Consider the following 288,358-nt stretch of genomic DNA (forward strand, 5'->3'; position numbering starts at 1 on the left):
GGTTAGGGGTCATATGATGTCATTTCCTGTGATGTAATTAAGGTCAAAGGGTATGTGATGTCACTTTCGCAACCCCATTCATTTTGGCTACTTGACGACCATGCCTATCAAGCAGCAAATAGAGTTCAAGATCCTTCACACAGTTCAAAAAGTGTTACTGAAACTAGCCTGACTTTTTTTGAAGAACTGCGGGGCATAACCGGTGTTAAAATTATAAAATGGCGATAATGGGCTTGATAATACGCTCTTGTTAATTCCCATGGAAGCCCATGTTAACATCAGAACATGGGCTTCTATGGGAATTAACAAGGGCGTATTATCAAGCCCATTATCGCCGTCAAGCTGGCTTTGAATGAGTTCCCGCCGCAGCGAAGGGGTTAAAAGGCGAATCAAGTGGGCGACACAATCAGTACTGCAGACCCTCTAGCAGTATTTAATTTACAGGCCCTGGGTACATGTACTACTACTTTACTAGGGGCTTACATATAAATTAAGTGTGCCTATTCGGTGTAAACCAATGTTACCATATTTTAGAAAGTGAGCACAAGCACTTTAGCACTAGTTTGCAGAAGTAAAGGGCTCAGAGTCCTAAGGCCAACAAAAACAAGATCAGGAGTAAGGCAAAATTTTTGGGGGAAGGCCACCCTGAGGCTAACAGGTGTGACTGGGGACAATATATTTTAATGTCTCGCTAAGGCTTCCATTGCCATACTTCAGTACTATACATTGACTTGGGCCTACAGGGGCAAAACAGCAAAGTTGTCCGGCAGTACATGTGTGTTCTAAAGGAGAGGTTAGACAAAAACACTGAATACACCTTATTCATCATGATCACAACATGGAATCTGTCTTGTAAGGGGGCTCTGTGTTTTTGAGATTTAGAGAGCCATGGGTAACAGGGCTACCACAGGTTTGACTGGGCATGGGCTGGAAGTGGGGAACAAGGTGCATAGGGAGAACAGAAGCATGGAGCGTGGCTGCCATGTATGACTGAAAGTGGAAGAAATGCAAAGAGGAGAGTAGCAAAAGACTGAGATGGGCAGGAGGTTGATAGAGCACAGTTGTGCGCCTTGGAGAACCACAGGGAGTAGGGCTGCTGCAGGACAAATACATCTAGCAGGCCGGGGTGGGGGGGTTAAAAGCTGCTGCCAAAAGTAGGTGCACCACAAGAATAAAGCACACCGCAGGGAGCTGGACTGTAGAGCCAAGCAGACTACAGCACTGTTTTGAATCTTCCTCAATGATAGTAAAGGTGGGAGTGATTCGGTTTCAGGAGCCTTCATGGTGTAAGTAAAGAGTTCCTAGTCAGCATATCTCCTGCTGTGCCTTTTATCATTTTAACCATCTATACCCATTCCAGTCTATCTGTCCAGTATTGGGTCAACTACATTCCTGCCACATCTGATCTACACTTGCATTCCTCTAACTTGTACTCTGGACAAAGCTAAAAAAACTCTGTTGACTAACATTAAATGCACTGAAAGTCTCAACGACAAGAATTGGCATTTTATATCCAATATAGACAACTGGCTATACTTCCATTTGAGTCTAGTACACTCAAAGACTTGTTACTGGGTATGAGTTCCGCCACGCCATATTTTTGTCCCACTGTCGCATTCGATCGAGGATAGCAATTGACTATTTTGTCCAACAGCAGCTCACCGCTTCTGTCATCCTACCCCCTTCAACTTCTCATTTTATTTGAATTAATGAATCAATCAATGTATTTGATAACGCACGCAAATCACCCCCACCGGGGTATCTCAATGCAGGGTGAGAATAGCAAGATGAAACTGGGTTAAAACAGAGCCGTTTTTAGTGCTTTCCTGAATTATTTGTAGTCAGGGCTGGGTCTGACATGAAATGTCAGTTTGTTCCAAAGGGTAGGAACCAGATAGGAGAAAAAAATGTTATTTAGCTGAGTTTAGCATGTGAAACCTACATTTCATGGCTCTTAGGCTACTTGATATAGTACCCATCTCCTTTTCATACAGTGATTAAAGTACTATTGTCAAGCAATGTCATATTGAGATCTTCCATGCTCCATTAGTTCATAAATGTCAATATATAGTTAACAGTTTATTACTCAGCCCCCTTTCTTGTAAGTAATAGATACAGATGTTTCTGCAGTTTTTGTTGACTTAAAAGGAAATTAACCCTGCTTGTTATGATGTAAAACCCCAGCAGGATGGTGCCTCGCCAATGGTATCGGATGTCTCTTGGAGATGCATGGCTTGGCAAGCATCTCACTCAACATGCTCTGCACCTAAGTTATTGTTCAGAGTTACCGAGCTTTCTCTGGCATGTGTGCATTCTTTGGGCCGATTCACAGAACTAACTTAAGACAAAATCCTAAACTTACTACTTTTGGTATTCACAGATGTTAGGATTTTGTCTTAAGTTTGTCTTAAGACAGACTTAAGTTAGGATTTTGTCTTAAGTCTGTCTTAAGACAAACCTAAGATAAAATCCTAACTTCTGTGAATACCAAAAGTAGTAAGTTTAGGATTTTTTCTTAAGTTAGTTCTGTGAATCGGGCCCTTTGCTTTTTGCCCCACTTTAAGTGTTCAGCATGTGCATCCTTCCATCCTACAGTTTCAGTTCAGTTTTTAATGTTATTTATTATCCTTTTATTGGTTTTTTAAACAGGTGCTCTTCAAAACATCATCTTACAATGACATTAATAATTGTATCCAGATATATTTTCGTTATGTGCAGTTAAGCAACTAACATTACGAAAGAAGCCAAACAAAAAGAAAAAGAATGTATCTAACAACTAGGCAAGGATGTATAAGTTTCAGGCAAAACGTAGCTTAGCATCCTAAAATTGGTCACTTGTGGGCCTATGAAGTGATTATGAATACAGTGTTGGGTAGTGGGGTATTATGATCGTTTGTGGCTAGACAATGTTCAGTCTACAGTATTGTATTTGCTCAGTGGCGGCTCCACTGCTAAGGCAGAGGAGCGCCCCCCACAGCTCAAACAGAAAAATAAAATTATAATAACGTATCGTTATCATTTTATTTTCATATTGAAGTTAGTGGCTCTCTGGCGGGGCGGGGCTGGGCAGAGCAGGGGGAGGAGTGGTTTGCACTCTTTAAGCGCGCATCACTGCTTGGCCGGCCCTCTCAGGCACTTTGCATCTTCCCCACCATGCTTGCTTTATACAGCCTGGGGAGGAACATGCAAAGCCTCCTAGTCCCCTGTCTGAGCGCCGAACCACGGCACTCAGACCAATCACTACCCTGCATTGCAGTGTTGTGATTGGTTATGGTGAGCCTGGGAGCCCGGGAGCCCCGGTGCTTCCTGCTGCCGGCCGAGACAGGAAGAAGTGGACGTAGGAGAGTCGGCGGCCGGCCCGGGTGTTTTTTTTTTCATTTCATTCCCTCACCCCCACCTTCTGCCCATGCCTCACCATTCCCGATCGGTAGCAGCCGCTACTGTATTTGGTATCGTCAAATTATCGGGGTTGTCATCAGATTTATGGGTCAACAGCACCAATAATGTGTCCAAATGTGACTTATCCGTGGACCTCTTCGCTTTGTAATTAAGACATCTTCCCTTAGCCTTTCATCTTGTGCCCACTTTTAGACTACTGATTCTCATTTCGAAACCTCACTTATTTAGTTTGATTAGTGCTATTCGGGATACTTTGTATCAACTCCTGCACAATAAATAGTGTTAAGCTTACATGTCTAATATCCCAATGGGATTGATCCAAATGCACTGATCACATTGATTTTCATAGGAACCCCCTCCACTTACCCATTAAATACAAGGGCCTTCTTCTATATAGGGCAATATCTGTCCATGTATTGGCCCTTATTTTTCGGGAGAGACCTAGCTTTTTCATAGTCTAGCTTCTTCAGAGTTTCCTCTCACTACTGTAGAATCCTGTGTGCTCATGCCCTGCTTAGCAGATCTCCCATGGCTATTGTGAAATCCAGCCTTGTTGTTGAGAAGCTACCCTTATTACTGAGTGGTTGTGATGTGCCTATATTAGTTTACTCCAGTATTTCCAGGTGCGTTCTTAGGCCATCGGAGTAATGGAATTGTTTCAAACTTACATGATGTTTTTTTTTTTTCCCTCTTTATTTTTTTTTTTTTTTTTAATCCTCATTTGCGTGCATAGCTCCAATCTATCCAATCCAGGAATATGCCACAGAGATGGGAAGAACCGGCTGTGCTTTAATACTGTCTCAGCGTAAGCTGGGAGGGAAGTCTAGTTGGAGGGGGAGTGAATAGTCCCATCAGTACATACACACAGGCCTGGAAATTCCCACATAGGGCTGTTCGTTGGAAGATAGTGCCCGTGACACCGTAGCCCCATTTGTTCCTTAAAAAAAAAAAAAAAAGAAACCAATGGCGGGAATGCTCGCATTAATCATAGGACTCCTGGGGAAAAAAAAAAAAACCCCAGGCTCAACATGACCGTGCCAACTGTAACCAAAAGGATCTTCGACTTGCATTTCCACCTCTAGCTAGATCTAGTTTAGAGATCTGAAGCACCGAGATTCGCCACTCGTGGATTGTAGGAGGCTGGGCCTCTTTCCAATGCCTACAGATTTCCCTCCGGGCTGCCAAGATGGAATAGAAAATGAGGTTTGAAGCTGCGTTCCGTACTTTGTTCTTCAGGCCAAAAATGACAAGAGCAAGATCTATAGAGAGATGATAACCCAAAGCCAGAGATAGATCATTTCCTATTGACTCCCAGTATAATGTGATTTCTGGGCATTCATAAAACATATGAGTATCAGATGCATCGACCATCTGACATCTTGGGCATGATACCGGGCCTGTCGATGAAAATTTTGATAGTCTCAAAGGGGAATAATAAGCCCTATGAATAGTGAAGATATGATTACGACGCAGCCAAGCTGGCTTCACCAAGTCCCACAGTGCTTCACATGAAGCTAACCAAAGCTCCTCCAAGTCGACTTCCGGCAATGCATCGGCCCATAATGTCACTGGGAGGCAAAAGTTACCATCTATTTCCTCCATTATCTTCTTGTACCACAATGAAACTTCTTTTTTAGCAAGGGGGCTGTCTAGCAGACAAGTTACTAATTCACTGATGGCTCCTATAGGTAAACTGCTATTTCGAGATGTCTGAGTATTATATGTTTGGGACCAACTTGAAATTTGTATATATTTAAATCTGGAGAAATTTGGCCCCACCTTATTTATTAAGTAGTCCCAAGGCAGTAGTATACCGTCCCTAAATAAATCACCCCAGGTATTAATGCCTGCTACTCTTAGTGGTTGGGTTAATGTGTCTTCTGCCCAGGCTGGGGGAGATGGTAAATCCCATATTGGAGTTCTCTCTGAATAATAACCTAGTTTAATTGCCTGCCTCATTCTGTACCATGTAGTAGCTATCCCCTTTAAGGTCTTTAGTTTTATTTTTAAAAAAAATTTTGGGTCTCCAAATTTAAACAAGAAACTGCTCTGTCCAATACCCTCAGAGTTCAATAACATAGAGAACATTTGGCCAACCCCTGTTGCTGCTGGCACTTTTAGTAACATACGAGCGTGTGTAAGTTGAAAAGCCCATGCGTAGATCTGAAGATCCGGTCCTGCTAGCCCTCCCTTCTCTCTGCGGCGTCGTATTTTCTTCCAGGAAATTCTTGGGTTTTTACTATTCCAAATGAAAGTAGAAATCGCACTTTGTAGTTTAGAAATTAATTTAGGATCAAAGAAAAGTGGGATTGAATTAAATAAAAAGGAGACCTTAGGTAGGATACACATTTTTACTAGATTAACTTTACCAAGAATAGTAAGCGGAAGATGCGACCAATCCCTCATATTTTTACGACACTGTGCTGCTATTGTAGAAAAGTTTAATGAAGCGATACGATCAATGTCTTTAACTATATTTACCCCTAAGTAACGTAATTGAGGTCTAGATGTCCCGTTATCCGTATCCAAGACTTCATTCCATGACATGGATTCCGTCTTAGAAGCGTTGACTTCGTATCCAGAAACTTTCCCAAATTTAAGAGCAAGATTTATTGCTTCTGGATAAGCTGTATTAATGTCTGACGTAAAAATCATTATGTCATCGGCATAAAGTGCCACCTTTTTTTCCCACTCACCAAAAATAAAAGGTTTAATAAGTGTACTGTCTCTTAGGGTTTGTGCAAAAGGTTCTATGTATAAATCAAAAAGGAGAGGAGACAGGGGACAACCCTGCCGGGTTCCTCTGGTTATATCGAATGGCGCTGTAAGGTCCCCGTTGATCAAAATTGAAGCTGAAGGACTTCTATATAACAGATCTATTGCCCTTCGAAATTTTTCACCGACGTTGAACCCCCTCAAGGCCTCCGACAGGTATAACCAATTTACCCTGTCGAAGGCCTTGGTGGCGTCCAACGTCAGAACAGACAAGGGGAGAGTCTCCTTTATCGCCACATCAATAGATCCAATTAGCTCATACGTAAGCTCATTTAGTTGTCTCCCTTTTATAAACCCTTTTTGGTTCAAGTGAAGTATATTAGGGGCTACCTGGCCAAGCCGTTTGGCTAATATAGTGGCAAAGATTTTGTAGTCGGCATTTAAGATGGAGATAGGCCGATATGAGCCACAATCAGAAGGGGGCTTCCCTGGCTTTAGAATGAGCGTTATAGTGGCTTTATCCCAGGAGGCTGGCGGTGCTACCCCTTCCCTCAATATTTGATTAAACAAAGCTGTTAAAATTGGGGATATCTCTGAGATAAGATGTTTGTATACCTCGCTCGGTAACCCATCAGTTCCTGCCGCCTTTCCCCCTTTAGAACCTTTAATGGCCTGTTCTACCTCGACAAGACTTATTTCCTCTTCTAAAAATTGGCTCTGTTCTTTTGATAGAGAGGGAAGAGAGATACCCTCAAACCAGTTACTAATATCGTTTGTATTGATATTAAGATTTTCCTGATATATTGACTGAAATAATGATTTAAACTTACATGATTGAGAGTTCAATTTGGGCACACATTTACAAAGCCTATCCTTGCGTTGTGCAAGCGAACACAAGGACAACGCAAAGGCTTCAGTAAGATTTAAAAACCTGCGCAAGTGGTGATTTACACCGCCGGGGTTGACTTCGTAAAGGAATTTAATGCAACGCAGTGATTTGCGCTAGGTTACATTATATTTTGAGCTAGGAGGTGTTTCATGAGTGGAGCATGGACGCTCCTGGGCATCCCCTATAGATATGACTCAGTTTAGATTGACAGAGGTTTGTAAACCTGGGATTGCGTCAGATCAGTACACCTCCCAGAGGATGGCGTTCTTCTCCTCGTTATTTCCTATTTCCCATTCTGCATCTCACATAGAAAGAGGAAAGGGCCTCTTTGGATTGCTTTTGTGCAGGAAAGTATCACTTCCTGAATAAAAACAATCTTGTCCATAATACAGGCACCCTTGCACTATGGTAAAAGAGTGCCTGCGTTGGTGCTAGGCATCACATTGTGCACCAGTGCAAGGAGATAGCAGAAATGCTCAATATCTTTGTAAAATAAGGAGCATTTCCCCTCTCCCTCTTTCATGCAACACAGTTCAGCAAGTACCCTTGCTGCACTAATTTGCTTGAAATAGTTAATACGCCCCTTTGTTTGTGCTGTAAAAACCCCACCACTAGAATTTGTTTCCTCTTCGTATGCTTTTCTGTCGACTGATTGGTATCTTGCGCCCTTTTAAGTGATTGTGGAGTCACGCTTATTTGCTGTTCATATTTGTGGGACTCAGTAAGTCTCTCTTGACTAGTATAAGGCATGACACTCTCTGTGCCCATTGTTCTTTGGAGGGGAGGTCGATTATCATGTTTAGGAGACCAGAGAATGAATTAAACAAAAAATACTCAGAGGAAACTAGAAAATAGAGATTGTGGGACCTCTCTTTGCTTGGATTTCAATTGATGCATTCTATTGCTGCCTCTCATGATCCATATCAGATGGTGCCATGGTCATTCTCACAGATTAATCAGGTTTAAGGGTGTAGAGCTCTCTTTCACTACTAGGTGGTAGGCTTCATCAAAGATCCTCCTCTTTGCTTGTGTGGGATTGAATACAAGCGGGTTCACCCTTCGATGGGAAGTTCTAAAATCCCGAGTATTGATGTGGGGTAAAAGAGACCACACTGTTCCAAAGTTTCCTGATGCCATTTAATTAGGACTGAAGAAAAAGACACCATCACTTTGACCCGACAGGTCGGGTGCAAAGTGTGGAGGATTCGTCTCTAGTGGCAGAGGGACTGTAGGCTTGGGTCGGCCTTCTGGGACAAGGCATCAGTGATTGGTTTGAATATATCCAACAAGAAAAATGGTCAAACACTTCCAGGGCAGTTTGAGTAGAGCCAACGGGAAGAAAGAGATTACGCAATTTTCTATAGTTGTTGGTTCAAGCTACTATTCGCATTTTGCTTACTGTTTAGTGTCCCTTGCAGTTGGTTGGGGTTTTCCTTTTTCCAGTTCCTATCACTTTTTAAGCTTCTGATGACTTTTACCTGACCATCATTTCCAGTGCTTGTTTGGAGAGACGTGCTGTGATTCTTTGATACTCACCAGTCCTGGAGCAGGATTCCTGGTCCGACCTGGAACTTGTCAACGGCCCCTTCTGTGGAGTATTGTGTGAGAAGCTCTCCGAATGTTCTTTGGCTTGGCATCACTGAAGTAATAATCCACATTGTGTTTCATAATTCATTTGGTGATTTATCAAGAACACCTCAGCGGGGATTCAACTATTCACTGCTACCCTCATTGATGTATAGTTTACAATAATGCTGTCACACCAGGCATTATGAGGCCGGGTGATGAAAACTGCAGTGAATCTCCAAAGATGCCCAAGAGAAGACGTACACACTGAGGCTTTGGGAGCTGAGCTGAGACCAGTGTGTTCTTCTCTTCTCTGGCGCTGATCTTCGTTTTCCCTAGGGGAACATTTCATGGCTTGCATTGACTCCAGAGAATTGGTGACTTATATCTGAACTCCTGCCTCAAATTTTTACCACCTCAAGAATTCAGACAACCATGCCTGAACTTTGCACACTGACCATAGGGACACATGCATAGCAAAAGGTAGAAAAGAGATGTAGTATAGACCGATGGAGGTCGGTTCTGACAAAATACCTGGACCCATGTTTGGGCATTTCAGTGTGGACACATGTTGACCGCATAGCAGGGTTGGATTATTGCCCGGTAAATATAATTTGAATCCTACAAACTAGTGAAAAGAATAAAATTGTAGATACCAGCTAGGTGGTCATGTTTGTGACCCCTAACATCTCTTTTCTCTCTGTTCCCATGCACCAAACAACAACAGGACCCCTTAAAACAGTGTGGTCTCATTCAGCATGGATAGATACTAAGGGCATAAAATCTTCTCCATAGCCTGGGGTGCATGTGTTGGAACAATCCCACTCGAGCAAGGAGATGTGCCCCCTCTTGATGGATAAGGGTCCCTGGTCCTCAAAACTGATTGGACCATGACAATGGCAGTAGTTCCACCCAATATGGAACACAAGGGACAGCAGTAAAGTTCATCAATTGAAATGACAGCACTGAGAAGTCTGGTTCTCTAGGGTTTTCCACAGTGTTTGCTTTCGCTAAGTAATGTTAGGAGGGTGAAGTCTAGACTGTGGTTCCCTCTGTTCTCCCCTTTGAAGACTTATTTAGAAAGGCATCTACCCCTGAGATAAAAAATAAGTCAGGCGATCTCTTACCTGGTTAAGTAGTTCCCTCCTTGGGTGCACCATGTATGGCACATATACTGTGTGTTTAAAAGTACATCCTCATTGTGTTTCTGGTTGTACTCCATATGACATATTCTCTGAGGCCTTCACTCCATACAAGCAATGCACTCTATGACTGTCCCAATGTTAGGTAGGCATGGATGCCTCTGTAACCATATTCGCATAGTATCTCATGCTTATGCACAGCGACTTATGCTCCACTACGTATAAAGCACATCTCTGATCCTCACACATCTCAGTCAACACCTTTCTTACAGGTCATACTTAATTCACCTACCAATTAACTCTACACTCCAAAAGGTCACAAGCATGTTTTTGTATCCCTCCACAGCAGCAGCCAGCCATGGCCAGTCATTTCTGAAGCTAGATAACTTGGTAGACAAATGTGCACGTTTATGGGATGTTTAGTAGGTGTACAAAAATTATTATTGGCACTCTTCATTAATAGTTGATTTGATATGATGATTGTAGATGGCTCTGCCTGTTTCTCTCAATTATAACTGGATTTTTTTTAAGTAAAGGTTTCGCACCCATATTATTTTTAAATGTATTTACCATGTGCTGTTCATGTTAAAGTTAACCATAGCTAATGTAGGCCTCAATTTAAAATGGCTGATATACAGTTGCCATATTCCTTTCTTGTCATGTATTTTTCCTTCTTCTTGTTACTGCAGAAAGTCTGCTGTACCCGCAAATGTTAAATGATGTATATTTTGTTACATTTCTTATGTGTGGGACTAGGAATGTCAGTACTGCATTTAGAATTTTATGAAGCAATACCAGTCAATACATTGTGTTTCCTGTCTCTCGATTTTTTATGTATATGTGGAGGCTTGGACAGGACAATTTTTCAAGCTAATGGTCTAAGTTTTACTTTGATTTGCCTCTTTTTAACAGTCTTTTTTAGCTTAATACTGTTTTTTAATATGTTAACTTAGCTTTGTATGAAATGTTCTTTAGTTTGATTGTCTTGAGAGTTTTTACGAACTGAAGTATGTGAAGCACTATGGGCCCTATTTATGAGAAATTAATGCAGCGCGGTGCCGCAAGTCATTTTGCTGCGATGCGCTGCGATAGTTCAGAAGCACAGGGATGCGGCATATTTACAACAATATGTCACATCTCTGTGCTCTTCCCTGCACTGGTGAACAAACTGCTGTCATGCGCAGGAGCAGGCACCCTTGCACCATGGTGCAAGGATGCCTGCATAGTGGGGAGATTGTTTTTGTGCAAGAAGGTGCACCTTCCTGCACAAAAACAATCAATTGAGGTGATTTCCTCTTCCAATGTGTGCTGTAGAATGCATCACGCACATTGAAAGAGGAAAAAACGAAGAAAAAGGAAATTATTTTTGCTCTTCGAGCCTCGCTACGTCACCCCTAGGGTGGCGTAGCATTCTGGCGCGGTTGTATGTCAGTACAACGCATGCTTTTACCCCGCATGCCATTACAATGCGGGGATTACAACGCAAGTCGTTACAACGACTCGCGTTGGAGGGGACCGATAGTGGAATAGTTTAATTTTCTATTCCAACTCCAGTCCCCGTGGATAGTAGGGAAGGTGTTGGATAGAAAATTAAACTATTCCCTATCCAACAGCGCCCTCCAGCGAAAGTCGATGTAACGACTTTCGTTGTAATCCCCGCGCTGTAATGGTAGTGCGGGGTAATAGTTGCGTCGTAAAGGATGTTCCCCTCTGGCGCATCTCCAGGTTTACGATTGCTCGTACATCTAGAAATGCATCACTAGGCATGGGTGTTGTGTGGGAACACCCACAACAACACCCATGTCACGCCCTTACACGCAAAGTGTTGCGTGAAAAGGGCCGATATTTACAAGCACGCGTAAAGCCATGCAGGGTGACTTTACGCATGCTTGTAAATATCACAAAGCAGATCGCGCGGCCATTGCGTCACGCAACGTGACGCACCAGCGACGCAAGGGACTTGTAAATAAGCGCCTAAGTTATGATCAGCTTGACTGTTCTATGAAATTGATCTTTTGTACCATTGCTTTTATTGTTTTATTTTTAATATTCATGTGTTGTGTTCTCAATCTGTTCTTCTATGGCCATTGTGCCGAAATAAAGATTTATTGATTAGAATGTGTATCTTTGTGTATAGTTCATAGAGCGAAATAATGAGCAAACACCTGGGAATGAGAACATCCTGGAACATCCTGGAACGAGTGTATCATCTTGGAGATATGGAGCTGAAAATCGGTTAGCAGAAACTCCATGGTGTGTTAGTCAGGGAAAATAAAGAAGCTCACATTATCAGAAATGTACTAAACGTGATTGAAAAACAGCTTTGCCCCTGCACTTAGACATTTATGTGATGACAGGTAGTGATTGTTATAGAAGTATTTCACAATTGACAGTTATTGTTTTTATACAAATCCAAACATGTAATACATCTTCGAGAAAGAGTTCATAATCCTGAGTGTGGGTAATATCAGTAGAAACACAGTTCGTTCTTAGTGTGGGTACTTCAGTTTATTGTTCCAATTCGTAAGCCAACACGTGTTTCATCGCAGGGAACAAGCTGCGAATCTTCAGGGCTGGATAAAAACATAAGGATACATTTTTCGGAGACATGTTCTTTCTATAACACATTGAGGTAGGGACTTGGTGATGTCAACCCAATGTGAGCAAAGCATGCCATGTTATATGTGACTTTGAACAATCTTGATTATTACCATAGTAATGACTATGGGTAAGAGATATGTTAAATGGTCATAGAGACAGAAAAAAGCCGAATTTATGGGTGAAGTGGTGATGTGCAAAATTCATTCGTATAGTCAACGTGTGACCCCAAGTGACTTGTAATAAGTGCCTTCTTTTATACAAATTAGAAAAGGGAATAAATATGGACAAGTCATCGCAAATTCGAAAATAAGCAGTCTTAAAAGTTTTCAATCTATTTATTGTATAGATCTATCGTGCAGAAACCTGTAAACTAAACGTGATTGATTCCCTTCATGGGAATCATGTGTAGCTCAAGTGAGTTTATGAAAATGGGTTCTTTAAGTAATGCAATGTAGACTTTTAGTAGATGCCTTTTCTGCACCCTTAGCGGATAATAAGGAGTTTGATTCTTGGGCACTCACCTTCCCTATTTGCTCTATTTGATTCATAGACACTACCTTTAGAAACTATTCATGCTGACACCTTTTGCCTGACTTTTCCCAACTTCTTCCTTAGCTTAGCTGAGTGGGGGATTCCCTTCGTGCGACACTGAGTCTGTTCTGATTTATATTTTCAGACACCTTTATGATATTTTGCCTTTGCATTTATGATTTTGTATGGCTTTGGAATATATTTAGTAATGCATTCATGTATTACCCACTGATTTAAGACTAATTTGATGTTAAATGTGTAACTTTGCTACTCCTTTAATAAACCTTCATAGTTTGCAAATCTAAACTCTGTCATTTTTGTTGGGCCAAATGGGCTTCACTTTATTGAAATATATTGGTCTGTAGGGCTAGCCTGAGTCGAAACTAAAGGTCTATCTACTTGATTGTAGCTGGTGACCAAAGTAATAAAATACTGTTGTTAGATTCAAGATGATGCTACATTTAAAGGGTTCTACATCAGACAGGCATCTTGCTACCATGGGCATGCCCTTCAAGTGGAAGAAAGAAAAACTCTACCAGAAACAATGTAAACAATGTATATTTGGCCCGGAGCACACTGTTGAGTAACAATAAATACATGCAAATCAAACAATGAACAATTAAACCCCGAGGTCTTATTTTATTACCAAATGTGAAAGACAAGGTTCGTAGACAAATTTATAATAAAACAATATTGCTGTTCGTTTTTGCAATGACAGAATCCATAGAAAGAGTATTATGTAAGGTGTTGGATGCAATCTCAGACATTACAACATGTGATCCGAGTAATAGTTCACATTCATGGCCTGATGAGATTTATCTGGGGGTGCCCAGGAGTGGACGCCTCACAGGGAAAGCCAGGACGGGTTCCACAGCAGTATTCGTACAAGCGCCTTGAGACCCTTGCGGGTGAGTAGTGCGCTATACAAGTATCAATTTACATTTATCTTGTCTTGTCGCATTGTTTAAATAACAAACAAGAAGTGATCCAAGAAAGATTCTAAATTCATGGCCCGATGAGATTTAGCTTGAGATGTCGCAAAAGTTTCTTGACAAAAGGAAAAGTCAGCCGACATGTGTTTCGCCGATTTGCCTTTATCAAGGCTTAACTACAGTAACATAGAACTGCCTTAATCCAAAAATTAAAGAAAGGGAAATCTCCAGTAGGAAAGTCTCAAGTGCCAGTGATAAAGCTGTACTGGTAACTTGGTATAATCTATATCAAGATTCTCTGTCATAAAACCAAAGCTCCATCAGTAGATGCCCACACATCTACAGACCAAGCATGTCCTTCCGTTACTATGGGTGACTGACATGCCCTGACATCTTTGATATTTTGGAATTACACTTCTCATTGCTTTTGTTGTCCCTGTTCCTGCCTTTCAGCAGAGACAATCCTCATTCCAGATGCAGAGTTCCTCTTCTCAGAGGCTTTCTACTCATGGTGCATCTTGAGACTTCTTCTGCAGCATCACTGCCAAGCGCTTCCTCGTATCCTTTAAACTCTTTTTCCTCTTCGACTGCTGTCTTCGGAGGTCTCAGGTTAGTTATTAGCTAGGGAGAGTTACATTTTTTGTTTGGATTGTGAAAGTACTGTTGGATTCTTGAACAGCCTTGCCTTGTACGTTGTGCTGTAACAACAGTATCTTGAGCTTTGTCTTGCAAATCTTGAGTGAAGCTTTAATTGTTTTAAGCCTCAAAATTTAGAGCTTTAACAACAGCACATACAACTTTGCAACAGGACCAGTCTCATGACAATTACTTTGGCTCTAGCAAGATAAAGGTGATGTGCCATTGATACGTTAAGTATTTACCATAACTGTTTAGTACAAAAAAGACACTAGGGAGAGAGCACAGAACACCTGTGAAAGTCTACATTTGACAAGATGAGCTTTGTGACTACTATCCGGTGATATCTCTGGTGTGCCTATCCCTCGCTATCCCTTGTACCCCTTCTTTACCATCAATATTGAGCACAATCTAGGCATGTTTGGCACTCTTCAACGGGGAAGAGATTGTCTGGTTCCACGTCATACCTTCATCAACATTCAAACCCACAGGTTTGTGGGATCTTGACTTTGACTATAGGAACAGAGAACACCTTGGGCCGGTCTTTAAACAAGCATAACTACAAAAAGTTGAAATTGAACCAATGCCGGTGCACTGCTACACCCTTGAACGGGTAGCACATCACATGGTTAAATTGAGTTCTCCATTTATATTGAGCCCTAGGCTTTGGTATGTGATCACATTGTTGCATGGCATGTTTGTTGCATGTTAGCCGTGTTTGTTCGATAGACAGTGGCTTTGTAGGGTTCCATGATCAAGTTGCATGCGACCTATGATCACTTTTGATCCACGGAGATACTGTCCAGTGCTTTCTTAATTATCAGGGTATAATTCGTTATAAGTATGGTTACTGGTGAACTCCTTTGATGAAGCAGGTGCTTAATATGGTGTATTTTTACTCCATATGATGTTGAGATTGATGTAGACATCCTACAGGTGTGGCAGCATAGCATTGTTTCTGTTGACACACCACGGTTTGTACTCATTTATCTTGAGCTCTGAAAACATTTTGCCTCGACAACTAAAACAGCAATTGACATTTAGGTATGGCCGTCTCAGACTGATGAATGATCTGGACTTCTGTCTACCCACACATGCAGATATTAAACCAGGTGACTTGGTCCTGAGCAGACCCTTACACTCAGAAGGGGTCAAAATGTTGACATTGCGCTGCAATGTACGGACATGTATACTAAGAAAGTTCTTGACAAACCAGGAGGTTCCTATGGTGGCTTTTGTATATATTTCTGTAGTTTCTACGCTCAATTTAGCATTGCGTCGTTTGCACTTTGTTGATATTAGTTGTACCGTCATTTCCATATATATATTGTAGGAGAGAATATATATAACTGCAATAAGAAGCTTCTTTGTCTGAGGATTTATTTTTGTGTAAGCAATCAAAGTGAAAACTACCACTGGTTTATTGAAATAACTAATTAGTTGGTGGTTTCTCCAAATGAATGTTAGAGGTGGACCCGCTTGTTTAAAAAGAGACCCGCGGTGTACTCTGTTCATGAAGCTAATACTGACCCTGGTCCCCGTGGGCATATAGGGTGGTCCTTGTGACATAATACATCTTGACTTTGACAGCATTATCCAGTTCAGCCTAGTTGACAGCTTCAAGGGATTTTTTGGCCTCTCTGGTTTGATTGAGGAGAACATACAATGTACAGAGAATGCACAGACTTATCACAAGTTGGCCCAAAGCTCTTCTGCCTTCATGACACACAGGTCACTATTTCAGCCTCACCTGTGTCATCAACTCAGCACTTTGAAATCTGATCTTCATTTAGTTTCTACCCAAAACCCCTGTGACATCTTATGGTGCAGGAGCTGTTGAGATATGGGCCTTTTTAGAAAATTACATGTGATAGAGGGACAATCTGAAAGGCTTAATTTCTAAGTCTGCTCACTCATCCACTAAACACACGGGGGCATATAATCTAGGAAGTGGCGGTGAGAGGCATTAGCCTCCTTGGTTTAACGCCTCTCATCGCCACTTTGGAAGCGCCAGGCTGCACCATATTACCAAGGATATGGTGCAGCCTGGCGTTTCTCCCTGCGATGGCGTTAAGTCTAACGACTTAACGCCAACACAGGCACCCTTGCACCAGAGTGCAAGCAGCACTCATGTAAGTTACAAAATGGCATTAAAAAAATGTTTAATTATGTACAGGAAGGGACACCTTCCTGTACATAAACAAACCTTGGCATTTTACTTAAGACGAGGATTTTTCTGGTCTTAAGTTCGGTGCTGCCACCTATTATCACTTCTATTGATAATAGGTGGCAGCGTCAAAGTGAATGGGTGTTGCGGTGGAACGCCCACCACAACACTGCACCCCCCTTTCACACTAATTTTAGCGTGCAAGGGACCCTATTACCAAGGCAGCGTTAAGCCACTTAACATGCCTTTTAGCCACGTTATGTGGTTTAACGCTGCCTTGGTAATATGGCGCTGACCTTATCGCCACCACAATGTCATAAAAAGTGACGTTGTGGTGGAGATAGGGCCCTGTAATATGCCCCACAGTTTCTTCACTCTGTTGTGAATAAAGGAATTTCAGAATGCCCTCTCTGGACATAGAAAACATGACCTGGATGCAGTTTAATAATGTCACCTGGAAAGATAGCTCATCCCAGCACTACAGGATTTATAAAAGTACCATATTATGAAAAATGCATCTTACCTCGACCTCTCCAGGCACCTAGAGCTATAAAAATACATTTTAATTACATTCAGGTGAAACATGTCAAGCAAGTTTCTAAAGAGTATGTCCTAGTTTCAGGAAAAGGCCATCTCAAAGTTAAGGGGCCAGAAGTGCAGCACATCTGTTGGTTTGTTGTGACTTAGAGATTGTTTAGTATGTGTGTGAACAGTTAGCTTTCTTATGTTCATTGACTGCCCTCCAAATACGCAGATCAGATGCAAACCAGATTGGGACAGAATATTGCATTCCTGCTTTCTGCAGTCACATTATGATGACCACAAGCCGTGAATTGACCCAAATGATAGTAATATTGCTCCACCGCAGACATGTTTTACTTTTTTCCATTTTGTTAAGCGCATGAGAAACTGCTTGAGCTGGTGTGCGATGCGCATGAACACTGGGATATGACCATACTATTACATGGAATTAGGTGCGAAGAACAAATATTTAACCAAAGAAACCACGGGGCATATCAACAATAGACGGCGATAAATATCGCAAAGTGCGCTTAGCGTTTTTTTTATTTATCCCCGTCTATACCTGGAATTTATCGCCCGGTTAGCGAGTTATTAACAGCGCGTTTCTCCAGGGCAATAACATTCAAGCGATAGGGGGGAAATGGCAAAAACATCGCTGGAAAACCAGCGTTGATCTCCTGAATACAGCGATAACCTTGCTGATACGACCCTGTGGTCGTATCACCATAATCCACCCCCAATGTAAAACATACATAACTCATGTTCTATGCAGATGTCTGGAAGCAGCGTTAAGGGCGAGTTAGCGCTGAAAAGAATATTGCTACGCCAGATCGGGCTGCGTTGTAAATATCGCGAAACCCCGTTAGCGATATTTCACAATGAAGTTTCACGAGGCACGCTCACCTTGCATCTCATTAAGGATGCGAGGCGACAAGAAACTGTGCTCTAATGCAAGGAAACACGCGCTAGCATGTCCTTGTGGATAGAGCAATAATATTATAGCCGCTTTTTGCCCGGTAATGGATGCTAAAGCGGCAATAATATTATTGCCAGCCCTGGCTAATATGCCCCCACGATCCCAAATCCATTACCAAGAAAAACATGACCATAGATGTTCTGTGGATGTGACCAGAAGAGAAATATGTAGGTATGAAGAACAGTGCACCACCCCAGCCCCGCACACCCCCCCCCCCCCCCCCTCTCGCCCCCCTAAAAGGAAAGCAGCATTGGTGATGGCACACTCAAAAACCCTATTTGTGGTTATGGTTTCTTGATTTCGAGTACTGATAATGGTTTACCCATTTACAACATTGGAAATCGTCACAATGATACAGAACTGAATCCTTTCATCACAGCTCAGGACCAGGGCTTTTTAAGTGTTGCACAAAGTTGCAAATCATAAAGTACTTTCCACACTGCTATTGTTTCTCCCTCAACCTGTTTTTGTGTATTCCTATATTCCTTCTTCACTAGGTCCTTAAAAACAGCTACAGTTGTCACTTGAGAAGTCTAAAATATTCAATACGTCAGAGCCAAGGTATCGAAAAAATCTCTTTTATTACTGCACAATAACCGGAAGCAAAATTTCATACAAATAAATTATTTTAAAAAAAAGTTTATAATTTGGAATTGTGAACCAGACCTTAACTTGGGAGGAACAGCTCTAAGGGCAACTTCTGTTAGCCTAATGAGACAACCCAAACCTGCCGTGCAAAGCATTGTGGGTGCTAATATACAAATTACTTAAATACGATACATATGATGCTACGGGGAATGCTACAAAAAGTCCTGTCGTGCGCAAAGGAATCACGGCATGGGCTTACCCATAATGCTTTGCAAGAGGAAGGGTGACTCCACTTGAAGGAAAGTGATGAAGAGAATACCTTTGTATATATGTCACAAATGTGAGTGTAACAAAAAGAGCAAGTGTGTTATGACATGAAAGATGGAAACATATCACTCTCGATGGGGGGCGTATGGCGATAAATGGGGAGTCAGAATGCCCACCACCATATGCAAAAAAGGGAACGGTCACATGAGGGGAACAGTGCAAGCCATTACCAGTGTGTACTAGAAGGAGCTCTTGGGTTTAGATTGACATGCCCCTGTTCGATCAAGGAAGGAAAACAACTCTCTCCAATTCTGGAATGCAAGGAAATCTGGAGTTGATATGATGAACCACTCTCTTAGTGTTTAGAGAGTTGGCCTTGCAGTGAGGGGATGGAAGCAACGCCCTCTCAGTGTTAGATAAATGCAGAGTTCAGGTTTACGGATATAGAAGGTTCATGCCTCCTCCTAGTAGTAGATAGATGGCGTTCTCTGGTGAGAGGTAGAGACATTCACTTTCATTGTTGGGATGAGGGCCTATGGTGGTGACAGGAGTCAAAACATCTCTCTTTTTACAATGACAGAAAAGTGAGGGCAAATGGAATCTATCTAGTAAGGAGGAATGCAACACTCACCTCCCACAGGACACAAAGGACAGCCCAACCAAACTGACGGGAAGGGTTTACACTCCTCTTCTGCCTGCGGGAGATCTATTGTGGGAGATGTATAACTCATCAATCACAGAGGAGTCCTGTGCCCAGACATATGGAGAACAATAAAGCTCTAATCATAAAAGGAATAATACTGGCCTCTTCCAATCTAAAGCCAAGGAATTTCTTGGAGCGAAAGGAGCTCAGACGGTCCTTGCAGTGTCAGACAGGTGACCAGGTGATGATAATGGATGGAGGGAATGAGTCAGACCCTCCCAGAGCAAGCTCTCTCAGAGACTCATCATCATTTTCTTCACAAAGAGCCAAAGATAAATTGATATGAAACACACACGCCTATCTCGGCCCTCCTCCTCTTCCTTTCCCATACCCTGCTTCCTGCATACTACAATCATATTCTCTTCTATACATTAACATTTATGCCTCCTCTCCGCGGCTCTCTACGGTCTCTGAGAAACATGTCTGTTGTGGTGGGAGGGATCTTCTGATCTTCTTCCTAGTCCTCCTCCCTCTCAGTGCTGGAAGTGTCCTCTGAAAATTACTGTATGGCTTTCTAGTCCTGAGTCGTCCTTAGAAGGCACGATCTTCAGTGTACAGTTAGGGCAAACCCTCCACTCCTCGCTGTCCCAGATCACCCTTCTCTCCACATGCTCAGTATGGTGAGAACTTCTGCCTCTCGGCTTTCTTTGTTCCGTTGGCGGCGCATATCTTCGCCATGTAGGAGGACAGACCAGCCGCAGCAGGGTTTATGGCTGAGGGGGCCATGGCCAACAGAGGATAGGGCTTGATACCCAGGAAGTTGGACAGTGGAAAGGTGTATGGCGACGCGAGGAAGGACGGAGAGTGCCCAGCTAATGTGGGCATAGTAATCGCCTGCTGCAGGTTGGGTGCTTGGGAAAAGCTCATACTGACTTCAGATGGAGATGATGTAGAGGCAGCCTGGGCAGATGATCTAGCGGTCTCTAAACTGCAGATGGAAAGAGAAAGAAGACACAAAGCAGGTGGTTAGATAGAACAATCTACATGTAGATATGTCTACTCATTAATGTAGGTATCTAGATCTGCCAAGTCTTTCACTTATAACATTGACATAAATTCGTTTGAAAGGTTAGGAAGATAGAAAAGGGCAAGGTGAAGGACAAAGGCCAGCGACCCAGTAAAATAAATAAATAAGAGAACCCGGAAAACTATAGAGTGAGGGATAAGTGCAAGCTAGAAACAAGGCTAAAAAGACCAGCGGATGGAGGACTAAAGTCACAAAACCAGAACTAAAGAGTTAACATTCCAACATCAATTTGGGTGAAATACGAAGGAGAAACAGAACCATTCACAAAAGTATATGAAAATGGGAGGGAAATAATAGGAAAGAGGAGCAAAAATCAGAGATACAGAACACTGGTTAGAGACAGTAAATAGGAGAACCAGTAATTTAGAAAAGAGCAGATATAGAAAACAAGTATTAGAAAATAGATTAAGAGCAACGGAATCTGAGCAAAAGAGTGAGAAACACATGCAAGAATCATCATTAGTAGCAGGAATGTAGGTGAGATGTTTAGAAAACATACTCCCATTAGTTGAGCACCATTAGCAAAAACTAAACAGCAAAATATTAAGTATCGTCACCCAAAGGCTTGGAAACCAGAATATAATAACATGTCTTCAAATAGCACGTGATAACACAGTTTTGCAGTTCCCAAGTGCTCCACATTCCTGTCACATTAATTCAAAATGTTTTTAATCTGATTTTTTATGTAGGTATAAGATGCACTCTGCAGCTCAATTCTCCTCTATATCATAGAACAGTTAGACAAAGAAACCGATGAGTGTGACAGATTGCATGGCAAATTGGTCTCCTCTGAAAAGAAAAAAGTTTTTAACAGTACTTTTGAACAGGGGTTTGAGCTGATTTCTTGATGGAGTGTATCCCATAATTTGGGGAGTGAAGAAGAAAATCTCCTCTCACTCCTCCATTGAAATGTGGACTTCAGGTCATGAAGACACAGCAAACTGCAACTACCCCAAATGTTAGGTTAACCCTACAGTTAGCTTTTAGCTACCTGTTATCAAAAACCTGGTGCGGACATACCAATACTTATACTGGGGCTGGGTCAGTTCATGTCCGTATTGTTTGCTTGCATCTTATTTTATGTCCATCTGCTGAAGCTGAATAGTTTCTATACCATCCTTTTGAATGGATGATTTCTGTCCTTCACATAACTTTTTTATTTTGCTTCCATCACTGCGTGGGAGTGTTTGTGTTTTTTTGCTCTGTAACTCCTGTCTCCTGCCCATATACTCTGCGTTACTTCTCCACTGCCTCCAGCTCGTCTTGCTTCCCTCTGCCGGACCTGGTTCTGCTTGCCTTTATGTAGTTTAAATGCCCCCAAAGCAGTATCTCTGTTGGCCAACCAGATGCTCTTGTCTGCTTTTACTTTCCTCCTCCTCCAGTCCGCCGCCCATCTATTGTCACTCTCCCTTCCACATCATTTTTGGTTCTTTTTTGGAGCTGGGCTGCTCCTTTGTAAGAAAACTCTGTGTGGCCCACATGTTATATGTTTTTTAATTTACCACTCCAAAATGGGCAATCGCTATCTTGGAGTGGTAAATGAAAACAATAGCACAATGTCTGGTGTATCATGCTCATCACAATGGGGCTGCTGTAGTGTCATGAAACAACTGCAAATTGAGGCAGAGATCAGGGTAACAGAACAAGACGTTGTGGAGGATGGTCAAGAAAAAGGCAGGAAAACAAGGAATCCATAATGTAGACCGAAGGCTAAAAGGCAAGAAGAACAATAAGAACAACAGCTGGGAGTAGCAGCCAAGACAAAGTCAAACTAATGAAATCACAAAATAGGAGCAGTAGAGGGAGGATTAGATAAAGTGAAGATAGGAGGTCCTAAATAAAAAAGCAGCAGGAAGGGGGCTACTCAATACAAAACATGTCAACCATAAATAAAAGCAACAGAGAGGGTGGTAGTCAAGACAAAGGAAGGACAACCTCAAATAAGAGCAATAAAAAGGGTGGGAGCCAAGAGAAAGGAACAAAGGGGCATATTAGCAAGAACCTCGTTAAAATGATCGCAGTGCCGCTAAAACGGTGATAATGGGCTTGCTAATATGCGTTATAGAACTCCAATAGAAGCCCAGGTTAGATGTCCTGCACATCTAACCTGGGCTTCTATTGGAATTCTATAACTCATATTAGCAAGCACATTATCACCATTTTAGATGCAGTTTCCTGCCGCTAAAAAGGCGATAATTTTAACGAGGTTCTTGCTAATATGCCCCAACATCTATAAAGTAGAGCAACAGAGGAGGTGGTAGTCAAGGCAAAGCAGAGGCCTCCATGAAAAAGAGCAGCAAAGGGAAGACCACTTCAAGATGGTAGCAGAATCATGAACAGCTACAGCGATAGGAGGAAAAGTGCCATGAAACATGTACAGGTCAATTACAAGAGCAGCTGAGAGATGCAAAGGGACATGACACAGTTAGTAAGGAATACAGTAACAAGATTAGAGGGAAGCCTAAGGCACTAAGATAAGAAACAGAGGGATTTAGGAGTGAGCCACAGTGTCAAGAAATAGGAATGAAATCTAGCACTGAGGTCAACAGAGTGGGGTCTAGGGACAATATTTTGGCCACAACTGCACACTCTTATAAAAAGACTAGACTAGAGCAACATGAGGCTTTTCTAACATAAGAAGTAGTGTCGGTGAGGAGAGGTTAGAATAACACATAGAGTAAAAAGAAAGTTGAGGAAGATGGAGAAAACCAAGAAGGAATAATCCCAACAGAAAGATATAGAACCGGGGTCAAAACCAGGAATATGGAGATCAAAGAAAAGGGCATTACGATCAGAGATAACAAAATTGAAACATGCAAAAAAGGATTAATCAGAACTGGAGAATCTCAAAGGACCTACTCAAAGGTAGCAATGTAGCCATCAGTTAGCTGCTAGAAAGGCGCCATGAGTTATATGCTTGCTACTGATCCCTGTGTTATCAACAGGTCACATGTTTTTAAAAACAAAATGTGTAGCCAACTTTATTGATAAGTTTTGTGGCAAGACACAGCATCGCCCGTTGCAGGGTAAGATCGACAAACTTGCGTGAAATAGCAGCAGCCAAAGCATCAATAATATATAACACTGCAGTATCAGATCGAAAGAGCGTGATAACTACAACATTTCCGTCATATAGGCTCATGGGGAAGCCAGAAGCTTCAAAGAGTGGCTTCACCTGGTGGGCACACCGATCTACCCTGCACGCCAACTCCTTAGTGTTGGCAGTTTCCGTTGTTTCCATACATAAGCCACACCCCGTTTGGCAACCAGGCAAGCCATCCCGACAAGTCACTTATTTAAATACCAAAAACTCAATATCTGCCTTTCATCACCCTACCCTTCTTAGTGTAGTTCCATTACGCTGACTGATAGAAGTGTTTTCTGGTACTTACAGTGTTGTACTATGGCAAAACTGTGGCTGCAAGTGCTATAAAGAGAGCATAACCCTTATTTCTAAACTGTGCCAGACTACTTTTCATTGACCTCAATCTGATGGGGCTAGGGGCGTTGCACATTGTGCTACGATTTTAGCGTACAAAGTAGATCACTTTTACAAAAAAAAAAATGTGCAACATCACACAACAGAGGATATAATAGAACTGGGCCATTGGGAGAAAAATGGCAACAGGAGAAACATAAGGTAAGAAGAATCCATCAAACAGTTAAAAAACCGAATTCATTTAAACTATGGACAAAGAAGCACAGCCTTGAAACAACTAAAGCCCTCATTCTTGTGCCAGGCTGTGATGGGCATAGTGGTGCAAGGTGCGCTTTGTGTATTCCTGTGCCAGATTGTGATATGAATGGAGGGTATAGATGCTCTAATGGTAACACTGGTGCTGTGGGGAGATGGCTATTGGGGTGAGAGATGCTCTGAATGTAATAATGGTACCAGGCACTAATGGGTATTGGGGTGAAAGATTATCTGTATCCACTGCTAGTGCCAAGGTGTGATAAGAATGGAGGTGAGAGATGCTCTGGACCCAATGCTGGTGCAAGGCTCTGATAGGCATGGGCAGGAGAGATGCTCATTGGGTAATTCTGGGCCTAAGCTGTGGTGGGCATGCTCCAAATGCAATCCTGGTGCCAGTTCACTATACATAACAAGTGAAAGTTGCTCTGTATGCACAGCTAGTTCCAGATTGCTAAAGGCATACAGGTAAGAGATGCTCCATAGGCATTACTCATGGCGGCTGTAATGTGAACATTTATTTTATGTAAATATTTTACTCGCCCAAGAAGATTATTTCTTAAACCTCTTTAAAAAGACTTGAGAGTCAGAGAAGCCCATGTCCCATTAATGTATTTGCAGCTTCTGCCTAATGACTGTATGCTTTTTTGTTGTAATTAACTTCTTGAGAGCTGCACTCAGATCCAGAAATTCCAGATGTGACTGAGGGCTGCTAGGGTTTTGAGATTTTGCACACATTTTTTATGAATTTTACATGAAATGTTGTGTTTTATTTGTTGTTCTTTTTACCTTTTATGGCTGTGATCAAGATGAACCACGTAGCTCTAAGTATACCAGTCCTTAAAATAGGACCTATATTCTTATAAAGATGTTGAGTTACTCTTTTAAAGTGTTGAACATTTACATTTTGAGGTCAACACATCATATCAGCAGTTGTCAACTGAAGGAATAAGAAATGGCTCCCAAGTGTAATAATTTGCTTTTTGGCTAAAAAGCAGGGCGTGTGTCATCAACATTTTTCTCCCTTTGTATACTCATTCGGATTCTCTATATTTTTCAAAATTGCTAAAAAAGGAATTCAGCTGGTTTTTAGACCTAAAATTAGATCGAGGCAGTATACATTTAACAATTGGTATGTTCAAAAATAAAGAATTGTTTATCTATTTTTAAGTGTTGGTCTCTTATTTAGCTTGTCGTGTTATGTTTACACTCCTAACAGCATCTTTTAATAAGTAAAAAGATAACTTTCCGAATTTTGACTGGGTCTGGACAGAAATATATTCAATTCTTCTTTTTCATCATCTAATGTGAATATTTTTGATGTGAGTTAATAGCCTTATTTTGAACGTTTGTTCTAAGCTGTGAATGAACATCACTGACTTATGATGTTTGAAAAAGGCTTACATGGAAAGCCGAAGGAATCTGTCTGCCTACCTAAATATTTTTCTTAGTTTTTGACATAGATGCACTCAGTTTCCTGTGGCTCAAACGCTGTATCTGGCGTTTTTTTTTCTCTTTAGTTTCATATATAAGGGATGGGAAAGGAGCAGCTATGAGTGGACGCAAAAAACGATAAACTAGAAAACCCATAAACTAGAAAAGATGTAGAATAAGCCTTAGCCAACAATGTGCCCAAGACCAGTTTTGTGGAAAATATTCTGAGTGTCCATGAGGTTGTATCTTTGGACAAACTGAGGTGGGTAACTAATCTGAAATTCCAGAAATACTCCCTCTACTTTCCCTACTGTCAATTTTCAGGGGTCTGTGGGAGAAGTATTGTCAATATTACTTGATTCAACATGTGGGAGCAGAACACCTCAATCAATCAATCAAAGACATTTATAGAGCGCACTACTTACCCGTAGGGTCTCAAGGCGCTTGGGGGGGGGGGGGGGGGTGCCGTTACTGCTCGAACAGCCAGGTCTTGAGCTTCTTCCTGAAGGAGAGGTGGTCTTGGGTCAGGCGCAGGTCGGGAGGGAGGGAGTTCCAGGTCTTGGCGGCCAGGTAGGAGAAGGACCTTCCTCCTGTTGTCGCTCTTCGGATGCGGGGGACGGCGGCGAGGGCGTGGTTGGCTGATCGGAGGTGGCGTTTGGGAGCGTAGAAGTTGACTCGGTTGTTGAGGTAGCTCGGGCCTTGATCGTGTAGGGCTTTGTGTGCGTGGGTGAGGAGACGGAAGGTGATTCTTTTGTTGACGGGGAGCCAGTGCAGGTCTCTCAGATGTCCGGAGATGTGGCTGGTTGGTGGGATGTCGAGGATGAGTCTGGCTGAGGCGTTCTGGATCCGTTGGAGTCTCTTCTGGAGTTTGGCGGTGGTACCGGCGTAGAGGGCGTTGCCGTAGTCCAGACGGCTGGTGACGAGGGCCTAGGTGACGGTCTTCCTGGTCTCGGTGGGGATTCACCAGAAGATCTTCCGTAGCATGCGTAGGATGTTGAAGCACCAGACGAGGAGACGGCGTTGTCTTGCCTGGTCATGGAGAGGGAGGAGTCCAGGATGAAACCCAGGTTCCGTGCGTGGTCCGTCGGTTTGGGTGCGGTGCCCAGGGCGGGGGGCCACAAGGAGTCGTCCCAGGTGGAGGGCGAGGAGCCCAGGATGAGGACCTCCGTCTTGTCTGAGTTCAGTTTCAGGCGGCTGGTCGTCATCCACTCCGCTACATCTTTCATCCCTTCGTGCAGATTGGCTCTGGCGGCGGCGGGGTCGTTAGTCAGGGAGAGGATCAGCTGGGTGTCGTCGGCGTAGGAGATTATGTTGAGGTTGTGTTGGCGTGCGATGGCCGCGAGGGGGCTCATGTAGACGTTGAAGAGGGTGGGGCTCAGCGAGGATCCTTGAGGGACGCCGCAGATGACTTCGGTGGCCTCTGACTTGAACGGTGGTAGGCGGACTCTCTGTGTTCTTCCGTCGAGGAAGGAGATGATCCATTCCAGTGCCTTCTCCTGGATTCCGACGTTGCTGAGGCGCTGCACTAGGGTGCGGTGGCAGACAGTGTCGAAGGCCGCGGAGAGGTCTAGGAGGATGAGGGCCGCTGTTTCTCCGTTGTCCATCAGGGCTCGGATGTCGTCGTGGCGGCGATGAGGGCGGTCTCGGTGCTGTGGTTGGCGCGGAAAACAGACTGTGAGGGGTCGAGGGATCCGTTCGTCTCGAGGAAGGCGGCAAGCTGTCTGTTGACGGTCTTCTCGATGACTTTGGCTGGAAACTGGAGGAGCGAGATGGGGCGGTAATTCTTGAGTTCGGTGGGGTCCGCTGTGGGTTTCTTGAGTAGAGCGCTGAGTTTGGCGTGCTTCCAGCTCTCAGGGAAGGTGGCGGTGTCGAAGGAGGTGTTGATAATGTCCCGCAGGTGGGGTGCGATGACAGCGTCCGCCTTGTTGAAGACGTGGTGAGGGCAGGGGTCGGTCGGAGATCCGGAGTGGACGGAGTTCATCATGCAGACGGTGTCTTCGGTGTTGACCGGAGTCCAGGCGCGGAGGGTGGTGGTGGGCGGTGATGCAGCGGTCATGGCGTGCGTCAGTTGAGTGCTGAAGCTGTTGTGTATGTCCGCGATCTTGTTGTGGAAGTAGGAGGTGAGGGAGTTGCAGAGGTCTTGCGAAGGGGTGATGTTGTTGCTTCCTGCGTTGGGGTTGGAGAGCTCTTTCACGATGTTGAAGAGTTTCTTGCAGTTGTGTGCGTTGTTGTCCAGCCGGTCTTTGAATGCAGTTTTCTTGGCGGTGCGGATCAGTTGGTGGTGCTTCCGGGTGGCGAGCTTGAGGGTGGTCATGTTGTCCGGTGTTGGTTCCCTTCTCCAGGCTTTCTCGAGGGCTCGGCAGTTCTTCTTGGAGCTCTTGAGTTCGTCGGTGAACCATGGGGCTTTCTTGCTGCCGGGTCTGCTGGTCCTCAGTGGGGCGAGTTCGTCAGCGCAGTTGCTGATCCACTTCGTGAGGTTGTCGGCGGCCTGGCTGGGGTTCGCTGAGCTGGCGGGAGGGTGCTGGCTCAGGGAAGCGGCGAGCTGGTCGGCTGTGATCTTGTTCCAGCTTCTTCGGGCAACCTGTTGCTGGTGGTGGATCGTCGTTCTTCTGAAGGTGAAGTGGACGCAGCTGTGGTCCGTCCAGTGGAGTCCTGTGGCGTGGCTGAAGGCGATGTCTTTGCTGGATGAGAAGACGGCGTCGAGTGTGTGTCCGGCGAGGTGGGTGGGGGTGCTCACCAGTTGCTTGAGTCTGAGGTTGGCGAGGTTGTCGAGCAGGGTGGTGGTGTTGTGGTCGTTGTTGTTCTCCAGGTGGAAGTTGAGGTCCCCCAGGAGGATGTAGTCAGCGGAGGGGAGGGCATGCGGGCTGACGAAGTCGGCGATGTCCTCGCTGAATTGTGTGCGTGGTCCCGGGGTTCGGTAGATCAGGGTGCCTCTGAGGGTGGTCTTCGGGTCGGTGCGGATCTGGAAGTGCAGGTGTTCACCTGTACAACATGTCCCATGCAGGAGTCTGACATCTGATGATTAAGGTAGCAGGACACTGTTAGCTGAAGTTGCTTGAGCTCTGTACCTGGAATTGATAAACAACTTGAATAATCTAAAAACAATGGCGTCCCTTGGCTACTCATGAAACTTCAGTTAGACCACAGGGGTAAAAATAATTTTTTACCCAAATGGAAACTGCTGCAACGTTAATATCTCAAGTGAAGAGGACAGACAGGAGAGGATTAATCTGAGTGATCTCTGGTGTGCAAGCCAATTAGGTAACTGGTGGGAGCAGTATTTGGGGCATAGTATCAAGCAGGGCGTAAAAAATTATCGCCGTTTTAGTGGCAGAAAACTACAGCTAAAGCGGCGATAATTGGCTTGATAATATGGCCTTGTGAATTCCAATAGAAACCCATGTTCTGGTGCTAACATGGGCTTCTATTGGAATTCTCCAGGACATATTATCAAGCCCATTATCGCCGCTTTACCATCAGTTTTCTGACGCTAAAACGGCGATAATGTTAATGCCCTGCTTGAAAATATGCCCCCTGGTGTGTTGGAGGTATATCTCTGAGGTGAGGATGGGTGCTGGGCTGGAGAAAGGTCCCTTTCAAAGCTCTGGAGAACACATGCCCATCCCTCAAATTCACGTTGGAAGCTGTAGCTTTTGACCCCTACCGTAGCACATATGACAATCGGATGTGTGCGTTCGAGGTGCCATTGTCACATGGACTGAGACACCGAGCAGGGCTCTGTTGTCTAAAGGGGCATGCCATGTGTGCCGTATCTATTGAGCGTAACTACTATCAGCCCACTTGGCTGTAGATGACTGACAGAAGTGGCAGCTATCCCATTTAAAGTGTCATAGCACCATAGGCCATGCCAAGGGAGAGTTGCTACTGGGTTCTCCCAACTTCTCAAATTAGGCTGCCTGTGTCCTGCAATAGGATCCTTCACCAATCCAATTGGGGCATCGATGTCACATGTGATCACCGTACGGCATGTTTATATGGAGCATGAATGACACCAATGGCCAGCAACACTGTGATCCATTTTGTATTTGCTGCATCCAAGTGCTACTTAAAATGGAGGATTGGAAGGAGACTCCAGCCAGCGAATGTGTATGGCAGGGCTCCACTTTTTGTGGGTCTTCTGAAGCTGATCAAAATAATAAATATTAACCCCTTCGACGCTCATGACGAGCTGGGCTCGTCATGGCGTAGCCTCCTCGCACGCTGATGACGAGCCCAGCTCGTCACGTAACATGCGCTTTTGAATATCTCAGCGCAGGAGCAGAATTCCGCTAGCGCGGATGCGGTTAAGGACACATACAAAAGGCCTGCCATGGCCCATTGTTCGCTGGAAAGGCTACCCCCCACAGATGAACAGGTAGTTAAGTGTAGCTGGCTCCCTTGCCTTAGTCCTCTTGTTTTTGGTCTCAATATGGATTTTGGAGTTCCACACCAGTTGCAACAGAGAAACCCTTTGTGCTCAAGGGTTGGATTATCCAACACCAACTCTTGCCAGTGTTGGGACCAGAAATGTTGGGACTTCGCCTAAGACTACCAGGAGAGAGTCACTCAAATGAGATAGCTGACTATTCATTTAGGAGATGGATAAGAGATGTCCTTGCATGAGAAAGATGCTACTCAAAAGAAGGGAGCCATGAAGGAGCTGAAGCATGGTGAGTTGCAGACATTCACTACCACATCAGGGAAGGACCTGCATCACTCTGCAAGGGTGAGGTCCAAGTATCCTGGAATGATCTTGCAGTCGGAGTCAAAACATGTGCACCATGCACAGAGGATAAAGAAGAACTTACAGCCTACAAGTTTCATTTCAGAACTAAAGTGTTAAGAAGCCATATGGCATTACAAATATTGGACTACAGTCAGTGGGTGCAGCAACCAAGAGTACTGGACAACCACATCTAGTGACAGGCTTGTGCCAGCCTAAGTCCTAAGTACTTACCAATAGCACCTAGGTTGTTTCAATGATAGGTTTTGTGTTCGGGCCAGAGGAAGAATCCAAGATACAAGCCATGAGCATGCTAAATCCATTTTACGAGTGAGAATAGCATACCCGACTTGAAAGATGGGGCATCCATATGGTAGATATCAGTGGTTTACAAGCGCATTTGCAGTTGCAAACTGAGCTATTACCGCAACTTCAACGGAGGTAGTAACTGATTCCTGTTTAACAATCTCATCAGGCGACCTTGGGGAAGGGGGTAGGGAGGGGTTAGGCAGTTGTCCAGAGGACCATTTCTTGCTCTCCCCGATGTCTTCCAAAACATCAAATTTTTTTTGCCACCAAGAGGAGCACCAGTATCTTTAATGGTCACAGGCTGCATTTTATTTTTTTTAAAAAGGTTTCCCGTTTGGGAATGCAAGTTTAGAGGCAGAGATCTGATGATCTTTGTAAGTTCACACCCTTGCATTGACAGCCAATCACATGGGGCCACAAATTGTGACCTCCCGAATTAGCATTCATTAGGCAGGCCATTTTGTGAATGTAGAATATGCACAGGTCACGTCGCAAATTGCATTCTCATTTGCAAGCCAGTCGGTTTGCAAATTGCAGGTGCCTAGTTTGCGAACGGGAATAGTACATCAGGTCCAAGGTGAGACAATGAATAAGCTACATTGCAAACCTGTTGGAAGCAAAGAAGGTGGAGGGAAGTAACTACAACCTAAGGGCAGGGAATCTGGAGACCCACTGACTCAACCGTTGGGCAGTAATCTCCCTAAAGACCCTATGGCAACTAAATTACAAATGCCCCTGTGAGGGCTCCCATGACGAGCCAAGTGCTATTGCACATAAATACCCTAGGAGCTTGTCCGGTGGGAGTAGTATAGGAAACCTCCCTAATAATCGTCGAGATATAGTAGTAATATATGCCAGTATAATTGTATTGTATTGTATTTGCATTTATATAGCGCTTACTACCCCTGATGAGGCGTCCAAGCTCTTTTTCGGTGTGTATCACGCTACTCCGGGACCCATAGAGGATTAGTGTTGAATTAGTATAGTGAAACATGCAAGTACATTTTAAGTGGTGGATAGGTTAGTCAGTTATTTGGATTTGGAATGATAGCAGAAGGATAGAGGAGGACAAAGGTTTGTATTTATATAGCGCTTGTTGACGCACGCTATTCAGGAAGCCTACAAAGGATTAGTGGTGAATTAATATGGTGAAATATGAAGTAATTTCAGTGGTGGATATTAGTCAGTAACTTGGAGTAAGAAGGATAGCGGAGGGATAAAAGGGGAAGAAAGATTTGCATTCATATAGCACTTGTTACCCCTGATGGGTGTTGAATCGCTTTTCTAGCGAGAAGCACGCCACTCCGGAACACATAAAGGATTAGTGTTGAAAATTAGTATAGTAAAAATACTTAGGGGCAGATCTATCAACATTTTTGCCACCGCAGAGTCATGCAAAGCGACAAAAAAAGTTGCACAACGTACAGATAGATACATTTTTTACTTGCTAAAAAGTAGCCCCTAAAGTAACAGAAATAGTCCTTTACGCAACTTTGCACTACTTGTCGTCATGGGAACATCCAATTTGTTCTATGTGGGCATTCCCACGCTACTACCATTCGTTCTTGATGCAAAGCTCTATCAACCAAAATTGCTAGACAGGGCTTTGAGCCAAGAAATAACACCTGCTTGAGGCAAGCTCCAAGTAGAAGAAATCTTTTAATTTCCCCCAACTTTCACACACTACATGTGTGCTACATTGTACAGAACACATTCAATGTGTGAAAAGTTTAAAAGTTCATTTAAGCATATAATTTGTAGTGAAAGGGTACTTTTCAAGTACAAAACATATGCTTGACATCACACACACGCCTTGCATTATGATGTAAAGTATTTATGGGGCACTAGGCAGCCTGTTTATGCACCACCACTAGGGAACTGAGCTCCAGCGCCAAATCTTAGTTGCTATGTGTCTGCAATGCTTTCTCCCCCAGCGCAATGTAGCACAGATCATTTTCTTGCTACACTGTATTGCACTAATCTATACTCCTATTATAAAGAGAGAACTCTGTCCTTTGAGCCAGGTAAACTCGAAAAGTACACCACCAATCGCAACACCCACTACAGCGTTGGAAAGGGGGGTTCCAGTAGATGGACATAGGCTATAAAAAATAAAAATAAACGTTACGTTATTTAAAATATAAACAATAAAAAAAAAGTTGTCCCTAAGAAGTAGCGTCGGCCTTGTGTGCTAACAACGTGCGTGCTGACATCATCGGAGGACAGGAACGCGAGGAGGAGCGGAAAACTTAGCCAGACCGGAGGGAATGAGGTACGTGAACCGCGGGGAAGAATGGTGAAGTAAGGCGGACTGGAGCGGAATGGAGGACAACAGCGCATGGAGGAGTGGAGAACGTAGCAAGACTGCAGCGCCATAAGGTATGTGAAACGCGGGGAGGAGCAGTGAAGTACGCGGGGAGGAGCGGTAAGTGAGGCGGAATGGAGCGGGATAGCGGACTGCAGCGGGGCGTGTAGACTGGCTTGGTGTAGTGGGGAGCGGTGAAGTGAGGCGGACTGGAGCGGGATAGCAAAATAAATGATAGGTTTTAAAACGGCTTTCACATTTGGTGCAGACATTTAAGTGAGAGTAGTGGGGGGCGGTGAAGTGAGGCGGACTGGAGCGGGGGCCTGGGTTTGTGCGACTGGGAGCAAGCGCTGAGGTAAGGTGCACGCAGGCCTGAATTGCTGCCCCCAGCCCCCTTCTGCCCCGGGCAATGCTGGGGCGGGCTGCTAGTAATTAATACATTTGCTGCTCATTCCTTTCCAAAGAACAAGCTTTGGCTGACATTAAATTATTTACTTTTGTTGGTTAACTTGTGGCAGGCTGAGTTTCTAGCCCACGCCACCTAACTTAGTTGATCTGGGACTGCTTGAGGTCTGAGAGTCAATTTCCAAAAGGGTGTGCTTGGTGCTCGGTTTTGGGTCCATTAGTAGGGATAAACCCTAGCACAGCAGTGGTAATAGCTCTGATTGACATAGTCTTAGCCCAGTAAGCTCTGACTGCCTTGAAAATCCTAAAAAAGGTTCTCAAAGTTGGAAAATTAATTTTGAATAGCAGGCTCCTTAGACAGGTGTGTTATGTGTTATGTTGACTTGATTTTGTCTTTTATCTCATCTGTATCCCCCCTTCTGCATCCAATAAAGATTCACTCATGCATCTAAGAGCTAATTATAGTTTTGTAATTTTGTTTAAGTGGTTTGCACATTTTCAAAAATTTTCATAACCAGGAGCTCTGAATAAGGATCTTAATATGGGGGTTGAAGTAACACTTTCATGGGGTCTCGTGTGTTTCTTTTGTTGTTTCACATTTGTACCTGACTGATAAATAAGATTGTAAAGACATGTTTGTTCAGCACATCATGTGTTCTCCAATACATCAAAGTTGAGAACTATCTTGCATATTTAGAATTCCTTGTGACTTTTGAATCTCCTAAGCAAGACTAACACTCAACATCAAGGGCCAGTTGGGCTCTCCGGAGACCCCTCTTTTTTCAGTTATTTTTCTGGCCAGTTTTTGCATATTTAAGCTTTCATTGTCTGTGAATTGGAACACCTGGAACTATCCTTCTTCTTTCTATACCATGCAAAATTCAGCTTCTCATTAACAGGTTTTACAGGAAAAGAGCCCTCCCTTCAAACTACTAACAGTGGAGACTAAGGGTCAGCGGGCCACAACACCATTCCACCGTTTAAGTTTGATCTGGCAGGTGAACTGGTAGAATGCACCCTTTGTCTAGACCAAACATTATCCTTACTCTATAGTTGCACAATAAAACACAATTGTTCTATGTATAATGTTGGTGACAGGTTGTGATGTGCTCAGGGGTGAGAGATCCTCTTTGTGCAATGAAGGTGCCAGTCTGTCATTCACCCTGAGGGACAGTAATGCTCCAGGTCTATCTGGATCTACTTGTCCTCCATCTCTGCCTCAATTCAGGAAGGACCTCAAGACCTGGCTCTTCGACTGAACAGCAGACTGCACCTCCTCAGCGCCTTAAGACCCTTATGGGTGAGTAACTGCACTTTACAAGAACACTGATTGATTGATTGATTGATTGATTGGTTGATAGGTAGGCTTTCTTAGGCAGTGAAAGAGAGAGTAATTCTCCATAGGTGCCCTCCAGATGTTGGTGCCTGGCTGTGATTTCACTGAGAGATATTAATTGTCTGGGCTTCTCTTGGTCCTTTTTGCATCAGGTGTACCTGAAGAGGGAGAGATTACACCAGGCTGAATCTTGCCCCTAGTGGTTATTGCCATGTTGGGCAGTGGGGTGGGAATAGGGAAGTTGCAATAATCTTGTGGTATCCTGACCCTACTGGTGCCAGGAGATGTTGGGCAGTGGGTGGGACATATGCATTTTGTTCTGCCCTGTTTTGTCCTCTTACCAGGCTGTGATGAGGTACTGAGCGACAGTGATGCTGTTGGCGGTACCCGTGATGGTGACAAGCCGTTCCGCCGCTCCCTCCTCCTGACTCCCGATTCGAATTAGCGCCCCAGACATCTGACGGATTTCCCGGATCTTACTTCCTTGTCTTCCGATCACACAACCAATGCACTGTTGGATGTAAACACATGTAGAGATGTGGTGAGAGGTGCAAGTTAAGGAAAAGAAGCAGTGGAAGATGGGAAAGGTGGGGAACTGCAAGGCTAGTGAAAACATGGTTAAAATCTAGATGATAAATATAGGGTAAGAGGTGAGTAGAACTAATACAATGAAGAACCAAGTAAAGGTACATGCTGGTAACATATAGGGATAGGAACTACAAGGGGACAGGCACATGAGAGGGCAAACATTATATGGCAAGGTAGTCTCAGTCCAAATACAATTAGATTGTCAGATGGCAAGGGAGTCAAATACAGTGGAGTCTAAACATGAGTTGTAAATACAAGAGAAGAGCTTTTAGGGGATGGAAACAGAGAAGTTCTATGGAAACAAATAACATAGACACCATTATATAGAGTAATAAATGCAAAGTCCAACTACAATAGAGAACGTTAGCGTGGAATATAGTTTGCGTACAATGCAGTGCTTCTGTGGTCTCCCCACAGCCCATCCTCATCACATTGGAGACAGGTGTTAAGTGGGAAGAAGAGCAGCACTTACGTCATTAGGGATGAGGAACTCCTGGGAGGTGGTGGGGGCACTTGATTCTAGAGCTGCAGAGAAGAAGGGGTGGAAAGGAAAGAGAAGGAGGCAAGAGTAAAGAGGAGATTGCATGGGGCAAGAGACCGAGAGGGTACAGGAAATTCGTGAAAGGGGGGTGAGGGAAAACAAGAATGCATGGATGGAGGCAGGGAACGAAAAAGGACAGAAGACAAAGAATGGAAATTGAATGGAATAAAGTATAGGAAGAAGGGGTTTAATTAAATGGGAAGAGATTAAAGTTGGCACAGTAGAGAATGAAAAGTGGTGGCAGGTGGAAGGGGATATGTGATGGAGGAGGCAACAGTGAGATGAGAACAGAAAGAATATGAAAGAAAGAATGTAAGAGTAATATAAGGAGAAGAAGAAAATCAAGATAGGGAGGCAGAAAAACGGTATGGACGAGGAAGAGGCAGGGGAGAAGGCACAAGAGAGAGGGAAGGAAAGGCATTGGATAAGGATGGGGCAAGCAGACACATGGGAATGAGATAAAAAGAGGGTAGACGAGAACAGAGTACAGGAGAGGGAGAGCAGGATATTGGGAGGTGAGGGAGTTGGTGGGGGAGACAGAAAGAGAGATCATTACTGAACAGAAGTCTCAGTACAATTACAGGCTATGAAAGTTTCTACCGTGATGGTCTATCTCGCAGGACAGACTGACATCTCATACAAACTTGGCTGGGAGGGCCTTGTAGGAAAGGGTGCTGTGTGCCCAAACTTGTATGAAATGGCGTCTGATCATACTGAGAGGCACCTCAGACCCTTCACAGATGACGTAAGATCAGAGCTTGAAAAGTCAGACTCCTCCATAGTGCAACATTTTTGGTGTTTTATTTTAAAATGGAAGAAAACAGGAGTGACTCTCAGTGAAATTTAAAATAACTTGTTTGATGGTCCTGACCTTTAAAACCATGTGTCAGCTAATAAACACGCCCCACATTATTATGTTTGGTCACGTCCCTTTAATGTCTGTTGGCCGACTTTTCATCGGAAATGTTAGCCAGGTGACACAATTTATAAACACTGGCAAATTATATTTTGACTGGGAAGTGGTTCATTTAAAGATATATCTCAGCTCTAGTCACAGCCAAGTCTACTAAGTTCAAGTTGGTGATCAGCAAAGAAAGAGTGTGTTAGAGGCAGGGGCCAGAGATTTCTAGGCCAAAGCAGCCTAGGTACTAAGGAATGTGCAATGAACACAGAATAGCACAGTTGGAGATATTACAGAGATTTGCAGGCCAAAGAACTCAAGGTATAGGGACATGTCCCACAAGCAGCGCAGAAAGGGTGTTTTTGAGGAGTCAAAGATAGGTCGGCTATATATGAGTTGATATCTAGACCTGCACCATCACTACAAAGGAGAAGGAATCAAGGAACAGGACCGCTGTGGCTGGGCCAATGCCGACTACGTATTGAAACATGTGATGATTAGAAAGTCAGAGATACTAGGGAGATGGAAGTAGCAACTAGACCAAGCTATTTTATGTACTGAGACCTGTGTCATGATCTGAGATGGTCCTCGAGGAAGTGCAAGGATAAGGAGACCAAAGGTACCTAGATTTAGAGACTCTCCTATCACCACACAATTAAGGATCCCAGTACTTAAACAAAAAAAAAAGAAAAGTTACCTACCCGTAACAATAATGGGAATATTTCACAAGTTCATAACATCACAAACATTTACCAAAAGGTGGAGAGGGTCCCAGAATAGGTTTGTATACATCAACACGTTTTAAGAAATTGCAAAATCTAGAAACCTGGTCTTTGCACCTTTAAGACTAAAAGTTCTTTGGAACACCCCCCAACGCAATACTCCAGTGCTGCTATTTAGCCCGGGAGTAGTTCAATTCTGAAGACATTACGTGAGCAATGCATACCATTCTCCCATAGGCTTTGAAGCTCCATTTGACCGAAAATTAGCATTACAAGCAAGCACCTTTCTCTTGACTATCATGGGATCTTTTTCACATCCGTAACTTATTTAATAGAGCACAGTAACTGGAAGAAGAACTTTGAGGAAATAACACCCTTCTATAAAGGCTTTAGCAAAGTCTGACTAAACTGAGGATCAGCGTGTTAACTGGAATTGAATCAGAAATGTCTATTAAGAAGTTTGAACTGATCATCTTGTTGCGACCTGATAGATCTCTATTAGGGGTATATGCCATAAATCAGCTGCCGTTGCAGTCTATTTACAAGAGGAAATAGTGCTTTGTGACCTGCTCATGAGCAATTTTCCTTCAATCATCCACGTACAATACAAGAGAAAATCTCTCTAAAAATTACACCTTCAAGACAGCCCAGTGTGGTTTATTAGCTCCATGTACAACAAAGAAGCACCTATAAAATGCTACTTCCACATGCATGCTTAAGTTGTATCTTTCTCTAGGTGTACAAATGTTGTTTTGTTGAAGGTTAGGCCTAGAAAAACAATTGATGAACATGAAAAGCAAAAAGAAAGTTTTTTGTAAAAAATGATCTGGAACTTTACACAATTAAAATGTTCTTCCATATTTGCTCATACATTTGTCATTGACTTTGCTTCTGTGAGGGTGTGCTTTTGCACGAATGTGTGCGTTTTCATGTGTGTACACTCCTAGCATTTCCTTGTATCTATCAAATCTTTTTCACAAGTAGAAACTACCGTAATTATTAAACGTAGCTGGTGTTCTCTTTTTTGGTTGAAGGCACTGTGTTGTCAAAAGTTGAGTATTTCAAAGCATCTTATACTATCTATAAAAAGGGTGCCTTTTTTAAAGAAAGGAAGTTCAGCATTAAGCCACTCAAGAAATGTTTAACCTACAGAAATTCAATAACCTACTGGCTAGACTGCCGGTAATCTAAAAAATTGTGCAGCATCATTGAGAAACTTCACGAAAGACTTCTAAAATATCTCACAGAATTGATATTGTAATATACTCTATCTAACTACCTTATGGCTTTTCTGAATCTAGATCTCAAACAAACAAGGAATGACAAGGAGCCTGTTAGTTCAAGGACGCTAAGCCCAGCATCGTAACAAGGAGCATCTGTGAAGAATAGTCCTTCATCAGGTTGCTTTCAGAGAATTCAAGGATAAATCAAACACCGGGACATAAAAACTAAAAAGAAACACAGGAAAATGTTAAGGAGCTTGAGAAAGCAAGGAATAACACTCACAGGCTTACAGGACTTCCGGTTTGTGCAAGAGATGTGGGGACATATTATCAACAACTAGCGATATTTATCGCTAAATAAGCTTAGAGAATTTGTTTTTTATCGCCGCGCATCGCCGGATTTTATCGCAGAGATAACGTGCTATTAGCAACGTTTATCTCCAAAGCGATAAAATATCTGGCGATAGCGGCGACATGCGTGAATATCGCTGGATATTCAGCGATATTCAGACATTATCGCTAATAGGGACTTAACCTGAATATCCACCTCCCATTGGATATACTGGCTAAGAAGTGGTTTTAGCAGGCTTTAGGATTTGGCGATATTCGCGCTTAGCGCGAATATTTTAATCGCTACGCCTGCATTGATAATAGACAATAGCGATGTTAGCGACTGCTTTCAGTCGCTAACAGGTTGGGTACGCCCACTTTGCATGTCATTAGCGATTAATATCGCTGACATGCAAAGCGGGCCCCAAACCGCTCGCTATCACCTAAAAGCTGTTGCTAACTGATGTTAGCGACAGCTTGCTAATAGGGCGATTAAATTATCGACGCTTTGCGGCCTAAAACGGCCGCAAAAGTGGCAATATTTTCATTTCCCCAGCCTTGGTAATATGCCCTGTGATTGTTTAACCCTAAAAAAAAATCCACGCTCACAGCAACAAAAGTGTAAAAATGGGTTACTGTAGCAATATGACACTCTTTGTTGATACCTCAGGAAAGCTTTTAGGAATCATGGTCACACTTGTCTGCTTAACACTGCAGACAACTCCTCCTGCGGCTTGGCCTGCAGGCAACACATGATTCTTGGGCTACAGAGGTCAGGTTTGGGTTTGCAACCAGACTGCACCACCACGATGCTCTGAAGTCACAGGCACATTTCTTTTGTGTAAGCTCAGAGTGCAAATTAAGAAATTAAGGAACGACTTTATATATTTAATTGTCTTTAATATGATGTTGTTCTTTAATATATTTGTTTATTGGTATAAGGAATCATTATACAGGTTACATGAAGAAAACTGTTAATTTAAATATATGTAAATAATACCCCAAAACTTACCATTTTCTGCCCCAGTGAGCCACTGCAAATCGTACGGTACAACAAGTCAAAATCACTCATGTAACCTGCATTTTCTATTATCATTACCATATACCTGTGAGAAAACCCAAGGCTTAGATACCCAATAGGGTGAAACACATGTTGCTCAGTGAAGTGAACATCATGCAGAATTCTGGTAGAAAATCTGTGGATAAGAGATTTCCTAAAGCTGATAAACAAATAAATTATAAACAAAAGCATCAAATCAAGAACAATAAAACTATGTAAAGTCAAAACTGAACCTTGTGATTTACTCCAGCTCTAGCTTACACGCCTGTATTCCTACAAATGGGGAAGCGGGTCTCATCAATTATATACAGCATAATCTAATGAATTTATCTCATCCAGAGAATATATTAAAAGTAATAAGGGCAGCATAAGGGAAGTAAGACCACCTCCTTTCTTGTTGCCATTTCTTTCGTGTCCATACTGCATGCTAAGTTCAGAGGTGAAAGCACCACCTCACATGGATGGGAAGCTGGGTGCTGCCTCCAAGTCCACAAGAACAGCAGAGAGAATAGAAGGGGCCCTTTTGGTCAGCATTTGGTATTCCTTTGTAGGAGGCTTACAAAAAGGTATTTATCTGCATCAGGTGATTCCCTCTGAAAAGGATTGTGGTAATAGCAGCCTACCTCGCCTGACTCATCCTTAGTCCTTGAGTCCCTTCCCAACCCCAACTCGCCTCAAGAGCAGCAGAGACGCCAATGCAGGCTAATTCCTAATCAGGAGGGAACAGATTCACTCAATAGTCACTCTCCTGGACACTCTAAAGATTAGATATCATCTGTTCGGAAGAAGCCTTAGAAAAATTGGTACAGAAAAATCTCAACTAAAATGACCGCCTACATGCATAGCTGTAGTGAAATATTTGTATCACTGGCCCAATATCAGAATCAACAATATCGTGAAAGCAAAATGTAGGGCCTCATTACGATGTCAATCGGTAAGCCTCCGACTGCTGGTCGGAGGCTTACCAACCGACATGGTAGGTTTAAAGTGTGACTGACGTCATTGTAATACGGCTTTAAACTGACCGGTCAATCTGATCCGGTTCTGATGGCTCAAGGAGCCCGTCGGCCAGTCGGAATGGCCTCATAAATTCTTAAGGACGGCGTTTCTACCATACGCATTATGATGTCAGTTTCCAACAGCCTTTCCATGTCGGCCTTTCAGACATGGAAAGGCGGTTGGAAAGCGACTTTGAAGGCCCCTGACAAGGCCTCCTTCCCCCCTAGCCCTCCGGTTAGGGTTCTGGGGGGGCACTTATGGCCGGCACGTGAGCTACCTGCCGCACGGTGCAGGGATTTACACAAACTGTCATTTCTCAATGGGAGCTTGTGCTGCGGGCGGTTTCTGCCTGCCGCAAAAGCTCCCATAGAGAAATGGGAGTTTGCAACCGCACCATGTGCGGTCGCATTGAAATTGCAGTTTCAGATCACCGACCCGAGGTCGGTCAATTTAGAAACTGCAGAGATGTTGGTCAGAGGAAACTTCGACCGACATCCTAATCAGCCCCTAAATAAATTACCAAACAAATAAAATAAAAAGAATTACTACACATTACTACAAATATTATGAAATCGAAAAACAAATAAAAATATAAACAAATACTATAAAATTACAAATATAAATAAGCTGTGATAATAAATATATTTAGCCAATATTAGGAAATTAATTGGAATCTGGGAATAATACATATACTATTCCCATTCCAGTTTATGCAACAGTAGACAAAGTGTACGCTTTCAGATGGTTTCAATATATTATTCCCACTCTAAGCAGCACAACCGTAAGGAAAGCGTTGGACATTGGAGGGCTTAAATGTACCATTCCCACTCCAGTCTGTGAAAAAGTAGGCAAAGTGTTGGACTATGGAGGGGTAAAATTTATTATTCTCATTCCAGTCTGTGCAAGAGTAGGGAAAGCATTGGACTTCGGAGGGGTTTAATTTACTATTATCACTCCAATCTAATTAACACTAGTTAAACTACTTCAATCAAAACACATTACCTATTTGAATAACCATATTAATTTATAAAAATATAAAAATCTTAATATAAGCATTACTACTTTACATAAATATATATATTTATATATATATATAGATATATACACTAACAAAATAAAATACAATAGACAAACTTACAAAATTCATAACTAATATAATACTTAATTTTAAATTAAAAAGTAATGATTATTTAATTAGTCCTGAATAAACTTCCTACCCTATATCCCTACAAACCTAGCAATCTTCACCTAAAATATATTTTTAAAAAGTATAACACAATTAATACAATTGGTACTTAATTGCATAACTAATAAACAATTAATAATTATGTATTAATTAATACTTAATTACCTTCCCAATAATGATTAATACGCAATTTACTTGATTAATAATCAATTAAATAATTCATAATATATATTTTTTTTAAAATTGTTAATTAATACCTAATCAGCTTCTCAACCTATACCCTAGAAACGTATCAACTCACACCTAAAATATAGGTAAAGTAAATCAGTATTACATAATATACATAATTATTATCAATCCCATGCTTAAAAATTAATTATTTAATTATTCATTATTACTTAATTAACTTCCAACCCTAGCCCCCCACAAACCCAACAACCCATTACAACACTATAAATTATTATTCACAATTAAATAAAGAAGTCTAAATCACTTAAAATTAAAAAACTAGATTTTTTTAAAATAATAACAATTATGCAAACAATCTCAATGCATAAAATGAATACATGAACTAAAACTCACCGAAATAATTCAAAAACATATTTCTTTACAACTTTATTATTGAAAATAATATCAACAACAATATACTTAACAATGATAACACTTTCCTGAGAAAAACTATATTTTTGACATCAATATTTCTGCATCACAATATTTTTGTATCACAATATTTTATTTTGATATTTTTGTCTCACAATATTTAGAACTCAATATTTTGTTTAAGTACCAACATATTTGGCTCTGATGGGCTATCAGCCTTAACCATCTGAGATCCCTGGTTTCTAAAGAAGGGTATTTGATTGCTTTAAAAAAAAAAAATGTATGTCTAAAATTGTTTTCCTAAATCTCCATTGTCCCTTATGGAAAGTGGTCTAGAGGTTTTGAATATGAGGAACATCCCATAATGAGAATAAGCTAGTTATTGAGACTTGCAAGGGCACCAAAGAGAAGATGGTGATATGCAGAGTGAAATGCAGGGGTAGCCCAAATACTAAGAAAAGCAGCTTTACAACAGGACACCCTACGGACAGGGAAGGGATGTAAAGACCAAAGTGGCCAAGGTTGTAAGACATCCACAATTTCCACACAGGAGAGGGCTATGGAACGAGGGAACAGCATAAGGCAGATTAACACAGTTGAAGCACTGAGACATGAATTGTCATAGATTTGAGAGACTCAAATGGAAAAGGAGAGGCAGGGAAAACAATCAGATCAGCAGGTTAACCATGCCTAGTTAGCCTTGTAAATGAGACCTGTGCCATCATTACAGATCGGATGATCCTACAGTGAGTATGGGTCTAGGTACATGCATGAGCCAACACGCCACAAGGGGATTGCAGATGTTGGCCAGTCCAAATCAGAGTAGGAATGGACCCTAGTAGATACAGCAAATGGCCTTGGCATATGGTGCAGAGAAATATTTACTTTTATGCCCCAATCAGCAGGCAGAGAATGTCCTTACCTGAAACCATCGTGGGCATCTGTGAGAGTGCAGAAAATGGGTTCTGATGCAGGGAATACTGCTGCAGTTTATTCACCTAGGGAATTCAAAGAGAGAGAAATGGCAACAACTTTACTGAGCTTCATCACTCATGCACAGGAACAAGAGAGCCCTTGGTAGGTGGGAGGGCAGGTCTCCCAGAAGTAAGAATTAGGAGAGGCATGAGTGAAAGGCCTAAGGAGACTTGGGCACGGCTACTGGCTGGAAGAGTCAGATTGTTCAATTAGGGAAAGGCATATCTCTTGGAGTTAGTGGATATGTACAGCAGATGTGGCAAATTGTCTGGAGAAGACAACATGGAAGGTGCTCAAGGGGTGGTGGGTGATGTTTCTGGGGAGGAAGGGAACTATAGAAGGCACCTGTGGGAGTGCAGAAAACGGATTCTGAAAGATGGCACACTGCTGCAGCTTTTTTACCTAGACAGCCAAGAAAGAAAGGGGAGACAGAGCTTCAGAACTCCACCTGAGGCAGAGAACATATTAGGAAACTACAGGCAGGACTGGGGAATGCAGGGGAATGTAGACTACAGCTGACAACTCATCCAAAGACAATGATAGTGCCAGGTCCTGAGAGGATCTACTGGGATGGTGGAACAAAGCAAAGACAGCTTAGTTGTGTAGGAGGTACAATAATGGGAATCTGGGGAGATCTTTCAGAAAAGCTTATTTGTGCAGACATACCATGGCCAGATGTATTACCTTAACATCAGAACTTGAATGATTCTCTTTTGTTAGCTTAAAATATCTTTTTGTGACAGAGATGTCACAGGCTTTGTGTATCACATATATTAGAAAAGGTCTCCCTGGATGGATCTCGGAGTGGATGGGGTGACCAAAATACGACTTCCAATCCATACATGGAACTTTCAGGTGATCTCATAATTTATCAGGAATATCGGTACAAAACACAATATGCCAAAAAGAACAAATGCAACTCTTACCTCTGCCTGTGTCACTGGGTATTGACCCTGAACTTGAAATCCCTACAAAGTAGAAACAGGCAATAAAGTCAGAACCTTTTGGACATTGCTGGTTATCTTTCACCTGGAGGGTGATGAGTTTTTTGTGCATTCCACCAGATTATGACACTTTCTGACCACCTTCACTAGACTACTGCCAACGTTCCTACTCCCAGCCAGGGATAGCTTTACGACTACTAGTACGGATGAACATTTAATGACTATGCAGTTATTGGCAGCCCCATACTATCCCAAGGAAATGTATCATACACCATGTTAAGGACAGACAGTCCCAAACCACATTAACTATGCTATAAACAGCCCATGTTATAAATACGTCATATTACACAAATCGTTACCTGATTGGCTGAGAGAAGAGCCATTCCTAGGGACATGTTTGGGCAATAGGGAATGGATGGTCCCTTTGGACTAGTCTGAAATGAAGGAGAAGAGTTGTTAACACCCACCACACACACTCAGACGTTCTACATAGTATAATGAATCACATAGATCACATTCCTGGCTACAGAGATAAAGGATTTGTAAATGTATTGATGATATTATGCAGAGCAATAAATGACCAGAGACGTATTTATCATCACAAGCAACATTCTTTATCCTAGGCTTTTACTACACCTAGAAAAATACAAATCATGAGTTCCTCCAATGCTGAACGATGATACTGACATGCTGTTCTAACTACTTTAATTATATTTCGCTCCTTACGCCTGAGCTCCTTCATGTGTATGTACAACTGAAGCGATACATGACAAACTTTCAGTACTATGGCATAGTTAATTTTTTTCATATGTGTAATGCTGTAAAATGACAAAAATGCAATAAACATATTCAAACAAAAATGAGTTCCTCCAATGCTGTGACACTCATTTGGGCTCTTCCATTGCTTTTTGTCTCTGCCCAACATTTCCCCTATGCACTGCCACCCCTCTGTCCTCCTCCGTTTCTTTCCATCTCACCATCCTCAGCTCCTCGCCATCCCCTCCCATGCCTCCTATCCTTGCTTTTTTTCTCCTTAAATTATTATTTTTTGAAGATGGCCTACATACCTACATATTGCTATTAGACGGCCTGCTGCTTTATTTTGGACTCCCAAGCTTACATTTTTGCTATTTAAAATACTGTTAAAATATGTCTGTTGGTCATCTGTTTGAATCAGAAATTGCCCTACAAAAAAAGCAAAAATTGTCACTGGTTCATTATGACACATACATGTCATGGCACATCGGTGCCCACTAATGCCTGACTTAAAAAGCATTTTCTTTCAGAACTCCTGCTTCAAGATGGCCACCCTTGCATGTAAATATGCTGTAATGTGGTATCAAGTAACAAAGAAAACGCCAGTGCTGCAACGTTATTCACGTCGTATTTGCAGTGCATTGAAAAAACACAATGGCACGCCAACCACTTTTTCCGTTAGATTTAATCCAAAAAGCTTTTCCAAACTCTACATTAACCCCTCCCCTGCTGGTGACGGAACCGCTCCGTCATCAGCTGCGGTCGTGCTGTGCGGCGCGGATTCCGCGCCTGCGCTGATCGTTCCATTGAGCGGGCGGGGCCGTGACGGAACCCCTCCGTCATGAGCACAGCGCAACCGCGGCTGGTGATGGAGCGCTTCCGTCACCAGCATGGGCGCGCCGCGTGCCCCCCCGCCCCCTTAGCGCTGCGGCGGAATAGCCGCCGCAGCTAAGGGGTTAACAAATTGTCAAAGACACAATACAAACATCTTAGAACTCAGATTTTTTAAACATAAATAACCAACCTCCCATTCTCCCTCACATACATACATACATACAACAGTGTTGTTTCCAAACTGGTTTCACTTATGTGCATTCTCAACACTCCATTCACTTTGTCAAATTCACCACTTTAACCATTCTATCATACCACACCTCTCATTACACACTACTCTATCTATCATACACAAACCAAAATAACTTTACAATATATTTCCAACCCATACATTTGATACAGAACAAAACAAGGCACAGGCCATCAACATCATGAATTTAGCCAAATTCAAGATATATATAAAATTTGTTTTAGATTGGCCTAAACGCTAAGATGTCTGTATTGTGTCTTTGACAATTTGTTAATGTAGAGTTTGGAAAAGCTTTTTGGATTAAATCCAACGGAAAAAGTGTTTGGCGTGCCATTGTGTTTTTTCAATGCACTGCAACTAGGCCGTGAATAACGTTGCAGCACTGGCGTTTTCTTTGTTACTTCATGATATATGGTTTGGCCTTGCTGTCTAAGAGCCAAACCCTTTATTGGTCTTTGGTAATGTGGTATCAGCAATCTAGAAACATATTTTTCCCATTAAGACAAAACATTAGGAGATGGCCAGCGGTAACACCCTGTCGACTACTTAGATTTTTTATTGAAGCTATCACTATGCTTTCCACACAAGCATTGGCAAAACCAATAACTTAGCTCTTGTACCTATTCCTTTTGTCAGTGCTCGCTGAACTCGAATTTGCAACCAATGGCGTCTGGAAGTGGCTAAGGTGACAAGTTAAGGGAAAACAACAAGGTATCTATGACAGACAAGCAGGTTTTTCTGAACGATAAGGGTCATTATGTTTATTTGCAATTATCACTTCCCTCCTTGGATGTCTGGATATCAGAGGCAAATAGGTGCATTAGCACTATTGTACATACGATATGTGGTAATGAAGCAGTGGCGTAATGCAAAATGATGAGCTCCCTTGAAGAACAGAAAGAGGGGTCCCTTAGTCCCCCTTATCTCACAGATATTAATTTGCCTTTGGATGACTAGGGGCTCCACAAAGGGTTGGGGGCCCCTGAAATGTTGAAGGCCCACTGCACCGCAGGGGCTTGTGTTACGCCACTGCAATGATGGTGCATCTGCATAAAAATATAGGCATATTACCAAGCAATAGCGATAATTATCGCTAATGCTTGGTTAGAGACAAAAATTTACCGCTGAGCTGCGGCGATTTTTATCGCAGATAAACCTTGGTATTACCAAGGTTTATCGCAAATCCGATAAAAATCGGCCGCAATGCATGAATATCGCTGAAAAGTCAGCGATATTCATGCATTACCGAGCTAATGCTCTTAACCATGTTATCCACTTCCCATTGGATAACATGGCTAAGAACTGCTCAGGGCAGGTGTTAGCTTTTGGGGATATTCGCGCTTAGCGCGAATATCTCCATAAGTTGGTAATGGGAGATAGCGATGTTAGCGACTGTTTCCAGTCGCTAACATCTTAGCACGCCCACTTTGCATGTCATTAGTGATAAATATCACTGACATGCAAAGTGGGGCCAATGATGGTCGCTATCTCTTACTAGCTGTCTCTAACTGGTGTTAGAGACAGCTAGGTAATAGGGAGATAATTTTATGTCCGCTTTCTTGGCTTTTAAAGCCAAAAAAGCAGAGATAAACCCCCTTGATAATATGCCCCATATTTATCTATCACAGTGTCCCAGTGTTAGGAATAGGCTGTGTATCCTCAACAGTTGCAACTCAAGCATGCAGAGCAGTGCAGGCTCTCTGAGTAGGGTTGCGCACAGGCTGTATATGTAAGGAATTTGTAGATATTTGTATTTGAAAGACGCTAAACACCTTTACAAAACCAGCAATAGCTGGTGTTTTTTTCCACCTGTAAAACAGAAACCTAAAACACAAAGGGCCCCATTACAATAGCGGGTGGACTATAATCAGTCCGCCACCCTAGCTGTGTGGACCGTCCGCCAGCAGTGCGGCGCTCCCGCACCACCAATTAGGATGCGGCCGCCACCCTGGCGGTCGCATTCCGTATTGTTAACATTCCCTCTGCGATGCCAAAAATACATGTTGTGCATTGCCATGCACAACGTGGCAGGCACTGCACTGTGCCTGCCACCTTATGCGTGGCAATGAAGGGTGGTACAATAGGTACCCCTAAGTGCAGACCCCCCCATCCCTCCACCCCCCTCGGGCCCCCACAGCAATTCCTGCAAGCCTTTCACATCACACCATCCTAATATGGATGGCTGTGCCCATATTTAGAGTCAATTCCACCCAGCCGGGAATCGTAACGATTGCCGACCAGCGTAAAAGTGGCGGGCGCAAAACCCCCACCATTGTAATATGGTGGGGGGTTTCACTCGTTACGATGTCGTGGCGTTCGCCACCGCCAGCTCGGTGGTGGCGGACGTCACAACATCCTAATGAGCCCCATAATACTAAAACAGGGGCTGCCAACCTTTTCTGTAATAAGAGCTATTTATGATCAATAAAAATCATTACCAAACCCCTGGATCGAAAACTTTTTTTCCAATTCAGATGTGGCACACTCCCTATTGGGGACTTTACCACGAAGTGGGGAAAAGCTAGTCAGGGGTTTTGTGCAAAATGTCAAGGGTTAGGGGAAAGTCTATCTCACATGTTGTTTGTGTGTCCCCAATACTCAGCCCCCAGATCTAAGTGGCTCAAACCTGTCTGTAGTCAACTAGGCACACGCTCGTCTGCTGAGGCCCTGAGACTGTTAAAAACTAATCTGGATCCGATCATTGTGGTGGGGGTAGCAAAGTTCCTAGGCTGGGCCTGGATCATTAGAAGTAGGTCTATTAATTTAAATTAGCTGAGATCATTTTATCCTGTATTATTGTGGTAACCAGTATCTGTATTTTTTTAAATTTTGTACACTTCTGCAAGAAGTTATTCGATGCCAACGATTTAATACTGATTTTACATATGTTATTGTGTTTTTTTTTGTATTTATGTCTTTTATGATGAATTAATCGAATAAAGACTTCTTGAAAGAGATCAATAAAAATCATACAGAGTTACTAATATCATTAGTGTTGTAATAGTGACCACATCATACAAGGTTATATTAGTGACCACCCTATGTAAAATTACCCGCAGTGATTACCTGAGTGCATCAGGCAGAATTGCCAAAAGTAATGTAAAAAAAGGCTTTGGAATGCGTTTCCATGGGTAATACATAACAGCAATAGCTTAAAACGCCCTTAATCCAATGTAGTTATATTAATAATAAACCTCCGCAACGCCACATGATTTATCACTCAAATATCAGTTTTAAATAGATTTTCTCAATTCAAACATCAGCTTATCAGTTCTGAAAATACACACATTTTCGTCTCTAATGCACAAACTTTTCAATTTTGTCTTACATATATTCAGTCCAGCTAAAGCTTCTCATTTAATAGGCTGGACTGGACACAGTAGAGCTACTTACAGGAAACAGGAGAGCTACCAAGCTACTTGTTGGGGAAGCCTGTACTAAACCATGTCCAGGTGCTTTTTAAAGTTATGTGCTATAGAGGGGGAACAATCTAACCAACTTTGTGCTGATTTGGGTCTAGGGTTTTGCCCCAATTTAGTACTTTGAGGGAAAAATGGACCTTTACATGTTCAAACAGATTTGCTGCCAGCCATTTTGCAACGAGAGAATACCTGCTGGTTAAATATATTGGAAAATCTGATACAGGACTATTACTATTAAATGAGACCCCTGGAGGTTTTCAAGAAGTTTAAACAGCTATGCCTACTGTGAAGGAAAGAAAGGCCTTATTTTTATGGCAAATCTAAATACATGAGAATGGAATTAACGTCAATTTGTATTAAAGTATCAGACTGGCCAGTATTTTAGCTGAGGACAACTCAGCCTTTGCTGATATGTAGCGAACAGCACCCACAGCTAAGGAAATATTATTGTTTAGTGTTTTTATGATAAATTAATTTCAGCTCAGCTGGTATAACCATGCATATGACACATAAATATTTCCCCAACTGGGAAGCCCCAAAGACATTGGAGACTCAGAATCTTCAGTTGCCTCTGAGCTGTTGATCAATGGATGACATTGAGCCATCTTAAATTGAATGCATCCAAAACTGAACTACTCACCTGTGGCAATGGAAAGATATATGACCCATTCTCCACTTGGCATGACAACATGGAGCCATCTCCTAAAGTATCCACTGAAGTAAGAAATCTCAGAATTACCATGGACTTTAAGCTATCAATGAATGCCCAAGTGGATAAGTTAGCAAGATCAAGCTTCATTATTATGAAACCTATGATGCAACTCCCCCTACCTAGCATTTCCATACAAGGTACAAGGTACTATCTCATGTGTGCTATCTAAACCGGATTACGCCAATGGCCTCTACGATGGATCACTCCTTTCAAGTCTGAAAAAGACTACCACAAATTCAAAACTCCGCTGCTAGACTAGTCTTAGATATAAAGCAGCAAGCCCACATCTCCCCTGCATTATGGACCCTACTTTGGTTACCGGTTCCCAGAAGATCCACCTTCAAGCTGCTTTGTATCTATCACCCACAAAGCAATACATTGAACAGGACTACTTTTCATCATGACAAAAATAACAAAATACATACACCAAAGAAACCTCTGCTCCAAATTGGCTCACAACTTCAAAATCCCAGCATAAAAGAAAAAAAACATGGGTGGAACATCTTTCTCTGTTCAAGCAGCCAAACTATGGAATTCATTGCCCCAAAACATAAGATCCACAGATAACCATCTTATCTTGTTAAGATGACCCAAGAGCTGGCTCTTCCCTACATGACCTCCATATTCAACATACAAATGTACAGCAATAGTATGCAGTAGACACCAATGGTGCATATATGGCTGTTTGTAAACATGTATACTTTGATTATATGTATGTATTCAGATATGAATCAATCATATGAGGGAGGAGGAAGTTCTGATCCATTCAGTTTCCTTGACTTTAATCTCAATTAATCATAGGGGGAAGGATCACTTGTCCTGCACAGTCAGGGTATGCAGGAGGTATGTGGGGTGTCTCAGGTAAAAAACCCTCATGCACGGGATGGGAAGATTGTGGGAGCAGTATATGTTGATTCTCCGCTCTTCATTCACGTGTGTGCATAATCATCGGGTCAGTATGGTTACGCAGCCTCCACCTAGAGGTTCTTACCCATGGTTAAAACAGTAGTGATCAAGTGATGTGGACAGCGCTCAAATTCGTTAAAATACACGGACAGTTGGATGCTTCCTTTATTGGGTCTGGATTCGGGTAGCCCGTCAAAGGGTATTGAAAATCGTGGGTTCCGTGAATGTATTAGGGATTCTAACGCACCCAAAGTTAGTGATTAAAAATGGCCGACATGTTTCAGCCCAAATTGCCAAGATAGGTCTTATGGGCTTTCTTCAGGACCGAGAGTGAAAGGTGAAAACGTGGATGTTTATAACAAAGGGGGTGAGCAGGGGTTATTCTAGGAGTGTACCCCCCCTTACTCTGACTAGAGGAGAAGGTCCCTATTTGTCACAAGTACCTACCTGTGCCAACTAGAGACCCCCAATACAATATATATATATATATATATATATTACCTACTGGCGATAGCCAGTAGGTATATATAGTTAGGATTTTTTCTCTATGGAACTTTTGAAAATTCTATGCCTAATAACTTTGGCGTTTGTGGACGGAATTGGCTGAAATTTTCAGGAAAATGGCACATTTTGTTTCTGAGCAGCTCCTGGAAATTTGGGGGGGGTTCGTCAAGGGGGGGCCGAGAAAAAAGGGGGGTCCCAAAACACGTTTTTCCCATGTTAATTTCCATAGGGCGGTTGGCCTCACTTTTAGCCCGAACGGCTGAATGGATTTCCACGAAACTTGGCAAAATTGTAGGGACTGTTAGCCCGATGTGCCTTTGCTAGGTCTCAATATATGTGCTTCAGTGGATTTTGAGAAATTAACGTTTAAAACAAGATATATATCTGTAACAGCGCTCCGGGCAGCGCTCCGGTTCGCGAACTTTTCGCGTATCGGAACTTTGCGAAGCGAAGCTGATTGGCTCTCCGGTGTCTGTCAACATTCTAAACAGTCCGGAGCGGCCGCCATTTTGTCTCTCGGTAGGATCGAGAGACAAGAGGAGGCCAAAACAAAGGGGGAAATGAAGGAAAGGGGGCAAGGTAGACCCCTTCTGACCCCCTAGGATTGATGAGGGGGATATTATAGAGCCACGCCGGGCCCAAAAAAAAAAAAAAAAAATCCGATTTTTTCGCCGTAGAGACGCGTCTTGGTTCGCGAACCGGGCAGCTAACCGGGCAGCTAACCGGGAAGCTAACCGGCAGTGTAACCCAAAAAAAAAAAAAAAAATCCGATTTTTTCGCCGTAGAGACGCGTCTTGGTTCGCGAACCGGGCAGCTAACCGGGCAGCTAACCGGGAAGCTAACCGGCAGTGTAACCCAAAAAAAAAAAAAAAAAATCCGATTTTTTTCGCCGTAGAGACGCGTCTTGGTACGCGAACCGGGCAGCTAACCGGGCAGCTAACCGGGAAGCTAACCGGCAGTGTAACCCCAAAAAAAAAAAAAAAAATCCGATTTTTTCTCCGTAGAGACGCGTCTTGGTACGCGAACCGGGCAGCTAACCGGGCAGCTAACCGGGAAGCTAACCGGCAGTGTAACGGGAGTCTGAGGAGTAGCTGATTGGCTGTCAATATTGTAAACAGTCCGGAGCGGCCGCCATCTTGTCTCTCGGTAGGATCGAGAGACAAGAGGAGGCCAAAACAAAGGGGGAAATGAAGGAAAGAGGGCAAGGTAGACCCCTTCTGACCCCCTAGGATTGATGAGGGGGATATTATAGAGCCACGCCGGGCCCAAAAAAAAAAAAAAAATTCCGATTTTTTCGCCGTAGAGACGCGTCTTGGTACGCGAACCAGGCAGCTAACCGGGCAGCTAACCGGGAAGCTAACCGGCAGTGTAACCCAAAAAAAAAAAAAAAAAATTCCGATTTTTTCGCCGTAGAGACGCGTCTTGGTACGCGAACCGGGCAGCTAACCGGGCAGCTAACCGGGAAGCTAACCGGCAGTGTAACGGGAGTCTGAGGAGTAGCTGATTGGCTGTCAATATTGTAAACAGTCCGGAGCGGCCGCCATCTTGTCTCTCGGTAGGATCGAGAGACAAGAGGAGGCCAAAACAAAGGGGGAAATGAAGGAAAGAGGGCAAGGTAGACTCCTTCTGACCCCCTAGGATTGATGAGGGGGATATTATAAAGCCACGCGGGGCCAAAAAAAAAAAAAAAAAAAAAAATCCGATTTTTTCGCCGTAGAGACGCGTCTTGGTACACGAACTGGGCAGCTAACCGGGCAGCTAACCGGGAAGCTAACCATCAGTGTAACGGGAGTCTGAGGAGAAGCTGATTGGCTGTTATCATTGTAAACAGTCTGGAGCGGCCGCCATCTTGTCTCTCTGTGGGATCGAGAGACAAGAGGTGGAAAAAAAAAAGGTGTAAATGAATGAAAGGGGTAAGGCAGACCCCTCCTGAACCCCTAGGATTGATGAGGGGGCTATTAAAGTTCCCTGGGGGGTGAAAAAAAAAAAATTTGCGATTTTTCGCGGTAAAGGTGCTTCCTGGTACGTTAACCGGGCAGCTAACCGGCAGCGTAACGGGAGTCCGACATATTGTGTTTTTTGAACGTTTGTGATATGTGCACGTGTGGATTTTGTCTAATTAAGGTTAAACAAATATATATATATCTTTAAGCGTGTTCTGGCGCGCTTACGTTTTGGGTTTGGTTTGCGCTGCAGAGACGATACGTCACGGTTATGCGATGCATCATGAGGCGTCTCACGGGCTACGTGATACGTCACTTAATAAAGAATATATTTAACAGCTATAGTTATTAGCTTTTAAAAAACCAATGAAATTCACAGAAAAAACCATAGGTTATAGACCATATATAGTTAGGAATTTGCATTTACAAAACCTTGAAAATTCACTGAAAAAACCATAGGTTATAGACCATATATAGTTAGGGATTAGCATTTAAAAAACCTTATTTTATTTGCACAAAACCATTGAAATTCCATATATAGTTAGTTGCACTAACTATATATCGCGGACCCGCAATCCACTGCTAATGATGTCACATATTACATCATTCATGACATGGTCAGTGACATCACTGATGACATCACTGATGACATCTCAAATGACATCACTGATGACATCACTGATGACAACACCCAGTGACTGTATGTTTCTGTAAAGTTAAAATATGTCTTACATATTGAAGAATGAGTGGATGTATAAGTGTCTGGATGAAGGATTTAGTAGGTGCATGACTGACTGTATGAGAGAATGATTAAATGTGTCTCACTGAGTGCATGGGTTAGTGATTAAAGTGTCTTAATTTGGCAATCATTATTTATGTTCTTCTGTAAACTGCTGCATGTTTAAATCAGTAGCTATATCAGTAACTATATGGGTTATTGAATGGTTGCCCAAGTATTTGTATGGGAGACTGAGTATGTGTGTGGGTGGCTGGGAGGTGTATAACTCTGTGCATAGATGTGTGAGCAGTTGATTCCCTAGGTGTATGGGTTCAAAAGTGCATGTAGAAACAGCTGTATGGACAGTTGACTGTGTGCATGAGTATATTGGTGAGTGAATGGATATCTCAGTTCTACATGTCAAAGTAAGTACATATGTAAAACACACTCCATGTGAGAGTTGACATATATAAATAACTGAACATAAGAGCCAGTGAATGTGAGAGTGGCTGTATGAATCATTGTGAACTTGTATCAAGGATTGTATAAGAGAGTAAATATGTGTTAGTATATGTTTGAATAAGTAAGGTGTGTATAACTGTATAGTTAAGGAAATGGAGATGTGATTGATTCTTTGCATGACTGACTAGGTGTGTGAGTAACTCCATGGATGTGTGACAGTCTGTGCGTGCCTGTTTACACTGAGTGTATCTAAGGTTATATTAGAGTCTGAAGATGTATTATCACATAAATGATATCATCAGTGATGTAATCAGTAATGTCAAATGAGATGTCAGTGATGTCATCAGTGATGTCATTTGAGATGTCATCAGTGATGTCATCAGTGATGTCATTTGAGATGTCATCAGTGATGTCATCAGTGATGTCACTGACCATGTCATGAATGATGTAATATGTGACATCATTAGCAGTGGATTGCGGGTCCGCGATATATAGTTAGTGCAACTAACTATATATGGAATTTCAATGGTTTTGTGCAAATAAAATAAGGTTTTTTAAATGCTAATCCCTAACTATATATGGTCTATAACCTATGGTTTTTTCAGTGAATTTTCAAGGTTTTGTAAATGCAAATTCCTAACTATATATGGTCTATAACCTATGGTTTTTTCTGTGAATATATATATATATATATTCATAATTACATCCATATATAAGTAGATCAATAAATTAATATAATACATGGTGATGAGTGTATTCCTATGGGTTTATTTACCTATAATAACATGTCTGTCACAATGTGTTCATATGATTATAGCAAATTAATCTAATGGGCCCATTACGATGGCGGAAATGGGATCGACCGACCTCCAACCTCCTAATTATGATGCGACCGTACATGGGGCAGTCTTATTCTCCCATTTCTCTATAGGAGCTTGTGTTAGAGCCGTAGACCGGCTGTAACACAAGCTCCCATAGAGAAATGGGATATTGTGTTAATACCTGCACCCTGTGGCAGGCACAACAAGGTGCAGGGATTAACAGGGGCCACCATAGGTGCCATAAGTGCACCCTCAGCACAAACAACGCCAAGATTCTAACCTGATTCCCCTGTTCCAAAGTCGGCAGCACTGTCTATAACACCATATTCTCACTCTGATTGTACTGAACATCTACATTTCCCTACTTAGGACATGCTAAGTGCTTCATGTGTTTGGTTTTGAGGTACATGCTGGCGACTCACAACTCTTTGTAAGCCATCTAGGGTCTTTCAACAATTGTGTCCCAAATTTCTGAGTTGGAACTCCATCCCAGCCTGGATGAACTCAAATATGTTGGTGTGTTCTTTCTCAGTGTCCTTAAACAGAGCTTAAAACAGAGTTCTTTACTGTCGGACTTCTCTGTGCAGTAACTGCCCTCCGATTCTAAGAAACCTGTTCAGTCATCTTGGCTCACAACAACTTTCATACTAAGAAACCTAAAAGTTGTGCAGTTATCCTGGACCCCTGCCTCTCCTTTGAGTCCCACATTAGCATCCAGATATCTGGCCTAGAACTGGATCTATAACATGAAACACAATTCCAGCTCCAGCGTTAGAACTGTCACTGAAATGTTATTCAATCCAACTTTGCACGACTGAAGAGACATCTGAGAAATCTGTAACACTACCTTATTATCAAGAAACTGAGAGTTCTTCAAAATTCATCTGCAAAATTACGCCAACAGGACCATATAAAGCCAGCTTAAGACATTTCCACCGATCTATCAAACAGAGATACCAGTTTTAATTCTTAGAGGCCGATTTCGATGTCGAATGGACCTGAGTCCGTCCAACATCGATTGGGTACTGGAACCGACCCACCTCCTGTCGGCGGTCCCAACCCAGCAATTAGGATGCGCCCGAACAGTATTCAGTCGCAGTCCTATTCTTTTCAATGGGAGCAGGCATTCTGACTGGCATGGATGCTCTCATTTTAAACAGAAGAGGTGTAGTTCATCCGTGCACCCCGTAGCAGGAACATCAAGGTGCCTGCCACAAGGTGCTGGGATCAACAGGTGCCCCCTCAGCCGCCATCTGGAGGCCTTGCACCCATGGTTGCCTTGCTGGGGGCCCCTAAAGTCAACTTCCAATCTAGGAACTGCACAGTATTTCTGCATTGCGTACAACCACATGTATTGTAAATTAGACAAATTATGCAAAGCTTTCTCAGTTGCATTACGTTAGCAAGAAAGGTAACAACTCAATATCATTAATATTCAGGGAGGGGATATTCTTGCTTCCAAACTATCTCTGACTCCAGTTTTAATGGTGCTTGCTGACTCTACAACATACCACAGAGCCCTGTACCATGCAAACATTCCATGCCAAAAACAGGCCTGCAGTTGGAAGCTCTACTAGAAATGTTTAAGTGCGACTACACACAGCCTTAGCTGTCATGGACAGCTTTTACCACCAACACACAGAATAGGATCACCAGAGCAACTCCTCTCTGCCATTAAGTATCCTTCTCGTATTGATCATCCAGCATTACAGCCAATGGTGGTTGTAATTGACATTCTTTATGTTTGAAGTATTGTCTGTTATGGCCATATCATTAGTATTGTAGGTGTATGACAAATGTTTTTGGTTTGTACTTTGTAGCAGGGGGGGTCCACCAGTCCAGAACTTCTCTGGAAGGTATGACATTTGTGAGTTATCATTATTTATTATTATCATTTATAAACTTGTAAAGCACACAGCTACCCAGAAAAGGGTTTTCCTGAGCAGAGTATGGGAGATAAAGAGCTTAAAACAGCCAGGTCTTTAGGCCTTTACGGAATGCAAGTAAGGAAGTGCAGTTGTTTGGGGGCTCAGGAAGGTAGTTACATAGTTTCGGACCCAGAACAGAGAAGAGAACCCTCCAATGCGAGCCAAGTGAAACCTTGGCAAGTGCATAGGGCCAGGTTCTAATATCTCAGCGTGCTTGGGGAATCATCCAGATGATCTTTTTCAACCACTTATGCACAGCGAAACAGGTGGAAGTAACCTTGATCACTTGGAAAGATTCTTAATCAATACAAAACACAAATTCTTAACCTTTGGGGGCAGGGCAGGCAGAGACCCTAATGATTCCGGCCAATGCTGAGGGCACCAGAGTTGGGGATTCATGACCTCCGTTTTATCGCCATTTAGCTTGAAGGAGTAATCATTCATCTAAGAAGCGAAGCGACACAGAGTGAAACCATTGTCCGCAATGCCTTTATTTAAGGGTGACTTTGGTTCATTAATTATGGCGTGGAGACTCTTTACCATGACCTTTGTTAGATTCTGTGTCTACCACAGCAGCTTCAAGGGTGCTTTCTTGGACCAGTGCTACCCAACTTACAATTAATTAATTTGTGTGGAATAATGCATTTCACAATTTAGCATTGCATCAGGGCTTCATATCACTGCAAAGCACTGGGCCCTGATCCACACAAATGAATTAAGAAACAAAGGGCTGATTACGATGTGTTAGGAAATGATTCCCAACGCATCTTAATCAGTCGGTCGGATTCTTTTCCTACTGATCCATTTCGACAGTGTCATCAGAAAGGAACCCGACCAGTCATTCTGACTGGTTTCTGATGGGCTTTGAGAGCCCGTCCACCAGTCAGAATGACTTCAGTAATCCCAAGGGCGGCTCTTTCCGCCCAAGGGATTACAATGTCGGATCCCGACAGCCTTTCTGTGCTGGCCTTTCCGACATAGAAAGGCTGTTGGAAGTCGTCTTTGGGGGCCCCCAGCAGGGCCCCCATGGGTGCACAGCCTCCGGTTGGTGGCCGAGGGGGAGCCTATAGTGCCCCCCGGTTGATCCCTGCACCCTGTGGCAGGGACCTTAAGGTGCCTGCCACAGGGTGCACGGTTGAACTGCACCTCTTCATTTTACAATGAGAGCACACATTCCGATTGGAATGCATGCTCCCATTGTAAAGAATAGGAGTGAATCGAACACTGTTCGCTCGCATCCTAATTGGTCAGTCAGACTGTCCCGAAACGATGTCAGGCGGACTTAAGCTCGCCCAACATCGAAATTAGGCCCTAAGTGTTTATTGAAGTGCAAATTACATTGGACCTATGGTTCTTTCAAAAAGACTATTTTCCTGACTACTTTGTTGGCTTCGTAACTAGCTGCCATCATAAGAGCAAGGTGGAATCTGGACAAATTTCCAGATCACTAACCACAAAAGTGATACATTTCCTAATATGACATCCCTCTTCGACTTACAGTAGATTATTCTAAGACCATGAGTTTGCAAAAACAATTCTATGACTATTGGAGAAAATACCAATGCTTTGTACATTTGTATCTATCATCTTATACTTTAAACACACTGATGAGGAGCATGACCTATCAGATTGATGTCTAAAAATAGGGTGATTACATTTTCAAAACCTAAAGCCAAGACATTCCACAAACATAGATGTAGGAATACAATTCTCCATCAACCAACAGGCACAGGATGAGTGAATTTACAATGCTTACTAATATAGAAAACACAGACAGCAGGACACTAATTAAATGCAACTGTTACACACAATATCATCTCTGTTAATCCATTTCTGATAAGGGCTAATTAATTCTGGGCTGGTACACATGGAAAAGTGGATCACACTGTGTTCAGTCGACCCTCTCTGAGAACTTGTGCTAAATTTACTGATATCAGCTTTGAAAGATGCTGAAAAAATGGGACTGTCTTGGCAATTCCAATATTCCTAATCAATCAATATTCTGGTTCATGTAGCCACATTTTAAAATTTGTCTAAAAGAATCACTGTGCCTGTTGTCTTTTGTATTCACTGAAGTGTGAGGACTGGAGTGTAGCGCCGGCTGGAGGCAGTAACCAAAATATCACCAGTTACTCTGGCCTGGCTGAAGAGCAGCACCAAACACAATACATACACTGTGGTGGAATTGATGAATATTTCAAAAGGTCACCGGCAAGCATCTACCATATTTATGTACCATATGTGTGTCATAATCCTATATACTTTTGATTTACACCAGCAATATAAGTGATATAGCAGACAGTTTTATTTTATTTCCTATTACATTTTACAGTAAGGGAATGTGATAGAGAGCAGTTTTGCTCTGTCGGTTTTAGGGGTTCATCGTAATCATGAGTAGTCTGCACCCTCATATAACCTTTATTGTGTTAACAATTATGCCAATAGATTGTGCAATGTAATAACGTTTAAGTGAAGTGATAGGCGTTTTGTATAACATGCAGAAATCAACCTTTCAATTTTGTGTGGTTAGATGAAAACCTTAATGTGTAGAATTGTACATGTGACTAATGGAGCTTGATAATGTGTGTGCTTATGTAATGCATTGATTTAAATATGTTCAGTAACGATGATCATGTATATGTGTGTTTCATGAATTTACATGCTGTTTCTTAGGTTTGACGAACACTGTAGGCCTAACGTGTATTTCTCCCTGACGCTCTCATGTAAGGTGCTAGTAGAATTCATGTGTATGTTGAACTTGTTCTGTCTCACATTTTCTGTTGCAGGTGGAGAAATGCATCTTTGTTAGTTAGAATAATGTCTTTGTTTTAGAAGTTAGGCTTAGGGAGGAGAAGATGCATTGAACAGTGATGCTGATAATATGGGATGGTGTTCTTTCTCACCCAAGGGAGCCTGGGAATCAAGGTCATCGAGCCAAAGTCTCAGAGCATCGCTGCCACATGGAAAGTTACCTACAAGGAGGTGTCTTGCGTGGATGAGGTGATGCTGTATGGCATTGTGGGAAGTCTCATACCCGTTCTTGTATTGGAGTTGGGGACAGAGTCCGGGGACTTCTGCCTTGCCTTGAGAGAAGAGAGCATCTTAGAACTAGCTCAGTAGCTTTACGCTACTTGACCCGTCCGACGTGAATGGTCTTCTAAGGAAGCCTTCACATGCTGACACCTTTTCAGAACTTGCCTTGGGAAACTGCTAAGCAGGGATGTCACGTTAGCGATACTGTAGGGACTGATTAATGCTTTTTACCTACTAACCTCCAATGAAGAGGACACTCGATATTGGAGCAGTTATCATTGCATTTTGATCCTTGAAGTAGTCATTCTTTGTATGCTGCATTGTCTTAACTTCATCCATGGGTTTCACTTTGTATTAGTTTCAATGTATATCTATACCCTCGTCTTGAGGTGTTTGTATGTCCAACTGTTCTTGGCTTTGTAATAAAACAACTAACTCTGGATTGAGAGTCTGTGATTCTTCGGAGCCATGGCTCTTTGGAACAATGATGAATAGATTGGCTAACAACTTTTTCTCCCCTCCACACTTTCATGCAGACAAAAATAGACATAGGCCAAGGGTTCCAGAGTACGTTTAGAACGTGGAACCAGGCTCCATCAGTTGGTAGCAGTGTAGGATGGTTGTCTCATGAAGTGAGGGGAGAATCTTGAAAACTCTAGAAAAGATTTAGACCTGTAGAGCCCCAAAATAGAGCCCAATGATCGAGAACGGAGAGCGACGGACTTTGGCGGAAACCGACGGAGATTGATGGTGCGGAGAGAACAGCGGAGAAAGGTGGAGTGAATATCAATAGAGATGCGTTGTGTGCTACATTGCGGTGATGATTTGATTGTGTAATGTTTTGCGGAGTTGAAATGAAAGTCGAGTGAATGTGGTTTTCGAGCCGGATGGGGTCCAAGAATTTCGTCATGCCTGGTTATCGGGCTCAAGAGTAACTAGATCCTGGGATATATTTGTGGTGTAGAAAACACCGACTTGTTGTAATTGTCTGACCATTGGTAAGTTGGGAAGTCATAAGGTGCTATCAGCAACCCGCTTGAGACTGGGAACTTTGTGTGAGTGGACTTGTTAGGATCGTTTGGAAAGCTTTGTGCGCAGGGGTAGACTCTATTGATTCCAGTGACCACCGCAGGTTGAGGATCACTTGTGTGGATGTTCTTGAGTGATTGAATCCCATCGATCTTTTAGAAAGGTAGACAATTACATGTTTTGATGATTGCGAGAGTGAATGTGAACAGTGAGATTGGGAAGGAGGAGGAACCGCAGTGAGGAGGAAAGGGTGATGTCTGAGTTTGCTGCGCTGCAATAGGCCGGTTGGTGTAACACCACGCTGGGATTGGTTGGTGATCATCAGGAAAGTTAAAGTGAGAAATCTTGTTGGTTGAAAGAAATTATTTTCAATCATGTGATGTTTTAAAATATTACGTGATCTCTGTAAGGGAGATAGGGGGGTGGTGAATCAAGTGGGTGAGGAAGCACCGCCTGAGGAAACTCCAGCACATTACATGGCAACGAATATAGGACTCTATACTATAGATTGGCTCCAAAATGGCATAAGATTACTGAAAAAGTTCATTTTGATTAGAGGTATTGTACCAGCTGAGGGGAATGATGTCTTCACTATGGCCTCCACCTAGACCATCACAGTTTGATGCACTAGATGCTTGGATGCGAGCAGCTCAGGCAAAGAACAGGGAAAGGTGTCAGGAAAGGATGAAGAAGGCAATGAAAGCATATCAGGATGCATGAAGGGATGCGCAGTTGAAGAAGTGGAGAGTAGATACAATTGAGGGAGAGAGATTGTACCCACTATTAGTGAAAGAGGGAGGCGGTCAGAGTGGGAATGGATATGGAGATGATAAGAGTGATACCGATAACAGCTTGTTAGCCAGACTATTAGCAGAGCGTCCGCCACCATACAACCCACATTCAGAAGAAGGAAGGCAAGAACTGGCAAATGCAGCGAGTATGGAAGGAATGGTAATGCCACAGACAGATCATAGTGCAGGAGTAATGCGAAAGATTTCAACAGGAGTAGAAGGGACAGGGATGCCAGTATTCAGAGGTGGAGAGTCAAGTAGAGTCAATGCTGCTATAAGGTTACTGGAAGCCCTTACGGTACCGGTCACCATTGGACCTGTAGTCTCTGTGTATGATTCGGGTTTAGGAGGAAAGGTACAACAGTTGGGGTTGGAGGAAAGGATCAACCCAAGAGGAAATGTGACAATGAATGGAAACTGTCCATTTTTGGTGCCTGTTAGAAGCTAGTACCCCATTGCCAGCAACCGCGGACTCCTCAAAAAGGTGCATGTTGGGTCTAGTACAATACGATCAGTGTCATTGGCAAATTCAATTTCAGAATTGAGAATGTGGGAAGCACCAGTTAGAGGACCCTTGAGAAGGACATCAGAGGTAGCAACTCTGATGTCATAGCACCTCTGATGTCAGAGGTAGATCAGGAAACTTCTGGAAATCAGCATGTCTTACAGACTACAGCATCAGAAATTCGACAAAGGGAGCAGAGTGGTGAGAAGGAAGGACAGAGTAGTGTGTCAAGTATGGGGCAGTGAAAGCGAAATTGATAGATGTAGTGAGGCTCAAAGCAGAAGTGAATGAGATAATCAGTGGAAGTTTAACTTTGGAAGGGATAGAACTTTATGAAAAGGATAATTTGTTGTTTGTAGCAAAGGATGTCACTCGTAAATCAAGGCCAGGACATGAGAAGTTTACAGAATTAGCGCAAAAATATGATGTGGACTTGTCTAAGATGAAAATGCTACAGGGAAACCATGGGTTGACTTATACTGATCATGAAGTGGAAGAGAAGATAGTCATAGGGTTGAAAACACACATTTGAGAACTGTTTATAAGGATACGCACATGGAGCAAGCTCGATAAATGGGCGGAGAGATAGTCAAAGAAGAAGAGCGTTAGGAAGGTGGTGAGAGATACGCCTTTGCCAGGAGGGGTCATTTCAGGAGTAGAGGCATACCAATTGCAAGAGGTACCGAGAGAGGGGCATGTGCAGGGGTGATTTGGCAGGATTCACAAATGACTTTACTCGGCTGAGGGAGAAACCTGCTAAATGGTATAAGCAAGTCGATTGCTTTGTAAAGATCTCAAGGGTGCTGTGGATTGATTTGTACACCGTGTTTGACATTGTGGTTCCTAGCTACTTGTGGCTGCTTGTAAAATTGCTATTGATTGGCCTTCTACTGAAACAGATAGGGACCCGATAACTCATGGTCCTTCACCTTTAGTCAAGAAAAAGTTTGAACAGGTAATCATATGGTTACAGTCTAAGATTGCCCACAAGATACTGATTGGGTCAAAATAGACTGAACCACTCAAGTGCCCAAGGAATCGGTACATGACTACTAAGAAAAGCTTTTGCAAGCCTTCAAGCAGTACAGTGGATTGGATACTCTAGTTCCAAAGGATATGAAACAATTTGTGTCTATGTTTGTGCTAGGATTGAGACCAGAGATTAGTGTCATGGTTCAGCAAGATTTGATTTGCTGGCAAAATAAATCAGTGGATGAGATCTTACGGTATGCCAAATATTGTAGCGACGAGGGGGGCTCTAAGCACAGGAAAATGAAGGACAAGCTAATGTTAGTCCAGATGAGGAATGCGAATAGGGTAGAGCAGGTGCAGACAAATGGGGGAACTTTAGGTTGGAATCATTGGAATAACCAAGGAGGGTTTCAGAATGCACCGATGAACACAGGACGAGCAAAAGGGAAAGGAACAGATTCCAAGGTAGGGGTAGACATTGGTATATTAAAGAAGACCACTGCTTGACGCTATTGTCCCAAAATCGGGCATTGGAAGAGTGAGTGTTGAGCAAATCCAGCAAATCAGTTACAGGATGTGGAAGGTATACAGGTACCTGGTGCTATAAATAGTGTAACGAGACCAAGATCCGTAAATGGGGGGGGGGGGGTCCGAATCAGTTAGTGCAAGAATCCCAACTTCAGAGAATTTCACAGAACAACTAGGTGTGTCATCAAATGCTCTCCATTGAGACTCTGGACGGATTCGATCCAGACCTGTTGAAATGACGGTGCCTCAGGGGGAGGAAGACTGTACCCTTGGAGCAGCCTTTGGGGTAGACCAGCGTGGACCGTATGTGGAGGCAGATGTAGGCAGTCATAGCATTATGTTCTTGATTGATACTGGTGCAATGCGTTTTACTGTAAGATCCGCAGTAGTACCAAACCTACCCCTCTCGGGACAATCAATCCAAGTTGTGGTAGTTGCCAATAGGAGAATGACAAACCCGTTAACAGACGAGATACCTCTGAGAATAGGAAAATTCCTGAATTGGCACTAGTTTGTGTTGTGTGCGATTGGAGTCCGGTCTGTTTGTTGGGAGGTGACGACCTATGTAAGTTGAACTGTACTATCTATTGTACGCCCAACGGAGTGGAATTACAGACTAATGATGACAACATTGCAATCAAACTGTTGAATCAGAATCACTGTGTTTTCGTGCTAACAGTGGATGATATGCCATATGACCTGAGAGACACTATCTCCCCCGTGGGGTGTGATTTTACAGAAGAGATAGGACTGATTCCAGGGGTTGAGCTGGTCCGCATACAGATCAAGCCAGATGCCGAATTTCCAAGAAGGCTGCAGCACAACCTGACCCCGGAAACAGTGGCAGGAATTACTTCAGTGATTGAGTCTATGATTGCGCAGGGCATCCTAAAGGAGATCATGGGAAGTCGTGCTATTCACCTATAATGGGGTTACAGAAACTGACCGGCAGGTACAGGATTTTTCAGGACCTGGGAAAGGTCAATTCGATTGTGACTCCACGTTGTCCTCTGGTACCAAATCCTTCTGTGATCATATTTCAAATTCCTTGCGAGGCCGAGTGGTTCACTGTGATTGACTTGTGTCAAGCATTCATTTTGACGCCCTTAGATGAGGAGAGCCAATTTTTATTTGCTTTCCTCCTCGAGAACCATGTGTTAACATGGTGTCGTAATCCACATTCCACAAGGGTACACTGAGAGTCCCTCCATCTTCAACCAAATCTTGAAAAAAAATGTTGAGGGTTTGGTATTGCCAAAAAGTTCAGTGCTTGTGCAATACATCAACGGCCTCCAGATTGCTTCGGAGATGGAGGAAGCTTGTATAGATGACACCATTGCTTTCTTAAACCACTTGGCAGCGAAGGGACACAAGATGATCATGAGCAAACTTCAGCATTGCTTGCCTGAAGTTCAGTATTTGGGTCATCGCTTTGAGAAAGGCAAGAGAAAGGTGTCACCAGACCGCATTGAGGCGGTCATGAAAATAAATCCGCCTACCACACAGAAGGAAGATGTTCTTGGGAATGGTTGGTTATTGGCGACAGTGAATTCCCAACTTCTCGCTGATGGGGAAGCCTTTACAGAGGTTGGCGCACAGGATGGAGGATTCGGCCTGCCACCTCCTCTCATTGCTGACCTTGTTATGGATCAGCCAAAGAGAGGAGGCAGCAGTACCTTACTCTTCACAGAGTGGGATGGGGTTAGGGAGACTGCTGACTCTGTCCCACTCTGTGACATGCATCACTGATAGACAGTCCGCAGTGGGCACTTCAGGGCTCACAACTGAAGTGCACAGGTCCTAGTCTATCAGTGACACTCGCCATCATCATGAGGGGGAGCCTCACAGAAGACTTTGCTGAGCTGAGGATGTGATACTCACCTGGATGTGAAATCTTCAGCCCTGCAAATTGTGGATCAGGCAGCCAGGCGCCTGTGCATTTAGCACATGTAGAGCACCTGGTTGTCTCCCCCGACCATGAAGAGTGTCTGTCAGGCTGTCCATTGTTCAGCCTGACAGACATTCTACTTTCTTGGAAAGAGGTAGAGGGGTGGGGCCCCTCTTCCCTAAATGATAGGCTGTGACAGCCCAATATGCCTACTTGAATTGGATCATACACACAAAAATAACATGCAGCACTGCTGGGGTGGTCTTGTTTCAAATCACTAGCTTTTCAAAAACGTATTACACATTTTTAAAATTATTATAACTACACTGTCTGGTGTAAATAATCAGCATCTCAAACATCCTTTTTAAAAGGCTAATAATAATTAGAATGACTACAATAATTATCATAAAATATCTATATATATTTTATTTCATTGTTTGTGCTACCATACCGCTTTCTTGCCTATTGGACGTTTAGAAAATGTGACATCATTACAATTTTGACGTTTAATTATTGATTGCTCCCCACAAAAAATGTTTGAGTTGCTGGTTGGCAACACTTGACTGGGAAGCTATAACAATTATTATAATTTACTTTTAAATAAGAACATTAGATACTGATTTGAAATGAAGCTCCAAGAGGTGATATATGTTGCTATTGTGTTATTTGAAGGCATGGCCTCCCTTTTGACAGAGATGGTGGATTTTATCATCACAGTGAATTGCGTCTTGATGAAGCAAAAGATAAAAGGGGAGAAGATATGCACCTCTAGTATCACATAACTGATTTGTTTGACACTCGCGATGACTGCCTCCGGTGTGCCGGTGAGAGTGACAGATCTCTCCGTAGAGTTGGGAAGCATCTCTCCTGCCACCTGGACTTGGGCTCCAGTGCTCTAAGGAGAAGAAAAGAAACATGAGCTTGAAGAATCTGTTCAAATAGAAAAGAAAGGTCACAGCAGAAATTATCCATGGGAAAATTCTAGTTCTCTGCATCTTTCCATCCTTTCCTCTTTTGCAGCACCTAAGCATGAAATGAGCAAAGAAAGACGTGCTGTGTTTAATGAGTTTTGGAAAGCAGCGATTTTCTTTGAAATATCTTGAATTTGAGGGTCATTTTGTTTTGAGTTACCACTGAGCATGCATAGAGAGACATTTGCTGTGGTGAAACATCATTGAAAGCTGGTGAGAGGTGGAGCAATGCAATGCAATGTAATGTTGTTGAGACCTCACTGATCACCTCCACAGAAGTCATCCTAACTCTACTTGATAGCGGAGAAACGGTGACCCTGATTTTCCTCGACTGCTCAATTGCATTCAACACGGTCTCCCACCATACCCTCATCGACAGTCTCCACAACATTGGCACACAGCAGAATGCCCTTAAGTGGATCATCTCTTCTTTTCAAGACGAACCCAGAGCATCCGACTCCCTTCTTCATCTCTGCACCAAAGGACATAATTTGCGGCGTATCCCAAGGATCATCTTCAGCACCACACTGTGCAACCTCTTCATGACCCTCCCTTGCAGACGTCTCCAGATACCATGGACTCAACATAATTTCCTCCGCAAATGACACTCAACTTATCCTCTCACTCACCGAGGACCCCTCCAACGCAAAAACAAACTTCTGCAATGCCATGACCAATGTAGGCAAATGAATGAGAGACAGCTGCCTCATGCTGAACACCGACAAACAGAAGTACTAATCTTCGGGAAGAATACCACCGTAAGGGACCCCAGCTGGTGGCCTGCAGAACTCTGACCAACGCCCACTCCGACAGACCATGCACACAACCTCGGAATCATCCTCGACAGCCAACTGACCATGAAAAGATAAGTCAACACAGTTGCTTCCTCCTGCTTCCACACCCTTCAGTTGCTCCGCAGAGTCTTCAGATGGATCCCCTTCGACACCAGGAAGACCATCATGCAAGCCCTTGTTACCACCTGCCTTGACTATGGCAATGCTCTCTACGCCAGAAACTCCACCCACTCAAATGGCTTTAGACTATTCAGAACCCCACAGCCCGACTCATCTTGGACCTCCCCAAATGGACTCACATCACCCCTCACCTCAGAAACTTTTACTGACTCCCCATCCAGAGAAGATGATAGTTCAAGATCCTAACACACGCATACAGAGCTCTGAATGATCAAGGACCATCATATATATCGACCATCGACTGAACTTCCCCCTACCCACAAGAAATGTGCACTCCGTCTCCCTCACCCCCCACCCCCCACATCTATCACAGCTGCAGTGGAGGCCGCTTCTTTTCTTTCATCGCTGCCAAGACTGGGAATGACTTGCCCCTTCACCTCTGAACAGCACCCTCCCTGGCGGACGTCAGAAGGAAACTAAAGACATGGCTCTTCAACTAAGACACAGCATCCCCAGCACCCAGATACCCGTAGGGGTGACAGAGCTGCGCTATACAAATGCTGATTGATTGAATGCTATTCTTGACTGCACCAATTGATTTTGTTTAGACGGTACTAGTAGGGATGCCTGGGATAATGCTGTACTTAAACAGCATTAAGAGATCTTTGGATGGGTTGGGATGATCTAAAATCAAACATACTCAGAGACTATTGTCATTGAGACACACTGTGAGTAGAAGCCAATAAGGAATAGATGGGAGTAGTCAAGTGACTCCATGCTTAGATCGTACTTAAAGAAAAGTGTAGAGTAATTGAAACATTCTGTGTTAACAATACATAAAATGGATGACATGGTCTGAGTTTAGGTACGGCAAAGAGATACTGGGAGCATTCCGGCTGCCCTGTGGTTGAGCAAGACTAAAGTGTCTGGAAGCAGTTGGGAAACCTTCTGTGCAGACAGCACTAGGAGATGTTTCGGTGGCTGGGACACTGGGTGGTTAGAAAACACTAAGAGATGCTTGGAGTGGTTGGAACACTCTAGTTAGAGAGCACTCAAAGGTGCGTGGAGTGGATAGGAAACCGGGTGGTTAGGCTGCACAGGGAGATGGTTGGAGAGGCTGGTACACTCTGGGATTAGATGGCACTGGGAAAGGTTTGGTTGGGACACTCTGTGGTTAGAGAGCACTGAGAGATGATTGGAATGGGAGGAAATCTTTCGGATTAGCCAGCACCAAGAGTTACCTGAATTGAGAGGGGTGCACTGTTGATGAGACAAGAAACAGAAATTGAAGTCAGATACCATCTGCCAGGCACTTCTCTTAGCCCTTCTTGTTCTCTCCAAACTTCCTCATTCTTCTACATTTCCTTTTGTCAATTCCTCAAGTTAAATATCCTCTCTGCCTCATACCCTGAATAACTATTACAAAGAACCTGATCCCAACATCTTTGTCATGAGGCTGTTTTAGCACCCACCACTCTAAATGTTAAAAACATCTTTCTACATCCAATCATTTTTGTTTCAGGTATTCCCACTCTATCTTCAAAAATACTCAAATAAACAGAGCTTTACTTCATTAGTACTCTCAAGCAAACCACAACCTGCATCAACAACTCACCTCTCGTATCTCCTTGATTCTTGAACCAGCTTTTCCAATGATGGAGCCACATTGGCTGGAGCGTACAACCAACCTTAGAGTTGCTGACGGTGTAACACTCTCTGTGCCATTATCGTTTACATGACTAATGTCCTGAAACAGAAGGAGAAGGAGATTGTTAACATACCACTGCAACAACACATGAGCCAATCATGAGGTGGCTCCATTTTTATTTATTATTTATTTTCAAAGTTTTATATAGCACGAATCAGATCCTTACAGATATCAGAGCGCTTTACAAAAAGACAAATAGGACATGGCAGACAGTGTAGTACAGTGGAAAGATAGGCAGTCAAACAATATTTACAAAGTTTATATTCAAGTGAATTTAGCCATAAGGATCGATCTGACTTCCTTTTTGAAGGATGCAGCGGATGAGATAAGTCTTGTTTCTGGAGGGAGGGCATTCCAGATCCTGGGAGCCATCCCTGAGAAGGAGCGTTTGTAAGTTTTTTCTTGTGGAATCTTTGTGGTTTTAGGAGGAGAGTTTGTGCGCTTCTTGTTGCTCTTAAACCTCTTGAGATTGTCAATTTCTGAGCAATGTAACTGGGGGAGTTGTGGTGTAAGGCCTTGTGCGTGATGCACACGATTTTCGGGGGAGATGTGTGAGTGTTTTTTAGATCCAGTGATGAGACTTGCTGCCGCATTGATAGAGGCTCTTAATGGTGCAGTTGTAGATAGTGGGAGGCCGCAGAGGGCGGTACTTCCATAGTCAATCCGAGGGATAACTAGTGCTTGGACTGCAGTTCGCAAGTCGTTGGTTGGGAGGAAGGGTTTCAGTTTCCTCTAGGTGTTGATTTGGAAATTAGCTCCCTTCGTTGCATTGCTGATATGTCGTTGCATATTGAGATTGGAGTCGAGGGTTATTTCTAAGGATTTTGCAGAGTCTACAATGGTAGGTTGGACGTTGAATACATTGAGGTGTTTAAGACAGTCTTGAGCGATGGGGATTTTTGGAGGGGGGGTGGCTATTAGTAGGAATTCAGTCTTTAGAGCATTAAGTTTGAGATGGTTCTCTGCCAACCATGCTTGTGTGTTCTTCAGCGTGCGTTGAGAAGTTTGATGTCTTCCGGAGATTGAAGTTTGAGGTAGAGGTGGGTATCGTCCACGTACATTCGCAGTGAAGAGCGGGGAGTTGCGCTGGCGAATTTTCTCCGTTTGCCGCCCTTCGGCAAAAGCATTGAGGAGCGAGGTGGGGGGGCTTGCTGTTGCCGCCCGAGGTGGCAGGTAATAGTGGCCCAAATTCGTACCTCTGGGGCGCACAGCGGGGTATGCAGGGGCCTGTGTTACACCACTGCCACTGCTTTGTAATATTCTCCTGCTTTCCTTTCAGGAAATTCTGCACCTACTGCACTGCAGAAAATTCTCAGGGCTTGGCTATTTCACCAATACATGTAAACCGCTTCACATCTGACAACAAATTTATTATGTTCAGCTCCAAGCAACATATATGTATGACACACTTCAAAGAACTTCCAAATCAACAAAATAATTGTCAGAATTACTTGGCATAAAATCTCACTCTTTGGTATAGCTTCCCCTGACATTACTTCTAATATGAGATGGCCCCAGGATAAAAGGAGGATTATTCAGCTAGTATTCCACAGTACTAATTCCGAGGGGAGGAATTATAGCTCAAAGCAAATGATGGGAATTTGGTACTGGAAGGACATTTCCGATTCCATTCTTTTGGATGGCAGGCTTGAAATGGCTACAAACATCCCGGTTGAGCCACTGAAACTGTTCCTGTAGCCACCGAAGGGAAAACTATTGATTGACCTTGTTTGACTCCCTCAGTCATGTTTTATCTGAGCATTGTGTTGGATGCAGTGAAGTGCGGCTTTTTTTGTGGTGTTGGCATATCCTCACTGGTTGTACTACAGGTTGCGCTGAAATGAAAGAGCTGCGGCGTGGACACCCCCATCTATATCCAGGTGAAGACAGGGAAAATAGAGAGGGGCTTGCAGTAAAGTGAACCTGAAACGAAACACAGGCCCTTTTTTACTGAGACATTCAATCAATTATTTTCACAAAGAAACTGGCTTCACTGGCATAGGGAGAGGTGTGGTGCAGCGGCCTAGTGTGTCTGACTCTGGAGCGTGGGCTCCTGGTTCGATCCCCGTGGCAGCTCAGCTCAGCATCGTGTGACCCTGGGCAATAGCTCACTTAGGGGCATATTCTCAAGCCGCTATCGCCACGGCACTGTCACTTTTTCTGGTGTTCCCATGGCAATAGTGTCAGCGCCTTATTCTCAGGGCAGCGCTAACCCACTTAACGTGGCTTTAAGCCACGTTAAGTGGTTTAACGCCACCTTGTGATTAAAGCCCCTTTCACGCTAAATTTAGCGTGAAAGGGGCATGCAGTAGGTTTTGCGGTGGGCGTTCCACCACAAAACCTATTGTGATTGGCGCTGCCACCTATTATCAAGGGCGGCAATAATAGGTCGCAGCGCCGAACTTAAGACCGGAAAAATCCTGGTCCTAAGTTGGGGAAACGAGGAGAATGCTTCATTTCTCCAGGTTTTTGCTTTTTCCATGTGAGCTGCCTTGTGCAGCACACATGGAAAAAGCAAAATGCTATGGTTTGTTCATGTACAGGAAGGTGTCCATTCAAGTACATGAACAAACCTTTTAAAAATGCCATTTTGTAACTTTGATGTGTGCTGCATGAAGCAGCACACATGAAAGTTACAAAATGGCATTTTAGGATTGTTTATATGCAGGAAGGGGCACCTTCTTGTACATAAACAACCCTCCCCTGCACACAGACACCCTTGCACCATGGTGCAAAGATGCCTGTGTTGGCGCTAAGTTGTGAAACTTAGCGCCATTGCAGGGGGAAACGCAAGGCGGCAGCACATTCTTGAGAATAAGGTGTAGATTTGCGTTTCCAAAGTGGTGGTGCGGGGCAAAGGAGGCTAACACCTCCTCAATCTCTCCACAGGACCCCAGTGCCTTGAAACCTTTAAGGGTGATATGTTTGGGCTTTACTAATAGAAATAATTATTATTACATACCAGTCAATCAGCGTGGTGATGACATCCCCTGACTTCTGCTGCACTCTGGCAAGTGTAGTTGCAGCACAAACGTCCATATGCCATAAGTGAACCATGGAGCAAGATTTGTGAATCCTGACACTAGGGTGCGAGTCAGTTCTAGCTATCTTTCAGAAAGCTCTGCTCTAGCAACAAAACATCTTTTTTTCCAATTCAAGGGCATTCCCAGAAGTATTCCTGGAAAGATGAGCCAGACATAGTATTCCTGGCGTACACCTGAGGTTATCACAATAATGTGAGAGATACCTTTACTTACATAGGGGATAGGGTTAGTCACAAAACAAAAAATAATGTCCCCCACGTTTCTCCAATGTTTTTTTCAAACTAACCCCTCTTCAAACCATTAATGCCATACACACCAATTCTGAACTCTTCGACATGTGACCATTTTGGTTATGTTAATGCCCCAAGTGCACAACACTATTCCAAAGTCTCCACAGAGAGATCTTTTGCAGGAGTAAATCAAATTTAAGGTTTTTTTGATAATGGGGGATACCCAGGCCTGCTTCCATCTAGTGGGTATGATGGCATTTTTAAAGGAAGAATTAATTATAGCTCGGAGGGGACTAAGTATGAGCGCGGAAGCTTCTTTAAAATGGGCAGGTTTTATTGGGTCTGCAGGAGAGCCTGATTTAATTTTCCCACAGAGTCTGAAGAAATCTTCCTGATTTAATTCAGGTATGGTCATAAGTTTGTTTGTCAGCCCTCTGCTGGAGGGGGTAGGAGCGAGAGTGGCTGGGAAGGAACTCTAGATAGATTGTATCTTATCTATAAAGAAGGAGGCAAGTTTTTCACAGTGCAGATAAGACAAATTTGTCGCTGCCACCGCTTTTTTGGCGCTTAGGTCTTTCAGAATTTTAAAAATGTTTTTCGAAGGGTTCTGGCTATCCTTGATCTCGGTGCCATAATGGGCGGCTCTTGTCCTGCAGATATTTCTGTGGTAGTTCTTTTGTGCGGCCCTATATATGGTTTTTAATGTCGGGTCATAAGTTTTCCTCCATCTACGTTCGACAAGTTTACATTATTTCCTGAGGATAGCCAACTCCTCGTTGTACCAAGAGCTGGATTCCCGAGAGCGGGCTCTGATCCAGACAGCTGGGATCAAAGAGTCTAAGGCTTGGGTCAGGCAGGTATTAAAGTTTCCATAGTCTAACTCTGTGTCGCCCTCTATTTCAGGCGGGTTCGCATTGAGGAGGGCATGGAAATCCTCGAGACGTAGCTTTCGCCAAGGGCATTTGAGAACTCGTTGGGCATTGTTCCCGCTAGACGCCTCGTGTATAGGACATGACATGGTCACCATCATGATTAGAAAAGATTGGGTCCAGAAGATGACCCCCCTGTGGGTGGGGCTCGTGACTAGCTGGCAAAGTTGAAATGCTGCAAGGTCAGCTAATAGGCTATTAATTTTATGGTCGGAAATAAGGTCAAAATGGAGATTAAGATCTCCAAAAATATTAAAGTTGGCAGTTGTAATTGCCAATGAGCCTACTATTTCTACAAGGGATTTAGTGAAACTGCTGTCCTGTCCAGGTGGTCTATAAATCAGAAGACCTGATAGCGTTAGGTGAGAATTTATCTTAATGCTATACCGGGCACATTCGCTTCCCTGAATATCCATTTTGGTGAATTGACATAGGTATTGTGCTTTGAGTATGACCGCGATACCTCCACCTCTAGACTGTCTGTTAAGAGTATGGGCAGAGTAACCCGTTGGAGTGGCCAAGTTGATGATAGTATTCATGTCGTCATGGAGCCATGTTTCTGTAAGAAACAGGATGTCCAGTGCGTGTTCCTCAACTAGATCATGGACTTCCATGTGATGTTTGGCCAATGATCTAGTGTTGAGCTGTGCTATCAACAATGGTTGTTGTGGGTTGGTGGTAAAGGGAGAGGGAGGGACAATAGGCTTAGGGAGCATATACCCGCAGGTACATTTGAAAGCGCCCTTTCTGTATCGGGGAAATGTCTTGCGACACAATGTAGATAGGTTATTAAGGCCTATGAGTGTGTCTCTAGAGTAGGTATATCTCGCAGATACCTTATAGCCAGGGTTCCTGGTGAGAGGCGACGTACTGGCGCGGACGGGCGCAGACGGGCTTGTTTTAGGCGCGTCTTCGGCGCACGCCCGCTGCGCGCGCCCACTGCGCGCTTCACTCGCCATCCCCTTATAGGTCAAGGGCCCATCTGAATGCTGTGTGGTGAACAACGGAAGTCTAATCAATTTCGGTGTGATAGAACAACAACTTCCCTCCACAGCAATCTGCCGAGGCAGCGGTGGACCGGGGAAGCGACAGTAAGTAAAAAACACTTATCACACAACAGGTTTAAAAATATAAACGTCAATGTTCGCCACTCGCTCTGCACGCAGCGCGCGTCTCCTACTAGCAATCAGTTGGGACGGCTGGCTGAGGCTCCTTAAGTAGCGCTGTGCAGGCCCCTGAATGCTGTGTGGTGCACAACGGAAGTCTAATTACTTCCGGTGTGATAGGACAACAACTTCCCTCCACAGCAATCTGCCGAGGCAGCGGTGGACCCGGGAAGCGACAGTAAGTAAAAAACACTTATCATGCAACAGGTTTAAAAATATAAACGTCAATGTTCGCCACTCGCTCTGCACGCAGCGCGCGTCTCCTATAGCAATCAGATGTGGATGGGAAGATGTGTCAGAAACTGTTCCAGATGTGCAAATTACCAGATGTTCCTTAAAGCCCTCATTCACCCTCAAAAGGACATGAACAGCATGGCATTGTTCAAAGAATAATGGTGTGCTGTCGTGGCCAGGGGTGGGATAGAAAATATTTACTGCGTGTGTTAGAAATGTGCGGGGTACCGATCAAGAAGCTGATTGCATGTGGGATGATCATACTACTAGAGGGCTTATGTTCAAATTCTTTTGTACAAGGAAATACTGAACATTATAATTTTGCTGTTCAAGATGGTAAAGAGTGCCACCAGTAGCCCAAGTAGGAAAAGATTATTACGCTTGTGGAAATCACAAGATGAACCACATTTAATTAGAACTTGCAGGGGAGGAGGTACGCCGTGAACCAAGATGGCCGCATAAGCTCCCGGCTCCGCCGACCTCCACCGGCGGCCCGTCTATCCTGTTCTCTATCCTCTACCCACGCCCTGAGCCTGGATGTATGAAGGTTACCTGATGCCAACGGCGCTTTCCCGGATTTTCTGTTCACTTCAGCGACGAAGTTATGTCGGGTTCCATTTTCGGCCTACTCCCGGGCTGCCGCTGGGACCTCGATTTTTGAAATACTCAAGAGAGACCTGATCAACATCGGCTGTGGGACCGCGATTGTGGCCGGTCTTCCGGGTCTGAATATTTTTTCCACCCTTGAGTCCCTTGTCCTCGTTGATGGATGATGCCGGAGTAGAGACACTGTGCTGTGCTGTGATCCTCCTGCACCGGGACTGTGGGTTGTGTGCCTGACCCTCGTTTCCCGTCCCGGGGACTGACGGGCTGCACCCACGGCCGGTGTGTGTGCTGATTTGCTAGTCTGGGGCGCCTGTGTTGTTACTATCGCCAAATGTGTACCCGGAGCCCGGCGATGTGGGCTGGAGATTGTGTCCCCCCCCGTCCTTTGGACCCCGGGATGGAGGGGGTGAAAGGCGCACATTCACTGATATCCGTAATGGCGGCGATTGGGGCGCTCCGCTTGCAATTTACCAACGCATGTGTCTCCCTGGCGGCGAAACTGGATGATCTCTGCTCGAGACCGGCCACAGACGCTACAGCGCCTGCACAGAACTCTGCGGTCCAGTCGAGTGAATTGACCCGCCATCTCAGGGTGCCCGTGCGGCAGCCCGACTTTGTTTCTCTGCGAGTCGGCCTCACTTTTCCCCTCATCCTCTACAGTACACGGTCTTCCCTCTACATCTCCTATCCGATGGTGTATCGTCGCTGGCTGTCCTGCACTTCATTGTCGAGTCTCAGGGTCCCGTCTACGGGGCTCGCCATTTTCCTTTGTTTCGGCCCGTCTGCATGAGGGATGCCGCCATTTTGTGACCGGACTTTGTTCCATCTTCACTGCTCTGATCTGCCACGGACGCTTTGGCTGCCTCTGGTCGGATGTGGTTTGGTCGGGATGTGCTCCGGAACGGATTCGCCCTGGTCAGGGCTGACTTTGAGGTTTATTTGCCCCTTGCCACTGCTTCGGACCATTTGAGACGCTCCCTTTGTTTGCACTGATATGCCTTTGGTAATGGATCTCCTTGTGATGCTTGCAGGGTTGACTTCTGTTTTTCTGGGGTTGCTCCGTTTAGTTTTGCCGGGACTGCACCAAATCCCTCACCGGGCTCGGGGTAGGAGGTGGGGGGGGGGTTTCATGGTGACTATCCTCCCCGTAATATTGCTGACTGTTTAGTATTGCTTGATGATGATTGTGCTATGGGGGGGTTGCCGCTGGTGGGGGGTGCCAGGTGTCCGGGGGCTTGTTTGTTTTTTCTCCTCCTCCGCTTCTTCTTATATTTTCCCTTCTGTGGGGCAGTTTCGGGGCGACAGGCACGCTGTTAGTGGGTTAGGCCGTAGCCATTACAGGGGTGCAGGGTGGCGGGTGTGGGGGGGGTTTGTTATTTTAGTTTGTTTTGTTCTATGATCCCTATCGCTCTTTTCCGTCTTTGGGAGGGTTCTTTCCTCTTTAGTAGGGTTGGCTGTCTCTTGGTCTCGCACCTTTCTTTCTTTTTCCGGCTTTTTGATGAGCCTCTGTTTTTCTGTTCTGGGGGGGTAGGCTCTCTGGGGTGATTTTAGAAATGTGGATTATTGTAATATGGTTTATTGTCCAATATCATCGCCGTGGCTGCCTAGATTGCATAGATGCCTATGGCATTGCCTGTCTCCGATAGTATTCGGGGTAAAATCCCTTTCGTCTCCTTGGTGCTTCTATCCTTTGAGGTGTGATGTCCTTGTTGTTGCAGCCCCTACTTCTCTTCTTAACTTTTAAAATGAAAACCTCATATCCTGTTGCGAGCCCCTCAACCGCTCCTTATATACTTCGATATATCCTGTTTACTGATTTGCTCTAGTTTCTCCTGTTTCATTGACTGTTTTTGAGGCCGGCCATGATGGTTGTGGGCCTGCGCATGTATCTCCTTCTTTTATGAATAAAGGTTTTAAAAAAAAAAAAAAATAATAATAATAATTAGAACTTGCAGAGAAAGTGGACCTTTGCAAAGAAAAGCTGCATAGCTCCCCAAGCTTAGCGAGAGTGAGGGAGATCTGCCCCATGCAGCAGTGATGAAAAGCAAACCTTACTATGCAGCAAGCAAGGTTGTGCTCCTTCTGCCTCTCTAACCATAATAAAGCTTAATCTGGCAGAACCTAGCTCTCTGACTTCAATAAAAAAAAAACATTCTCCAAAACCACAAGTAAACTCTGCCATCATTAGCACAGATTTCTATCTTGCAGCAAGTATTAGCAATCCACGTTATAGACAGTCTACTGGCTTCTAAAGAAATAGAGGTGGGAGTGTCCAAGATGGTGCCCTTGTGAGACCCATCCCATGGAGCTCCACTACATGAGTACTACATGGAGGCGGCTGCGGGGTTCTCGCGGGCCCCACAATGAGTGACATAGGGCCTGGAGGTGCCCCTCATCGTCTAGGGCAAGGAAGGATCCCGTTTTGCCTAGAGAGTTCACCCTGGAGCCTGATGAAAGGTGAGCGGACTATGGCGGCCGCAGCATCTTTCTGAGAGTGGACTCCGAAGTGGGCCATGTTTGACAGGCTCCCAGCCTGTGTTTGCTCTCCCAGCCTTATTTATTTATTTATAAAGTTTTATATAGCGCAAACAAGATCCCGAAGGATATCAGAGCACTTTACAATGCGTAGTGTACTGCCTTTAGAGGGCAAATGAGTGCAACCCGATCACCGCTACCCGTAGGGTGGAACCCCTGCACTGATTGCTGGCTCCGCGCCGACACTGGATTGGGAACGGAGCCTGTGCCGTGTGCTGAACGCTGTGAGATGGCCATGCTCCCACATTGGGTCCAATACCTACTACTCTGCGTGGTCCAGGACAGGCTGCTCAGTAGACCCCTGCTGTCTTTCACCAATCTCCCTGCTGGGTGACAGCCAGACCAGCGCAGAACACGAGAAGCTGCACCTTAGGATTGCCCAGGCCTTTGAAGGCGGGCCCATGAGGCCGGGGATATGTGGCAGATGTAGCGTCACCCGGTGCGGCTCTCTGACAGCCTACGTCACTACGCCCGACAGCTGGGGTGCTACTGATGTGGCCTGTGTCCCCTCCCCCTCATGGAAAAGCCTGATTTTCTCCACCAGACACTCTGTGAGTGCCAGGATCGGAGTTGACTCACCGTACAGCCATGTCCTCGCAGCACAACACAAAAAATGATGCCACTCTTAAAGATATGTTCGCCAAACCCCCATCATAAAAACTAGACCAGGGCGGGGAAGGAATATTTTCCACACCCCCACCCACAGAGCTGGCTGCAACAGGCTCCCAAAATGAAGATGCACTGGTCACAAGGGCACTCCTGGAGAAGCTCTTCAGACCCTCCAGGACGGTATCACTGCACTGAAGAAAGACATAGCAGCGGACATGAAGGATATCAGATGGAACTTAGGCCAACTGGGCCAACGTGTTGGCTCCTTGTAATAAACAACCGACTCCTGTGTGGAAGAACTGGATGGCCACTTTCTGGAACTAATTGAACTGCAAGGAACGAACTTGGGGCTCCACTATCAACTAGAAGATCTTGTAAACAGATTTAGATGTGCCAACATTCGCATATGAAGAGTCCCATTGCAGGCTGAATCTGGAAAGCTGGAGGACTATGTCATTCGCCTGTTGTTTCGTCATGTGGCCCCAGAACTTCAAGACCAGATGATCATCCTTGACCATACCCATAGAGCGGGATGGCCTATCCACTCCCCAGGACAATCACAAGATATCCTCACCTGTCTGCACTACTACAGACAGAAGGTAGCCATTATGTCTGTTGTACGCGACAGGAATGTCATCAACTTTGAAGACACTAAGGTCTGGCTCACCCAGGATCTTCTCTCAATATCACTCCAGCGTCATCGATATCTTCGACATCTGACTGACTTTCTACGTGACAAAGGTCTCAAGTACAAGTGGGGCATTCCTTTCGGCTCCAAGTTGTCTGGGACATAAGACTATGAGTATCTGGACCCTAGATGAGGCCTGATCTCTTATGGGTATGGCCGCCCTCCTAGAGGACCCCTCCACTCAATTGCCATTGCCGCACCCCACATCCCCTCACGCAGGTATGCGTCAATCTTCTCACCCATCGAAGAAGCTGGTTCGTAAGCCAATGGAGAAGAAAAGCCTAAAGGAAGGAGCAGCATTGCTACACCAACAACAACACTGCACCAGTGCATCAGAAGCAGACAGCGAACATTGAATTTCTGGGACATTTGCAGAAGTGACGGCAAGTGGTGACGTCCCATTGTTTAGAAGCCCCTGTTGTTTGATACCTGCAATGGCTCAGGGACAGGCCTGACTCCTTTGCTGTTGTAACCTTTTAACGGAGGAACTCCCATGCTACAATGAATTGGAGGACTGCCACGGTTTGTCGCCAATGACATGGACCCTCAAGTTTGGTATACCATGTTCCCAGGAGGGGAACTTATTCGGTGTATTGTTTATTGTTCTTCCCTCCTTCCTCGCCCAACATCCTATAGCAATGCACATACTCCTTAGGCACCACCATACAGACGAACCTCTGGGGATAAATGTTTGCTTCCAGGCCCCCACCAGGTTTTTATGGGTCCCTGATACCCCTTTGCTTGAATGTTCAGGCTTCAATGCCCCAGCAAAACACCTGGTGCTCCTATCCTTCCTAAGGGATGCTAAATACGATGTTTGCCTTATCCAAGAAACACACCTCCTTAAGGCTGACTGGCAACGCCTGCATTCCCGATGGTTTGACAGTCAATACTTTTTTTTGGGGCAGGGAAAGAGGGCAGGGGTGGCGAATCTTTTAGCTACACATTTCCCAAGGAAGGTGAAATAACCACATACAGACCTACTTGATAGGATACTCTCGCTGGGAATAGATCTCAATTGCCACATGTTTATGCTGGCTAATCTCTTTGCCCCAAATGACCACCAAGAAGCCTTTATTAAGGATGTCATAGGCTGTGTTCTTGCTTCCCCGGGCACAGATATCATTGTAGGAGGGGACTTTAATATTGTGCCTGATGCCGAAGTGGATAGATCCCCTCAGAGGGTGGGACAAACCGGTGTTCTTACTGCAACATGCAAACAGTGGTTAACGGACCCAGGAATAGTGGACGTGTGGGGACATCGGCACTCGACTATGAAGGACTATATCTTTTTTTGCTTTTTTTATGCCAGAATGGGGGTTGGATATTGGGTTGGCTGCCCTCTATGGCCATTCTCCCATCGCTCTTCGGTGTGCCTTTCCTAGTTCCACACCTCCCCCTTGTTCATGGCGCCTCAACCACAAACTTCTTATTTACGGAAGACGGTCACTGACATCACAGCCGCTATCAATTTCTTTTTAGCTGCCAATGGGACTCCAGACACACCCATAGCTTTACTGTGGAACACACTGAAGGAGGTGATATGGTGCCAGTTTATTGCAATAGCTGCTCGTCTCAATATAGACACGATATTGTGCTCAGTTGGAGGCCAACATTAGGGACCTAGAGGAATCACACAAACAGTCTGGTTCCTTTGCAATGGAGCACCCACTTACGACGGCCCCCAAAGTCTTAAGGCTCTAGTCATGGATAAGGCAGAATATGTCTTGCTGCACACAAAACAAACATACTATGCAGGTGGGAGCAGGACGGGGAGGTTGCTTGCCTACCCTCTTCGCTCGCAAGCTGTGCAGCGAACAAAGGGTAGAGACACTCATAGGTCCCGGTGGGTAGCACAACCCATCACGAAGGGCTAATCTTCAAGGAGTTTGAATGCTTTTATGCCACTCTTAATACAGTGGAGGAGCTGGACTCGGAAATGTGGCTTCATATTCATATCTGACGCTTGCCCCCTTGTCCCACATTCCCCAGGGAGTTGCATCCAAATTAGATGGAGATATGTCCCCTTCCGAAGTCCTCATGACCATATGGCACCTGCGGCCAGGCAAAGCTTCCGGGCATGATGGCTACAATGCGGATTGCTATTAAACCTTTCCGCCACTAATAGCTCTCATACTGGTGCACCTTTATAACTCCTTTAGTTCTGCAGTTACCCTGAAACATACAATTCAACTAGTAACCATAACATTAATTCCCAAGCCTGGCAAAGATCCTGAGCAGTGCCCCTCCTACCGCCCAATTTCATTTCTCAACGTAGATTCCAAGACCTTCACTGAGGTTTTAGCACATCGTCTATACAAGAACTAGTGGACCCTGACCAGATTGGGTTTATTCCTGAAAGAGGCTGTAGTGACAGAACAGAACGAATTTGGATAAGACGCATTGCTCCCATATTCCGGCCCTTCTCCTTTCCATTGATGCGTAGAAGGCCTTTGAGCCGGTCCATTGGCCGTATCTGCGCCTGGGGTTGGAGAGATTTGGCCTTGGCCCACGCTTCTGTCAGTGGATTCAATGGAGTTATACATCTCCTAGAGCGATGGTGAGAGTCAATAGGATTCTGTCAGAGCCCTTTACCATCTCCAGAGGCCTCCGCCAAGACTGCCCTTTATCCCCATTACTGTTCGCCTTGTATATGGAACCCTTTGCTAAAAGGATACGTGGCAATCGGGACATAACGGGCATACCTATGGGCGGCAGGGAACATAAGGCAGCGTTGTACGCTGATGATGTCTTACTGGTTTTGTTAAACGTGCATGTCTCTTTTCCCGCGGTGATGAGAGAATTGGCTGCTTTTGGGTTGACCTCTGGATATAAAACAAATCGACAGAAATCCTGAGTGCTAAACCTTACCATCCCGAAGGCTGATCAAGCGTTGCTTGAAATGCGGTTCTCATTAGTCTGGGCATTGCAAGTAATAGGATACTTGGGTTTACAACTTTACCGCACACCTGGGTGTACTGCTGAATGCAATTATGCTGCCCTGATGGCATCTGCCCGCTCTGACCTCTCCAAGTGGAAGGGAGATGGCCTCTCATGGTTGGAGTGCCTAGCCTCTGTTAAAATGGCACTCTGACTAAAGATCATTTCTGCTATGTAGACGCTGCCACTCCAACCCCAACCACATGTACTCGATTAGTTACAACACCTCCTTGAAGTCTTCATTTGGGCGGGAAAGAAGGACCACATGGCAAAGAATCAAGCATATTTGCCTCAGTCGGAGGGTGGGCTGGAAGCTCCACACCTACTGTGCTATTATCAGGCAGCACAGCTTCACTACATGGTGGAATGGTCTAGACCTAGCACCGAAAAACATTGGTGTTTCATACACCAGGTGGTGGCCAGCATCCATATTTGGAAGGTGCCCTGGTAGAGGTCTATGTGTCATCAGTACTCCGAGCTATGAGGGGAGTTTGAGACAGGGTGCAAGTCCAGCAGAAACGGTCTACTCCCATTTAACCACAGCCGCCTATTATAGGGTACCCAGATTTCCCCCCCAACCATGTGGTAGGAAGCCAACTGCAAAAGGATGGGTGACTTCTTTGACATGGATGGCCTCATGGATTTTACTCAAATCCAAGCTGCGATGGTCTCCGGCCCACAGCCTACTGGCAGTATGCTGCTATCGGACACTGGGTCTCCCGCCCTCAGGTCCGCTCCCATGCCTGTAGGCCTCTTACCCCCGTTGAAACATGGTTTCTCATCCGCTCTACTGTCAAATGCCTGCTCTCTGACATCTATGCATTTCTTAACACATCCCACGCCCCCTTTAAATTGCCTGCTCATCGACGATGGGAAGAGGAGTGCAAGCGCAAATTTACCTCTAAAGAGTGGAGTGATATCCTCCACTGTGCCTCAGCCTGCAGCACCTCTAGCCAAGAAATGTTTCTTAAAATTGCACACTACTGGTACTATACACCAGCCAGGGTCACCCAATGGAAGGGGGATAGCAACAATGCCTGCTGGCGACGCTGCAGTCAAATTGGTACTCTTACACACCTCCTTTTGGCATTGTCCCAAAATATGAAATTTCTGGACAGAGGTCCTGGCAGCAGTAGGCAAAATATATGATACCAATATCCCTAGATTCCTAAGTTATATCCTACTGGGTTTTCCAAACACCTTGAAAAATCCCCTAAAATCCACAAAAGGATGCGCCATCACCTTGATGCTTGAGCTGCCAAACCACTCCTGCTCTCTTGATGGGGCTCAGACAAAATCCCAATGAGACTGGATTGGCTGCATAAACTGTGAGAACTAATGGGTATGGAGAAACTGATGACGGTCGTGACTAGTATGCTACTGCAGTTTGATAAGACAGGGGGGGCCCTGCATACGATGTAATTCAGACAAATATGGAGAATTGACCTGTCCGATGTATCTGAATGTACTTTGCCTGACACACATGCCTGGCTGACCCACTGCGTGACTGGATACCCTTCGTCCTCTCTTCCAGCCCCCCCCCCCCCTCCTCATTTTGTGATTGTGTCCAGCGCTCTTCGGCGTATGTTATTCACATACAATATCCTTATGGCTGTCCGCCTTTTTTCAGACTCCTTTCCTCCGGGTAACTGTTTGATTGTCTTGCCGTTTTAAGTTTGTTTATTATTCCCCATCCGCTTGTGGTTGTGATGGGAAGCTTTTGTACCTTTTTCTAAAACTCAATAAAAAGATTTAAGCCATGAAGAAAGAGAGGCGCCAATTTAAAGTGTTCATCCCTGTATGCAGAGCCTTTAACTCGATCAACTCATCTTGCCTGCATGTGTCTGCTCCAGTATTTACAGAGTGCAAACCTAGCTGTTGAGTCACCCAAGAATTGTAAAAATGAGACGGTGTGATGACCGAGTCCAAGGATGAGAACACTTCAAAATTACAATAGTGGTGAAAGGGAGCTCGAGGGACCTCTGCAGAATGACTGGTCGGGGGCTACTTAGGGCCAGGGTTAAGTTTCTTCTGATTGAGCCTATAGGGAAATCCCTGGAACCAACTATGTCTGTCTTCAAACCACCCTTTCATTCATTATATTCTTCAAACATACATTCAAAACTCATATTGAGCCCACCTCAATACCAAGTACATTCTCAAAATTAAAATGTAGCGCTTACAGTATTTTATTAGTATAAAATCTTCTTATTTTATCCCAACACTTAAAATTTCGGAAATACTCCCGAAAAAGTACACATAAGCAATAAATTAAAAACTTTAGTACAATTTATACATTTCACTCCATGTGGTCATAAAATAATACATAAACAGTTTAAAGAAAAAAAGCATGAAACATAATCATAAAACACCACTAGAGTTGCTGCACTTAAAAAACAGTTCTAATATTCTGATTGGATTTTAATCTGATCCAATAGCCCTATGTATTTCGTAAGGGACACTTAGTACAGGAATTCCCATGTATCTCAAGGTCCCCCAGCTTTTTTTGGAATCCTTGTTCTAACATGGGCGTCGACGCGTTTCGGTGGCTTAGACCAATAGATATGGGGCCACCTTCTTCAGGACAGTATGTCTTATGGGGTCACTTCTTTCATTTGATAGAGTTACTTCTTAAAGGTATCTGGTGGTTTCGTTTAAAGAGTACAGTCCTACTGTAATCTTGTAGGTAAGTAGATACTCCCAGTTTAAAATGTACATTTCTTTTTGTAAAGCAATAGTGTATATATTCTTCCTTCGCTTTTCCTTCTTTAAAGGAGGAAGCTATTTACTGCAAATTCATACCATGATGATGTATGAAATCCACATAGATACATGTCTTTTCTTAGATGTGTAGACTCCTGTATATGATATTATGAGGCGGGAAATCCCCCTGTTGTCTCTATCGGGTTGACTCTTAAATTGTCTTTTCCCCGATCACTCGAAAGTCTCTAATCTGTGTGTCATGGACCGCCTCGCTCCGCTCCTCGTTTTGATAGTATAGAGTGCAAACCTAGCTATTGAGTCACCAAAGAATTGTACAAATGAGACGGTGTGATGACCGAGTCCAAGGATGAGAACACTTCAAAATTACAATAGTGGTGAAAGGGAGCTCGAGGGACCTCTGCAGAATGACTGGTCGGGGGCTGCTTAGGGCCAGGGTTAAGTTTCTTCTGATACTTATTTAGACAGTCGGTGTTTCAGATTAAACCCTATAGTTGCCTTTTTACCCTACAACTCTCACTTACCAACAGTCCCAGCAGTGAATTACCTCACCATAGGCCAAAGGCCCACCTTTGACCCCTTTCATGGGGTTTTGACCATTGATTTATCTCAGAATCCCTCTGCTAAACTGAGAATTTGTTCCCCACATACAAAGCCTTAAATTGTACTTCTTCCCTGACCAAACATCTAAATGTCTGTTCATAGTCTAACAGCATGGAGGAGTGATCTAGTTGCAGTGGGTGCTAACCAATTACCCAATTCAGATAATTTTTTAGTTCAATTCAATAGAATGTAATTCAGTTCAATTCAGAGAGATGTGTTAAAATGTCTTTAAGTCCGAAAATGTGTGATATGCAAATCACTAAGGACGCGCTCATTCAACGTGAAACCTAGGGTTTCTTAACTCATTTCAACATGATTTGATGATCTTGCTTCAATGAAAACCATTCATCAGTATCTTGAATTCATCATATATTTTATTTCATTTCCACATATTTTTCCATGTTATTATTTTAGAACTTCATTTCAAAAATATATAATTTCAAAGCATTATGTCATGCCCAATGCATTTCGGGTTAAGAGCGTAACCCTTCTTCAGGGGCCTGTGAACAATGAAAACATACAGGACCTTAGCAGTCAGCAAACGAACCATGGATAGTTTATAAACACATTCAACTTGATTAGGTACCATATTACTTTCATATATTCATGTGTTTCATATATTTCATATATTATACCAACACGAGTTGTGATTCATCAAAATTAAAAAATACATAAGCAAAAAACGGCAATTCATTGCGAAATACGTACTACACATGAGGCATAAAATATAATCACTGGTTTTAGAAAACGAAAGTAGATTGCATGCAGTGCAATGATATAAACATGTCTAATGCAATGAAAACCACGAGTAGAGTAACGTTTCGGCAAATGGGAAATGGAAAATTGGGGGAATTAACTTACTGAGTGAGTAACACTTGGGGTTCTCGGCGTCTCGTACACGGAACCGGGTCTGTGTCGAGCGGGACCTGTCTGCGGGGGTAATGTTACCAGGTGAACAGGTCACGTGGTTTCCGGTTTACGATAAGTGTAAAGGATCGAAACCGCATAGATCTATATTAAAAAATATGTGTATAAAACCAAAGTGGGTAGAAGTGAACATACATAGAATGCAAAAATAAAAGCATGGACGTAAACGGTTATTGTAACCTGCCGAATCAAATGACGCTTTCTAATAGGTCAATGAACTCTATCACGTGATGTGAATAAGGCAGTAAACAAACGGCAAAGTATGATAAAAAGGCTAGGGCGAATAAAGTTATCTGAATAAAAAAGAGGTTAGAGAAGTCTATAGCAATAATAAACAAATGATAAAGAGACAGGATGATAAAAAATGAATCGAGAGTATGGGATCAACGGAATGAACGCCCCCAGAGGGGGAAGTCAAAACAGCAGAAATGCAATATACAATGATAATACGTGAGACATCTTTCATTACATTAAACATCAGAATTAATTGCACAGTTATGATTAAATCGTATGATGAACAGTAGTATAAGTCTTACACCAGTGGTGTGGGGAATGGAAAGGACCTCAGAGTTCCAAGTTGTGGCTACATTTTACAGAAAACATTAGAATTCAATTCTGTCATTTATCCCTGACGATTGCAGGGAGTTGAGTTTTTTTATCCAGAAAAATTCAGCTTGTAAGCGCTGTTTGACAGGGTCCATGTCACAATGCTGTGGTAATATCTCCAGTATGGTAAATCTGAGTTGAGCGATTTGGTGGTGGTTTTCAAGCCAGTGGGTGGCCACGGCTGATTTAGTGTTTTTCATGCGAATGTTACTTTTGTGCTCTGATATTCTTACTTTTATCTTTCTCTCTGTTTGGCCTACATATATTTTGCCACAAGGGCATTTGATTACATAAATTACATTTTTAGAGTCACAGGTACCATTGTATTGTAGGTTTATTTGATGGCCTTTTGTCGGGTGCATGAATGTATTTTCTGTTATGACATTGCTACAATGTACGCAATTCAAGCATTTGGACATGCTTTTATATACGCTCTTAACCCGAAATGCATTGGGCATGACGTAATGCTTTGAAATTATATATTTTTGAAATGAAGTTCTAAAATAATGACATGGAAAAATATGTGGAAATGAAATAAAATATATGATGAATTCAAGATACTGATGAATGGTTTTCATTGAAGCAAGATCATCAAATCATGTTGAAATGAGTTAAGAAACCCTAGGTTTCACGTTGAATGAGCGCGTCCTTAGTGATTTGCATATCACACATTTTCGGATTACGTAAGGCATTGCTAGGCACAGTGTGACAAGGTCAGCGCCGACACCAACCAACCTGAAGAATAATTGTGTATCAGCGAGTGCACGGAGATAACAGTTTTTGTAAAATGTCTTTAAGTACCACAGAGGGAGAGAGGAAAGAGAGAGAAATTGTTGGGTGCCTACTGCTAGGTGTATTTTTTAAATGTAAGTGCTTCCACCCATCAAGGTTCTGCGACAACCAATCCCCTGCCTCCACATGTGAAGTATGATTTACCTCTGTGAGTTTGAAGGTGATCATTGAGACCGCTTCAAAGACAGCGTCAGTGGGTCCAGTGATGGTGGTGATCCTGGAAGGAGAGGGACCCTCAGAGATGGAGACCCGTGCACTGCTCTGAAACAAACAAGGGCAAGTTGAAGAGGTGCAGTGACAGCCTTAGCAACAGTTCCTGCATCTCAATCCGCAAGAGAGGAATTGTAGGAGAATGAGTTCAAACACCTAATACTATCAGGCATTATTTTGTTCCACCCCTCGCCTTGCTTCTCTTCCCACTGAAATTTCAAAGATTATCACCTTCATTGTGGAGAAGTGTGGCTCAGGGGTTAGAGGCGGCAGACCCGGAAGCTGAGATCGGCCCTGGACCAGGGTTCAATTCCCCGCCTCGGCGGGTCTTGGGCTCTAAATTCCATGGGCTCGATAATTCTCGCTCCGGAGCCTTCTCGACTCACGGGTTCACACTCTGCGACTCTGGGCAATAGCTTGCTTAATCTCCACAAAGGCCCCTCGCGGCGGGATGCCTGGCTTTCACCTTGTGGTTACCCTGCTGGGGTTATCTCACAGGGGAATACCAGGACGGGTTCCCTAAGCAAGCGCCGGGAAACCCACTGCGGGTAGCTGTGCGCTATATAAGCTCAAATACATTTACATTTACATATAAGAAAACGCACTCCAAGATAAAAAATGTTTTTTTTTTAACTCACTGCCCCCTTGAAACGATTTCAGAAAAAACTCTACCTATCTCTACCAGAAATGTACGCAAGCTAGAAGTACATGTTGCACATTGCTGTCAAATGTGTTAATTTGATAATGTCTTCATTGTTCATGATTAAAATTACTTACACATTTTTTTAAGGCTTCTAGAATTCATTTCTCGTTTGTTCTGATGGTGATGTTATCTTCATAGCTTCTACACCCAACTCAGCAATGGCTGATTATTGCACTTGGATCACTCAATCACACCTTCAGCACAATTGGTTGAAGAAGTAACAACCATAAGACAAAGCCTTTCATGCTACTAAAATTGAAAATGATCCGACTTCTAACAAGAAATGATTTTACGTTCCTTATAAATGCAAATTGCTACCACAATAAAACCCTTGAATACCTTATTTATAGGAAGATACCAGCATGTTAAAAACATTCTTAATACTGAAGTATTCAACACCTGAAAGAGTGTCTCACCAGTTTGAAAGTGATGAGACACTCATTCCCCCTCATTGACCAGCTGACATTTAACAGCACGCGAAGCATTCAGCTTAACTTATAACCCACTGTGAACTCGACAGTTCCTACCATCAACACCATGAAATTCACCTGCTTCACCTTTTCAAATCATTATAGACTGCCCTTGCTTTGAAGCTCCTTCAATGGTAACCATCATCAGTTGCATATACCTATAGTGAATTTCTGGCTGCCTAGGACATTCTTGGCACATACTACTGCGGAAAAAGCTAACCATTTATGCTAATGATTCTTACATTTATCATGCAATACCAAAATGAAATTTCTAGGTGAAAGTCGTTGCCTCTTTAATACTGTTGCATATATATCCTAGTTGCCTTCACAGTCACCAGAGACAATTCACAAAAATGAAATCAGATAGAAATTTCAAACATCTAAGACCAAAGAGCCAAAATGTGAGATCACCGAAAATGACAAAGAGCGTACAATCGTCAGTCTTATTGCTGACTATGACACCATGACACCACTAAAGTAGCTGACTCTGCTTCAAGGTTAGGTGAAAACTCTCCACGACAATGATAGGACCCCTAACATGGAAGCAAAAATAACCCAGATGAGAAGTGGTGGCAAAATGTACATTCAATACTTCCAAAAAGATGTTGCTCTCTAGAGGATAATGATGAGCAACTTCGACCAAGGTTAGTATCGCAGGCAGATGGGAAATGGTAAGGAAGGAGAAAAAGAGTTAAAGACAGCCATAGAGAGGGACCCAGAGAGACAAGGTTACTTTGGAGCTTGCAGCTGACCTCTGGTGTGACTCACAGGTCACCTGTTTGAAAACTGCCAGGAGGAAATAACAGCATAAGGAAATCTGGGTAAATCAATAGACCCTTGTAGGCTTGAGCGATGAACAATCTAAGGTAAAAACTGTCTACAAGGGATTTAATTTATGCTCAAAGTTTGTGATTATTTCTTGGTATAGATCAGAATGTTTGTCATAAGATCAAACAAAAAAGTGTCCGTAGGACTACAGCAGTGAAACAAAAGATTAGAAGAATAAACACACAGAAAATCCTATTTATAGGAAAATTATATTCTGTATTTAGTCTGTCAGAAATTAATTCAAGGGGATACATTAAGTAAAAACATAAGCAACAGATGTCATGAAACGATGTGTAAATTAATTAAACAAATCAGGTCATAACAAACATCAGCTCCAAGACTTAGAAAAGAGCAACTTGTAACAAGAATTGACAAATGTCACTCTTAAGAACACAAATTCCTTGGGAGGTGATGTGAAGGTCGACGTTTCGGTCTTTGAAGCAGTAGTCTATTAGACCATCATCAGGACAGGTAGAGATTGCAGAGGAACCCCCTGTGTAAATACAATATAACTAAATTAGTGATTTATTCAGTTTCAAAACTACAAGTGATGACGCTTAAAATGTCATCACGTGTAGTTTTGAAACTTACAAGTTGTTCTTTTCTAAGTCTTGGAGCTGATGTTTGTTATGACCTGATTTGTTTAATTAATTTACACATCTTTTCATGACATCTGTTGCTTATGTTTTTACTTAATGTATTGCCTTGAATTCATTTCTGACAGACTAAATACAGAATATATTTTCATGTAAATAGGATTTTTCGTGTGCTTATTCATCTAATCTTTTGATTCACTGCTGTAGTCCTACGGACACTTTTTTGTTTGATCTTATGACAAACATTCTGATCTATATCAAGAAATAATCATAATCTTTGAGCATAAATTAAATCCCTTGTAGACAATTTTTACCTTAGGAGGAAATAACAGCCTTTTTTCTGTCCAAGGTTGATACATTTAGTCCCATTAAATTAGGTAATAATGGAACCTGTTCTTTTATAACACTTACAAACAGCAAAAACTGTGATACTAATGACGAGCCAAATAAAACTAAGGCCATGATCTAGATCTTGGCGGACAGGTTACTCCATCACAACGGTGACCGGTCTCCCCTCCGCCGAAATATATATCCCAAAAGGATATAATGGGGTGTTATATTTTGACAGACAGGATATTTGTCACCATTGTTAGGGAGCAACCCGTCCGCCAAGATCTAAATCAGGCCCTAAGTTTCAATAGTATTATATGGAAAGAAGAGTCTAAGAAATGGAAAAAGGTTTGAACAAAAGAATGAAGGAAATAGGTGGATAAAGAGAAGGTGGTGATCACAAAAGTGATACAGATAGAAATAAATGTAAGGAAGAGAAACGCGAAAGGGAGAGGCATGAAAGAGTTATGAAGCAGCCAGAACAGGCAAGGAGGAGGAGAGAGAAGCATAGCCACACAAATTCTTACTTGTTCCCGGATTCCTTTGATCGTTTCTCCTTTCTGAAAGAATTAAAAGGAAAAGGAAATTGATCAAACAGTGATGAGGCCAACAATCTAAAAATGTTACTTGAGAGAAAATACATTACCTTTCCAATGATGCTCCCTACTTCCTGCAAAGAGACAGAAAGATAGAAATCAGACATAGAAAAATAAGTGTTCTTGGCTCTTCCGGGGGCAGGGGAGGGAAACCGACATGAACTTACAAGTGAGAAGGGGAGCAGATTATTGCTGATGTAAATGTCTGCCTTGAACAATACTGATCTGCCAGAGTCCTTAATGCCACCATTGAAAAGGGAAGCTGAAGAGAAGGGGGGAGTGATTTATTTCAGTGATTTGTTTATGTCCCTCGCTGGCCAACTATTGGTTTTCTAGTTCATTTGATGTCAGGTGGTTTATTAATGCTGATATGTACACATTGTTGCTATTCTTTTAAAACTCAATAAAAAAACTAAAAACATCTATTTTTAAACATCACTGACCCATAAGGGAAAGAGTTCCGTCGCCATGCTGGTTATATGCCCTGGATCTCTGAAGGAGCCACCTACAGGATTGAGGACGACATTAATTGCCATTGCCCTTTCTCACCTTGTGGTTGCATACAGCATTGAAGGTAACATTGAGTCACTGGGACTTTCAATCTTCTACTTAGTACTGGTGGAATTATATCCCCGTCACCATGCTGTGCTTATTTTGTTTAAAAAAAATAAGTGCCATGACCATCGTCAAGGGGCCACTGCAGCTTGGGCCACCCATTGTTCGAGCCTACACTGGCAATGACAGTAAAACACAACAGCTAACCAACAGACTCTACAAGTGAGACAATTCAGACTATTCCAGGCCCCCAAAGTTATAAGAATGGCTTGGGCGGTAGGTATTAGTCATTTTAAATGCATACTGAATGAATATACAACTGTTGTTGTGTTCCCCTCTAAATTAGATAGACAGTACCACAATATGGCAGACTGTCATAGTGCCGGTGTTGACAATTAAGTGCCTGTGCCGAGCACCGGAAACCAACCGCTCAAATTAAGCATGGGGTAGTAGGCTTATTTTCAAAGGTGTCAGCCCTAAGGCCCTCATTATGAGTGGACTGTTAACAGGTTTCACCTGACATGGACAGCTACTGGGCCCATTACAATTACAAATTTAGTAGAAACACTGCTACTCAGTGGTATTACACCTGGATTTTTCATCTGCTTCAAGCAGGCAAAATCTCTGGGTGCAATAATGCGAAAAACATGTGAAAATCAGTACAGACAATCCTATTTCCAGAAAGTAAGTCCTGTTTCCCAAAAAATCATACTCATCATTATCCCTCTCACCCTTAAAAACTATCGGACTGGATAGGAATAACAGGAATTTTTATTGGTCATTCCTAATGACGTCTTCAGTGTAAAACGACTTTTCAGTTAGTGGCCTCACTCTACTTTGCAGATTGATAACTTGTAAAGGGCAGAGTAGACTGTACTGTAATATCCATTCGATACATGGTCTCTCTTTGGATAGTCAACTTTAGAAGTGGCCACATGGTTTTGCCACCTCCTCGTTCAATCCCTAGTCCACTTCTTGAAGGAGTACCTGACCCTGAGAGCCTTCCAAGTTCATTCAGTCTTCAGTCTAAGAATTGTTTCCCAAACTATGAGTCAGGACTCACTGACGGAACTTACTCGTGAGACTCAAGCTCATTTTTGATGGGCAGTGGAAATTCTGGTTTATATGTAAGTAATATTTAAAATGATTAGCACTGCTGTGCACCAGTGCACAGATACAGAACAATGCCCCAAAATTAAGTTTTAAAGCAAACCCTTGCAATTCATCCCATGGAAGACTCCAGGAGAAACTTCTAGTATTTGTTGCTGTTGGTTTTTCTTTATTTCTGTAAGCCATTTTTTCACAGAATGTGCTAACTATACGCAATCATACACAACCATGCCACTTGTTTATGATCTTCACTCATAGACTGGAAAATATGGATGTGATCTAATGGCCACAGCTGTCGACTTTGGATCTGATGAATAAGGTTTAAGTCCTGGTGTTGGCTCAATGGCCTTTCATTCTGGGCAAATAACTTAATATTGTATATATATATACATATACATATATATATATATACATATATATATATATATATATATATATATATATATATATATATATATATATATATATATATATATATATATATATATATATTCACTGGAAAAAACAAAGGTTAAAGGAATGTTACAGTGAAAATGTCAGTTAGAACATATCGTTTTAAATTAACCAAACCACTGAAATTCAGAGGTTAAAGTTATGTCAAGTAACTATAACTTTTACCCTAAAGTAACTATAACTCATCCCTCGCCATGCACTGCTTATGACCTCAAATATTACATCACTCTTGACATGTTCTATGAATTCATTGATAACACCACTGCAACATCTGATATGAGTTCATTGATGACAACACTGTGCATAGCGGGCAAGTTATAGTTAGTTTAGGGAACGAGTTATAGTTATGGCCCACACACTGACCTATCAGACCAGTCTGTCGGGCACTGCCTGATTGCCCTATCGACCAGTCCGACAGTGGGGGGGTTCTCAAATTTGCTAAAATCAGTGGCATCGACATCCACGATTTTTCACAAGTTTTGTGATTTTAATGAACAGATGCTAGAGGCCAGCACTTTACTCTGAAAAGTGTTACATCTCCAGACTCCAGTGCAGTTCACCATCTGCCACTTGAATGGGCAGAACAATATCTTCGCCACAGTCCATTTTTGACGGGCATGGTCACGCTTGTGACGTTTACAAACAGTTGCTGCTATTACATTAACCCCTTAAGCGCTGCGCCCGTCCAGATGCCGACGGCACCACTACCTCGGGAGTGCTGCCATCGGCCGTTGGACGTTCCAACTGCACCTGCGCAATGGAACGTTCAGCACTGGAGCTGGACGTTCCAAAGCAGCTAAGGTGTTAAAAAATCATCCCTTGAAGCTAAGTGGGTTGTGAAAGTTTTATATTTTAAGAATTGGGTTTTGATACTAGAATGTTTGGGAAGCACTGGTCTGAGGGCACACTCTCTGAAGATCTCTCTGACAATGGGAAATTATTCTCTAAACCTCACTTTCTTCCATTTGTGCATCTTCACATGGTGCTTATTTAATATATTATTTCGTATTACAAGAAGAAGTAAAGGGGGGTTGTGGTTGGTCTAGACCCGTAAATAAGGTGGTAAAACAACAACAAAACTATTTTGTAGACGGTGCAACTACGCCATCTACTAAAAAGAAGCTAAATCAATTTCAGGGTAAACTAAAGAGGTTATTTACTGTTTGGTGGGAAGCTTCCAGCCGAGGTGGAGGAGACCATAACCTGCCAGTTATAGAGAGCCAGACACATTTAGAGATGGACCACTGGAGGAGATCTCTGTGCCTTCTGAGGAGCTGCCACTCTAGCATGTACGTTTGATGAGTGGCCACCATTCTTCATGCGGCAGATGATCCGACAAAGAGGGTTTGGATTTTGAAAAACAATAAACTCATGGCCCTGACACCTTGGCAGTTTCCTCCCAGGGTGTGGGGCCAAGTGTATTTTTTCTGGGGGCCTCAAGCAAGAATAAAGTATATCAGAACCTCCATCCTAAACAGGGTGGAGCGTCTGAGGTACCTAAATCTATGGCCTGGTGTCTGTGGGGCCCTCGGTCTAAGGTTTCCACCACACATCCAGAGGAGCAACTGTTGGTAAAAATAGGAGTGTTCTGGGGGGCGTGGCTTGCGCCCGGCGTGAATGGCTGCTCGTCCGTAGCTCTCTGGAGATAGCGGGAGCGGACACGGACCAACGATGCCTTCTCTCCCTGCGAAATGACTGCAAACTGCAGAATTATCAGTCAGAAACTGTGAAGCACACTTTCCCAGCCTATGTGGCTGAAGGTATTTAGCCGTTTCTGAGTTTCTCTCATCCTACCGCGGCTCCGACTTTCTTTCCGCCGCCATTTTGGGACTCTCAGTACGGCGCTTTTCGTGCCACTCTTCACAGCGACGCAACTGCTCTCCTCTCAGCCCAGCTGGCTTCCTGCCTGAACTCAATTTTTTCTTTGCTGCGCTGTTGTGGGCCCCTCTGAGGATACCTTCCACACAGAATGTTCGACTTCTGATGATGTTTCTACAGCTTTCTTAACCCCAGGCCTCCATTTTGAGATGCTGCTTTCACTCTCCTCATGGTCAGCATGTTTCTTTCCATAATTACACGCATATACTGCTTTCATTGTATATATTGCCTGTAAGTGGATTTTCATGCTTCTTTGGCTGCTGTATTTCAAAGGAACTGTTTTGCTGATTTGAAGTGAAGATTTTTATCGCAGCACCGATAACTTCTCTCAAGACTAGGTTTCTTCATGTTTTCATTCAGAAACCTTTCTGTTGCTGTCAGAAGTGATTTTTTTCTACACCTTGATGTTTCCTGCACTTCTATCTTCAAGTCGGATGTGCCATTATCACCTAAATGTGACTTTCTAGGCTGGCCTATACTTCCTGACAGGATTTGGAGCTATTGCCTTTGCCCTGTATCTTTTGGTGTTGGTATATTTATATTTTCTATTATTGACTTGCAGATGGTTGCCTGCTTTTCCGTTCACTCCTTGTAAGGAGCCTAATTTCATTGCTGCTCTGGTACTTTCTTTTCTGCTCTATTTTTACTCAGCTGATACCCTCTACACAGCACTGCTTCTTATTATTCCCCTATATTGGGTCTTACTTATGGGTAAATTGCTCAAGGAATCTTCTCTTGCTAAAACCACTGCCCGTAAGTTCCTGATCCACACAAGCTCAGGATATCAGTGTTTATCCATGGCTGAGTCAAATTCCTCCTCTTCTCCATCTGCTTCTCCTACGAAGACCTCTTCACCAGCAAATACGCCCACTACTCTTAGTGGTAAAGCTTCCTCCAAGAGACTAAAGAAGGACCCACCTTCCCCTCCTACATCAACCTCTTCAGTCACCATGGATTTGCTCCTTGAGGAAATCAGGGCTCTACCCCTCTTTGTTGAAGAAACTACTGCTACTCTCCAGGAAACCACTTCTACTCTTCAAGAACTCTCTAACAAATGGTTGACTGTGGAAGGTCGCGTCACAACATTGGAACAACATGTGGACTCCTTAAATGCCTCCGCCTCCAAGGTGGACTCCCTCTGCTCTCAAGTCTCCAGCCTCCACAAGCAAATTGAAAATTTGGAAAATAGAAATCGTCGTAACAACCTTCGTATTTATGGCCTGGTGGAAAATTCAGAGGGATCGGATCCAATTTCTTTCCTTAAGTCCTTCTTGCCTAAACATTTGAAGCTTCCAGAAGGTCCTCCGCTGAACAACCAGAGAGCACATCGACTGGGTTCTTTGCCACATCATGCATCTGCTCCTTCAATGAGTAAACCTAGAGGGATGATTCTTTACTTCCTCGAATACACAGACTTATTAAAAGTCCTGGCAGCCGCTAGGGCTTTGAAGAAAATTACTTGGTCTGGAAATACCTTATTTTTTGTTCAAGACTATGCTAAATCAACTGTTGATCGTCGTACGGAATTTTTGGCATTGAGACCCCAGTTAGGCTCCATCTGTGCCAGATATGGCCTCTATCACCCATGCCTCTTTCGCGTTACTGTCAACAACAAGACTACTTCTTATGAAGATCCAATGAAACTCAAGAGCTTTCTTTACTCCTTCAATGCTGACTCCATGGATACTGCTTCTTCATCTGCTGCTCCATAGTATACCTTAGCATATGTTACACTTTCTTCATCTGCATATGTCTTCTTCGCTCTGTTTCTAGGATATGCTCTTTCATTTCTTCCTTGTCTCTTTATTGTTCTTACAGTTTTAATCTTCTTAGCTCTCTCTTCCTCTTCTCTTTTCTATTTCTTCATCTCCTCTCACTGAGCTTTTCCTTCTCTCTTTGCTCTCCAATTGTACTTTTTATAGTTACTTGTTTTCTTTCATATAATTAACATGTTCCTTCTTTTCACAGGTTGTCTACCCATTACTCCTTCCTCTCCTATGTTCGTTCGTGGCTCGTTGGTGCTGTTTCCCTCCTCCGTGAGTTCGGATATGCGTCATTCCCTCATATGGCCTCCCACCCTCCCTCCATCCGTTTGATCTACAGTTTATGTAAGTTTTTACTTCTTTCTTTGTCTGTCTTTTTTGTTTATATCTTCCTATTCTTCAATGGTCCTTCCTCTCTTCTTTTTTCTCTTCTTGCCCTTCCTACACTTTTCTCCTTACTCTCTCTCTCTTTTTTCTTTCCTTCTTCCTCTACTTTTTTTGCTTTATTATTTCACTATTTCTTACCTGATCAGTTATCTGTTTCCATGGACGTTCTGTTGTATTGTATGCTTTATGTGTTATCATATTGTTTTATCTTGTTACATTCAGAGTTACCTCGTGGAATGTTAAAGGATTAAATAATCCTATTAAAAGACAGCGAGTGTTATCTCACCTGTCCAAACTAAAGACAGATATTGCTATGTTACAAGAGTCTCATCTTTCTGATGTTAAAGCTTCTAAATTGACGAGACTCTGGGTTGGTAATGTTTTCTTTTCACCAGCTTTAAGCAAAAAGAATGGGGTGGTTATCTTAGTTCATAAAAAATTCACAGTTTCTGTTATCCATCAAGAATCAGACTCTGATGGTCGTTGGGTACTTATAAAATTACTAATTGACAATGTACCTTTGGTTATTTTTAATGTTTATGCTCCTGTAACTGTTGATAATACTTTTTGGCCATTTATTTCTGATAAGTTGGTTTCCCTTGATGATGATTATATTATTTTCGGTGGTGATTGTAATCAAGTCCATGATCCCATTCTTGATAGAAATTCTCCTGTTAAATTTGTTAATTCTAAAATGCATAATCAATTTACCTCGGCCACCCGTCGTAAACCCTTGGTTGATATATGGAGACTCTGTCATCCTGATCTCCAAGAATTTAGTTACTTTTCCCCTCCCCACAAGACACAATCCCGCATTGATTATCTTTTTCTCAGTAAATCTTTAACACAGTGTACACTTGCTTCAGAAATAGGCTCTATTCTTATCTCTGACCATGCCCCAGTTTTTGTTGACTTTGATTTGGTCCCTTTCTCTCCTCCCTCTGGCAGATGGCGTTTTAATAATTCCCTTCTTGCAGACCCTAAATTCTCTGGTTAATTCAGTTCTTTTATTGCTGACTTTTTTGCTATCAATTCCACCCCAGACTCTTCTCCAACCATGATTTGGGACTCTTTTAAAGCTACCGCTAGAGGTTTTATCATTAATTACGTCTCCCAGAAGAAAAAGAAATTCGAGAAACAGTCTTCCCAACTTTTGACTCAAATTAAACAATTGGAACATACCTATTTTCACTCCTACTCGGATGCCTCCTTAAAAGACCTCATTACTGCTAAAGTTGCCTTCAATAAAATATCTACTGACGCCGCTGCTTCTTATCTTTAAAGAAGTAGTGCTCGATATTATGGAGGTCAGAATAAAATGGGTACGCTTTTAGCTAACTATTTGAAAATTCGCCGCGATAGAACTCGGATCATAATTGATTCTTCTGGTATCTCCCACTTTAAGGATGATGACATCTTGCAGGAGTTTGTCTCTTTCTACAAAGATCTCTATACCCCTGAGTCCTCCCCGCTTCCTTCTGATTTATCCTCTTACTTTTATTCCATCCCTCCTCCGTCTTCTTCCCATGTTGATTTTGCTTCACTTGAAGCTGATATATCCCTCCAAGAAATATCCCATGCAGTATCAGTTTTAAAACGTGGTAAGGCCCCTGGCCCTGATGGCTTCTCTATTGAATTCTATGATCATTTTTCGAAACTTCTTCTTCCCCACATGCTCGCTTTATTTAACTCTTTTATTGCAAATGGTTCTTCCCAAGGTACCTTCCAGGACGCTATGATCTGCCTCATCCCCAAAGACAATGAGTAAATACCTTATATAGACAAGGTTATGTCTCACTATGAGATCGAATGCTAGCAGAAAGGGAAGGACTGCCGCGAATTAGATGATGGTCTGATATTGTCGACTTTCCTTTTGTAACTAAACTGTATACCAATTGCTACCTCTTGTCAAAACTAATTCATACAACTATCTCACATCCTGAAACGATATAACCGCTACCTCATAGGTATGACAAAAAGGACAAATGACATAACCTCATGTTGTAAAGTTAACTCGTATTATCATCGACGAACCTGAGTGGAATGTAGTTACTTAAGCACTCACTATAGCCATATAATTATCTACCTCATATCTATTTGTTTGCTTAATGGTTATCTTCTTGTTAATATTTAAACTACTTGTATGTGAAGCGCTCTGATACCCACGGGTCTTGTTCGCGCTATATAAAACTTTAAATAAATAAAATAAATAAAAACAACAAAGATCCTTCTTTTTGTAAAAATTACCACCCCATTTCCATTGTTAATACGGATTATAAGATTTTTGCTAAATTACTTGCCCTGCGTATTGATCCCATTTTACCCGAACTTATAGGTCCTGAACAATCAGGTTTTGTGAAGGGACGTTTGTCTTCTGATAATTCCAGAGTTTTCTTTAATGTCCTTAGTAAAGCTTCTTCCCTATCCTACCCACTTGCGGCCATCACATTAGATGCCGAAAAGGCCTTTGACAGGATCAGTTGGGATTTTATGTTTCGTGCCCTCACTTGGATTGGCTTCTCACCTAAATTAATCTCCCTCATCTCCCTTTTGTACTCCGGCCCTAGAGCTTCTATTTTTGCTAATGGAAACATTTCTGATTATTTCTCCCTCTCCAGAGGTGTCTGACAAGGTTGTCCCTTATCTCCCTTATTGTTTATTGTAGCATTGGAACCTTTTCTTACCAAGCTCCGACTAGATGCCCAAATTACTGGTTTTAATCCTGGTCCCAATCAAGTTAAATTGTCGGTTTATGCAGACGATATTCTTTTCTATTGCTCTAACCCTGAGTCCACTCTTCCCGCCTTCTCACTCCAAGTTGACGCCTTCTCACAGGTTTCGGGATATCGTCTCAACCGTGACAAATGTGAAGTTTTACCCCTTAATGTTTTGTGTCAACGTCATTATTTTGATCATACTGGTTTCTCTTGGCAGTCGACTAAAGGTAAATATTTAGGATTATGGTTTTCCCCTTCCATATCAGATACTTTGAAGGCTAATTTTGATTATATTGCAAAGAAATTGAGTGACTCTATTACTAGATGGCATCCCCTCTTTCTTTCATGGTGGGGTCGTTTAGACTCCATCAAAATGATGCTAGCTCCTATAGTTTTATATTTTTTATCCATGATTCCCGTTTGCATACCTTGTTACTATTTTAAACGGCTAGACTCACTATTGGTGAAATTTCTAAGGAAAAATAACCCCCTCAGATCGCCTTATCCTCACTTTAAAAAGATAAACAATCTGGAGGTCTTAAATTTCCAGATTTTAAGACATACCATTATTCTTTCATCCTTAAACAAGCCTCTTGCTGGCTTTCCACTGATACTCCCACCTACTCTCCTGTTTGGCTCACTCTGGAAGAATCTCTTATTTCACCGAGATTCTCGCCTTTTCTGCCAACGTTTCTCTCTTGAAATCCCCTGTCATTGCTCATACCCGTCATCTCTTAACCCCCCTTTTACCCTCTTCTTATCACTCTCTCACTTCTTTATCTCATCAGCCCATTTGGCATAATAAATTATTACGCATCAAGAATCGTTCCTTTTATTGGAAATCTTGGCAATCCAAGGGTCTCTCTTGGATCTCCCAACTTCTATCCCATAACGCTCCTCTCTCTTTTACAGACCTTCAAACTCAATTTTTTCTCCCTACTTCCTTTAGGAAACAATACGACCTTTTACTTCCTGCTCTTCTTCAGTATCTTCAATCTCTTCCTTCTTCCTCTGAGATACCCTCCTCTCATTCTACTATCCGCCCACTTCTGGATTCTTCCCCGCCCGCTTCTCTTTTATACAAATGTCTTATGACTCCGCCTCATCGACTCAAATCAAAGACTGAATTGGCCTGGGAACATGATTTGTCAATATCCTGGTTCATCTCTTTATGGAATAAACTGTGGTTAAAACTACACAAAACGTCCAGAGCTGCTAATACCTCTCAGACTCTTTACTTTTTATATAATCGTTTCACTTTTCACACTTTCGCCTAAATTTGGTCCTGCTCCAGTCCACATGCAGATTTACTTTACATGTTGTTTCATTGCCCCAACATTGCTTCCTTTTGGAAACTGGTTTGGTCTCGTTTATATAAGATTTTTGATTTTTCACTTCCTTTCTCGCCTCCCAATGTCCTTTTGGGTTCCCTAACCCCTGATTTACCACTCTCCCCTTCTCACTTTAAGTTGCTTGATCTGTTTTTAGCCGTTGCATTTCATCTCATTACCTCCAATTGGAAAGATTCCACTAAAGTTAGTTATACTGCTTGGTGGTATGCTATTTGTTTCCATCATAGACTTGATACCAACTTTGTTACCCCCGTTTCGTTGACTATTAAACGAGATATGTTATGGATACCTCTCACTATCTACCTTTCCAAAACCTCTCCCTCTCCTCAAATTGTTCTGGTTAATTACCAAAATCCATCTGATGATGTTCACAAACCACCATGATTTTGCTTATTTCTCTTTTTACTTTGATTTACAAATTTCTGTACGTATTCATTGCTTGCTGTCTATCACACATTGTTTTTATTTACATTCATTATTTGCATACAATGCTATGTTTTATGAATTCTCATGCTCCATTTCCCCTTTTATTTTGCTACCTTTTCCCTTCCTTGTTATTTCTTTTTAACGATTTAGCTATAGGTGTTTATTGATTCCGTTTTGTTATACCTCTTTAAATTTCATTTGTATACCTCTTATGTCTCTTGTTGATTGACGGTATTACATTTTGTATCTCTGCTGTGTTTTTGGTTTTAATAAACTTGAACTTAAAAAAAAAAAATAGGAGGGTTCATTTGATTCTAAATAAAGAGGGCAACCTTTCCTTACAGTGTGCTGGGTTGGGTACTTTGCTACATCTGTGGTGGAGTGCCTTGCCCTGTTCACCAAACTCAAAAGAATTACCTACATTATTAATTTGGAACTAATGTATAAAGAAAGGATCCTGAAATTAAGTATTCCGATAGTATTCACCTGAAATAGATTTTATTAACGGTATACAACGTTTACCACGCATTTTTTACCACGCACTACACTTACAACGCAGGCATTACCACGCATACCATTACAACGCATTGCGCTGGGGGGCGCTCTAGGATAGGGAATAAGTTTAATTGTATATCCAACACCTTCCCTAGTATCCACGGGGACTGGAGTTGGAATATAAAATTATACTTACCACTATCCAGCACCTCAAAGCGCTATGCGTTGTAACGGTATGCGTTGTAAATACCGCGTTGTAATGGTATGCGTGGTAATAGTATGCGTGGTAACGTCATACATCCTTATTAACAGGTCTGAAAAAATCGTATGGAACCATCGAGGGCAGAGCTTGGTCATGAAATAATGAACCTCAGGTTTGGGCAAGAGATAAAGTGTGTGGGAGTCTGGATAATTTTTGTCTTATTTTTTCCAAATTGTCATGATTTGTTTTTCACTTTTCCCTAGATCCACAGGGCACAGGTGGAACACCTGACAGAAGGTCATAAAATGCAATCAGGGAATTAACTCAAAAAGTTCTGAAACATTATTGTAATGTTTGAAGGAAAGGCTGAGCAGGGTGCGAAAAAGGGCCTTATTTCAACCAGATAGGGAAACCGGCAGTCAAGTAGAGCTTGGTTGTCCTCATGCGCCAATACCTCTGCGTCTATATAAGAAATCACAATGATTTTCTACACAGTTGTCGGAGTTGTAGAACTTTGTCAATTTCACAAAAGGAGCATCTTTAAATCAGCACGCTTGTGTGTAAAACCTAATTGGTACATCTACTTTAGGTCGCTGCAATGGGAGGTGTCTGACTGGTGATTTCATTCTCACAAACAGTGATGGGAGCTGACCGACTGGGGCATTTATTCTAATGCACAGTGATGAAAGTTGCCCAACAGGTGAATTCATTTTTAGGTTGAGCCTGGGCAGCGCATGCACTGCTCTGCGAGGCATGCTGTATTCTGGTTTGGACTTGAAGCTCCGCCCACAATTTTCAATGGCTTGTGTCATTGTCCTTTATAAACTGGCTTTTAATTTGTCGATAGGCTTAGTAGTCCCTCATTAGTACTGCTTTGTCTCATATTGTAACCTCCCATAAAGACTAGCCCTCTTATCTGTGTTGTTACTCAGTAGGCTTTAATTACAGCCTCCAAGGACTATTTATTTCAATGGTTTTCACCTGCCTGCTCTTGCAGGCAAGACACGCTCTTGCCTAACGCTTTTTAGGTTTCGCCTGGGGCACGGAGCTTTAGCTCCGGCCCCAGGAGAAATCTAATGTCTCTACAGTGTACTGCTTAGTCCCGCCCTCTGTTCCACTGGCTAGCTCCATAAATGGAGGCTAGCCATTGGAACAGAGATCTGTCCGTCATGGCCGGACCAGATTTGTGGGCGTTCCTGCAATTTTTTCCCTCTCCGCCCCTCTGTGCTCGTCATCTCGGCGGTGGGCGTGTGTTTTTTTTTTTTTAATGTTTCTTTCTTCATTCCAGGCCGAACGCCGCTGGAAGAAGTCCAGGTGAGTGCCCGTTCCTGCCCCCCCTAGTTGCCGCTGTCCGTGTGCCGTTCCCGCCCCCCCTTCCCACTGTTCGTGTGCCGTTCCCGCCCCCCCTCCCGCTGTCCGTGTGCCGTCCCCGCCCCCTCCCGTTGACCGTGTGCCGTTCCTGCTCCCCTGTAGTCTTTGCCTCTGCAAACTGGAAAAAGCCACATAAGATCAGGAGTATCGTGTGAAGCTCAACAAAATGAATAGACTTGACACAAAAGCCAAAAAGGGTATTTTTATGACAGAAAAGAATGAAAGGGTTCGATTTCCCACTGACCTCACCAGGACAATGTTATTGTGAATGACAGAGCACACGACCTCCCCGTCACAATGGCCATCTTATTATCCTCTCCAAAGTATGTCCCTCTTTGCGCCAGTCACAAATGGTTTAAAACCTTCCACAAGCAGAGGGAGCCACCGTCTTCAGCAAGCCGCTCCCGGTGTGGACATGTAACGCGAGATGCGGCAGAACACACGCCTTGTCGCTGGTAATAATAAGGCTTGTACTACAAAAGGCCACAGGCGGCGGATCCGTGCAAGGGGCGCGCAGGTAGCTTCCTGCAAAGCCGCTCTCTGCCTCAGCGCCCCCTCCCCCTTCCTGAGGGAAGTCCCGGTGTCCCCCCTCTGCACTTCCTTCCCCAACTCTGCACTGCACCGAGGAGGAGGCAGCGAGAGAGGCACCAGCTCAGGAAAAGGCGGAGGCAGTGAGCGAGGAATCAGGCTCTGAGAGCGCAGAAAGGAGGAAAGCCCAGTGCTGGAGCGCCGTGTTCCGGCCGCGACGGAGCGGGTTTCTGCGGTGACAGCGCGGGGACAGGATTATTGAGACGCACGGGCCCGGGGGTGCCACCGCGGCGGGGATGGAGTGAGGAGCTGGAGAGGCAGCCGCAGGAGCAGGGGGCAGCCGCTGCTGGCATGGTGCTGGAGGCACCCAGCACTCCCCGCCGCCCTGCCACCAGCGGAGCCCAGAATGGAGATGAAGATGCCGCCCATCAGCAAGTAAGGCACGGGAGGCACTGCGGGGCGGTGCTGCCGCGCGTGCATCCATGATGTGTTTATTAACGTGTGTCTGAGTGCTCTGTCCATAGCGTCCATACACACGCCTGAAAATAGCGAGACTTGAGGACACAGCCCGGTTTCTAGGCGAGGGGTTGACATAATGCCTCAATGCCTCTTACATGCACCATGTGTCATTTGCTCACTCTCCTACCCCACATCAGACCACAACAAGCACACCCTGCAGTGCAGGAATGGTGTGTAGGCGGCGCAGCCCCTCTGATCTCCACATGTTCCTGCTCAGGGCGCCTCTGGTGCCGCTATATCTGAGGATGGATCACTCGGTCTACTGATTAAAGGTTCAGACCCCCCCCCTTAATTTGGCTCTAGTTGCGCCTCTGGGTGCACCCTCATTCATATTAATGGACAGTGGCCCATCTGCACCTGTTGAATAGTACTGGTACAGACCACTCCAAGTATCAAAGGCCTCGTGAGAAGCCCGGGTTGTAGGGTGCGAGGCCCGCATAGGGGCCCCTTGCCACGGTACACTTTAGCCAGTCATGACCCTTTCGTTAACAGATTGTTGCATTCTGGGACTTGCAGGCTTGCATGTAACATTGCATATTAGTTGAGCCTATTTTTTGCAAAGTGTTGTTGATGGGGGAAGCCATCAAAAAGTTTGAGTTCAAATATAATAGTAGGTCATGGGGAGGGCCACTGGAATTATGCGATGCTGTGTTTGCTGCTTCTGCTTTATTTAGCATAATTTTCCCTCATCTGGCGCATAATCTGTAGATAAATTGTTTCTAACTCAAAAGGATCAAAGCCTACTGAAAACTGTGGCTGTGTGTGTGTGTGTGTGTGGCTGTGTGTGGCTGTGTGTGTGTGTGGCTGTGTGTGTGTGTGGCTGTGTGTGGCTGTGTGTGTGTGTGGCTGTGTGTGTGTGTGTGGCGGGTGGGTGTGTGTGGCTCTGTGTGTGTGGCTCTCTGTATGTATGTATGTGTGTGTGTGTGTGTGTGGCTGTGGCTCTCTGTATGTATGTGTGTGGCTGTGTGTGTGGCTCTGTATGTGTGTGGCTCTCTGTATGTATGTGTGCGGCTGTGTGTGTCGCTCTCTGCATGTGTGTGTGTGGGAGAGACAGCAGTGTGAGAGCAACAGCAGTGTGAGAGACAGCAGTGTGAGTGTTCTAGGGAGAGCATGGTGTGTGGGAGAGCATGGTGTGTGATAGGCAGCAGTGTGTGAGAGACAGCAGTGTGAGAGACCTTTTAGTTATGTTTTGGTTTTTGAAACTTAAATAAAACGCATTGTTATCTGCAATATCATTAGCTCAAACTCACGTAAATACGCGACCTATTGCATTGCAAATGCTATAGGTCTCGCATTTGCGAGAGATTAAGCTATTAGCATTGTAAATGACAATGCCATTTATTTATTTATTTTCAAAACCAGCACATAAATAACAAGCATTTGCAATGCAATAGGTCTCGCAGCATTTAAGTTTGAGTTACTGGCATTGTAAATGACAATGCTTTTCAAAATTTTTGTTTTTTGGTGTCCATGTGTGCATGGCAGTGGTGGTGTCTGTGTGTGCATGGCAGTGGTGGTGTCTGTGTGTGCATGCCAGTGGTGGTGTCTGTGTGTGCATGGCAGTGGTGGTGTCCGTGTGTGTATGGGAGGGGTGGTGTCCGTGTGTGTATGGGAGGGGTGGTGTCTGTGTGTACATGGCAAAGGTGGTGTCCGTGTGTGTGTATGGCAATGGTGGTGTCCGTGCGTGCATGGCAGTGGTGGTTTCTCTGTGTGTATGGCAGTGGTGGTTTCCCTGTGTGTATGGCAGTGGTGGTGTCCGTGTGTGTATGGCAGTGGTGGTGTCTGTGTGTGTTTGGCAGTGGTGGTTTCCCTGTGTGTATGGCAGTGGTGGTGTCCCTGTGTGCATGGCAGTGATGGTGTCCGTGTGTGCATGGCAGTGATGGTGTCCGTGTGTGCATGGCAGTGATGGTGTCCGTGTGTGTATGGCAGTGGTTCTACGTATATAAGTGTGCTTGGCCTGTGGCCATAGATTAGACTAAGGGTGTGATCAGAGTGTGTGAGTCTTTTGTTTGAGGGGGCAAGTGTGCGTTTCTGTGAGTAGAAAGTGAAGTACGCAGTTGTATGTGTTTGTTAGTGTAAATGGGTGTAAATATTCCACGCACTTACATAGTGGCAATCCAGAACCCTCACACAACACAGCGGATGAGGGGAAAAATCTTGCAGATGCGCACCTGAACCAACAGAGATTACGTGGCCATATGTGAGGAAATGAGAATCGGTACCAATTTGTGTATCTTTGCTTCGGGAGGTTGGATATGTGGCGGTGTGTCCATAAGTCCCATGGAGAGACGGGAAAAAGAACGAGAGAGAGACCCAGCGAGCACAACCTGCAGCGTCGCGGACAGCCTGCCGGCTCCAGCTCTTTTCTGCCTCCGCCTCCCGCACTCCCAGTCAGCCTCTTTATCTTCAGATTTGGTCTGGAATCGTCGAAGTAACGTCACGTTGTGGAATTTAGGAAAGATCAAGTGTGCGTTGGGTAACCTGACAGTTTGAGTCTTCTATGGAACAGAGGTCCATTACAGCTGTTAAAAGCGCTAGCCATTGTTAATTGCTTGAGATGTAGTCAAGGGAGTATTATGTAAATTAATGGGTATTAATACACGTTATCGTGTGTATAGGAGGGCCATTACTACCTGCCCTTCCCTATATGCAGAAGAAGATCTCCACTGTCCACTTTTGTCTTTCACAGCACTCATAATGCAGGTGAATGGCAGACTGGATCATACTGCCAATGCTTTACCTATTGCACACAACTGCTCATTCATAGGCTTGTCCATCAGTGCAGAACTTGTCTGCTGCTCTGCTATGGAGGATGGTGGCAGTTATTCGTCGATGGGCAGAGATTTGACCTTATTATCAGTTTAACACATTAATAAGTAATTGTAAGATGACCGGTTACGTGAAGGGCCTTCTACTGCGCAGGAACAGGTGTTGGCACATTTTGTAACTTTTGATCTCTCGAAGTTAGAAATGCATTTTTTCGATAAAATCTGCAGGTTATGCAGTAGATGATGGATTCACTGGCAAATCCATAATTATGTGGGAAATGCAGTGGGCGCAGTATCATAATTCCAGTGGCCTTGATTATTCCATTTCACATTTAAATGGTCGCAGATATGTACGCTATGGTGTGCACAAAGCAACTTTGTGTGCAAATTGGACAACTCCACATTGCGCATGTTGCGGGTGGCGACACTTCCAGAAGCATAGACTCCCTGGGTATTAGCTGGTGCCGTGGTACGTGTGTTTAGAATGGAGTGGGCTTCAAAGCGATTGGTCAGCCAGCTCGAGAAACTCTAGCCACGTGTAATGTTCACCTATGTTCAATGTAATGGTGCATTTGGAAACATGACGTATACCACAACTCCTGTGCGATGCAGCGGGTTTATATCCATGTAATGCAAAGAAGCGGCTTGTTTGAGACCACACTTTGATTGGGTCCCACGCACTCCTGGTCATCAGGTACGTGTGATTACAGTGCTTGTAGATTATAGCACAGTGACTCGCATTATCGAATTATGATTGAGAAAGCATAGGCCTCTCTTGTTTGTATTAGTTTTGGTATGGCGTTTGTTTATCTCCATTTAGGGGGGAGGACAAAACAACAGAATATTCCCGTGTTGTTGCTGGTTGCAGATCAGCCCGCAGTGCACATTGAAGTAATCCTGGTGCTGGGTTATTCCAGTCGATGGTTTGCGACTTTCCGTGGGGCGGGACTTCCGGCTTCGGAAGCCCGCGCACGCGCCCACGGAGAGAAGCCGCGCCCACAGAGAGAAGCACTGCTGGTGGCGCGGGCAGAGCCCAGCGGTGGCGGCTGAAGTCCGGAGTGGCGGTAAGTGGGCAAGCGCTCGGTGCACTTGTGTGTGTGTGTGTGTGTGTGTGTGTGTTTGTGTATGTATGCGACGGCGGGGGTGGGTTCTCTGTATGTGTGGGTGCGTGCGTGCATGAGCGCTCGTGTGTGTGTGTCTGTCTCTGTTTCTGAGCATGCGTGTGTGGTGTTGCTGCTTCCCAGGAGACAGCAGCTGAGCGCGTGGCCAGCGGAAATCGCCTCCTTGAAGAGGCAATGCGCGTGGCCGAGGCTGTCTCCTGGGAAGCAGAGTCAGTGACAAAAGATCTCGGCGAGTACAGCGCTGACGCGCTGTATCGCTACGAGACCTAAAAATGTTGTCATTTACAACGCCAATAGCTCAAACTTTTCAAAAGGCGAAACCATTGCATTGTAAATGCTTGTTTAATATTTTATTTATTAGCATGGAACACCACAGTGGGGGCCCGCCTTTGTTTTATTTGCAGCGCCGATCCCAGCCGCATGTTTTTTTCACTATTTATTCACTTTTTATTGTTTTGTTTAGAAGCTCTCCGTGTCGCGCTGTCACATTAATAGAGGCCACGCCCCTTTCTTCAGACGAGCGTGTCTACAGAAAGGACCGCAGCAGCTATTAAAGTGAAACCGTGGCATGGGACGCTTTTACAAAAAAAGCATTTGTTTGTCAACTAGACAAAAAATTGCTTTTTTTTGTAAAAACGCTCCATACCACGCTTTTACTTTAATGGCAGCTGCATACCTTTGTTGAGATGCAGCTCGTCTAAGGTAAGGGGCGTGGCCTGTATTAACGTGAAGGCCCGGCAAAAAAAGTATTTGCAATGCAAAAGATCTCGCATTTGCGAGAGTTTAAGCTATTGTCATTTACAATGCCAATGGAATCTGCCTGATTGGTGCACTCAAGTATGTGGACTGTGGGGGAAGTTGCCTGATGGGTGCATTCATTATTTACAATGAGACAGCAACTCTAGAAAGCTAACTTTCCCCCAGTCTGGGAGAGGTGTAGGCAGCAGAATGTTGGATCCCTGGTCACACAGAGAACTACTGAAGAGCATAGGGAGAAACTTTTGAGGTTTGACCAAGCCTCTCACCTTTCCAAGCATGAGCATGCGCAGTGTCAGCGTTATCTTCTGAGCGATGTCGTCCATGACGCTGTCCTCCTCACTCATTCTGTCTGGGGATGCCATGATGTGAAAGGGTATCAAACCTTTTCAGTCACTAGAGCACCTGCTGTCGCTTGCTGAGAAGAGAAACCTAAAAGACCAGCAGAAAAAGAGAGACCATGAGACTTTTGGGTTGGAGAAGTACGAAACAAAACAGGAGGTAGCTGGAGGAGGGAATGTTCAAACTGCGCAACATGACAGAAATATGTAAGAAACTGATGAAAGAAGGGACAGAGACATGGAGAGAGTGAGGTGCAATTGAACGAAAATAACTGAAGTGTAGAGAGAGAGGAGAGAAAGGACAATACACCAACAGCAGATAGTCTATAAGTGTAGACTTATGTCCCATTGGGCCTTGTAGGCACTCACTTGGGGAGTCAGTGCCCAGGGTGGACCATGATCCCGGTCCTCAATTCAAGACAATCATTTCAACCAGTGGGTCAGTGTTACTGTGATGCATTTACTTGAATTTTATGATCTCGGTGACAGCAGCCCACCACCAAAGATTTACTGTGAACTATGACAACTTTTATTCTTAGGGGACTAAAAGTCTTAGGTGCTCCAGATTCAGAGGTAAATGGCTAGAGGACAAAGAGTAGAAGTTAGAAATAACTTAAGGAGCTTGTGACATAGTGTGCATTGTAGAGCTTGACCGTAAATATTAGTCCTGGTCGTATAGGAAAAAACAACACAGCATGTGTACTGCTTCAACTATCTGCTCTTGACCCCAAGCACTGATCAAGTGATGCCTGTGGTCTTTGCAAACCTGGCAGCACTCTCATTTCTGAACATCACCCCCAGCCATATTGAGGTCATTGAGCATCCATTTGGAAGCAGATCACTTCATTTTGGCTTTGTTGCCTTCTCACACTTCCTTAACAGCCATCATGTAAAAATCCCTGCACTTTAGTAGAAGCCCCAGCCACGGGTTAACCCCCCTCCCATGTGTAAACTGAGAAGCCCGTTTACAGACAGCGTGTCTCATTTTAGGCCTTGTTTGGTTATGCAGTTGTCTCAGACGGTTCAACGAGACTGCCACTGGGAGATCTGAGAGAACGCTTCAGGTGGAGAAGGAGACAAGATGGCGGCAGCGCAGCCCCACAATTCCCACAGCTAGTATCAGACGCGAAGGACGAAACCAGCGTCGTCTCAGGGTTGTAGGATAGAGGGAAGGAGAGGGTGTAATGATTTGCAGAGTGGGCGGGGTCATTGGGAAAGTGCAAGCAAGTGCTCCTGAAAGACTGATAGGGTTGGCTCAGAGCCAATCATGGATCAGGCCCTTCAAAGGCCTTTCGGAGGCACAGACTGCACCGAGTGCAGATGTCTGCAGGATGTAGGACACTCTTTTGTTCTGTAAGAAAGAGGAGGTTGTTTCAGCCTGGCATACATACATGAGGAGGGTGCTTGTATTGTTAGACATCTATGGGGTCTTTGGGAGACAGAATACTCCTTTCTACACCACCAGTGATCATTTATTTTTCTAGACATGTGTGTCCATCTTTTATTTTTCCTTTGAGGTTTATAAGTAAAGATTATAGTTGTCCTTTAGTTTAGGGGTGGCAGTGGCTGCTTAAATCTGTCTCAGCAGTTGAGAGAATACCTGGAACCCATCCACTGGAAAGGGCACATTCCAGCACCTGTCTCCTGATGTGGCGTGATTAATTAGCTGCAATATGATAATACCCAGTACGTGATTACTGTGTACTTTTGAGATACCTCAGTTGTTGGCTGGAAGGACTGTGGAGATTTTCAGAGAGTGTTGATAAAAAGGTGATAGGGTCTGTGTGTGAGGCAGCTAGGATTCTGCTGTGAGAGGTAAGGGTTGAGGTCAAAAGCAGATAGACAAAAGAGCATGTTCTCCGAACGAAAAGCAGATAGGAATATACATGCATCAAGATATAGTTCATGGGCTATAGAACCTGCTAATCAGAAGCAAAATTGACAAAAGTGATCGTATGTGCACTGATAGGTATCCACAGTGATATAGCTTTTTCGGGGTTGTAAATCACCATATGGAGGTCAACAATGTTGACCTACAAATTATTGCATCGACTATGTCACCTGCTACTAATATCGTCAATGCAAGTATATATTTACTACTAACTCCACATCTAGTAGTGGATGCAACATTTTTTTCAAGCTGTATATCTCATGCAATATGACGACCCCTACTCTTGCCTGGACATACTAGCATAGCCTCAAAGAGTACATGTATATCATGGACCGCTTGATGGTGTCCTATAAAAATATAAATTTTTTAACATGTACGTAATTGACTGCTTGATGGTGTCCTACAAAAATATCAATTTTTTAACATGTACGTAATTGACTGCTTGATGATGTCCAACAAAAATATCAATTTTTTTAACATGTAAGTAATTGACTGCTTGATGGTGTCCTACAAAATTATATATTTTTTAATATCGACCTACAAGTATATATAGATGCCACAATATTGACCTCCAGCATTTCATCAAGGTAAGTACATGTATAGTTAAGAATGATACTTTTATATATTGGCTTACATTGATAATATATATCAATATTATTGACCCTGAGATTTTGACATACATCAGCTCTGATGCATAGTTATTTTAATATGGCCAACTGGTTAAAAGCCAAAATGGTCTAAAGTCAGATGGCACTAAAGTTCTCCAATAAGAGGTCCAGTAGATCTAAAAACTACTACCTCTTGTGCATGACTGAGTTAGCTCCAGACCAAATCAAAAGTAGAACAGCAGCAAAGAATTGTCCCCAACATCAAAGATTTCACTGTGTCTCCTGCTAGCTCCAGCAACATCAATCCCTCACAAGACATTTGCAACAAGCTCTCGGAATTATTCTGCAACAAAATCACCTCCATATACAGCACCTTTGATGCTCAACTGGACCCCATCACTGTTGCAACTCAACTTCCCATCACGGCCGATGAATTAACCCTGACATCGTGGCGTGCTGTCACTATCTTGGAAATCGCTGCTACCATGAAGACCATCCACTTGAGGTTCCTTCTAACCCTTGCCCCTCCTCACATCTTTACCAATGTACTTCTACAGATCAGCAAAGTGCTAACACCCATCCTCCATGCCTCCATCGACTCATGCACATTCCCAGATACCTGGATACATCCCACCGTTCATGCCCCTGCACAAGAAACCATCCCATGATCCAGCCAACTACAGACCCATCTCCCTTCTACCATACATGGCAAGGGTCTTAGAGAAACTAATCAACCAATGCCTCACTGACCATCTTAGCAACCACCAGCTCCTCAACACCACGCACCAACCACAGTACAGAAATATCACTCCTCACCGACATAGACCACATCTGCATGATCCTTGATAAAGGCGATGTGGCAGCCCTAAATCTCGTGGACCTCTCTTCAACATTTTACATGGTATCTCACCCCATCCTCATCAGTCACCTGCACGAGATTGGCATCCAAGGGCCCGCTTTCTTTTGTATTGGCTCCTTATCAGATATAACACAAGCTGACACCTGACACAGTAGTCCTTGGAAGCCCACAAACTCATCTGCAGAGTGACTCAAGGTTCATCGTTCAGTTCAGCCCCACCCTCTTCATTGCATACATGATCCGTATGGCCAATGTAATTTGTACACACATCAAAATCTTCTCCTACGCAGACAACATACATCCCATACTCTCTCTCTTGGACAGGACCCCCAACTCAAGAAACACGTTTATTGCCTGCATGTCCAAAGTCACTAACTAGATGAAAGCCAACTGTCTCAAGCTCAAACCCAACATGACAGATGTAGTGATCTTCGGCAAGAGCACCTCACCATGGAACTCCAACTGGTGGCCAGCTGAACTTGGACCCACAGCCACACTCAGTACCCACGCCAGAAACCTCAGAATAATCATCAACAGCAAATTGGACATAACCACACAAGTCAATACAGCCACTGCAACCTGCTTCCACACCCTGAAGATGCTGAGGAAGATCTCCCAATGGCTCCTAAGCAACACTAGAAAGCCTGCCACTCATGCTCTAGTCACTAGCAAATTGGACTATGGGAACACCCTCTACACTGAGATCATTAAGCAAATTACTAGAAGACTACAAACCCTCCAGAACTCGGCAGCCAGAGTGATCCTCAATCTCCCACACAGAACTTACATCACACCACACCTCAGGGAACTACACTGGCTCCCAATACACAAACACACTCAATTCAAACTCCTCACACACACAGACACACATTCAAGGTACTACACAACTCAGGCCCCACCAACCTGAACAGTTGAATCTCCTTCCACCAACCTCCCATACACCTCCTCTCTGCACAACTCCAAATCACACACATCACCAGCATACACAGACTCAGATCAGGAGGACAAGAGCTTCTCTTACATCACTCCCAAAGCATGGAATGACCTATCGCTCTACATCAGAGCCTCCTCCTCTCTTCTTGAATTCTGCAAGAAGCTGAAGACCTGGCTTTTCAATTAACTATCCTGCCCTATGCTGGGCTAAGTACACACACCAGCAAATATGCATAACATAACAATAGTACACAAGGCCAACTGATAAATTGGTGAATTATATATCCTCAATTACCTGATCCCCGGTCAGCCTATTAGAAACATTTGTAACAGCAACAGGTAGTCCATTGGCCACTAAGTGCTTCATGTAAAGGAGGTCAGGTAGTTCTCTCCTGACAGATCTTGGACTAGACCTCGGCAAGAGGAAAGCATACTTATAGACAATCACCTAAGGGGATATTTAGAGTTTGATGGATGTGGGACACCTGACAAAAATAGGTGAACCTCTCTATTAAAAGTGTGCAGCCAGGTATACACTGGAAACAGCGTGCAAAATGACATCTGACAATTGTTGGCAGCAGCATTTCTTCAGTAAAGCTTCATCCCACCCCCATTAGTTTTTAGGAAACACTTGGTAATTATTTTGTCTAAGAGAGATTGGAGTGCCTTGCAAAACGCCATCTACACTTCAAATACTAGCTCTTGTTCATGCGTACCATCTTGTTGTGTGATACATCTCATGGAGTGGCATGTAGTGCATAATCAACAAGCATTTACAATGCAATGGTCTCGGCATTATTAAAGGTAGAGCTATTGGCATTGCCCATGACATTTTTTTTTAAATCATAAATAAATGGCATTGTCATTTACATTGCCAATAGTTTAATCGTTAAATAAATTGCATTGTCATTTACAATGCCAATAGCTTAATCGCTCGCAAATGTATGACCTATTGCATTTACACCCACACAGAGCCACACAGAGTCATTCACATAGAGCCACCTACACAGAGCCACCCTCACACAGACAGTCACCCACACATAGAGCCACCTACAAAAAAGCTATCCACACAGAGCCACACACACACAGAGCCATACACATACAGAGCCACCCACACAGAGTCATTCACATAGAGCCACCTACACAGAGCAACCTACAAAAAAAGCTATCCACACAGAGCCACAAGCACACACACAGAGCCCCACACACACACACACACACACAGCCCTAGTCCCAACCCTACAATGATGGAATCACAGACCGAGAAACCAATCAGAACCCTCAAATACCCAACCAATGAGGACATTAACCCTAGCCCAATAAAAACACCAGATACAACCACCAATCAGTGTACACATGTGCCAACCACTAGCAGACCATATAAGGTTATGTGATTATTTGAGAAGATGCAGTATTTTTGAAAAATGACTCAATGATGAAAGCCTAGAGAATGCTGGTTCCACAAAAACAGTATTTTATGACTGCGTACCCAAATAAACGAGGTCGCATTTGCAAGTTCTACAGGAAGGGTCTCGAAATTCATCTCTTCACTATCTCATACTAGCCTGGAAGCGTATCTACTTTTTTTTTATCTTTCCTCTCACAATCTTTTCCTCTCCTTTCCTGTTTGTAAAAGTCCACTGCATCTGGAGCATGTATTCCTGTTTCTACGTAAAGTCCTCTTCTGCCCCTAAAAATGCTGAGTTTGTGCAATTTAAATGCCCCAATAAAACAAATACAACATACAAAGAACGGTGACACGGGCACAATCCTGCTTTCTTTTTCACGCGGTTGAAGTTAAATGTTAGCAAGTCTAGGGGCAAAGGGGGAAGGTGAGTAAGGACGATGGGGCATTTTACCAATAAGTAGTGATATTTATCGTTAAATAGGCTTAGCGACGATTTTTTTATCGCTGCCTATAGCTGGATATGTTAGCGGAGAAAACATGCTATTAGCAACGTTTTTCTCCATTGTGCTAAAATATCCAGCGATAGCGGCGAAATGCGCGAATATCGCTGAGAATACAGCGATATTCACGCATTAGTGACGAAATGCTCTTAGCCATGTTATCCACCTCCCATTGGATAACATGGCTAAAGGCTGTCGCTAACATCAGTTAGCGACAGCTTGCTAATAGGGCGATAGAAATATCGCCGCTTAGCGGCTGAAAACGGCAGCTAAATCGGCGATAATTGCCTATTGCTCCCCTTAGTAATATGCCCCGATGTCTTCTTGCACGTTGTTTTGCACTGGGTCTTTTTTAGGTTAAAGAAGCTTAGTCCCTTAATCAGGATAAAAGTAACAAATTGGACTCTCGCCAGACAAACTACTGGCCCAGGGCGACGCTATCAAAAGTGCAGCAGGTGCAGTGGCACTAGGGTTCAGAGGTTTGAGGGATCCACGGCACCCAGGTTTTTGAGACGGAAATTGAGGGAACGCAGGCCCAGTTTCACTGTCTGAATTAGGGTGCATGGACCCATGAAGCGCCAATGTCACTAGATGAGTTGGAACTTGGGCTGATAAGTTTACAATTTGAAATTTTCTGATGACTAGGCATCTGGGGCCCTTCAACCTCATTACAAGGCTGCTTCGAGTCTTTATATGCTTCACAGTTCTTTTTTACGTTGTTCTCTTTACTGCTTTGTTTATTTATTTTATTTATTTAATGCATTTTTATATAGCGCGGACTTTACCCAAAGGTGTCAGAGCGCTTCACAATAGAACCAAGTAAACTTTTCTTTTATTACTGAGCATATGTCCACTTGTCTAATTGAAGCTTGGTTTTAGTTTGGAATTGCCATAAAGTTTGTTGTCTTCAATGGAAGGTTTCGACTAAATTAGCCTAAATACAAAACAAAGATTGAGAAGTTTAATGTGTTTTTTTTCCAAAAGATTTTATTAGAAGAGTTTTATAGGTACAGTACAGGCTTAATGTGTTTTTGAGAACGTTTAGAAGGTTGCTTAGTATGCTGGCTAGAGTTCTGCCAAAAATGGATTATTCTTGAGACATGCACTTATAGTTAATAAACGCTTCCACTAGGTGGCGGCAGATACACAATTTTAGTCTGTGGCGGGCCTGACCTCTTTAAGCGTACTTGCATGATTTGGCTTCGTGATTGGGTGATCACTCTGCAGGGATAGCCGGTACTTGGTTAATACAGAAACAGGAAAGGGAAGAAGAAACGAAAATGTAATCTTCACGCATGGCGCCAAAATACCTTGAGATGGCCTAGTACTGGTCTCATCCTCTCATAAATTCCATCGGTACTCTTGGAAAATACACTCTGGCTCGATTCAGCTTCACCACTTTCTACTTATTGCCATGGCCAATCAATAGTCAAATAATTTACATTTTGTAGCTTCCACCTACGCTTCAATTAGCTAAGTGTTCTCTTCCAATTCGTTGCCCTTTGATTGATGTAAACGTTTCATACCCATTGCACAAAGGTGAATCTGTTCTAGCATTTGGTAGAGTGGCGACTTTTCTTTAATATTTTTTCTCTCTTCAAACATCCTATTTTTTCTTCAATTGCAAAAACCCATGCACACTGCAGTACCCCTCTGAGGTCCTCTCGTACGGCATTGCTAAACTCCCTCAATTTCATGTAGGCCTGTGAGCACTCGCCCTCGGCCAGGATGTCCACAGATTATTATGGCCCTAATTTACTAAAGTGGGTGTAGGTGCTTAAGCGGCCGAACAAAAGTTTGCACTGCACGCAAAGGCCTTTAAAATGGTTACAAAACTGACATAGTCTTTTTTTCGCATCATGTTGTGGCACACCTAGACGTCTTCTCTGGCTGTCAGATTCCTTCTGACAGTGGTGTATTTTGGATACCGAGGCGGTAGTCTCATTACTCAACATTCATTTTTAATTTTTTTGTTGCAGTTTTGGTCTTCTTATAATTGTTCTGTGACACTTTGTCACAGGTGAAATTGGTTCACATGGTCAGCACTGTGATGGGCCGCGGATAGTGGTCAAACGTGTTTTCAAAAATGTCAGCAAGTTTCTTGATCAGTTGGTTTTCCTTTTGATCTAATCCTTTGTATAATTTCTCGATGAGTTTGCAGAGATTGTGGGACGCAGTCAACGGCACAAAACTTAAGTAAACCTTAGCAGCAACATAGCATCCGGTAGCTGTGAAAATTTCTGCTACAGTACTCTAGGACCTTTTCTACACCAAACATCAACTGTTGTACTCCTGGTGGTGTATCAACCCTATAGCACATCTTTGCATCGTTGACAGACACACAAAAAATGCCTTCCCATCCAGGGCCGGTACTAGGATTTTTGGGGCCCTGGGCAGAAGGGAAATGTGCGAGCCCTCTCTAAATTGCATAGACTTGACCCATTCGAGGCTGTTTGCATCTCAATAGATGCCCCCTGCTCCTGAAGCTGCAGCCCCTCCCTCTCAGCCACCTACAAGCACCTTTTATCAACTCATCAAGGGCTGAAGGTGTGAGGATTGCTTATCTCCAACTGCCAGGGAGCTAAACAGCGGCGCAATAGCCACCCCCCTGTGCCTCTGTGTGGGTGGACTGTGGAGGCCTAATTGCTGGACAAACCTGAGTTTGCAACTGGGAATGGGAAGGGGGGCCCTCCCCTCGGGTTCCCTTGCTACACCATAGCAGTGATGCCAGGGGAGGGGGCCTCCTAAGGTGACGCACTTGCAAGGTGGCACCTTTCATACCGTGCTCTGACTATCGCATTGGTGCGGGCCCCACGTTGGAGGGCTGACTACGGGGCCCTGGGCAGCTGTCCACACTTCCCATGCCTAGCTGTGGCCCTGTGCCCATCTCTCTGCGCTGTTAGTTACTGTAAAAAGAAACTGTGATATCTCATTTATCACTACTTTTCATCAGAATGGAACCAATTCACCAGAACCATCTGACACCTGGTTTAACAATTCTTTTAGAGACCAAAGTAGTTCCACTTGTTTACACTTTTTCTGCAAATGATAGTTAGCAGAACAAGTTGATGACACCCATCGCTTTTCTTTGGTCAAGTTCCCTGGTTGGCCAGTTACAGTATCTGTCATGATATTGCACTTGGAAAACCATGATAGTGGGGTGCTTGGCACACTCTTTAGGTATTTGGCAATCCCTTCTTTTTAAGTGATAACAGCCTGTTATAACATAACATAAAATAACATAACGTGTATTTGTTAAGCACACGTTCACCCGTGGGTATCTTAGCACTGAATAACAGATGTTTATTGTTACCCAACTTAATGGTGCTAATTTTATTGACCTCAGAAGGATGAAAGGCAGAGCGGACTCGCCAGGATTTTAACCGGTGAACCAGGGCTCGAGTCGGGGTACCACGTGGGCAGACGGCGTCTCCCCGCTTATTTTACAGGGGGGTGACAGCGTCCCCCCACTTCTTTTTTTATGACTTGTGCCCTGCGGTGAACATGAGGTCAAACATAGGCACCTACAGCGGAAGCATTAGTCCACTAAGTCACCAGACCCGGCATGCCTTAGGGCTACTGGCTTTCCCTTTGGCGCCTCCCTTGAGTACCACTGGACCTTTCATATCAATAGAGGAAGGTTGAATATAGTTCTAAGTGCCACTTCTGTCAAACTCCAAAGTGCTACCCCCTGTTTTAACCTACATTAGTGTTGATGTATGGCACAAGTCCTATTGCCTAAACTACCATAAGAGTTTCAAGCTCTTTTTTTGACTTGTTTACAAATGGTTGCCATGTTCATTCCCATAGTTCAATCGTCTTTAGCTCATACTTTGCTACACATGTATGCACTGTGAAGAGTGAAGAAAAGTTTTTACACAACAATGTTGTTTCTCTTACCCTGGCAGGCTGCTACACTTGAGCTTCCATGTCCACCCTTAAATTCTCTACTTTCTTTGAACAACTTTAGAAATGCTTACCTAGACGCCATATTGATGTATTAATTTTCTTCTCCCTGCTTCTGCTCTTCTGATTGCCTTCCCTGCTTTGCTCTGCTTTCCCAGTTATACCTACTGCCCCCCGCTGCTGTGATATTATGTACCCCCAAGAGCCGAGCTTTTTTTACTCAAATTTATTTAATTGTTTTCTATATTTAGGTGTTTTACATTAATGTCACCTATCAGTGAGTTCTGGACACATGGTTAGACAGAAATTGCATTGCAAGTGGAAAATACCAGAGTATGCAGTGCACATGATTAAATGTTTTGAAAGAGCACAAAGAGAGCTTCTCAGTTAAATGATCATGCGACTGATTGTAGATTGGGTTAAAAACCAGTACCTGTGGAATGAGCGACACAGTTGCTGTTGAGGTAATTCTGGCAATGGGAGGAGGCGGTTAGTAATGAGGTTAGCAAGCATTTGCAATGCAATAGGTTGCGCATTTATGAGAGTTTGAGCTATTGGCATTGTAAATGACAATGCCTTTTTATTTATGTGTTTTTTTAAAACAGATCATTAAAGGCATTGTCATTTACAATGCTAATAGTTGAAACTCTCGCAAATGCAAGACCTATTGCTATTTGATAAAAATAGTGCTCAGAGGCTGTAATTAAAACCTACAGAGTAACAACACTCGTAACAGGGGGTGTCGCCATGGGAGGTTACAAAACGATGCACAGCGGTACTAAGGAGGGACTACTAAGCTATTGGCCAATGAAAAGTTGCAGTTTACAGTGGACAATGACACAAGTTAATTAAAAATATGGGCGGAGCTTCAATTCCCTACCTGAATACAGCATGCCTCACTGAGCAGCGCATGCGCTGCCCAGGCGCGACCTAAAAAGTGGGCAAGTGTATATACTCTGTGGTTAAAAGGTCGACCAATGCCTGCACACATGCACCTCCATGTTTCAAGTTAATGAAATGCATACCAGGTAAGTTCAGTTTTTAGCATCTTCATTGCAACTGGCGTAGTTCACTAGGCCCCTCAGGCGTGGAGTGGGCTTAGAGCACCCCATAGCTGCAGGCCTTGAACTCTGGAGTTCTGCTCCTGTGTTTCTGAATCTTGCAACCCATAAAGAGAGTGAGCTGGGACTCAGATGAGTGGACAGTACTGGCCATTTTTTTGTACAGAACCAGTTTTTGTGACTAGTCAAGGACCTTACCCCAAAAACCGTGTGCATATGCAAAGGACTTTGGCCTTGATATGTGATTTGTCTTGGAGTGAGTAAAGAGATGTTAGTGCTTGTTTTATGCGGTCCTATTGTTTTGAATTTGTGGCCAGTCTTGCAGCTTGAGTTTGGACTCTGACTAATCTATTAGCTGACTTAGGGGTGAAGCGTATGACCTTGGGCAGCATCCAGCCTTGCCTTGACTAGGAACTTGGTGAGCCTCCACTCTGTGACTTATTTGGAGGAAAAATTATATGTTACGCAGTAGTCCCTCTGAGCACTGCGTTACATTCTTGGGTGAAGGATAAATCAAAATCAACAAGCATTGGAAATGCAATAGGTCTCGCAGCATTAGAGTTAGTGCTTTTAGAATTGTTTATGGGTTTTTTTGTAAATCTTTAGCATTTTTGTTTCCTGTAGCCAATGCTAAAGAATTAAAAAAAAAAGCCATAAACATTTCTAAAAGCTCTAACTCAAATGCTCCGAGACCTATTGCACTGTGTGAGGGTGAGGGGTTGAGGGTGAGTGAGGGTGAGTGAGGGTGAGGGTGGGTGAGGGTGAGTGAGGGTGAGTGAGGGGTTGAGGGTGAGTGAGGGTGAGGGGTTGAGGGTGAGTGAGAGTGAGGGTGAGTGAGGGTGAGTGAGGGTGAGTGAGAGTGAGTGAGAGTGAGGGTGAGTGAGGGTGAGGGTGAGTGAGGGTGAGGGTGAGTGAGGGTGAGGGTGAGTGAGGGTGAGGGTGAGTGAGGGTGAGGGTGAGTGAGGGTGAGGGTGAGTGAGGGTGAGGGTGAGTGAGGGTGAGGGTGAGTGAGGGTGAGTGAGGGTGAGTGAGGGTGAGGGTGAGTGAGGGTGAGGGGTTGATGTTGAGGGGTTGAGGGTGAGTGAGGGTGAGTGAGGGGTTGAGGGTGAGTGAGGGTGAGGGTGAGTGAGGGGTTGATGTTGAGGGGTTGAGGGTGAGTGAGGGTGAGGGTGAGGGGTTGAGGGTGAGTGAGGATGAGTGAGAGTGAGGGTGAGTGAGGGGTTGAGGGTGAGTGAGGGTGAGTGAGAGTGAGGGTGAGGGGTTGAGGGTGAGTGAGGGTGAGGGTGAGTGAGGGGTTGAGGGTGAGGGGTTGAGGGTGAGTGAGGGTGAGTGAGGGTGAGGGGTTGAGGGTGAGTGAGGGTGAGGGGGAGTGAGGAGTGAGAGTGAGGGTGAGTGAGGGGTTGAGGGTGAGGGGTTGAGGGTGAGTGAGGGTGAGGGTGAGGGGTTGAGGGTGAGTGAGGAGTTGAGGGTGAGGGTGAGTGAAGGGCGCCAAAGGGATTGGGGGGATGGGGCACCAACGCAGGCAGCCACAGAAGACCCGGCGTAAGGGGTAAGTGGTAGGAAAAAGGGGTCGGCAGAGTAAAGGAATTGGTAAGACAAGGATATCCTGCACAAGTGTATAAATAAGTCCAGACAGGCCACTCTGGATGCACACCTTCCCCCTCGCACGGCGCATGCTCATAGAGACAAGAAGCCGGACATGTAGGGGAAAGGTTTTGTGCACTCCCGGGGTGGGTACCGATCGTGAGCATTTCTTTAAGTAGGGAGGAGGGAGGAAGCATGTCATGGTCCAAGAGGGCAATTAAGGGGTCTAGCAGCAAGGAATGTCCCACGCGGCCTCCCGTCCTCCAGCCGAGCAGGAAGTGGGCCGGGCACAACAACCGAGGCGCTGGGAACAATATGATGGGGAAACAGGGGGGCTTCCTCTCACCCCAGGAGCAGGGCCGGCTCTATTACAGAAGAAGTGCTGAGCACTTGACTGACTCCTGCCATGCATGCCTTCGCGCCGGGCTGCGTTGCCAAGGGGGAGGCGGTTGCTGGGGTGTAGCGGGGACGGACATGGAAAATAAAGCCGGCCTATTAAGCTTATTAGGGGACAGAGCCAGTGAGGAGCGCACCATGCAGGGAGAGATAAGACAGGGAGGAAATGTACATACGGAGAAGTATCTGCAGCAGCGAGCCGGCGAGAGAAAAGGCAACAGTGAAGGAGAAAAACACAAGAGGCAGGAGAGAAAGAAAACAAGACGGACGGACGGAAGAGAGGGGAGGGGGGAGGAGAAATGCAACAGGGGGGCTTCCTCTCACCCCAGGAGCAGGGCCGGCTCTATTACAGAAGAAGTGCTGAGCACTTGACTGACTCCTGCCATGCATGCCTTCGCGCCCGGGCTGCGTTGCCAAGGGGGAGGCGGTTGCTGGGGTGTAGCGGGGACGGACATGGAAAATAAAGCCGGCCTATTAAGCTTATTAGGGGACAGAGCCAGTGAGGAGCGCACCATGCAGGGAGAGATAAGACAGGGAGGAAATGTACATACGGAGAAGTATCTGCAGCAGCGAGCCGGCGAGAGAAAAGGCAACAGTGAAGGAGAAAAACACAAGAGGCAGGAGAGAAAGAAAACAAGACGGACGGACGGAAGAGAAGGGAGGGGGGAGGAGAAATGCGACACGGCGGGAAGGGGAGGGGGCGGAGCGGGTTAAATTAAACAAACAAACAAGACGGACGGACGGAGGAGAGGGGAGGGGGGAGGAGAAATGCGACACGGCGGGAAGGGGAGGGGGCGGAGCGGGTAAACAAAGACGGACGGGCACGCGCTTTTAAGCTCAATGCGCATGCGCATTGAGCTTAAAAGTCACGGGCACTGCAAGGAATCGCCACGATTCCTTGCAGTGTGGATAAAGAGCGGATAAGTCCCAATACTCTCGCCTTGCTCGATGCGCATGCGCACCGACAGGCGAGACCTAAAAAGGACTTCCAGGTTTTGGGATTTATAGGAGGTGTAGGGGTGGACCCCAGTGATGCTGTAGATTCAAATGGGAGAGTTCTAAATTACCATAATGAGGCGAGTCTTTACAAGCCCTGTGCCATTATTGTTTTAATTCCATATCTCTCATCTTCAATTCAGCTGCGAATTATCCTGTAGTATTTAGAACATTGCATTTTCTTTTTCATGTCTCAAGTCACTGTTGTGATAAAATTGGAATATACACACTTTACACTTATTATTATGGTTGCAACACAGTTCAAATTATTTTTTTCCATCAAGCTGTGGTTCCATTCGATTACATTACGCCAGTTCTTTTGTTATGCGCTTTTCTGAGGACAATTGTATTGCATCCTTTCATTATGTGCTTGAAGCTTCATTTATCTTTATATATCTGTCAGTAAGGATGTTTTGGGTCCTTATCACAGCTTTGTTATGGACTTACTCTCCTTGATTTGGTGGGCTGTTTAAACTTGATCTGTGCTCTGCTTGTAACCGGCCTTACCACTGTCTAAGAGCTGACCAAAAGCCACACACTCTTCGACACTGCCCCCTTCTGGCAGAATAAGAGGCGGCGGTCCTCTGAGTGATGTACTGAGCGGCTCCTTCATGGTTTCAGTGGTACATTTCTGTCTTGGTGGTAGTGAGGAGGGAGTGTGAGATGGAGGCCATATGGGCCTTGTAGACAATTGGTTCCAACGACTACACAAATATAGACTTTGTTTTGATCCGGACAGCCCTCTGATATACTCACAACACATAACGCTTCCTAAATCTTCCAGAATAAATAAAAAAAGAAATACTAGGACAGTATGAGCTGCTGCACTTTCAGGAACCCTCATTTGATATAACTGAGGACAGATCTCAAGTACAGCAAGTGCAGTTGATAACACAAGCATGAAAGATCCTAGTTCTGACCCTGTTTGTACCTTGCCTCACTATCATAAACTGTGTGAAAAATGATCTTGAGACCTTCCTGAGTATATAGAAAGCAGGATTGGCAGGGACTGGAGAGTTGGCACTTGAAGTACGAACCCACGCCTGCTTTGGGAACAGCGCATTACCAGGGCCGGACTGGCCATAGCGGGCACCGGGCAATCCCCAGGTGCGCCGCACGGGTGGGGGCCGGTTTTGGGTCCTTGGGGGCCGTTTTTGTTACAGGGCCGTTTTTGCAGCATCGGCCCTGTACCAAAATCGGCCGAAAACCGCCCCGGCAAAGAGCTCGGCGGCACCCCCAACCCCCCGAGTGGAAAGATGCCTAGACTTCTTGCTTGGGTGGTGGGGGAGAGTGAAGGTTCGAGGTAAGTAGGCCCCCAGGTAGAACCCCAGACAAAAGTTTTCCCTCCGTAGATTACTACTTCAGTTTTGTCAGTGATCAGTTTAAGGCAGTTGGTTTTCATTCACATCGCTACCATGATCATGCTGGTTATACATTTGTTTTTAGTAAGGGTTTTTTTGTCTGACAGGGAGAGTATCAGTTCGGTAACGTCTGAGTAGGAGAGTTTGTTTTCATGTTGTAGGATCTGATGGGGTCAGCTGGCAGAGTGATGTAGATATTGATTAACGCAGGGCTAACGGATGATCCTTGGGGCACTCCCCATATGAGGTTCTTTGCCTTTGATGTGTAGCGTGGCAGGTTAACTCTTTGTTTTCTTCCTATGAGCAAGGAGCAAATCCAGTTGAGGACTATGTTGTGCAGTCTTCTTATCAAGGTGGCGTGGGAGACGGTGTCAAAAACCACGAAGAGGTTGAGTAGTAAATGGGCTGCTGTGTCTTCATGGTCTATCATTATCCTGATGTTATTCGTTGCTGCAACCATGGTTTGTGTTTTGTTCGGAAACTTGACTGTGTGTTGTCCAGGAGCTGGTGAGTGTTGAGATAATGAGAGTTTTGCTCATTTATGGCTTTTCCGTTACTGTGTATGGTAGAAGGGAGGGATGTACGTTGTTACAAAGCATGCTTTTAGCACGTATGCTGTAACAACGCAAGTTTTAAAACGCATCCCATGACAACGCATTACACTAAGGGGTGTTGGATAGTGAATATTTTAATTTACTATTCCAACACCAGTCCCCGTGGACACTAGGGAAGGTGTTGGATAGTAAATTAAAACAATTCCCTATCCTAGAGCACCCCCCCCAGTGTAATTCGTTGTATTGGAATGCGTTTCAAAGTCTGCGTTGTAATAGCACTGCGTGCTAAAAGTTGCGTTGTGAACAACGTTTCCCAGAAGGGAGATCAGGTGGTAGTTCGCTAGATGCGTGGGGTCCCTGGGAACATCCTAGAAGTGATGGAGGTGTTCATAATGTAGGTGAGGGCTTCACTGACAGGGGTGGCTCTCATTTTGTAGATATAGTGGTGGAAGGGGTCTGTAGGTGCCCCAGAGTGGATGGTTCCCATGATGCTAGCCATTTCTTCTGAGTTCATCTGAGTTGTTCCTTTGGTGTTTGTGGGTAGGCTGAAGGTGAGGGTGTAGGGCTTTGTTTGGGTGCCCAAGTTGTTGTATATGGTTTTGATTTTGTTGCTGAAGAATTCAGAGAGGTTGTCACATAGTTCTTGTATGTGTTCATAAGTGATAAAACGAATGGTTGAGTTTACATCGATCAGTTACTTGTGAGCTGCAACGCTGTGAAACTTCACAGCACAGAAGACATTAATCTGTGCCCTCTCTGAATTCTTCAATTTACCACATGGATGACAGATTTTCTACTCATAATTGATGCAATTCTTTTCCCACCACAAAGGACAAGCTGACTGACCTACAGTAGGCCATTTCCTTTCTGCCCAAAGGTTTGTGAAGGGAGATTACGTCAGTCCTCCAGTACGTTTCCTGTCTCTAGCCAACATTGCTAGATGCCTCACCACGGAGTATCTTACTGCATGGATTTGACCTCTTCTGCTGAGAATGTACCACCTATCAACCAATCAGCAGCATTGTATGTGGAATTAAAGAAAGATTTAATTGGGCCACTTACCTTATCCCACTGACTGTATGTTTTGAAAGCTCCTGCTGCAACTACTTTCCTGGCAAATGCTTTCCGTTGACTTGCGCAGTGAATATCCGTCAAACGTTTTGGTTGAAGTTGGTGGCGGCAGCTGGTAAAGTGAAGGCCCTGATGATTGTGAATATTTCTTTTCTGCTGTTAGAGCAGTTGTCTATGGGCTCTGCTGGGACTTTTTTTTTGTTTCTTTGAGTTGTTGGTGGTAGCGTCTCAGGGCTTTTTTTTATGTAATTTTGTCATTTCTAGGTGGGTTGTTCTCCATTTTCTTTCCAGATATTTGCACTGTTGCTTTGATGCACAGAGTTCCCCATTGTACTAGCTGGCCTACTTCTGTGTTCTTCTCTGTGTGTTAAGTTTGTGCGGTGCCAGGGAATCTGCATTTTATGATCCATGATTTTGATGTCGCTGTTGAGGACATTGATGGAGGTTGGATGACTCAGATGCAGAGAGTCTGCCCGATTGGAGTCCTGGATGCTGCTCCAGTTTCATTTGGAGTGGTGGTCTTGTTGGGTAGGGTACGCTGAAGGGGAGTTGGAAGAGGCCTGACCGGCCCAGGTGAGTGGCATGGTTGTCATGATTTTAATGTTGTTTAAAGTGGTGAAAATCAGTCCAAGGATATGTCCGGTGGAGTGTGTGGGTTCAGTGACGTGTTGAGTCAGTCCCAGATTCTCTAGGCTCTTGAGGAGTAAGTCATTTTTGACTTCGAGGTAGAAGTTGAAGTCTCGAAGGATGTAGTTGCTGGAGTTAACGGTGAGGAGGGTGATGAAGTTGGCGAGGTTGTCTGCAAAGTTGGCTCAGTGTCCCAGTGGTGCATACATAAGGGTTCCACTTGCAGTGTATGTTGCCGACATCTGCATCTTGAAGTACAGGTGCTCCATGTAGGGGGTTGCAGTTTCTATGGTTGTAGTGCAGTTGAAGTATTCCTTGTATATGGTTATGATTCCTCCTCAAGCTCTGCGCTGGCGGTCTCAGTGTGCACGTCTGTTTCCTGCTGGCATAACTGTGGCGATGTCAGGTGCCGCTTCAGAGGCCAGCCATGTTCCATTGTATTGTATTGTAATTGCATTTATATAGCGCTTACTACCCCTGACGAGGCGTCGAAGCGCTTTTTTGGCGGGTAGCACGCTACTCCGGGACCCATAGAGGATTAGTGTTGGATTAGTATAGTGAAACATGCAAGTACATTTTAAGTGGTGGATAGGTTAGTCAGTTATTTGGATTTGGAACTATAGCAGAAGGATAGAGGAGGACAAATATTTGTATTTATTGATCGCTTGTTGACGCACGCTATTCAGGAAGCCTATAAAGGACTAGTGGTGAATTAATATGGTGAAATATGAGGTAATTTCAGTGGTGGATATTAGCCTGCTACTTGGAGTGGAGTGGGCGTCGCTGTGTATGAAGACCCAGATTTCCATGGCGTGTTTGCTGAGACAGCGAGTGTTAAGCAGCATGCATGATAACTTGTAATGAGGGGGAGTGTTTGTGGTTGGGTGCAGAAGGAATGCTGCTAGTGGATGGACTGGGTGTGGTGGGAGATGAGCCACAGATGGAGTGGCAATGGGTGCTGGCAAAAGCTGCTTCTGTGTAGAGCGGCGTGGCAGAAGCACATGGATTTGCACACCTAGTTAAGAGACCAGAGGAGCTCTGCGTAGTAGCGTGCAGGGGTGGGCATGGATGGGTACAGACAGGCTTCCCTTTGGCGCTCCTTCAGGGTGGCAGTGACACGCCTGCTACCTACATCCGCTGGGCGTCTGCACTGCGCTGCAGCCAGCCTTAAAGTAGGCCCTTGGAAGGGGTAGGAGTACAGGGGCGGAGGTTGGAGCTAGTGTAGAGCACGGGAAGGACCAGCAGTGAGTGAAGACCAGGTAAGGAGGAGAGAGGGTGTACAGGAGGTGTGCGGCGTAAAAAACTGAGCAAAATAGAAGGCCCAGAAAAACACAGAAAAGACAAAAAAGGGTGAAAAAAGTACAAAAGGGTGAAAAAGACACAAAAGGGTGAAAGAGACACGAAAGGGTGAAAGACAGAAAGGCAGAGAAGGGTGAAACATGCGCAAGAGGGTGGAAATGCAGGCCTATAATAGAAGGATGAGAGCGTGTGAGCGAAGAGCGAACAGGCAACAGAAAGAAAAGAAAGACGGAAAAGAAGGCAAGAAAAGGGTGAGCAAAGAAAGCAAAAGGCACGTTTGAAGACGGAGGTGTCCCAGGCACGAGAGAGAGGTGGGCAGGAGAGGAGGTGGGAGCCTCAAGGTGCCGGAGCCACGTACACCTGCTTAATGGATGTGGGCACAAAGCCAAAGTATTGCTCATCTGCACGGGGTCACTCCATGCAAATGCAGGAACGCCCCATTGATATAGTCTAAACTACAAAAGTGACTGCCCAAGAATTTGCATCTTCTGTATTACCAAAATAACAGGGGGAGCATCAAGTGGGAGTACAGACCCAGAGTGCCCCCGGGGCACTTTGAGTCCTACAGCCCTTGATGTACATTGTTACCCAACTCAATGGCATTTGTTGTATTGGCCTCAGAAGGATGAAAGGTTGAGTGCGTCTGCTGGGATTTGATTCTTGGGCCATGGGAGTCGAACAAAGATCCATTGAATCCATTAGTACAGTGAGCCACCAGACTCAGCAAGTTAAAACGTTAAACCATGGAACCAAAACCTTTCTGTCAGTGCCCTGGATGTCTGAAATTCTCTTCCCTCAAATCCTTGCTAGCTGGGTTAAAGATTAAACGGTGAGGTTTTTACAAAAGGCGATTATCTGCAAGCATCAATTTGATATCAAGTTTTATAATCTACATTTCTGAACGAAAGTATTTTTAATCAGAAACCTGCAGTTCAAGAACAGCGTTTTTAAATGTTTCACTTCTAAAACAGGACATTTTCGCACAATTTAAAATGAATGTGAGCTCAATTCCTAATAGAAGCTAGCCTTCAGTACATTGCTGCATCTAATCTCCCTTTCTCATTCCTTGCTGTTCCAATCTTGATACCATGTTCTTGCTGACTGTAAACTGAGGTTTTTCAGTAAAAGTTTGTTCATAGAAGTATTCATCTTGCTTGGAGCTCTGCATTTCCTCCCACATCCTTAAGTAACTATTGTTGGTAAAAAACAGTGACTCTGGAATTGTGTCAATGCACCTGATATGTGTGGTATGAACACGAATTGACTTTGTAATGGGGAACGAAACACAGAAACAGTGTATGAAAGTTCAGCTCCATTTATTGGTGTTTAGTTAGCACCAGTTTTTGCTCGCGTCAAAGAGCATATTACAGTATTTCGGTGTTTTAGTGCAGTAGTACCATAGCACAATGAAATAATGGGAGATTACCTGTAAATCGAAATGTGGTAAATGTGCAGAAACAGATCCGAAGCTCTCTAAACGAGGACTCTAGCCTTGGTCTGCACTTATGAATGAGTTTAGAAATGCAACTGTTCATAGGTGATAAAGGGAATGATTGAGTTGGCATGGACCAATGGCTTGGGAGCTACAATGCTTCGTCATAGCCTTCGTCATCAAACTCTTCCTGCAGCAGCGGTAAATGCTCTGTTGAAGCTTTACAGGTCAGCAGTCATTGGGCAGTGTCCTCTGTGAATTCTTCAATTTACCACATGGATGACAGATTTTCTACACATAAGTGATACAATTAATTTCCCCACCGAAAAAGGCCAAGCTGACTGACCTGCAGTAGGCCATTTCCTTTCTGCACAAAGCTTTGTGAAGGGAGATGACGTCAGCCCTACTGAACGATTCATGTCTCTAGCAAACATTGCAAGATGCCACACACCAGCTCCTATCAAAGATCCTAGAATAGCCTAGCACATGGTCTATTTAGATGTTCCAACAGACACACTTGTGTACTGAGATTGTATCTTACTGCATGGATGTACCCCCCCCCCCCTTTTTTAAGGGCGGGGGTATATTGTGCAAGCTTGACCCGAAGGTATGGGATCTCTTTATATGAGTACCAGTTGTGTTGGAGACGGGCACAGACACATTCATTTTTGTTAGGCACGGGGAGATAAAGTGATTTGCCCAGAATCACAGGATGCTGTGCGTCCCTGTCGAGACTTGAACCCAGCTTCGAGGTCGACGCTCTAGCCGTTATCATGTATCGACCAATCAGCAGCATTGAACTTAGAATCAAAGAAAGATTCCACTGGTCATGGTACCTTGTACCACATATGTTTTGAAAGCTCCCGCTGCAACTACTTTCCTGACAATGGCTTTCCATTCACACCTCCTGTGTATAGCGATCGGAAGTATTGGTTGAAACAATTTAACTTTAAGTTTCGTCACTTTGTACTTTAATTTCCATATTTTACCTTCAGCCTCACAATCCCACCTTGCACATTCTCCCACCAATAAAATACCCCAAAAAGTTTTTTTTCTTGCTTCACATATTTAGTTACTATTAAGGCTCTCTACCTGATTATTTGCAATTTAGCATTTTGATATTTCTATCTGTGTTTATCATTATTTATTCTTCTCTGAGTTCATTGATGGGTACCCCATCTATTTATATTATATCAAATAAATTTAAAAAACGTACCAAGGAGACTTTTCCACCAATAATTGGGTTAAAAATTTGCATTGGTGCCTGGTTTCCCATAATGTTTTTTTTTTTTATAACATATCAAGTAGTCACCTACAGCACAAACATATACTTTCCTGCTCATGCCTTGTTAAGCAAACATCGCAACAACTTCTATTGCAATTACACCCAAATACATCCGAAGCACTGTGAATGTACTTATGTGAAAGTTGCTTGATTATGTGTATTGCAAACACAAGACCTAAAGTCATGGCCATTGATCTTCAAGGCATAGTAACATCGTGGTAAGGTAATCAAAAGACCGATTTAGTTTTTTCTGGTTTCATAACTAAATGTAGGGAGGTAAACAGATTGTTTTCCACCTGTGTTTTGTGTGCCTAAACTGGAAAACGTGGTTATTATATTCTTGGTTTAGGTAATTTCTGACCACTTTCCCTGCTTCTTTCTACATTTCAAAAAAATACTGTGGGATCGATCCACAGGAGCATTGGTGAGAAGGACATTAGTACTACAGGGGTACTTGTTTACATACACCCACTTTCCTGAAACTTTCAACTCCCGATTGATAAAAGTGCAAACATGGCTTTCTATTTGTGGTAACTGATAATGCATGTCTGAGATTCCTGTTATAGATGTTTTGGGGCCAGTTCACAAGGGTATATAAATAGCACTATAAAATTACTTCAACCGCCCTCATGAGATCCTTCAAGCAGAAGACTTATGCCAGGCGCCCCAGCTTTCAACCTAGTCATGCAGTACAAAAACAGTCATCTTTTATTCACGTGCACGCTGCATGCCCACTGATAACTTTCTCCCTAGCATCTCTCACAATTTATTCAGTTTCGAACAAGGAAATGCATTGAGACATTCAACAAAGGAATTCATTGAGTTGCATCCACCATATACATGCATGTCATGTGTCGCAGATTCCTCATGCCAAATCTGAAACCCCCAGGTTCTTGGCAAATAAATACGTCGTCGCATGAAATCTTGTTTGCCAGCACATTTTATCAAAAAAACACAAACAGAATTCCCTCTGAGCCTGCCCCTCCCTTCAATTGCAATAAACAGCCCATTTTTTGATCGGATTAGTCCAATTTGGTGCACTCTGGACTCCTCCTCTATGTGAAAATAAAGGAACCTGTTACCTGAGTCACATTACCAATAAACCCTTATCACAAACTTTATATTGCTGAGTGCCATTGAGTTGGGTAACAATAAACATCTGTTATTCAGAGCCACAATAACCTTCTTGGTGAATTTGCGCTTTACAAATACATGTTGGGGTATATCTACCAGCCCCATTCGCCACTGGAGCATCACTTTTTTTGGCGCTCCAGTGGGATAGCGCCATTTTCCATATTTATAAGGTGGGGCTAAGCCACTAAATGTGGCTTAATGGCACCTTGTAAATATGCCCCTTTCCGCCGCAGTCCTCTGCAGCACAGGGGCTTGCAGTGGGCGTTGCAGTTGGCTTTCCACAGCAACACCTATTGCTTTTTGAAGATGCCCCAGATTTATAAGGCTGAGGAAGCACCAAAAACTACTGCCAGGGAATACTTGGTCTTAGCATGGCGATATGAGGAGAACTTATTAATTTCTTAGCGTTTTTTGCTCTTTCTATGTGTTCTGCAGAATGCAGCACACATAGAAAGAGCAAATCAACATTATTGATTGTTTATGTGCAGGAAGGTGTCCCTTCCTGCACATAAACAATCGCCCCTGCAGCACAGGCACCATTGCAACATGGCATCAGGGTGTTTGCACTGGCGCTAGGCAGGTTTCTTTGTGCCAGCGCTAGGGGAAACACAGGGGTGTGCCGTATTCTTGTATAAACAGCGAATCCCTGTGTTTAAAAAATGTTGGAGCGCGGCGTTGCCAAATTTGGCATAAAACTGTGCTCCAACATTTTTTACATATGTACTGTTACGTTATGTTATACTGTACTTAGTCTGGTAGGCCAGTAAATACATACATCCACTGTATGGATCTGTGTTTGGACGCGTTGTCGCCGTTTCAAATGCCAGCTGGTCGCCTTATCCTTCTATGGTCGATGCAATTAGTGCCAGCAAGCATTTTTTATTTTACAAAAGTTGCAAAACATTCCTTCTGATCAATATGCTCTGTACTCCTATGCCAGTTATTGGTGGAAAATCCCCACGCATCACGCTTTCCCCGCCACATACTGGTGTAAGCCACATAGGGTTCATTCCCTCCTCCATTATGGAGTTTGCGATTACAGGTTAGAAATTTCCACATATACCTCCATTTTTTTGTTTACCTTAAGTAAAGAAGGCAATTTTGTGCAATGTTGTCTCTTAAGGAAAGTCATTTTACTGTAAAAAGAAACATTCTGACATGGTGGAAAAAACATTTGCCTAGGACAGCACAGACAGGGAAGCAGTGGTCACATACACATGGGCCAGGCTCCAATCTCCCTGCAATTGAACCCTCCCTAAGGCGCCCCGAGTGCTCTCAGATCTCACTGTAACAGTGATACCAAGGAGAGCAGAGGGAGCTAAGATGGTGCATTAATGAGCAGCTCCTGAATATTTAATATACAGCTTCCTTTCCTATCCCAAAACTAGTTTTCAGGCAGCCGTTTTCTTGTGGTCTCTTGTTCAGCTGACAGCTGTGTTTGTGTCAAACCTTGCAGTTTTAGCTGAATTGCATGTGGGCGGGTCCTACTGCAGGGCAGCTTTAGGCAGTGGCCTAGGGCTGTGCCTGCAAATGGACACCATATCACACTTAGAAACATACATTTCCGCTCTTTACCTCTATATGGGATGATAATATGACACTTCAACCAAAGGCATTAAAAATACTTGATCCATGCAGTGGTAGAAGTGTGGGGATTGGAAGGGCACGGCGTGCCCCTACTTAAAAAAATTCTTTCAGTCCGTTCCCCTACTTCTTACTTTCAAAAAAGCGTCCCGGGACGGCAAGAATAGTCCTACTTACAAAATGATAACTTTTTCATTCAGCTTCCAGGGGCGGCTCGCACTTCTCTTGAACTCCAGAGGCTGCAGCAGCCCCTCCCTGAGCTCGCACAGACGGAGGGCAGGCCCATTGTCATTCCGATTGAGGCTGATTACCCCCTTTCGAATGACAATGCGCCAGCCGCCTGCCTTTAGCATATCATGTGCCAGTGAAATCATAGTTAGGGATTTCAAAGAAGCTTTCCCTATGTTCGATTTTTTGGGGAGGAGGTGAGGATCTTGCAAACTTTTACTACTGCTAACTGAGGAGCCAGCCTTGCTTGTAACTTTGTATGTAGTTTATCGCTACACCCTGCAACAAATCCAGTTTTAGTAAAAAACTAAATTACATTTTTTTCCCCCCCATAAAACATTGGGAAAACAAACGCCTCTGTGTGACCCTGGTTTAAATAAAGGAGCAGCGGCAGGAGTGAGTTTCCAGTATCTGAATTTGGGGACAAGGGCTTTGAGTCCAAGTCTCCTGGCTCGACCGTCTGCTGCGTGGGCAGATGAACAACTTTATAAGCCTTTTTAACAAGTTGAATTGCTGCCTCTTCCTGCATTAACAATACTACTTTACACAGCACAAATAACTCTTGTTCACTATATTACTTAAAAAATATCTCTGTACCTACCAGCACCTAATATTGGCTTGTCTTCCGTAGCAGAAAGAATGGACATGGATTCCATTTTGGAGATTGACTGTTCCTAGAGGAAACTGGGGTTGCCAATTACTTTTTTAACTACGATCCATGATAAGAAGACTGTTGACCGTCATTTTAAGGACACACATAAATTATGTATCAAATGAATGTCTCAATAGTCTTGTATAGTATGCTCTGTGTAGTTTGTTTGGCAATTATGTTACTATTCATGCAATTATACAATACTGTATATTTGTAACTTAAAATAAATAAATAAATAAATAAAAAGCTGGACACTTTTCATTCCAGTTGAACGACAAGAGACAATCTTATAATCATATCCATCAAGGATGCAATTTAGATGGTAGGTCTTGGTGACATGGTGTATGACTTTGTAGTAGTTGGATTGTTACGATCGTCCAACAACATTCACCACTATGTGTGGTTACATTCACTGAACAGCACACCAGTCAGCAGAAGGTGCCAGATAGACTTTAGCTGCGGTGCTTTCATTTACCAGGGTCTTGAGAGAAGAGATTCAGTTCCTTTTTCTCATCAGACGGCTGTTCGACTTTTAGTGTCTTATTTGTTTCATTTTTCGTCCTCGTCATTCATGGATATCTTTTTCTGACATTGTTAACCCAACTTTTCTCTATTGTCTAAATGGTCCTATCTATATTGTCCGCACACTCAAACTGATGCTTAGTCATAGAAGGGCTGCATGTTGCCCCAATGTTTGGTAGAAATTCAAACAGGAGGAAGATTTAGCTTCTTTGAACAAGGAATGAGAGGGCATAATCTTAGGTGTACCCAAGTGCCTGGCCTGATACATCTAAGACAGTGTACTGTGGGGCAGTTTCCTGCTCATGTTCCTACACCAAAAGTAAGGATCCTAGAAGTTGTATTAGACACCGCATTCTCAATGGACTAGTTACAAAAACACCTTGATTTCAATATCCGACGGAGGACGATACTGCACCAATTCAGGAAGAACTTCAAGACCTGGCCCTTCGAATGACCCCAACAGAGCTGCTCACACCCACCCCCAGTGCCTTGAGACCCTCACGGGTGAGTAGTGCGCTTTACAAAACCCTGATTGATTGATTGAATATCAATGATGTTGATGCTAGATTACTGAAACGCAGTTCTATGTTGCTTTTGATTAAGCTGAAATTATGATTGCTGTTGGTACAATATTATTTGGACTCTCATGAAGGTTCATTGGCTCTGCATTTGAATCACTTTTAGGCCCCTATGTACTTCTATTTATCCCCTCAAGGCTACATTAAACTTGTTAGGAACCAATGAACGTTTGAACTTATTTGCAGTTCCTGTATTATAATAACGAATTGTGGAGCTACAATCTTGAATTCGAAATGCTGACAGTCTAAGTGCCTCTTTACCCTTTCTCTTTACATGGAGCCCACAACTTTTTCACTGGTGACTGAGTTTCTTGGACTTTATTTGCACTTACAAATTTTGTCTACACTTATAAATTGTCTTTGCTCTTTATCTATGCCTTCCTGCTTGTCATTGTATTGATCACGATCACATGCACGCCACATGCTGAAGGTTAAGCATTTCAATATAAATTGATAATAATACGAATAAGAATTAAAAGACGATACTTTTCTGCCTGGAATATCTGTGATTTGTTCATGTTACACATACATCTTTTTAAACATGCGAAATGATGGTACACTTCTCAATGCATTTGATCACTGCATTATCTCCAACTAAGGAGGCACGTGCAGTAGGATTTAAGATTTAAGACAGCTTGTTTTTATTCTTTCTGCAAGCAAAGTCCTATGTAGAAGCAATCTGTTTATGTATCTTTATAGAGTTTCCAGTAGTCTTGTTGAGCTACCTGTTCAAGAAGGCTGTTTGTGGGGTGGGCGATGTTTTTTGAATTCCTTAGTTAAAAAACTCGATTTTGCCCCCCAACAATATAATTTGTCTGCTATAGGTTTTGCTGTAGGCATCTTTCGTTGTCTAAGAGACATCATGTTTCCTTCAATTCTTAAAAAAAAGTGTAATATGAAATAGTTCAGGGAGAGTACAGTTTGGGTCAGCATCCTTCAGCCATTGACTTTCATAGTTGGCCACTACTTGGATGGGCTGCCCTGTAAGGCCGTTGAATTTTGTGTATTTTTACATTTTTTCATTTGTGTTCCCATGGTTTTGGTGGTGGAGCATCAAGTAGTCATTTTGGTAGAATACAGAGGTGACATAACATGTAGCTTGTTCGTGACAGCTGGTGTGTGTACTCTGCTGTATTTACTTTGCTGACACAAATACACGTGCTGTTTGATGACTTAACAGTTATAAAGACTCAGTACTAGTCAACAATTGCCCCATAGCGTGTATGTGTTATATTTTGCTTTCATGATAACATGTGGCTGGATTTATATATTTTTTTTCTTCACAAAGTAAAGATGTACCCACAGATAGACTTTCTTAAAGTTGCAGCTAAAACACTTGACCTTTGACAAATTATTTTTGTGTATGCCTTTTAAATGCACCACTTACAGTGCAATGTTCATTTGACTCCTTTACAGCAGACTTCATGGATGGTGCATCATAAGACTGCTAACAGGGCTGGCCATTAGCTTCTACATTGTTGTAGGACAAGATGTTGCTTCATTATGGGATTTACTTTTAATAGAGTGTTTCAGAAGCAATCTTCTTGCTCTTCACTATCATTTTCACCCTACTATTGCGATTATGCAAATAAAAATCCAGCACAGCATTTTTGTAACCTTATCTATTCACAATTAAGTTAAATGTAGAATAACAGGGGAACAGAGCCAGTGAGTTGCCATGCCTTCTCAATCCACAAACACATCTACCCAAAAAGGTATAATTGTAGCTACAACTCAATGCTTTATCTTCTTAATGCTGTTTTCTCAAATTCAAGGTATATATTTCAAAGAAATACCACATAGGGGCTCATTCAAGATGGTGGGCGTTCATTGGTGCACGTTACCCGATTTGTGAAGTAACTTTTGCATGAGCTTAGCTTTTACCCTATTAAGTATTTTACCTACATTTACTTACTACACACATGCTAGGAATGCAAACTGAAATATATATCTGTACATGAAAATAATTTAAGTACATCAGAGTCTTACACTTTTCTGCTTAGCCTTTTGTTTATTAATCCTACGCATATGGGTGGTGGACACTGGACATATTTTGCTCATGTGCTGTGAACAACTTAATGATCATAGCTCATTATTACATAGCCTTTGCGAACAGCATTTTGCAGCCTTATGGCACTGTAAATTACAGAGAATGCAAGTACCCACTTCATTAGTATTCAATCTGTCAATCTCAGACTAAGGCAGGGCAGAGTTGGCCAACTAACAGTCTTCAGGTCACACGCAGATCTCTACAGTGAGCACTGAACTCACTGAACCATCTTGCGTCACTTACAGTTGTTTCATATAATAGTGGGGAATCCATTTCCAAACCAATGGGTATATTGACACAATTACAGATTTATGGGGGTCCAACTAAATCATATCCCATATCCTTAGCAAGTCATCTGATATGTCTGTAGATACAACACTTTCCTACAACCAGTGTGTGTACCGTATGTTTGCATGCATCTAGTACGCGCATTTAGATTTTGCATATGCGCATCCACTTTTCCATTATCAATTAGGAATACAGTATGCAATCATTCCAGTTTGGTGACTCTACCACACTGTACAATAAGCAGCTTGAACGCCATTCAAATAAAAGGTCTCCTAGTTCTGACAACCGAGCCATTTTACAAGCAACTCATGCATTATCCAAAGAAAGGGACCGTGCCTGAGGTGTCCAACAGCACGCGAAGCTAATGGGAGTAATAATTTATAACACTATTGTATTTTATTTCTCTCACCCCTATTCCTTCTTCACTTAAAGGGGAAAACACCCTCCCGAAGAGGTCAAAACCTCGTCCCGGCAGTGGGCTGAAAGACCTGACTCCTCTGTGTTCCTGTAGGGAAATCCCTCAATACTGAATGACAGTGGACTCACTTGAGCTGGGAGATGGTGGCCTCGCCTTTTTCTGTGTACCAATGTAGAGAAAACCGATTACCTAGAGATCGTGTGACCTGTAATTTCACTCCCTTGAGACCATGTAACCTATGATTTTACTCTCGAGAGACCATGTGACCTGTAATTGGACTCCCTAGAGACACTGTGAGGTATGAGTTCACTCCCCAGAGCCCTGTGACCTATGATTTCACTCTCTAGAGACCATGTGACCTGTAATTGCACTCCCTAGAGACCCTGTGACCTATGATTCCACTCCCTAAAGACCATGTGACCTGTAATTGCACTCCCTGGAGACCCTGTTACCTATGATTTTACTCCATAGAGACCATGTGACCTGTAATTGCACTCCCTAGAAACCCTGTGACCTATGATTTCACTCCCTAGAGACCATGTGACCTGTAATTGCACTCCCTAGAGACCCTGTGACCTATGATTTCACTCCCTAGAGACCATGTGACCTGTAATTGCACTCCCTAGAGACCCTGTGACCTATGATTTCACTCCCTAGAGACCATGTGACCTGTAATTGCACTCCCTAGAGACTGTAACCTGTAGTTTCACTCCCCAGAGACCATGTGACCTGTAATTACACTTCCTAGAGACCCTGTGACCTATGATTTCATTCCCCAGAGACCGTGACCTGTAATTTGACTCTTAAAGACCATGTGATCTATGATTTCACTCCCTAGAGACAATGTGACCTGCAATTGCACTCCCTAGAGCCCCTGTGACCTATGATTTCACTCCCTAGAGACCATGTGACCAGTAATTGCACTCCTTAGAGCCCATGCGACTTATGATTTCAAGATGTAACCTGTAATTACACTCCCTAGAGCCCATGTGACCTATGATTTCACTCCCTAGAGACCATGTGACCTATAATTGCACTCCCTAGAGACCCTGTGACCTATGATTTCACTCCCTAGAGACCATGTGACCTGTAATTGTACTCCCTAGAGACCCTGTGACCTATGATTTCACTCCCTAGAGACCATGTGACCTGTAATTGCACTCCCTAGAGACTGTAACCTGTAGTTTCACTCCCCAGAGACCATGTGACCTGTAATTACACTTCCTAGAGACCCTGTGACCTATGATTTCATTCCCCAGAGACCGTGACCTGTAATTTGACTCTTAAAGACCATGTGATCTATGATTTCACTCCCTAGAGACAATGTGACCTGCAATTGCACTCCCTAGAGCCCCTGTGACCTATGATTTCACTCCCTAGAGACCATGTGACCAGTAATTGCACTCCTTAGAGCCCATGCGACTTATGATTTCAAGATGTAACCTGTAATTACACTCCCTAGAGCCCATGTGACCTATGATTTCACTACCTAGAGACCATGTGACCTATAATTGCACTCCCTAGAGACCCTGTGACCTATGATTTCACTCCCTAGAGACCATGTGACCTGTAATTGTACTCCCTAGAGCCCCTTTTACCTATGATTTCACTCCCTAGAGACCATTTGACCTGTAATTGCACTCCCTAGAGAGCATGTGACCTATGATTTCACTCCCTAGATACTAATTGACCGGTAATTGAACTCCCTAGAAACCCTGTGACCTATGATTTCACTCCCTAGAGACACGTGACCTATGATTTCACTCCCTACAGACCATGTGACCTGTAATGTTACTATTCTATTCTATTCTATTCTGGGTTTGGTAAAGCGCGACAGCTGCCCCAGCAAAGGGGCGTCCCGGCGCGGAGAGGTTACTCCCCTGTGACCTATGATTTCACTCCCTAGAGACTGTGACTTGAAATTTCACTCCCTACAGATCATGTGAGCGGTAATTGCATTCCCCAGAGACCCTGTAATCTATGATTTCACTCCCTAAAGATCATGTGACCTGTATTTGCACTCCCTAGAGACCCTGTGACCTATGATTTCACTCCCTAGAGACCGTGTGACCTATAATTTCACTCCCTAGAGGCCCTGTGACCTATGCTTTCAATCCCTACAGACCGTGACCTGTAATTTCACTCCCTAGAGACCATGTGACCAGGAATTGCACTCCCTAGAGACCATGTGACCTATGATTTCACTCCCTAGAGACCATGTGACCTGTAATTGCACTCCCTAGAGACCCTGTGACCTATGATTTCACTCCCTAGAGACCATGTGACCTGTAATTGCACTCCCTAAAGACACTATGACCTATGATTTCACTCCCTAGAGAAACTGTGACCTATGACTTCCCTCCCTGGAGAACGATAATTGCACTCCCTGGAGACCCTGTGATCTATGATTTCACTCCCTAAAGACCATGTGACCTGTATTTGCACTCCCTAGAGACCCTGTGACCTATGATTCCACTCCCTAGAGACCATGTGACCTGTAATTTCACTCCCTAGAGGCCCTGTGACCTATGCTTTCACTCCCTAGAAACCGTGACCTGTAATTTCACTCCCTAGCGACCATGTGACCGGGAATTGCACTCCCTTGAGACCCTGTGACCTATGATTTCACTCCCTAGAGACCATGTGACCTGTAATTGCACTCCCTAGAGACCCTGTGACCTCTGATTTCACTCCATAGAGACCATGTGACCTGTAATTGCACTCCCTAGAGAGCATGTGACCTATGATTTCACTCCCTAGAGACCATGTGACCTGTAATTCCACTCCCTAGAGGCCCTGTGACCTATGCTTTCACTCCCTAGAGACCGTGACATGTAATTTCACTCCCTAGAGACCGTGTGCCCGGTAATTGCACTCCCTAAAGACCCTGTGACATGTAATTTCACTCCCTAGAGACCATGTGACCTGTAATTGCAATCACTATAGACACTGTGACCTATGATTTCACTCCCTAGCGACCTGTGACCTATGACTTCCCTCCCTAGAGACATCGTGACCTGTAATTGCACTCCCTAGAGACCCTGTGACCTATGATTTTACTCCTTAGAGACCCTGTGACCTATGATTTCACTCCCTATGGAGCCTGTGACCTATGATTTAACTCCCTAGAGACCATGTGACCTTTAAGTGCACTTTATAGAGACCCTGTGACCTATGAGTTCACTCCCTAGAGACCATGTGACCTGTAATTGCACTCCCTAGAGACCCTGTGACCTATGATTTCACTCCCTAGAGACCATGTGACCTGTAATTGCACTCCCTAGAGACCCTGTGACCTATGACTTCCCTCCCTAGAGACCATGTGACCTGCAACTGCACTACCTAGAGACCCTGTGACCTATGATTTCACTCCCTAAAACCCTGTGAACTATGATTTTGCTCCTAGAGACCCTGTGACCTATGATTTCACTCCCTAGAGACCATGTGACCTGTAATTGCACTCCCTAGAGACCCTGTGACCTATGACTTCCCTCCCTAGAGACCATGTGACCTGTGACTGCACTACCTAGAGACCCTGTAACCTATGATTTCACTCCCTAGAGACCAAGTGACCTGTAATTGCACTCCCTAGAGTCCCTGTGACCTATGATTTCACTCCATAGAGACCATGTGACCTGTAATTGCACTCCCTAGAGAGCATGTGACCTATGATTTCACTCCCTAGAGACCACGTGAACTGTAATTTCACTCCCTAGAGACCCTGTAACCTATTATTTCACTCCCTAGAGACCATGTGACCTGTAATTTCACTCCATAGAGACCATGTGACCGGTAATTGCACTCCCTAGAGACCCTGTGAGCTATGATTTCACTCCCTCTTTTTTTTTTAATTTTATGCAAGGAAAAAAGAACAAAGAACCATTTTCCAACACAAAGAACACATCAGTGGGCGAGTAGAGACACAATCACAGTAATACAGGAATGTAATAAAGACCAGAGTCGAATGAACAGAGTAACTTAAATACATACTACATAAGTGCTTGAAAAATACAGGCTATACCAAAAATAAGACAATCAACTGCGGACTAACGGAAAAGAGAAAGCAAGACATACATAGAAAGTACTCTATATTATTTAACTATCTAATGTATCCATTCTGTAATCGGGGACCAGATTTTCACTCCCCTTAATATCTTCCTGTTACCTTTGGATTCACTCCCTAGAGACATGTGACCTGTATTTGCACTCCCTAGAGCCCTCGGGACGTATGATTTCACTCCCTGGAGACCATGAGACCTGTAATTTTACTCCCCTGTGACCTATGATTGCACTCCCTAGAGACCGTGACTTGTAATTTCACTCCCTAGAGACCATGTGAGCGGTAATTGCACTTCCTAGAGACCCTGCGATCTATGATTTCACTCCCTAAAGACCATGTGACCTGGATTTGCACTCCCTAGAGACCCTGTGACCTACGATTTCATTCCCTAGAGACCATGTGACCTGTAACTTCACTCCCTAGAGACCATGTGACCTGTAATTTCACTCCTTAGAGACCCTGTGACCTATGATTTCACTCCCTAGAGACCCTGCAACCTAGGATTTCACTCCCTAGAGACCCTGTGACCTTTTATTTCACTACCTAGAGAGCATGTGACCTGTATCTTCACTCCCTAGAGAGCATGTGACCTGTGATTTCACTCCCTACAGATCATGTGACCTGTAATTGCACTCCCTACAGAACCTGTGACCTATGACTTCCCTCCCTGGCGAACATGTGAGCGGTAATTGCACTCCCTGGAGACCCTATGATCTATGATTTCACTCCCTAAAGACCATGTGACCTGTATTTGCACTCCCTAGAGACCCTGTGACCTATGATTCCACTCCATAGAGACCATGTGACCTGTAATTTCACTCCCTAGAGGCCCTGTGACCTATGCTTTCACTCTCTAGAAACCGTGACATGTAATTGCACTCCCTAGAGACCCTGTGACCTCTGATTTCACTCCATAGAGACCATGTGACCTGTAATTGCACTCCCTAGAGAGCATGTGACCTATGATTTCACTCCCTAGAGACCATGTGACCTGTAATTCCACTCCCTAGAGGCCCTGTGACCTATGCTTTCACTCCCTAGAGACCGTGACATGTAATTTCACTCCCTAGAGACCGTGTGCCCGGTAATTGCACTCCCTAGAGACCATGTGACCTGTAATTGCAATCACTATAGACACTGTGACCTATGATTTCACTCCCTAGCGACCCTGTGACCTATGACTTCCCTCCCTAGAGACCTTGTGACCTGTAATTGCAATCCCTAGAGACCCTGTGACCTATGATTTTACTCGTTAGAGACCCTGTGACCTATGATTTCACTCCCTAGGGAGCCTGTGACCTATGATTTCACTCCCAAGAGACCATGTGACCTTTAAGTGTACTCCATAGAGACCCTGTGACCTATGTGTTCACTCCCTAGAGACCATGTGACCTGTAATTGCACTCCCTAGAGACCCTGTGACCTATGATTTCACTCCCTAGAGACCATGTGACCTGTAATTGCACTCCCTAGAGACCCTGTGACCTATGACTTCCCTCCCTAGAGGCCATGTGACCTGCAACTGCACTACCTAGAGACCCTGTGACCTATGATTTCACTCCCTAAAACCCTGTGAACTATGATTTTGCTCCTAGAGACCCTGTGACCTATGATTCACTCCCTAGAGACCATGTGACCTGTAATTGCACTCCTTAGAGACCCTGTGACCTATGACTTCCCTCCCTAGAGACCATGTGACCTGTGACTGCACTACCTAGAGACCCTGTGACCTATGATTTCACTCCCTAGAGACCAAGTGACCTGTAATTGCACTCCCAAGAGTCCCTGTGACCTATGATTTCATTCCCTGGAGACCATGTGACATGTAATTGCACTCCCTAGAGAGCATGTGACCTATGATTTTACTCCTTAGAGACCCTGTGACCTATGATTTCACTCCCTAGGGAGCCTGTGACCTATGATTTCACTCCCTAGAGACCATGTGACCTTTAAGTGCACTCCATAGAGACCCTGTGACCTATGATTTCACTCCCTAGAGACCATGTGACCTGTAATTGCACTCCTTAGAGACCCTGTGACCTATGACTTCCCTCCCTACAGACCATGTGACCTGTGACTGCACTACCTAGAGACCCTGTGACCTATGATTTCACTCCCTAGAGACCAAGTGACCTGTAATTGCACTCCCAAGAGTCCCTGTGACCTATGATTTCATTCCCTGGAGACCACGTGACATGTAATTGCACTCCCTAGAGAGCATGTGACCTATGATGTCACTCCCTAGAGACCACATGCCCGGTAATTGCACTCCCTAGAGACCCTGTGACCTATGATTTCACTCCCTAGAGACCATGTGACCTGTAATTTTACTCCTCTGTGACCTATAAGTTCACTCCCTAGATACCATGTGAGCGGTAATTGCACTCCCTAGAGACCCTGTGATCTATGATTTAACTCCCTAAAGACCGTGTGACCTGTAATTTCAGTCCCTAGAGACCATGTTACCTGTAATTGCACTCCCAAGAAACCCTCTGACCTATGATTTCACTCCCTAGAGACCATGTGACCTGTAATTGCACCCCCTAGAGCCCATATGACCTATGATTTCACTCCCTAGAGACCTTGTGACCTGTAACTGCACTCCATAGAGCCCCTGTGACCAGTAATTGCACTCCTTAGAGCCCATGCGACTTATGATTTCAAGATGTAACCTGTAATTACACTCCCTAGAGCCCATGTGACCTATGATTTCACTACCTAGAGACCATGTGACCTATAATTGCACTCCCTAGAGACCCTGTGACCTATGATTTCACTCCCTAGAGACCATGTGACCTGTAATTGTACTCCCTAGAGCCCCTTTTACCTATGATTTCACTCCCTAGAGACCATTTGACCTGTAATTGCACTCCCTAGAGAGCATGTGACCTATGATTTCACTCCCTAGATACTAATTGACCGGTAATTGAACTCCCTAGAAACCCTGTGACCTATGATTTCACTCCCTAGAGACACGTGACCTATGATTTCACTCCCTACAGACCATGTGACCTGTAATGTTACTATTCTATTCTATTCTATTCTGGGTTTGGTAAAGCGCGACAGCTGCCCCAGCAAAGGGGCGTCCCGGCGCGGAGAGGTTACTCCCCTGTGACCTATGATTTCACTCCCTAGAGACTGTGACTTGAAATTTCACTCCCTACAGATCATGTGAGCGGTAATTGCATTCCCCAGAGACCCTGTAATCTATGATTTCACTCCCTAAAGATCATGTGACCTGTATTTGCACTCCCTAGAGACCCTGTGACCTATGATTTCACTCCCTAGAGACCGTGTGACCTATAATTTCACTCCCTAGAGGCCCTGTGACCTATGCTTTCAATCCCTACAGACCGTGACCTGTAATTTCACTCCCTAGAGACCATGTGACCAGGAATTGCACTCCCTAGAGACCATGTGACCTATGATTTCACTCCCTAGAGACCATGTGACCTGTAATTGCACTCCCTAGAGACCCTGTGACCTATGATTTCACTCCCTAGAGACCATGTGACCTGTAATTGCACTCCCTAAAGACACTATGACCTATGATTTCACTCCCTAGAGAAACTGTGACCTATGACTTCCCTCCCTGGAGAACGATAATTGCACTCCCTGGAGACCCTGTGATCTATGATTTCACTCCCTAAAGACCATGTGACCTGTATTTGCACTCCCTAGAGACCCTGTGACCTATGATTCCACTCCCTAGAGACCATGTGACCTGTAATTTCACTCCCTAGAGGCCCTGTGACCTATGCTTTCACTCCCTAGAAACCGTGACCTGTAATTTCACTCCCTAGCGACCATGTGACCGGGAATTGCACTCCCTTGAGACCCTGTGACCTATGATTTCACTCCCTAGAGACCATGTGACCTGTAATTGCACTCCCTAGAGACCCTGTGACCTCTGATTTCACTCCATAGAGACCATGTGACCTGTAATTGCACTCCCTAGAGAGCATGTGACCTATGATTTCACTCCCTAGAGACCATGTGACCTGTAATTCCACTCCCTAGAGGCCCTGTGACCTATGCTTTCACTCCCTAGAGACCGTGACATGTAATTTCACTCCCTAGAGACCGTGTGCCCGGTAATTGCACTCCCTAAAGACCCTGTGACATGTAATTTCACTCCCTAGAGACCATGTGACCTGTAATTGCAATCACTATAGACACTGTGACCTATGATTTCACTCCCTAGCGACCTGTGACCTATGACTTCCCTCCCTAGAGACATCGTGACCTGTAATTGCACTCCCTAGAGACCCTGTGACCTATGATTTTACTCCTTAGAGACCCTGTGACCTATGATTTCACTCCCTATGGAGCCTGTGACCTATGATTTAACTCCCTAGAGACCATGTGACCTTTAAGTGCACTTTATAGAGACCCTGTGACCTATGAGTTCACTCCCTAGAGACCATGTGACCTGTAATTGCACTCCCTAGAGACCCTGTGACCTATGATTTCACTCCCTAGAGACCATGTGACCTGTAATTGCACTCCCTAGAGACCCTGTGACCTATGACTTCCCTCCCTAGAGACCATGTGACCTGCAACTGCACTACCTAGAGACCCTGTGACCTATGATTTCACTCCCTAAAACCCTGTGAACTATGATTTTGCTCCTAGAGACCCTGTGACCTATGATTTCACTCCCTAGAGACCATGTGACCTGTAATTGCACTCCCTAGAGACCCTGTGACCTATGACTTCCCTCCCTAGAGACCATGTGACCTGTGACTGCACTACCTAGAGACCCTGTAACCTATGATTTCACTCCCTAGAGACCAAGTGACCTGTAATTGCACTCCCTAGAGTCCCTGTGACCTATGATTTCACTCCATAGAGACCATGTGACCTGTAATTGCACTCCCTAGAGAGCATGTGACCTATGATTTCACTCCCTAGAGACCACGTGAACTGTAATTTCACTCCCTAGAGACCCTGTAACCTATTATTTCACTCCCTAGAGACCATGTGACCTGTAATTTCACTCCATAGAGACCATGTGACCGGTAATTGCACTCCCTAGAGACCCTGTGAGCTATGATTTCACTCCCTCTTTTTTTTTTAATTTTATGCAAGGAAAAAAGAACAAAGAACCATTTTCCAACACAAAGAACACATCAGTGGGCGAGTAGAGACACAATCACAGTAATACAGGAATGTAATAAAGACCAGAGTCGAATGAACAGAGTAACTTAAATACATACTACATAAGTGCTTGAAAAATACAGGCTATACCAAAAATAAGACAATCAACTGCGGACTAACGGAAAAGAGAAAGCAAGACATACATAGAAAGTACTCTATATTATTTAACTATCTAATGTATCCATTCTGTAATCGGGGACCAGATTTTCACTCCCCTTAATATCTTCCTGTTACCTTTGGATTCACTCCCTAGAGACATGTGACCTGTATTTGCACTCCCTAGAGCCCTCGGGACGTATGATTTCACTCCCTGGAGACCATGAGACCTGTAATTTTACTCCCCTGTGACCTATGATTGCACTCCCTAGAGACCGTGACTTGTAATTTCACTCCCTAGAGACCATGTGAGCGGTAATTGCACTTCCTAGAGACCCTGCGATCTATGATTTCACTCCCTAAAGACCATGTGACCTGGATTTGCACTCCCTAGAGACCCTGTGACCTACGATTTCATTCCCTAGAGACCATGTGACCTGTAACTTCACTCCCTAGAGACCATGTGACCTGTAATTTCACTCCTTAGAGACCCTGTGACCTATGATTTCACTCCCTAGAGACCCTGCAACCTAGGATTTCACTCCCTAGAGACCCTGTGACCTTTTATTTCACTACCTAGAGAGCATGTGACCTGTATCTTCACTCCCTAGAGAGCATGTGACCTGTGATTTCACTCCCTACAGATCATGTGACCTGTAATTGCACTCCCTAGAGAACCTGTGACCTATGACTTCCCTCCCTGGCGAACATGTGAGCGGTAATTGCACTCCCTGGAGACCCTATGATCTATGATTTCACTCCCTAAAGACCATGTGACCTGTATTTGCACTCCCTAGAGACCCTGTGACCTATGATTCCACTCCATAGAGACCATGTGACCTGTAATTTCACTCCCTAGAGGCCCTGTGACCTATGCTTTCACTCTCTAGAAACCGTGACATGTAATTGCACTCCCTAGAGACCCTGTGACCTCTGATTTCACTCCATAGAGACCATGTGACCTGTAATTGCACTCCCTAGAGAGCATGTGACCTATGATTTCACTCCCTAGAGACCATGTGACCTGTAATTCCACTCCCTAGAGGCCCTGTGACCTATGCTTTCACTCCCTAGAGACCGTGACATGTAATTTCACTCCCTAGAGACCGTGTGCCCGGTAATTGCACTCCCTAGAGACCATGTGACCTGTAATTGCAATCACTATAGACACTGTGACCTATGATTTCACTCCCTAGCGACCCTGTGACCTATGACTTCCCTCCCTAGAGACCTTGTGACCTGTAATTGCAATCCCTAGAGACCCTGTGACCTATGATTTTACTCGTTAGAGACCCTGTGACCTATGATTTCACTCCCTAGGGAGCCTGTGACCTATGATTTCACTCCCAAGAGACCATGTGACCTTTAAGTGTACTCCATAGAGACCCTGTGACCTATGTGTTCACTCCCTAGAGACCATGTGACCTGTAATTGCACTCCCTAGAGACCCTGTGACCTATGATTTCACTCCCTAGAGACCATGTGACCTGTAATTGCACTCCCTAGAGACCCTGTGACCTATGACTTCCCTCCCTAGAGGCCATGTGACCTGCAACTGCACTACCTAGAGACCCTGTGACCTATGATTTCACTCCCTAAAACCCTGTGAACTATGATTTTGCTCCTAGAGACCCTGTGACCTATGATTCACTCCCTAGAGACCATGTGACCTGTAATTGCACTCCTTAGAGACCCTGTGACCTATGACTTCCCTCCCTAGAGACCATGTGACCTGTGACTGCACTACCTAGAGACCCTGTGACCTATGATTTCACTCCCTAGAGACCAAGTGACCTGTAATTGCACTCCCAAGAGTCCCTGTGACCTATGATTTCATTCCCTGGAGACCATGTGACATGTAATTGCACTCCCTAGAGAGCATGTGACCTATGATTTTACTCCTTAGAGACCCTGTGACCTATGATTTCACTCCCTAGGGAGCCTGTGACCTATGATTTCACTCCCTAGAGACCATGTGACCTTTAAGTGCACTCCATAGAGACCCTGTGACCTATGATTTCACTCCCTAGAGACCATGTGACCTGTAATTGCACTCCTTAGAGACCCTGTGACCTATGACTTCCCTCCCTACAGACCATGTGACCTGTGACTGCACTACCTAGAGACCCTGTGACCTATGATTTCACTCCCTAGAGACCAAGTGACCTGTAATTGCACTCCCAAGAGTCCCTGTGACCTATGATTTCATTCCCTGGAGACCACGTGACATGTAATTGCACTCCCTAGAGAGCATGTGACCTATGATGTCACTCCCTAGAGACCACATGCCCGGTAATTGCACTCCCTAGAGACCCTGTGACCTATGATTTCACTCCCTAGAGACCATGTGACCTGTAATTTTACTCCTCTGTGACCTATAAGTTCACTCCCTAGATACCATGTGAGCGGTAATTGCACTCCCTAGAGACCCTGTGATCTATGATTTAACTCCCTAAAGACCGTGTGACCTGTAATTTCAGTCCCTAGAGACCATGTTACCTGTAATTGCACTCCCAAGAAACCCTCTGACCTATGATTTCACTCCCTAGAGACCATGTGACCTGTAATTGCACCCCCTAGAGCCCATATGACCTATGATTTCACTCCCTAGAGACCTTGTGACCTGTAACTGCACTCCATAGAGCCCCTGTGACCTATGATTTCACTCCATAGAGACCATGTGACCTGTAATTGCACTCCCTAGAGAGCATGTGACCTATGATTTCACTCCCTAGAGACCCTGTAACCTATGATTTCACTCCCTAGAGACCATGTGACCTGTAATTTCACTCCATAGAGACCATGTGACCGGTAATTGCACTCCTAGAGACCCTGTGACCTGTAATTTCACTCCCTAGAGACCATGTGACCTGTAATTACACTCCCAAGAAACCCTGTGAACTATGATTTCACTACCTAGAGACCATGTGACCTGTAATTGCACCCCCTAGAGCCCATATGACCTATGATTTCACTCCCTAGAGACCATGTGACCTGTAACTGCACTCTATAGAGCCCCTGTGACCTATGATTTCACTCCATAGAGACCATGTGACCTGTAATTGCACTCCCTAGAGAGCATGTGACCTTTGATTTCACTCCCTAGAGACCACGTGAACTGTAATTTCACTCCCTAGAGACCCTGTAACCTATTATTTCACTCCCTAGAGACCATGTGACCTGTAATTTCACTCCATAGAGACCATGTGACCGGTAATTGCACTCCCTAGAGACCCTGTGAGCTATAATTTCACTCCCTTTTTTTCTTTTTTTTGATTTTATGCAAGGAAAAAAGAACAAAGAACCATTTTCCAACACAAAGAACACATCAGTGGGCGAGTAGAGACACAATCACAGTAATACAGGAATGTAATAAAGACCAGAGTCGAATGAACAGAGTAACTTAAATACATACTACATAAGTGCTTGAAAAATACAGGCTATACCAAAAATAAGACAATAAACCGCGGACTAACGAAAAAGAGAAAGCAAGACATACATAGAAAGTACTCTATATTATTTAACTATCTAATGTATCCATTCTGTAATCGGGGACCAGATTTTCACTCCCCTTAATATCTTCCTGTTACCTTTGGATTCACTCCCTAGACACATGTGACCTGTATTTGCACTCCCTAGAGCCCTCGGGACGTATGATTTCACTCCCTGGAGACCATGAGACCTGTAATTTTACTCCCCTGTGACCTATGATTGCACTCCCTAGAGACCGTGACTTGTAATTTCACTCCCTAGAGACCATGTGAGCGGTAATTGCACTTCCTAGAGACCCTGCGATCTATGATTTCACTCCCTAAAGACCATGTGACCTGGATTTGCACTCCCTAGAGACCCTGTGACCTACGATTTCATTCCCTAGAGACCATGTGACCTGTAACTTCACTCCCTAGAGACCATGTGACCTGTAATTTCACTCCTTAGAGACCCTGTGACCTATGATTTCACTCCCTAGAGACCCTGCAACCTAGGATTTCACTCCCTAGAGACCCTGTGACCTTTTATTTCACTACCTAGAGAGCATGTGACCTGTATCTTCACTCCCTAGAGAGCATGTGACCTGTGATTTCACTCCCTACAGATCATGTGACCTGTAATTGCACTCCCTAGAGAACCTGTGACCTATGACTTCCCTCCCTGGCGAACATGTGAGCGGTAATTGCACTCCCTGGAGACCCTATGATCTATGATTTCACTCCCTAAAGACCATGTGACCTGTATTTGCACTCCCTAGAGACCCTGTGACCTATGATTCCACTCCCTAGAGACCATGTGACCTGTAATTTCACTCCCTAGAGGCCCTGTGACCTATGCTTTCACTCTCTAGAAACCGTGACATGTAATTGCACTCCCTAGAGACCCTGTGACCTCTGATTTCACTCCATAGAGACCATGTGACCTGTAATTGCACTCCCTAGAGAGCATGTGACCTATGATTTCACTCCCTAGAGACCATGTGACCTGTAATTCCACTCCCTAGAGGCCCTGTGACCTATGCTTTCACTCCCTAGAGACCGTGACATGTAATTTCACTCCCTAGAGACCGTGTGCCCGGTAATTGCACTCCCTAGAGACCATGTGACCTGTAATTGCAATCACTATAGACACTGTGACCTATGATTTCACTCCCTAGCGACCCTGTGACCTATGACTTCCCTCCCTAGAGACCTTGTGACCTGTAATTGCAATCCCTAGAGACCCTGTGACCTATGATTTTACTCGTTAGAGACCCTGTGACCTATGATTTCACTCCCTAGGGAGCCTGTGACCTATGATTTCACTCCCAAGAGACCATGTGACCTTTAAGTGTACTCCATAGAGACCCTGTGACCTATGTGTTCACTCCCTAGAGACCATGTGACCTGTAATTGCACTCCCTAGAGACCCTGTGACCTATGATTTCACTCCCTAGAGACCATGTGACCTGTAATTGCACTCCCTAGAGACCCTGTGACCTATGACTTCCCTCCCTAGAGGCCATGTGACCTGCAACTGCACTACCTAGAGACCCTGTGACCTATGATTTCACTCCCTAAAACCCTGTGAACTATGATTTTGCTCCTAGAGACCCTGTGACCTATGATTCACTCCCTAGAGACCATGTGACCTGTAATTGCACTCCTTAGAGACCCTGTGACCTATGACTTCCCTCCCTAGAGACCATGTGACCTGTGACTGCACTACCTAGAGACCCTGTGACCTATGATTTCACTCCCTAGAGACCAAGTGACCTGTAATTGCACTCCCAAGAGTCCCTGTGACCTATGATTTCATTCCCTGGAGACCATGTGACATGTAATTGCACTCCCTAGAGAGCATGTGACCTATGATTTTACTCCTTAGAGACCCTGTGACCTATGATTTCACTCCCTAGGGAGCCTGTGACCTATGATTTCACTCCCTAGAGACCATGTGACCTTTAAGTGCACTCCATAGAGACCCTGTGACCTATGATTTCACTCCCTAGAGACCATGTGACCTGTAATTGCACTCCTTAGTGACCCTGTGACCTATGACTTCCCTCCCTAGAGACCATGTGACCTGTGACTGCACTACCTAGAGACCCTGTGACCTATGATTTCACTCCCTAGAGACCAAGTGACCTGTAATTGCACTCCCAAGAGTCCCTGTGACCTATGATTTCATTCCCTGGAGACCACGTGACATGTAATTGCACTCCCTAGAGAGCATGTGACCTATGATGTCACTCCCTAGAGACCACATGCCCGGTAATTGCACTCCCTAGAGACCCTGTGACCTATGATTTCACTCCCTAGAGACCATGTGACCTGTAATTTTACTCCTCTGTGACCTATAAGTTCACTCCCTAGATACCATGTGAGCGGTAATTGCACTCCCTAGAGACCCTGTGATCTATGATTTAACTCCCTAAAGACCGTGTGACCTGTAATTTCAGTCCCTAGAGACCATGTTACCTGTAATTGCACTCCCAAGAAACCCTCTGACCTATGATTTCACTCCCTAGAGACCATGTGACCTGTAATTGCACCCCCTAGAGCCCATATGACCTATGATTTCACTCCCTAGAGACCTTGTGACCTGTAACTGCACTCCATAGAGCCCCTGTGACCTATGATTTCACTCCATAGAGACCATGTGACCTGTAATTGCACTCCCTAGAGAGCATGTGACCTATGATTTCACTCCCTAGAGACCCTGTAACCTATGATTTCACTCCCTAGAGACCATGTGACCTGTAATTTCACTCCATAGAGACCATGTGACCGGTAATTGCACTCCTAGAGACCCTGTGACCTGTAATTTCACTCCCTAGATACCATGTGACCTGTAATTACACTCCCAAGAAACCCTGTGAACTATGATTTCACTACCTAGAGACCATGTGACCTGTAATTGCACCCCCTAGAGCCCATATGACCTATGATTTCACTCCCTAGAGACCATGTGACCTGTAACTGCACTCTATAGAGCCCCTGTGACCTATGATTTCACTCCATAGAGACCATGTGACCTGTAATTGCACTCCCTAGAGAGCATGTGACCTTTGATTTCACTCCCTAGAGACCACGTGAACTGTAATTTCACTCCCTAGAGACCCTGTAACCTATTATTTCACTCCCTAGAGACCATGTGACCTGTAATTTCACTCCATAGAGACCATGTGACCGGTAATTGCACTCCCTAGAGACCCTGTGAGCTATAATTTCACTCCCTTTTTTCTTTTTTTTGATTTTATGCAAGGAAAAAAGAACAAAGAACCATTTTCCAACACAAAGAACACATCAGTGGGCGAGTAGAGACACAATCACAGTAATACAGGAATGTAATAAAGACCAGAGTCGAATGAACAGAGTAACTTAAATACATACTACATAAGTGCTTGAAAAATACAGGCTATACCAAAAATAAGACAATAAACCGCGGACTAACGAAAAAGAGAAAGCAAGACATACATAGAAAGTACTCTATATTATTTCACTATCTAATGTATCCATTCTGTAATCGGGGACCAGATTTTCACTCCCCTTAATATCTTCCTGTTACCTTTGGATTCACTCCCTAGAGACATGTGACCTGTATTTGCACTCCCTAGAGCCCTCGTGACGTTGATTTCACTCCCTGGAGACCATGAGACCTGTAATTTTACTCCCCTGTGACCTATGATTGCACTCCCTAGAGACCGTGACTTGTAATTTCACTCCCTAGAGACCATGTGAGCGGTAATTGCAATTCCTAGAGACCCTGCGATCTATGATTTCACTCCCTAAAGACCATGTGACCTGGATTTGCACTCCCTAGAGACCCTGTGACCTATGATTTCACTCCCTAGAGACCATGTGACCTGTAATTTTACTCCCTAGAGACCATGTGACCTGTAATTTCACTTCTTAGAGACCCTGTGACCTATGATTTCACTCCCTAGAGACCCTGCAACCTAGGATTTCACTCCCTAGAGACCCTGTGACCTTTTATTTCACTACCTAGAGAGCATGTGACCTGTATCTTCACTCCCTAGAGAGCATGTGACCTGCGATTTCGCTCCCTACAGACCATGTGACCTGTAATTGCACTCCCTAGAGACCCTGTGACCTATGATTTCACTCCCTAGAGACCCTGTGACTTATTATTTCACTCCCTAGAGACCATGTGACCTGTAATTGCACTCCCTAGATACCCTGTGACTTATGCTTTCACTCCCTAGAGACCATGTGACCTGTAATTGCACTCCCTAGAGACCATGTGACCTGTAATTGCACTTCCTAGAAACCCTGTGACCTATGATTTCACTCCCCAGAGACCATGTGACCTGGAATTTCACTCCCTAGAGACCCTGTGACCTGTAATTTCACTCCCTAGAGACCCTGTGACCTATGATTTCACTCCCTAGAGACCATGTAACCTGTAATTTCACTCCCTAGATACCCTGTGACCTATGATTTCACTCCTATAGACTGTGACCTGTAATTTCACTCCCTAGAGACCGTGTGACTGGTAATTTCACTCCCTAGAGACCCTGTGACCTATGATTTCACTCCATAGAGACCATGTGACCTGTAATTGCACTCCCTAGAGACCCTGTGACCTATGATTTCACTCCCAAGAGACAATGACCTGTAATTGCACTCCCTAGAGCCCTTGACCTATGGTTTCACTCTCTAGAGACCATGTGACCTGTAATTTCACTCCGTAGAGACCCTGTGACCTATGATTTCACTCCCTAGAGACCCTGCAACCTATGATTTCACTCCCTAGAGACCATGTGACCTATGATTTCACTCCCTAGAGAGCATGTGACATGTAACTTCACTCCCTAGAGAGCATGTGACCTGTGATTTCACTCCCTATCGACCATGTGACCTGTAATTGCACTCCCTAGAGACCCTTTTCACTCCCTAGAGACCCTGTGACTTATGATTTCACTCCCTAGAGACCATGTGACCGGTAACTTCACTCCCTAGAGAGCATATGACCTGTGATTTCACTCCCTATAGACCATGTGCCCTGTAATGTCACTGCCTATAGACCTGTAATTTCACTCCCTAGAGACCGTGTGACCTGTAAATTCACAGGCCATATGGAAGGTAAGAAGACCCACTAACTTCAATTGGGACCCCACCCATTGGGAAAGCCTCAATCTGCAGAACTTAGTATTCACCCGGTGGCTTTCAACAGCCCATGAAGACCAATCAATCAGCATATGCTGTGCTATGCAAACACTGTGCACCATAACACAGCATGTGCTAAATATGTTCAATGCCCATTTATCACACCATGGTTACTCATAATGACTCTAAATGTGACATGTAGTATAGCAGTGGACATCAGTAAAGCAAAATAAGTCAAACCTCACTATAACAGAGGGAATGACAAACGGAGATTTTGGTTCAAAACGAGCACAACTCATTAGATGTTGTTTTGATTGATTGATTGATAGGCTTTATTTCGATATAAAAATATCATTAAAGCTTGTTCAACAATTATAAAACACAACATTTACAGCAATCACTTCCTAATTACACAGAAAGAGAAAAAAGGGAATAAAATGTTTAAACAGTTAAAACAAGAATTAAATTGACAGGGACAGCCTTCTTACACGAATGAACCATGGCCACTTTAAAAATTTTGAAACACCGCAAACAACCAAAGCGGATGTGTCAGACATTAAAATGCGTAGCGCCACTATGTGCTGGCGGGTGCCTAAAAGTCTACATAAGGGTTTGAGCCAGCGCCTCCTAGGTGCACAGTAATCCGGACATTCGAAAAGAATGTGGGCTATCGACTCTACTCGAGTGGGACAACGCGCACAAAAGGGGGAGGACTGGTGAGAGGATTTCCATCGGGCAATTAGTTCACCTACGGATAGGGTCCTCACTCTGAACTTAAAATACAGGGCCCGGTCAAAAGGGATGGAGATCATATCTAGATAAGGTTCATAAGCCACCACATCTTTAATCCTCACAAAGGCTACAGTGGAATTACAATGACGTGGATCTGAAGATAGTTTAGAAGAGACCCAATTCCAATACAATTTCTTTATCATGGCTTTAGGTGGGGCAGTTCCCAATGCCCACGCATCACCAAGTCCTAACTCCACTAATTGCCATTTTACATCCCTCAACCATTTAATCCTGGACCAGCCTTCCATGGCCATGACCTCTGATAGCGCCTCTGCATAGGAGGCTAATTCGGGCACCCGCCACAACCGAGCCCAAAGAAGCAAGGGGCGGTGTTGGGCCTGGTCCTTAATTGATCTGCAACCTAGGTCCAATAGCACAGGTACTGTAGGTGTACTCAGCGGGAGAGCCATCAGATCTTTCAGAAATTTGCTCTCCGATTTTGCTAATGCGTCCAGGTTACAAGTGCCCCACAACTCCGCCCCGTACAAGGCAGCACTAACCCCTCTGGCTTTTTATATCTCCACAACTGGGGCGATAGATTTACTTGTGGAGGAGCGTTGCTCCTTAAGTAGTACACCACCCACCCTTTTGTGACTAAGGAGCATTTTTTGGATGTGTGGGTTCCAGCTCAATGAGTCGTTAAGGCGGATGCCCAGATAATCGAACTCGGATACCTCCTCCAATGGGACAGAATTCAGAGCCGGGGGACGCCCAGGTTTTTTAGGCGGATTCATAATCAAATACTTGGTTTTATCAGTATTGATTACCAAACCCCTTAATGAGCAGAACTCCTGAAAGCTATTCAGGAGACTCTGGAGGCCCATGGGCGTCTTTGATATAAGAAGGATATCATCTGCAAAGAGCAGTGTTGAGATTCGTTTACCCGCCAGGGACGGAGCATCCGAGGGATTTCTTAACAGATGCTCAACCACTCCGTTCACGTAGAGAGAGAACAGAGTGGGAGCTAGCACACATCCCTGGCGGATGCCCCTTCCCACAGGGATCCTGTCAGTTTTTTCACCATTCGTGCCCCATCGCACCTGCGCAAAATTACCGGCGTGTAGTCTCACAAGGAGGGATAGGATATACGGAGGCAGCCCCAGTTCTAACAAAACCTTCCACAACTCCTCCCTTGGTACCAGGTCAAAGGCAGTCTTGAGGTCTATAAAGGCCAAATACAGGCTGCCTTTGCCCAGCACCACCACCTTCCAATACAAGAGAGTCAGTCTAAAGGCCTGTTCAATGGTCCCGGTTCCAGAGCGAAATCCAGCTTGGAAGTCCGACAAGATGTTATTGTCATCCACCCACTGAAGCACCCTCCCCAAGATCACCTTCCCTGCCACTTTTTGTGATGAGTCGATGAGACTTATGGGCCTGTAGTTGGCGGTTTGTCCCGACAGCCCCTTTTTGAATATCGGGACAACCTCCGCCCCCTTCCAGGATTCAGATACAGGCGCACCGCTATTGATAGCGTTGAGAAATGACAAAACCAGCTTCCCCCACTCCTTGGGGTTTGCGTGTAGCAGGTCACCCGGTATCCCATCAGGCTAGCTGCTTTTAGGGGCACCAATGATTCAATTACACCTTCCACCTCTCTAGCAGTGAAGGGAGCACCCTCAGTATCCCCTATACAGTCAGCTAGGGAAAAGGTGGTGTGGGAAGCCACCTCAATAGGGGTATAGAGGGACAAGAAATGGTTGAACCAGTTCTGGGCTGGGATGTTACACGTCATCAGGGTGCTGTCTGGCCTATCCCTAGATCTTATAAGGTTCCAAAAACCTCTGGCATCCCTGCCCGTACTTGCTTTCATGAAATCCGCCCAGAACCCATCCTCCCATTCTCTCTTTGCTGCGATAGTTGTCTGGGTGTACTCTTTCCTAGCCAGCCTGATTGCAGCCTGGGATTTACTTTTGACAGCACCTATCAGGGCGTTTTTCTTCCCACTGCATTTTTTAGTAAACCAACCCGGCGGTTTGGACGGCTTCTTACTCTTACCAGCTCGGGAGGCCTTGCTTGGGAGAATGAAAAGGTCACTCAGAGCCTTGGTTGTATCACAAAAAAGCACAGTGACTTCCCCAGACAAAGAAATCAGCGAGTCCAATTTAGACTGGGCTGTATCTAAAAGTGCCCCAATAGCTAGCACTTTCTCTTCGTCTATAATAAGCTTGCTCCATTTCAAACGTCTGCCGCAGTTGGAGGGATGTACTTCATGGGGGATAGATGCTATACAAGGCGTATGCGTCCTCAGGATCCCGATCCTCAGGGGAAGGAGGACAAGAGAAAGGAGGTTGTGATCACTCTCAACTGATGGAAGGACCTCCATATCCCGCATGAAGCTCCAAAGCTTTACGTCAAGGAGAATGTAGTCTATCCTTGACGTATGGTTAGCCCTGTTGTAAGTATGGGCTCCAGAAGGGTCTGACGTCGTCCTTCCATTAACAGCCCTTAGGCCAATTAGATGTTGTTTTACTTTTAGTAGCTACTAGCAGGTGAAAAAGGTTTCATATTGAGCAGAGACACAACCCGGGAACTGAGCTCTCACTTCGTACCATAAGCTGAGACACAGGTGCGGACAAGTCCAATTGACTTGGAAGGGCATCTAGGCTAATGCAAAAGATGACAACGGTCTGATCAGCCATAGAAGAGGTCTATGCAACCCTTTCACTAGGCTGGAATTTTGACAAACAGTGCAAACATAGTCAAGTTCTGGCAACACCAATCTCTATGCAGTTGTATGCAGTCATATAGTGAGTGAAGGCGTTACATAATGTGAACTCTCTGGTCCTCAGTCTGCTCTACATGAATATCTCTCACACCTCAGATCGCCCCTCCTTTTTTTCCTCTGCTACAATTGAACTAAAATAAGGGTACAGGTTTGTAAAAAAAAAAAAGATAAAACGGGATAAACAGAAATGAGTTGACAGTTCTTTAAAAACATAAAGTATTTTACTTTCTTAAACTAACGCCACTAGTGTAAAAGTTCAAATTAATACGTGTCTGCAAAATGTGCACCAGTCACCTATATTTGTAATACACAAAGTAAAACCAGAGGTAGTTTCATAGAGCCTGCTTTTTACCAAGAACGCCTAAAAATGCAAGATTCTATATCAGAGGTCTCCAGCCGTTTCTGTACTAAGAGATATGTGTGCTCAATGAAAATCCTTCCAAACTACTTATATTATGAGAGATGTAGTAGTAACCACATCAAACAGGATTATCTTAGTGGCCAATACATGCAAGGTTATTAGCAGTGATCATCTCTGTGCTTTAGGTATGGTTGCAAGCAGTAATGTAGAAAGTTATTTGTCATTGTGGAATGCCTTAGCAGCCATCGTTCACTGTTCCTAGCACCAAGTTAATAATATTAGTAATAGCCTCCACAGCACCATTAGATATTCATAACTCAAATATCAGCTTAAAATATATTTTAGAAATTCACCCTTTTTTCTCCAAACATCGGCTTATGAATTCTGAAATAAAACACATTTTGTTTCACGCACTTGCTTTTCAATTTTGTTACATATATATTAATTCAACCAAGTAAAAGTGTTTAGTTTAGTTCTCCGGCTGCACGAAGAAGAGCTAGTTGCAGGTTGCTGCAGAGCTAACAGTAGCTCACAAGCCACTCTTTGGAGAAGGCTGATCTGAAAAATATAGGAATCAGGTAATATTTTGCTGCCTCTGCAGGCTTGGCAAGTCACTGGGTTGCATTTATCTAACCTGCTGGCCTAGAAAAACCAGGAGGTGTATGAAATCAAGCAGATTGTAAGTTTTAGTTACAAAAAGTGATACCGATATGGCTTCTAGCTCTCGCTGTGATGTCATTACTAGCCTAATACTAAGTTTGTATCAACAGCAAAAATATCATAATCACAATGTATTGACCACCCTGTAATACACAATACACACTGTAATGCAGGAAGTACTTGATTGAACTTTGTCACTTCATTTTACAATGATAGCTGGATGGCCCTTTGTTACCAGGAAATCACGTTTCTGTTCAGGGCTTTCCTTTTACAAACCTGTGAAATAGACTGTGCAGGTAATAATTCCCTGTAGACAGAATGGCATCAGGATTAAATGGTGCGGAGATAACTCTGAAAAGTTACTGAGCAAAATTGTGGTAGCTAGCTTCCAAGAGTTGCAACGCTGTCTAGACGTTAATACAGGTGCATTATGTATCGTTGCCGAATTTGAGAAATTAAATGACATTATTTAAAGGACTTTAACTATCACCATTGCCAATAGTAAGAGGGTGACCGTAGGCTGGTTTGACAGGGCTTGTACGAAGTCCTTACAAGAATTAAAGAAAGCTCTCTCAAACTGTCCGAGGGATAGGGAAGTTGTTAAATCTCTTAGGGCAACCTACAAACACCATCTGAACCGTAGGAAGCAGGAGTTAAGGGAGGGGGCTTGGGACAATCTCTCAAAAGCGGCAGAGCTCCGGGACAGTAAGCTTTTTTGGAATACTGTAAATAGTCTTTTCCTCCAGAAAGAGGAATTCCCTGTATTATCTGCCCAGGTCAGTGAGGAAAGTTGGGTTTTGTACTTCACTGGTATCTTTGACCCGGGCGGGGAAGATTCTACATGCTCCAGGGCTGCAGTCCTTGGCCCAAATTTACCTCTCAACATTACAACGCTAGAGGTAGATAATGCTATTCGGAATAGTAAGGGAGGGAAGGCCCCAGGACACGACGGGGTGCCGGTGGACCTGTATAAAGCGGATTTATTGTTATGGGGCACTCTTTAGACCCAGATTTTTAATGTGACAGTCAAGGAAAGCACTCCATCCACATGGGGTGAGTCCATAATTATACCAATCTATAAGAAGGGAGATAGAGGCGAGGCTAAGAACTATCGCCCTATCTCCCTTCTAGATTCATCCCTGAAAATAAAGAGCAGGGTGCTCCTGCTGTGATTGGAAGAGTGGGCAGAGGCTAATGGTATCCTTGCGGATTCCCAATTTGGGTTCCGCAAGGGCCTTGTTACCATCGAGCAGTGTATTAACTTAGATTTAATTATTGGTAAATACACCCGAGCCAAGCAGGGCTCATCATTCCTCTGTTTCGCGGACCTTACTAGCGCATTTGACCTGGTGGACCATGCTTTATTGTGGTCCACACTACTTGATCTGGGCGCCCCTGCTGCAATTATTTTTTTTTTGGCCAGATTATACAATAAGTTGTCGGCCCAGATTCGATTTGGCCAAGCGGGGGAATGTACCAATAAGATTAAGGTCAAATCAGGTATTAGGCAAGGCTGTGTCCTTGCCCCACTCCTTTTCTCCCTTTTTATTAATGCTATGGATTCCGAGTTGAAACTGGTTAATGCTGATGCACCGCTTGTTGATGGCCAAGCGATCCCCGTACTGCTCTACGCAGACGACACAGTTCTATTATCTAGAACACCTGTCGGCCTGCAAAGACTAATGGACAGTTTTTTGATTTTATAAAGGGGAGGAAACTAAAAATCAATAACTCGAAAACTTTTATTCTGGCTTGTTGGAAGAAGGTAAAGAAGTTAAGATCATTTCAGTTCAAGGATCAAAAAATTGAAGTGGTGGATAAATTCTGCTACCTAGGGATTACTTTTAGTAGCAGTGGCACATGGGCACCGGAGATACTTAATATTAAGGCTAAGATGGGTAAGGGTGCTTCTGGGATTTTTAAATTTGCTTCTAAAATAGGAAGTCGTCGTATATATGACATGTTAAATGTTTACCGACATAGATGTGCTCCGGTGGCACTCTATGGTTCAGTGTTTGGGGACACTGTCATCATGGAGATCTGCAAGTGGCGGAAAATGACTTTTTAAAGAGGCTTCTTTGCCTCCCAACCTCAGCTTCTAATGAGCTGGTTCATCAAGAAGTTGGGTTGGAATTTTTGACTGATCTAATAGGATTGAGACCTTTAATGGCCTGGAGATCTATCTGGGCCAAGGATTAAACTGGTTTCACTAAAAGAATCATTAATGACTGCCTCCGTTTGGATAAATATAGTCTGATCCCATGGCTTAAATATGTTTTAACATCATATAGAGTCATGTTTGATTTGGATGTTTTTGCAGATCCAGCTAGCGCTATTAATATTTCCAAACAGGAGCTCAAACATGTCTATCTGGGGGTTAAAGCAAAATTGCGTAGTGAAGTGAGCCGCCAGTTTGTAACACATGACTTTTACCATTCAAATAACTTAGCAGGCTATGGCTTTTCGAAGTATTTAAAAGTGGTCACTAAGCAATCTCACCAGTATGTCTTTACAAGATTGAGATTAGGCATTTTTCATAATCTGGTGGCCTTCCCCCTGATAAAAAAGCATACGTCAATCCCCTGTCCATGCGACAGAACTTCTAAGCAGAGCACTGTGCACTTTTTGCTTATTTGCCCTTTGTATTTATATCTCCGTATTGCTTACCTTAAACCTCTTTTTAAAAAACATTCTGTGTCTACTGTTAAAACTGCCATGAGGTTTTTATTCGCACTTGATGTACCGGACGTGTGTTTTTTTACAGCGACTTTTATTCTGAAACCCGTGTCCGCCAGGAAAAGTATGGAATTTATAACCCAACTGTGAATGTACTGTTTCCTGTAAATTTAGCTGCTATTGCCGACTTGTTACCTCTCCCTTCCTTGTGATTGCACTGAATTCCCTTTTTTAAAATTTTATAGCTGTTATGTAATTTCTTGTGTGCTTTTATGATAGTTTTTTAAATGATCGAATAAAGCTTTTGAACTGACTGAGCAGGTATAAAATATTCAATTACATACAGTATTTTATCTAGTGAAAACCCAGGACTGGGAAACTGGCATTACGTCAAATTGAATCACCGAGCTATCTTAGGGTAGTAAATGAAGGAACTCTTTCATCAAACAGGAGAGAAAAAAATTATCAAAAAAACTCAAGCATTCCATCCCACATTACGATTTGCTCCATACACGCTTAAGCCCTGTGACTGTTGTCAGGATAAGCGCATCACTTTGGTTAAGACACACAACACAATGATGCCCATCTAGTCCACACTGTAAATCAAAGTCTTCCCAACCAAGCACTCCCTACCGTGTAGCACGTTACTCATCCATTTGGAATCTCATCATGGGTATGACCCACGATATTAACTCAAGTACACTACATTTAATTTGCCATTTTCAGTTAAAGCTTGGACCTATTATAAAAATGTATGTATTTCAATGGAAAATGGAGGCTTGACTTCTGAGTTGAATAAAAAACAAAATTCTGTTACCCCGCAATAACATAACAAGTATTCTACCTTTTGAGCTCCCAAGTGAGTTCAAAGATGTCCTGTCCTTGGCTCAAGTAGTCAATAATCTCTGGATTTTGGTTTTTACAAACACCTCTCATTTATACACGAGATTGCAACCGTTGTCACAAGGCAGTAATCGTCGACTTAACGATGCTCAGTATGATCACCGCTCTTCTCCAACTTTTATATCAAACTCACCAGGGCTTTTGCCCTACATAGTTTGACTACAACACACTTTACATGGGAACACACAAAAAGAACATACTCAAACAACAGGGCATACAAAACCAAGTGTCCAGACTCCACTTCAGTATGAAGAGATCTGATCTATTCACGCCAGCTATAAATCAACTCCACTTAATTCCAGCCGTCCAGCAGATCACTTTCAAACTAACCTGCACAATATTTAGACATGGAGAGAATACACCAGAACTACCTACAAAACCTAACGTCACCATTTAAAACCGGCTTCAACCTCAGATTATGCAAAGCAAATACAATTAGTCAAACCAGATTAATGATGGAGGACGAACAATAGATGCACAAAAAATTAGCTAAGCCCAGGCCTGAGAAACCTAACAAATTTCCTGTATTTCAAGAACAATTCTGAATGAGGGGTTGTTCAGAGAGGGTTTCCCTCCTTTTAGATTCCAGAGTAACCACTACTCCCTCCATTCAGAGGAAATGGCCCTGAGTAGGCACTTTCTCATGGGAAGCTAGCATCGTATGCCTGCCAAAAAAAAAAAACGGACCTTGTCGATTCTCAGTTTCCATTGACTCTGTATTAAAAGTTATAACTGGAAACGTTGACTCTGAAAAATCTAGTGCCATGCAGTTGCCCTTTGTCACAAGCCACCACATTACAAACCAATAAAATACATCAACTATAATACAAATTTTATCTCATCCCTCTCTCTTTTGGTCAATACTACTGTGTGGTTTGGACCACACCAACACATACACAAGACTAACTTTCTCTCCTCACATCCAATCTGGTCAGAATAATATTGGATATGGGAAAAGGCAGGCACCCACTGTCTCATTGCACCAGCCTCATTTCTAGAACAGCTATGTATGTCCCCATCAAGCATAGCACCTATTGTGTCTAAGGAAAGAAATACAAGCACAGTGCGGAGCAAGGCCTTTTCCATTATGTATACTGTGCAAAGCATTAACTTTTCCCTAATCACTCACACATCCTGTCCTTGCATTTGATCTGCTGTCATTCATCAAGGTGGCCATGTCACATCCCATTCCAGTTGCAGAGAGCTGGTGTGATATCCAAAGTAACATGGTTGCTGATAAGTTCTTTAACCTCTTAAGCGCTGCCGACGGCCAACGGTCGTCACGAGCGCTACCTCCCCAGTGCTGCGCACGACCATTGGACGTCCATTCAGCACTAGTTCCAATGGACAGCGCAGCACTGGGGAGGGATATTTGCGCCGCAGCTAACGGTCGTCATGAGCGCTACCTCCCCAGTGCTGCGCACAACCATTTGACGTCCATTCAGCACTAGTTCCAATGGACAGCGCAGCACTGGGGAGGGATATTTGCACTGCAGCTAAGGTGTTAATTGGCACAAGTCGAAAGCAGAGTTTGTTTTTGTTTGATGGGTTCTGGAAGGGAAAATGCCAAAGTTATGTATAGGTGGCCAGCGGAAGCCAGCTGATATTTTTGTGAGGACAGTGGAGGCCACCACGGCAGATAGAGGGCAACGAGGATAGACCTTTATTTGTTATTTTTTGAATAATGGAGCATATCTGCCCAAATGTGGCCATGCACACTGCTTACGCATCTGAGACTAATCAGAGACGATTTTGTTTCTGGGCCTTCATAAAACTACTACCATCCCACAGGCATGGCCAACAGGATACTGCCCACTAATCCTTATGAGTGGTCCTGCCCCACAGGCATGACCAAGAGGACCTAGCACCCTAAGCCTCATGCCTTATCCTGGCCCTCATCGCTGCTCCTGCCTCATAGGCAGGGCCAAGAGGATACTGTTCACAGACCCTGACCTCTGATCCTACCCTGTAGGCATAACCAGTTAGGATACTGCCCACTGGCCGACATCACTGTTGTTGCCACAAAGACATGGCCAGGAGCAGCGAGCTTCAAAATACGGCCCGGGAGCCGCATGCAGCCCTCTTGATATTTACATGCGGCCCCCCTGGTGAACAGTAGCACTAGCTGCTGTTTACTTGCTGAGCACTAATATTCAGAAAAAAAGTTTCATAAACTGGCAAGCATTTATTTGCTGGTTAAATGAGGTAACTACTGTGGTGTCCTGTACCACTTAACTTGAGTTAACCTGCAAATAAATGCTTGCCTGTTTATGAATTTTTTTTCAGACCTCCTTGCACAATCCCTGACCCACCCAGAACCTCCTACTGTCACATTGTGGGCCTCGGTCACACCACAGATCATACATTGTGGCCTTTGGGCAAAAGTTTACGAGTACCCATGGCTAAGAGGATACAGCCATAGAATCTCAAAACTGATTCTGCCCCATGTGACCCAGAGAAGCTAAACATCCACCGAGCTCTCATCAATCCCCGGACGACCACCCTCTGCCCCAAAGGGGAGAGATGCACTTTTGCTGCAAGGGTCTTGTTCTTTACACCCCAAGCCGCAAAAAGCTTTGCATAGTGCGGTAATTTCATAAATAAGGGCTGACTGCACTGACATGCAAAAATCTGGGAATCATTTGTCAATTTCCCACGTACAAGGAAAACGTCCTAACCTGTAAGAGTAAAAAAGTGCCTAACATTGTCCCTGCAGTAGCAGCATTCAAGTAAATAGATTCCGGGTCACAGTCTGGCTCAGGACACCGAGAAGATTGTGGCCAACCTGACTCACTTGTTCAATCGATACTACTTGGTTCAAATTCACAATGCATGTGCGATGTCATAACAAATGTGGTGGGAGACATACAAGTGCAAAGTAACACAACGTAATATAACATACATAACAACTGCAATGCACCACTTTCATACAGACTTTTCAAACTGAACAGGTTTGACTGAACAAGCTGCATTCATTCCTTTACTTGCCCTACCGCCCACCCATTCCACTCAGCCATGTAGAGGAATAACCAAAAATATAAATGCACACATAAATTAAAAATATATATATACTGTCAAGGCAATTCAATTTCCTCAAAAGCAGGGTTAAATATACTAGGACAATAGGGCGTTCAGAGCTCTGTTGAAGACAATAAAGTGGGTCAGGGCTAATAATGACTAGTATACATTCCACTGTTTGTCTTTCTGTCTCCCTCTTTTAATTTAGAGTATTCTATCCTCAGTGGGTGGAATGTTCTAATAGCCTTATAGCCCTTCTGCCTGCGCTGTGCTGTTTGTTAAAGCCCATCTCCCTTGTTACAACCTCCAGGGCCTATAACAAACGGTTATAGCCCAAGCCAGCGATATTGATGGTCACTTGAGAAGGGTTAAAAAACACAAGTAGGAAATGAGACGGACAACCGTCATTGCTAATAAAGATGTCTAAGTCATTGTCTCTTGCCATCACATTGAGCCGAAAGACCCTCCTGCCGCCTTACCCCTCCACCAGTGCTGGAAAGAGGGAGACATTTCACCACTTTCTCGTTTACATTACTTTGTGTTTCACATTCCTCTCGCTCATCTTACACTTTCGACAGGAACATATCACCCAGGGGATTGTGCTTCCCAGATACAGGATGAAAACACATTAGTGGTACAATCAAACCTACGTAGATGACCCCATTTCACCAAGGACACAATGCTCTAGGTCCGGGCCATTCTTCTACAAATTATTGATATCAGGTGTGCAATGAGTTTGCACACCTGAAATCAATAATTTGTAGAAGAATGGCCTAGACCTAGAGCATCAAGCAATGTGATCTAAGACTACAACTCCCAGAATGCACATGGTTGTTACCTGGAAGTCCATAACCAGAGCAATGTGAGCATGGTGATGTGGAGTCACCTGGTAACCTTTGTTACAATCAAAAAGACCTGCTGTATAATGGGAAGAAACTGACTGGGGCGCTTTACTAGCTAACCACTGTCGTTTATCGATTAATGTACACAATCAGGAGACTGTTGTGAACCAGTAAATGTGTCAGGGAACATGAAGTTGTTTTACTTGGTCTACATTGAGAGCTAAATGATCTGCAGTGATCTGTGTATTGCTTACATTAATTCCAGACCTATATTAAATCCGCATCCCTGATACCATCTTGGTCATCTACAGGCCCACTATCAGAATGAACCCAAAATCGCCCTCTTCAACTGAATATTTAAATTAATATAATTGAGGACGAAATATTTAACATTAACATACCCTCCAACAGCTGCTCGTCGATTCATCCAGCTTACTAGCCAGGAGTGTTGGTGTTAAGATGGAACATTCACTGAGGGAGTTTAGAGATCTGATTAGGTCTAACTAGGGATCTGGCCTGACGAGACTTTATAGGAATGTACAGGTAGGAACTTTCATAGCAGGAGGAAGAAGCACTCAAACACAAGTGTACATAAACACAAATGTCTATATAGGGACCCATGAGAGTCAAACGACCAGAGTAACAGGGAAATGTAGACTTTGGCTTCAAAGCATCACAACACATCTGTGTGGCATATTCATTCTTTATATATTTGCTTGTGTTAAAACAGTAAACAAAGACAGCCTAAATTTCCCTGTAACTTTGGTCTTTTGACACTCATTGGGAGACGAGACCCTATATATACATTTTTGTTTATGTACACTTGTGTTTGGGTGCTTCTCCCTTTTGCTGTGGCAATGTTAAACTACTAGGGATTTTTGGATGGTTGACCCTGGGAGTGTGCGCTTACTTTTATGGGATCTGGCAAGAGAGTGGCAATAGTGAGCCACAACCGTTCTGGGTTCTTCTTGAACAGGTAGAGAATTTGGTTTTATTTGCCAAACATCTTAAAGAGCCCTTACTCAAAGCCAAGTTTTGCTAGCTTAATACAATGTTGCCATTCAACGGCTGTTGGGGACATTTTAAGACATACATTTATGCTTCCTGTGGACCACAGACAAAAATAAATAGGAACGTGCTGTTTGTGAATTCAAAGACACCCTTAAAACAAGAAATATTTTTTTGCTCTGGAGTCCTCTTTATTTGCTTTTGGGTCTTGTTAGGAGTGGGGTAGTAACGAAAAATGGTTTGATTTCTGGAAGAAGTGCTAGACTGGAATTCCTCTTTCAGACATTATAAGGTGAAGAAAATCTCAGAGGTAAATTGCCCCCCTCATTCTTCGCGTCTTCTGGATTTCCATTCCCACACAACTTTAAATCAGTCCCTTTATACGTTTCTGTCAGCCCTGCTCCAGGTGCCATGAGACAAGCAGGGTCTTCAGGGTTCTACAACCCCTTCAGCAATTGACTCTCATTAATAGCGATGGCGGGTAGTCAGAGGCTATATCATAACAACTCGTAAGAGAGGGTCCGAGGGAGGTGTTTAACGACCAGACAGGCTAATACCCCCTGTGTAGCTACTTCAATAACAACGAAGCCTGCAGGTCGAGTGGTGCTGAGATACAAGAATTAACACTGGTGTGATTGCACAAAAAGTAGAATAACTTTAATGACAAAAAGTCAACTAGGCTAACAACAATTGCTGATTGAGTCCTATCAGCCCACCTGATGGCGGAGCCTCATCATGTAGGACTTCCGGACCTAGGTCTGTGTGCGATCGCCCAGTTGTATTTTAGCAACGCGACACTGGACCGAGGTACGGTCACCGCAATCGTTCATACAAAAGGTGGGACTGATGTGTGCAGTGCAAAAATTAAATAAAGTGAAGTGGCTTAAAATGGCTATCAAAGCAAACAAAGACCTTTAATAGTGTTTGCCTGGATGTCAGATTAAAAGATAGTGAGACGACAGTGTGAAAAAATCACTGTCTAACTTGCTCGGTAGAAATCCAAAAAGATCTATATAGGGCCAACATGTTTCTGCCTTTCTGTGAAAAGTCACTGGCATTCGTCAGGGCCAAGCTCTTATCTGCTACTGCAATAACACTATCGTGTGTGCTTGAATAATGAAAACAAGAAAATAAAATAAGAGTGATCATTCAAGACCATCCTACCACATCTTCTTAGTATTGCTCTGTTGATGCAATTGGTCTTTCCTGTATAAGAACGAAAAAAAGGGGGAGAGAACCATGTAGAAATTGCCGGCAACTGCATCGAACGACTTAGGCATGTGACCTCCTTAAATACATTCAAGTAAGCGCTCCATAGTTGTACAATGGCACTTACTATTGCCCATGAAAACAGCTGTGTAATATTGCTGTGTCAAACCAGTGGGAAAAAAACCCACACGCTATTATCAGTACCTCAAGTCTAGAGGCCGACCTACAACCTATAACCCCCTATATCCAAACGCAATATGTGCTCAGACTTTTGGCTGATGCTGAGTTCAACGTGGAGACAGACCTATTGGTGAGCTTCGACGTCGAATCGTTGTATACCTCAATCCCGCAACAGGAAACACTGGATTGCATCAGGAGCCTCTTGGAGGCCAAACAAATGGACACAATAACACCAGTTGCCTTCATAATGGAGTGCGCAAGGATTGCCATGATGGAAAACTTTTTCCAGTATCAAAACGATCTTTATCTCCAGGTCTCAGGGACCTCAATGGGGAGCGTCTTCGCGCCTAGCTTGGCAAACTTATACATGCACCAATTCGAACTAGATCATTTATTGAACCACAGTAACCCCTTCATCCATCAGGTGGTACTGTGGAAAAGACACATTGATGACATCTTGGTGATTTGGAGAGGGACAGTAATGGAGGTATTGTCCTTTCACACATGGTTAAATTCCAGGAATCAGTTTCTTAAGTTTACCATGGAGAGCAGTAAAGAAAAATTGGCGTACCTTGACCTCCAGATTTTTCCAGCAGAGGGAGGCCTACAAAGTGAACTTTTCAAGAAACCGATGGCACGCAATTCACTGTTGTCATTCCAGAGCTTTCATCCTCAATCGCTCCGCGAGAATTTGCCTGTAGGTCAATTCCTCAGGGTGAGACGGAATTGTTCGTCTAACATCTTATATGAGCACCATGCTAAAGAACTGGCACTCAATCTGAGAGATCGGCATTATCCCAACCATCTAGTACGCCAAGCGCGGAAGAGAGCCTTCAACAACAATCGGGAGGCACTCTTGCAACATAAGAGGTCAGAGGCGACAAGAGATCGGATGACCATGGTACAAACTTTCACCACATCCTCCAATCAAGTGAAAAAAACCATACTGAAGCATTGGAAAATTCTAAATACAGCAGCAGGTGCAATACCTCGCCCGTTGTTTGCATTTAAGAGAGGACCATCCATTCGGGATAATTTGGTTCATACCAGACCACGCAGCGAGATGAAACAAACTACTAACACTCTCTGGAACAGTAATCCAGTTCAAGGCCATTACCCCTGTGGGAATTGTGCTGCCTGCCCGCAGACACGCAAGACCCTGATAATAGACATTGGCACTAATAGACCATGGAGACTAACAAGACACACAAACTGCAATTCAGAAAAATTGATCTATCTGATCACTTGCCCCTGCAAGAAGCAGTATGTGGGCCACACAACGAGGATGATTAAGTCTCGCATCAGCGAGCATAAAAGCTCAATCCGGTGCAGGAAGCAATCTACAGGCCTCACCAACCATTTTTTGGAAGCAAATCACAAAGCTGAAGACTTGGTCTGGGTGGTGCTGGAACAGCCACACATCCCGTCACACATAGCTGATGTCTCTCACTTCCTTTTTGTTAAGGAGCAACGATGGATTTATAGATTGAAATCTGATGTCAATGGACTTAATGACAACATTCCTTGGTTGTCTATCTGAGTGCAACATTTGTCATTGGGAGCTCTTTATTATCACAATAAGGTGTGCTAACCTGTTGAGATTGAGACTTCCACAAATTTGTGGTGCTCACTCCATCTACAGGGCGCCTTAACAAATTACTTTTCAGGTTCTAATTCTAGTGTCCACCGGCACACAAATGTTGATCATAATCCACATCTCCAACCTCAGTTAAATACCCTAAGATAGTGACCAGGGGTATAGATGGGCTCGACTTCTTGACCCTACCTGTTCCCCTAGTACACTCTCAGTTACTGCCGATTGAGGCCATGCTGTATAATTCCCACTAAATATGTAGTTAATAAACTGGTGGGTTTTCATCAGCTAACATCGCCGCTCACTGGCAATCAGAAAAGGGTACATTTCCTATTTTTAAGACAGTCGCGTCGCCGCGCTTGTTGCAAAAAACACTCGTGTTTTCATTGTCACCGCACAGACGCGGCAAACAGCGCTTAATATCTAGTCATCGCGCAGGCGCGAGTATTGGCGTTAGTGTACCGCTATCCGGCCCGGGTAGCGGCGTCAGTACATTGCTAATGAGCATGCGCATTAGATCAAGCAGACTAACTCACTCACACACATGCGCGTCGGACGCTTATAAGGATGTGCGCATGCGCGTAGTGTAGTGTTTATGCACCGCGCACACGCATCGAGATGGCTGAGTGGACCAGCTGGAAACAATCGGCCACTTAGCTGTAATATAAATAGACGTCCGACCTGCCCATCGGTGCCTCCCCTTCGGCTCGAGATTCTGCCGCGAGGTACCGACGGACAGGTAAGAAGGGACCAGTGCGTTTGGATATAGGGGGTTATAGGTTGTAGGTCGGCCCCTAGACTTGAGGTACTGATAATAGCGTGTGGGTTTTTTTCCCACTGGTTTGACACAGCAATATTACACAGCTGTTTTCATGGGCAATAGTAAGTGCCATTGTACAACTTTGGAGCGCTTACTTGAATGTATTTAAGGAGGTCACATGCCTAAGTCGTTCGATGCAGCCATCTGGTACACCGGTGGTGTATATGTTTTGACAGATTAGAAAATAATTGGGTTTTTAAACAGTACACTGAGGTCTAATCCTTAAGGCAAGCATCTATTACAGAGACTGTCTTTATATGTTTAGAGCGGTGCCTTATTCGTCCGAGCAGTTGCCGGGTGAGGTGAGGTTTACTTCCCACACACTGATGGGTAAGTGTTAAACTTTTGTATACTGATTAACTTTTGGTGACATAACACAATGCACTTTGGATGTGGCTATCATAAATTAGTGATGGTTCAGTCTGAGTTTATTTTGAATTATCCCTGGTTTTGCACAGTTATAGCACCTTCTACATAGCACTTGTTGAAGATGTAACATTGAGGATCATGCACATGCAATTTCTACATGGTTCTCTCCCCCTTTTTTTCGTTCTTATACAGGAAAGACCAATTGCATCAACAGAGCAATACTAAGAAGATGTGGTAGGATGGTCTTGAATGATCACTCTTATTTTATTTTCTTGTTTTCATTATTCAAGCACACACGATAGTGTTATTGCAGTAGCAGATAAGAGCTTGGCCCTGACGAATGCCAGTGACTTTTCACAGAAAGGCAGAAACATGTTGGCCCTATATAGATCTTTTTGGATTTCTACCGAGCAAGTTAGACAGTGATTTTTTCACACTGTCATCTCACTATCTTTTAATCTGACATCCAGGCAAACACTATTAAAGGTCTTTGTTTGCTTTGATAGCCATTTTAAGCTACTTCACTTTATTTAATTTTTGCACTGCACACATCAGTCCCACCTTTTGTACGAACGATTGCGGTGACCGTACCTCGGTCCAGTGTCGCGTTGCTAAAATACAACTGGGCGATCGCACACAGACCTAGGTCCGGAAGTCCTACATGATGAGGCTCCGCCATCAGGTGGGCTGATAGGACTCAATCAGCAATTGTTGTTAGCCTAGTTGACTTTTTGTCATTAAAGTTATTCTACTTTTTGTGCAATCACACCAGTGTTAATTCTTGTATCTCAGCACCACTCGACCTGCAGGCTTCGTTGTTATTGGGGTAGTCAGAGGCTTCTTAGGGAGAACGTGTGGGAGTGCTCAAGTTCAACGCTCACCAATCTCACAACTGCAACATATTGTGCAACCCAGTGCTTTACTTACAAGAATGAAAAATACTTTCATGCACACTAGATCAGAATAGTCATCATTGACTGTAGGCACCTGCCTGACAAATGTGTCATTGGTGATGCTTTTTCTGTACATCTCTGCTGTGTGTAGACAGTGGTCTCGCAAGTAGGGACCCCAGTCCGCGCAGAAGACAGGATGACACAAAGAATAGATGACCAGTTGCTCTAGGATCGGTACAGCTCGAATGGACTGATCTCCTCCCAGCTGTCCGGCCGCAAGCAGGCTGATCTCAGACTGACAACAGGAAAACACGCACGCCAAAATGTGACTGGCAGTGCAGCCACACACCAATAGATCTCCTCTGCAACAAGACCATGCATGCTTTGGGCACTATGGCTTAGTAGAGGCAATGCTTCCTCAGGGTACTACAACGTACATGCTAAGCTGGACTCAGATCACAGCTCCACCGTGCTTCGGAGGGCTTCAGGTCAAGTTGTCCTGGTTTCCTCCATGGACCGTTGTTGTAGAGACTGTAACAGACTGACATCGGGGTGCACAGCTTTCTCTCTACAGGCCTCCTCTGGAAGCCCCACCAGCTTCAGATATTGGCTCCTTGCTCCTCCTGGTCTGTCACTCCTCATGCAGGGTTGGTAGGCTCCTTCCCTCTCTCATTAGGCGGGCTGGCGTTAGGTGTATCAGGTCTTCCAGCAGGGAGCGGACTGTCGCCTCACTTCTGGGAGCTGGATGTCAAATAGATCTAAGCACTAGTTGCACAGCAGCCATCCCAGTACTCTGCAGAGTACTCTCATCCTTGGTCAAAGAGAACTTGGAAATGGAACAAGTGGGTGATGTTTTACAGTAACAGTAGACGGTAAAAGGGTATCCACTATCTGAATTTTCAAAACTAGTTTAGGGTGTTTTCCATTCCAAGAATCCTCTCAAGGCTGCTCTCCAGACACAGCCTTTGTGTAGAGTGATGCTACTCACAAGACAGTTGTCTGCTACCTGGAGCACCACTAACAGAGGAACAAAGAGGTATCAACTTTCTGCATTTGGCTCTCATGAAGTCAAACTGAAAGAGTGATCAGGGGTAGAAAAAAGGCAGGGCTTCACATAACGGGTATCTTTATCTTTGCACACCAGTCTGCAGTCCCACCCTTCATCCCCATCATCCACCAAACTGCAACGCTTATGGAAGACTAATCAGCAACCACTCACTCAGCATAAGGCCTAACTGAATTTCTAAAGGAAGCTTGTCTCCTGTTCCATCACTTCAGTATCTAGGTCTCCTCGTCCACCTTCAGAAATGTCAGCAATACACTTCCACTGCCTAGGAAATTAGCCTCACATCCATCATATGCAAAGTACCATGCAGTGGTATTCAAGTGAATCCTACAGGCCTCCATTACGATGGTTCACTCTCACACACCATGCATGTACCATGCAGGCTACACTCACAAACATGCACCACACACTTGGGATGTTAGCTAGGAGTTGGAGAAGCGCGGAGAAGCAGAACTTTACATGAGAGGTCCAGTAGGCCTCCACTCCAGTGACAGATAAAAAGGTCTGGCCGTAAATATGGATTCACGTAACATAGAACTGTGCCACCCCCACTCTACATGCTAAACCTCTGACATGTACAGCACTCCAGTGTCAGGTCAATAAGGGTGTACTTGGTTTATACCTTCAGGTGACAGACAGTTCAAGGACCTTACTCATGGCAAGGGATAGGTCCAGGCATCTGTGCATATGCTAGAATAGTGTGACACTGGAGCCAAAATAATAAAACACAGGATATCAGATACACACATTAGGGGACTAAAGCAGAAAACAAGACTGAACAGTATGCATGGGCAATTTCATCACAAATTTTTTTTTGCTGGCTCATACCCTTGCCAAGAACTGGAAATATTTAACAGCTATCTCACACCACCCTTTCGGAAGAGTAGTGCCAAACTACTACTATCAAGCTGATAGCACACAACTTTTGCAACAACAGTAGCCAAAATCGATGCAAAAATCTGGAACCGACCTTCAATCTATCAAGCGAGGCAACTACCAAATACCTTCACCTGTCATAGGTCCAGGACCTTAAATTACACTCAGCAAAAAGTTCAAAGTAAGGGGATAGAGAACTCAATGCACATCCCTCTGACAACTCCAATACTTCCTCCCCATTACCTCTCTATGGAGCCACCGCTAATGGTGTGAGTTCTTATTCATGTTCACCTCAACTACATCAAATCCCTCTTCCCCTGTCTGGCAAGAAATCACACCTAGGCCCTCCAAGTGGGCGAGGCACTGGGCCAAAAAGATCGTTAGAAAGAAGTCCTGCCTGTGGCTTTATGGCAAGACAGGAGGCTAGCATTATGCATTAATCTGTATTCACCACTTCTGAGCAGCAAACACTTCAAAGAATCCGGAAATAGAACACTAAACATCAATCAATGGAAATTAGAACTCCACGGTTCAATAAAAGCCTTCTGTCGTGCCATCATCTTCTTCTCTTTTGTTTGCTGCTTCTGAGCAGATAAGTATCTTAATTCTTTAATGTAATTAATTGATGGGTGGGTGACGTTTTGTGTTCAGGGTTTGACCCAATTTTTGGGTCAGCTGAGTGGTTGAGCTGGGGCCAAAAAGGCAGGCAGAAAGAAGCTCTGTGATTCTATCTCCACAACTGTGAAGCCTATTTACTGGCTCCCTTACAATTCCTGGATCACCTTCAAACCCCTCTGCCACATACACAAATGCATTTACTGGGGAGAAACTATCAGCTAACACCTCAGTGACCAATTAAAATGCGGCACTAAAATAAGCCATTTCCAGATCCGCAGACATGGTGATCCAAGAACCCAGGTAATTGAACAGTCATGCCCCATGGACATCTAAATGGGGATTAAACATCCTCCAGTGAGTAAGAAACACAATCACCCACTCTCAGTTCCCCACCTCTGTTATTCAGAATGCGCCTTGAGGTGGTTTTGTCCGCAAAGCAGCACTGCATAAAATTCATTCATGAATTCATAGTGTCCTTACATTGATTTGTAATTTTGTTAGAGGAGTCATGTGTTACTCCTTCCTGGTTTGATGGATACCACCATATTTATATGTGTCTCCAAGAATGCTGGAACGCCATGTCCTGGCAAAGGCCTCGTAGAAGGCGGGGCCTTATCAATGGATATGTTATCCGCCCCCATCTGCCACAGTCTGAAAGCCGCCATTAATCTGCCTCCTGCGTGACTGTTCAAGGACACAGCATGTGCCTGCACCGGTCATTCTAAAAGGAAACGAGGATTTGTGTCTGGTGGTTCATAAATGGATTACATTTCAGGCTTTTGCAGGCAGAAAGGCCAATGACCGCCTTGCCTCTGTTTTTGATGCCCGTGGTAGGGATTATATTTCTTTTCATCATTACCCTGTCACTGCTCCATTTTTTTTGTTTTTATTGTTTTTTGTTAGACATTGAGATTTGTTGGTAACACTCTATTCCCAAATGGTTGTCTGAGGCAATATTGAAAAAAAACTTGAGTCTGACAATTCACATACGTAGAGACCATTTGGCATGTATGCATGGGAATGTATTGATACTATAAATTTTCTGTTCGTAATAATAATTTGTCAATGTTGAAAACATTATATTTTCCCCGCAGCAGAAAGTGGGTTACCACTCTGAACAAAATATCCTGCATTGTGGGTCACTGCCTTTACGACGAGGTTTTTACCACGTTGTACCTTTTCCGCGCATTTTTTAGCAGGCATGTTTTTTGAACGCATAAGCTTTCACAAAGTATGCCTTTACCATGCATTTAAGGTAAGTTCAGGGGTGGGGTGTCTCCCCCACAAATACATTGTTTATTTGTATATAAATACACTATGTGTCGTAAAGCATATGCGTTCTAAAAAATGTGGGGTAAAAAATATGTGGTAAAGGCATGCAGAAAATTCCCCTGTGTTGTTCCGTCATACAAACACAGCAGCTTGTGTGTCGTCTAAGTTAATGTAGCCCACAATGACAAACAACACACACTTCCCTCCATAATTGTAGTGTACTTTAGATGTGTGTGTTTTATTTTGTGCCCCATTTATTTTTCTTTCATAAAGTCAATTGTGGAATGTTTAAATCTCCACAAAGTGCTGTTTTTATGTTGGAATTGAACCCCACATATTTGTATACGTATAACTTTCCATTATACACAGCAAGACGTGTGCTGTTGGTAACATGAACGTTCAACCCGGTGTGTGGATAGAGACATGTTAAAAGTCTAGTTCAGTAATGATTGGTGTCAGTTATTGCAAAAGTAAAAAGAGTTTCGCCTTGCTCAAGATCTCTGCAGTGTTTAATGTGTGTGAATGGGTGTGCCAGAGGACGTTGCCTTTTTGTTGAGCTGGGTGTTTGGTTGTGCAGGAGTACGTAGCTATATGTACTTATAACGTGGTATTGAGAACACAAAACTGTGGCATGTTTCTTTGAACTAACTTTATCTGAACGTGTGACAGGTCTCTAAATGTAACATGTAAATGTGATGACGCAGTGCTCTTCCCCTCATAGATTTCGGAGACCCCCTGTGGTGGTGGGTGCTTCCAGACTCACCCAAAAATGATCGTCTTTGCTTAAATAACTCTACAGTTCACTCTAGTAGGGTTGCCACCTTCCCCAAAAATAAATACTGCCCATTTGTTTACGTTTCGATGCTCTGGAACACCCACGAGTTAGCAGGTGAAACATATTTGGGTAAAATTGTCAAGACTATTTTGTGTGTGTGTTTGTTCTAATGAGAATTCTGAAATGACTTACATATTGTTCAATCTTTGCTGTTTTAGGTTTATGTTTTAGAAGGGAAAAACACTGGTCGCTGCTTCCCCAATATCTTTAATGCCTTGGACTTAGAAATACAGGCAAGGCCGGTAAAAAAAGATGGCCCCCCTTCTCTGCTAGGCACTGATAATTGGCACCAACTTACAAGCCATATTCATTTTATTTATTTATTTTATTTTGAGTTTTATATAGCGCTGGCTAGACCATATACTCTGTACATGAATGACAATTTACCATTGATATCTAAGAAAGAAAAAGAGCCATTCGCAGGGCACATTCCTGTTATCAGTTGTAAACTCTGCAGGGAAAAATGTCTAGGTTGGTATTAAAGGTAGTGTTTGCATTATAGGGCAGAGGGCCTTTGAGTCTGGTATTGAGAATAACATGTCCAAAGCATGGAGGCTTTTACTAAACCCAGCAGGGCAGAGGGCCATGACTCACTTACTCTGCTTTTATAACTTCTTTTGGTGGCACATTCTTTTGTCCTGCGAGGGGGAAGCCCTGGTAGGCTGAGGATCAGGATGCTGTTTTTAGGGGTGGATGGATGAAGGGCAGAACATATATTAATTATGGCCGAAAGGGCTTGAGAAGGTGAACACAATTTTCTTGTAGACGTATATATAATTTCTCCCTCCCAAATCTTCCTAGAGACTGTTGGAATTACTCGATACGCTAAGGGCTGGTATGAACACATTTTCCAGGGCTGCATTTAGATTCCTCTTCAACTATATACTAGATTAGTAGTGACATCATTTTCCTCTGTCTGTGGGATATTTGTAACTATGAGGTCTACAGGGCAAGCAGGGAGCTCATTTTGTTACAATGGCTGTGAGTAGCTTGCATACCTGTAAGCTATGCCAACCTTAGAGCTGGAGACGCTCCTACACCACAGTATCTGAATGGTGAGTGTTAAAGAAATCTGTTCTAGGCTTGAATCCCCTACTTCCTCTGATGCTTACATTAATGTACATATTGCATGAGCGCTCACTAATGCACATGGCTCAATGTCTAACACTATTATCAATTATAGGCTTGGTTGGGCATGAAAGCTCCTCTTACGCACCATGCATGTATGCCGTATTCCCTACTGATGGTTCCTATCGCCTCCCCGGATCAATACCTTTTACACTAACCCTGCAAACAACATTGTCTAAAGAGTCTTAGCCTAAAAGATGCATAAAGAAACCATCAGCCCCACCTGTAACACAGTCGACTCACGCAGGACGTAGATAGCTTTCTCATAGGCCCAGGTTTTTCTCACGTAGTAATGCTCGCCAAGCGTGCTCCCAAAGCTTATAGATGGTCACTCCTCAGTAGTCCAGCCTTCTGTAGTGCCCCGGCGAGAAAATCATGAAAGGAGTGAATTAGAAGGTGGTGTAATCCAGAAGACAACGCAACATGAGCTTGGTCCCTCTTTCAGTTGTCGAGCGGGATGTTAATATTGTCGAAGCACTGTCTAGGGAGTAGTCCAGCCATCAGCAGAGCGACCTCCAGATCTTGCCAGTTCCTGCCAGCATGCGTTCCAGTTAGATGCCAATGAGACTGGTCAGGGATTCAAAACAACACTTCCTGCACAGTAGAAGCTGTTTGCAAGGCAGACGATATTTTGTGCACGGGAAATTGACTGCAGGGCTCTCCGCTGATGTCCAGCATCAAACCTCGACTCCACCACGCTCATCCACAAATACTGACGTCATTTATCTTCACTACTGACACACCACTTCCTTCCCCTCCCTTCTACTTCGCTCTGCCTCCGTTTCTCTACTCGACCCTCCTTCTCCCCTCCCCCATGCTACTGCTCATCTTCCTGAGGACTTATCCGGCTTGTAGACAGAGTAAAATCAATTAATGGAGAGGAGCAGATGGGAACATTATCCATGAGCACTTAAGGAGAAAGCTTTCGTGTAACACCACCCCAGTGCGGCAAACAGTCCGTGGCTTATACAGTAGATGGCGCATCCAGAGCTGTGTATAGGGTGGGGCCGCGTTCTGGGTGGCGGCCATATTAAGATCAAGGAAAAACGTCACCATTTTATTAAGGTAGTATAAGAGAAGCGAACATGGTCCGTCTCTAATCCTACAAAAGAAGATTCCTAAAATGGCGACATATTGCATGACCATAACACAGCTGCCACTTGGACGTAGTCCAAAGAAGTCAGCGATCTGTTAATGTTTCTGCATGATCTTTGTCTTTCGAAGTACAGGAGGGATCTCTAAATCACAACTGTTTTGCTGATGTCCAGGACCTCTTTCTCTCAAAATGTGATGAGTTTCCACAGTGGCCTGAATTTTTTATTGATAATATATTTTTTCAATTATTCCTGTACAGTTTATCTTATAGTACATAGTTGAAATTCATCACTCCTTTGATCAAATTATGCCTTTCCAGCTTCTCTTATATATGCAGTAGGGCAATGTAGGCTCTTGTTTCATGGTTTCGTATTAAATGTAGGGGGAATTCCTCTTGTATTTATCTTTGCCCTCTTTTCCTAGTTGTGTTGCCTGTCTTCAGAGTTTAAATCAGGAAGCGGGCATCACTAGGCATGAAAAGAGGCTACAGATACACAAGAGGCAATGTATGTATACGTGTTTTTGGTATTTATATAGAATAAACCTATCTAGACAGCAATGAAGTGATGTATTAAAATTAACAACCGATGAGCGTTGTTGGACATGCAAAAAGGGACCAAAAAAAAGGAATTTAAACTTTAAACTATAAGATAAATGGTGGTGCAATCATTTAAAAAGAAAATTATTCCATATGTATACAGCAGGTGAGAGGAATAATATAAAAGAAGAACTAACAAACAAAAATCAATAGGGAATCTCTAAATACAGCGAAAATTAATAGAGAAGCAAATAAGGCAATGTGCAATCTGCGCGTTTTGCTAGTTTAATTACTGGATCTTTAAGCAAAACAGAAGAAAGATACTACACTGGGAACCTCTATTAATAATTAAGAACTCCCAAACCTCCTAAACAAAGACTGAAGAGCCACAATCAGCCAAGCGTATCAGCCATAAACTGGCAGCCTAATCATAAAGATGCATTTTATTTTTACTCATAAATAATGGTAATAACATACTAAATATTACTTATGTCATGGAAGTATTCATTGTCTCTCGGTGCTAGAAAGGCATTAATATAAGACTGTAAAAACATTGTCCTCCCCTTTGACAACTACATCTTTGGAAAGTGTGAGTCAATTATTACATGTACAGATTGTTTTGTTTTTTCTTAACTGTAATTTGAGCAAATTCATAATGTATTGAAACTGACGAAGGAAATGTTTCTCTCCCTTTTCAAATACAAATGAATGTGAATCCTGATTTGCAGACATACTGTTTCAATATTTTTTGCTCAGTGTTTGTCACGTGCGCAGAGAATGTAATAAGTAGAAGTGATTGAGTTAAGGCATGATTCATTTCACACTAATAAGGAAATTATAAATTTATCCATTTCGGGGTAGCCGATATTTAGAGTGTTCACCGTTGAATGGCAGATGGCAATCCCTCAGCTGACCGAAAGAAGCCGCAGCACGGTGGCCATGGAGCACAGTCAGCTGGGAGTCATCAGTGTACGTCACGGCAGAGCAACCACAAGATCTGAAGAACTGGCCAATAGGATTCATGTAAACATTGAACAGCATGGGGTACAGTAACAAACCTTGTAGGGCACCACGTGACTTGAAAAGTGGTAGGTGCAAAGATTGCAAGTGATCCTTCAAGGATGGGGACATCTCTAGAGCCAGCGATCCTGAGATCCCTATCTTCTTGAGACATGTTTTGGGTATGGCATGATCGACTGAGTCAAACTTGGCAGATAGGCTAAACAGGTCCTTCCCCATCCAATGATCCCCAACTGCTCCAAGTGCCGCTGCCATTGCTGCCTGGCTGAAAGCCAGCAGCCCAGAGTCCAGCAGGTGGTTCTCTTCCAGGGGGTCTTAGATTTGTTTCCCAATGATTTCTTCAAGTTCGTTAGTGATGAGGAGGCAATTCTCCACAATAGCACAATTCATTGTCTCCTTTTGAACAGAGAAGTAATTGTTCTAGTGTTCCACTTTGGAGAGAAACACACGTCCGTCAGGGATAGAATCAGAATTTTGTATGCTGTGGAGTAACAGTGTTCGCTAGAGGCTGAAAGATGGACTTCGGACAGATATAATCTGGCGAATCAGATTTATATTTCTTTGTAGGTGTAAGAAGCTTTACTGTGGATGTGTTAATAAATGAGGGTCACCAGGTTGTAGCCACTGAACATGTTGGGAGTGGTGATCTATACAATGAACAGTGTTTATATGGCCTTAACAGTGCTTAATTTGTAAAGAAATAAGTGCCGGAGCCCTCATGATGAATCCACCGCAGTTTGCACCACACACTGCCACTGCCAGCTCTGCCAATGTCAGAGCCTACACAACTACTAACCATCCCATTGCTACAAGTGTGACAATTCAGACTGGTCGAGTCCCTTAAGCTTTAAGAATTGTTTGGGTGGCAGGTATTAGTTGTTTTAAACATGTATAGAATAATTAAACAACTATTTTTCTGCTCATCTTAAAATGAGCAGCTGTCCTAAGTGCCGGTGCCGAGCACCGGAAAGCACCCGCTCAAATTAAGCACTGGGTCTTAATGTCCTAACTCATATTATTGTGTAATCTCATGTTTTTCCCCCATGTCTTTACTTGACTATGTAATTATGTAACCTGTAACTCACTGATCCTCAAAGCGCTCTGATACCTCCGGGTCTAGCCTGCGCTATATAAAACTTTGCAAATAAAATAAATAAATAGTATATTTTGGGGAGTTTAGTGATGAAAAAACATGAAGTACTGGAATGCAGCCTCAAAGGATCGGCAGCCGCTAACTTTAAGTCAAGCATGCCTTTCATCACCCTGTGAATGGTTGAGACAGACTCCCTAAGTGTGAGAGATATGTCCAAATATGGGTCCCATGTTCATGTGTAACAGGACTCAAGCTATACCTCACTGATGAAGCCTAAGAAGGCCAGGACGGGACTGGGGTTTATTCTGTTAACTTCTGGAAGGGACTTTATGTGGCAGTTCGGGCTCAACTGTTTCTATTGGTGAAAGATCAGAGCTTACTGGCATATGAATGGTTTCTGTGTAAAGTGGCATAGTGAGCAAAAAACAATGGACTAGGATGTGATCTAAAACAGCAACTTTTTGCTCTTCGCCCATTTCTCTAGAAACCATCAAGCACCTTCTCAGTATAATTAAACTCATTGATCACAGAGCCAATTCCAATTTGTATAATGAGAGATAACAGACGTGAACCCATCCTTCATATGGTTATCAACTCCTCCTTGGCTCATGGCTTATTATCGGGTCTCAGTAGCAGAGAGTTAAGAAAATAACTTTAGGATTATGCATTTTCAGGCATATTACAGACAGTTGGAATTACTGTGAGTGGTTTTTCAGCTGTAATATATCCTTACAATTATGGAATTGTCAGATGTACTGCATAATCTATCATCTGCTGAAACAATTTTCAGATTTCACCAACACATTTTTTTTCTACCACCAAGTTGTAATTTCGCCAAATGGCAGACCTTTGTAAAATTTAAGAGAAACTGCAGATGCTATTGCTGTATTCAAGTGTAAAAGTACTACTAATTGGGTGCAACTTTGCACAGACAGTTTTTATAGGTGTTGAAATAAAAAAATAATGAAAAACTGTCACAGATCGTTTCGCTTTATGCTGCATAATTTCCATTTTCTTGCCACATACTTTTGTTAACCCTGCAACTTAATTATCTCTCCTTTGTGGCATAATTCAATTGGCCCTGCTCATTACTAATCTAGTTCTGCTGGCTAATTAACCGAAAAGTGTATTACCTCCCTGCTCCATGACCATATGTTATCCAGCCTGGTGATCAATCCTGCTACTTGATTTTTACACTCAATGTGGCAGTCAGAGACCAGTGGCTATGGACTGTGTCTGAGGGCAAGCAATACATCCTCTACCTTCCAGATCACTTCACTGTCATTAACCATATAGACAAAACAACTATATAGGACAGGGTGCAGGGAGGCAACGCTGCCAGGCCCAATTTTAGAGTGCCGCTGGGCGTATCTCTGCACTCAGATTTTTTTCACTGTAGACTGAACACCCTCTAAAGAGGTTTTATAATTTTTTATAGCCATTCCTCAGCAGAGCTTGGTCATCAGAATACAGGGATTTCTTTTTTGTGCAAATTTTATCCAAAAAAGTGTCCTTCTATGGATTAGCTCAATTCCATTACAGAATACATGTAATGTACTTATGTTAAAATGCCGACATGGGATGGGTCGAGAAAGCAGAAGTTAAAAGAGGGACTGTATTACTGAATACCGAGTCCAAGAATATTCTCATACCAGAACATCGAGGGACAAAATATTGAAAGGTAAGTGCAAATTTGGAAGTATACATTTACTATTCTTAATTCCACATTTACGTACCATGAAGATAGCACCTAGGCACACATATGTAGAGTTAGGTATAGGAAATCTGAACTTATTTATCTTTCGATATTCTGTATTTGACATTTTGCCCTCGATATTTGCATGTGCCGATATTCTGATTAGATATTCAGGGTACTCACCACCGGAAGGGGTGGCACGAGAGGCAGGGACTGCAGAAAAGGTGTATAGACGTTCTTTAGCACCGCAAGTTGGCTGCGGGAGCATTAGAGCACTCTAGTCTAATATAAAAAGAAGTTTGAATGAGAAGAGCAGCCTGCCACTTTGTTTTTATGGCCTTCTAAGTATAATGAGATTGATCTTAGGTACATTTGAAAGAAAGACAATATGGCACTCTTCACCGATTGCTTAGAAAATAAATATTGTTGCGAAAGAATCGAAATGTATTACTGCTGAAATTTTCTTTCATGTTTTACAAGTTAATCCAACATTTTTTTTGGCCGATTCAATATTTGTGAGTATATGTGTTTTCAGCAGACTTGTGTTTCGCTCAACTCATGTGAACCAAAGGTCTTCCCCAGGGCATTTAAAATCGTTTGAGACGTTGGTGTCCTGAGCTAGAGAGACTTGTCCTTCAGTCTGTGAACCTATTTTAGTGAGTTCTGACTATGCACACTTTCAGGATTAAGGGTTCTTAGTCTAACTTCATCAAACTTTCACTGCAATGTTGATAGCGCTTTGTAGCCTCATAAGTGTGTAGCGCGTTTCCGGGTATGATTGACTGATGGTAAGGTATGGAGGAATGGAAATAAAGATGGGCAGAACAAACGGTGCGGCACACATGCACAGGGGGAGGGCATTTTATCCGCTCTTTTCACCACCCTTGTGGTGTTTTACTTTTTCCCTCATTCTCTTTATTGTAGATGTTTGTTCCCTTCTGTATGGCATTTGTAAGGTGTGAGTGCCCTTTAAACTCATGCGGTAAAACACAGCTGTATCTTTATCGCTCTGGACGCGCGATCGATACACGAAAGTCAATAACTGTCTGATTAGGATTAATGTTGAATGTTGGTTCCAACTAAGTCAGTCTTAAACTAGAGCTCCTTTTATACTATTCAGAAGCGAGCTGTCTAAAATCCCTTCATGCCTGCCATTACTAGGTTGTGTTAAACTCTCTTCACCCCCTCAAACACCTTTGGGAAATTTGGAGAACCTTTTTCATCCTGTCTGTCCCTCTCGCCTCAGACACTACTGTTTCTTTCTGCTCGCACTGCGTCATTGTCCTTTTCTTTTCATTTCCAACCATGCGAGGGCGCCAACACCTGGCGCCTTGCCAACCCATTAATAAATTGTGAGGAAAAAGAGGAAAAAAATTGCTGTGGTGCACTAGATTCACCGCTTCAAGAAATAAAATGGAGGCTCTAACTCATTCTGAGCTTTCCAATGGCTACAGGTCCCTGCTCATATCAAGGCATCTAAAGAGCTCACACTTACCTAAAAATGTTTATGAGAGAAAGTCCTGCAACAGTCACTGTACACCCATTTGCTGCTCAATAGCTATGCTCTACTTCCTGGAGGAAGGTGAACAACTCAAAATATAAACCTTGTACATTAGTTCATCAAAATTTCAGTGGTGGAGAAAGTTGCCGGGCGGGGTGTGGTGGAGGAGGTGAGATCACAGAGGAGCTGGAGGGCGCATGATGCTGAGGGCCCTCTTGTCTCTCCGTCCTTGCTCCTTGGGGCAAGTGTAAATGGCAGGTAGGGGTGGTGAAGCTAGTGCTGCGGCTCCTTTCCGACTGCATGGAGACAGCCGGCGTTTGGTCAGTGTGGCTTGCTCGTTGGGGAGGTCCGCCCCACTTCTGCCTTTGTTTCCTTTCTGCTTGTGTCTGCTCCTGTTTCTTGCCTACTGCCTCACCGTCACAACCCATACTGTACTTATTTTTCGCACCCTCTTATCTCTCCTTTACAAGAGGGAGACTCTGTTTGGTTCATTATTTTGGTCTCCTGAGCTGCCTTGCCATTAGCTGCCATTTGGTCATAGGCTATTTAGCACTGGATATAGAGTAAATTGAGACTTGCGAGTTGGCACGCTTTATGCTTGGGCTGAGAAAGTTACATCACACACTCTTTGAACCGATTACTCTACATAGTCTTTGATCCCAAGAGATCACAGGGCCCATCCTTTGCCCCACCCCTAGTTCCTCAACGCTAAGGTAAGGGCACGGAGTGGCGAACACACCAATTAAACAAGACCCAGTGACCGGAGCTAGAAGACGCAGTGCTAGCGGTACAAAAGGGAAAGCCAGTGATACAAGCTGCTACTCCTGGCAGACCCCCAACTGACAGATGAATATAAATGCAGCTGCCTAAGCAACATGAAGGACGAACACACAAGATCCAATCATATTGATGTCCTGGATTCATCCTACATAGAGTAAGTCAGAGAAGAAGAACCTAAACTGACTAAAGAATTAGGTGTGAAACTGGCAGACATAACCTCCTGCTAAAATATGATGTTTTATATTTACAAAATGCAAAGAAATCCCTTCTAAGATGAATGGGGAGATCTCATATCAAGGGGCCTAGAACTCGGCGTGGCAACATTTATTAGGGAAACGAGTCTTTGCCTTTGGAGAATCAGAGAGAGTTTCCTGGGATGTAGGAATGCATTTTCCTGCTGGAGATGAAACCTCCCCCTTGGCATGATTTTGAAGGAGAGCCTTCCTCTCCATCAAGATAGTGAATCTCCCTTTAAGCCCTGGAGCCAGGTTAGAATTTACTGATCCCTTTTGCAAGTCTCATATCTGCATTTTGAATTTCCTACGGTTTGTAAGTTTATTTTCTTGGAAAGTTTTCCAAACATGCGATCTCAATAGACAGCTGTATTGATGACTAAAGCGCCAACCAATATCACTGTCAAAAAATAAGGAGTCAATGCAGCACAAAATAACCTGCTATAATCTGAAGAGTAAGATTAAGGGCCCGATGTAGGTAATCCCAGATTACCGATTCTTAAATACCGAATCATACCGATTCGGTATTTAAGAAATGGCAATCTGGATGTAGGAAATTTTACCGATTTAATTACCGAATCGGTATGATTTGGTAATTACTGAATCGGTATTTACCGATTCGGTAATTGTCATTCATTTCGGCTAATTCTTCTCCTCTCCCTAGCGCCAGTGCCGATTTCAGCGCCATGTGCTTGGCACACACCTTAGCGCCATAGTGCTAGGGTTGGTGCCCGACTCTACCATAAGTTTTGGCTATCCTTCCAGTACAAAATACTGTACTAAGACACACTCTAAAACGTTTCCTACTTTGTATGTGTGCTGCACAGTGCAACAAGCATGCAAAGTTGAAAAAGAAAGGAGAAATAAAAACATTTCTTCTTTGAACACCTCCTTTCAAATGATGTTAACTTTTGGCACTAAACCTTGTCTACTATTGTTTGTAAATATGGTTTTGCATCAAAAGGCATGGGTGGCTGCATGGGAACGCCCATGTACCACCCATGTAACTCTCCCTTGGTGCTACATAACACAAAGCAGTGCTTCAAACTGCTTTGTATTACTTTCAGGGCATTTTCTATGTGTCATATACATTGATATTAGGTGAGTAATGCCCTGTGAAAGAGGAGCAGTTGATTGCTTTGCAAACGCATTAGTGTTGCAATTTGGTGGCTGCTGGCTGGTGATTGTTTACCTTTCCGTCTTTATATTTGAGAACTCTGCTAAGAGCCGATGGCCAAATGTAAGAAGCTATTTAGCGATTGCAAAGCCTGCGATTGACTAAATGATAGAGTTCACATGGTTTGCGAATGCTAAATGGCTTTTACAATTGCACTAAACCCATTCTGTGATTTGGTAACTGGTTATGAATTGTAAAAGGGGTCTTGGAATCCATTACGAATCGTAATTTGGAAAGGGCATATTTAATGTCCCCTCTTCAAATTTTAATTTGTATTGCTGTGTATCAATGGTTTGCGATTGCTATTTCAGTTGTAAACCTGTGATACATTCCTTACTCCTCAAAGGAGGTGGGAACCCATTTGCATAGGAGAAAGGGTTTCAGCAGGACCCCTTGTTATTATATGTTATTATAGGGCTTCTATAGCGCACGGCTACTCCGAGGAGTGTCCCGGCGCTTTTGCACTATCAGACCTAGAAAGGAGCAGAAAAAACATAACAAAGAAAATAAAAACCAGCAGTCACAGAGCCTAGAACAGGGCAGGTAGTCTCTAACAGGTAAAGAGCCAGGTCTTTAAACCCTTCCTGAACGCTAATAAGTTAGACGTAGAACGCAAGGTCAGAGGTAGGGAGTTCCATAGCTGAGGGGCCAACAGCCTAAATGACCGTCCTCCAATGCGGGCTTTTTTTATTCGGGGAACTACCGCAAGCGAAAGGGACTCCGATCTCAAGGATCGTGCTGGATGGTAAAAAGCCAGCCTCCTTTGCAAGTATTGAGCTCCCGTGGCATGCATAGCTTTGTGGGCCAGCATCATAGCCTTGAATATTATCCGCTTCCGGATGGGGAGCCAATGTAAAACTTGCAATAGGCTCGAGGCACTGGCTCGCCTATGAAGGCCGAAGATGGCTCACGCGGCAGCATTCTGGGCCACTTGTAGGCGTTGTAAGAGATACTCCGGGAGGCCAAGATATAAGATGTTAGCATAATCCAATCTGGATCCAATGAGGGCCTGAACTGTTGTTCTTCTGTGTTCCTCCGAAAGTAACGGAAAGAACTTCCGGAGCATCTTGAGGATGCCAAAACATGTTCCAGTAAGAGCCAGCACCTGGGGTTTAAGTGTCAACCCATTGTCAATTTTAACTCCCAAGTTCTTGGCTGACTGGGATGAATGGGCTGGGGGAACATGTCGGCGGGCCACCACCCATGCCAATCCGGATCAGATGGACATCCGAAGAAAAGTATCTCAGATTTGTCTGAGTTGCACTTGAGGCTGTTCAGTTGGAACCAATTAAAAACAGCCCCAAGGCACTCACGGATACTTTCACTATCAAATTCTTCACCCTTCCGGCAGGTACATAGAAGCTGGGTGTCATCGGCATATGAAACGATCTGGGCCCCGAAGAACTCCACCAATGTCGCCAAAGAGGTCATGAAGATGTTAAATAGAGTGGGGCTCAATACCGAGCCCTGAGGAACTCCGACTCCCAAAGGCGACATCTCAGCGGATCCAGGGGGGACCCAGACCATTTGTCGGCGGTTGGCTAGAAAAGAACGAAACCAACTGAGCACCGTCCCCCTCAGACCGATATCATGAAGTCTTACGAGGAGATCCTCGTGGGGGACGGTGTCGAAGGCCGCCGACAAGTCCAACATGACTAGCATCACTCTGCCTCCAACATCCAGCGTCTCCTTAACGACTTCCGAAACCTCCAATAGCGCTGTTTCTGTGCTTAAATTGGGGCGGAAGCCTGATTGAGAAGCATGCAATATCTCATTGGACTCCAAAAAATTGGAGAGTACGCCGTGTACATGCTTCTCAAGGATTTTAGTAAGAGCCGGAAGGAGCGATATAGGCCTATAATTGGCAGGGACTTCTGGGGCAAGGCTCGGTATTTTTAGAAGAGGGATAACCATAGCCTGCTTCCATAACTGCGGAATAGCCCCCTGACTCAGGTAAAGATTCAGGATAGGGTTCGCTAGAGGGTTTACAATAGCTGCCATTTTAGCTAAGAATTTGGCCGGGCAGGGGTCACGTGGCGATCCAGATTTGAGATTCGTCATAAGAGATAACGACGAGAATATCGTGAGAGGCGGAAAAACCGCCAATACAGGACCAGTGAAGAGTGAGTGAGCTGGTTCCTCGAAAAAGGTCATAGAATCGACCATCGGTCTAGTAGGGAAAGAATCCTGTATCTGCCTGATTTTTGTAGTAAAGAAATTGGCTATAGTGGCAGCCCAGGTCTCAGACGGGGCTTCCTGTGCTGAGTTAGAGCGCAGGGTTGTAAATTCCCTGACAATCGAGAAAATCTCCTTGCAGGAGTTTGCTGCTTCCTCGATTCTCCTGGCGAAGTAGCATTTTTTTTCCTGAAATACTTGTCTATGGTAAGATTTAATCATAGATCTATAGGTCAACTTCGCCTCGACATCATACTGGGCCCTCCATGCCCGTTCGGCAACTTTGCACTGCCTACGGGAGTGCGCCAACACTTCAGTAAACCATGGTGCCGAAACCCGTTTCATGGTAGTTCGAGGAGGCAGCACAGGGGCAAGTTCATTCAGTCTATCTAAGAGCCAGATCTGCAGAATTTCAAGATCGTTATCCAGGTCACCGATATAGGAGATGGGATGATTCAGGAGGGCCTGGGCTAACAAATCCGGAGTCACCCGATGATATGCCCTAAAGGCACATCCCTGCTGTCGCATAGCAATAGCTGCTGGTTTCTCAGTGCCCAGTATTAGAAAGTGGGCTAGTCGATGGTCGGACCATAATACCGGCAGCAGAGCGGTCACCTCAACCGGGAGAGTAGAAAAAATCTGGTCTAATGTGTGGCCTTTATCATGGGTAGGTCCAGAAAGATAAGGGAAAAGGCCCAGAGAGGCTGTGATATCAATCATCTTGATGGTGTCCGGGTCTGAGCAATCTTCCATATGGAAATTGAAATCTCCGGCCAGTACACAGTGCTCAGCTCTTAAGGCTAGTGTAGAAATAACAGACTGAAGTTCCTCAAAAAAGGATCCTGCAGGACCTGGAGGTCTGTACACTAAAAAGCCCCTTGAGAGATTGTTGGGGTGACAGGGATAAGGAAAAAGCAAGGGATTCAGTGCCCGTGTTGACCTCCGTGTGAATAACAGAACACGTATAGGTTTTTTTCACCACAAGAGCCACGCCCCCCCCTCTGCCCTTCCCTCTGTCTTGCCTGAAGATATTATACTCAGGGGGTATAGCGGATGCAATGTCGGGGTGTGAGGACTCACTCAGCCATTTCTCAGTCAACATCAGACAAGCAGGTTTTTCAGTAGCCAGCAGATCAAAAATCTCCTGGGCATGTCTGTGGACTGATCTGGTGTTAAGGAGTAAGCAAGGATGTTTAACATTTCGCTCCTCCTTGCTAGAGATGGGTGGGTGGACATTTATGAGATGCCAGTTACAACCCGGACATTTACGCTTACCCTTATACCGGCCAGGAAATACCGCATGACAGAGATCGACAGGTTTATTAAAAGAGCGGAGCTCCTGGGACGAGTAGGATAACATGATACCACAGAGGTAACAGTGTGTGGGGGAGGTAACAGACTGCCACGCCGTACGCCTCCGGGACGCTGATGGGCGCAAACGGGCAGGACTCTGTCGCGACTCCGGCGCAGGTCCGGCGCGTCCACAGTACGCGTCCGCTACGCGGAGAGAGATGCGTGCTTTTTATAGCGCTGCTAGAGCGCGAGGGCGGCGAGTCCTACCCCCAAGATGGCCGCCAAAGTCAGATCCCAGCCCTCAGCGTCAATACTCGGCCGAGGGCGGTCTGAATCACAAAGAAAAGGTGAGGGAGCAAACGAAGCGCCTAGGAGCGCTGGGAAGTCTCTAGCTCAACACAGACGCTTATTATTCAAGCGCGAGCCAAAAATGCAGAGTATAAAAGTGTCTAAACCAGACAGGTCACAACACACAGATTAAAAGGTGCAAGAATAGTATGGAGACCTCCCGGCTTCCGCCTCAGGAGGGAAAAGGTTGTATCAGGTGGTAAACCCTTGCCTTTGTGAATGAAAAAAAATATATATGGGCGTGGGCAGTGGTTCCGAGGACGTCTCCCAACTCTAAAACAAATTTAAAAAACAAAGATTTTTTTACTTATATACACCCCTGTTTCCTTTAAGGAAAAAGGCTGAATTTACAAAAAGCAAATGGCATCCAATTGGAGTACGTTAAAATTTGCCACTCATCTCATTAGGTTTCACGAGGTAGGTCAGATTGTTGTCTCACTCCTAATGGAGATTTTGTGAACTGAGTTCATAGTTCGGTTTCCAAAAACTGAATTCATTCACAAAAAGTAAGTTTGCAATTTGCAAGCTTTTTTGTAAATCAAACATCCAACTTAGAGTTCTCTAACTTTTCACAAAGAGCTACCCCTGAATGAAGATACCTGCATGATAGAACAGCCATGTTACCAACAAAAGTAAGGCATGAAGCTAGAGACGCCTACTAGTCTGTAAACTGAGATAATTGTTGGAAGTGGGCCCTAAAATCATTTGTGATTATGTGGGAAGGAGCCCATGTACCACTTTCTTAAGTAGGATTGGAAAGACATGCTAATTTCTTCTTGTGTGTCTTGGGCATGTTGCTGAGTCCCCCAGCACATACATGCCGACAAGCCGATGTCTTGTGTAATAAAACAAACGGTTAGATTTTAAAGTAGCCCAGATTCTGCTAGACCTCCCTGCAGCCTTCAGAAGCAGCGACCCAAACCTTCTCCTACACCGTCTTGAAACAGAAATAGGTGTTAGAGTCTCTGTAGTATAATGGTTCAGCTCTCTTCTTGTGTCAGACATAAAAGGTCTAATTCTCTTCTTCTGACTAGACTAACACAAACCTGACCTGTAGGGTGTCCAAGGGCCCAGTTGCCACTATGCATCAATTACTAACATCATTCCTTTCAACAGGCCATTAAATGTAGGTTCCCTTCTCACGGAAGGAGAACATTGACAACTTGTGTGTTTCACTCAATTCCACTTTAATCCTTAACCCCAAGTCAACAGTGTGACAAATAATGCATACTACCACTGGTGCATTATGTGAGGGATCCGTCCCCTCCTGCCCCCGCCACCGTAGATTGCACTAATAGCATGCCCCACTGGATTACTGCAATGAGACTCATTGCTGCAAAGCATGAACTCATGCAATTTCAGACTGAAAATAACAGACAATGTAAGTAACCCACTAACTCCAGATTGGGTTATGGTCTGGCTTTAACATCCTCTCATCGTACATAAAGCATTACACGACTGCACACCCAGGTATCTGACTACGCTGTTTACGTCAGACTAACTGACCAGAAAATTAAGGTCAACCTCTCAAAACAAACTGTGCTCATCCTTCTGAAAATCCCTCCTCACACATGCCCACATAAAAAACTTTCCGAAGTTTAGGCAAAAATTAAAGGTTATCCTGTTCTGTTCCGTCGGTGGCTTGTGATTGCAAGAAGACTCGACAGAAGTAATGGGCATGTGAGGATTCCTTAGCGAGAGGCAGATTTTAAACCAATAGCCACATCTGCCCACCTCTGATACCCCAGGCGACGTTCCCCATCTTATCTTTCTCATGAAAGTGCTTGGAAGTGGCCAGGTAGCAACATGAGAGCTTTACTCAGACTATACAAAGGAGAAATCTGAGAGTAGGAAGGGCCTCGCTGCTGATAATTCTTGGTTACAATAAGACTGACACAGGAAGAAGCCTTTGGTATAGACATTAATATAATGGAATAAACTGACAAAGAAAATCACATCTATCTGGTTTTATAGCACTTCTGAAATTGCAGAGGATTGTTGATACTATCAACAATCCTTTGTAATTTCAGAAGTGCTATAAAACCAATCAATCAGGGGTTGGTAAATCAGAGTGAGGGTCTCAAAGCGAGGGTGGTAGGGCTCCGTAGTGGGCTGAGGTCATCCAAAGAGCCAGGTCTTAAGGTGGATGGGTAGGGTGTGCCAGGCTATGGCTGCGAGGTAGGCGAAGGACTTTCCTCCCGTTCTAGTCTAGTTGATACGAGGGACAGTGGCCAGAGACAGCTGGGCTAATCGCAGGTGTCTTTTGGGTGCGTCGAAGGAGAGTTGACTATTCAGGTATGCGGGTCCGGTGTTGTGAAGGGCCTTGTATGCATGGGTGAGGAGTTTGAAGGCATTTCCCATAACCAAAACCCAAGTATCTCTAAGACAAAAGGCCCACCTGATATATAAATGCTGCTTGCAAACATATTCTCACACTTTTTTACTTTCTGCTATACGCTTAAAATACCCTAACATGCCATATACTCAAATTTGGAGCACACTCTCTGCAGGCATTATGCACAACACAAATACTCCTCACTAAAGGCCACTTACAAGTGTTTACACAGCGCAGCAACCAAAGTTGCTGCGCTGTGTTGTGCAAGGGGAAAACACTGTGTGGACCCATAGCTACTTATACTTGCCGCTGATGGTGTCATTCCCACTCCTGGTACACAGATTACCTTGAATGATGCGCAGCCTCGCACCATGGTGCATTGATGAATGTGTGCAGTCCTGCATGAGATTTGTACTGGAAGTGCACCATTCTTATGTCTAGACAAATTCAGAAGAATCTTTTGCAAGACTTTGTATCACTTGCACCAGCGCAAAACTTTAAAATGTATGGGTCCAATAGTTGACATTCCACCAATAAACTTCTTTCATCAACACACTTTAGAATCAGAACTATTGACCACTGCTATGTCAATCACTTTGGGACTCTAAAAAGAGATATGAAAGGGCTATAGAAATTCTGCAATATAACACAAGAAACAATAACAAAGTAAAGAACTTTAGAATTATGTCTGCAGGAAAGAGACAGTACCTATGTTTGCAAAGTGCTTTACTGAGCTGTGAAGGATCAGCATTTGGATGAATGTTGAAAGCATGACCTTCCATCAATCAGGTCACAATACATTGTCTTCTTTCATTGACCAGACACTAACTCCACAAAACGTTTCAAACTCTTGATGTGTGATGGAAAGAGTGGAATAGTATGGGCAGTACCAAAGACAACCAATAGCACTACAAGTCGAAATTGCAGATTGTGCTCCATACAAATTGGAATAACATCACACATTGCACTGTTGTCAAAAGATTTCATTCCGCGGTCTCATGAGACTATCAGGTGGGACTGTGTGGTACTTTTAGTAAGAAGTGTCCTTTTCTTTAAGCTGTTTTGAGGTTCTGTTTCTTTGAAACGTTTTGTATCTCTCACTGGGCATGTTGTAAGTTGTGGTGGGTGAACCAAGCAATGGATGAAGAGGCTGGCTGATTGCCCCTCTGGTACTAACAATTCGTACTAAAAACAAAAGATATTCACTAACGTAAACCTAAAAAACTTTACTAATCCTGTTCTACGTACACCTTCCTTCTAGGACATACTACTACTCTTCTATTACAATTATGTGATATGGTTAATGTCTGTATGAAATGCTATGGGTCTCAGTTCTAGCTCATTGTGTGTGTTTTTTTATTCGTTTTTTCAGGCCACTGTGTTTGTAAATAGATTTTTAGGTTGAACCTGGGCAGTGCATGTGCTGCTCTGAGAGGCTGTATTTAAGTATGTACTTGAAGACCCGTCCACTGTCCACCCGTATTTGTCATTGGCTTGTGTCATTGTCATTCGTAAATGCTGGCTTCAGATTCGTTAATAGGCTTGTTAGTCTCTCCTTAGTACTGCCTTGTTTGCATTTGTAACCTCCCATGAGGACTGGCCCTTTTACTTCCTTTGATACAATGTAAGTCTTATTTAGTCTGTAAGCACTATTTTCTACTACTGCAGGCAGGACATGCTTTCCTGGAACATTCAGTGCACCGTGCCCTCTTTCACTTTCCACGCAGCCTGGGACAGTGGCAGCTGCTTCTCTGAAATGCAATAGGTCTGGCATTTACAAGAGTTTTAGCTATTGGCAATGTAAATGACAATGTCTTTTATCTATGTGTTAATTATCAAAACAGATAAATAAAAGGCATTGTCATTTACAATGCTAATAACTTAAACTCTCACAAATGCGAGACCTATTGCATTGCAAATGCTTGTTGAGTCATCTTTGTAAGTGAGACTCTGTACATGTCTCTCTATTTGTAGAGCACTTGGTGAGTAACGTCTGTATGAAAGAGCCTGTGTTTGAATTTCAGTTTGTCAAGTGCTCCGTGAGTGTTGCTTGTATAAAAGGTGTCCTGCTTATTTCCAAGTTTGCAAAGTGCTTCGTGTGTGCTGTATCTGAAGCTCTGTTGTTGTTTGGAAGTATGTTTCGTGAGTAGTTTATAACGAAGGTCCTCGAGCTTGAGTTAGTAAAGTGATTCTTGAATGCTGTTTGTATGAGATGTCCTTAGCTTTGTTAAAGTTCTTCAAACAACGGTTGATGAGGGTATCTCTGTATTTCTAAAGCGCTTATTGGGCATTGTTTTAATACAAGGCACTCACTTATATCTGTAATTGTAAAGTCCGTTTCCTCGTTGGCTCAGGCGCTGCGCTCGCTGTTGTGGGTTCGGTCCAAGTTCAAAGGCGGATTGGGCCTGCTCGTGCTTCTTCCGTGCGGAAGCACGCGGACTGACGCAATTACCCTCTGCGTCACACGTGATTGCCGAGAGCTGGTCTGCCTCTCTGTGCAGGGAGTGGGTTAAGAGGGGCTGTGCCGTCTCCGTGGCAGCGGGCGGATACTGCGTGTTGGCCTGGCAGCATTGCTGGGATGCCACCAGTGGGCAGCGTCCCTTCAGGAGGCCAGTGGGCCGCCTTTGTGGGCTCGCAATCGACCGCGGCCCGACCGTGACATTGTTCTGCAACACAAAGGGGGGCTCGCGCAGCCGGGCCGCTGTTCTTATTGAACACCCGGGGCAAAAATAGATCTAAAGGCGCTTGGCTTTTCCTTTCGTGGAATCCCCAGGAAAACAAGCTGGAAGGTCTCGCTAAATCCGGGGACACGTGGCGATGAGACAGCTGTGTCAATGCTGGCATACCTTCTTTGTGACCCTGCCCCTCCCTCCTGGCGCTGCCTTCTTTCGGTAATACCAGCTCCAGGCCTTCTCTGCGTGTACCAGCCCTATATGAGTCGAGATGAACAAAGACACGTGGCACATTTTGTACTAAAAAGTCAGGGGCCAAGTAAAGATACCTGGGTGGGTATGGGGCCAGAGTACAGACAGTGGCGGCGGGCTAGTAGTCACCAGTAACATTCTCCTAGTCATTCTAGCACTTAGGAGCATCATAACCTCTTAACTTACCCTTATCTACTCTCATTCAACGTCCAACAGTCATGTGAGGCCTCTGGTCAGCCTTTGCCATCTCTGAACAGTCTCATCACCGAGAAGGAACTGGTCAGGGGAAATCAATTGGCAGGATGGAAGGGGCATAACACTGGAGCTCTCGGATTATAACCAGAAATGAGTAAGCAGATATTAAGGAAAACACATACTTGTTTATGTGTGTGTTTATTTATTTATTAAGGAGTTTTGTAAAGCACTTCACATCACGCTGGCCACTTCAGAGTGTTAGAGATTAGCCAGATGCTTAGGTTGGAATGACAGCTGACTTTTTTCTAAGCCTGTCTGAGAAGTTCGGTTTCTGGGAGTTTCGTAAATTGAAGGTGATAAGCTTCCTTATAGAGTCTACGGATGAGGTTGTCTCACAGGGCCCAAATCACAGAACTAACTTAAGACAAAATCCTAAACTTACTATCATTTTGGTATTCACAAAAGGCACTTACTCATTTTGGTATTCACAGAAGTTAGGAGTCCTAACTTTACTACTACTAAATTGAGAAAAATCCTAACTTTAAGACTTTTGGTATTCACATAAGGCATTTAGGAGTCCTAAAGTTAGGACTCCTAACTTCTGTGAATACCGAAATGAGTAAGTGCCTTCTGTGAATACCAAAATGATAGTAAGTTTAGGATTTTGTCTTAAGTTAGTTCTGTGAATCGGGCCCACAGTTCCGGGCTCTGGTTCCCCAGGCATATCCCACCTATTTTCATCTTTTAAAAGAGCCTTGTTGAATCAGATGAGCCACGGTGGATCTTAGGTACTGGGAAGGAGGGTAGTGGCTGCCAGCTTCTTTGCGCTCTGCCAGCTTTGCTGCAGAACATATAGGGGCTTATTATGATACAGGATAACTGGGAAATGTGTACCAACTGGACATTTTTATTAAAACTGGGACATGTGTAATTACTGGGCTTTTTAGAAAACCTAGCAATGTGTACCTGAACATTGTTGAATCCCTGGTATTGTGTGATTAACAGCATTGTGGAAAGATTGGCAAAGTGTACCCAGGCGATGCATTTTTATAGTATCTATCAGCAACTTTGTGTCATGAAATCCTTCATGAATTTAGCTTTTTTATTTGTAGGTATGGTTAGTTGGTTTGTGATCATTCAGTACACAGTATGTTCAGCACGGTGTGGTGAAATTTGCTTTCTCTGATTGGCCATGGCTACAAGTACATCCAGGGCATAGCGAAAATCGGGCAAAACTAGGACACTGTACACTCTTCTAATTGCCTCTGGGGAGGGTATTGCTAGTCCATGCCTCATTTACCTAAGGGAATTAGGAATGCAATCAGATAGATGGCCAGAAATGAAGTTACTGGCTCTAACAAGCAGGAGAAAATTGTGTTGAGTACAAACTGTACTTGCACCTAGAATAGGTGGAGTGGTGTGGCTCACTGGTTAGAGGCGGCAGACCCGAGAGCAGAGGACGGCCTGGGACCAGGGTTCGATTCCCGACGCGGCAGGGTCTTGGACCAGTATCAGCGGACTTGATAATTCTCGCCTCGGTGCCTACTCTAATCAGGGATCACACTCGGCAACTCTGGGCATTAAGCTTGCCTCATCTCCACAACGGCCCCTCACAAACGCCGGGGATGCCTGGTTTCACCTTGGAGACTCCCAGGAGGGACTATCTCACAAGGAAAGCCAGGACGGGTTTCCCAGCGGTCTATAGCGCTACGAGGCCTGCAGTGCGCTTTACAAGACACACACAATTTACAATTTACAATAGTAGAGTTGTGCACTGTGGCAGGAGAGAAATGAATAGGCTTCACCCTACTGCACACAAACCTGCAGAGGTGGTCCCATTGAACCTAGAGCGTGACCCTGGAGATAGCGCTTTATATAGTACAATAACAATGCTCAACCTCAACTATAAAATACTGGCAACGTTTTTGATAACCAGAATCCCAATGGTTCATGGTGGCCTACACACAGAGCTCTGCTAGGGTTGTATGAGGACGACTGTCTCCCCTCAGTGGCAGGTAGAGAGGGGCACACATCAAGATGAACTACTCTCCGCACTCCATTCGGAGCCTCTGACCTGCGTGATTAGACACAAATGTTACTACAACATTTGACTTTGTGCAAATGATGTTTTCCTCTAAGTGCGTAATCCTCAACAGGATTTAGCCCCACTGATGGAGACACTGGACTGTTTTCGCTATACTTCTTCGTTGCTGCGCCCGTGGTGGTACCGCAGGTCCTGTTAAAATCACTTAGTTTGTTGTTGACTGAGATGATCCGGAATACCGGCAAGAGGAGAGAGCTTCTGAGAAGATGGGGGGGTTTGGTGCAGCAGATTTCACGTTTTCATATATTGTATTTCAGCTCCAGTGCGTGGCCAAGTGGTGGGCATTAGTGGCGGGCAGGGCAGGAATCTGCAGAAACATGGTAACTGGAAGAGGTGGTTGGGCTGCAATCAGTTTCCAATGCCATATGGGGTAGTATGGACTGGGACAATCCTCCACTGTTATCTTCAAGAGTATCTAGCAGAATATTGCATAAATCTGTTGTGATCTGTCATGTGTGCACCTTTATTATGTGGCAAGAGAACGTGATTGGCTGTCGAGTATGTGCATGGGAAAGGAGCATGATCAGCAAAGTTAGAAAGACTATGAAGAAGGAGGTTGATAAAGACAAGACGTGTAATTAGACTGTTCCTTTCTAAAAATTGGTTCTAGCTCACTGTCCATCTTTCCTTCAGAATGACCCACTCCCTAAAGACTAACAGCCTGATTCATGAAAATCGAAATCTGCGATTTTCAAATTGCGATTAACAGCGAATCGCAATTTAGAAATCGTAGATCGGTATTCATCAAATTTACCGAGTAAATAATGCGATTCGCACGCGGCCGCAAAAAGCGTTAGTGATTTACAGAAATCGCAGAATAATCGCTATTTTCGTCATCATCTGTGTAGAAATTGCGATATCGCTAATTGCGATATCGCTAATTGCGAGATCGCAAAATGCGAGATCGCAAAATCGCGAGATCGGGAAAACGGGAAGTCGCATTTCGAGCACAGTGATGACATCACAACCAGGAAGCAGCCAGTTCCCACCCCCATTCAGAACAGTGAGGCTGATCTCGAGGCTGCAACGAACTGAGCTCCTACCAGGACACCAGCAAACTTGCAAAATCACTACTATTCTCACTGCAGCAATGGCAGGGGAGGCTGTACCAGGGCCCAGCAACACCGGGCGCAAGAGGAAGATGAAATTCTCCGAACAGGAGTTGGAGCACCTCATCGATGGGGTGGTTGACAACCACTCAAAACTTTTTGGGAGAGAATCCCGGAGGGTGCCAGAGCCGGAGAAACGGCGAATCTGGAATGGGATAGCGGCCCAAGTAAACTCGGTGGGCGTGGCACACAGGTCACTGGAAGAGCTCAAGAAGAGGTGGTACGACCTCTGAGGTCGTGCCAAGGAGAGGGTGGCCGAGAGGCTGGGCGAGACCCTGGCCACTGGAGGGGGAGACCCCACAGTTCCTCCCAACACCCCCATGGAGGACCGCGTTGAGGATACATTAGAGCCAGAGGCGGTCATCGGGGTCATCAGATTGGACTCATCCCGCCCCACCCAAGAGAGCCAAGGTAAGTGGCATGCAACTGCGACCCTGTCCCCTATCAATGGCCATGACCATATAGCCTCCCATAATATTCCAAAGTAATGTCATCCATGCACATTAGATAATGCCCTAAAGCATTGTGGGACATGTAGTCTGCCCACAATGTACAAGTAACCCAATGCAGCCAGACATGTCCCAAAGCACGCAATGCCACAGCCAGTGAGGGAATGTCATCCAGCATGCATGTAGCAACTGCACGTGTGACAGATACATGCAAATAATGAACGTCCACTTCCCCTCACAGGTGGCACTGACAACAGCTGCGACAGTGACAGGCTGCTAATCGACGAGCAACCAGAGGATGCCGAGGAGGTGGAAACAGCAACACTTCCTGCACCAACAGGTGCAGCACCCACCCCCGCAGCCAGGGCCACAGCTCCTGCGCCACCACCATCAGGCGCAGCACCCACCCCCGCAGCCAGGGCCACAGCATCTGCGCCACCACCATCAGGCGCAGCACCCACCCCCGCAGCCAGGGCCACAGCATCTGCGTCACCACCAACAGGCGCAGCACCTCTGCCTACCTCGACTCCACCAGCAGCTGGACCCTCCACATCTGGTCCTGCGTCTGCGGTGACACTGCGCCCACCGACTGTGGCCAGCCAGCAGAGCAGGCATGGCAGGGCTCGCCTGCAGAACAATGCACGCAGCGGCAGGAGGGGGATGGATGTGCGCGTGCTGGGCTTGAGCATTGAGCGTAGGATGCTACGCATACACCAGCTGCAGGCACGACGGCAAGGGGCCATCCAAATGCAGCTACATAACATTGGCCGCAATGTGGCAAATGTGGCAGAGAGGATGGACCGCATGACCGCAGCCATGGAGGCCAACACTGCTGCGCTAATATCGCAGCGCAACACCGCCCGCCGCCGCCACCGGCAGCTACTGACGCGGCTGTCCGCATACACCAGATCTAACTATGTGATAGGGAATGCGACGTCTCAGCTCTCGCGACGGTCCCTGGCGCAGCAGCAGCAGTTGATCCAATGCTGTGAGGATGTGGCCAGAGTGTTGGAGCACGTCACCACTGCCGTACTGGCACTCCATCCCACTGTCCAAGGCAATGTCGGGGGGGACGATACCTGCGAGGGCACCTCCAGTGTGAGCAGCCTGTCTGCCTCACAGGTTGCGGTGTTACGACGCAGCACCAGGCCCACTGCAGGGTCACGTGCGGTGGTAGAGGAGGAGCCGGAGAGGCGCTTGGGTGCTGCGCGCCGGAGGTGCACTTGAGTTACATGTACTTTTACAGGGACATGCTGACACTACAAGCCTGTTCTATGTTATGTACGCAGCAGTATGGGGCAATACTGATTGCATAGGAAGGATTGCAACTTAACACTATTATTGTGAATCCAACAATAATATTTATTCTTGCAACATACATCGGCGTTCTGTCATTATTTCCATTTGCATGCAATTGTGATTTGTTGGGTGAGGGGAGTGGGTGCACTAGAAACTGTTCATTGTGATGTGGTTGCGGCGTCTGTGGCCTTCAGCTGGGTTCTCCCCGCGTGCTTGGTGCACATGTGCAGGTGGCCGGTCGTCCCCTTCCGACTCACTGCCAGAGATGTCTACAGGTATCCGGCGCTTGGTAGCAATGTTGTGTAGTATTGCACACACAGCCACAATGCGGCAGCACACATCAGGACTGTAGTACATGGCCCCGCCTTGTTGGGTGCTGCATCAGGGGGTCAAGGTCCTGAATTAGCTTGATGATCATTGCCCCATTCAGGCGGTACTTTGCGTATATTTGCTCTCTGGTTTGGCCCAGCAGGGTGACCCGCTGGCGGAATATCCTGTCCTGGATTCTGCGTCTCCTCCGTGCTGCTCGCTGTAGCCTTCGCCGCCTGACCACCATGTACAGTCCTGGCATTCTGACACTCCTTGTGCTGATGCTGCTTCTCCTTAAGTGTGTTTGGTCAGGCCAGCACCAGTTACTGATTGGCCAACGGTTTTTCAAAGATTTTTTTTACAATGGGTTTGATGGTTACCACCTGCTTTGAGTTGTCCTTAAATTGCGCCGCGCAAACTGCGATTTTGTTTTTTTTCGCTAATTGCGATATTTCATGAATCCCGATTGCGAGAAAATTGCGATTTTGCTATTATTTTCACAGATTCCGTGATTTCTCGCAATTTCCGATTCGCTAATGGTCTACTGCCGGGATTCTGCGAATCTTTTTGCAATTTCGCAATTCTGTGTTAGCGATTTCGCTATATCCGTGGTGAATACCGATTAGGGAAATTGCGCCCGCGATAGCATTTTCGCAGCTATTGCGAGCGCAATTTTGCTTCATGAATCAGGCTGTTGGTTCTCCAAATTCTAGCAATCCTCGATCGTAAACACACATTGGTGGTAGAACCTCTGTGCAGACTGCCAAATTCTGGTACACCAGCAAAGATAAGGAATAGTCTGCATCACCTGTAAAATCAGCAAGTCACTAAAGACTGGTATGCTTCAATACAGAAGACTCCTCTAACACAGGCACTGGTGAAACAATGCAAGACTATGACTATCCCATCAACATAAAATATAATCAATAACCCACATAAATATGGTATTTACCAGCATGTGCGACTGTATATGTTACTCAAGCAACGAGTTTGCTGAGACCTGAAAGGAGCACCCCTCCGATTCTCACACTTGGCACCAAACCTCTTGCCATCTAGGCCACTTTATAGCCCACACTTTAGCAACCAAGCATGCCAAATTTGGTAGATCCCCCAAGAAGTACTTTAGGTCTCTTCAGAGGTCTGCAGCTCTATACAAATGCTACTATTATACAATATCCCTCTGGAATTGCCTAAAGAGGTTTACAGCATCCAGTAGGTGGTCAGTGAGCTTATATTGGCTTAATTCGAGATGACTTCTGTCAGACTGCCAAAATTGACAGGTATGTGTTGGGAATGGCAGCATGTGTGAGCCTGCCAAATGTTGTACCTGTTCAAGGTATTGCCCTTTTTTCCGATTTCTGTTTACTACAAGTGCCAGGAGACCAAGAAATTGGCAAAATCTGGCAATATAAAAAACACAGAACATCTAATGAGCGAAGGACGTCTTTGGTAAATTTGTGTTCTTTGAATTGTTCTAACTCAGGGTGGATTGTTGTAAATTAGGTTTCCTTTTTATCTTTTAATTTGGTTGTTCTTCTGGACCTCCAGTATGTTAGAAGTCCAGTGGTAAACATGTCTCATGGTCCTTCTGTTCTAGTTGGAATTTATCTTAAATTCCATTTAATCTTTTCCAATGATCATTTTTTTCTGTAAGAGCTGTAGCTGTCTAAATCCTTTGGGATAACCATTTTTCCTCCGGAAAGGAGTTTGCTGATATGCAGTGGTTTACTGAGACAGGTAAGCGCACTGTGCTACAGATGATCTATGTTCTTGGTTCACGTATGATGGAATTTGTTACCTATTACCTTGGTATATAGTTCATCTGCAGTGGAGGCTCTACCATTGGGGCTGGGGGGCGTCGCCTCACTGCTTTCTTGCAGTGGGAGAAGGCAGAAACATAAATGGTAAAAACTAATATTTTATGTTTCTGCCTTCTCGCACGGCTAGAAAGCAGAAGGGCCTGGTTGGGGGAGGGTGGTCCTGCTCCAGGGCAGTGGGTAAGTGGCTTCCCCACGGTTGTGGGTACTGACTGTTTGCTCGGCCCTGGGGCAGACCAAACAGTACCCACAATAGTGGGGAAGCCACTCCCCCACTGCCCTCCAGCAGGACGGCCCACTCTCCCTTTTTCTCTATGTAGGATTCTGCATGCAGCAGAGAAGATGGCCCGGGTGGGGCGTGCTCCGCTGCGCTCCTAATTACGACACTGCCATTGCAGTATTGTGATTGGTGGAGGGGAGGGAGGGTGGCTGCCTTTCTTTGATGATGGCCTGCAGTAATTGGAAAATCCAGGCCGGCGGGAACGGGAGTTATGGTGTTTTATTTTTTATTTTTCTTTAATTAAACCCCTCCCGCCTCCCCCCATCCCCCCCGCGAAGACCCCATTCCCACAAACACCACCCCACCAGCCCGTCATGCCGGCCGGGCCGCGACTGCATTAATGGTGGTGTACTTCCTTAGAAGAGGGGCTAAGCAATCAGATGCATTTGTACCATGTAAGGGAATGACATGCCACAGGTTTTAATTTACAGCGGATGGAAAACGAGTTGTCCAAAGTTTTAAAATGTGTATTTGTATTGTTCTTCGATACACATGGATCACAGGTCACGCAGGACAGTCTGGGAGGTGAGTGCAGGGCCGGACAGGCCATAGCGGGCACCGGGCGTTTCTCCGGTGGGCCGCTAGGGTGGGGGCCGATTTTGGACCCCTGGGGGGCCGTGTTTTTGATACCGGGGGTCGTTAATTTTGGCCCCCAGTAACAAAATCGGCCGAAACCGGCCCTCGCACACTGCTTTGCTGCACTCCCTCACCCCAGGGGGGGCTGGCTGAGCAGTGTGCCAGGGCCGGTTTCTGTTCCCAGTCCGGCCCTGGGTGAGTGTCTTCTCCGGGGGAGTGATTTCAACTTTTAACTAGGTTGCACGTGAGGTGTGATTTTTTTGTGTGTGTGTGAGGTATGATGAAGGTACGTGCTTGCCTGGCGTCAGAGGAGAGAGCCAGTGGTGCCTTATGGTAAGGGCAAGAGAGATAAAGGTGTCTACTGTCCATTGTCACTTGAGTGAGATGATCAGATCACTATCCCTGGGGGCAGGGGGCATAGTTTACAAGCGGATTATCTTCAATGAATGGGAAAGTATGCGACTGCGTCTTCGTAATTATGGAACATCTCTCTTTACTGTGGACAGGCGCGGTGCGTCCATTGGGGCGTAGAGGCGTAGCCCCACTAAGCCCCATGGACCCTCCGCGCCGTCACTAAAAACCAAATACAAATATTTTAAAAAATTGCGATACCTGCCGGGCGGGAATCAGGGAGACACCCGACGTTTCCGGAGTGCGGGGGGGGGGGGGGGCCGGGGGGAGAGGATGGGGCTGCTGCAGCTGCGCAAGTGGGTTTTTGGGCACAAACATGCCCACGCATGTGCAGATTGTTTCCCTGTGAATTTGCCCTTAGAGAGAGGACCAGGGGGCGGGCCGCAGCCCCCGGGGTTGCACAGGGCGACTGGGCGAGCACTCATGGTGCCCCCCCAGCCAATCCTGGCGCTGCATACAGCGCCAGGATTGGAGGTCAATACATAGCTCGGGTACATTGGTTGAGGCCACACTTTCAAGTTCTCTTTATGTAGTGTCCCGGATCTTCTTGACCCAAATAGTGCAAAAAGCACAGCAGCATTTGTTTTTGTTTATAGAGTTAGTTTGCAGAAAGGGCAAATAATAAGATTCAACCGATGATTGACTCTGGGGCTTCTGGTAATTTTGTTGATGCTCATTTTACTAAAACTATGGGAATAGCTATTGAAAATAAAACAGTTCCAACGCTAGATTGAACCCTTGGTGGGTAAGAATTGACATGTGGAGGTGTTTGGACAACAGGACGCAGGGATTATTTGAGATCTAATTGATGCCTTAACTTTGCTGTCGGCCATTAATGCTGTCACTGTGTGGATGGGTGGGTGGATGGGTGCATGGATGGATGCATGCATGATGGGTGGATGGATGCAGGTTTGATGGGTGGGTGGATGGATGGATGGGTGGATGCATGAATGAATGATGTATGGATGCAGGATGGGTGGGTGGGTGGATGCATGAATGATGTATGGATGGATGCATGGATGCATGCATGATGGGTGGATGCATGAATGATGTATGGATGGATGCATGCATGATGGGTGGATGCATGAATGAATGATGTATGGATGCAGGATGGGTGGGTGGGTGGATGCATGGTGGTTCGGGCTCGCTCGCTGCGGTGCAATATGCAAATTAGTTTACGGCTCACCACTTTCAAATGTCACCAGCCGCCCCTGACTGTGGATGCGGTTTTGTCATTATAGGAGGTGGTGTGTTGTAAATACTGCATAGGGCTAAGGACTATAAAGATGTGTGTAACAATATCCAGGTTGCCAGCTTGGTATCTTTTGTACAGCTGGTAAAGCATATGAAGGTGTTTGGCAAGAGCTGTGTTAGTGGTACATCAATTAAAAGAGAAACAGTGCGCCGATGCAGGCGATCTCATGCGATTTTTGTATGTGGCCATAACCATCCGGTAGTGATTTCAAGATAGTCTGACATGAAAAAGCGCATGGGGCATGTGGAGAGAAAACACGGGAGCGGACAATATCTTATTCGATTTTATCTGTCATGAGTGTGTCTATGGCTCAGTGCCTGCCATGCCGACTGGTGATACTCGCCTCACAAGTTTTCTATAGCCCTGACCTACCTGCATGCTGGTGCATCACCTTTGCTATGAATTAACCACAGAGCGTGTGCCTTTTGATAAACTGAGCATATTACCTTTGCATTACAAGTTGTCATCAGGCTTCTCTCTGAGGAAGGGGCACTTTTTAAGAGCTTTGTTGTTATACTGTGTTCTATCCCCCGAAGTGATGCGTTCTCATTTCTGAATCATCTACTGACCTATTGCTTCATTGCGCTCAGTGTCTGCTGGCAAGATGCTTGGCAGGCGATAGATGGGTGGATGAGTGAATGGGAGAGTCTCTAGAGAAGGATGGATGAATGAACAGATCATTGCAGAGGATATGGAAACATGAATGAATTAATGGGGGATGATTGTGTGAATGATGTATGTTCTGAGCGTTCTTATGTCGGCTGGACTCGCTTGCAACAGTAAAATTAATGCTCAGCTTTTACGCCCACCACTTTGAAATATGGCCAGCCGCCACTGTTCATCTGGTAGGAGATGTGTTTATATCATACATTATATATACTATGTATTCAATGCATTTTGCATTAATTTATTAATTTTCAACCTGGATCATTCAACAATGCCTGCGACCTAGATTCCTGTTCCAATGTATTTAAATGTTTTTAAATTCCCCACATAGGAAATTTTAGAGAAAGGACACATTGAAGGCGAATAAAATAAGACACACTGACAAGAACTCGAACTGACAGTCCCTTCCATGAAAGAGACAGAGGGCTTAAAGTTAAAAGTCTGTTCTGGTGCCAAGTGACCAATAGGAGGACCTGGCATTGTACCCTGAAAATAGGCAATTACCTTAATTTCTGAATACACTGTGAGCCTGCCTTCGCACAGAAGAAACTGCATGAGCGTGTCCTCGCACATGGGAGTCACTGTGAGCCTGTCTTCACATCCAGGAGACAGCGTGAGCCTGTATCACTTCCTAGAAACTGTGTAAGTCTTGTCTTCACATCCAAGAGACAATGAGGCCTGTTGTAACATTCGGGATACATTGTGAGCCCGTCCTCACAGTCCAGGAGACAGTGTGAGCCTGTCTTCGCAATCTGGAGACAGTGTGAGCCTCTAATCACATCCTGAAGATAGTATCTGTCTGTCTCCAACCAGTAGACACAGTCTGCATTCACAATCAGAAGACAGTGGGTGCATTTCTCGTGCACAGGAGACAGCGGGGCCTGTCCTCACACCCGAGAGACAGACGATGCTGGCCTCAGACCCCAGACAGACCTCACACCCGAGAGACAGTCGATGCTGTCCTCACACCCGAGAGGCAGTCGATGCTGTGGTCACGGCCAAGTGACAGGAAATAGAGCCTGTATCCACATCCAAGTGACAGTACAGCGTGTCCCCAGAGAGAAGAAAGTACAGGCGGCGAGAAGAGAAGGTAGCGAAGGGGGCCTGGAAGCGACAGACACCGGGAAGACCCTGGGATGGAGAAGGGGCAGTGGAGAGGGCGAGGGCAGTGGAGAGGGTGAGGGCAGAGGAGGGACGTGGAGCAGGCTCTGGACACAAAGTCACCCTTTCTAGTGTATTGTTGCCCCGTCTTCCCTGATAACAAAGGCGTGCTCAGAGCCCGTGGCACAAAGGCAGGCCCAGCCACACGCGAGCCGCAGCGCAGGGGTGGGCGGGGGCCCACTGTCACATCTTCGGCTCATTCATGGCTGCCCCGGGGGAGCATGTTCGGGTCAGAGGCTGCTGTCACCAGCTCCAGGGACAATCCACAGTGTGTTGTGCATTAGCTGAGCGGAGGAGGAGGGGGCAGGAGGGGGGGTGGGGGTCTGGGATCTGGTCTGAAAGGCTCACAGGTCACAAGCTAAGATTGTTCTCCAGAGCTAGTCTGAGATGCATTTCATATGATACAAGAGGGATTTGGGGGGTCGACTTGCCTTTCTGAAGTATAGCTAAGAGGGGGAGGTGCGAGGGAACAGACAGGGAGTGAAGTTAGATATTAATGAAGGAAGGGGAGGGAGAAGGAGAAATCGGGTTAGATATTCCTCTGCGAAAATGGGTCAGCGCGCTGCAGCAAAGAAGGCTCTCTCTCTTGCAAAGGATGTGCCACAGAAAGCTTGGGAATGTCAACTGTGCAGGCACCTCTTCTAGCAAACAGTAACCTTCTGTGATACCAACCAAAATACAGGCATCTTTAATAGGTTCTTTGAGGATACTTCGGTAGGGTAAATTTGTTTCTAACCAGTGCTACCATCTGATTTTAGTAAATTACTTTATTAAACGACTGCCTTGGTTTTACATGAAACTATATAGTAACGTGTTTACGGTGGCCAGTAGCTAGGCCTAGTAGTGTGGCCAGAAGACATCTATAGACCATCACATTACCTCGAACGCACCACCATCTATTGACAGCCGCCCTGCCCCGTTCAAGTCCACCAAGGCAGTCTCTCAGGCATATTTTACCTTTAAAGACTGTACCACCCGTTTCTCTCTGAACTACTGTGTAGGCGATATTGGTGTGAGTTTCACTAGTCCAGTCCACCCAGCCACACCACCGGCTTCTCTGACTCACAATCCTTTTCTGCCAGTCTCTTCCCTGGTAAGCAGATTTTGGGACCCGCTTGGGTTGCTGCCCCAGCTTCTCCCTCTCACTACAGGCAAAGTAGGGTCCGGACCCACCTGCCATTTCTGCCATCCACCACTATCGTGGTGGTGTATGACTCCCTCTTCCCAGGCGCATTGTTTTCAGACCTGGGCATCCACGTGACAATCTAATGCATTTTGGGCATTGTAGTCTCACTGGTTTGCTTCCCCTGAGCTAATTAAGCTGAGTCAATTATAGCAATGATTTATAGCTTAAAGGCCGAGAATTGGAAAAAGTGCTTTTGAGGAACATGGAGTGAAGTGGATATGCCATCCACCAACCTCCTATCTTCATACCATTCCACCGGAAACATTATGCCTGGTTTGTGAGGCAGCCCTGCTAGATTTCCTTTTCAAGCTCGGATCGCCACCAAACATCAAGTGCCCTTGTGACACGTGTGTCATGAGTGACATCTTTATTCTGTCATGGTTTTCAAGACAATAACATGTTGCCTTCTGGGGGTTGTAGTTAAGCTGTTTAAACATTACAGGTGTAGGATACAAAATCTCAGCATGAATTGTATTGCTGGTCACACACAAAGGACTGTCAAAAGTCCCACCTTGAAGGGACAACGAGGCAGACTTGTTAGCTGCTTTAATCTTAAGGCAGTGGTTCCCCTGGTTTCTTGTTGCTTCCAGTTGATATATTATGCCAGTGTCTTCTCCTCCTCAGCCTGTACTCTTCCTCTCACTTTGTATAAGCTTATGGGCTACTTTGTCACCCACTCTTCGACTCGCTCTCCCTTTCTGGCCCGGCCAAGCCAGCTTTTGGCTTCCCTCAGACAAATAGCCTATTGTCTGATCTTTTTCTCAAAGCTTGTCCCAATTGTAGATATGGCCGTAGTGGCCATTGTTTGCTGGGAATGCAGGTGGTGAACATCAAAACTCAGTTTTTGGGACCCAGACTTACTTACATCATCAGACTTTGACCATTAATTAAAAAAAAAACCTAAGGAATAGCCAAAAAGGGAAAAGAAGAGGAAGATAATATAGTAAAACAGTGAAAAAGAATCTGCAAGACTGAGATAAAGAGCCAGGTAGTGTAGAGTAGTGGAAGAAAGAGGCACAATAAGGGAAAAGAATCGGCAATCTTGATGTTGAGCAACTCTGACATTTGTCAGTGCAGGCAGCGGGCTCCTAAAATTTTTTGGACCCCTGCAGTTCTTTTTTAATTTAAAAAATGAAGCTCTCCATACCCCAGTATTGTCTCTCCTATCTCACTTTTTCCTATCTCCCCTCTTAGAAAATGCAGTTCGTCTCTGTGACTCAATGAGAGCAACGGAGAAGAAGATAGAGCGTCCCATATGGGAATGGAGGAGGTTGACTTGGCGGCAGTAGCTACGCAGATTTAGAAAAACTCATTAGTCACCTGGAAAGTAGAGCAGGCTGGTGCTGGACGCAAAGGTAGCGCAGGCTCAGTGGCAGGTAGCATTTTAACAGAACGGGTGAGATACATGATAAGCATGCGAAGACAACAAGCAAAACCATGAGGAGACTGAAAAAAGCGTTGTGGAAGAGCAGAAGCAAGCAAGGAGCCAGGTGTTATAACAGAGGCCTCCCATCAAGCCTGGATATCCTAAAGTCAGCCCTGTGATTTTTCCCAGGCAGTAGATAAAGTCGTCCTTACGGTTACAAATACAATAGGTGTGTTTTGGGGCACATCCGCGTAGGCATTATCTTCAAGTTAAAGGGTACTAAAGTCAGTGTGTCTGAAATTTGTAAAAATGCTTTGACGTTGGCACTAACTTGGTCAGAACTATATACAATGACAAAAAGTAAATAAATATGTAAAGAAATTAATATGACAGATGGGGTGAAGTTAGCTGGGTAACACAAAAACTGACCTGGTGTGGAGGTAGACAGCGGGGTGGGTATCGGGACCAGTCAAGAAGGCTAAAGGACATGGAGAAATGTAACCACTAAAGCAGGTCTAAACTAAAGAAGACAGCTAAAAAAGGAACTTGTGTTTCACCATGTCGTTTGGGCTTGGAAAATTAAAGTGTATAGTAAAAGGTGTTCTATAAATAGGTTAATTTTTATCCAACATTTGTTAGAAACAACTATTTACACCTCTTTCCATTACTCCCTCCTTTACTTTTAGGATAGCACTAAATATGACCCACATTTCACATGAAGATCTAAGGACTCAGCCTGAGTTTATATTAAATCCATAGTTTGCCTAAATAAAATGTCTCATTTACGACTTAGTGAAAGACATGACCTCAGTAAGGGCTACATATCTTTTTTCCCCAATGATGTAGTAAATATACCAATGTATAGCTGTTGTCCTTATATCTCCACTCTTATTTTCTTTACATCCTTCTTGCACCATACTTTCAGTCTCACCTTGCGTTTTATGATTTATACCGGGCAAACAAGGTGGTGACTCTTGAACCTCAATACTGCACAATGGAATCGATGAACTTCACCTAAAATACAATTTCTCTCAGGGCCTCCGTCTCATTCACAGATCTACTGAGGAAGGGCGATTGGTTCACTGAAACATACCCTGGCCTTCAGGAACCAGGGACTCTTCTCAGGCTAGGTTGTGAGAGGTCCTGAGCAATTCTCTAAATCAAAGTTACCCCATGAACTATCTCAACAAAGGCTTCTTTCAGAGGTACCTGCAAAAATCTGTGGCCCCTGACGTCTGTCCCGTCTCGCACTTCCAACACTAGCCTCCTTCTCCCAACTTCCTCAAATTTTCTTCACCTGAGCACCATCCTTTCACTGATGACATCACAGGCACTTCAGTATGGCTGGTCCTAGGTTCTTCAACACAGCAACACTCACACAACATCTGTCACACAGGGAAATACCCACAAAAAATAGAGTCTTAAGAAATACAACCTCCATCTGGCAAAAAAACAGTGTTGTAATATAGGCTGTTCAGACTAAAGTGCAGTTACAAACACCACAGCCAGATTTACTCCTGCTCTCACAGGTAGTTCTAAGCACTAGCATCATTACATAAAGGGAAAGCCTGGCCGTAAAGTCAATAGGACGATTGCCCAGAGGGGACAGGCTGTACTGAGATTTTAGGAGAACAAGCCCTGGCTGCTTGAGGCTTTTCGGTCTGCCCCTCAGTCCTGGTTACACCTCAGAGGGTTCCAGAGACTAGAAGGCTGCGGCACTGAACTACCCTTGCTCACTTTGCCACTGGGTTCATTCTAGCCTGGCTGATGAAGGGTGTTACCCCAAAACGGGTCCCAGGATGCTTATTTCTGGTCCAGGTAAGACCTGGCTTGGCAGTTCGGGCTGGACTGTTCCCTTGAAGAACAGGGTCAAGACTGATTTGCATATGGCTGGGTCCAAACTGGGGTGGGGAAGTGAGCTAAAGAATGATTATGGATTCAACCCAGATCCGCGACTGGGCGTGGTATCTGAAAAGTTTCAGCGCTCCGTTAATCATCTCCTTGTGTTTGCACTGAACATTTCTTGCTCAGAGTCTAAGTTCAAATTTTAAAAAAACCAGTTTGTGTGGGGGCACTACAAAAGGCGCACTGAAAGACACCCACCTCCAACTAAATGCCTCCGTCCTCCAAGCTTCTTAATGCGTCTGTGATTGACTGTGGTCAAAATATTTTTCACCAGGGTATCAAGTTCATTAATCCTAAGCATACACTGTCAAAGCCAGCCCAGTGTTCAATGGTAGTGGCAGGCTGTCCTTCACTGTACAGATGCAATTCTTTTTTTATCCTTTTCTAGGTCTTGTTCTGTACAGTATCAATCAAAGGTCCACTTTCATATTTAGTTGGGGACATTTTACCATTGCAGGGACAGAACGACTTTCATGGGTGCCCGGCTGATTTTTCTTTCATTTTTATTTTAGTTTAAGGGAAATATCTCTTACTTAGATTTGTTTGGTTTAATTGGTTTCTTAACTCACAATATTGAATGCTTTAACATATTATAATTTCTGCCTGTTACCATTGAAGATATGTTTTGCCTGAGATTGCTAACAAAGACATCAAAACATGTATTCAAAGGGAATTATAAGTACAGTTAAAAGCTGAGTTCAGTGGGACCTTTAGGCCTCTGGGCCTGGTGCCACTGCACCTGCTGCACAGTGGAAGACTGAAGGCCCACCTGTTAAGTGTTATAATACCTTCTGCATCATGGAACTTGCAAGAATAGGGAGCCATCCTCAGCCTGAGTGTTTTTACATTTTGGCCTAGAGGGGCTTTATTTTTGTGATGAGGATGTCTTTTAGGGGTCGTCAGGGGTAGCGGCTGCTACATATGTGTATTTACTTGTACCCGCCCCCTTGCCTTCTCCTAGGGGCCCCTGGATTATTTATGGTCAATCAAAATGTTCCTCTGCTGCACCGTTGTGAAAGTGATTCAGGCTACACAGAAAGCTGGGAAGCTTTCAGTGATAATTGGATTTTTAATCAATATTAAACTAGAACCTCTGTCAAATAACAGTCACGTCAGCACACTCTGCATGATTCTAAGCAGCTGTACAGTGAAACACAAAACAATATCACTGCATGTGTTTAAATAGAGTTTCATGTGTTAAAAAGTGCTGTAGTGTGAACGCTATATGAAATGTCTCTATTTGAAATACTGTGTCTTGCAGCTGGTGATTTGTATTCCCTGACTTTTAAGCGGAATAATGATTCATAACGTTTACAAAAACGACTAAGGAACATTTTCAGATATGTTCCTTTTCTTTAGCCACCTTCAATTATTGCAGACCTGAACAAATGAATATACAAAAGCTGTACCATCGCGGAGTCACTGCTGTCTCAAACGGCATCTGTCCTCTTATCTACTGTTCCGTATAAAAGAAATGTTTTAAAAAAACAGTCTCACTAATTTTCTCAATTCAATTCAATAATCTTTATTTCGTTGCAATTGCACCATAAAAGATATACAAAATACATAATAAATATACAAAATACATAATATACATGGCCACATTATCATCAACAAGTGTACAAGAATGTACAATTCAAAAAGTGCTAGTGCATGACCAAATACTATCCCTAGCCTTCACAGCTAAATCACGGGAATGGGCTTAAGACACACATCAATAAATATATTTAAAAAAAAGTTTAAAATATTTACACAGTTAAAAAAGCATTAAATTGATTTATAACAGCCAGACGCTTAAAATGGCAGTGACAATTTTTGTCTAATGAATTTTACTGCCAAAAGGAATCTACTGATACCAAACACTATTACTTGACTAGTGTCCGTAATTAATATTCTTCCAGCTTCCTTATACTTAGTTATTCCAATATTACGGCACAGTGGCACTATCCATTTTCTTCTAGTTTCTACATAGCTTGGACAGAAAAACAAAATATGGAAAATGTCTTCTCTTACATTATTTGTGCATAAGGTACATTTATCATTACTGGTTTTCCCCCATTTTGACTCGGTTTCCCGGGTTCTTAATATACCGTACCTATACTTTAAGTACAAGGTTTTCGCTAATGGTGGCTGAATCTCATCAAGAAACATTTCAAACTGGGCTACATTTTTCACCAATAAGAATTTTTCGATTGTGGGGCCATGTGCTCCAACATATACAGCATCATGGCTCACAAAGGCCCAAAAAGAGAGTTTGACTATTTTCTTTGAGGACACAGTCAGTGATTCTGGCTGGCTCCAAAAATGGGATAAACCCAATTTTGTTAACCAGCTTTTAACGTGTTTAAACCAAAGAATCTTATTACTCGTGTCTAGTTCCAAAACTTCAACCAATCCATTTTTATATTCAGTTAGCTCTGGGGTGATCCACAACCTGACCCATAACAATAATGGTCTTAATATTGCATGTAGGTCGTGCGTCGTATGTTCATATCAAGGAGTAGGGGTAATAGTGGAGTGTTACTAGGAACCTTTAATAATCCCCTTAAAAACTTATTCTCCATGATTTCAAATGTCTTTCTACACACGGGTCCCCAAAGTTCTGCCCCATACAGAACCGCTGACTGGACCTTGCATTTAAAGAGTTCTAACGCTGGGGTAACTGCGTTGTTTGCACAGTTGTTATGCCTTTTCAGTATTGGTAGACAATTTTGTTTGAACACCATTTTAGATTTTTCTAATTGGGGTCTCCAACTTAAGGATGAATCTAATAATACCCCCAAGTAAGTAAAACTTAGTTCGTAATCAAGTTTTTCTCCATTCAATGTTAAGTTTTTCCTGAAACTTTTATGAAGGTTAAGTGCCATATATTTAGTCTTTTTTACATTAATTTCTAACCCTTTTGTGATATAATACTGCTGGAACCTATCTAATAAGATCTGTAGGCCCCGAGGAGTTTGAGAAATGAGAATCGTGTCATCCGCGAAGAGGAGGGACGGAACTCGTTACCGCCCCAGGCGAGGAGAGTCATTGTCACAATTCTCCATATAAACTGCAGTATCGTTCACATAAAGGGAGAAGAGTGTAGGTGCCAGCACGCACCCTTGGCGTACTCCCCTCTTAATAGGGATTTCATCTGTAAGTTCACCATTAGGGCCCCATCTTACCCTGGCGTAGTTATTCTGGTGTAACCTAGTCACTAATTTCAATAGTTCATCTGGGAACCCCTGCTTTTTCAATGATTTCCACAATAAGTCGCGGGGGATAAGGTCAAATGCTGCTCGTAGATCTACAAAGGTAACATATAAATTACCTCTGCGGATAATGACATATTTCCAATACAAGCAGCATAGCCTTAGTACCTGGCCGATGGTCCCAGTCTTTTCCCTAAACCCTGCCTGATACTTGGATAAAATCAAGTTTTCCTCCAACCACGTATTTACGCGGTTTAGGATATGTCTGGCATACATTTTCTGCGTTATGTCTAAAAGACTAATGGGGCGATAGTTTGCTGGATCCCCTCTATCCCCCTTTTTAAAAATGGTGATAATTTCAGCCCCATCCCATCAGGGATTTGGTCACCCGCAGCGATGACATTAAACAAATGGTTTAAATAAGGTGCCCAGATCTCCATATTGTGTTTATAAAGATCACCAGGGATCTTATCCAGACCCGGGGCCTTCCCTTGCTTCACAGAAGCAATTGCTGTTTCGGTCTCTTGTATATCAAAGATTACCAATGAGTTTTCAACATCCTCTATCTGGGTTACTATTTCGTTTGGGTTTACAGTAGGCTTTTCCTCTGTGATTTGGGCTGCATATAATGATGTAAAATGATCAACCCATGTAGCTTCATTTAGGAAAACCTCCCTTGAGCCTTTATCTGGCTTATTCCCTTTGGCTACTAACTCCCAGAACTGCCTGTGATCTTTAGCTTTTGCAGCTGATAACATGCTAGACCATAGATCCTCGTCCCAGGATGATTTTGCGGTGGCTATTGTTTTATTGTAAATGTTCCTTTTTACTTTGAGGTCTACAGAGCTTTTAGTTTTTACCGCATTGATCAGGTCGGTCTTGGCTACTCGGCATTCCTTGTTAAACCAGGGTTTGCCTACTGGTTTTGTGTTCGCCGACCCGTTCCCTTTCCTATGTTTTTAAGTGATAAGATCAATCAGTTTTTTACAAAAGGATTTGTGTAGTCCAATAAATTCACCCGGTTTACATTCATCCATATTATAGGACTCAAATGAGTTCACAAATGTGGAATAAATGTTAGCCAACAGGTCTTTTCTTTCAAGGATATATGCCCATTTAACGGCCCTTCGATTATTACTTAGTACAACATTGTCACAGGTTAATGGTACTTCTAGACTATGAATACCCTCAGTAACACCAGGTTCTTTCAGGATACTAGACAAAAAACTCATTTCTAACGGGAAGTGATCGCTCTCAAAACGTTCTCTAACATTTAAATCATGTGTATATGGCCACAAATTAAAAGAAACAGAAACATAATCTATCTTGCTACTACAATTCCCCCTACAAAGGTAAATGCTCTCGGGGAGTCTGATGGCAGGCGCCCATTACAAGCTCTTAGACCATAGCTTGTGAACAGCCCTGAGATCTGGAGGGCTAATGTGGTCCCAGGAACAGTTCCATTATTCAGTGCTGGTATCCCATTGGCAACGTCCTCATCCTCGTACAGTTTAACCATCCCCACAATCGGCTCAAAGTTGCAATTTAGATCACCACATAAAATGATACTTTCATCATGGTCTAAGGTGTCCATAAACATTTCCAGTTTCTCTATACATGGAGATTCCCTATTAGCGGGACACTGTCTATTGTACACATTTATGAGATTTATTATCCTCTTGTCCCTTGTAATTAGTTTCAATCCAAGTATGTCTAAGGAATCGGTGTTTAACATTTTTATCCCCACGTCGATAGTTGTACTGATCCATATTACCAACCCTCCCGAGGCTCGCCCTCTTGCTGAAGGGACGGCCGCCACTTGGTAGGTTCTATATCCTATTCTATGGACCTGATCCGTGGCCCATGTTTCTTGTAGCACACAGATATCAAATGAATTAATGTAACTATTCCAGTCAGGATCATACATTTTTTTACCAACACCAGCGATGTTCCAAGAAACTAAGTTTAACAATGAGGGTCTCTCTTTTGAACAATGTATACTAGATTTAACAGTGGGAGGTAGATTATTATCAATATTGGTGCGGATGTTTAAGTACCTATCCACAGATAACCCACTGTTATCGCTATCTCCTTCCTTTGGGTCACGAGGTCTTATACGTACTTCATGGTCATACCCTGCCATATTGTTACTATTGCAAAGTTTTTCACAGCCAATCTCCTGGTGATTAAGTGATGTATTCACCTCCCCACTCTCCTTAGGAGGTATAACATTAGGTATGGGGATTACATTATTTATAGAAGAGGATTCCTCTGATCTAGTGGTCAGTGGTAATACCTGTAGTCAATCAACTGACTCTAGGCAATCGAATTGACCTGAACAAATGAATATACAAAAGCTGTACCATCGCGGAGTCACTGCTGTCTCAAACGGCATCTGTCCTCTTATCTACTGTTGCGTATAAAAGAAATGTTTTAAAAAAAACAGTCTCACTAATTTTCTCACATTAAGGTATACATTGAGGGAACTAAACCATGGGCGTGAAAGTTTGAAGAGGTAAAATGTAATTTCTTTAGACGACACAACGTTTACAGATTCCTCTAAATATTAGGAGTACAATTCTAAGTCTAAATATTGCATGTATCACTAAATGCCTCCCTGACTCAGAAAAAAATCACAGTAACACATTACAACTGTAGGGTGAATAGCCTTCCACGACTTCCAAAATGGTTTTAAATATTAGCGTCTGGGGCCTAGGTCACAAGACACCATTTCCTGGGATGCCATCATTTGTCTGGCCTGTGGGTCATCTGATGCCAATTCCTGAGGCGCCACCAGATGGCTGAAGTGTGTGGGCGAGGGGGTGGTGCTGCGACTTCTGCTACACCTAACATACTTTTTTACATCCGATTCTGCATAGTACCAAATACAATTATTGTTCGCTAGCAGCAAAACCACCCTACATGGTAGAAAGATACTAGGAAGCCATTTCCCTCACTCATCATACACATCCCTGCCTCCCATATCCATCTATGATTCTCTCACAGTCCCTTTCCCTCACAAGCACCGCTACCCATCACACATCCTCGACTCTCACTTACATCCCTGCTTCTTTGCCTAAAAACCACCCTCAGCCATCAGAAAGATTCCAGACTCTCACACATATCCCTTTTTTTCTCACACAATTATTTTCCCGCACCCATACCCGTAACCATCATCAGGTCCCCGAGTCCCACACCCACAAAACTGCCTCTCACATAGGCCCTTCTACACATCCCTGCTTCGCCCACACTTCCTTTCCCTCACACACATCCGTGGCCCTCGCGCACTCTTGCCCCTGCATACACACACACACACACAGCGACCCTCCCACAGATTCTTACTCCATTCTTATTTCTCTGAAGTACAAAAAACAAATCATCCTTCGACTCATGGACGTTCGTCAGACATCAGATGGATGGGAATTCTCAAACCAAAAATATTCAGAAAAGAAGTAGAGAGATGAGTTGTTTTCTGCCTCTGTGCTCCAAACATGATCCATCAGAGAAAGGCTGTCTAACAACAAGCCCTTCTGAATGCCCCCCTCACCCCCACACACACACACAAGGCGGTGCCTCACAGAGCCAGGGCACAGGCGCCAGCTGCTGGTCCCCACCGCGGGCAGGGGCGGCACAGAGCTGCTTATAGACATGGCATTAGATTAGCGTGGCTTTCAAACTGCAGCTGAAGCATCACGGACGGAGGCCTGGACTTCAAAGAGCTGCGTAGACACTCGGCTCGTGCCCAGCAATGCTTTGTACTGAAGACAGACACTGGCAAATGCACCGTGGAGCGCATGCAACCGCGCTCAGTCTCACCCCAACAGTACCGAGTGACGCCCTACTGCACCTAGGCAAGGCTACGGACTAACAACTCCAGGAAGTGACGCACAGTTCCGTCTGGCACGCGTACTAACTTAAGAATTGTACTGGGTGGCATACAACTCCGTCGAGTGGTACACAAACGGAACTTGGCACATATATGCCGTTAAGTGCCATTCAGATGCAGGGAGTGGCATTCAAGTGCACCAGGAGACACGCATTATCAGGGGCTGCCCCAGTGCTTACTTTGAGCCAGTGGTTTCCGGTGCTCCGCACCAGCCCTTAATTGTCAGCACCTGCATTAATGACAGTCTGCACATGGTGGCATTGTCAGTCGAATTTAGAGATAAGGACATCAGCTGTTTATTAATTCAGCACAATAAAAAAAAGAACAAATACCTCCCACCCAGGCCGATTTTATAGCTCTGGGGGCCTGGAATTGTCTCACTTTTAAGTGTGCTGATTGGTAGTATGTTGGTGCTGTCATTTGCATCAGGTGGTGCAAGCTACAGTCGCATCCTGACGAGGGCCCTGGCACTTATTTTATTTTATAAATTAAGCACTGGGTGCCCACATAGCCGGTACTGTACCACAGAGGAGGGGGCGTGGCTATCTCTGCTAAGCTGATTAGAGACTCTTAGCTCCCAGACCCTCTGCACAGCTGGTGGATTGCATTGCACTGAGCTGCTTAACTCCTCAGCTCTTAATCAGTACTGCTCTTGGACGCTCATTTTCCACTTCATCTAAAAGCAAACAAGCCCCACCCTCCTATTAACCATCTGCACTAACCGAGGTTAAACTGTCAGCTGTTTGTCTATGCTTTAATCAGCATCCTATCATTGTATATGGGACGAAGTACACTCTAACATACATACCAAATATATTGCAAGTCACAGATTCTTTTAAAAAAAGATGATGTGGATGAACCAATTTGGCGGATCTGTACTATGAAAAACATCAATGTACAGCTATCATTTGATTGTCATAAATACTTAACAGTTTAATACCTTGTTCTCCAAAGGAGCTGTAGTTCAGAATATGTCATAATATAAAAACATAAAATAGTCTTTCTATGAACGAGCTCGAGCAAGCAATACATATACTAACGTGTATCTCAGCATCAGTTAATTATTGTGAATATTCAGGTAATATAGTTAAGAAGAAAAAAAAGATTTTATCCCAGACATTGTTTATCAACAGTTGCTTGGGACCTGTCTTCCCAACTATCTACTAGTTTTAGGCGAAAGTATTATGAGGTAACAATTTAACTGGAATCCTTAATTACTGTGATTTTTTTATACAGCTGTGTAGTGTTGTCACACATTTGTCACACAAATAAATCACAATAAGAAAATGTGAGAAATGTTTTATACAGTTATTACAGGCTTCCCTGTTTCACATATGTATTATTTCACCATTCCCTGCACATCAAAGATATAACATTTCACCACATTTGTTATCACATTCATGTCACAAGTTTAATTGCCAATTTACCGAAAAGATATATAAGCACTATAAATTACATGAAAGCAGAGCACTTAGGAGGGCAACGTTTCGTAAAAGTTTTCATTCTAGTATGCCTAAAGAGCTTAATTTATGCAAACTTTAGAACATGCTTCCTAGCCTTCAAGCATCTTGTGTCAATTGTTGTTGTGCCACTTTACACCACCACATCACATTTGGTTCTTCATAAAATAATATTTATATATATATATATATATTGTAAACAATCCAAGCACGTATCCTAAGCATTTATAACATTTTATATGGAATAATGACAGGGCACTTATGCCAAGCTGTGGGGCCATCTTATCACCAACAGTTTGGGAAGATATAATTACATGGTGTGAGAGCCCTTGAAGATTATGATCACGGAGTACCATTTATTTTTCAGTCTCATACTAACTTATATATAGACTACAATCTCATTTTACTGTATACAACACTGTATACTCCCTCAAAACCACAAGTCATATCCAAATAGCTAATAGTGCAATATTGCTATGATGAGATATCACATATCATACACACTCTAGGAGGCCACATGACATTTCAAAGCATCTCACAATAAACTCTAAGGTAGAAGACCATATCATCTAAAATATCTCATAGTACTACAGACTCTACGATTAGAAATCATGTTTCAGAACGCAATATCTCATTGAGGTTATGAACTTTGATAGGATATTGCATACCCTATCAAATATCCAAGGCACCTGGAATCATGCAGCAGGGGAGGGTTAAATTATCCGGCAGGGTTCAGTAAATTATGCGGCTAGAAAATGAAAATTATGCAGCCTGATGTGGCACATTTTGTGATAGTCTTACTACATTATTTTGTCATTTTTGCACTGTTTGGGTATTGATTGCACCTAATTAGTACCAGTTTAATACCCCAAAATAGCAATAAGCAACAGTAAGGTGACCAGTCAACCTTTGCAAAAGACCCTGCACTGCGTGACAACACGTGTCAGTGCATTTTTAGTACCTTTTAAACCGTTTGAGATATAAATAATTTATTTTGTTTGTTACAATCTGCAGATTATGCAGCATATGATGGATTATGTGGAAAATGTGGCAAATCTATAATTATCTGAAAAACGTGTGGTACCTGCACATATCTCAATGCTACACTGATCTGCTGGGAGATTGCATGTTATATTCAGGGCCACTGTAAGTCTGCACAAATGTGCAGCCTCTGAGATTTCTGCATAGTTATAGATTTGCTGCATTTAGCACATACTCCATCATCTGCCACATAATCTGTTGATTTTAATAAAGAAAATAGTTTCTAGCTCAGACAGTTCAAAAGCTACAAAAAATACAGTGACACGTGTTTCAGCGCAGTGGAAAGTCCTTTGCAAAACTGGATTGGCCACCTTTCTGTAGTTTATTGCTACATTTGGGTATTAAACTTGCACTAATGAGGTGGAACCAATGCTCAGCTAGTGTTACCAAGGTCAAAAAGGACAAAATACTGAAGTAATACTATTACAAAATGTGGCGCATTACGCAGCATAATTTTCCTTTTCTTGTTGCAAAATTTACTCAACCCTTCCGCATAATTTGGCACTCTGTGTCGAATAATTCTAGTGGCCTTGGTTATATTCAAATAGCTCATAACGACATAGAAGCAAAAATACGGGGCCACGTCATATCCACATATATCATGATGTTGTAGGATGTAAGACAGGAGATGCCACGTGATATTCAAATTTTGTGCTACAGACTGTAACACAGATATCAACACATCATATGTTAGTACTATAGCCTCTAACAGAGGCGACCACATGTCATATCCAAACATCGAATAGTGTTTTAGGCTTCAACACAGGTGACGGCATGGCATATCCAAATCTGTCATAGTGCTACGCACTATATCCAAATCTGTCATAGTGCTACGCACTGAGATTTGGAAAACCTTACTCCCCGATTGCTCAATGCAGTTTAATACTACCCTTTGGACAGCAGAGTAATCTTCAGGCTGTACACATATTACACAGGCAATGGTCAACAATGCTATCCTTCATGTTGAACACATCTCACAATCCTAGGCAGTAAACACCAGAGTTACCCTTCAGATAGTATGCATCTTACATCCCTAAGCCATGGAGAGTAGGACTATCCTCCCGAGTGTCCAAGTCTTATGTTCTCAGGCCACAGACATCAAATCTATCCCTAAGGTTCACATATCTTATAGTCTCAGGCTATGGGCTCCAGGACTAGCCTTCAAACTGTACACCTCTTACATTCCCAGGTCATGGGCACCAGGGCTATCACTAAGGTTCACACATCTTACAGTCTCAGGTATTTTTATTTTTATTTATTTATATCATTTATAAAGCGCCTGAATCACCCCAAATGGGGTATCTCCGTGCTAAGGTCGTGTAGGGGTATGAGGTGCAGAATTTAAAAAAGCAGGGTTTTAAGTTTTTTTCTGAAGCCCAGATAGTTAGTGGTAAGGCGGATATCCAGAGAAAGTTGATTCCACAACTTGGGAGCCAGATAGGAAAACGACGTTCCTCCCAGTCTGGCCTGCTTGATACAGGGGATAACAAGAAGGGCTTTCCCTTCAGAATTAGGAGAGCGTGACAGTGTATATTTAACTAATTTATCAGCTAGATAGGCAGGGCCCATCTCGTTTAGGCCTTTGAACACAATGCAGCAAATTTGAAACTGAATTATTTTACGGATGGGCAACCAGTGAAGCTTCTGTAATAAGGGAAGTGATGGGGCACGATAAGGTGCACAGGTTACCAGACGAGCAGCTGTGTTCTGCACTACCTGAAGGCCTTGCACAGCAGATTCCTTAGCAGAAATCAGCAAAGCATTACTGAAATCCAAACAACTAAGTACTAGGGCGTGGATCAGAGTTTTGCGTGTTGTTACCGGAAGGAAATGGAAAACCTTCCGGAGCAGGCTAAGACACCGAAGGTATCAGACACCAGGGCTATCCCTAAGGTTCACACATCTTACAGTCTCAGGTATCAGACACTAGGTTTATCCCTAAGGTTCACACATCTTACACTTCCAGGCCATGGGCTCCAGGGCTAACCTTCAGACTGTACACATTTACTTTCCCAGGTGATGGGCACCAGAGCTAGTCTTCAGACTGTACACATTATACACTCTCAGCTCATTCACACAAGGACCGTGGCTCAGATTGCAGACACCTTACGTTCCCAGGCCATGAGCACCGGGGCTATCCTCTGTAGTGCGGTTAGCACTCTAGTGGACGCACGCACGCATCCATGCATCCGCAGGCCAGGCGTGGCCTGCGGGGGTCAATAAAAGGAAGGCGTGCGCTCGGGCACGTCACTTCCGACTGAGGCGATTGTGTGTGTCCCACTGGTTGTCGCTGCGCGTTGCCACCCCTGCGCAAGCGACCGTCCAGGCCTGACCAGGCCCACACATCCCCACACAACATTGGCGACGAGCGGAGGGGGCCCAACCCTCGCCCGTACACCATACCCTGGGCGGAGCATTCTGCCCACCCTCGCGGTGCATACCGCGTGTCTCCTGGCGCACTGTCCTGTGTCCTGGGAGCCGGCGTGCTCCTTCCTGCATGCCCTCCGCCTGCTGCGGGACGCCGATCATCCGTCCTCGCTGCCCTGCTCTGGGGGAAGTGCCCTGCGAGTGTGCCTGCTGCCTGCACCGGAGACCGCCGCTGAAGCCGAGCGGAGCGGTCCGACGACGCGCACGTGGTGCCAACTACCACGCATCTCGCGTGGTACGCGAAGAGGCCGCCCCTGGTATTCCCCACGCATTTGGGGTGAGAAAACGGCGGAAGTCGCCAGAAAACGGGCTATCCACCACCCTGCCTCACTCCTACTACACTGGTAGGCCTACTGCTGCCTGGTGACGCCCCTGCTGTCGGTGTTTGCCCGAAGGGAAGTCCTTAGTGCCACAGTGACCACCATAACCCACGGACCACGTGACACACGACCCTGGACAACTGGGAGAGAGACACCGTGCCGAGGTACAGTCCTTGCTACTAACTGTGGGAGAGCTGGGGCGATTTGGAACTGTACTGTAATAGTCCCTGCACACCACCACCATGGGGGATGGAGACGCTGTGGCCCCCGTCATAAACATCCCATTCCAGCATGCTGCTGCCGGGGTACTGCCGCCATTTAGTGAGGCGAGTGATCCGCCCACTGCCTCACCCCGCTGGAAGGTCTGGCTAGAAAGACTCGAGAACTACTTTGTAGTCACAAGGGAGACGGACGACGCGGTGAAACGTTCACTGCTTCTACACTACGCCGGGGACGAGGTTTTCAGGCTCTTCAAACACCTTCCAAACCCGACAGGAGTGACCACGTATGCCGCCGCAGTCACTGCCCTAAACAACCACTTTGACCCTCAACTCAATGTGGACTTCGAGGTCTTCAAGCTAGGGCAGGCCCGCCAGCGCGAGGGTGAGTCCATGGACCAATTCTACACCCGAGTCCGGGAGCTGGCTAGTTCCACGGACGAAGACCAGCCGAAGGCCATACGACGCCAGCTAATACAAGGATGCCGAGACAAGACTTTGAGGGGTCACATCTTGAGAAAACCAGGAATAACACTGGAAAACATCCTCATTCTGGCTAGATCACACGAACTTTCTGATGCCAGAGCAACGGCCATGGAGCAGGCTCTACATAAAGCTCCAGCCAAAACGGAAACCATTAAGGTTGAGCGCGCTGACGCAGTACGCCCACGACCACGTGGCCAGGGGAAAAAGGGGTCACGGAGAGACACACCGCAAAGCCGCTGCGGATACTGCGGACACGAACCACATGCAGCCAAGGACTGCCCAGCCCAAGGGCAAACCTGCGGGAACTGCGGAATTCCCAATCATTTTGCGTCAGTCTGCCGCAGAAAGAGCCAACCCCGGAACGCCAAGAAGCCGTGGGCACCCACCAAAGCTGTCCGACAATTATCTCTCACAGACCCACCCCCGGAGAGAACAGACAGGTTCCTGCCAACGACTTATGACGAGTCGGATTCGGAGGACGAGGAGGCATACGTGATCTCTTTCGCCAGGGAGCTAAAGCTCAGACGCCGACCTCAGCCAACGTGTGTAGTTCAGGTGGGGGAGAACGAGGTGAAGGCCGTCATCGACACCGGGGCCACCGTCAACGTCATGGGGTTGCAAGAGTTCAACAAGCTACGCCCTCGTCCGGAAGTCCTGCACTCCAAGACCAGAATATTCGCATATGGAGCGGACACTCCCCTCCCTCTGAAGGGAAAAATCGTAATACCCATACGAGCCGACGAGGCCGAAGTGACAGCGACGATACACATCATCGACCGAGAAGCCGACACGCTGTTGAGCAGCCACACGGCGGAGGATTTGAAGCTGATCGCTTTCGCCAACCGCATCCGGGACCACCAGGTAGAGGAGCTACTGGAGCGCTTCCCCGAACTGTTCAAGGGTCTGGGATGCATCAAATGTGATCCGATAAAACTCCATATCGACAAGTCCGTCACCCCCACAGCCCTACGCCATCGGCGTATACCATTCCACCTGCGGCCGCTGGTGGAAAAGGAACTCGAAAAGCTAGAAAACATGGGGGTAATTGAAAAAGTAACGGGACCCACCCCATGGGTTTCCCCTATGGTCATAGTCGAAAAACCCAAGCAACCGGGCGAGATCCGGCTATGCATCGACATGAGGCTGCCAAATACCGCAATCAGAAGGGAGAGACACTTAACACCCACGATGGATGACATAATAGCGGACGTGAATGGATCGAGATGGTTCTCGAAAATCGACCTCAACGCGGGCTATCACCAACTGCCCCTCGCTGAAGAAAGCCGCTTCATTACCACGTTCAGCACACATCTCGGTCTCCGGCGGTACAAACGCCTCAACTTCGGAATATCCTCGGCAGCGGAGGTATTCCAGAACACCATCAGGGAGCTACTATCCGGACTGCCGGGGGTCATCAACGTAAGTGACGATATCCTCATTCACTCCGCCACTGCATCTGAACATTACAAACAGCTACGGGATGTGTTAAAAAGACTAAGCACCTATGGAGCAACCCTCCACAAGGAAAAATGCCAGTTTTTCCAATCGTCGATCGAATTCTTTGGTTATGTGTTCAACCAGGAAGGGGTCCAAATTGACCCACGGAAGTCAAAATCCATCAAAGACGCCCCAGCACCGAAATCGCCAACGGAGGTGAGGAGCTTCCTCGGAATGGCCACGTACTGTGGCCGCTTCATTCCGGGACTGGCCACCCGCAGTGAGCCTCTCCGAGCACTAACAAAGACAGATGCTAATTGGACATGGGGCCCGAAGGAGCACGACGCATTTCAGAGTATCAAAGACGCACTCCTGGAAAATGCAACGCTCTCGTACTTTGACCCAACCAAACGGACCGAGGTCATCGTGGACGCAAGCCCTTTGGGCCTAGGGGCAGTGCTGACGCAAGAACACGAGCCAGGCAAATGGACGGCCCTGGCATTCGCTAGCAAGGCGCTAACCCCAACCGAGACCAGATATGCGCAGATAGAACGAGAGGCCTTAGCCATCAAGTGGGCCTGCAGCCATTTCCATCTTTATCTACAGGGACAATCGTTCGTGATGGTTACTGATCACCAACCCCTAGTGCCGCTCTTCAAGGGCACGGCTCCCCATCCGCCGCCACGCATTGAGAGGTGGGTGATCCAGCTACAAACATACGACATGGAAGTGGTCTACAGACCGGGAGCCAAAAACCCCGCCGACTACCTGTCGCGCCACCCACTACCCCAAGAACCACCTGCAGCCGATGAAGGTTGCGAAGAATATGTACAGTGGGTAGCGCTCACATCCTGTCCCCAGTGCATGACCGTTGAGGAGATTAAGGAGGCGACAGTGGACGACAACCCGTACATGCGGTCACTGCAAGCGGTACAAGAGGGATCCTGGACCGACTACCTACATCCCCCCAACACCTGGACAGCATCGGATAAAGAGACACTCACCAAGTTCTGGCACATTCGTCACGAGCTCAGTGCCACGGAAGAGGGCATACTGCTGAGAGGGAATCGGCTAGTGATACCAAAACGCCTCAGACACCGAGCCACCCAGCTCGCACACGGGGGCCACCAGGGTGCCACGAAAATGAAGGCGCGCATGCGCGAAAAGGTATGGTTCCCTGAACTCGAGAACACCGTGGACGAGTACGTCAAGAACTGCATGTCCTGCCAGCTGACCAGCGATCCGGAAAGGCCGGTCCCCATAATCACCGAGGAGCCATGCACGACCCCGTGGTCGAAAGTCAGCGTGGATTTTGGGAGCTTCCCCGGAGATGGCCACACCCTGGTAGTCATTGACTCATACTCTAAGTACCCCATCGTGGAAAGAGTGCCTTCCACGGCGTTCACACACGTGGGGCCAGCGTTAGAAAAAATATTCTCCCTGTTTGGACTACCCGGCGAAATCAAAAGTGACAATGGACCACCCTTCCAAGGAACAGACTTTGCCACATTCCTGAAAACCAGAGGCATCATCCACCGACGCATCACCCCCCAATGGCCACAAGCCAACGGGGAGGCAGAAAGATTCATGCGGACCCTCAATAAAATGTTCAGAATTGCGGTGGTAGAAGAGGCCGACCCGGAACAGAGACTGCATGACTTTCTGAGAGAGTACCGCGGAACGCCCCACTGCACCACGCAGAAAAGCCCGTGGTCCCTAATGTTTCAGGGGCAACGCAGAGACCTCCTCCCCATGGTCACAAGACCGACACCGGAGAGGGACGACATGAGGGAGGTTCAGGAACGCCGGCGCAGGAACAACATGCGAGCGAGCCACCGACATAGAGCGGCGCCAAGACAACTACACCGAGGAGATCGGGTCGTCATCAGGAACAGACGCCCAGGGGGAAAATTCCAAACGTTCTATGAACCAGGTCCATGGACGGTGACCAACACGAAGGGAACCATGGTGACTGCCAGCAAGGAGGGAGAAGAAGTTTCGAGAAATACATCATGGTTCAAGAGTGTCCCCCCTAGCCCAAGCGCGAACACCGAAGCCACCGAGGAAACCATCGAGCCACACCGAGCAGTGACACAAGAAGAAGGGGGCAGCTCACCACACGACATCTGGGAACCGGGAGCGGGAACGTCGGTCACGTCCACTCCCGTCCGGAACCCATCGCGCAGCGGAGATCGAGGATCAGGTCGCACCCCCCGATACAATCTAAGGCCTAATCCTCGCCCAAGTCAAAGACTCAACGACTACGCCTGTCAGCTGAGACCCTGAAGCCGTCATCCAAGGGACACGCAAGTACAGAGCGTCTGAGATGATTCATTGTGAACAGTTTTGTTTTGAACATTGTCGAACATATGCATAGTTGGATAGAGATGTAGTGCGGTTAGCACTCTAGTGGACGCACGCACGCATCCATGCATCCGCAGGCCAGGCGTGGCCTGCGGGGGTCAATAAAAGGAAGGCGTGCGCTCGGGCACGTCACTTCCGACTGAGGCGATTGTGTGTGTCCCACTGGTTGTCGCTGCGCGTTGCCACCCCTGCGCAAGCGACCGTCCAGGCCTGACCAGGCCCACACATCCCCACACAACATCCTCCAGACCGTGTAAACGGGTGGCTATCATCATCAGCTCACTGCAGCAAGGCCACCCGTCGGCCATACATTAAAGGGTCGGCCCCTGGAGGGGAGGATTCTCTCTTACACTGTAGAGCACTCACGCTCCCTGGCCTGGGGCAGCAGGCATGCCCCCTGAGACTCCGACAATAACCAGCAGCGCGTGAATCCGCGCCTGCTGCGAGCTGCACTCTCGAATAATTGATTTGGGTTTTGGCACCAAGTGATAAAGAGCCAGAAAGGGAACGAAAATATGGAAACAACAACAAATGCAAGGAAGGCAGGCAGCCCAGTGAGTGAGTGGGGAGAGGAGGAAGAGAGGAATAAAGGTAGGGAGGAGGGTCGGACGAAATGAGGGAGAAAGGAAGGAAGCAATGAAGGGAGAGACAAGGGTAGGAAGCAAAGAAGGAAGAACGCACAAGAGGAAGGAAAGAAGAAAGGGATGAGTGAGGATGAAGAGAATCAGAAAGAGAAATGCCACTGAAGAGGGGAGTGAGTCGACAGTAATGTGGGAAGGGCGCAGTGTAATTAGCTATGAAGAAATCAGTGATGAAAGGTAAGAACTAAGATGCGAGATGATGCAAAGCAGAGAGAGCGAAAGCTTAACAAATGTGTTGAAAGGAGGGCACACGAACGATGGAGAATGCACCACAGTGAACTTCAGAGGAGCTGCTTGTTATATAAATAAATGGGATATATAAAGGGGGAGGGGGGGCTAGAGCCGGTGAGTCAGAGTGAGGAAGAGACTGGGCAAGTGAGGCGGAAACTGAATGAGTGGGAGGAGAGGACCCTGCGAGGCTCTCCGAGACACCCGCGACTCTTCACTCAAATGACAACACCGCCGAAGCCAGGACACGCACCGCCACCACGGTCAGCGCGCGCTCTGAAACTTCCCATGTTTCCCGGCCGGGGGACAGTCTACGCCAGGGGACACTCCCTCGACGCCTGGGGCGCGTCTTCCACGTCCGGGGGCGCTCCCTCCACGCGCGGGACACCCCTCACTCTGCAAATCACACAAGATACTCGCCGTCTCTCTGGAAGTGTGAAAAAGGGCGCCGAACACCAACTCCCTCACAAACCACGGAGTAGCGCGAGCCTGTCCCGCGTCTGCCTCCCTCCTTCACAGCGCGCGCACAGCCCTCTCACCCAGCCAGTCACCCTGCGCCAGCCGGCTCCCATCTTACCTCCACGCCGAACCCTGCACCCGGCGCGCGCACAGCTCCCCTCCGTCCCTCGCAGTGAGCGCCGCGTCCTGAATGCACGCTGTCACTGAGGGAGAACAAGTGTGTGTGTGTTTGTGACATCAGCCGAGAACAATGAAATACCAGAGAGGGGAGGCTGGGGGAGACCCCCTCCAGCTCGCCCCTCCCGCCGGCTCTGATTACAGAGAACATATAAGAGGCTCTCTCTGGTGCACCCTGGGTAAGGCCATCTGCCAAGGACAGGGGCACATTGTCCCTCCCTCTCCTCGGCTACACCCAGGCACCCTTAGCCCGGGATCTTCCAGGGCAGCCTGTCCAGCCATGGACCCCTCGCAGGTGCAGCAACACCGAAAAGGGGGGATCAGGACTGTGGACATGCCTGATGAGCCTGTCTCCAGTTGAGGAAATACACGAATGCTAGTGTGCTTTGCCCACCTTCCTGTGTGTGGACATTTAGCACAGTTTCTGCTGAACAGAACACTTTACACCTACCTCTGGGAGAGAAGCTTGCACAGCAACTGGACATTCTGAACCTGTCTATTCGAGGGAAGCTTGCACTGATGATCGACATTCTATACCCGAGTATGTGAGGAGAGGTTTCACTGCTGCTGAACAGTCTACGCCTATGTGTGGGAAGCTGGCGCCTGGACATTCAACACTTGTTTTCTGAGTGAAGCTTGCTACACTGCTGAATATACAAATGCGTGTGAAGGTAGCTGGCCCTGCTGTTGAATATTCAAATCTATGGGCGGGAAGCTGACACTGGTGCTTGACAAACTATACCCAGGTATCTATCAGGTTTTATATGGGGAGGCACTACGGGGCATTCAACACATGTCTATGCGAGGAAAGCTTGCACTGCTGCTGGACATTCTAACCTAACGTGTCGGTGTGAAGGAAGCTTGACCCCAGAAGGACATTCCGTACCTGTGTGTTTGAGGCGAAATTCCAATGTCGCTGGGCAGTCTGCACCTGTATTGGGATGCTGGCACTGCAACTAGACATTCCACACTTGTCTTTTGGGGGAAGCTTGCTGCATACAAATTTGAAGTTTCATACTCATAAAGAGTACAGACAAAATTCAGTTGTAGAGGGAAGTCACCTGCAAGGAAAATGGTAAAGAATCGCCATCAAAGTAACAATCATTGGCAAAGATAACATGTCTTCCTTTTGCAAGAGCTATTGGCTTTGCCAATATGTTTAGCCATGCTGTACACCAAGCTGCTGTTTAGCATGGCTAAAAGTTAATGGTGTAATGGAGAGTGGTGTCAAAGAGTGGCATAGAATGTTGTAGAGTGGCATGGCGTAGAGTGGGGTGTCATAAGTGGCGTAAGGTGCTGTGTCATGGAGGGAGTTGAGTCTTGTAGAGTGGAAGGGAGTAGAGTGTTGTGTCATGGAGTAGCATGGCATAGACTGTCGTAGAGTGCTTTTGCACGGCATGGAGTGTCATGGAGGGAGTAGTGTCTTAGAGTGAAAGTGCTTAGAGTGGAGTATAATGTCGTGGAGTGGCACAGTGTCATAGGGCGGAGAGGCGTTAAGCAGGGTGGAGTGGCTTAGAGTGGAGTAATGTAATGTAGTGTTGCTTATAGGGAGTTTCGTAGAGTGGCATTAAGCGGAGTAGGCTGTCATAGAGTGGAATAGTGCAGTAGAGTGGAATGACAGTGGAGAAGAATGTCAGAGTGCAATGCTATAGAGCGGAGTAGAGTACAGTGGTGTACAGTAGAGAGGCGTATAATGCATTGGCGCAGAGTGGCATAGAGTGCAGTGGTGTAGAGAGCAGTGGCCTAGAGTAATGTGGTGCAGAGTAGAATAGAGTGCAGTGGTGCAGTTTAGATTAGCATAGAGTGTTGGTTTTGTGTAAAGTGATGTAGCGTGCATTGGGCATAACATGCAGTAGTGTAGAGTGCAATGGTTAGAGTTGAGTAACATATAGGGCTGTAGTGTGGAGAGATGCAGAGTGGAGTGGTGCAGCGTAGACTGCAGTGGAGTACAGTACAGTACAGTGTTGTATAGTCAAGTGGTGCAGAGTGGAGCAGAGTGGCGTAGAGTGGAGTGATGCAGCGTAGATTGCAGTGGCGTAGAGTGGAGTGGAGTGGCTTAAAGTGCAGTGGTCAGAGTAGAGGGGCATGGAGGGCTGTAGTGTGGAGAGTTGCAAAAGAGTGGCATAGAGTGGAGTAGTACAGCGTACATTGCAGTGGAGTACAGTGCAGTGGTGTAGAGTCAAGTGGCGCGGAGTGGAGCAGAGTGGCATACAGTGCACTGGCGTAGTGTAGAGTGGTGCAGAGTAAAGTGATGCAGCATAGATTGTAGTGGCATCAAGTGCAGTGGTGTAGAGTAGAGTGGTGTAGAGTCGAGTGGCAGAGAGTAGAGAGGCATAGAGTGGAGTGGCATAGTATGCAGTGGCATAGAGCAGTGTGACGTACAGTGCAGTGGTGCAGAGTAGATTAGAGTGGCATAGAGTGGATTGGCGTAGAGTGCACTGACGTAGAGTGGAGTGGTACAGAGTTACTCAAAAGAAGCAACGGTGAGGGCAACACGCACTGTAGCACAGAAAATAACCCAAATTTGTAATGGAAATAACATAACTGTCTATTTTGATGCAGTGTCCGCTCTGAAACCTCCAAACGGATCCACCGTCCTACGATCCAAAAAAATGTCCAATACAATTCCAATATTTAGAGGGAGCGGTCCATACTTCTTGAAAATATCACAGGGCCAACGAATGTTGATTCCCAATTTTATTGTTCATGTTTAAATCACCAACTGACGACAGCTTCTTCAATCAGTTTCAACAAATAATTAATCCAAATTTCACTCAAAACATCAGACAGCCGACGCGTTTCGTCCCAATACAGGACATCATCAGGGCTTTCAAAATGATCAGTTCTGTGGGATATATCTCTCTAGTCCTCGTTAACAATAAGTTTTTGATCGTGATTCAATATCTTTTTAGTGAATAATATTCCAAGTCAGGACCTCAACTTCCCTTTATTTTCTCCACGTCTTCTGCTAAAGTCTCATTTAAATATCCATAATTCCCTTCAGCGTTTCATCCAATCACCAATCTCTCTATTTCCTATGTAGGTCTCGTTTTTTCTCTCTCCTGTAGTACCTTATTTCACCATCAAAAACGTTCAAGATCCAGGAAGTCTCAGTCAGCGGCGACGGGCATATCTTCAGTCCTCCATGCCGTACAGAGTATAGTGCAGTGATAGAGAGAAGGGGCGTACAGTCACATGGTGCGTAGAGTGGATTAGCCCAGACTGGTGTAGAATACACTGGCGAAGATTGCAGTGATGCAGAGTAGAGTGCATTGGCATAGAGCAGAGTCGTGTAGAATAAGGAGATCTAGAGTGTAGTGGCATAGAGTGGGATGGTTCAGTGTAGACTGCAGTGGCGTGGATGGGTGCAGAGTAGAGTGGAGTGGCATAAAGTGCAGTAACGTACTGTTATTACAGACAACACAACTTTAATTGAAATGACCATTACAATTCCACAGATATATAGTTTTGCTAATAAAATTATACAGTGCAGAAACGATAATGTGTGGAAATATCATAACTTTGTGTACTGATTTGTTTTGATCGTATTAAAATATTTGTTTCCACCACACTTCAGAACTACCCAAAAATTTGCTTCATTTGTGCTTTCCTAATTCTGATATATTCTTAAATACCTGCACAGTTAAATTACAGGCATTTACATTTTGCTGTGTGCTAGAAATAAATAACATCCTCCAGCCACCATCCAGCACAACTCCAGTAGCCAGCATGATTGTCACATAAATCCTCTCACTTTGAAGTCAGAGAAAGAAAGGTAAACATCAAGCTGCCTCATAAGACAGAGCCTGACATTAAACCTCTGTCTTTGAATGCACAGCAAACGTGAAAAGATAAGAAAACGATTTAAAGGCCTGTTTACAGAAATCGAACACTGGTAGAAGGACATAAGGGGCCCTTGTAGAAAGGTAATGCTCCAAAGTAGGGACAAACCCAAGCTGGACCGCCTAAAATAAATTAAGCCAGCCAAGGATCTTGTTCGCGCTCTATAAAACGTTCAAAATAAAATAAATAAATAAAAATAGAAAATAAACAAATGTGAGTTACAACCACCACAAACCCAATTGTCAGCAATGGGCGGAATGTTTTCTGAATATTCCCAAGATGTGTTTAGCAAACCAGACAGCTGCTCTGTAGGCTTCGACCTAAAACAAAAAAAAATCTCCAATCAAAACAAGAAGAAAAGAAAATCTTTCCCGAAACACAGAACCCGAAGGATTTATAGACCAATCACACCAGCTATTAATAGATTCTGCAAATTCAGTTTGGTTTGATCATGGTTAGGGTTGTATTGGCAAATCAGAAACAACAATGTAATTTTCTAAATCTTTAGTACTAACTACCGTTCCCTCTAGGGCGCGCGCGCACCGCTCCTGACCTCAGCGCGCACCACCTCGCGTGGAGCGCGCACACCGTCAGGACGTCGCGCCGCCGGCCACTTTGAAAGAAGCGAGCGGCGCGAATGAAAGAGAGCAGTCGTGAGGCGTGCAGGTAAGGATGCGGGGGGAGGGCTTGTGGCGCTTGCGGCTATGAGGGAGTGCGGGGCAGACTTTGGCCTTTTGTTTTAGTATTGATGTTAATCATAGCCCCTTCACGGGCTCCGATTAACAGCAATACTTAAACAAAAGGCCAGAGTCTTCCCCGTGCTTTCCTAACAAAAGCGTAGACTGTGGCACAGGGTCAAGGCTGATTTGCATACGGCCATGTCTGAACTCGGGTGGTGTGGAGTGCAAAAAAACGATGGATTTAGGCCCAGATCTCTGTACTGGGGTGAATGTATGACATTGTTCTGCATTCTGTCCATCAATTGTTGTTTTTGCATTTGGCCTGGAATGAATGGCTGCCCCCCAACAAACTGGGCGGAGCTGGGCCTGCGGGTACCTCCTAAGTCAAATGGCTTTACCCACATTCCTTTGATCTGTTTTTGATTTATATAGCCAAATCGTATTTCCGTTCTCCTGCTACCTGACTTCTTACCATATTAACCCCCTAGAATCCCTACCCCCTAGCAGTTCGGAAACCCAGAATGCTCCAAAGAACATCCACTACATATGGGCTGAGAAAAGCGCAAACTAATTTTCCTGCTCTACAAACTGTGGCGAGTATGTTCATTGGAGCCAGGTACCCGCCACCGTGTCACCATACAAAATGGTGGCTGGTTCCTTAAAATCAAAACATGTCAATTTTTATACCCAGTAGCCCAAAAATAGCTCAAACCCTGAGCAGTCGCCAGACTGCTCCACTTTCCCCACAAACCCGAGGGCTGCTCCCCAACTTCCCCTTGGGCATGGTAGTGAAACTGTATGGCTTCAGTCTGATGTGCGTGCTAGGGAAGCTAAGCCCGTCGCACACGCACATGTCTATGCACGCTTGGAGTGCAGGTGCCTCATGTGTGCCTGCCTCACCGGTGGCAGTGATGCACCTGTTGTTTATTTGAGGACGTTTGTACCAGAGGTGCCTGTGATCTACAGGTTCTGTCTGTGTGGGAAGCTTCCTTTGATTTTTAGTTCTCACCAATTGCTCAGGGTCGCACAGGCCTTGAGCAGTTTCGGGCAAAGATCGAAGGGCTGGTCTCACAAATCAGTGAGTTGCCTTTTGTTTTTAGCTGTTTATGGGCATGTTTAATGGTCTGGTGGGTTGGTTTTTATTGTTTATTTGTTCTTATATTGCCTGCAGCAAGCACTAATGCATAGTGTCCCATACACTGCCAAAAACCTATACAGCGTGTTTTTCGGTCTCGCTGAGCAATCGCATTCGCTGCCCTCGAGACTTTTAGTAAGGGGGCTTCAGAAAATGCTACCATGAGCCTAGAGCTTGCGGTTACGCGTGCGCCTTTACAGCGCCAACTGGCTTTCAACCCTTTCACTTTTGCCGCCGCGCGCACCACTCAAGCTTCTCTCTCTCCCCCACCATATATAGAGTCTTGCGGCCAATGCTTGTTTTTAGTACGTGCTCAACCTCTCATGTGCAGAGCATGCGAGGTCGTCTCACCACCCAAGGAAAACGCACACAGAAACTCCCTGGCAGCACCCACATGTGCAATACAGGAACCCTATGTGAAGGGTCCAGAGACCTGGTGGGTATTGTGTGGTTACTGCTTACTAAGTCAGTGTGTACCAAATTATGTAAGAAAGAAAAATTTCTTTCTAGAGTCCCCTCACTCACCGGGGTTGCCCCACGGTGACATGCTTCATCATTGGGGCCATCCCAGTTCTCTACGAAAAGGGGCGTGCTGCGACAAGGCGACTACGCTGGAGCACTGGTTTTGTGAGATGACTATGTGTGGTGCAAGTGTGGTGATGGTGGAGTGGGTGTGAAATTAAAAATACCGTGCTAGTGGGCCTCAACAATTTATTTTGCTCCTAGTGTGGTATAAAAATTAAAAAGGGGTAACACTGTATTCTAACTTTTACTGAGCTAGATCAGTGTTATGGTCAACATGTTTCAAGCTCCCCCAAGCTTTTCTTCAGGACCATACAGGGTCCAGCCCTGTATTGCCACTCCTGTATTCAAATGAAAAAAGTGTTTATAAAAAATATAAATACTAATTATTTATATTAAACGCTGTTGATAATAAAACATGCGTGTTGTTGTACATACGGTTTGTATTTTACTTGGAATTCTGTAAAAGAGAATAACAGTTGTTTAATGATGGACACCCCCTTCCGAAAAAGGGGGGAACAACTCACATGCATCTCACTTCATCTAGGGCGTGGGTGTGCCCTGGGCACCATACTGGTGCGTGCTGGTTTTCAAACCGGTGTGGAAAAATAAAGCACTGTGAATCAAGTGGTTTAGTGGTTTCACACACAAGACATATAGACTTAATGTGACTATTGACAAGACACACAACACATACACACGAAATAATAACATGGCAGATGTTATATTTACATAAAAGAGTGTTTGATTACACCCCATGGTCTTAGGCAAGGGCAGGAACGCCTCGTGGAAACATTGCTGAAAAAGGAGTTTCAAGGTTAGAGTTAGAAGGCTCCTTTACTGTGTTTCCCTTTAAAATTGCCGGTATCCGTGCAATCTAGCGTCGCTATAAACTTACTTCCTATCGGCAAACCCGCTCGGTACTACCTGATGCTTCCTCACCCGACCGCATACTGAAGTGGAACGGGGCTCGCGGTGTATTTAGAAGACGCGAGCTTCCGGGTTGCCGAATGTCTATGTTCACTAGAGCGCTTGTCGTGAGCGGCCATCTTGGTGGTATGTTATCGCGCTCGGCGCGAGTGATGAAGAGTTTCAATTGTTATTTCGGAATTATACCGAAATAAAAGATGCAAAATAGTTTAAAGTGATGCTGGATATGGGGGCATTTTTATAAAACAATTTAGAACACAGGTATTATCACATGGATGGATGATGTTTTTTGCAAGATTAGGTTAACCATATTTTTAAGGAAACGGATATTCGACATTGGGTAGATAGGTTGTTTTTTCTGAGGGCTAGTACCTATCTTCATTGGGAAGGCAGTGGAGGGTGTTGTGTTATTATGGAAAGACTTATTTATGGTTGGGGGGGGCGGCAGTATTTCAATAGTATTGATTCGGTTCTGGTTTTCAATTTCACAGGTCATTTCATAGTTACAGCTGGCCTAAGGGCGAAAGGCCCCCCCCATGGGATTTCATCATTGAGTCCCTGGGTGTCCGTATGCAGACGAAACACCCATCTTTGCTCTTTCTCATGGAGGATTCGTTCCAGGTTGTCTTTGTTTTTGACTGCTTCTATGACCACCCAGGTCAGATCATTAGGTGTATGGTTATGTTCAATGAAGTGGGTGGTCATTCTCGTTGTGGCTCGTTTGCACCTAATGTTACTTCTGTGCTCTACTATGCGGGTACTGACCTTTCTAGTGGTCATTCCCACATAGTGTAAGTTGCATGTGCAAGTTATCAAGTACACAACTCCACTGGTATTGCAATTGGAAAATCCCTTTAGCTCCCATTTCGTAGTGTTGTTGAAGGTTATGGTTTTGGTTGGGGAAGTCAAATGACAGACACTACAGTTGTTACATGGGAAATGACCATCAGGTAGTGGTTGGGATCTTACTGTCTGGGTTATTGATGTGGGACGGGTATGTACCAAATAATCTTTCAAGTTTTTTCCCCGCCTATGGCTGAACATTGGGGTTGGTATGTTTAGGCCGCCGCTGTTGAGTATTGGCCAATGTTTTTTGATTATTTTGGACACGCTGTCGGAAACTTGATTGAATGTAGTGATACAGATGGGTTTATTGTTCTCAGGTTGTGTTCTCTCCTTAGGTTCTAATAGTGCTTCCCTATTATTGTTTGCCGCCCGTTTCTTAGCCTCTTTGATCAGTTTGTTTGGGTATTTTCTGTTTCTCAGCTTGTTGCACAAGTCCTCCGCTTGGGTTAGGTAGTCAGATTTTGTGCTACAATTCCTGCGTAAATGGAGGAATTGCCCAAATGGGAGGTTTTGTTTGAGATGGCGAGGGTGGAAACTGTCAAAGGTCAAGAGGCAGTTTCGTGCTGTCTCTTTGAAATGGGTTGTTGTCATCAGTCTGCCTGACTCTGCATGAATGTTTAGATCCAAGAAAACTAGATCGGTCTTGCTCATTGAGCAGGTGAATTTCAGGAAGGGATCCTGTGTGTTGAACCAAGTTAGAAAAGTCCGTGCTTCTTCTTCTGTGCCTTGCCATATCAACAGAATATCGTCGATATAGCGTTTCCAATGTAGGATTTGGTGTCTGTGGGGATTCCTCTTATTTAGTATTTTGTTTTTCTCCAGTTGATGGACGTACAATCCGGCTATGCTCGGCGCAAATGTACTGCCCATACTGGTCCCATGTTGTTGTTTGTATAGGGTTGATTCAAAACGGAAGAAGTTCTTACACAGTGCTAATTGACAGCATTCTAGTACTACATGGCGAGGGGTGTGGAATTCCCACTCGCTCTCGTATAGTACTTCCAGACCTATTAGAAGACTGGATGTCGCGTCAAAGGTTAGATCTTGTAACAGGCACAGTACGTCCTTAGTGTCCCTCAGATAGGTGTCCGTTTTTTGCACTAAGGGTCTGAGAAAGGCATCCGCGAATTGTGAAAGAGGCTCTAAGATTGAGCCTATCCCCGAGACTATAGGCCTCCCTGGTGGATTGTCTAGTCTCTTGTGTATTTTGGGGATGGTATAAAAGTATGGTATTGTTGGCTTTTTATTTGTTAGGAACTGAATTTCTTTTTTACTTAGCCAATCATTGGCTTGACATTCCTCTGTTAGGTATGCAATTGAGATTCTCAATCGTTCTGTCGGATCTTCATCCAGTATGGCGTAATTTCTTGTGTCCCCTAGTAAGCGGAGGCATTCATTTCTGTAATCCGTGGTATTCTGTAGTACAATAGCACCGCCTTTGTCGGCTGGCTTGATGGTAATGAGGTTGGTTTTTTACAGTTCCTGCAATGCTGATTGTTCAGCTTTGCTAGTATTATGAAATACTCTGATGGTGCGTGGGTCTAAATCCTGTACCTCTCTCATGACCGCTTTTTCAAAAGTTAATACTTCCACAGGTAGGCTGTGTGCTGGAGGGACAAAGTTTGATTTCTTATGTAGTCCTGTGTCACTCTTTGTTCGCTCTGTGGGATCTTTGTCTTGGAAGAATACTTGCAATTTGACTTTTCTCAGGAACTCTTTTAGTTCACAACACAGTTTGAACTTATCTGTGGTTGGGGTAGGTACAAATCCTAAGCCCTTGTTAAGCACTTGGATCTGTGTGGCTGTAAGGCTTAATGATGATAGATTTACTACTAAATCGAGTTGGTGCTCGTGGTTGGTTCCGGGGGGCCTTTGCTCCGTGTATGACGTGTTGTTGTCACCACTGGTTCTGCCCATTGTACTCCCTGGCTGGGTTTGTTTTTTGCTCTTTGCGCCTGACGGCCTCTCCCTAAAAAAGGTTTCCTTTGATTGCCTTGGTTTCCTTGGTCATTTCCCCAATTCTGATAGTTGGGCTGATTATACATTGGTGGACCATAGAAGAAAGGCGGGGGAGGAGGGCCATAATTATATGGGTCCTGGTACATTGGCCACATTGGTGCTTGGTTGCCTCTATAACCTCTTGTGTTGCCTCTTCCTCTTCTGGGTCTTGACGCGACATCCAGTCTTCTAATAAGTCTGGATGTCGAAAGTCTATATACCAGCTTACCACACAGGGAGACCTTACAGATTCTGGAGGAAGTACTATACGAGAGCGAGTGGGAATTCCACACCCCTCGCCATGTAGTACTAGAATGCTGTCAATTAGCACTGTGTGAGAACTTCTTCCGTTTTGAATCAACCCTATACAAACAACAACATGGGACCAGTATGGGCAGTACATTTGCGCCGAGCATAGCCGGATTGTACGTCCATCAACTGGAGAAAAACAAAATACTAAATAAGAGGAATCCCCACAGACACCAAATCCTACATTGGAAACGCTATATCGACGATATTCTGTTGATATGGCAAGGCACAGAAGAAGAAGCACGGACTTTTCTAACTTGGCTCAACACACAGGATCCCTTCCTGAAATTCACCTGCTCAATGAGCAAGACCGATCTAGTTTTCTTGGATCTAAACATTCATGCAGAGTCAGGCAGACTGATGACAACAACCCATTTCAAAGAGACAGCACGAAACTGCCTCTTGACCTTTGACAGTTTCCACCCTCGCCATCTCAAACAAAACCTCCCATTTGGGCAATTCCTCCGTTTACGCAGGAATTGTAGCACAAAATCTGACTACCTAACCCAAGCGGAGGACTTGTGCAACAAGCTGAGAAACAGAAAATACCCAAACAAACTGATCAAAGAGGCTAAGAAACGGGCGGCAAACAATAATAGGGAAGCACTATTAGAACCTAAGGAGAGAACACAACCTGAGAACAATAAACCCATCTGTATCACTACATTCAATCAAGTTTCCGACAGCGTGTCCAAAATAATCAAAAAACATTGGCCAATACTCAACAGCGGCGGCCTAAACATACCAACCCCAATGTTCAGCCATAGGCGGGGAAAAAACTTGAAAGATTATTTGGTACATACCCGTCCCACATCAATAACCCAGACAGTAAGATCCCAACCACTACCTGATGGTCATTTCCCATGTAACAACTGTAGTGTCTGTCATTTGACTTCCCCAACCAAAACCATAACCTTCAACAACACTACGAAATGGGAGCTAAAGGGATTTTCCAATTGCAATACCAGTGGAGTTGTGTACTTGATAACTTGCACATGCAACTTACACTATGTGGGAATGACCACTAGAAAGGTCAGTACCCGCATAGTAGAGCACAGAAGTAACATTAGGTGCAAACGAGCCACAACGAGAATGACCACCCACTTCATTGAACATAACCATACACCTAATGATCTGACCTGGGTGGTCATAGAAGCAGTCAAAAACAAAGACAACCTGGAACGAATCCTCCATGAGAAAGAGCAAAGATGGGTGTTTCGTCTGCATACGGACACCCAGGGACTCAATGATGAAATCCCATGGGGGGCCTTTCGCCCTTAGGCCAGCTGTAACTATGAAATGACCTGTGAAATTGAAAACCAGAACCGAATCAATACTATTGAAATACTGCCCCCCCCCCAACCATAAATAAGTCTTTCCATAATAACACAACACCCTCCACTGCCTTCCCAATGAAGATAGGTACTAGCCCTCAGAAAAAACAACCTATCTACCCAATGTCGAATACCCGTTTCCTTAAAAATATGGTTAACCTAATCTTGCAAAAAACATCATCCATCCATGTGATAATACCTGTGTTCTAAATTGTTTTATAAAAATGCCCCCATATCAAGCATCACTTTAAACTATTTTGCATCTTTTATTTCGGTATAATTCCGAAATAACAGTTGAAACTCTTCATCACTCGCGCCGAGCGCGATAACATACCACCAAGATGGCCGCTCACGACAAGCGCTCTAGTGAACATAGACATTCGGCAACCCGGAAGCTCGCGTCTTCTAAATACACCGCGAGCCCCGTTCCACTTCAGTATGCGGTCGGGTGAGGAAGCATCAGGTAGTACCGAGCGGGTTTGCCGATAGGAAGTAAGTTTATAGCGACGCTAGATTGCACGGATACCGGCAATTTTAAAGGGAAACACAGTAAAGGAGCCTTCTAACTCTAACCTTGAAACTCCTTTTTCAGCAATGTTTCCACGAGGCGTTCCTGCCCTTGCCTAAGACCATGGGGTGTAATCAAACACTCTTTTATGTAAATATAACCATCGGCCATGTTATTATTTTGTGTGTATGTGTTGTGTGTCTTGTCAATAGTCACATTAAGTCTATATGTCTTGTGTGTGAAACCACTAAACCACTTGATTCACAGTGCTTTATTTTTCCACACCGGTTTGAAAACCAGCACGCACCAGTATGGTGCCCAGGGCACACCCACGCCCTAGATGAAGTGAGATGCATGTGAGTTGTTCCCCCCTTTTTCGGAAGGGGGTGTCCATCATTAAACAACTGTTATTCTCTTTTACAGAATTCCAAGTAAAATACAAACCGTATGTACAACAACACGCATGTTTTATTATCAACAGCGTTTAATATAAATAATTAGTATTTATATTTTTTATAAACACTTTTTTCATTTGAATACAGGAGTGGCAATACAGGGCTGGACCCTGTATGGTCCTGAAGAAAAGCTTGGGGGAGCTTGAAACATGTTGACCATAACACTGATCTAGCTCAGTAAAAGTTAGAATACAGTGTTACCCCTTTTTAATTTTTATACCACACTAGGAGCAAAATAAATTGTTGAGGCCCACTAGCACGGTATTTTTAATTTCACACCCACTCCACCATCACCACACTTGCACCACACATAGTCATCTCACAAAACCAGTGCTCCAGCATAGTCGCCTTGTCGCAGAACGCCCCTTTTCGTAGAGAACTGGGATGGCCCCAATGATGAAGCATGTCACCGTGGGGCAACCCCGGTGAGTGAGGGGACTCTAGAAAGAAATTTTTCTTTCTTACATAATTTGGTACACACTGACTTAGTAAGCAGTAACCACACAATACCCACCAGGTCTCTGGACCCTTCACATAGGGTTCCTGTATTGCATATACTGACTGGAGGCCGACCTGGTCTGGTTTAACCTCCTTCTCCCTCTATTTTTTGTTTAAGCACCCACATGTGGTCACGTCTGTATTTAATATAAACAAGAAACCGAAAGCTGTCAGACCGCGAAAGACGTTAAAACTCCCCGGTGTTTTTGCATTTTCTTTCACCCTGGACGGCCTTCAATTTCTATTCCCCTTAATAGTGGACCTCGGGGGCTGTCTCATCCTACATTGCTTATAGGCAAAAAAAGACTTTGTGACGGTGAAAAAGGAATGTTTTGTTCCTTAAATCGCTCGTTTTAGAGACGTCCTTTAACACATGTTTGACTTGTTCGTTTGAGCTGGGTGTCCTGTTTGAAGGCAGCGCATCTAATGAAAGCTTATTTTACATTATTTGAAGTTTCTGATTGTCTACATAATAATACATGGCAAGTAAAATCCTAAACTGCATAGTGAGTAGAAACTATCAATTTAATCAACGCCGTTTCTCTTCCTTGCTGTAAGGAGCGATTTCCCTGAAGAGAAAGGGTTAAAATACCTATTCTTTCCCCACTTGAAATTCTCATTTTACTGTAGGGTAACATAGTTTGTCGCCAATAAACAAAGTAATGTCTTAAACAGCTTTAGTTGTTTTCGCCAGCCTCATTTAATTAAATTAACAGATACGCACATAGACAGACTTCGGTCAGCCCTCTTTATCGACTGGCCTATTCAACTGTCATTCACATTTTCCTCCCGTCTGTTACTGCATACAGCACAGGCAATGGGTCAGCTAATTTTCCTCTCTCTCAGGGTCTGTGAGAGTATTTTACTAATCATGTGCACATTGCCTTAACATACATGAAGTGGATTGAACACTACCTTTGCACTGTTTCTTCCCCATTCTTTTGTTTATACTTTCGCAGTCATATTTGTGTTTAAACCATATCTTCAGGTTATAGTAAATCAGAACTAATGGTATATTTTCCTTGTGCCAGTGAAAATCATATTTTTTCTGTAAGTACATTAAAACAAACAAGCACTAGCATAGCCAATAGGTCTCACCTTTGGGACCTTATAAGTGTTTTGTTATCCAGCACAATATATTTGGTGCAACAACATCAAGTGTTGCATAGCTAAACACTTACAAGGTCCCAAAGGCGAGACCTATTGGCTATGCCAATACTTGTTACTAGTTAGAAACTGATTTGCTAATGTGGACAACAACTTTAGCCACCTGATTCACTAATGGGGGGCCCCTTTTTTTTATGCCCAGAACCTTTTTCTGTCCCAATACGACCCTGCGTATTTCTGAGAGCCAGATAAAAAGTCTCAAGCTAATCTGTGCTATCACCAAGTGTGTCACTAGCATAGAATACACTTCAACTGAGCATTTCATTGGCACCCGTTTAACACATAAATACAGAAGGTGGCAACTGAAAGTTGACCAGAAAACCTTTGCTACGGACCTTCCATTGGGATACAACACACATCACCAAGGTTTTAGTAACTTTTGATCAGTTTGAGTTAAACGTTTTTTGGTAAAATCTGCAGATTATTCAGCAGATAATGGGTCATGTGGCAAATGCGGCAAATTCTGCACCCACACAATCGCTTAATTCCACTGGCTAGCCCTGGTGTAAACACACACACAGTTGTAAGAGTTTATCGATGGGTGAGTTTGTGTTTGCTTGAGGTCAGCGAATAGGAGGATGGATAGTAACTGAATTGATCAGTGAGGGAGTGGATGATAATGGGTAGGTCAATTACTTAGGGTATGGATTATCAGATGAGTAAATGGATGAATAGGCGAGTGCACGTGTTTGTGAGTAAACAGACAGATCAGTTGAGCTATGCCAATTTTTTTTCATAAACTGCAGATTTTGCAGCGGATGATGGATTAAGGAATAAAATGTGTACATGGATTCAGGGCAGTTCTGCAGTAATAGGAGTTGCACCACTGAGAAAAAGACACATCATTTTGTACAGCACATACCAATGGAACCTGTTTTGCTAAGTTCATAAATCAAGAGTTCCAAATAAAAAAAAATGGTGACATGCGCAAAGGTAGATAGACTTCCTCACAGATAACTTTGAGTTAAAACTCTCCTAATGAACCCTTGATGGATCTAAGGAAAACATTCCTGACTTGCATATCACTGCAACTGCGATCACACATTATGACCTACCTCTCCCGTTAACAAAACAACAGTTACACTAGACCACTCTCACATACACAAAACATACAAGCAATGATAACAAATAATACACACATACAAGAAACGTACTGAAGTCCAAAAGTTGCTCTGACTACAGGCTCCTTGATCCACCTCTCACCATCTCGAAGAACTACAGGAGTCCTTCCCATAGGTTTTACTTTCCTGAGGACTGAAAACACAGAACCACCCTTGGCAAATTATCTTGACAAACACATGCTTACATCACCTCCTTCTTTCAGCTAAGCTATTCTCTTAACTCTCTCCCAGTCACTGTACTACATTTTAAGCTTCTGTTTCCTTATTACGTTAGCTATACAACAGCAATAATCCTCTTTGGTCGTCCATACCCCTTATGTAATGTGTGTTTGTAAATCCTCAAGGGTATCCTGGCACTGAGCAAGGTATGTTGGTATGTTGGTTAATTGAAAATCCAGGTCTGAGTAGGAGGCTCTGATTTGGATTGGGAGGCCACTGCATGCTTTAGAATTAATGTAAGACAACGCCCGTCCTTCTGATCTGGTCCTGTTGAGTGGAGGTATCTGGGTAGTTGGTGGAAGGAGGTGCGACTGTTCAGGTAGGTGGGGCCTAAGTTGTGTAGCGCCTTTCATGTGTGTAAGAGAAGGTTGAAATGAACACGCTTTAATATAGGGAGCCAGTGGTATTCCCTGAGGTGTGGTGTGCTGTGAGTTCTGTGTGGGAGGTTGAGGATGAGTCTGGCTGCTGAATTCTTGGTAGTTTGTAGTCTTTTAGTAAGCTGCTTTGTTATCCCAGCAAAGAGGGTCTTCTGTGGTCACATTTTCTGGTGACTAGGTTGTGAGTGAGTTTTTCTAGTGTTGCTTGAGAGCGATTTGAAGATCTACCCCAGCATCTTCAAGGTGTGGAATCAGGATGCAGTGATGAGCTTGACTTGTGCAGCCACACCCACACCCACTTTGCTGTTGATTTTTCGAGGTAGCTGGCATGGGTGTTAGGTGTGGGTCACTCCACTTAGGCCTACAAAGACCAGTGAGGTATCAATCTGGAGTAGAACATTCTGGCCTAAATGGATTGAAAATGTACCATAGAAAGCACTACAGACCTACCATATGGATGCCCACTCAGATTATAAGGTTTATCCTAGGTGAATACCCATCCCTAAAGAGTCCCTTCTGTGACAGGCAACCTGTGTGCAGATATCAGGCTGCGCACCATGGTAGTTTCACATGCACAGATCATACATGCGTGTGCACCCTTGTTAACATATAACTAGCCCAGAGCTTCTTACCCTAGCTGTGCAGTAGCAGCCTTATCTTAGAAGCAGGACACTGGTGGTAAGCACAATCAGTCCAATTACAGTGAATATATGATGAGTGAGACTCAGGTATTGAGACTCGCTCACAGCAAAAATGCAAGAACTGTGTAGTCAAGTGCAAAAAATCCTGGTGGACTAAATGGGCAGAACCCATTTTTTGCAATCGGAGTATGGATAAAGGCATACAGTGATGTTAATTATATTTAGAAAGAGAAAGTGTTCAGAGGCATTATTCTAACATTTATGACTTCAATGAAGATTGCTATGATGCAGAACCAGGACTACAGGTACTTAACTTTTTCTTATTTTGCACTAGGCAGGGATAGTGTGCATAATCAGTGTAAGCACCTTTCCTTCTATTTAATATGTTAAGCTTTCAGTCGCCATTATATCTCAAGGCATTCTGTTTAGATAGTTCAGTAATTCCTTTACCTATAAAATAATTTCCTTCTGATACACAGGATGTGCTTTTCATCTCCATGAGGGTTGTCTTGAAATAACACAGCTGGAAGTCTAACCCTAGAGGAATCCGTTTGTAAGACGAAGGTTGAAGGAATGCCTTGTGTATGACATTGGGGGGAAACAGCCTTTACAATGTGGCCGGAACAACGCATTACCTTTACCATGCGCCCATTACAGCGCATATGCCTTTACCATGCATGTCTTTACCAGGCCTTTTTTTTTTTACCACAAATATGCCTTTCCCACACATGCCTGTACAACAAAAATGTAAGTATTTTGCAGGTAAGTGTATTATACATTTGTTATGAAGAAAATTCCACAAGTTGTAGTCGCTTCCACAGTTGTGTGGGTACCGAGAGTCTGGCTGTGGGGCCCTTGCGAATGTTCAAAGTTAAAAAGTTAATCAACGGCACTGTTCACTGTGAAAAAATTAGGTTGCCAACAATGCCAATGACAATGCATTTAGGCTTTACTGCCTTTCTCAAATGTGGGTTCCATCCACTTTAGAAAATAAATAGTGCTAGACAATCACCAAACTCTAAAACCCTAGAAAACAGACTATGTTATATCAAGAATCAAACAAGTACATCGATTTCTGTAAAATATATTTTCGTGGTTATTGTTCTTGTTATAATTACAACAGTATTATTGAGGTCAAATGATACGTCATAATATGTCTGCTCAAGATTCAGAGTTACATAACTCTGTTGGAAATATGGCATGTCTCCCCTTATGTGTATTTAATCGGCACTCATCAACAAGGAAGGTGTCCCAATATGACAAGGTCTGTAAACCTACATGTCTATTTCCAAAATGGTGGCCCATCATGTGTAGTAAACATTTCTATATGTTGAGTAAATATCAACAAATAGAAGTTGTAGAAATGAGTTTAATCGTACAAATGAAGCACTCCCTGCATACAGCTCCGGTCTCTGAGAAGATCGCCAGTAACTGACACAATACAGTTAGAGCATACAGTACAATAGCAAACAACTGGAGATGGTCTCGAGTGATGCACAATTAAACAATAATAACACTCGAGACCAAACTGAATAAAAACAATAGCACGAGTCGGCGCGAGTCCATGTGGTTAATGCACGAGGGAAACCTCGCACCAAGCATGTACTCGCGCTGACTCGCGCACAACACAACACACCTTCCCCCCTTATGAGGAAAAAAGGAAAAAAAAAAACAGTGAATTACAATTTTCCGGTAATGAAAGCAACAAAATCAGACAACCACTTCGGTTTCCTAGTGACTCTTTTAGGTAAGGAAGAAACACCATACTGGACAGTAACATCTTGATTGATGACACTGCTATCTGGACAGGGAGTTACAGTGGAAGCAGAATCCTGGTTGGTAAGACAATTACTAGAACAGCAAGGTAAAACATCTGCAGTACAAGAATCCTCATCCAAAAAAGAAAAATCAGGATGTTCAGGAATAACTTCTTTACAGTAAACATCCTTGTCAGCCTTGAGGACAGCAATTCTGCCCAGATTCCAAACCTTATTATTGGATAATCTCACAGAGTTTTTCAAGACTTCTGAAACTTCAAAAGGACCCATAAATGAACTTTCACCTTTTTTGACCTTCCATGGTTTCTTGACTTTTACCATCATGCCCACTTCTACCATGGGATCTTTTTTTGAACCACATTTCTCATCAAAGTATTTTTTGTTTGAGCAATGAGTGCGAATAAGGTTTTCCTTGACTACACTCAAATCCACATTGGAAGGAGTGGATTTTACCAACCACGAGGGGTTCACCTTTGTCCTAGGAACTCTTCCTCTCATGATCTCAAAAGGAGAATACCCAGTCATAGAGTTCGTGGTTGTCCTGTACATCCATACCTTCTTAAAAATCTCTACTTCCCATGTTTTGTCATCACTACTAGTGATCTGTATGGCCCCTTTCAGAATCCTATTGAATCTCTCTATAACCCCATTCCCACTGGGATTATATAAAGAAGTGGTAGAGTGAACGATGCCAAGTCTTGAAAAATAATCATTAGCTTTCTTGGAGATAAATTGTACCCCATTATCCGATATTATCCTTACTGGTAACCCTTCTTCAATAAAAACTTTATCTAGAAAACACAAGACCGAATCAGTATCTATCTTCTGGACAATTTTGATAATGGGCCATTTTGAGAATATATCAATAGCTGCTATAACATACTTGGATTCGCAGCCAATGGGACCCATAATGTCTATGGCAATGGTTTCCCAAGGATTATTAGGAATACTATGTGTACCCATATTGGGTTTCAAGGTAACTAAGGACTTATCAGAATTGGCACATACCACACAATTTCTAACCAACCTTTCAATAAACATGTCCATCCCTGGCCACCAAAATAAATGTTTAACTTGTTGCTTGGTTCTAACCATGCCACTATGACCTTCATGACCCTGTAAAACTATAATTTTCCTTACACCCACTGGTGGTACAATGCGTTCACCTCTTTTAATGATGTTCCCGCAACATGAAAGTTCTGACCTTACTTCCCAGAAGCTTCTCAAATCTGCACTCAAACACTTCTTTTCAGGCCAAGTACCAACAATATAACTGGCAACATTTTTTAAAATGTCATCACCCTCAAATTTCTCCTTCCACAAGGTCTGATCAATAGAAATGGGACACTCATCATGTATCATGGCAATCTGGAAATTGTCCCATTCATTATGTAAATCCTCTTGAATAGGTAAGGGCATCCTAGACAAAAAATCTGCAGAAACATTCTCTCTTCCCGGTAAATATTGTATATTATAAATAAAATCCTGCAAGCGCATGGACATGCGTGCAATACGGGCTGAAGCTCTTAACATGCCTTCTGTAGTAAGTAGCCGTACTAACGGTTTATGATCACTTCTAAGAGTGCATTCCTTACCCCAAACAAACACTCTGAAATGTTCCAAAGCCCAAATGCACGCTAAAGTCTCCCTTTCTATTGTGGAATACTTTTCCTCAGCAGGAGTAAGTGCCCTTGAAGCATGCGCAATGATAACCTCTTTTCCCTCTTTATTCTTTTGCGAAAACACAGCACCTAGTCCTTTTGCGCTAGCATCGGTAGTAATAATATTTTCCAGAGAAGGATCAAAGCAGGATAATGCACTTGCAGAGCAGATTGCATTCTTCACATCACTGAACTCCTTCTCACACTCACTAGTCCATTCAAAGACAACTCTATTTTTAATTAACTGTCTGATATTATATGTTCTGCACGAGAAGTCAGGTACATACCTGGCGTAGAACTCAACTAACCCTAAAAAGGACTTTACATCATCTTTAGATAAAGGGTGAGGAGCTGATTTAATCGCTTCTAAAAGTGAAGATTTAGGCTTGATACCCTCTGCACATAATTCATGGCCTAAGTAATTTACGGAATGTACACCAAATTTGCATTTCTCATGCTTAATGGTAAGGCCATGTACATTAAGTGCATTCAAAACTTCCTCTAAAGCCATAATATGTTTGTCTTTGTCATCACTGAACACCAAAATGTCATCCTGAAAACAGATGGCATTTTTACAATCTTTCAGAATATCTTGCATGACCCTCTGGAAAATTGCCGCTGCGGACGCCAGTCCAAAAGGCATCCTGTTGAATCTGAAACACCCAAATGGTGTAATAAATGCCGTCAAATCCTTACTCTTTTCACTTAACTCTATCTGGTGATACGCAGCAGATAGGTCAATTGTCGAAAAAATATTAGACCCCCCAACCACAGATAACATTTCGGAAATGCGGGGAAGAGGAAATTGATCTACAACAATATTATTGTTAAGATGGCGAAGGTCAATGCATAATCTCACCTTGCCATTAGCTCGCCTAGCGACCACTATGGGCGAAACCCATTCAGAGGACTCTATTCTATCTATTATGCCTCCTTCCACTAAAGCATTTAATTCACTCCTAACCTCCTCTCTGACAGCAAAGGGAATATTACGAGCCTTATGTATTTTAGGACAAGCGTTGTCCTTTAAACGGATTTCGTGTTTAAAGCTGGTTAACTTCCCAATGTCTTTGGAAAAAACATTTGGAAATTTACTTAACATCAAAGAAGAGATACCATTTTGCTCATCAATCAACATCACTGGAGTAGGACTATTAGGATCTAATACAATGTCAAGTTTGCCAAAGTCAAACCAGCTAAGGACTGAGGGACCCTTCTTTGAAACATACAATTTTGCAATACATTTTCTATTCTTAAATCTGAAAACTAACGTTCTGAATCCTAAGATATCTATCCTTCCACCAGAATATCCTTCAGGATTAATATCACTCTCTTCTAAGTGACTGCCAAGTCTAGGTACAAACAATTTTTTCCAGACAGATTCACACACTATAGAATAAGGTGATCCAGAATCTGCATACATGTTAATCTTTACACCTCCAATAACCATGTCGCACAATGGCTTTTTCTTGATGGAATGGTCATTTACATTTAAAACAATAGAATCTTTTATGTTCAAGACAAATGAACAGTCATTGGAGTCATCTGTAACATCATCCTCATCACTATTCTCATTCAACTCAATGCACTTGACCTTTTGATTAACATTACCTCTTCTGCAAGCAGAAGTGAAATGTCCTTTTAACCCACAATTGGAACACTTTTGCCTCAAACCAGGGCAAGTTTTATCATTTGCTAAATGCGATTTGCTGTTACATCTAAAACATTTCAAATTACTCTTTGAAACTTCAGAATTAGCTTTGGAAGAAAACAATTGCTTCTTTTTGAGAACATCCCTATTTTTGCTGTCATATTTTTGATTAATTTTTGCAACAACATCTTTACTGACAGAACTTTCCTTCCCTTTAACTTGTAGTGCGCTTCTACAGGAAAGTTCAGCTTTTCTGACAATGGATAAAACAAAATCTAAATTCTCATCACCATTAATCCAAAGTCTCTCCTGTATAGTTTCATTTTTAGAGTGCATGACTACTTGATCTCTAATAAGATCTTCTTGTAGGTTACCAAATTTACAATCTAACGCTAATGTTTTTAGAGATGAGACAAAGTTGTCTACAGTCTCCTCACCTAATTGCCTTCTTTGAAAAAACTTAAACCTCGAAATTCCTATGCACACTTTGGGAGAACAGTACTTATCAAAATCATATACTGCCTTATCAAATACATTCATGTCACCACTTGCTTGTGAGGTAGGAAGTTGATTGAAGGCTTTTAGTCCTTCAGGTCCCAAAGAGTGTAAAAAAATACCTTTTTTTTCTGGGGCTTTCATTTTGCCATTTGCATCTAAAGTCTCAATATAATTTAAGAAGTAAGCTTTCCATTCAATCCAAGGCATACAAGGGGAACTACCAGCTGACCAATAGCTTTGTGGAGGTGAAAGTGTATAGCCTTGAGCACACATAGTAACAGAAACAAGTAAATAAATAAGATACTTTAGACTGAATACTAATAGCAAATAGAATAACAAAAAAAATAGTCTCAGTAAAAATAAAGAAATATTTAGGTGTTGCAGAGAAAACAAAACAGTCAGAAAAATAGTGGAAAACAAAAAGATTTCCTGTGTTCATTTATCACCATCCATTTTTCTGATAAACACGATCCATTTCTCTGCCCTTCAAGTTTTCAAACACCATAGATTTCTCTGTTCTTGAGGTTTTTACTTCGTTACTTGAATAAATCTCCCCGTTTTCCAGTAGAGGAAGAGAAAAACGAAGTCACCTTGTCAGTTTCACTCAAAACGGCAAACCAATGGAGAGCGGCGTCACTGATTTTCAACGAAAAAGTAGCAATAGATTTCGTTTAATCCAATCAGCCAAAGCGCACCAAATGCAGGCGTTTGTTCCGCTTAAACGACAGCCAATGCGTGTACCAGAAGGATTAGCCAGCGCGATCAAGGAATGAAGACGCGCACCTCCACACGCGAGTGAAATGAAATCGGCTTTTAAGCTGGAAATCCAACTCCTCAAATCGCCAGGGAATTCAGCTCTTCAGAAAAACTGTGCACCGCTTTCCATGTAAGTTGGAGCGTAATTGAAAGCGTTTTAATGCTTTAATTATTTTTAAGAATCAGAAAAGAAAAAAAAATACGTAAAAGAGTATTAAAACGGACAGGAAGTGCTTCCTTCTAGAACAGGTTCAGTGCTCCGTCCCTCGTCGCCAAGTTTGTTGAGTAAATATCAACAAATAGAAGTTGTAGAAATGAGTTTAATCGTACAAATGAAGCACTCCCTGCATACAGCTCCGGTCTCTGAGAAGATCGCCAGTAACTGACACAATACAGTTAGAGCATACAGTACAATAGCAAACAACTGGAGATGGTCTCGAGTGATGCACAATTAAACAATAATAACACTCGAGACCAAACTGAATAAAAACAATAGCACGAGTCGGCGCGAGTCCATGTGGTTAATGCACGAGGGAAACCTCGCACCAAGCATGTACTCGCGCTGACTCGCGCACAACACAACACTATATGTAATGTCAGAGGCTTAATTATAATTTTAGCCTCGCCAATGGGCCTGATGTGGGCACACTGTTTTTGTGTCTGATGGGGAGCCGAATATGATTCCTGCATATAGGTGGCTGAAATGTCAAGTCAATGTGCTCGTATGGATTAGCGTGTGTGAGCTGAGTAGGTTCTGGCATGTAAGCAGCCGAAAATTTGCCATAATATGCCCATACTTGTTTGTATGTGTGGGATTCTGAGTTAATGAACTCAGTGAAAGGTGTGGAATGTCTGTCTCACATTATGGGGGTCATTACGATGGAGGATTTTCCGCATCCTCCGGGCCGGCGGAAGCCACTGCCGGCCCGGAGGATGCGGAAAATCCTCTGCGGACCCACCAGGACCCACCGCCACATTAGGATGACTGGTGGGTCATGGTTTAGGTCCGCAGCTTTTCCGCCGCGGCTGGCTTACAACCGCGGCGGAAAAGCACTAAAATGGTGACGGTGTCTCTCAGACACCGTCAGCCAGATTAGGATGTGCTTTTGAAAATGCTTTTCCGCGGCGGCTTTTCCGCCGTGGAAAAGCATGTGTAACTGGCGTAGAACTCAACTAACCCTAAAAAGGACTTTACATCATCTTTAGATAAAGGGTGAGGAGCTGATTTAATCGCTTCTAAAAGTGAAGATTTAGGCTTGATACCCTCTGCACATAATTCATGGCCTAAGTAATTTACGGAATGTACACCAAATTTGCATTTCTCATGCTTAATGGTAAGGCCATGTACATTAAGTGCATTCAAAACTTCCTCTAAAGCCATAATATGTTTGTCTTTGTCATCACTGAACACCAAAATGTCATCCTGAAAACAGATGGCATTTTTACAATCTTTCAGAATATCTTGCATGACCCTCTGGAAAATTGCCGCTGCGGACGCCAGTCCAAAAGGCATCCTGTTGAATCTGAAACACCCAAATGGTGTAATAAATGCCGTCAAATCCTTACTCTTTTCACTTAACTCTATCTGGTGATACGCAGCAGATAGGTCAATTGTCGAAAAAATATTAGACCCCCCAACCACAGATAACATTTCGGAAATGCGGGGAAGAGGAAATTGATCTACAACAATATTATTGTTAAGATGGCGAAGGTCAATGCATAATCTCACCTTGCCATTAGCTCGCCTAGCGACCACTATGGGCGAAACCCATTCAGAGGACTCTATTCTATCTATTATGCCTCCTTCCACTAAAGCATTTAATTCACTCCTAACCTCCTCTCTGACAGCAAAGGGAATATTACGAGCCTTATGTATTTTAGGACAAGCGTTGTCCTTTAAACGGATTTCGTGTTTAAAGCTGGTTAACTTCCCAATGTCTTTGGAAAAAACATTTGGAAATTTACTTAACATCAAAGAAGAGATACCATTTTGCTCATCAATCAACATCACTGGAGTAGGACTATTAGGATCTAATACAATGTCAAGTTTGCCAAAGTCAAACCAGCTAAGGACTGAGGGACCCTTCTTTGAAACATACAATTTTGCAATACATTTTCTATTCTTAAATCTGAAAACTAACGTTCTGAATCCTAAGATATCTATCCTTCCACCAGAATATCCTTCAGGATTAATATCACTCTCTTCTAAGTGACTGCCAAGTCTAGGTACAAACAATTTTTTCCAGACAGATTCACACACTATAGAATAAGGTGATCCAGAATCTGCATACATGTTAATCTTTACACCTCCAATAACCATGTCGCACAATGGCTTTTTCTTGATGGAATGGTCATTTACATTTAAAACAATAGAATCTTTTATGTTCAAGACAAATGAACAGTCATTGGAGTCATCTGTAACATCATCCTCATCACTATTCTCATTCAACTCAATGCACTTGACCTTTTGATTAACATTACCTCTTCTGCAAGCAGAAGTGAAATGTCCTTTTAACCCACAATTGGAACACTTTTGCCTCAAACCAGGGCAAGTTTTATCATTTGCTAAATGCGATTTGCTGTTACATCTAAAACATTTCAAATTACTCTTTGAAACTTCAGAATTAGCTTTGGAAGAAAACAATTGCTTCTTTTTGAGAACATCCCTATTTTTGCTGTCATATTTTTGATTAATTTTTGCAACAACATCTTTACTGACAGAACTTTCCTTCCCTTTAACTTGTAGTGCGCTTCTACAGGAAAGTTCAGCTTTTCTGACAATGGATAAAACAAAATCTAAATTCTCATCACCATTAATCCAAAGTCTCTCCTGTATAGTTTCATTTTTAGAGTGCATGACTACTTGATCTCTAATAAGATCTTCTTGTAGGTTACCAAATTTACAATCTAACGCTAATGTTTTTAGAGATGAGACAAAGTTGTCTACAGTCTCCTCACCTAATTGCCTTCTTTGAAAAAACTTAAACCTCGAAATTCCTATGCACACTTTGGGAGAACAGTACTTATCAAAATCATATACTGCCTTATCAAATACATTCATGTCACCACTTGCTTGTGAGGTAGGAAGTTGATTGAAGGCTTTTAGTCCTTCAGGTCCCAAAGAGTGTAAAAAAATACCTTTTTTTTCTGGGGCTTTCATTTTGCCATTTGCATCTAAAGTCTCAATATAATTTAAGAAGTAAGCTTTCCATTCAATCCAAGGCATACAAGGGGAACTACCAGCTGACCAATAGCTTTGTGGAGGTGAAAGTGTATAGCCTTGAGCACACATAGTAACAGAAACAAGTAAATAAATAAGATACTTTAGACTGAATACTAATAGCAAATAGAATAACAAAAAAAATAGTCTCAGTAAAAATAAAGAAATATTTAGGTGTTGCAGAGAAAACAAAACAGTCAGAAAAATAGTGGAAAACAAAAAGATTTCCTGTGTTCATTTATCACCATCCATTTTTCTGATAAACACGATCCATTTCTCTGCCCTTCAAGTTTTCAAACACCATAGATTTCTCTGTTCTTGAGGTTTTTACTTCGTTACTTGAATAAATCTCCCCGTTTTCCAGTAGAGGAAGAGAAAAACGAAGTCACCTTGTCAGTTTCACTCAAAACGGCAAACCAATGGAGAGCGGCGTCACTGATTTTCAACGAAAAAGTAGCAATAGATTTCGTTTAATCCAATCAGCCAAAGCGCACCAAATGCACGCGTGGACAATCCAGCGCAGGAGGGAGGTTTGTCAACAGAGGGGCATTCATGGGAGGAGAGGAGGTGTTGGTCAGGCGCTAGCGTGACTCCCAAGGACAGGGTCATGCAGAAGGGTCCTGCTCGTAAGGAGGAGGAGGGAGGGGGAGCCAGGGTGCGCGGAGGATGCTTGCTGGGTCAGAGGGACGTGCTGGCGATCGATCGTGGACAGGGAGACCATGATACCTAAAATGGCTGCCATGCACGTAATACATAGGTGACCTAGAATAGCTGCCGTGCATGTAGTACATAGGTGACAAGCTGGCGCAGATGATGTTCAGATCGCAAGTCAAAATTCCACAGTCCTCCCTTTTAACATATCTCGCCAACTTGTCAGTTTGGATTTATCCCCATAAGGCCACGTATTTCTACTTCATAGAGGGGGCTCATGTGCTCATTTCGGAAGTCCAAAGTCTTTGGGCACATACAGTTAGAAACAAGGCCGCACAAAGGTGGCAGACATTGGATACCTAAACAACACCCACATAAGATCACAACAGGTATCAACACAAAGGAAAACAACTTCCAACCCCAATTCTTCAAAGTGTCCCAAAACCAGTTCCCAAGCGACCATCCTTCTTGTTCTTGGTGAACCTCTGAGGAAAGTCTGTGGAGGTGTTCAATGGCTTTGTAGACTGAAGGCGAGTTGTCAGGCACGTATGTGCAGCAGCTGGATCCGATGATGCGGCATGCTCCTCCTCGGTCGGCTAGGACCACGTCTAGGACAAGTCTATTTTGGAGGGTCACGAGGCGGACCGCCTGAAGTTCTGCAGTGTTGTTGGCGAGGATACCGGCAGTGATGTTGATCGTTGTTTCTACTGCCTGGGTCAGGTGCCGGATAGCACGGCTGTTTGCCATTGGGCCCCACAGAGGAACAAGTCCCTTTGCTGCATCTAGGAACTGTGCTCCGGTGGAGTCGGCTTGCCCAAGGTCGTCTGCACGCCTCTGCCTGTGATGGTTGGCAGGGGCTACATATGTGGGTGGGAGAACGAAGGCAATGTAACAGGTACCCTTCCAACCCTTCGGGAGCCAGGTGTAAGCCTTGGTGCCACACACAAAGTACATGTTTGGAGAAGCAACAAAGGAAGGGGGGTCAGCTGAGTCCAATGTTCTGGTGGTCTGGCAGGCGCTGTGACCCACCAGCTGTGTCCCATGGCCTTCGAGACACACAAGACCTGTGACATTGATGACAGACAGAGCCACAGTCAGTGTTGCGGTAGTTTGTTTTTGTAGATGAGAAAAGGTGGTCCTGGCTGGATTGTGGAGCACCTGTACTTCGACTCGTTCTTTGGCTGGAATGTTTTTGATGAAGGTGGCGCCTGTGAGCGCAGGACACAGGGCAGCAGGAGTCTTTCCGGTTCTGTTCAGCCAGAACCCAGAGTAGAAGTGTGACACTGTCCGGCCAGAGGTGGCGTTATCCTTGTGGCTCTCTTGCATGAGGATCAGCCAGGCGAGGCAAGAGCCGTGAACTGAGAAGGGTGAAGGGATGAAGGGAATAGAGTGTCCGGTGGCATGCGGGAGCAACCCGCAGATCCAACAGTTCGTAGCATTGGCAGCAATGTTGTGTTGGTGCAACAGTTGCACAAAGGAATTGTTCCAGAATTCCCTGCGCCTTTCTCGGAGCTGAGGCGACAGAGAGATTAGGTGATGCTCTTTCAGGGGGGTCGGCTGCACAGTGGGTAGCAATGCCTCATGAGCCGGTGTGCTTTCTTAAGGAGGTCATGAGGAGGAGGCAGAAGAGGAAGACAATGAAGAGTGCGATTGTCTTTGATTTGTGCAAGTTGTCAGTCTTTGGATTTCTATACTGGGTATTTCCTGATGCTTCCATCATCTTCTTATCTGGCGCTTCCATCATCTTCTTATCTGGCGCTTCCATCACCTTCAAGGGAGCTCGGTAGCGGGCAGAACCACAGACTTCGTTTAGCTTCTCTCCCGGCAACCTTTGATTGTGTTTAGGTCACCGTTCTGAGATTTAACTTAGTCCGTGGCCTACTTAGCCGAAACTCCCCCCTTTCGACGCAGGAAATACCCTTCTCTGGACGGCACAGTGGGATCGGAGAATTTTGCAAGTTCGAGTGCCCCAGTATCGGGATAACAGTCCAATATCGGTCGGTCTTTGCTCAGGAGCTCTTCTTGGGTGCTGACGTTTTCTGTCGTGGCCAGGTTTGCAGAGACTTTTCGGCAATGATGCGCATGCAGCCAATGCCTCTTCCCCTCCACTCGGAGTGCCGTTCGGGTGGTGATCAGCACTTGCCAGGGGCCCGTCCACCGAGGTTCCAGACTCTTGGTTCGCTGGAAATTTCGTATCAGCACGAAATCTCCCGGTTGGATGTCATGGCCTGGGCCCCTGGAAGCATCGGGGATAGCCTGCTGCACCTGTTGATGGATGACAGACAATGTTTTAGTTAACTTGCACAAATAATCAGATAGTAGGACGTCCGGGACGTCATGAATGGAGGTCGGTTTGGGAGCAGTCCAGAGATTCATCGGACGCCCAAACACGACCTCGTAGGGGGTCAAATGGTGCTTGGTGGGAGTGGAGCGCATTGATAACAAGGCCAGTGGGAGGGCATCCGGCCAGTTAAGTCCAGTGGTGGCCACTATTTTTGCCAGTTTCAGCTTCAGGGTGGCATTATGGCGTTCCACTAGACCAGCGGATTGGGGGTGGAAGACCGCATGAAATCGTTGCTTCACCCCCAACCCTTTTAGGATTAATTGGATAACCTCAGCTATGAAATGGGGGCCATTGTCGCTCCATAAAATCCGACAAAGGCCATAGCGAGGGAAGAATTCCTTCAGTAGTACTTTGGCAGTAGTCATGGCAGTGTTGTCACGGGTTGGATAGGCTTCCACCCATTTGCTGAAGGCACACACAATGACTAGTACATACTTCAGGTTTTGGCATCTCTCTAGTTGGATGTAATCCATCTGAAGGACCTCAAAGGGGTGATTGGGGGTCCCGAACCCTCCCCGGGGTACTACAGTCCCTTTCCCGGGGTTGTGTTGCAGACAGATGAGGCACTGCTGAACTAGGCAGCTGGCTGAGTCGGGGATTTTGTCGTTATGCCAGACTTTGGAAATGAGTTCGATCATGGGTGCAGATCCTATGTGTGCGGGGGAGTGAGCCATTGTCAGTATGGGAATCAGATATGAGTCGGGCAGCAACCATTTGTTTGCATCTTTTGTTCGCCAGCAACCCTCTTCGTCCTTCAAACCCACCCTTGCCCATTTAGTCAATTCGTGAGGGGTGCTGGCCGACTGTATGTCTCTGATCATTTCCCTTGTGTCACTCCATTTTTCTGCTTGCGACCTAGTCACATATATGCGTGTCACTGTCCTATTCTCAGCTGTGGTTCGTGCAGTGATGTCGGCTAATGCATTCCCTTGTCCGACTAAGTCTGTCACTCTTTTGTGTGCCTGACATTTGATCACCGCTAATCGTTTGGGGAGGAGAACTGCCTCAATCAGAGCGGACACTAAATCTCCGTGGAGGATTGGGGTGCCGTGGGACGTCAGGAATCCCCTCTCCCTCCACAGGAGCCCAAAATGGTGGACCACCCCGAAGGCATACTGGCTGTCCGTATATACGTTCGCGGTGGTCCCTGCGGCTATGATGCATGCTCGGGTGAGGGCTATCAGCTCCGCTGCCTGGGCAGATCGTTGTGTGATGCAGGCTGTCTCAACTACTGTTTGGGCTGTCGTCACTGCATAGGCAGCTGAAGTGGTGCCATCTGGGAGTTTGATGCATGAGCCGTCTACCCATAGCTCTCCATCGGGGTCAGGAAAAGCAGTGTCTCGGAGGTCAACCCTACTCCTAGTCTGTTCGTCTGTGAGAGTCACACAGTCGTGTATGGGAGGAACGTCGGGGTCGTTTTCAGGCAGGGGTAACAATGTGGCAGGATTCAAAGTCGTGCATCTCTTAAGTGTGATGTGGGGTGCAAGCAGAGTCAACTCGTACCCTGTCAGTCGTGCGCTAGTCAGGTGTTGGGTCTTTGTCTGGTTCAAAAGGGTGTCAACTGCATGGGGCACTAATACAGTGAGGGAGTTGGAAAGTACGATTCCCTCGCTCTGACGGATGGAGACAGCAGCGGCAGCTACTGCTCGAAGGCAGGCAGGTAAGGCTCTGGCTACAGGATCAAGAGTGGCGGAGAAGTAGGCACAAGGGCGCTGCTTAGGGCCAATCGATTGAGTCAGGACAGACAATGCGCATCCCTCCCTTTCGTGGGTGAAGAGGGAGAAGGGTTTGGAGTAATCCGGCGTTCCGAGGACGGGTGCTGAGCAGAGTGCATCCCGTAATTCCTTAAAGGAGGCTTGACACTCAGTGGTCCAAGGAAGCGGGGAAGGGACATCTTTGGTCAGCAGGGCAAGTAATGGTTTCACAATGAGGCTGTAATTAGGCAACCACTGTCTGCAAAAAGAGGTTAGGCCAACCAGAGAGCGGACCTGCTTTTGCGTTTTTGGGATGGGGGTGTCTAGGATAGTTTGGATTCGGTCAGGGGTAAGTTTCCTCCCTTCCTTGGACAGAAGATGGCCTAGGTAAGTTACTTGTGGCTGGCAGAACTGTAGTTTCTTTTTGGAGACTTTATGGCCATTTTCTGCAAGGAAGTGTAGGAGTTGGACGGTGGCTGTCGTTGCAAGCGGGGTGGTGTCGGCCGCCAAAAGGATATCATCGACATATTGGATCAACACCACTCCCTCTGGTAGCTGGAAGGCATCCAGCTGTCTTTTGAGAGCCTGGCTGTAAATGCTGGGACTTTCAGTGTACCCCTGGGGAGCTCTACAGAATCGGTACGAGCGAGATTTTAAAGTGAAGCCGAAAAGATAACGGCTGTCTGGGTGGATGGGGATAGAGAAAAATGCGTTTTTAAGGTCGATAACAGAGAAGGTGGTGGCAGTGGACGGGATGAGGGTCAGAATGGTGGTGATATCAGAGACCACAGGATATTGGGGTACAACCACTTTGTTAATCTCTCGTAAGTCGATGACGAAGCGGTACGCTTTCTCATCTCCTTCACCTTGCTTCTTAACAATAGGTAGGATTGGGCTGTTGCAGACGTTGCTAACCACTTCTTCAACCACTCCTGCATCTACCAGAGACTGAATGATCGCTAACAGTGCCTTCTCACCCTCTGGGGATATCCGATATTGCGGGAGTTTCGGGAGCATAGCGTCCTGTCTTACAGTTATATGAATAGGGTCAATCATCATTCGCCCCACATCAGAGTCATTTTTGGCCCACAGGTACGGAGGCAGGGTGTCAAGCAGGGACAGGTCAGCGTTAGTTATGCAGCACATGTGTCGTGGGGGACGGGATCTGGGCATGTCTGGGTTGTCGTACAGAATGGCTCGTATTCCATCTGGGGAACACCTAATGGTAGCTCGAAAATGTTTCAGTAAGTCAATGCCCATAATGGCGTCAGGGGAGTTGGAGGAGAGTAGAAATGTCGCGTCAGCAGTGTTGCTTTCTAGGTCAAAGGTAATAGGTACGGACAGGGGGTTAGTGGAGGGCGTCCCATCGAAACCTATCGACGTTATGTGTGAGCCAGACAAGGGTGCCCTTGGAATCAGTCGTTTTGATAACACACTACGTGTCGCCCCAGTGTCTACCAAGAATGGAGACTCTGTACCCAAGACCTTAGCGGTGACATAAGGACCTTGCTGGTCAACACAGAGCTCGACTGGATCCCTCCCTTGCCCCTGGCAGTCCTATGCAAAATCGGGGGCATTTTCACCTTCGGATAGCTGATATTGATTCTGTCGGGGACGGTCAAATGTATTCAGTCTTCCTGATCTGTCATTGCTAGTGTCGTTGGAGTTCCCTCGTCCCTGTACTCTATTCCTCGGACCACCTGCCACATCCCTGGAATCCCTATTTCTATTCATCTCTAGCAAAACCGGACACTGGAATTTCCAATGGCCGAGCCCTTTGCAGAAAGCGCATTGGTCATTGCTAACGTCTCTCCGTCCAGTGTGAGATGTCGGGGTGTGATCCTTAGGAGGTAGATCTCTGGGGGCGTTTGATTGGTAGTTCCCCCTTTGATGTTCCCGTCCTAGAGCTATACCCTGTATCTGGGCTATCATTACCCTTTCCTTCAAATCTTTCTTCTTTTTCTCGGACGCCCTATCATTCTCATTCTTTTGGTGCTCGTAATACTGAGCCATCTGAAGGATAGCTGCGGGTTTGGAGGCCCCCCAACTACTCTCACTTGTCTGTAGTTTTTGGGAGACTTCTTGAGTTAGTCCTTTTACGTAATTTTGCACAAACAGGTGCTGTCCGGTTGCGGTGGTCATGTCCTGGCCACTGTAGTCGGAGAACACTGTCTCAAATCGGGAGAAGTATTCTGACACATCTTCCTGGGGTTTCTGTCGACAGGCCGTGACTATCGACCAGTCTACTTTTCTTTCCGGGACCAGTGTTTTTAATTTCTGAACTATTTTATCTGGGAGTTCCAGTATGTCCTTCACTGGTTTACTCCCTGGCTCTCGCTGTCTGTCTAGTTTACCGAGTTGGTCCCAGGTATGTCCAAACAGATCCGTGTGGTCAGCCTTCCGGATTTGCTTCCACACGTCGGCTGGCAGACATAGCCCAAAGAACAAGTCAATATCTGCTATAGTCATTATTGTTGAACCCAAGGCTGTACCCAATTCGGTATAAAATGCTGTCGGGTTCTTTCTTAAGTCGGGCAGGGTTTGCTTAAAGGTTAGGATATCTTGTCGGTCCCATGGTTGGTAAACCCAATTGTACACAACCCTTCCTTTTGCATTTTCATTATTAATATCATCGCTCGTTCCCTGGCCCCGTGGCGGGATCCAGTAAGGAGCCGCTTCTCTGATAGGCATCATAGTATTGGCTACTTCTGCCAACCTTGCTTCAGGGACCGTAACCTTGGCTTCTGGTTTTTGTTCCGTGAGGTGGCGGAGGACCTCAAGCATTTGCATGAAGAGCTCCGTCGCCTCACGTTCAGTCCCATCTCCAACATCAATTTTCCTATACAGCGTTGTTAATTTAGCGGGACCCTTGCTCTGATACCTATCTTCATACGCGTTCAGGGCGTGGTAGCTGAATCGCAAAATAAAATGCCGTCTGTGACTGTCGGCATGTGAATTATATACGCTCATTGTATAATCTTCGCTCTCCCTTCGTTCTACTAATGTCTTTGCTATTTTGTCGATCCCATCCCGCTCATCTTTGCTCAACCTATTTAGTCTGGCCGGTGATTGTTTGCTAGACTCGGGGTCGTCTGATGAGGTTGTTAATGTGGCCGGTGCAAAGGCCGTGAGGGCTGGTGCACTAGCGCTGAGATCGCTTTCGCTCACACTCGGAGCGTGGAAGCTTTGTCGGCAGGGGGCATATGGAGGGGGCATGTAGATGGTTGGGGGACCTAGTAGTAGCTCGTCGTTCGCTCGTTGTTTGGAGGGCAATTCAGGGTAGAGCGCAGAGGGGGTCCTAACAGGACATTGGCCTGTCGACCCTGATTCTTGGTTTTGCATAGTTTCCTTTCTTTCTTTTATTTCTTCTTCTAGTTGCTTTGCGGCTAGGTGGGCTGCCTTTCGTAATTCTTTCCCTATTTTTGCTTCTTCTCTTTTCTTTCGTTGTTCCGTTTCTTTGCGCCACATGCCGATACTGTCGAGCATAGTGGGCGTGGTCTTATTCTTCTGGAGCGCTATTTCTAATGTTTTTATTTTATTTTCGTCAAAGGAACCTATCAGTGGCCACTGACTTTCAAGGTTCTTTTTCGTATATTTATGCCATAGTTTAGTGTAAGCTATAGCGACTAGTCCATACTTAGTGAACATGTCCTTATTAGGGGTGCCCTCCAGTGGAGCTGGATGGTTCATCTCTAATAAGCGGTCCGGGCTAAACAGGCTACCAACCAGTGGGGAGAAGACAGGCATGACGGATTACAACGGGGACAAAAGTCTGCACTACCTATCTTATCACGGCGGACAAAGACTAGACAGAATATTTCTATTCTACGTTGTTTGGAGGCCGTGAATACCTCAAAAGAACCAATACCGAATAATCGGCCAATCAAACAATCCAGTGGGGAGAATAAGTGGGCACGAAAAATTATCGCTACCCACTCTTTCTCTACCTGCAAAGAGAGGCCTTGTTCTTCCCTGTTTGCAGACAAAGAATCTCCAGACAATAATCCACGAACGATAGTTCGGGAAACAGTGGGGGAGGAAGATAGGTACGACGGATTACAATGGGGACAAAAGTCTGCGTTACCTATCCTTCACTGCTTGCAAAGAGAGAGCCTGTTTGTTTTTCCCCGTTTGCAGACAGTGAATCTCCAGAGGGTTTCAACAAAGCGTAATACTAGTATTATCCAAAAACAATTTCCTCAATTCGTCGTGTTTACACGACCTTACCCGGACCGCATGGACGGTTTCCTGTCCTCTGGATCCAGCGCCCGATCGTCCTCTCTCCTTCGTGTTGTTCGCGGCACTCCTGATGGTTCCCAGTCAGGACCGTAGATCACTCGAGAGAGGTCTGTTCAGAATTAGTGAAGGTCGGATGATCGGCTGTCAGACGAGGGTCTATCGGACACGAGCTCTTCCCGATCGTTGCAGTCGTTCACTCTGTCATCGGGACCTCTCCCACTGGATCCACGTGTCACTGATGGGCCCCACGCTTTGGGACGCCAATTTGTAGAAAAAGGTAGGGCTAGGACCTTTCTCAAGATTTGCCCGGCGCTAACCGCCCTTGTACCATTCAAGTTTACCAAGCAATGAGGCAGGCGCCGGAGACCAGAAGGCAGGAAACAGAAGTTTTATTCCGACGGAGCAGAACACATCAGATCAGACAACAAGGTATCATGTCGAGGTGCTCTAACAGCCTCTCGGAGGCCTGGCCTCTTATACACTGGTTTATGGCATGTGACCTTCTTTTGATACAATCAGATCCTTGTGAGGCAAGAAAAAGACATCCCCGTAATCCTAGTGTCAATCCCACCCCCATATACCTTCACAATAGAGTTTCTCAACCTGCTGATAAGAGGAGGGGGCCATCACGCAGCTGAGTGTTCCGTCGAGTCTTAGGATGTGTGCGCCTGATCATATCACAGGGGGTGGGGAGGCCTGGATCAATAGAGGGCCCTTTGAAGGAGAGCGACCTCATACAATAAAGGGCAGTAAATGATATCTCCCGGCTTAGGCAATGGCCTCGGACCTGTGTGGACAGTCGGACACGGGGTGAGGGGCTATCAATGGAGTGGTATTCATGCCGCGTGGACAATCCAGCGCAGGAGGGAGGTTTGTCAACAGAGGGGCATTCATGGGAGGAGAGGAGGTGTTGGTCAGGCGCTAGCGTGACTCCCAAGGACAGGGTCATGCAGAAGGGTCCTGCTCGTAAGGAGGAGGAGGGAGGGGGAGCCAGGGTGCGCGGAGGATGCTTGCTGGGTCAGAGGGACGTGATGGCGATCGATCGTGGACAGGGAGACCATGATACCTAAAATGGCTGCCATGCACGTAATACATAGGTGACCTAGAATAGCTGCCGTGCACGTAGTACATAGGTGACAAGCTGGCGCAGATGATGTTCAGATCGCAAGTCAAAATTCCACATGGTACTGACATTATATGTGTACTGTCAGTTCTTCATTTATAGAGAACCAAAATAAATAGAAGTGAGTAACCTAAGAACACAATGTATGAACAATTTAAATGTAGGATTCTCCGTGATACATGTCTCTCCATTCTAAATACTCTCTGAACTCCTCCTATCCATTAGACTTTATGTCTTCCATTCTTTGATTTTCTGAATTTCTCCTATCCATCACACTTTATGTCTTCCAATTTTGCAAAAAGAAGGAAGGGAAGTAGGATGTAGATAGAATATATAGGAGATAAAAATAGGTACTATACAATATGGAGTGTCCTGAAACCAAAAGTGGCAAATGTCTACCTTTAAGTAATGACATTATAATGTATGAATGTAAAAGATATTGTGTGAAATACAGTGACAAAACTGCTAGTGTATCTCTGTTAAGAAAAGCATAATGATATAACTCTCTGGAATGAGAAAATATGCGACCCACAATAACTATAACTAAAATTGTTTTGAAAATGAAGGATCTTGACCTTTGCTAACAAATGAGTAAATACTGTCTATCATGAAAAGAAACAAAAAAAGAAAAGAAATATAAAAAAATATATCCTATGAAATATTTATAACTATATTGTATGTATATTTTTTTTCACTTTTTTCCATATAGGTTATGTTGTATGTTATATACGAATTACAGTCACCTGACGAAGGCCCCCTGGCCGAAACGCGTTGTGTTCCACCTTACCGCATTTGCCTTCTTCACTTTCCCATCGACTAATCATATCGTATAGCACTCGTTAATTTTTCTTTTTGCACTATTGTTTAGTGTGTGTAGTTTATATTTGTATGTATATTATATGTTATTGATTGTTAAATTATATGAAATATATGTGTCTTTTATAAATGAATTGAGAAAAGAATAATGAACAAAAAATTAAGAAATATAAAATAATAAAAAAAACTTATAATTTTGATACATCACTGTCTCGGTAAATCATTATGTGTTAGCATTTAATATGTGACATAGGGTCAAGATAAGTGCGCTTTAATTATCAATAGTTTGCTAAATACTGTTCCTTCTTCTCTATAAATGTTGATATTTTCCCTACAAAAAGCAAACTAAACAATATGTAGGGGTCCCCATTTTTTCCATAAACTACTGTCAGTTCTTCATCCATATTTAATCCGTTCATAAGCCTGGTATCCAAACTGATAATGAAACGTAATTCCATGATACGTAGGGACTTCTTCCTGTCTCCTTCTCTGATGGGCGTGTCCAACCTGTCAATACCAAATAATTGGAGGAGATCAGGATTACTTTTGTGTTTCTGGTGAAAGTGTCTAGCTACAGGGTACGTTTCGTCATGATTTTATATTGCACGGATACGCTCTAGTATTCTCTTTTTGACTGGAAAAATTGTGCTCCCAATGTACCACAATTTGCATGGACATTCTAATAGATAAATGTCTGTGGGGCATGTGATGAAGCTTGCAATTTTTTGCTCCTTACCACTGGGCAGCTGATAAGTGCTACGGCTGTTACTGTGCTTGCAGGCTTTGCATTTACCACCCTTGTATAACTCACCCTTCCTCCTTAGATAAGGTGAAGTGACTATGGGCTGGATTATGAGTCTGGCAGTCCATGGACTACCAGAATCGTGCAGAAGCAGGGGTGGCAGTCTCCTGACCACTAATTACGAGTTCGGCAGTTAGACCGCCACAGCCCTGCAGCAGTGTTGCAGCAGTCAGGAGGGCTCAATAACCTTTTCTGGTCTGCTGCAATCCAGCCAAGCATATTACAAGTTTTCTCTTCGCTGGGGGTGTCATGAAGGTTCTTACTCCAAGTACACAGTGGAAGATGCACACAGGGTGCCCAACATGTGCACCCCTGTATGCATTCACCCCAGGACTTGCATGGCATGGATTATTAGTCAATTGCGTGCAGGAACTCTTTTTGACGTTCCCATTGTGGTGCCCACTTTCAGGGCACTTCCGCTTTGAACATCAAACATAGCCCACCAGACACAAGAATAACTTGTAATCTGGTGGGCGGGCTCATCACAGGTTTGGGGGTGCGGCAGTGGGGAAGACCCGGTGCCACACTGCCAAACTCCTAATCATGCCCTTAGTGTGAGTAAGTCTTTTAGTGATTTTGCTTTCCTGTATGTGGCACCTGCATGTGAACCCACAATAGGTCTAAGCACACACCCAGTCACAGACGAATGTAGACAGTGACATATTCAGTGACAGACACACTCAGAGACTCTGCCTGCCACTGACAGAACCACTCAGACACTGATGTACCGACTAAGAGATCTACTCAGACCCCCTCTTACAGACCCACTCACATACTAATACATCCACAGAGAGAACCACTCAAACACTAACACATCCACTTATAGATCCACTCAGACACCCATGCACCCAGTCATAGTCCTACTTAGTCATTCATGCCCCTACTTAGACCCACTCAGGCTCTTGTGCACCAACTCACAGACTGGCTAAGACATTCATGCTCCCAGTCACTGACCCACTCAGACACTGAGACAAACACTCACAAACCCACTCAGACACTGACACACTCAGTGACTCGTGCATTCATTCACAGACCCACTCAGACACTGACACACTGACACACAGACCCACTCAGAGTCTCACACAACCATTCGCAGACCCACTCGATGACTTATGCATTCACTCAGAGACCCTTTGAGCCACTCATACACTCACTGACAATCCCACTCAGAAACTCATGCTGCCACTCACAGACTATTTCACAGACCCACTTAGACAGTCACACAGCCACTCAGAGACTCATGGAGGTACTCACAGAGGAGTCACTCACAGACCAAGTTAGACACTTATACAACCACTCAGAGACCCACTCAGAGACTCAAACACCCATTCATACACCCTTTGAGACTGATGCACCCAGTCACAGAGCCACTGAGACTCTCAGAGACTCATGCACCTGCTGACAGACCCCCAGACACTCATGCACCCACTCGCAGACCAACTTAGACACTCATGCAACCACTCTGAGACTCACTCAGAGACTCATGCACCCTCACAGACTCACGCACCCACTGACAGGCCCGCTCAGACTCACACACCCAGGTATAGACTCATGCACCGTCTCACAGACCTACTAATACACTGAGTGAGAAACCAACTTACACACTGATGTGCCCATTGGCATGCCCATTCATATACTAATGCATCTGGTCATAGACTCATTCATACACTTGTGTAAGTACTGACTCACCCACTCCCACTCTAATGTACCCACTCATAGTTAGGACTCAAATAGTTATATATGCTGTGGCAGACAGATTGAGAGAGTGATACATGTTGTTTTGGAGTTATTTCGATAGTAATGTAGGTAGTTTTACCCTATCTAGAATTTTTTTTAATACATTTTGAATGTGCTGTTGGCTATTAAATGTCTGCTTTGATTTGCGATTTCGTCATGTATTCACTGCCATCACTGTGTTGTCGCAAATATTTTCAAAAATTGAAAAAAATAGGAATGTATAAAGAAAATAAATAACATTTTGGGCAGTAAGTAGCTCTTACAAGAGCCTTTTTTGTTGATTCTGTTTATATGACAGCTATACATAAGCCCGGATGTGCAGTTTGAGGTTACTTAGACACACTCTTGCCTTCGTCTGCAAAGTGCACTCCATCACTTCTAAAGATTCCATGCATGTCAAAACGCAGGTTGTTGTTGTAGATAGAGCCCATGTTATGATCTCTGAGGAATGCAGAAACAGTTTTATTAACATGTTTCCAGGCTTTGCCAATCTGTGGACAGAATTGATGAGAACATGTGAATTTATGTCTCTGGCTTATGTTGGAGTAGACCAAGACAGTGTGATAGAAAAGGGTCATTAATTGTGTAAACATATCTTTCATTAAGATTTCCAGTCCTACCCCAGTCAGTGTGCCTTGGTCATTGCCACCACAGTGCACAATCATGAGGTCAGTGGGATGGGAATCCGTAATTCATTTAACAAAAGGCAGCAATTGATGGTACTTTAACCCTCTCTGGCTAATCCATTTAATGTCCACATTAGACAAACCCAAGTCTCTGTCAATAGCACCCTTTCTAGCAGCTTCTCGCACCCAGAAAACATAGCAGTGGCCCACACTCCATACTCTAATCATTCTGATGTGAAGCAGCAGTAGCAGATAGGAGAAGGCTGGAAATGAATGCAGCAGTTTTCCAAATGAAAGGTAGTTAAAATTGAGGTGTTTTCCGGTTTAAAAAAAAGCTCCTGTTTGATTGGATGTTGTGAACATGCAGGTGGATTAAATAAGTTAGTGTGTTGAGAGGATAGATAACTACATCTATGATTGGCTCTGACAAAATAAAAAATGTAATAGAGACATGGACATAGTACAGTTAACCACAGCTGCTACAGCTTAATTTGTAACAAGTATGCTCCTTGTAGAATGTGGTGTGAACTTGTGACCTACTAGTTCTAGTGTTTCGGTATGGAGACTGTGCTAAAACTGTATTATGTGAAGGGTGTTAAAGACACAGGTCACAATTTCTTATAAATGTGATGTGTTTAGACTTATATTACTATAAAAACTGTTTAATTTCCTAGTGAGGGTTTGGTAAAAAAAAGGTGTACTGTAGTATTAAATTGATAAAATTATAAAGGTAAATAGGTTTTTCGACTCCTGTTTTTTTCAGAATTTATCGCAATGGTCACAAAGTCGTAATGAAACACAAATAGGCGACCATTTTGGTGGTCTTTGTAAATGGGAGGGAAGGGTTAACACATACTAACCATTGAGAATTACACTTATAATACTAAAATATGAAAGGAATGTTTTCTTTTGCTGCCTTCTGCAGTATCAGACAGTGCAAGGATGAAAAGGTTGCCATTTATGGTTGCTTTGTATGAGAGTAGTGTGCCATTCTTATGCTTAGTTTTTAGAAACCCTGAGACTATTGCATCTATAATAAGCACACAAAAAAGCGATGTCATCCATTAACTGAAACTCCTGGTATATGAATTACATGCTGTTGAGCAAAAAATGTAATTAAGAAGTTATATTTGAAATTAGAAAAAAAGACTTTTAAATTCATATAGTGGTCTAAAACTGGTAGTATGAGTGTTTTTATATATTTATTAATAGGGCATCATAACACAGTTTTTGCCAAGTGTACAGTAGGTATCTGTCAAATTAGTTGAACGTGTGTTGTCAAGGAACTTTATATTCCCTTGTGCTGTTTTTTTTTTTGAAAATCTTTATTGACATGAAGATATCATTGAAACACACAATAGTGCAGAAGGATGCATTTCGTTCTCACTATATAGTATACTGGCAGTAGAATATGGAGAAGCGTGGTCAAACCTGTACTGTGCAATGTTCAATCAGGTATTCAGCGTCATAGCAGTAATCGGTCCCAGTACAGTGTTCGGAACAACAGTAGTTCGCATCAGTTCTAACTAATGCGTCCCCCTCGAAACTAATCTTCATGACAAGTTATGGTCGCAGTTAGATTGGGATTAACGAAACAGAAAAAACAGTAAAAAACAAAGGTATAAAAATCAACGTATTTGTCATCATATAACGTATTTCAATTGTACACCTCCACATATAGCAACCTGTAAAAGATCTTCATAGTTCGGTACCTAAACAGAAGCATTCATATGATAGCCCAATGTATAAAAAGCAAAACATCCACCCTGTTAATCATCCTCCTCCTCTGAGTCCAAATCCTCGTCCTCTGGCAGAGGTTCACAGATGTCCCCTCTGTAACTGTTCCAGGGAGCCCAGATCTTATTCCATTTCCTGGGGCTTGCCCTGAGTACATACACTGCTCTTTCCATTACCATCAGCAAGTCCATGTTCTTGGCCCATCTTGCCGCTGTAGGCAGGTCCGGAGCACCCCATTTTTGCGCAATGTCTCTCTTTGCTACTGTAATGGCCAATGTGACCCACAACTGCCCATACCGGTCCAAGTCATTGGGGTCCCAAATGTTCAATAGGCATTTACGAGGTTCAGGCAGGACTGATACCTTAACTGCTTGAGAAACTGTACGCAAAATTTGTTTCCAATACTCTTGTATCAGTGGACATTCCCACAGGGTGTGGTACAGAGTCCCTTCCTCCCCGCACCCCATGAGGCAAAATGGGTGAGGTGTTCGTTGTATCCTATCCAGTAGTGTCCTCGTGTAATAGACTCGGTGTAGAATTTTAAGTTGTACTAGCCTGAATTTCGCCGATATACCCACTTCCCTCGGTGAGGCGAGCGCCTCATTCCATTCTGTTTCATCAACCTCCCCTATTTACCTTACCCATCTCTCCTGTAGCTGTAATGTGGGATCTACCAAATTATTGACCAACTTTTTATAGGTAAGAGAAGTGGCACTCTGTGGCATAAATTCCGTCAGTAGCCTGTCCTCTAACGGCGACGACTCTGGAAGACCTGTGCCCTGCGGTATCGCCTGGAGTAGTGCGTGACTTATCTGTATGTATCTGAAAGTCTCGGTAGGGCCCAGACCATATTGCTGTTGAAGTTGCGGTAAAGCAATCACTGGGCCCTTGTCCCACAGGTCCCCCACCGTGGAGATTCCTATGCGATCCCACTGTTCAAACCCTTTACATGATCTAAGGTTACCCAACATCTTGGTATCCCACAGTGGCGTTAGCTTGGTAAGTTTGCCCGCCCAACCCAATCGTGCCTGTGCCTTGTGCCACAAGGTAGCCGTGTGGTGCGTCGGGCCGACCAGTTGTCTGACTTGGGCTTTATTATACAGGACGGAGAGCATGCCGTCTGTCCCTAGCTGTGACCAATCAGCCTTATACGCCGGATCGTCACGTGTGGTATGTACCCAGTGGTTAATGATCTTAAGTTGGGCCGCCCAGTAATACAGTTGGACGTTGGGCAATGCGATCCCTCCTCCGTACCAACTCCTCACCAGCTTATCATGGGCGATACGCGCTGGGCCATTGTTCCAGAGTAGTCTGGAGACCAGCGCCGCAATCTGTTTAAAGTAGTGTGGTGCAACCAAATGCGGGGTGTTCTCCAAAACATACAAAAACCTGGGAAGCGCCATCATTTTGTATAAAGCCGCCCTTCCTAGTAGGGTCAGGGGGAGAGTCGCCCAGTGTTTGACATCAGCTTTCAGACGCTCTAGAGGGGGCCTCAAATTTGCATTATAGAAGTCGGTGGCGTTTCTCGTGATGTGTATACCTAAATATTTAAAGGAGGACGTTGTTAAGGTCAGGGGGCAGTCTTCCCGTAACAATGGCTCTGGGCCCTGGATTACATATACCACAGATTTTGACCAGTTTAGCGTGTAGCCTGATGCCACCCCGTGTGTGTTGCAAAGCTGTAGTAAGGCAGGAATCCCAGTCTCAGGGTCAACCATGTAAATGAGCATGTCGTCTGCATATAGGGAGATCTTATCTTCCCATCCCTCCTTCCACGTGATCCCTCGGAACAGCGGTGTAGTTCTGATCAGAATTGCTAAAGGCTCCAGTACCAGGGCGAAGAGTAATGGAGACAGTGGGCATCCCTGCCTCGTCCCCCGTCTCAGTGGGAAAGACGCTGAGATGTGCCCATTAGCGACCACCTGTGCCACTGGCAGTGTGTACAGCAGACGTATCCATGCCTGAAATTGTGGCCCGAAGCCCATACGGGTAAGCACCGCGAACAGGTATTCCCATTCCACTAAGTCGAAGGCCATAGTGGCATCGAGGGAAAGGATCGCCGCTGGCTCACTGAGGAGGTGCGCGCGCGCCAGTACCCCATGAACCCTTCTCAAATTCATGGCCGTGCTTCTGTGTGGCATAAAGCCCGATTGGTCAGGGTGAATCAGTGTGTGAAGATGGTGTGTAAGTCGGCTGGCCAGGATCTTAGCGAGAATTTTGGCCTCCACATTGAGCAGGGAAATGGGGCGGTAGGAGGTGCATGCAGTCGGCGGCTTACCCGGTTTAGGGATAGCCACTATGGTGGCAGTGCGTTGGTCAAGCGGCAGAGCCGCCCTGTCAAGGCTGTCGTTATACATGTTCAGCAATGGTTTACTTAGCACGGGGGCCATTGCCTTGTACCATTCTACAGGCAGGCCATTGGGGCCCAGCGCTTTACCAGATTGCAAGTTCTGGATCGCCAATTGAATTTCTTCTTCCGAAAGATCAGCATCTAAGTCCTGTTGCGTCTCCTGTGTGAGTGCAGGGATGACGATATTTTCTAGGGAAAGCATCGCTGTCTGTGCAGTGACGTCACAGTCTGGGGTGTATATGTTTTGGAAGTGGTCCGCCAAAGTGTGTACGATGTGTTCAGGGTGTTTCTGTAGTTGACCATCGTGTGTGTACAGCATCTGTATGCCTCTGTTGCTACCTCCTCTCTCGTCCAGCCATGCCAGCATTTTCCCGGCTTTGTCCCCTACATCATACACCCTATGAAGCGTGCTCGCCTGTTGAATTTGGACGGTCGTTTTGAGGTGATCATGGTACTGCTGTTGGCGGAGCTGCAGCAAGTGTGTCGTTTCCGGTGTGGGGTTCGACATGTGAGTGATATTGGCGTTGTGGAGTGTGAGTTCCAGTTCCGTGAGCTCCCGTCTCGAATCCCTTTTATGATCCGTGATGGCTGCAATCGCCTCCCCCCTCAGAACAGTTTTGTAGGCCTCCCAAAGGATAGAGGGTGAAGAAACGGTCCCCTCATTTTCGGCAAAGTATTGCACAGTGGCCCGCTTAAGCTTTTTTCGAATCTTAGGGATTTTCAAATAATTGGGATACAGTGGGTAGGTCCTCGCACTCCTCTTCCCCCTGGTGGTAAGCGATAGGGAGATCGGAGAATGGTCAGAAATACCCCTCGGCAGAATTTCCATTTTGTCCACTAAACCTAAACCCAGCCCCAGGAATAAAAAATAATCGATTCGTGAAAGGCTCTTATGTACAGCGGAGTAGTATGTGAAATGTGAGGTCGTTGGGTTTAAATGTCGCCATACATCAGTAAGGCCCATCGCCTCTACAAAGTCGGGAAGTGTGGCAGAACCACCCGAGCGAGTACGCACGGGCAAGGTGTCCAGTGCCGGGTCCATTATGGCGTTAAAGTCTCCCCCAATTATTGTGTCCCCCTCCGGGAGGTCCAGGAGAAATTTACCAAGTGCAGGCAGCGCTGTTGAGTGAAGCACCGGGGGAATGTATACCGAGAACACATTCAGAGACCGACCCTCCCATTGTCCATGTAGCGCCGCGAAGCGACCTTGGTCGTCTAGTTTGTGTCCCCCTACAAGAAAGGACAATGTTTTTTTCATGAGTATCCCAGTGCCCCTGGAGCCTAATGTAAATTCTGAGTGCACCGCCATAACATATCCCCGCCTGTTGAGTGCTTTACATGTGGACCCTGCAAGGTGCGTCTCCTGGAGTAGCACCAGGTCAGGTCTCTGACGTTTGATCGCCTGCAAGACGAGACCTCTTTTAATTTTATCTCCCAAACCCCGAACATTCCAGGTCAACACCCGGAACGGAGGCACATCAGTTATCGCTGTCGCGCCCTCACTGGATACTGCTTGTTCCTGTTGAGCCATTGGGTCGTGTAATCAATGAAACGGGCGATCGGTAGTCGCCCCCAATCCAAATGTGGCACCGTGTGATAGTGTACCATAATTGCGTGACTTGCAGCAGTGTGGTGTACCATAGAGTAGACATGATGACAAAATACAACAGTTTTAACAATGAAACAACCCCCCCAGCCCCCCTCCCTGCTCCCCTGCTCCACGGACCGTTCCCCGCCCGCTTCCCCAACTTGGCAGAGTGCTTTTCCCCATTCCCAACTATGTTACTTGCTTGTGGGGTTGGCGAGTCTCCTGTAGGCACCGGCTAATGCCCATCCTACTCAGCTTAACCACTCCAGAGCCTGGTGTTGCACATAAGTATACCCCTGTAAAGTTCACCTCTAGATCGAAGCCGGCTGTCCAGAGTCAAGAGGGTCCCTTTCTAGATCGGAGTCCAGTCCGGAAGCCTCCGTTTGGTGTGAAGGTCGAGCATTCTGGCCGTCCGCTTGCTTATCGTTGCGATGATTTGGCCGTTCTCTGTGTGGACGTTGTTGCTGTCCTGCCTGCCTCCACCCGTCGAGCCATTCTCGCACCACTTCTGGCATATCAAGAACCACGCCTTTCCTTCGGCCACAATACGCAGTTTGGCGGGGAACAACATGGAATATTGCAGGCCCTTGTCTCGCAGTGCTTTCTTTACCTCCGTGAAGGACTTCCGGCGCCTGGCTACCTCAGCCGTATAATCCGGAAAGAAGGCTAAAGTAGAGTTCTGGATCTTGGCCGGTGGAGAAACCCTTGCCGCCTGCAAGATGGCGTCTCTGTCCCTGAAGTTGAACAACCTAGCAAATACCGGCCGCGGTGTCGCACCTGGCTGGGGCGTCCCACCCGGGACCAGGTGCGCTCTCTCAACGGAGAAAAAATGGGACAGACCTTTAGGTTGCAGTTTATTTTTTATGAGGTCCTCGACATAAAGGTCCATGGCTCCTTTCCCCTCTGTTTCCGGCAGGCCAAGAATGCGCACGTTGTTTCTGCGGGAACGCCCTTCTTGGTCGTCCAACTTGTCACGTAACAGTTTTGTGACTTTTTCCATACGTTCCATAGCCACTTGTAGGTCTGACATGTCCTGAATAAGCGATTTCGTAACCACTTCAACTTGTGAAACCCTCTCGGTGATTTTTTGAAAGTCCGCTCTCAGCAGAGTGACTTCAGAGGAAATGGAGCCCACCGTCGTTTGTACCTCTGAAAGAGTTTTCATAATGTCCTCCAGCGTCACTTTTTTGATGCCCTCCACGTCCGGAGCTGCACCCGAGGAGTGTCGGCCGCCAACTTGCGAGTGTCCTTGTTGGCTATAAGCAAACTTGTCCAGTTTCGCCTGTGTTGACGAGCTTCTGGTCCCCTTGCCCGCCATGGTGCAAGGCCATGTGTTCACCAGTTGTCGCTGCGACAGTGCCGCCCCAGGGTACTGATCAGGAGCTCGTTGTTGTGTGGGGTCTGTCGGCCAACGAGTGTATCAAGGGCAGCCTCGACGAGAGTGTCGCTGTGTCGCTTTGTGTCCCGTAGGCGCCCACTCTTGGTCTTGGGCGTCCGAGGCGGGCAGACTTCGACTCCAAAATGGCGCCCAACAAGGTCCCAAGGGGCCACCCTTCTTGTAGAAGTGTCCTCAGGTCTTTCACCTCCCTGGCTCTCTAGAATGTTAACGGCTCAAGCCGCCGCTTTCAATTACTGTTCTGGACCGCCCCACAAAGTCCTTCACCGGCAGATGGTTAATGCCGTCCGTCTCACGGGGGGGGGGGCTCGGTCGCCGCCGCTGTGTTCAGCCCAGTCGGGTCGTACTGCCGTCGGGGTGGACGGATAATCCAGGCCGGGGTCTCCCACTTGCTGTAGGCCTCACCTCGCACTAGATGAAAAGTGTAGTTCTCGACAACCGATTTTCACCAGGGTTAGATCAGGAGGTGCAGCTTCGGTTCCTGAGTAGGCGCCGCCGCTTCGGGCAGGCTTTGCGACGGATTAAGTTACCGGATTTTACAGAAGGCCGTTACGCTGTGAGGAGCTCCCACTTCACGCTGCCGCCATGCTCGGCCGCTAGCCACGCCCCCCTCCCTTGTGCTGTTTAACAGTATTATCTCATTGGTAGGAAAAACACACCATACTGTAATGGTTACAGTTATATGAAATAGTATATTTCAAGATATGAAAGTTTTATAAGTGTATACATGGGTTGTATGATAGAAGCACAAATGGTTTTACAACACGTGCCTCTATCACGCAGCCCAACCATGAATGCGTTTTAACCATGCATCCCTGTACCATGCATGCCTTTACCATGGAATATTGTGGTTTAGGCATGAATGGTAAAGGCGTATGTGTGGCTAAGGTCGCCACAACCCTGCCATTCCCGCCACCCCTGACCCCCACACTATCCCTTTAACTACTTCAACCCCTTCCACTGCCCAAAAACCTGCCTCGACCCCCAACACAAAAAACTATCCCATCTACCTATTCCCTTCCCACTGCCCTAAGGCCTAAAACCGTACACAACCCCCACCCTCCTGCCAGTCGCCATCCCTTAAACTACCCCAACCCTTTCCACTGCCCTAAAACCTACCCAGACCCCTGCCCTAAAAACAAACCCAACTACCCTTTCCCGTCCCAATGCCCTAAGGCCTAAAACCCTTCACCCTAACTTACACTACCCTGACCCCACTGCCCCCATGCGCTGTCTCTTACACTACCCCAACCCCTTCCACTGCCCTAAAGCCTACCCTGAACCCTTCCAAGCCCTTAAAAAACAGCCCCACTTACCTCACCGCTGCGCTTCCTGCTTCCGTCTTCCTGCAGCTAGACCACACGCTGCCATAATCATGTATATGCGTGGTTAAGGCATATGCATGGTTAAGGCATGCATAGTAGAGCTTATGTATTCAGAGCATGCATGGATTCAGACCACAGTGTTCCGACTATTTCCCGTATGAATGATGTGCTGATCATATAGAATGTTTTTCTTTGCATTCTGGGACTTGTGGTCCTATTTTTTCCCTTGTAAAAGACGTGAATAACACTTGCAATCGAAAGAAGAAAAAATGCACTGTAGGTGTATATGAATAATAAGCCTGTGGAGCTTGCCAGATATACATTAGATGTAAAGTATAAGACATGTTGGTATATGCTTAGATGGTGAGATATGTTCTTTAACCTTGTGCTAAGTCACTTGTGTAGTATGAGGCCACTGGGCTTAGTTAAACATGCAATGTTTAAACACGTGTCAAGTTTAGTAGTGCAAACTGCTGCTTTGGAGTGTTAGTGATAGCTTATCTTCGAATGTCACATCTCTTTGTGAAGTGCACAATGGTTGTTTTATAGCAGATAACTGACTTGTGCGATATGTTGTAGATATGCCATAAAACATGATCTTTTTTGCTTACAAAAAGTGAAAGTTGTTGTTTTCAGGTTTAGTAACTTAGTTATTGATGCACACAGTCTTACTGTAAGTACTACATATGCTATAGCAGTCATAATGTCGGTGAAATACAAGTTTCCAAAACAAACACGAGGCAATTCATGCAGCCTCTCCCAGACACATTTAGAGAAGCATACATGTTGCAAAGACAGGCAGTCATTTATCAACAAATGACAGCCCCAGATAGAAACTGACACACTCATTCAGATATTTGCAAAACAACTGACACTTTTCAAGTCTACCATGTAGAGAAGTATGCCTTAGATTATGTCTTGGGCCTGCTTTACTTGAGATTTTGCATGAAGTTTTATTGCTAGGGCTGTCATATCACTTAAAACCCCTAAACAAGGTGTAAATTGATCTTGCACCACATATAAATACAGCTAAAGTAGGCTCTAGCTAGGTCATAGCTGATGGAGCTATGTGCTTAAAAGGTAAACCATGTACTATTGCAGGGGCGGCTGGTGATATTTGAAAGTAGTGAGGCGTAAATACTGCACTGTGACGAGTGCGCGCAGCAAGCGAGGCCCAACCACCTAATGGGGATTCGGGGGTTCTCCCACGAGAACATTTTGAAAAAAGAGTGGGCAAATGGTGCATTCTTAAGCACATTTGAGAAAGAGGTATCTTGGCCAATACACCTCTGGGAGTAGCCAGACAAGTCTCTTTGCACTTGCACAGGTACATCTCTCTCCCTGCATTCGCATAGGCACAGTCACCCTGCACTCATAGACCCATTACTCACCCTTCCCTGACACATCACTAAGCCAGCATTCACCCATCCACATCACTCACTCTGGACTCACACAGGCACACTGCTCAATCTGCACTCACACAGACATCACTCACCCTGGACTCACACAGGCACACTGCTCACCCTGCGCACACACAGACATCACCGACCCTGCACTGTCACAGACATCACTCACACAGGCACACTGCTGACCCTGCGCTCACACAGACATCACTCACCCAGGACTCACACAGGCACACTGCTCACCCTATACTCACACAGACATCACTCACCCTGGACTCACACAGGCACACTGCTCACCCTGCACTCACACAGACATCACTCACCCTTCAATGCACTGCACTCAATAGGTTTCATGTCTTTCAGCCTGTCTAGGCCCGACATTGCCTGGTGACAGACTCCAGTACATAACACCACGTCAGCTGGGGCCTCTGAGCAGCTGGGGGTGCTCAGCACAGACCCAAGAATGCAAGCAGCCCCCCCACAGACACTGGTGTTATTGTAGGCTGTTCGTCACTGCAACACCCTACACTGCAAAGGAAAGTGGGACCATGCTGGCATTCAGACACTTTTTCCTGTTCCTTGGTATCAGGCCTTTTTCTTGAGCTCATCACTTTAGTCCCTTTGCCCACCCTTGCGTTGTATCCAAAAGCCTCAATAACATGTGGGCGTGACAGTGAGTGTTGAGGCCTGTAGTCTCTCACACACAGATTCAACTAAGCACTGATCTTCCCTCGGTGCCTGGAAGCGGTCTCCTGAACAGTGGTTACACGCCTTATCTTCATCTTCTTTAACAAACTGACAAATCAATGCAGTACTTGCGAGGTGGGGTTGCGAGGGGAGGGGGTCGCGGCGGGGGGTGCGCCAAGGGAGAATAACATTAAGAAAACTTACCTGACCGCCTCTGCTCCAGTAAACAACCTTTACAACAAAACTTTTACAACGCACTACCATTACGACGCAACTTTTACAACGCAAACCATTACAACGCATTGCGCTGGGGGGCGCTCTAGGATAGGGAATAGGTTTAATGTACTATCCAACACCTTCCCTACTATCCACGGGGACTGGAGTTGGAATAGTAAATTAAACTATTCAGTACCCAGCGCCCCAAAGCACTATGCGTTGTAAAGGCATGCGTTGTACAAGCCGCGTTGTAAAGGCATGGGTGGTAAAAGCATGCGTTGTAACGTTATACATCCCTCTGCTCCTGGTCCGCGTTGGCGCCTCATCTTCAAACAGGAACGTGGATAGGAACAGCAGCACCGACTGGCAACCCCTAAGCCAAGCTGCAGCACCAGGGCACAGTTAATCCTCGCCCGCAGCACGCCCATTAGGAGACCGAGGGGCTCCTAATGGGCATGCGCTAACAAGTTAAAACACAAGTGCGCATGAGTGGGCACGGTGCGAAAATTCACCCTCCGTCCCCACTCATGCGCACTTGTGTTGTGCTGCTGCCTGCTGTCCCCATGTCTGGCAATGCATGTCAGTCAACATGACGCCAGACCGCCCAGGGGTGGGCGGTCTGACTTCATGCTGGCTGGCTTGCATTGTCAGTTCTCCCTTGGCGTCGGTCTTTGAACTTAAGTAAACTATTCAGTTTACTTAAGTTCAGAAACGTCCGAGCTGCGGGCAGGGGGGCTACGCCCCCACGCCCTAATGGACGCACCGCAAATTCATAAGCCACTAACCAGAACTTCAGGCGGTTACGATGGGGCGACGACAGTTCCTCAATCCCAAAAAGACTTAATGGAGCAACGCTGAATGTACACAGAACTTCCGCCATCAATTCTCAAGGGAAAATGAGAATGGGAAAGAGAGAGACAAAGAGAAATAATGGATAGTCTTCTGTGTTCGATTTCTCTCTGGCGGGAATGACATGGGAGTTGGGTTTGGAATACGGAATCTGCAGATGGTTCTTCTGTGTACCTGCTATAGCTCTTCAGTTTTATTTGTCTGCAAGTAAATGCTCATTCATTATTCATGTAGCTTTTGTGAGCAAGCAGCGTGAATCGAACATGCATATGAAAGACATCACATACTTAAGCTCACATACCCTGGCTGATTACTGGGTAGCAAACTGTTTGTGTCATATATCATGGATGAGCTATGTAGTGCTCTGAAACAAAGAAGTGTTGTTAGTACTGAATACACAGGGAAATCTCAACTGTATACAGACAGATTATATTCTCATACATAACAATAAAACTATGGGAGCACTGTTAACTAAGGATTCTGTGCGCATAACCTTGTGAATGGGATAGTAATCCTACAATGGTTTCTGGCTTGCAAACAGGGCTCGAGTCGGGGTACCACGCGGGTGGATGGCGTCCCCCCACTTATTTTAAGGGCTCTTATCGGGTGGACGCCGTACCCCCTGCGCAAAAGCTGGGCTTTAAATTATAGCGGTATTCGCCCTCACGGCCGGCCGCCCCGTCTATCTCCCAAGTCAGTCTGTCTCTAATCAGGATACAAGCTGAAGCCTGCCTGCACTGGCCTTGGTATTCAGCAGCCCGGCGTTGCACGTGTAGGCAGCGGACTCCTAATTAAAACTTTTTGCCCCTGCGTAGCACCTGCCAAGTAGTGAAAGCCGGCTCAGATAATGTTTACAAACAACAAAGGCATGCGCGGACTCGACAGTCAATAAGCATTTGAAATTCTGTACAGTGCACTGGGATTGGCCCAGCTGCCTACGATGCCCCGATCTAACGTCATGTTGCGTATTACGGCTGTATTTACATATTGCGAGCCCTTTCCCTTTCTCTTTCCTTATGTTGCGGCATGGTATTGGCTGTCTTGAGACCCGGAAGTACTGATGTTACCGGCAAATAATGGCTAACGTGCAACAGATAACATCAGCATGAGTTCACTGATAGTCTTTGTAAGTAGTTGACAAGCAATCACCTAGGAGACAGCTCTTTTAAGTTTTGTGGTACAGGAATAGGTACGCCTTCGTTTAAGGGTTTAAGCGCTTTCATTTGTTAAAAGTGTTCTTGTTTTTTGTTCCACTTAAATGTATGTTTGGGAAGATATTTTCACGAGGAAGTGTTTTTCTTGCTTTGCGCACAGGACACGTTTTAGGTCAGATTCTTAAAGCCTGCGTGCAAGATAAGCATGAAGAAATAAG

General features: G+C 44.5%; 1 protein-coding gene across 3 annotated transcripts; it reads right to left on the reverse strand.

The window, feature by feature from the left end:
- Window positions 1–18,638: 18,638 nt before the first annotated feature.
- Window positions 18,639–235,372, reverse strand: PCBP4 (poly(rC) binding protein 4). Of its 3 annotated transcripts, none has more exons than XM_086938725.1 (14): window positions 235,198–235,372; window positions 111,562–111,724; window positions 92,942–92,965; window positions 92,823–92,855; window positions 89,303–89,419; window positions 70,436–70,567; window positions 67,702–67,830; window positions 45,293–45,367; window positions 44,916–44,957; window positions 44,335–44,391; window positions 43,937–44,012; window positions 35,925–35,977; window positions 35,206–35,375; window positions 18,639–20,562 (listed from the first exon to the last, which is right to left on the reverse strand). In XM_086938725.1, exons 2-14 carry the CDS (start codon window positions 111,655–111,657, stop codon window positions 20,247–20,249), a joined length of 1,320 nt encoding a protein of 439 aa, XP_086794851.1. In that variant the 5' UTR covers window positions 111,658–111,724; window positions 235,198–235,372; the 3' UTR covers window positions 18,639–20,246. The 3 variants fall into 3 exon arrangements, with proteins under 3 accessions (XP_086794851.1, XP_086794852.1, XP_086794853.1); XM_086938726.1 differs by lacking the exon at window positions 235,198–235,372 and adding an exon at window positions 182,846–183,346; XM_086938727.1 differs by lacking the exon at window positions 44,335–44,391 and having other exon boundaries at window positions 235,198–235,369.
- Window positions 235,373–288,358: the final 52,986 nt, after the last annotated feature.

The sequence above is a fragment of the Lissotriton vulgaris genome, chromosome 9, assembly GCF_964263255.1.
Source record: "Lissotriton vulgaris chromosome 9, aLisVul1.2, whole genome shotgun sequence".
Taxonomy (NCBI): Eukaryota; Metazoa; Chordata; class Amphibia; order Caudata; family Salamandridae; genus Lissotriton; species Lissotriton vulgaris.

What these genes read in the sequence shown, in the direction of transcription:
- PCBP4 (XM_086938725.1), bottom strand. Translation starts at nt 111,657, where the DNA reads ATGGCATCCCCAGACAGAATGAGTGAGGAGGACAGCGTCATGGACGAC. An exon ending in AGTTCCTCATCCCTAATGAC is followed by an intron (nt 35,376 to 35,924) that starts GTAAGTGCTGCT and finishes TACATCCAACAG; the next exon opens with TGCATTGGTTGTGTGATCGG. An exon ending in CAGTACCTCATCACAGCCTG is followed by an intron (nt 20,563 to 35,205) that starts GTAAGAGGACAA and finishes TTCCATCTGCAG; the next exon opens with TTTAGAGACCGCTAGATCAT.